Raw genomic sequence first — 280,568 nt, forward strand, 5'->3', positions numbered from 1 at the left:
TATAAATTCAAGTTAGCAAAGTTCAGAAAAGTATTTTGATCAGAATTTCCCAGACAAAACAAGTGCGCAGAATAAAGATGAGAAACTGAACTGTAACAACAACCACTGCATCAATTTATTTTTATACAGGAAAAACCCAAAGCTCTTGAACATTGCACATTGCCAACATGCACTATTCTAGAGTGCTCTATCACGCTAAGCTGCAACAGGTGGTTCAATCAAACAAACACAGAGCATTTGCTACCAACAGTCAATTTACTTTGAAGAACCAACTTGTGGAATTGTTTGCTGGCTGTTCTTTCTAATCAAGGCAAAAGCGGTATAGCTTCCATGACAAGGACAAAGCCTTGTACCACACTAGTTTAGTACACAAATGGACAGATGTGGAAAATAAACTTCAAGCAATATGGTCTTACAACAGAAGTTATTTATTAAGAGGAGGGGGATGGAGATTTACACTTTTTACCTCGTAACAGGAAAACGTGGATAAATAAAGCCACAAAAAGCCTGAACAAATCACACACAAAAAAAAAAATCATTTTTTATTTTACATTAAAGATATTTACAGAATAGTTGCTTGCCCTTTTTGTTTTGTACACAGAATTCAGCAAGAAAATAAAAATGTACCTTTTGTACAAACAATTCTTTATGTTCATAGCAGAGGTATAAAACCTATTATGAGTCCTCCTGAGAAGATGGTTGATTATATTCTAGTGCATTTCATCATTAGTATAAGGCTAAACAAGGTGCTTCTTTAACCTATACAACTGTTACAAATTACTGCTAAACTCACTTTTACACTTTTTATTGAATTAATTGTATTTTCAGGCTTGCTTTGTAGACTGTCCCTGTAAAACGGCTGAAACAACCGCACCATTCCAGATTAAATGGATACCTAATTAAGGCAAACATAACACATATTTTTTCTTCATCTTTCCAATACCCACAATCTTTTCACAGCCCGTGCTTTACTTTTCAACAGCTCACAAATATTAGAGTGTACCATGTTACAATTTTGTATAAGTATCATGTTATGCACCTTCACATACATGTATTATGGGAAGGATCTTTTTCTAGATTCTTCCTTTCTTTTTTTTATGTGAAGAATATCTCCCAAATTAAAAAATAAATACAAAGCATCCCTTTCCTTTGTGTCCCTGGAGAAGCAGATGTTGAACATGCGAAATCGCCCCCCTGTGGTTATATTAAGGCAGTGCAACCATAAATTAACCAAGGCAAGTTTCAACCTGATTCATGTTTAGCACCACATTTCAAATTGTTAAAAAATAAACTGATGAAAATGAAAACAATAGTAAACCAGAAATAATAATAATAATAATAATAATAATAATAATAATAATAATATTATTATGATTATTATTATTATTATTAACTCCAGGGACACACACCCCATTTATAATACTGAGCAAAACTGAAAAGTATTTTGTCTATTTCATTGAGAGAAAATAAACCCAATAAAAGTGAATTTAGCTTTGTAATTATATATGTGTGTGTATATATATATATATATATATATATATATATATATATATATATATATATATATATATATACACACACACAATCAGATTATAGAAAGGTGTTTTCTTTTTAATGAAGGCTTATTCATTGTGTCTGGACTTTTTATTTTCTTTGCTTAGTCCGACACCTGACCAGCAGGCAGGGAGAGCTCAGTGTTGGGTTGACACGGAATATTGCCTGAAGAGTTCCAATGCTAGGATTGATCTGTGGATTGTCAGCCCTTTTGTTGTGGAAAACATATTTGTGAAAAGGTAGGAAGAATGACAAAAACAAAACAAACCATACCAAAAAGAAAAAAAAGTCTGAATTTTGATTAGGTTTATATACACACGACTTAATCTTCTTATACTAAACAAAATTATTTATTTATTCAGTAATGTATTTAACAGTTCCGGCTTGCCATCCCTCTCAATTTCCCCTCAACCCCATGCCTCTCAATTTCTTCAAGAGCACGGGCTCCCTCAGTTGGTGAAATATGATATTGAAAAAAAAAAAAAAAAAAAAAAGGCTTAATACAAACAGAAATGATTGTCACTTATTTTAAAGCAAGTTGTAGCATCACTTGTAACCAAATGTCATTCTAAAGTGCTCTGAAAAAAACAAACCATATTAAATTTGCATTGAGATGATTGCAAGAAACAAAAACTTTTACAAAATACATGTTAAACATGTCGTTAATCATGCATTTTTTGTCATCTTTACTATGTGAGCGGGGTGGGCAGGGGAGGGACCCTAAAAATTAAATACATCATAACAGTTTCTCTGTCTTTATATCCTTGTCTTTCTTATTTTAAAATATGCTACATTCATAAGTTAACCATAAAACAAGTACACACATATCTCATGTCTCCATATTGACACTAACACCAAAACAGAAAAGGGTGATATGCACCTGTATCTGTACAGACACAAGCCAAGCACCTCTTCAAACAACTTCTTTGACACACTAATGTCTCAGCCAAAAGTAATCCTTTTCCTCCAAACAATAAATATATATGTGGAAGAAGAAAGCCATTAGGATCAATGGCCAACATCTGAATTAACACCTTTCATTCAGATTGAGTATGATGCATTTTGCTTGTGCTTGAAGGAATAAAGTTTATATTTTGCTTGTTGCACTTTTACACATTTCCTCAACACATCTTCATTAGCCACATTTGTTTTACTGTGAAGCAGGACTCCTGACTATAGCTATGAGAATAATGACATCACTCCTTGGGTCAATATACAAGAAAGGGAGCTATACTTATTTTATTTGTTTTAATATTAGAAAGGCCTGGTTATTATCATGAATTCATAATTAGGTATGGTGCATTAAATATGGTACTTCATGTGAAACACAACATACTGTGAAATGAGAAATATTCAGTAATGGTTTTATGTGGGGTGTGGGTGTATTATATACATACACATATACACACACATACATAAACACACACACATATATATACATACATACATACATACACACACACACATATACACACATACACACATACACACATACACACATACACACATACACACATACACACACACACACATACACAGTCATTGGTACAGCTGTGACAGTGGTGAACCTTTGCGGAATCTAATTATTTTGGAAGCTTCCTCAAGGTAATACGACTGTTTTACTTTGTTGTGAATTATTCAGTCCTCAGTAATGCAAGCCTTCACAAACAGGGCCATTAGGACAATTACAGTGCGACACGTGCAAGCCTTGCTGCAATGATTTTTATTGAACTGCTATTACTTAGATCTGCTTTCCTATGGAGGACTATCCATGCCAAAATTAAAAGGTGAAATTAAAAATTATCCCCCCGAGCAGAGCACAGGAGCAGGTCAGCAGAAGATTTCCCCATCCACAAGTCTTTCAGGGACAAATGGGTGCTGGGAATCTGTAGAAGACAAGGATGTGTCACTTATCACACCGATGCCATCAATTCCAGATGAGTTTACTTTATGTTAATAGGTCTTGATAAGGGTTTATCTTATTGTATAGAGATGTGATTTCAAGCAGTTCAGGCAAGGTTCTGTCTGCACAGACTGTAAAATCACATCTCTTACACAATAAGAGACACCATTCACATGATATACTAGCTTATTATACATCACACACATAAGGATTAGACATTTACAGTGATATTATTGTTGTTAAATATAACAATCAACCCCTTCTCAACTGCCTGAAAATGATTTGGTCCAGGATCTGTTTATAGATCTGGACTTATAGTAGCTGACCTGTGTCATTTTCTTGCTAGTTAAATGGAAATAAAATATTTATTAAAAATAAATGTACACTCTGTGAAACTTGCGCAATTAGCATTTACGTGTCTGGAAACGTCATTGGTAACAATATTTTTTAACTAGTGATAATTCTCTGCACAGGATGACATTTATACACATTTATAAGGTAACCTGTATAACTGTTTGGAATTGCTGATCAACACCTCTGAATTACACAAGAGAAAATTAATGCAGACTTGTATCATTTACTAAAATTAAAAGGCAATTTAACTTTGATAGGTTCTCATATTCCCAACCACTGTAGCTCAACCTCCCAATCATTACAGCTATCAAATCTCATATATATAAGAAATCTTCACGTATCTTGGATATTGTTGAATCACTACAGCTCTATGTTATGAGAGGAGATCAGTGTAAGGCTGCTATGGTTTCCATTACAGTTGATCCTATATTTGAGCTTCAAAGTGACATGTGACTATGGAACTGAACCCCTGTGCTCCTCAGCTGTCTGGGAGAGTGAACACCACTGTACCTGCAGGTTGGGAGTGCTGCCCTTTATTCTTCTTCTTCTTTTTCTCTTTCTTTTCCTTGGACTTGGTTAGCTGCAGTAAACGGCTGGGCATCTGATTTTGCCCATCACTGCTACTAGCCTTGTGGCTCTGGTTGAATGTAAAAAGGTTCAAGTTCTTTCCTTTCTGCTTTGAGTCCATTCTGGCCAGGGAGTCTTTCTTTGGAGAAGGCAACAGATCAGACTCCAAAGTGTCTCTGTCCAGAGAGCTGGTGCTCGGAAACTTTAACGAATCATCTGAGGTACTGGAGGGAGTCCTGCATTTCAGTTTATCCTACAATTGAGGAAAAATAAAAAATATGTTTCTGGGAGAGACTCATCTATAATAGAGAGATCTACCCTACACACAGAGCAGAAGTAAGGTTTACACAATCCTGGTCCTGGAGAGCCTCCATTGTTGAGGTTAGGAAGTTCAATCAGTGCCTAAAGATCAAATTAGACTTGACTAAAAGAATAATTGGTTCAATTAAGCAACCAAAGAATTAAAATCAGGAGACTCTATAGCTCTCCAGTATCAAGGTAGGTGACCTAACATATTAAGCACATTCAATACAATTACCAAAACAAGAAGACAAAAAGGTAAAAATGTAGCTATATTAATTACTAGCCATGAGCTTAAATGATCACTTTTTTTTTTTGCAGAAAAACTTCCTTAAATACATATTTGATTGTATTAAATATATATAAAATCATCATGAGCCTTCAATCAATTCACTGCTGGATGAAGGCCTCCCGAAGTTGTTTCCACTTGTTTTGATGTACAGTCTCTCTTTTCCAGGCCACTATATATATTTATGTATATAATTCTGGTTCACATACACTGACATAGATCTGGATTTCATACTTACATCTTTTTGTTTCATCTGGTCTATCCTCTCCTGCTCCTTGCAGATATTCTCTCTGTCCTTGTCAAGCTGGCGCTGGGCTTTTTTCAGCCTCTCCAAGTCCCTCTGGTACTCCTCCTTCCTGCCCTTTAGCTCCTCTCTGTCACGCTCCACCTCCTTGATGCCCTGTTGTTTCTCGCTGTCCAGCTGATTGAGCCGGGCCTCCCTGTCATTCAGCTCTTTCTTGCGGGCCTCACACTCTCGGTCCCACCGCTTCTTCTCCTCTTCGTAGGCTGCCTGATGCTTCTGCAGGCTGCGCTGCTTCTCCTGCTCGATGAGGGAGTTGGGCCGCGAGAAGGTCCGTGAGATGGGCCGCTCACTCGGCGCCTGCCGCTGGTCCTCAATGAAGGCATCTTGCCGCACCACCACTGCCTGCAACACACCCACTGCATCACTCACTGCAGCACAACCATCTCCTTTTTAAATTAACAGATCTTCACAAAACTGCTTGGGCCGCGGATAATTTAACTTGAGACCTCAGTAGAAAAGCATCATTACAAACAACCATGTCAAAAGGGGTTAATAGAGGGGTGAAAGTGCACAAAACACCATGCAATGTGCTGTGTATTTAAGTGAGAGGGTATCAGCCCAGATCCCTCTCCACCCCACTGGGACAATGCTCAAGGAAATGTAAACTGTACCTGCAATGCACTCAGCAGTTCATAAAGACGTGAGACACTGTGGAGGACCTGCTATAGGAAAATAATAAAAAACATTTGTACTGCAAATAAACAACAAAAATACATCAAATAATGAAATATTTATTATCAAATACACAAAGGTTTATCACTCCATTTTATGCAAAATGGAAGAAAATAACCTGTTTTTACTCTATACAACTACATTATGAGGGTTACAAGATGTAGTTATGAGTTAAAAAGGCTCCGGGGTATGTTCAGTTTTCCCAGCCTTTTAAAGAGACTTTGAACCACAGAAAATTGTAGGAGAATACAGTGCAGGGAGTGCGTGGTGTGGCTATCCCGCTTCTCCCTCGTCTATAAGCACTGTGTTCGCTGTAAGGGCCTTCACAGTTCTCAGTTCAAATACCAACCTCACTATTTCTTTTCAGCAGTAGCAGTAGGTTGGCATTCCCACCCTGTGGAAAACAGACACATTACAGCTGAAGCATTATTGATGTCAGGAGAGGGGCCAGCAGCCAAAAGCCTGCATTTAATTAGTGATACAAAGAGAAATCTGATCCCGCCTTCTACAAATAGATCAGCAGAGGTAATTAAGGACTTAAAACATGATTCTAACATATCAAGGGATATTTGATGTCCTTAATGCATGCCTACTCATTTTCATCCATTTATTACATTCTTATGGTTGTGGCATGAGGATGGCTTGCACTGCTAATGAACCTCCTTTCCAATAAGATACTGAAGAAAGCCACGGTGCAGGAATAAATAAAGATTGAAGTAAAGATATATATAAACTGAATTACCTATGCTAAATGTACTATACAGAGTGAAAGAATGCTACACAAACAGCTCCAGAGCCCTCTAAATCCACCTGAATTAGTTAGGCGCTCTAATCCATCAATGTTGAAGGGCAGAGGTAGTTACCTTCTTTAATACACCATCTGATTCAGTTCTCCGAAGATCTGGTGACTCCTCTCCCTCATCCTTCTCTCCATCTAAAATAAACATGTCTCTCATTACTTGTATGGCACAAAGGTGCAAATGTGAGTAAGCAGGCAAATGCATCACAAGCAAAGGAGGCTGGTCCATAGAGGCAGAGGAGGTTGTTCCTCCTCTATTTTTGAGAGGCAAAAGGGAGATCAAAATATAAAAAAAGAGTAATTGGTTGAAATGAACCATTACCAAACCTCAGTATCATTTATAAAATAATTTCTTTCTCCTTTGGAAAAAAAATCCATTATTGAAATTCTGATTAAAATGCTTCAACAGCGACACCTGCAGGCAGAGGGGAAAAGGGCTGGCTGTGTGAAGTGGTGGGGGGGGGGGGGGCAGAGGAGGACAGGCTCCTGCTCTTATATCAATTTAATGTACTTCATTTTTTTCATGCTAATCTGTTATTGGCCAAAACACGTAAAACTATGCTCCAAGGGAGGACGTCCTCCCTAACCAATCAACAACCAGAATATAATATTGACATCGCGTTCATCCAATGATAATTTCCAAATTTCATCTTAAGTTCTCTACCACTGTATTGTACGTGAGTGTGACAAACTGGTGGTAAAGCGATATACATCAATAGATACAGTATCATATTAGAAAAGAGAAATTATAAGTGCAAATTGCAAACCACTTTCAGATTTTTCAGATTTACGTTTCCCTTTTTTTTATATCGAGAAGTAGCTAGCTAGTGTTAGCTTGTTGCGGCAGCCTTGAAGGCTAACGGCTAGAATGGATGCTAATAAGGCAAATAACGGCAGCCTGAGTGAGGGGGTCACAGAGAGGCATGGATGCAGAGAGTGGGATAGGGAAGAACCACTTGTGGATTATTTGTTATCACATTAATTCCACAGTTTGGATTACGCAGCAAAGGTAAGGATCAAGACTGCTGGACGACCAATTCCACAGATAACAATGATCAAAAATGCTAGACCAGGTCACCAGAAAGATTCAAAGCTGAATAAGGTCTGGTATGAGAGAGATTCTTGGCTAAAGGGCAGTCCCACGACTAACCCACTGTATTGTTGGCCATACCTTCTGATGGGGAACCCTAAAGCTCACTTTAACACTTGGTCTGCTCAAGGATTCTGTGATGTTAAGAATTTAGACAGGGCTACGAAAAGGCAAGTGTTTTGATCATATAGGCGCAAATAGTAGGTTGAAGCTTTTTGGTCGGATGCCCATCAACAAATTGACGGACGAGGGAACTCATTTGCAGAGAGCAAACTACAATGTTAAAGTGAGATGAAACAGAGATGCATTAATCCATCTCATTGATGCGACGGCTTATCTTGGAACGCAAGAGCAATCTTTTAGAGGGCATGATGAGATGCAGGATTCGGCTAACAAGGGCAACTGCAGGGAGTTGGTGGACTTGACAGCACACAATGACAGCATATTAGCAGAGCATATTGAAAATTCTAGTGTGTTCTCTGGCCTGTCTAAAACCATTCAGAATGATCTGATATCAGCAATTGCATCAACAACTAAAAGTGAATGCAGCTCCTTTTTCATATTCATCCTTTGTGTTGTAATATGATAACATATTTGTTCCTTATGGAAGATGGGGATAAACTTCGGGTGCATTACCTTTCCTCAGTTGTATAGTAAGTTTGCATTAGGTTGCTAGTTGGTTTATTGCTACATTTGAACATAAGAATATAACATAACTTGAACATAAGAAAGTAGAGATAAGTAGCCAACTAGTGTAAAATAACATGACGCACTGGGTTGGTTTTCCTCCTGTTCTTCCCAATTTTTTGAGTCACCAGCTGCCACTGATCACAACCCAAACTACCAAGAAAAAGCAAAACATTTTAAATCTAAATCTTACTTTTTGAAGCGTTCATCTGGTGACTGTCGAAGCCCCCAAAGGTCTCGGCCCGGCGAGGCAGTGACACAGGCCCGACACTAACCTCCGCTTCCAGATTACTGGACACCTGCTGGCCTATAGCCCCCCCTAGACTCCCACTGACTAACATCTGCAGCATCTCCACTGAAACAAAGAACATAACAACTACATTAGATGGGCATCTCCCACACAATATGAGTCAATTCCAGCATGATTTACAATCACCACACCATTTTCATGACAATAAAAAAAAATGTTATTTCCATCATGTAAAACTGGATTTTTTTTCCATTAACTTTTCAAAAAATGAAACAAAGCTTGCGACTGAAAATCCCTTTGCCAAAGTCATTCACAAATACTTCCGTCTTTAGAAAAATAATTCAGAATTTAGCAACTGAAGTGTTAACAAATGTCTGCTTCATGTTCATGCTATTGTACCCTTGAGCAAGATACTCTACCTAGATGTAGCACTAAAAACCCAGCTGTACAAATGTGTAATTGTATGTAAAAATAATGTGATGTAATGTAACAATTGTAAGTGTTGTATAAGGGAGTCTGCTAAGAAATATAACCAACACTAATAATAATAATGTCAGGCTTTATCTTCTACAAACCTTTTTTAATTTGTATTACTATTTATCAATACAAAAGGTAACTTACTTAAAGTTGTGACAAATTAAACACATTTCAAGTAACATAGTGCTGAATCAACAAAACAAATAAAATGTGTAGTCCTAATTAATCATGATCAATAAAAACAAAAGGGTGTGCCCGTGTTAATACACCCTATGACAGGCTGCTGTGGTACTGACCTTCCTTCAGAGCGTCCTTCAAGAGAGGCTCGCCCTTGAGCATGTCCTCAGTGCTGGCTCTGAACAGCACGCGGGTCACTGTGCTGAGGGCAGTCTCGTCCGGCCTACCACACTCACACATGTCCTTGAACAGCTTCACCTTTTCCCTCAGCAGGGTCATGATCTGCTTGTCCTTCTCCCGCAGTTGCTCTGTAGAGACACCAACAACTTCAAACATATTGGCAAATAAAAAGCCACAGCTGGGCTAACTGCTCAGACACACTCATCTACTCGCACTCACACACAGTGCTAAATGTGCAGTCCTAATGTTAAATCCACTGAAGAGCTGGAGTTTCAATGGGATTCTTTAAGAAACGGGTCTAATTACTGTCTAAGATCAAGAGGATTTTAGAAAATGGATAGACGCAAACTAACTCATGTACCTCTCTTCAAAATGACAGTCAAAATGACTGTGCTTGTCAATTAATCAAATAGTCTTGCTGGAAACTCAACAATGTTTTTGAAAACCAGTACAGATGGAATTATATTTCCAATTACGTTTCCTCTAGACTTGATTGAGCTGCAAAGCTTTACAGCAGAAGCCGTTAAAGGGACATGTTGAAAATGCGTGCTGCTTTGTGGGAACACTAAATAATGATTATTGAAAGTGCCGATCGATTTTTGCAGTGAACAAATGGATTTTCCTAATGTGATACAATGGCACTGCTTCTACCGTAGACTGCAACTGTCTGTTGATGAAGCTTTAGAAGCCACTGGAGGTACACATGACTTTAAGGCTTTTTTGGACACTTTATATTCATCGTATAGTCAATCTCCTCTGTTCATGCCAATGAATTACACATTGTAAATTACAAAAATGTGCAAAGTGTTCTGCTTAAGGTGGGTGGTGTCACTGTGGAGAACAGTCAGTGCTGTCTGGCAAACATACCTTGGCAAACAATCTCATGAAAATATACATCAAGTATATTGAAAGTCTAAAAACAGACCCAGGAGTCTACTCTGAACAAGCCCAGAAGACTGAACAATCTTTGATGTTCAAAAACAGCAAATTAAATGGTGCTGGAAGAAGCCCCAGAACCAGCTCATCTCAAGTCATTCAAGCAGTCATTGACAACAATGGGACTAAACTATTCACAACTTCCTCAGACAAAGTCAATCAACAGTGCACATGCAAATAAAGGGTTTCTGGTTATAAGAACTTAATTCACAATTTCTCAGTTTTGAACTATGAAAAATGGCAAATGGTTCCAGAGAAACATGCTTATTTTCCAGTGGGGGATCTAGGTATACTCAATGGAGTATGATGACTCTCCCCTACACATTTATGGACAAGTAAGCAATTAAGGTCTGTCAAACTCACCTCTCATTTCTCTTGTTTTTGCCTCCAAGATCTTCTTATCCTCTTCCGTCTCACTGGGAATTCCTTCATCTTCATCCTTCTCCCTGCAAAGGCAACAGTGCCAATTAAAACACCTATTATGGCCCTGCATGTTATGCAATCTGCTTTCTAAAGCTGCACTTCATTCCTCCCTGTGCAAGGTGGCCATGATGTCTGCTTAATTAAACCACTTATTGATCAATTATCTCATGATTCATTTAATCATTTCAATTAGGCCTTTTTTTTAAGGTGCAATGACACATTGATTAAGCTGCAGCAGCTATGGATATTTATTTAAAGGCACATGCATCCCTTTATTACTAATTGTACAATACGATTTCTTAGAATGTGTAAATAATTTAAGGCTTCAATTTTATTTTGCGCTCTGCATTTTGGAAGGAGTTTCCGTTGTAGCAGAACGTTTCCATTGTGGGAGATACCATGTCTACCACCTGTCATGGGGTTCTCCTCTGAATCCCCCACTGCCTAATTAGCCTACTGTTACTGTACTAGCCTATTTCATACAATATAGACAAAAAATAACTGTCAGCAGTAGGCTAACGCTTGATGTGTGCCAGTTTTCTGCCTCCTTACCTCGTTTTCAACAACTACTACTAAGTTGTTCTCTGCAGAAGCACTAAAACATTTTGAAAATAAGTGTTAATTTGGTAGATTTAGGAGCATCTGCCTCAAGAGCATCTGCCTCTAGAGTCTCTCACTTTTCCTGCACCATCGTTTTTTATGATGAGTAAAAAGCGGGTCTCATGCACGTTTGACTTTGCATAACCATAAACTCTACCTCCTCCTTAGCCAATCAGAAATCCGGGCTGGCCCTTTAATCTTAGTAGCGGGGCTGGCTGTTGCACACAGATCAGCCAAATGCTCGTTATGACAGAAATAGTGCAAACATTGAATAACTGGTGAGGAAACATCCCCTAAACCTATGGAGCCAGGCATACATTATTGGGGGGAAACAATTTAACAATTTACCGCTTCCCCCCGAATCCCCACCCTAAATCTACACCTGTGCTCTCCCTGACTAGTTATATCCCGAAATGAGTTAATTTAATCAGATTGTCGATTTATTATGACAGGAATTAGCAAACTTTGCTAACTTACATCAACAAAATACAAGCACTTTCAAGCAGTTTATAAAAAAAATTGACAACCTTAAAAACACAACATTAAAATTCAGGCATTTCAAGCACCTGGACATTATCGGTCAAGCGGTAAAAGGTCTGAGCATCTGTCAGGAATATATTAATAAACTCACATGGAGTGCATAGCATCCTGGATCAGTTTCATCCAGGTGTTGCGTTCATCCTTGGAGCTAGTGTAAACCTCCACCATCTCCGGTTTCTCGATGCCAGCTGTGATCAGGAAGAGGCCCTTCTCCTCATTTGCCATCTCCCGCACAATCAGCTTCTGCAATGAGATCACTGTGGAGCGCTGGTCCTGAAACAGACGCAGATAAAATGTGTAACGATGGAGGCCAGGACTCAGGTTTACAGCTATCACCAAGGTGGTGGGAGATACAGTTAGGTAAATGTGAAGAATGCATTTCGGCATGTAGAAATCATGGGTCCCTTTCTGTTAGCTGAAAATCTAGATGACAACCTGCTGGTTTCTTGGTTTTCTAGTTAAACAGTGGGCTTGTCTTCATAAGCATGAAACATATCTAGTTAGCAGCAAAACCTTGAAAGAAATTGTATTCACTGATCTGAAGAATGCCAAACTTGTGTGCGTTGTGCATGATGGATCTGTATAATAATCTTTTCTGCCGTTAGTAACTACTTGTCCCGATTTAAGATATATGTTAGTAATTCTAAAGACACATAACCCATATCCTCATGCCTTATATCGAGTCAAGTATAGTGTATACCACTTTTCTAAATACACAACTTAACATGTGAGGGTTTATGAAATGGCAACAGAATGGCATCATGTATTTTAGTCTGTTAATGAAGAGGCATTTGTGGGACAACTGAGTCTGTCCAGTAAATAGTTTCTGCCAAAGTTGGGGATGTGTGTATATCTGCAACAAGGACACTTCATAACAGTCTGTTTTGTTCAGACACTGCTTGGAGAGGATTCAACAGAAATAAACTATTAAAAATGTTCAGAGTAGATGGTGAATGCACGGAACAAAAACAACATGCTGTTGTATAACTACTGGATCAAATGCCTCAGAAAATGCCAAAGCCAGCATTACACTGTTTTATTAAAACCAGCATTGAAACAGTATTGCGTGGCAGTAGAAATTATGCAATCCATTAGCCACTGCCTAAAGGATGTGTGTTGCAATGCTGCAGTAAGATGAAATAAAAGCAAGCCCCTTCAGTAGTAATGTTTGTTGTACACTGTATAACTATAGATGTCTAATATGACTGAACACGTACCAATGAAGCAAATACATATTTTTGATCTTTTTCCTGAAGCAAGACAATGACGTCTGAAAGGAGCAGTGCTTGGACATCTGAGAAGAGAAGAGAGATGCATTAAAAGCCACAATAAAAGTTTTTTCATAAAAGCATATTACATTCTCTCTTTTTATCCTTCCGTCCTTGGTTTAACTACAAAAGTCAATTCCTCATTGATATTAATGAAAATAAATGAATGAAAATCCAAGTCATTGTAGAGAAGTTGTAATTGACCCACAAAGCAGAGCATTAGTGTCTCACCTTTGAGCCTCCCTGCGGAGTTCTTGAGCTGCAGCGGACCATCATGAAGCAGCTTCCTGCGAATCAGGTCCTCCCTGGCGAACATCTGGCCATTCTTCATCCTCATGATGGACTTGCTGTCCGTCCGGCTGTAGACCTCCTTTAGCCTCTTCTTCTTCTCATGCTCGTTGACCTTGCTGTCCACAGCTGTGATCACCTCCTTCACCTGCCACAGGGCATTTTTCAGATGAGTGTGATCCTCCTCACTGTCTGCACAGACACAAAGGTACAACACACAGCTTAGTGCATAGCAGACTTTTTTTTTTTTTTAATATATACTTTATATGCTTACTTGTATTGTTAGCACTTTTATCATTTTACTGCAACTTCTCCTATGCCTACACCTCCCTTTAGCACAAACCCATGAGTTATTATGTCCACACTTGTTAGGTCATTATGCTACGATGTATGCTAATTGTATTTTGTATTGATTGTGTTACTACACTTTGTAATGCTTTGAAATGTTTCTTGCATAAACCGCAAGTCTACCTGGGTAAAGGGGTCTGCTAAGAAATACTTAGCAATAATAATAATAATAATAATAATAATAATAATAATAATAATAATAATAATAATAATAACAACAATAACACACAAAGTAGTTCAAATTTGAATGCTATCTCACATTTTAAAGTTCATTATGGGAGGAATCGATTCTGAAAACACATATCTCAAATATTGCTTTATTCCATTCCATCTAATATGCTTTACTGGAAGGACTCCATTAACAAACAAGAACCTGGTATTTCCTTTTTAATAAATGTGAACTAACGAGCTGTAGAAAACTAGTAAGAAGCTATCAAATTGGAATGTGCATAAACGTCTTTCATAGATATATGGTTACCCCTTGGTACAATATAACTCACTAGAGGAGAAAACAAATCAGTCAAGCTCTCTAAACCAAGGTGGGTGGCTCAGCATGAGGTACGTCTTGAATCTTTGGCTCTCTGGGAGTTGGTGTTGGCAAGGACATAAACCCCCGTCACTGCTGGCTGTCAGCAAGCCATTAAAACCAAATGTGATTCACTTTTCTGTAAGGGACCCTTACCTTTGGTGTGCTGTAGTATCCTCTGCAGGAGCACAGGGTATTTTGTTATCCGCTGTGTTACTAATAATATACATTCAGGAATGCCTAGCCTTCTAACGATTGAGCTGCTCATTTTTTTCTAGAAAGAGAAAATAATAAGTTACCATGAAATGTCCATAACCTATTTCAACATATGATTACAGTACAACTAAACACTCAAGCCTTATATATCTTACATTGAAATGGAATTCTAGTATATGCTGAAATGTTCAGTTTCATTTGTAATATCAAAGGGGATTTGATGGGACCCTAGCTAGCAAGGGACACGTGTGTATTGCAGTTTCTACTGTCACTGAGGAAGCCATGTGTTTAGGTTTACTCTCATGTTACCAGAGTTATACTAGTAAATTAGAGAAGGAAGGTCTACACAGTATGAGAGTTAGTCCCCTGAAACTGAGCTTCAGAATTCTGGAAAGTTAAACTAAAATAAGGTGACAGTTTTACTGGATTATATGCAGTTTAATAAATAAACACTGAACTCACCTTGATGAACGCCTGGAAGCGCTTGTCTTTGGCGAGCAGTTCCTTATAATTATTCACTGCCTCGCTGTGGCGGCTGCAGAATTTTCCATACACTTTCTTCATGCGCTCTGCATTGGGGCCCGAAAACTGTGTAATATTAATTAAAATAAATCACTCTCATGGATGCTTACACAACATAAACATGACCCAAAAATAATAAAAACTTAAGTTACAGAAATCAATCAAATCAATACCCGGCATTAAGCATTTCCTGTCTTGAAGAATTTACATTACACCCCCCCACCCCAATTCTAACCTGCTCGTTAAGGATGTCTCCTAATTTATGGATGACGACACCACATTTTTTCCCCTCTATGACCGATTCCCGCTTCCTCTCCAGGATGCGATTGAAGAACTGTGTGTGAATGTCCAGCAGGTCTTCCAGCATGGGGAATATCTTCTCTATGATGGGTTGCTCCAGTTGCACCTCCTTCTGCAGCCCCTTACTGTACACATCTGACATGATCTTCAGGGTCCGCACATGGTGCATCTCGGTCTGGATCAGCTCTGTGTGCAGGTGGGGAGGATTACAAGGAACTGTTAACATTAAGCCGAGAGCACCAGACAGCACTTTCTTGAACGTGCTTTTCATGGCACTTTCATTTCCGGTTTGTCCAGTCACCTTTTCCCAGATCTATATATATGGGTTGTATAATTAAAAAATAATGGGCCAGCAGACAAAACACAAAAGACGGCTGCTTCGAAAGGTTTTATTTGTAATGGTGCAGGCCATTTTTTTCAAAATTTTCTCAACTCTTTGTGACATTATGTTTAATTTTTTTGGTATATATACTAACACCAATGAGAGATGAGGATGCAGACAAGATTACAATCTACTCAAAATATATTTGTAAGGAGGACAATCATACATGCAAGACTGACTGACTAAGGACACAAAGCACATTTATGCAATACAACCTTTTTTAAAGGACAAATGCACAAGTCATGATAATTTATTTTTTAGATGGCTAACCAGACTTAGGCACCAAAACCACATGCTCACCACCCATGTACAGATCTTATGAAATCATGGACTCCTACCATAGATGACATCCTGCCGTTTGATCATTTCCTTCTTGAGCTGGCTCACGAGCTTCTTGTCAACAGTCAGACTCCAGGAATCGGCCTCCAGGTCCTTGGCATCCATTTCAAACTCCCCCATTAGCTGGCTGTCCATCATCTCAGTCCCTGGAAAGATAATCATCAATTCAACCTCACCCATCGTCTAGGTCAGTGCTTCCTTTCTGGCCAGTAGGACCCTAATGATCCTTACTGTGCAGTGTCTAAGATACAAGTCTAAATTATACAAGATTATAATTTATTGTTGATGGAGTCACTTTTTAAATTTAATACACTGAGTCATAATTTGGATTTTACTCCTTAAAAAAGGAAGAAGTCTTGAAATGTTTTGCTTTCCTGGAACTGCTGTGCTGGAGTTACAAATTAGTTTGTAGCTTTTCCAACTTTAAAAACTTTTGCACCTACTGGTTTAAAGGCTGGCTACTGGCTTAATCTTAATTAAACATATTAAAGATGACTAGGCCTCATCATTTACGTGGTGTGTAGAGCATATTAGTTTTTTTGACTGACTTCAAATTCACATAAGGAACACACACCACAAAGGAGATATGACTGCTTACAAATACAAGTATTTGTATGTTTGGCTTTCCTTTAAACACTTCATACGTATACATGTATAAATGCTTTAAATGTTAGAAAATCTTTAAGAAAAGTAAACTTGGAGGAAAGATTTTCTTATTTTGTTTGTGGTCCCAAAGAGAATTCAATTTTCAAATACTTATATGTCTGAACTTGATCCATTATGGGAGAGAACATATTTTACAAAACTATGGGAAGCCATTCTTAAGGTATGAGATTAAGAAGTCACTAATAAAAAGTTCACAGAGACAAAACACACAAAATGTCATCCATTTTAATATGACAGAGCCGCTGTACCTCTATGCCTGCCTGTGTAGGAACCTAATCACTATTCAGAGTGCCTTCAGAGACAGTCTTACCTTCATCAGTCAGGGACTCGGTGGATTCATTAACCGTGTTGGTCTTGTGGAGGGAGTCGGTGGACTGGGACAGGTACCTCTGCATCTTCAATGGCATCTCGTCAAATGCAGGGCTGAATAACAGAACAGAAAAGCAGCAACACAGTAAGTTACATATGTATCATTAAGCTCACTTCACATGTAGTTTATGGCTAAATCATAATAAAAATATATATCTTGCATTAACAATTAACTGAATAAAATGCTGAATATAACTAGATATATCTATAGTATAAAAATACTGCCACCCTTAATATTCAAACATTCTATTTGGTATTTAGTTAATTTACGTTAAATAAATATTGTTATACAAATATATATATTTGCAATACAAGTATTATGAAAAATGTCACATTTTCTGGGGGAAATACAAAATACAAATCAGTAAAAATACAATAAAATAAAAGTACAGACTTCATGTATAATTGCATTAGATTTAGTTCTAAAATGTGTAATACTATAACTTGGCATTTTCATACATGAAATCAATATCAGGAGCCAAAGGTGACATGACAAAACTGTGTTATGCTCTGAAAGCACACAGGATGGAGAACGCACCCTGCGATGTTGCTGATGGAGATGCTCTTGGACAGTTTGCTGCTGCTGAAGGGTGTGATACTGGTGTGTCTTCGGTGGTACAGCAGCAGGTTGGTTTCGTCAGGGAGGATAGAGATGGCAGACCGCGGACGCTCCCTCGGGAGTGTGGCTGAAATACACCACAAACAGAACAAGTGTAATAACAACCATGGTGCATCTCAGCAGACTGAAAGGAGAGTTTCATACATTTTAAATTTAAGAGTAGTTTCATAAATCTTACTTTTATTCCGTAAAGTGACACCTGCCATAGGCACGGCATCGGGCACTGCAAATTGCTGCTTTTGCTGCTGAAGATGGGGAGAAAACAGATGTGAGTGCACCTCTTCAAGGTTATATTTTAAATATATAAACAGTATAACCTTCATGCTGTGATCCTTTTGAAAGATTGCTGAAGGAATATCATGCCATTCCATTCTAGTGCTGTGAGAGAAGCTTAGGTTAAGGCCCTAGTATAATACAGGCTTGTACAGATCAGAAAAAGCAACCTACATTCAGGCACGTGAACACTGGTACAATACATTGCTGGCTAAGAGAGGCTTGTACCATGATTATCCATAATATAGTATACATGACAGTTACCAGAAACCTAATCAACAACTTTTTGTAAAAGTTTAACCTGAGATCTGATTGTATAGCACACCCACTGCAAAAGTCACATCACACTTAATTACTTCAAGGCAGTCAAAATCTAGTAGTTATGAAAAAGAAGGTAAATCCTTCTCTCGCGGAACCCCTCACTTACAATTTATTACAAATACTGCTTATTGACTTATATGTCAATACACGCACACACAATTTCATATTTATTTAATATTATATAAAATAAAGGAATATTTTCCAATAAAACTCTAATTATACATATACATGAACATTATTAGAGATACAGTTTTAGTGAAAATAAATACACATTTTCACAAATAGTTTTACTTTACAAAGCACATAACTGATCAAGGACATTTGATATGCCATTTCTATTAAAGAGTAGTACAGTATAAAAATGCTTTACCTTCATTTTGACCTTAGCACACACAGGAAGGTTTTCTCTACAGCCCTTGTGGACATGTAAATTGCAGTCTAAAAGAAGGAAGACAAAATAGGAACAGTGAATAGACAAAGGTTCATACGCAAGAGAACTTTCATTTGTACAGAGCCTCTGTCAGCATTACACAATACGATGAAAAACATGATATAGTATGTTGAAATGAACCTATATATTGGTGCACACACTTAACTTAAAACAAAAACAAAATAATAAGATCTATACTGTGATTGTTCCAGCTTAAATCACAACATATGTCCAATAATTTCCACATATACAAAACCTAAAATCCAATGTTGAATCAAGGTATATAGTTCAGTTACATCCAAGAAAATAAAAAGTACACATCACAGAAATACAGCAAGCCCATATCAGCATATCTTAGTCTAAGGTACATAATCAAAACTAAGACAACTTTTCGTAAAATATAAAGTATAGCTTTGTACAGTTGTGACAATGCCTCAGTGATGGCCGCAAATGTATAAATATCTTGCTCTTACCAGAGAAGAGTTCCGAATATCTTACCTTTCACAGACATTAAAAATAACCTTTGACCACGAGAAAAAAAAAAAAAAAAACAGACACACCCAGCTAAAGGAAGAGAGTTTACTTTTACAATGTTCACAAATGAGCACAACACCAAAGTTTAATTATAGAGCACTGTGTTGAGTTTAAGTAACATAATTAAATGACTAAAAGCAGTAGAGCAATAGTCTACTATATTCTTTAATATTCTTTTTGGTCACTGTGATTCTTTTGTACACTACAGACTACAAGTAAAATATAAATGTTGTATACAACATTACACAAAAAACACAAAAATATCGGGTGCAAAAATGTAGCAAATAAACACTATGATTTGATTAGTCTCTTGCCTTTACTGATTCGGAGTGAATTCAGGAGTCTTGAACAGTTGGACATCTGAAGAGGTGAAAGGTCAAAGGGCAACACCTGTCCCTAACCTCTCTTTGCTTATTAATAATATTTCACCATAAACAATAAACTGAGATACCCAAATATGCGATGTGCATGTGATGTGCTATAAGCCTGTGTGAAATTTAAGATTTCTAATTACTAAATATGTCCTATCTAAAACATCCTAAAACTGCCCATCTCGGAAATAAACCTTCCATAAGAAAAAACTAAACAAAATATAAAACAATTACTGCATGGGTTAAATATAAGCAAGGTGTGGGAGGCTATTTTTAGATTTCCATCTCATTTTCCTGTTTCCTTAAGAATTTGGGAAAGTGGCAGAAGTGAATCCAACTTCAACAGGATGATTTCACTGTGATGCCAACCAGGAAACTCCACCAATAAAAAATATATCGAAAAGGCTGTCCAAACCACAGGGTTGCCAAGATTTGGAACTCTTCCAAACCACAAAACAATGGCAAGAAGAGAGGTACGAAAAGGTGTGGAGGGTGTGGCCAAGTTCATTAAGAGCAATCTGCTTCACAACAGACATGTTTAATTTCTGAAGTTTAAGACCAAACAACAATGACATAAATTATCATCATAACTGAACCAAAAAGTTGGAATCTTCTGAATAGTAAATGACTCACAAATTAAAAAGTCATCCCCTGCTAATTCAGAACTACAAGTACAGAAAACCAAAATACAACTACTGGATCAGATTTACAAAATTAACTGTAGGAAGTAAAATAGTGCCATACAAGCAATTGCAGTAAAATGTATTAATTCATAGAAATTCCAGTTTATCATAAATTTCCCTGATTCAGGTGCAGTTCTCTTTCATAATGAACATTGAAGATGTTTTTAATATGTATGGGAAACAGTCTGACATAATATTGAAATATCCTGGACTTTAGCTTAAAGACAATTGGGTGGGACACAAAAAGATTTAAATGACCGAATTTCCTCTTTTCATAATGTGAAGACCAGAGGACAAACATTAAAACGCCAGTGAAAGGAAGCTCTCCTCAAATCCAGTGATTCAACGTGCCATTGAATGAGCACATATCCCCATAGATTCAAGAGAAGCGGTGGGGGGGTTGGCTGATGTAACTTTATGATTAAACTAGTCAACTGCTGCACCAGGATGTAATCCTGCTGTTTCTGCTCTGTGCCCCACCCACTCCCCAGATTAGCTCTAAACTATACTGCAAAATCAAAGTATAATACTAAAAAGAGAACAAGTGACAATATTTAGCAAATCTAACACTGAGAAGGTTTTTTTTTTATCCATAAAACATGCAGCACATAATACACACTCTGCTACAGCAGCTCCAAAGCCTGATCTATAGAGGCAGCAGCATTATTTCTCACAATGTCTGGAAGAGGACAGGATAGACAATACTCAGGCAGCAGCCAAGGACACCTCAGAGCTCAGGCTGACATCACATTTGACTTTTCACATTTCAATGGCACGCACACGCACGCACAGTTTAGTGTTAAATGTAAATTTAAAATGTAAATACACAAAAAGGCATGTACTGAAATAGAAATGGTGATCATTTCAAAGGTATTATTAAGATCCATTTTGGGCCACTGTCTCGAGAAAAATACTGTTACTCCCAAACAATTTAAAAACATTTTTTAAATTTAGGATGGCTTACTGACCTTAACATATATTTCACGTTGCTATATACTTTATATTGTTATGCAGTTGGTTTACAGATTTTTTTTAAATAGCTATTGACACTATCCAACTTCCATTTGGATATGAAGCCCAAACTCAGTAGGTGGAAAGATTAAACAAGCGAAAGGAGAATTTGGAGGACTCACAACATACATCGCAACAAGATAAAAAGAAATAACAGAACTATTAAGAGAAATTAAATACAGTCAAGACCCCAAATCAAAAGTTAATTATCCTGAACTGTGCAAAACACTAACAGGAAATATATTACTGAAGATGTAAGAACCAAATTAAAGACACCATTGAAGATAATGGGAACATCAAAAATGCAAAACAACACCTCCAATAGGATAGAATCAAATCGGAGCTTATTTGAATGCATGGATCCAAGGATAAAAACAGAATATGGAATGGATCCTAAGAGATTAAAAAAAGACAACCACATAAAGGATGGCAAGATTAAATCATAAACTGTAGGTGGGACATGGAAAAGCTGTAGATTGAAGAAAGTGGAAACATCTTGGGGAGGCCTTCATCCAGCAGTGGATCAATATGAGCTGATGATGATGAGATATGTATATGCTACTGTGCCCTGGTTACATGTATTCTCTAAATCAGTGCCACCAGCCTTACACTGGAAACAGAGGGTGGGTGGCACATGCATAGACTATTGTCTTACATACAGGACTGATAAGACTGCTTGAAAACAGAAAATATTATTAAAATAAAACTATACACAGTTCAGATAAAACCAATAGTAATTTGACTGAAAAATGCTTTTACTGGAGCTTTACATTACATTTGTAATGGTCTTTGGTCCTTTTAAAGTACTTGTTACTTCATCCAGTGGCCATGTAGATTTTCTAAGATGAAGTAATGATGTTTCACCAGTTTCAGACTTAGCAATCTTCCTTTTTGGAGCCTAGCCTTCATATTGTGAAACAAACCCTTTAGATAATATCCTCTTCAGACTGCAGAAGAGGCATCTTTGCATAGAGCATTTATTAGTACATTTTGTGCACACTATATATATATATATATATATATATATATATGTGTACACACACACATATGTGGTTTGTTATGATACTTTGAAATAATGAGGTCTGCACAATTTTGGAAGAGTTTCTAGACTGAAACTAGAAATGAAGGAAGATGTGCTTACCAAGTATTGACCAACAGAAAAACAGCGCATAGTATATACACCACTACCTTTAGCTTTCAACTCATCCATAACAAAAGGCAACCGAAAGAACCACTTTGAAGTCCATGTAAGGAAAGAACGTGTTATATTGATTTTGAAAACAGATTTAATTAATTAAAACTGTGCTGTTGCAAAAACTGAAATAATATTGTTACTCATTGCTAAATTGTAAAATCTATAATAATCTAGAAATGCCTTTTTTTTTTATTCTGTGTCCCTTCAGTGGTTGTGTGCACTGTTTACTCTGCTTACCCAATAGGTTCCAGTTTCCTATAACCAAAGATCATGGGTACATATTTGTAAGGAGTAACAAAGACCTATATTTAAAATAAAGAATATAGCCCCATTGCAATCTAGTCTCCCTCATCAGTACTTAACACAAACCCACAGTGATTCCAAACATAAAACTAAGCAATAAAAACACAGCTGATTCCCTCAACTGGATCAACCTGTTACACATGAGTGGTAAACACTTCAGTTCTTACTTGCACAGAGACTGGCCTCCTTAGCGTTGAAAGTTTTGTTGCATTGGTAGCATTGGGCTGGCAAACTGGAGCTGACTGTACTGAAAAGGTGTCCATTCAGGGTTTTCTTGTCTTTCTCCTTCTCCTTGGTCTCTTTCTCTTTTTCTTTAATCTTGTCTTTATCTTTTTCCTGTGTAAAGAAAGAAAAGTGCTCAAAACTAGAAAAAAAAAGAAAAGGAAAGAAGGAACATCAGTTGCAGCTACCTCACTAATCTCCTCTCAAGTCCTTGTCCTGACTGTTTGCACTCAATCATGGACTGCTGCCAACTGGTTCCATTAGAACCACAATAATTACTATCAGCTCCCACAGGTTGTGTATGGGTCAATTACACTGTACTTAGACTCGTTATTTACCTATCAGGTGCTGAAAGCAGGAATAATGTAAGAATTTAAAATCTAAAATGATCATAACCAACCTATTTTGGTTTGCAGGGAGGCAAGAATATACGTTTAACAGGCCACGGGTAAATAATAAGCTGATTAGTAGGCACGGTTAGGAGTTTAGCAATCCATAACTTCAATCTATGAAAGTACCTACAATTAAGGTTCAATTTCAACATAAGGGGAGATATGACATATGACATAACAGACCGAAGCGGGAGTGAAGGAGGAAAAAATGGTTCAGCCTAAATTAAGATAACACACCTCCAAAACTAAAGGGAAAGTGAAAAAGAGCACTGAGATATGGAATATGCAATTCTTAAATCATTTGAATGTGGTCATTGCGAATGTTTGGCACACCATGGGATTTACAGACTTATTTCTAAAGAACAGCAGTTTAATGAAGTCATGTGTTAAAAATGATACTGAAAACTGATAGAAAACATATCGGTTCAGTCACAAATTACAATGCAGCTTTCATGTTGTTCCCCATAATTGTCTAGTTTCCTTTCCCATCTATTGTAACCTTCTCTACTGATATTTCATGACCATTAAACACACAGTTAATCATAAAAAGAAACAAAAAACATTCAGTTGAAAGCATGTAGGTGTGCTTTTGTAAAGTGTATATTGAAAAAATCACAATTTAAAAAGTTGATTACGAAGATTTAAAACATGGTCTTATCAGCCAAAAAAAAAGAAAGTGTAGAATTTGTTAACAGTTCTACGATTAACTAGTCTCCAGTACAATAGAAAGCACTTATGAATAAAATTACTTAAACTAATGCAACTGGAAATAACTGGATAATAATGGAAAATACATGTATTACAAACTTTAGAAAAGTAATAACTCTCAGCAAAACACAAAGAAAGAAGCTGCAAGTGCTTCACTTCACATATAAACAGGAAATCAAAAGGCTGGCAAAGAGGGGGACCCAACCTCATTAAAAATAGTTCTCAAAATTGGGGGGGTAGGGAGAAAGAAAAAGACTTTTTGAAATACAATTACTTAAATGTAGCTAGATCTCTAAAGACACAAAAGACATCAGCTCTGTCAGATTAAAATAAAATGTTTTAAATCATATTAGCCTACCTCCAGACATCGTAGCCCCATTAGCTTTGCTGTGCGGCACTGCACATCACACAACTTTTTATAAAACATAACTGCCAGAAAGGAGGAGAGAACACTCTGGTCAGGGACCAGAGATCTACAGGCGGCCTCTACAGCAGCCACACGCGAGCTCCCATGGCGCTGGGTATGTAGGCAGAGGAAATGAGGGACTGGGTAGAGAGGGTGCTCTGTCGTTCCTTGTTGGTTATTCAGCACCAAAGCTCTTAAAGACACAGTGCATGCAGCTGCACAAATTCAGCTAAAATAAATAGTCATCCTTCATTTCTTATTAGTACTAACACTTAGCTATGATGAAACTATGTAAAGGAGGTGATTCAAACCATTTTGAAGGCCTTTTGCATGGTTTGAATGGTATATTTCACAATGTACTACATCTAACAGCTATGGATAAAAATGTAGCAGTTGTCACCGAGATTATACAACTGCAACAAAAGCCAAAACACAAAATTGAACAAATGCCAAAACGTTTGTTTCTTGTTGTTTAGCTTTCAAGCAGAGCCTGATGCAGAAGATTGATATTTATACTAAGGATGTAGCAGAACTGTGCTTTGTATGAGAAATCCAGAACTAATTAAATTAGTACTAAATACACTAAATTTATTAGGAATAGGTGTCAAACATGAAAACACATTTTGGCCACATTATTATATTTATTTATTTTAATATTTTCTCCCTTTTTTTTTAGAGCTTAAATAATTACGCTAAACGGATGTACCATTGTCAACACTTTATTTAAGTGTTAGTCTGACTGCAGTTGAGGAGCATATGCTTTGTTTGATTTTTGACTCAATGTGGATTTGAGCGACTTTTTAAATTTGTGAACATACATTTTTTTTTATAGAGCTATGCTATTTATCTGTGCAAGGCGAGTGTTGCATTTCAGTTTTGCTAAAGTTTGATATTTTAAATGATTTTTATAATTTCATTTTAAAATGAATTAATTCAATACATTAATGCTATAATTAATCCATGCATAGCAGGGTATTGCAAAGTGGGGAACACCTGTATGTATAAGAATGGTAACGGTAAAAACTTAAATCTTGTTTGAGGAAAAAGTGACCCCCTAAATTTATTAGAATAACTTGAGGAAATGTTATTAAAATTACATTTTAACCGGTTATAGTACAGAAATTAAGAATCCCATTGGCGTTTTAGTTTTGGTTCCACCTGAACATCTGAAATTTGGGGCGTTATGGAAGAAGGGTTCAACCGGACAAAGGTCCCAAATGCTAATGAGATTCTTAATCTCTATACTATAACGCATCAAAATTGTATACAAACAATCTAAAGTTATTCTATAAACTGAAGTTATTCTAATAAATCCTTATTTTCATCTCCAAATGTATTTCTATCGAATCTCACAGGCCAAGCATTCATACATATCTCTCCAGAAAACAGTTGTGACCCTGTCTGTATCAAACACCATTTCAACATTCACCAACTTCATCTACGGGTTCTGCTCATTTGCAGCAGCACAAAAATCCCTGAAAGTATGCACAAATGCAAATGCTGACCCCCAGCCAAATACAAGCAGCTAAAATATTGAACCCTTCTCTCTTATTATTTACAGTAGAGCTAGGGCTTTAAAAAATAAAATGTACAACATAAAAGGAAGCAACCACAGCAAAGATGATCTTCCCGTTATACTTCCCCTATTGTAATCTGATACTGAATGTACACAGTTATCTTCACACAGTATGTACTCTTTAGGAGTTAGACAAGGGGGAGGGGGGTAGCAAATGATGCATTTCCTTCACATTAAACCTCAGAAACAATGCAGCCAAAAATAACAACCGTGTACAACATTGCACACCTTTAAAAATGTTTTTCTTACGTTTCTAGGATAAATGTTAAGTGCCCATATGATTCTAACTTGTATTATTGGGTCAAAATGTGACATGTTTCAGATGAAAAAGCCCTGTCATATTAAACACAAGCAACCCTAAAAAAGGAGATACTAGAATGAAGATAAGAACAAGAAGAACAAAAAAATAAAAAACATATCCCTAAACTGGTAACTTGGTCTAATATATAATGCAGGGTCTAATGCACAGGAAAGCTTATGTACTGTGGGGGCATATGAACAATATCTGTAATTTGGATGTTTGTTTCAATATGGTAGAGGATTGAACAGGATTAACACAAACTATTTTGTCAGGCTTTTGATTATTGCTTTCCATAAACCCATAGAAAAATCACCTGTGACATAAAAAACGAACATCTCTCTAGTATGGCACATCTCTTGCTAGTTCATCCAGTCATCATATTATGGCAACCTTTGGTAAACACTTCTGAGAACAAAATATATATAGAACTTTTCTAAACATGTCAAGTGGTTAATTCTGTTAATGTCTTTTAATGAAACTCTAGGAAGATCGTTTGAATTGCAAGAGGAAGGAACTGAAAAAGCACATTCTTGATCACTTACTTAAAAAAATAAAATAAACTGAAACACTTATAATGAACCCTAATCCTAAGGGGTTGTTATAAGTGTGTTTCTACATTGTAAGATTTTAAAATGCTCACCTTGGTCTTCTTGCTGCTGTACATCTTGTTCTTGAGGTAGCTGAATGTGCGGCTAACCTTCGTCCCACTCTTTCCGTCTAGCTCTTTCCTTACAGGACTGTGGGGTCGATCCTCCTCACTAATGCTAACAACAAAATAGACAACCTTAAATCTGCTGATTTATCAGATTTCTTAAAATACATTCCAACCATGACTGCATTGAGGAAAAACTGCTGTGCAGTAAGAACAGTCTTTCCCAGTGGGTGATACACAGATAGGGTGGATTTAGAGAGTCCTCTTCAACCTATAAAGGGCTTGTTTTTCCTTTGGGATAAGCCAATGGAAGGTATTATTACTAAAAGCCTTAAAGCTCAACATCAACCATATTTACACATTAGTTAAGCCAGTGGGTATATTTCTATTATGCTTATTAATATTATGTAAGACATTTTATAGCGCAATCATGCCCGAAACCTTTGAAATGTATACTTCTATAAATAATATAAACTTTAAAGTTAAATAAAAATAAATTCAAATTCAACGCAAAATGGTGTTTGCCTTTTTAGAATACTGTAAATATTTGTAAATTATTTCCTATTTTACTATGTTTATCAAGCACATTTAAGTGAAGACATGTATTAATGATAGAGGTTCTCACCTGTATGCCAATGAGCTGGAAGTGCTGATAGAAGATGATCTTATATCTACAAAAAGAGAACCGTGGTAATGAGACGGAGTGGCCTGGGCTGACAGGACAGTAATCACATGCTTAAAATCAAACCAAATTCCATGGTCAGGGAAAGGGTGGGATTTAAGATAAATGAGGGTCAATGCAAACACAAGAGCATCTGAGAATATTAGAGGATATTACTCAGAGTTGACACTACTCTAGAGCTACACAATGTATCTGTATTTAAGATAACTGATCTTCAACACAGATGAAAAAGCAAAACACAATCAGCACCAACAGCAAAGTGTACTTTACTCCGGAGTGATACAGGGAGTACTTGCAGGGGGAACTACCATTAGAACCAGCTGTAGAGGAGCCGGGATGGATGCTCATGCTAGGGAATTAAGTCATTTTACCAGCTGTCAGTTTATGCAGTCATACCGAACTTCTGTTATGTTCTTTTCGTTTATAGTTATCAGAAGTAGAATATAGTCTTTTTACATTTTCTTTAAAAACTAATCACAATGGTGCTCTAAGGCATTACAGATGCGCCTTGGGACTAGGGGAGTGGTTCTTGTGAATGGTGTGGGATTTCTCAAAGGACCCAAAATCAACAGAATTCGAAATGGAATTTCTGAAGGGATATATATATATAAACATGGTATCAATGGATCTGAAAATAGGTGCACATTTATATTAGATGTGTTTCATGTTTTATTTTGTGAAAGTCAGGAAAAGGACACAATGTATATGCCATGAAGAGTGCATTTTACTCCCTGTTCATGACAGAAATATGACCCCCACACCTCCACAGCACAAGAAGCTGAACTTGGCAGTACCATAATGATGCATAATGACACCTCAGCTTTAGAAAAGGACATGTTCTTGTCAGTGTTCTGCAATAAAATACATCAGGTAACTCTGTCAGCTTGTCCATTATGGCTTCTGATAGGAGCCACAGCCACTTTTTATTTTTTCCATTTTCAGTTTTACTAACTAAGAATTAAGTCTTGCAGAACATAATCCAACTCTAAAATCCTAAAAGCCCCAAAAACCTCCATCAAAATATAGAAAATGTAGAAAAGGCAAATTTGTAATTTTTGTAAGCATTGTGTTTTTTCATTCTTCGAATGTTTTTCAAAGGCAACAAGAATGGAACTTTTCTGAAGGTGACTATTACTGTAAAGCAGCTGCAAACTGTGAAGGCAATTTCAATGGGTGTGAAAGGCACAATGATATATTCCAGAAGTTATAACGCACAGAAAATAACTTAAAAAAATGAGGCGGAAAATCCCAAGATTGATATTTTTGAAGGCATGGGAACCAAGAAAAAAAATAACAAAACAAAACAAAAACTCCTCCAGATTTGAACAGCTGTTGGGTCTCTATATGTATGCATTAAAACACTACTTGGGCACATTACTCTGGTCTCTCTGCATTTTTTTAATAATGTTGGATAACATCTCCATTTATGCAGAGGCTGCTCTAGATATTGAAAATAAAAAAAAGAAAGAGATGGATGGTTATTCCAGATGGCGGTTTGGATTTTTGACAAGGTCTTTGTACGCAGCTGGAGTCTTTTTAAAGGGGCAGTCTGTACACTGAGACCTCAGTGCTGGATTATGATTGAGGAATAAGTTAATACCACAACAGGACTGTAACATTAAAAGATTAAATATATACAAAATAAAAAACTTTAAATAATTAATTTACTTAAATAAAGGCAATATTTTCCAAAAATGGTAGGAAAAGGTGAAATCTGTGGAAATCAGTCTTGATAAAAAAATCTTCTGCTTTTAACAAAAAATAAAATTAAATGTACTCGAACTGAATTTTGTAATGAACACTGGTGTAACCTGCAAGTTGCCCTGGATAAGGGTGTCTGAGAATAAATATATAAATAATAATACAACTATCCTAATCAGAATTTTATATAAATTGGAGAGAGTATTTTAAAAGTAGCATACATTTTTTTTATTTAAAGTGTTATATATAAAAAATAGTTAAAGATGTATATTTCAGTAATAAGTGTAATTCTAGAATTTTAGTTCTAGCATGGTGAGGAATGTTTTATTTAAATATTGTATTTTCTTCTATAAGAAAAGCATGTTGTGAAGTTTCACATTTTACGTATTTTGTTTTAGGAACAATTCTGATACAAACAAAATCTACAGACAATGTAAAAGAATATGTAATTCACAAATAAAGAAATTAGCTGACCAATCAACAAATCATCAACCTGCTAGAGAACATGGGGCCAAAACATTATTCTGTCTTTATCTAATTCATACCTACTAAAATGGGTTACAATGGGTACATTTTTTTAGACAGCCCTTCTATTATTAAAGGTACAAAAATCACAGCAACAATAATGTTAAGAAAAAGTAAACGCATTATAAAGATCCATATCCACAAAAAACAAAAAACAAAAGCTTAAAATAATTTTTTGTCCTTATTAAAATGTATGCAATTTCCCAATCAGCAAGAACATATTGATTATTCCACATTTTAGCAGGAAGACGCACACTGATTAGAAGTTGGTTTATTTCAGAGTCCTTTAGTAACAGGGGTATGAACACACTGAGCTGGGGGGGTGGGGTTGGTGTGAACATTACTTACTGTCTGACTCCTCCTCATCACTGGATGAAGAGCCAATAGAAAAGACAGTTTTAGATTTTGGGAGAAGTGGAGAGATGTTGAAGGAGAAGGAGATGCGCCTCTTTGGTCGACTTCGTCCCAGCGCTGGGTTCCGGTCAAAGGCACAAAGAAATCAGAGCACGCACTTGTTAAAACAGCACAGGGACACAGCTAGCAAAACTCCCGTCTAACTGCGCTGCCACCTGCCCACTTCAGGCCTAAGTTTAGAGACACTAGCGGGTTCTACAGATAGGAAACCTGGATTCACAACCGAGGTGAGGGGGAAAAGTGATCAGAAAGAGAAGGCAAATTATCCACGACCAAAGCCAATCAGAAAGACAGCATGAAAATCCATTACCTAAAGTGAAGCATCATTTCCATAACACACCAGGAAAATATCTGTTTTGATGCCAAGGCCATACACAACACCACCTTTTCAAAGGAAACTCAATGTAGACAGCCAATGCAAAGTAATAGAGGTAGTTATCTTCCAAATCTATAAGTATCTAACCACATTAGCTTAAACAAACTGGTTGAGAACTAATCTCACACTGCAACATATTGCTACGTGTCACCACAGGAAATAAAAGTAAATGGGCCTGTACAGTAGTGTTAATAAAGATGTTCAAAGTCAGCCTCTCGGGGCAATATACTCACTGTCCAGTCCAGTCTGGCTGATGGTAAGCAGAGACACTGATTTGGTAAGAGGCTGAGGCATCATGTAATTGTATCCCAGGGGCAAAGAAAAGAATAAGAAAAAAAAGAAAAAGTATGTAAATACAAAACCTTTGAAAACTTTTTTTTTTTAACTGCATATGTTTAAAGAAGACGACAAACAAAGAATGATAACAATAATGAGCTAATATCTACTACATTATGATTGCAGTTTGCTATTTCCTCAGATTGTTCATTACAACCCAATAAAACTATTAGTTACAGTTACCTGACTGTCCAAACTGCTGTTCTCGCCCAGGTCCGACTCCTGTTCCTCCTCTGTGAGAGAAACCAGTGAGCCCCTCTCACTGCTCTCCAGCAAGGGGGTGCGGCGTGAGTCATGTGGGGAAGCACCCTGTGAAGGAGACTCCTTCCCGATATCACCCTGGTCTGCAGACAGGCCCTCTAGACTGTAGCTGCAGCAAGACCAACAACACAGCACACAGTCAGCAACTCTGTCTCAGGTGCAATTCTACACACAAAGCGTGATAGGAGACCACAAATCAAACCACGGACCATCTGAGACCCAGTTGGCCTGAGCTACATTCAGCTAAGCCTCAGCAATGTAACTCCCCTATGTGTGCATGTATTCATAATGCATGCATACATTACTGTGAATGTTTTAAGTGCCAATTAACTAGTAATCTACAAAAGAATCCTGCAGATCTTAAAATAGTTACAGATCACTAGTCCAGTATAACCAAACTGTGGAAACCTGTCAGCAGGATTAACATATTGCAAATTCTCCTAGAGAAAAAAAGTAAAAGGTTAGAGTTTTTTTTTTTTTTTTAATAATGTGTGCAAACAAACCAGGGTGCTGCACCCATGCTCCAGACAAGCCAGAACTTACTTCCACATGCAGTATTATTCATATACCCTATAACTGCCCCGTGAGGTGTGGAAGGAAAGCAAATTTCACCTGTGTTTTTGGGCACAACCCAACCCAAATACAAAATACAGTCTTCCTATGCATTTAGATAAGAAGTTATGAGTATGGGGAGGAAATGCAGCTTTTGCTGGCAGGACAGATTACAAAAATAAAAGTTTATATAATACTCAAGCAAGCACAGTGTTAGTATCATTTCACACCGCGATTCTAGGAGCAAGATTAGGGACCGTCACTGCACGCGAGACACAAACATAACTATCTCTTACTTCAATTTACAAGCTTTTGTTTTTGCAAAGCAGCACTGAGACCAAGAGCCAGGACAAGCTGAGTGACTCAACTGTAATGGAAGCCTCTTATTATTTCCACTTGTCTATTAAATATCCCTTTATGATTAAACTCTTTATTCACTGCCCTAACATTTGCACTTTAAAGTGCACTCTAATGCAACCCTTCAGTGAAATTACAGAACTAATTTTATCAGGTCTGATCACAAGCATAGCATTTTCAATTCATAGTTACACATAGTTCTACAATATGCAGTAAAACATTTTACAGATTGCAAACCAATAATAACAACGTTGTCATAGTATTCTAAATTAGGAGTATAAAAATCTATTTCTGAAATGTCCTAAAAATGTCATATTTACAATATGATCTCACCTGACATCAGGACAAGTAACGTAGATGTGTATGTTTGTCATTTTTTTATTTTTAGGAATTTAAAGTCCTCTTCAGACATAGTTTAGAAAGCAAAACGACAAGCTAGAATTGAAGCTTCCTTATCCAGAGTGCACAGACAGACAGAACAGAAGTAGGAAGTGTCTCTCATTGTGTTTGTCTGTTTGAGGCTAACCAGAACATCACAGCTGTGTGAGGTGAAGAGAGAGGAGGAGCACAGACATGTAGCACACAGAGCCATGCAAAATTTCTCAACATGCTTAAGTTCCACTACAGCTATTGGGCAGGTGGGGGGGCCACATAGGTTGTGCATTTTGCCTTGCTGTTAGTGTGTGCTCAAACTCACACCCTACCTTCTGCTACTAATCTCACCCACGACGAGACTTAAGGGGACATCCGAGGGACACCAGCTCATACTGGTAGGGGCAAGTGGACAGAAAGAGATGGGAGGAGGAGACATGGATTAGGAAAGGATGGAGTTATTGGGGTGAAAAGTATATATAATGGTTATGAAGAGAAAGAGGTGGATTATGCTAAACTACGTGATAATATGTTAAAACTAGTGTCAGTAAACATTGGAGTTTTCACCACAATATGCCTCCTGTTGCACATGCATCAGTGCTTTAAATTCCCTTATATATTTTGCTTGTGAATTCAAATTCTTCCACCACTCTTATGCCTTGCAGCTACACCCTTTTGGTGTACTGTGTCGCTGTATGTAGTATTGTACAAACTTTTTATAAGAGAATCCTACAACTGACCTTTACATTGAATAATGTGATTATTCATGTGAAAATGCATAAGCTGGGGACACATCTTGGCTAATGCATATTGTGATCTTGCAGTTTCCTGTCCCTCATAATGTACATGAATATCACAGTTTTAGCACAAAAATGAGTAAATATTAATTATAATAAATGGAAAATCTATCAATTATACCTTCTTCTATGAATTGGAGGCTTCCTTACAACATCCCCCCGACCTCGTAATGAACTGGAAATAAATTATGAAGAATGATCAGAGTAAGGAAACCGAAACACTACAGTGAAATGATGCAGTGTACCTTCAAGATGTCATGAAAACAAGTAGAATATCAAATATAACCTGAACCGGAGATTACTAGATTGTCAGTTGAACGAACATCCAAAAATGCACCAAACTCTAGATGTGCACAATGAATGTGCAATGTCCTATGGATAGCTTTTGGAGAGACTGCCTTTAGTGGGCTCTGAAAATAATATGCACAAAGTACAGTTCAGTTTTATGGTTGTAGGTTGTATGCCTAAGCCTTAAAATGGTGAGTGAGAAATAAAAACAAACAAAAATTAAATTAAATTAAAAAAGTAAATGTATGATTGACAAAGAAGGGTAAAAGCTTGGTTTCTAGCATCTAACGGCTAATGACTCGGGGGGGAATAAAGGAAATTGAGAAACGACGAGCCGTGTCATGTTGTGGGTGGATTCACATCCTTCTCTAATACTGCCTCCTCCGCCTCTCCTCCCTGCACACAGTAAAGGATGTGAAGGATCTGGCAGCTGTGTAACAGTGTCACACTGGAGCATGGAGCTCCTATTCCTACTGGGTTTCTTTAAAGGTTCCTCAACTGTTATTAAGCACTATTAAAGTCCTTCATGGATTTTGGACAGAAAAGTCTGCATAATCAATATCCCTCTTTACTGTTTTGTGCGATCAGAGAAACCTAGGATTAGGTTAAATATGCCTTGGATTGTTTACTTATGTTTTAGTATTCTTTTTCAAATTTCATATATATATATATATATATATATATATATATATACACATATATATACACATATATATATACACATATACATACATATATACACATATATATATATACATACATATACACATACATATATATATATATACACATATATATATATATATATATATATATATATATATATATACACACACATACATATACATATAATGTTTTCCTGGAGCAGAGTTCTCACAATGGCCAACTGTTTTAACAGAATTTGAAAACGATCATGTCTTATACATGACACTACAAAGTGAAATAGGAAATAAAACATGAGTGAGTGAACTTGAAGCACTGGGAGCTATTGTACAGTCACAAGGCTGAGAGCAAGCTTGAGACAGGCAGTGGTAAACATGTGACTGCTTTCCCAGGCAGGGTGAAGTTCCCAAATTCCCATATCTGCATTGCAGTAGGGAATATATAGCAGATTGTAAATTGGACAACACTCGTCTGTATGATGGCATAAAGGCTGGGACCAGTCTAGGGTTACACATTGCAGAATGACGTAGATAGTGAGGTGTAAAAGTTTCGCCAGTCCTGTATAAAAGTCTGTGAAATGTAAAATTAAATACTATGGTGTGGGTTGCGGAAATAACAAAAAGGGCCATGGCAATCTGCCTTAAATAATTTGTTACAGCTTTGCAAACTACTGGTGGTCTTCAAGGTTTACTAAAGAATTTTCAAATTAAATTACATTAAAAAAAAAAAACTAAATTTTGGCAGACTTTAAATAAACCATCCTTAATTACTCTGCTAATTAAGAACATAGGAAATAATTCACTGTGAATCTGAACTATCTGGCCTAGAGTTCAGCCTTTGCTAATGGACTGATTAGGAAAACCACATCACAGAAGACATACCAGGGCCACCCAGTTAAGGCTCAGCGAAAGCAGCGTTTCCACACAACTGGTAATATCAACTGAGCTTGGGTGTCCATATACGTCTGTTAATGCTTAGTTGCCTTAGTTTGAAAAGTACCAGCTATTGATTCTTCTCTGCTCCAAACCCAAGGAAACCATAAAACCCAGTATGGAATACCAGACCACGTGATAATAGTTCATAAAAGTTATTACAATTCAGTGAAGGTAGACTAAAGGAAAAAAAAAAAAGTTCTGACTTCTGATGTTTGCTGTTGACAAACATCATAAGTTAATTACTAAAGCGAAATTCCTCAACAGGGTTGTAAAATAAATCTTATATTACAACAGCAGCAAAAGCTCAGTTTCCTGAACTCGTGCAGCAGCCAAAAATATCCAGCATTATATAATTCCACTGAAACTTAATAAAGCCCTCACTCCCTTGGACTAAAAGCCCCTGTATTTCCTGGTAAATCCCTGATAAATAAATAGGGAAACCACTCCTGGCATTTGTGAATTTAAAGTGGATCTGGCAAGGCTGTGCGAGGCAGGCTGCGCGGTACCCACCTGCGCTGGTTCATCTCGGCCTCTCCCCCGGGATTCTTGCCAGGGCCCCAGCTGTGCCGGCGGAATGGAGAGAGTGATCGGATGGTGGAACGGAGGAGACTGGAGCGTAAAGGTTCCTGGGTAAGCCGGTCGTTCTCCTCCTCCTCTGTCTCACAGCCTGCCGCCCCTTGCCTCTCTGCTCCTTCCCGCAGCTCCTCTGTGCTCCAGCTCCGGACCTCTGAACTCCTCTCAGGGGTGGAAGTGGGTGGCCCAGGAGTGGGCGACTCGTCAGTGGAGGAGCAGGACACGGAAACTTCACTGGTACTTTCCCCTGTCACAGCCTCCTCCGTCTGCTGGGGCAACCATAATTCAAAACAGCATTAGGACACCAGAACATCCCCACCTGCCTGGCGTCTGAATAGTCTGGTTTATTTTATCGTCTTAGACACACATTCTACTACTTACGAATAAAACAGATCATATGGTGTAAAGTCTGTCATATTTAATTTGAGGGTAAGTCAAAGTTTACTGTGTATCATTTCAAATAAACTACAGTAAAGTATAAAACTGCTAATGTAAAACTATCTTCTGTTTAACTTCAGGCAGCCTTATCTTTTTTATTTTTTTTGTTTGTTTTTTTCGTTTTTTTCTTCCAGAAAACTGAGGGCGCATATTATAGCTTGGTTATATCCCTCAGCAGCTTCCACTGAGGACTGAAGACTAATCCTGCAAGACATACTGAAATAATCTTTCCAGCCCAATAATATTACATAACTTATGGAAATGCACCCTTTGTGAAATTGTAGATGGGAACAAGACTAGATCATTTCCATTAAAGTGTATTATTAGCTTTCATTTAATAAACTTATGCCAGTGCTGAGCGGTGAGTAACGGATGCAGCGGCTTCAAGATAATAACCATGCTAAACTTTATGAGTACTGGGGCATGGAAAAACACTTCCAGAACATATGACTCAGCATGAGGTCATATGAAAAAATGAATATCTGACAGAACACGTTAGTCCTTGCATTGGCAATATAAATTCAGGCTAATATGTCAGGAAGAAAAGTAATACATTCTTAAAAAGATTTTTGTTTACTTTTAAATGTGCTCTACTAATAGTCACTGCATTAGGAAATAATCTAGAAAATAAATCAAATGTCAGAGAGAATCCATTTTAAAATAACCATGAATATAAATAAATTAAACCATTTCCTTATATCTGTTGTGGTGAAAGCTGATGCACTGAAATACTGAGAATATGATTCTGCAAACTACCAGTGCATTTGAACATGCATATAAAATGACGTGTTTCTAAAAGTAGGACAAAGTGAATGTGAAAATGTATGAAGAAGTTTTCTCAGTACTGAGAAAGGATACAGGTTCAAAAGAATTGATCTCATTATTGACGTAGAAAGAAGCAGTACAGCCAGTTTAAAACTGGTAAGAGCCATGACAAAGACCACTTTTAGAGGGAGCAATTAATTATTTTAAATGTAACAAAATTAACTATTTTTGGGAATACAAACAAAGACCAAATCAAAGTACAATTAGACGTAAGTTCAAATAAGTTAAAATATTTATTTCAAGGCTAAACAGTGTAGTCAGAAATAAAATTAACAGCAATGCGTTAATGCACATATTTATTTTTTGTGGTCCACTAAAATAATTAGCTTGACCATACTGACCCTAATAAATTATCACAGTGCTAACAATTAAAGTGCTTATCCAATTAGCAACATTCAAGTATGTTGCTAATTGATGCATATGGTTATATTTGTAATAAACAAATCGTTTTTAAAGAAGAAAAATTAGTAAAGTATAAACAACGACAAAAATGTGCTTTATATTAAAATACTGTAAATCCACTGTGTAGCTTTACTCTTCCAATTTGAACAGAAACGCCTCAGCTTCTCCCCAGCAGTGGGATGCTGTTGTTGGAAATCTTACTGTCCAACACAGCTGTAGTTGCAGAGAGTAAGTGTAAGTCACTTCAGAGACTGAAGTTTTTGTAAGGGAGCTGGGATGAAAGCCTTCTATTCATGCATACAAGAAATTACTTCCAATAAGTGGGTGAAGGGGGGCTGGTTAGGGAGTGATGGTTGGGGGGAGGTGAGGTCATTGCCTAGAGTCCCTTAACAGAGATGATTGACGTCACATGACTGTAAAAGGCGGTTTGAAGCAGTCTTCCAAACATTTCTGTCGAAACGGATCCATGCAAAGTTTTCAGAGACTCGGGAAAAGACTTAATTATCCTTCGAATTCCTCTTTCAATCCCCCTCCTTTTAATAATTTACCAGTAAGAATAAATACGGTTTTGAATATGACATAGCGCTGTTTCTTTAGTCAGCCTCTGTTTGTCTATTGCTTGTTTTGTTTCCCCATGACCACGCACAAAAATAAACACATAACCTTTTGTAATTGGCAGAGAAAAGTTTTCTTTTTCCATACGTCTGTGAACAGATGCCTTCAAGATGTTAAAACACAAAAGGCCCTTCTGTTATTTTACATAGACACAATCACTCAACTCTGTACCAACACCCAGACCATTCTACGACTCGACAATGTGTGGCAGAAACTCACCTTTCCAAAGACATGGTCATCGCCAGTGTCGGTACCAGAGAATATGTCGGCATCACTCCCCGATTCCCGCTGTATGACAGACACGGCACTGGGTGCAAACTGCTGCCCTTCGGGAGACTGCAGGCATTCTGGGACAGAGAAAGAAAAACATAAAAAGGTTTTATTAAATTATTTGTACTAATCCATTATATAAAAAAAAAAAAAAAGCAAAACTATAAACCGATCATCAGTAACATTGCCAAGTGTGCTGCATCTGATTTGAGACCCTTAACTTGTGTACTTAACATTTACATTCCTGTCCTGCCAGTCAGTAGACAGGATACAAAAGTCATCCAATAAGATGCAATGCCACAATCAATCATTTGATTATGATAATAGCGAATTGACTCTTATATCAGATTGAAACTGCTGTACATTGTAGTCACATCGTTGGTGTGCTTAGGTTGCAATAATATTAATGAATGTGGCCAAAGCATTCATGCAAATCGACCTACACAGACTGCGGATGTCGGGGGAGGAAACTGTGTCACAACAACTGTTGCTACACAGTAATTAACAGACCTCCCATCTTAGCCAAAGGATAGGGTAAAAAACTGTTAAGTAACTTCCTGGTAACAAGCCCTTCTCCTTCGCCACTGGACTACTTTCCTTGCCTATAGATGTTAAACTGTGGTCCCGATTCTGAGTGGTTATTAAAAATGCTATGCTGCCGTGTCCTGGCTAAATTGTAACTCAGGCTTTCTTAATCTGGCATACATTTAAATCCCCTGTAGTTTAATTGGCTAAATAACTCAATACCGCTGCACCTTATCTGCAGTGTGGTGAGCTTCTGGTTCACAATGGCTGCTGTGTATCATGCAGGTGTGAGATATATTTCAGTGGTGGATGAAGTAAGTCCCCTCTTAATTGCAAAGCATTTTTGCATGCTTCAGGATGAATGGAACTATATAAATGCCAGATACTATTATTCAATTGATAGGACAAAGTGGCAATAAAGAAATCCCTATTCTCCCCAATTCCCATGGTCTTATAACCTTAGTATAAGACCTTAACCATGGTCTGATACTCTAAACAAATTTTTCCTGCTTTCTAAAATTGTTAACAGCTTGCCTAAGGACAAAACTGGTCACACTCACATCCCGAGTTAAAAAACAACAACAATGCTGCTGCATACTAAAAATAAGACTCGGATGAGACTTCCTCCTCTGGGGTTGCAGTAAGAAATGCAACTATTATTGTAATCTTATTGTAATTGTTTTTTTTCCCCGAAGTTATATGCTTATTTTCTCCAAATATCCCGTTTCCATGCTCATGTTTAACAGTGGCTACATTATCCAATTTGGTTTTAAAAACATATGGAGAAAATTGGGAACAGATAGTTACGTGTCCATCAACTTGCGTGGGAATAGCAGATGACATCCATTCTGACTATTAAGACTGCAGTGAGCAGCAATGCATGAAGATTTTTTAACCATTACAAAAAATAAAAAATACTCACATGAATAAATAAAATAATTCCAAAAGATAAAAAAGCGAATTGCACAAAGGTTGGGGTGTAGTGATGGCACTTTATAAGGATCAACAAAATAAATTTGGAAATAACACTAACTCATCTTAAAAGAAGTTTCCTGTTCAAAAAGCTAAGTAAATAAGACTGTCTAGACTGGACACCACACGAATTGTATGATATGTACATTTTCAGTTATTGCTTCATACTGCGGTGAAGTCCAAGAGTAAAGATACCTTTTTCTTTATTCTATAGCAACAATCTTTATTTACAGTTTATTCACAGGAATGACAAACAGTGAAAGCAATACAAATGTTACATTTACATCAGCTTTCAATTTATTGTTTTCTGCAGAGTGAACAATTCCACAAGATACAGAAGGTTGGGCTATGCTACAGCTGTTCAAAGATTTTTTTCCCCCCCTTTAAACTTTGTGGACAATGGGCCAATTTCTCCCCATGTTATAGAGGCACACATGGACTGATTTCATTAGCAAGGTACTTTAAGAAAGCAAAGCGAGCCCTGGCGCTCTCTCAAGAACTGCTCAGTAACGTCTCTGTCAGAAAGTTGACAGGGCCGTGTGAGGTTTAACAGCTGCCCCCCCCCCAGCGCAAAGCTGTAATGTCCTGTAATAACACACTACAGCAACCTCTGATGCAAGGCATGGTTTACTCTCTGATGTGAATCATTATGAACAAGAATTATCCTGAAGCCATCTGATATATACAATTGAAAATGCTAAACCACTGCACCACCAGAAGAATAATGCAAATCTCTGCATCATTTGAAACATGAATGCTATGCACTTATTTGTAACCTACTTCCACTCATTTCTCAGCACATGTAGTTCTAACGTAACTTGAAAAATGCAGTGGACTCTTCGCACAAAACAACAGTTTGATTCCCACAAGGATCACAAGAGCACATTATATTATAAGCATGCACTGCTCTGACCTTTCACATTAAATGTGAATTCCAGATGGCAGAGGTAAGCAATGACTGAGGGCGGTCGATGCCTAACCTAGTGTTTTCTTCCGGGCAGCTGCAGAAGTAGTTCAACCTTCATCCTTGAGAAGCACACAGCAGCACCATTCACCCCATTGAGGAACTTGGCATCAGGTGCTTCCCAGTTTCCTTTTTAAACTTAAGCATAATCTAGTTCTGCTTTGGCAAGTCCCCATTCATGTTCTTGAGACAGAGCTGCAGCAGTGCTCCTGCTTCACAGAAGTTGCCTTTGTACGGAGCCCTTTCTACTCTTCACAAATTGGAAACACAGTTTATCAATTAACCTTGTTTTTTTTCCTTTTAGTTTTGTTTAGTTTCCTTTACTCAATGGCATAAAGAAGCTAATGCTAGTTATTGCAATAGATCCTTCACTATATTGAAGAGAACACTGCACATTTGTGTTGGGTTCAAAACAGCTTCCTTTGATTTTTAATCATGTTTAACATTCAGCACAAAGATCAGATGAGATATTCTGAAATCGAATGTATCCAGAAAGCTGTTTGATTTTTTGGCAAGAAACATAGTGCAAAGGTTACATATTATTAATTGCTATCCCAAAATATGCTACATAATTTTTTTACTGCTTCAATCAGAAGAGAAGGAAAAACAAACTTTAGCACTTATATGCTCCATTACTATAAGTTTTCCACAATATTAAGTTGTGTTCGCTTGTTCAATTTTATAGAACCTTTATCAAACATAAGAATATGGCGATTTCAGCAATTAAAAAAACCTCATGATTATAGCTCAGATTTGCTAAGATTTCAGTACATGGAATCCCTACTCTGACTCTAAATTTGACAAGATAAATTAGATTAGTCTTGCTTTTGTAATAGTTTTTGTTGTGCTGCCGCCTTAATGTATGTATGTGTGTGTGTATATATATATTTCTTAAAATGTATGTATGTTCTTGTTAGATCACACAAAAGTCAATAGCTAGTAATGAAACATGTTTTCAAAGGTTGTGTTAAACATTTACAGTATCTGTGGGTTCTTAGTTGTGACTATTACACAGAAAATGAGATTATGAAATATTTTGAAAAGGGGTTTGCACAAATAATTTTCCCCTTTACTTATCATTGTAGCTGACATGTTTGCATTAAAATGTAAAAACTTCTTAATACCCAAAAGGAGCTGTGCAGAATTCATCAGACACAGAAATGAGGGTATACTTAGCCGCACTTAGACACAGTTTGAGGCAAACGAGGAGGCATTTAACAAAACTACTGTTGTAAGGAGAGATTAAGTTAAAATTCTTACATGTTAACAAGAAACTAGGGTCAATTCCACAGCATTAAATAAATAATAAACTGCTCCTGCTTTCTTCTTACCTGTGGATTCAGAAGTATGCTTTTGCTCCAGTAGAACGGGTTGTGTACAAGAATCAATGGGGTAGAAACTGTCTTTCTCTCTGTGAATCTGAAAATGAAAACAGGAACAGATTGGCATTGGTGGACACTTCTTACTACTGTATTTAAGTATTTTTATGCAGTGACAGATATAACAAAACTCAGGCTATAAGTCAATGCCAAAAAAGGCTGCACTGATGCACAGAGGCTGTCCCAATCCTAAATCTACGGAATAATTCAAAAACCTATTCTATTACTTCTACACTTGTTTCTTGCCTTATGTATAGACCCACTGCATCCATAATAAACATATTGATGTTTGATAAATTGTATAACATATGCTAGAACAGGTTTCTGGAGCTGAGGAATAGAAAATGTTCTCATACTACAGCTGTGGCACAGCAGTCAGTCACACACATAGACTGTTTTTATCTAAAATCCATGTTTTTCAAATAGCATGAATAAAAGCATCAGTATGTAAAAACTGAACTGCCATGGGCGACACATGGAACCAGGCCTTCGCTAAAATCTGTTTTACTCGTTTTAGGTGATAGGATTTACCACTCCAAGCACAAATATTTTCGAACAGAAGAACAATTCAGCCTGCATATAAACACAGAGGTTGATTGACAGTCACCAGAGAGCTCTGTGGAAAAGATGCCAAATCGAGAGTTGGCAAAGAAATAAACAACTCAGTGATGTGGTTCCAGTGGATTTAGTGAACAATAACGATGTCTTTTAAAAACAATTAGTTTTGTGAACTAAAAGCAATACTGGGTAATACAGTCATGTTCAAGTCATATTTAACACATTGCTCATTTCAAAACAGCAATTGTCTTTGAAAAAAATATGTATAACAAAAAACTGAGAAGGAGAACACATTTTCCCTTAGATTGTCGATTTAGTACTCTTACTCTATTACAGTCATGAAAAATATGTTTTCACATTTTACCTGAGAATGTTTCAAACTATATAAAAGTCGAATGGTTCTTCTGGGTGATTTTGTGTAGCCACGGTAATACCCTCAAACTACCAAAAATATGCATGCTTCCGTATAGGAGTGCAGTTCTTAGTAACTTGGTCGGAACTAGCGTCTGTCCCGATGAAGGGCATTACCTGTTAAAAACCACCTTCACCTCTCATTTTGAATTTAAATTTGTTAATCTCAAACAGATAACTTCATAGTGCATGTCATGTAGGCTAATTTCTAAACTGCTGGGCGACAGAGTGTATGCCATGATCCCCTAGTGTAGTATAGTTACATAATAAGGCTGATTACACTGCTACAGCAGCACTGTTATGATGTCAGGAAATGCATGCATATTGAGCTTAAGTGGTGAACTGAACTGAAAAATAATGTAATTTAATTGCCATTATATAAGCTTGTAGCTTGATCCACATCACTCCAGCCTCGATCAGAAAAGACATTTGCCTACAAAAAATATAAAGAGAAGTTCACAAGACTCCCTCTTATTATCACTGACACATGTGCATATAGAAAATGAAGCAGTCTCATCTTGAAATAAACAAGTTCCTCTTCCACTGTTAACTTATGCCTCTCATCTGAAAATGGGGATTATTTGGAAAAATTACTTGAATACCAAAACTTGCCTAATGGAAAGTGTACCTATGAAGTAAAGATAATCATAGCTAAAAATTATACAAAGTGACATGGGCTAAAATGCAGGGTCTGGAGTTCCTGAGCAAATGACCACCCACTCAAGCGTTGAGATCCCTCATGGAGAATCCTTCCCCCCAAAACCATCAGATACCCATTACACCCACAGCCAGACGGCAGCTCACATGATTATGTTCATTAAGCAACGTTCCTCCTACACTTGTCAAAAACACATTACTGCTGCTTACTGTGAACCTCATCATGACATCTTGGAAATTCACATCACATCCACTCTTCTACAGAGCCTTGATTCTGCTCCGAGACAAACTGCAATTGTTCATGGTCACAGAGATCAACATCCTCTCAGTGTTAACCACTGATGTGGGCTGAGCTCAGGCAGACCCTGTTCAAAACTGAGGGTCGAGCTCTGTCCACTGCTGGGCATTGGCAACAAAGGGCATAAGGAATCTATTATTGATTTGTAGACTTTAAAACCCATTTATAAAGGACATTCAATACATTCTATTATCTAAAAATAAGCAATTTGGGCTGAATGGCTTTTGTTATGTTCAACTTAAAATCTATCAAAATTTTACATTAATTATTTTTAATTCTCTCCTAGATGGAAAAAGTGTATTTCTCTTCTTCTCTACAATTTCTACTCCAAATTTCAAAGTACCTTTTGGATAAGATATTAACAATAACTTGTAAATAAGTGGTCTGAGCATTAGGAAAAAAAAAAAATGGAATACTGCATTGTGTGTAATAACTTTGCTTATAAAATGTGTGTATAGGTTAACACAGACCTACTGCATGTAAACACGGAAACATGTCAGAGCCTGGACACTAACAGAAAGCTGCCCAGCGGAAAACTTCTCTCACTGCTCATAGACGGTCACTGTGGCTTTCACCACATACACATGCACTTATTAGTGGCCATTCAATTAAACTAACAACAGATTAAAACACTGATCCAAAATTAAGAAAGAACAAAACAAGTTCACTTGACTTCAGGTTTATTTAGTTGAATAAAACAAAAAAAAGGTTTAATTCTATTTTTTAAGATTATGCAAATGTCCCTTTTATAGTTCATATTTTATACTTGTTGAGGAAATGCTTGTGTTTTAGAATGCCATATGTGCTACTTTCAGTTCTTAAAAGTTTCTATTTTCTTCTGCTAATCTGTGTATTCTCAACAGTAAAACAGGACAGTTGTTTCGAAGGCAGGAAGTGAGCCAATTAATATCTGCCCATGGCTCTGTTTTGTTTTTGTAAGCACAAGTGAAAAAAAAAAAAAATCAACTGCAATTTAAAAAAAACAGCTACCAGAATAAGGCCTTCCCGGATCAGCCCAGCATCTGCTTAAGTCAGCTGTTTACGTGTTGTATCCTAAAACATACATCTTTATTCCTTTAATCGCCTACATATATTAATATATAAATGACCCTGGTTTAAACATATTTTAAATGGGATGAGTAGGAGGTTCTTGTCACGTATCATCTAAGCTAACAGTCAAGAGTAATCCAAAGTTCATTAGAACAAGACAATATATTGCATTTAGAATTGAAATGCATTGTCAATGTACCTTTCTTCCACGCAAAGCTGAATAACACAAAGGAGTCATGACCTTACCAGCTTCAGTGAGTGTTTTCTGCCCTAGGCCATGACTCACAGTGATAATAGAGGGGACTGAAAGATCACGATCTCTGTATTTTAAAAGGTCAAAGCTTACTAAAAAAGGGTACTACAGGAAACATTACAGGCAATAAGCACTGAGGTAAAGCAAATACTATAAGAGAACTAGCCTGAACATAGGATTCTTGATTGATCATGTCATAACAAATTCACACAGACAGAGTTGTAATTCTCTACAGCTTAAAATATTTGTATTGATATTTGGCAATTCAAACTATACTTGTTATCAATTATAATTTTTTCCTCTTATTAAGCTTAGGGTCAAATTGAATGATTGGAGTGAGTTAAGGGTGCATAAACTTCAGACTAGCACTCCATTAATAGATTTTTATGAAGTGTAAAGTTTCAAAATAAGGAAGCAACAACAAGTGTGTGTGTACATACATATATATATATATACACACACACACACACACACACACATATATATATATATATATATATATATATATATATATATATATACACATATATACATATATATATACACACACACACACATATATATATACATATACATATATATATATATATATATATATATATATATATATATATATATATATATATATGTGTGTGTACACACACAAGCAGGGTTTAAAAGACTAAATATTGTATTTAGGCATTTTTGTAAGAGCTTTAATTGAAAAGACAAAAACAAATCCAATCACAGAAATTAAAAATATATATTCCTAAAGTTATCACATATTCATTCCATGGCTGTACCATTTAAAAATGTTTTCAGTCAAGGAGATCAATATTTCATGGCTCGCAAATGTGTATTTGCTTACTTCATCTTTACAATAGACTCAAATTACACCAGTTCCATGCTCAACACAAAACACACAACTCAACAACAATCCCAGGAAAACAAACATTTGACACTCTCATTGCCTGATGTGGCACTTGCACATCCCTGAATTAATATTACCACACTTGGTGTCAGTTTCATATCTAGGTGCTTTTCTGCTTCCTGGGAAGTCACACAAAAAGGATTTACACAACATTCCCTAAATAATTAAAGGTGAAGGGGTTGTGCCTGTTATTTATACAGTATTGATAGAGATCAGTTTCAGCATACTTGGAAACAAGTTAATATTTCCCTGGCCTGCAGTTAATTGTGTGAATGCCCCTTCGGGTCTCTTGGAGGGCCCTGTACAGTGTTTAAAGCATTTTACTACACACAATGCTCCATTCATTGCCCTTCCCACTGTATCACTGAGCCTGCTCTGTGAGCTGAGCGTGCTGGGCGGACAGGGAACACTGCACTCTGTGTTGTCCTACACTGAGGCCCCAGCATCTTCATCGAGAGTGGGTAGACACCCCAGTCGCACACCACACTACAGTCACGGCAACAATCTGCTCAGCTATGAAAACCATGCTCTGTGAAGGAGAACAAAACCACTTGGCAATCGTAATAATTAAAAAATGACCCTACTGAATGATTCCACAGAAAGATCTGCACATTATACTGAACAGCCAACTGTAAATAACTGAGTATTCCTTAAGGGAATACATTATGTTCCATGCACACGGTGGCAAGACGGCTGAAATCACATTCAAGCTAGAAACATTGTTCGCCAATATGTGTGTTTTATTTATGCGTGTTTTCAGTACAAAAACTGTATCTTCAATATACAATGGTCAATGGCATTTTCTTTTTATAAAATTCAATTAAAGTATAGCTGTCATCAAAGATTAACAATATTGTTTATGACTGCCTTTGTGACAGAAGGAGGGATCCCTAAAGCCCCTCACTGCAGCACTGATCAGACCCTGCTGTTCAGCTCCTCCGTGTTGCTCTATCCAGGAGGACTGGGAATAGAGGGCAGCCTTGGATCTCTAATTCAATGCCAGGGGCTCCATTAGAGTTGCTACTCCTGACAATGAGCTGAGCTGGTCTGCATTTGGTGGGATCTGATAAAACATTTGCAGAAGAGGCAACAACCTGGGAGAGGTTAGCTTTAAGTTGCCCCTAACTACTCGTGTAATTAATTCATAGTTTTTTAGCTAAAGCATCAAACTGAAATCTACAGGTCAAGAAGTAAAATTACAATAAATACATGAATAAATATACATACATACATACATACATACATACATGTATGCAAAGTAGGTTATTGATACCTAGCATGACTTAAAGAGAAATCAAAAACTGGTTTGGTAGACAGGCTGACGTAAAGTAAAGCAAAAGTGGCTTAATAATAATGAAAGATTGATTAAAAGGCATCTATAAATAGACAGTATTTCCAGAAGAATGTTACAGTTGCTAGGGTCCTAGAAACCATTTAAGAAATGTTTATTTTCTTGGCCTAAAAACATTGCAGGACTCTTAACTCTGGTACGAGTGTGAGAATCAGGATTTCAAAGGCGTGCTGTATTATGAAGTCACTTGGCAGGCTGCCCATTTCCATCAGACTGCCCAGGCCCAGAGCCAAAGGAAACCGTTAGGAATGGAGCTCTTTTCCCAGACTGCCATCAAACTCATCCAGATCTCTCTATTTGGGGACTGCAGATTGCAAAAGCCAGACCAGCATCAGACTGGTGTGCACAGTCCCCAAGATGAATGTCAAGTATGCACAATTGTGCATAATCCCCAAGATGAAAAGTAAACAATGGGCACTCCATAGCCAAGCCTTAGAGTTGTTATCAGTTAATTATTACATTTTATCAGTTAAATCTACATCCAAGACATACTGTAGAGATGTATTAATTTTGTTTTAAGTAATACAATTAACATGCCATAAGTAACTTCTCTCATCCACCTAGCAACAAGCAAAGATTCTTCAACCAAGCATACACCAAGACACTTCAAACATTATTGTCTTGTTTATAATTATAATGATTATAAGGTAGCCAATGATGCATGAAGTGTTAATGAGAAAACAAGACTGTAATTTTGTGATCCAGGTGAATGAAGCCATAAGCTTTGAACCTTGTGTTAATTAAAGGACAACAGCTTTGAAAAACATTTTTAAAAAAGCATTTAATACAGACTGTGGTGCAGTAAATGAACATCAAGAATAGAAGTTGTGAGTTTAACCCACATGATTTTGAACCTTTGGATGTTATGATCATACAATTTTCAACATTGCTAAGTGGTCTATGTGAACAGGTATCTGACAAAGATTTATAATCTGCATTCAGTGAAGCAAATTCTTTGTCTTTTTCACCCTGCCCCACTTTATCCCTGATCACAATCAGACATTAAAAAACAATGTACATTGTCCTGATCTCACTTACACTGCAGTGAACATAAGATCAAATAAGAAAACAACAGATAAAGGAATGATCTTTGATGTAACTACTTTGTGCCAAAGCAGCCATGTAACCTCAGTTCAAGTCGCTGTTTGTTTACAAGCTCAGATGCTAAATATGCAGAAATTACTGAGATGTATTAATCAGCAGAGCTAATTAAGCCCCACAACAGCAGATTTCCTTCAGTCAAGCTAGTCACCTTCACAGCTCTCTTTAGTCCAACACACAACATCATTTTCTCCTCAAGGCCAGACAAAAAGGAGGAATGACAGTGAAAACTATTTGTGGCATTGAATTTCCAGGAGCATTACTGGATTGAAGAAAGACACTTAAAATATTTTTTAAATAAAGCGTCTCAATTTGGGTTTTTTTTTTTTAATCTCCGTAATTATTGTTTTAAATGACAACATTGTGTAGAGCAGGACGTTTCCAGTGTGCATGTGTAATGGTAAATGTTTTTGATATCATTAAAAGAACATTCCATTTTGTCAAGACAGATAAGGTAAAAGAACAACCTGTTGGCACCGTTTAAGGCACGTGATTGGTTGAGGTAAGTTATTTAGATCATTTTAAGTGGAAGTAAACTGTCAGTGTGGGCTTTTAGCAGTTGATCCAATTTTTGCAGGTTTAAATATCTGGAATATATGGAACACCTACCTTTAATCAAGAATACAAAATACAAATAAAAACATTTAAAGTAATTCATGTGATTTGGATAGTCACTGTGGAGCATTCAGCAACAAACTCCACCCTTGCCATACAAGTCCCTCTATTTTGACAGCAAATCTGCCTGGATGCATAACTAGACTCTGCACATTTAATTGCTCAGAGAAGTGGCTGAAACTTGTCTGAAAAGGTTAGATTAATTTACCCTGTCACTGAAATATTTAATTTATAGCACATTTAAATCATTTTAAATAATTACAGAATTTATATATATTACCAGTAAAAATATCAAAATGAAAATCAACAAAAAAAGCATCATGCAAGATTTATTGTTGAGTCTATTAAATATAATTTATTTTTTAATATTCACATTTCAAAAAGGCAGAGAGTTGGAGAAATGCTCCACCGAAACAAACTCAGACAGGAAACTAATAGATCCGTACCTTTAGTAATACAACATCAACAGCTCTCTCCCCTTTGGAGATTTCACACAAACTGTACCTCCGCTTGTGTCGTTCGTACATTATTCCCAAAAGAAAAAGTGGTAGTAGTACAAAGAAATAACAGCAGATCCCCACATTAAGTCCAGACTTTTAGAGTCCTTGGTAAAGCTTCAGGAAAAATGAGCGGCTCACAATCTTTCACATCTGTGTGGAAAACCAGCCCTTTGCTCGCCCTCCCTTTTTCCCTCCCTCCCTTCCTACCTCCCTCTCTGTCACACACACTCCCTCTTTTTTGCTGTCTCTCTCTGCTTCTGGCTCTCAGACTCCCTGTGAATCACAGCTATGAACTCAGTTCCTGAGCAGCAGGAAAATCCATCCACTGGGACACACTGATAAAGCAACCATGCATGTGAGGACTCTTTCTGATGCTCATTGAATGACAACAAACAAAATGACTATTCTCTTTAATGCTCACCAGCCACTGTTTGATTACAGTGACGGAAGCTAGATAACCACTCCACCAGGAGAATACTTATGAGTGGACTGCTGCCAGGAGGATATTTTTTTGGAATGAAAAGGGTTTCCACATTGAAATCACTGATTTGACAGATCAAAGAAAAGGTGTTTGTATGTCTTGATTATTTTATTTTTATTTTGAGCAACTGGGTGACTCTCTAATGTTAATGTATTAATTTATAATATTTAATGTAGTATTACATTAATAGTGGCTGGCTAGATGGCTGTGGTTTATTAAGAGTTAAAATTATATTTTGTAGCAAAACACTTTGAATTGTATTAACACTGTACATGGTGTCTTTCAATTCTGATTATTTATACTTTTTATACACCCACAGGAAAACACTTTAAACGCTGTGAGAATCTTCCAATGGACTAACAGCTGTGTCAGCATGAATATCAGAACATTTTAATTTAAGAATTGGAAAAGCAATCTGAGAACTGTGACTGAAGTGGATGCTGCTATTAATGCGTGTGAGACAGACATGGTCTCCCCCAGCTGTAAAGCGGAGAGAAAAAAGTGATTATATAATACAAACTTCCTCAAATTACAATCTTTAATCTGCAGAATGGAAGGTAACTTAAAACACTGGAAAACAGGAGTTTGAGCCAAATTGTTTTGGCCAGTTTATGGAAAAAAGGACTGAATTTATATCCAAGGCAGGTTTTTCTTCTGGCTATAGAGATATTTTTTCTCTCTGTCTTGTTCTAGTAGTTATTAACTATGGGCAGAATATCCATGAAACATATTTTTTATCAGTTAGACTTGTCCCCATCCCCCCCACCCCAAATCCAGCAGAGATTTAATACTCAAAATATGAAAGGGGGGGGGGGGGGAAGATTAAGAAAATGCTGTTATGTGGCTTGCTACCTTTGCCACTTCTACAGATTGCAAGGCTTCAAAACTATCTAACCTTTGATTTAACATGTTTTCCCAGGCACAATTACAGGCTCTTTCCCATGTTGTTAAGAACCAAAGCTGCAAAATATTCTTACATGTTCTGGAAAACTGACAGGATGGCTGCTTCGCCCAGTGTTCCCTTTCTCATTTCTCATACGCACGCACCATAGATATACAGACCGACCGACCAACCAAGCAACCAACACACACACACACACACACACACACACACACACTGCCACATGTTTTCCTGTTTTTATTGAGAGAAAGACTCAGCCTTCCCTGAGCCCCCCAGCTCCTCCCCACCCCTTCAACCTGACCTCTCCCAGAATAAACACTCCCACATTTCCTTTAGCTAGAGAAACCTTCACTAACAAAGAACCAGTTTCTATTTTCAGAAACTGAATACTCAGGAAGTCTCTAAAAATATGCAGACCCCAAAATAAAATAAAAAGGTTTTTAAAAATGGTGGACTTGTTAAAGCACAGACTACATCTGACATACTAATGTAATCATCTCAACTATAAACAGAGATTACTAAACTAAATAATAAAAAATGGCTAACATCTGATGTAACCATGTTAGACTGGCATTTGTGTCACTGTTACTTTGAGGGAACTGAAGGAATCAAAAAAGCTAAACCTGTTTTTTATATTAAGTTTTCTTAAAGTAACTCTCAGTAACTTGATACAGAAGAAAAAAAAAAAAAAAAAAAATATATATATATATATATATATTCATTTTTGTTGTAACGAATGCATTAAGATAAATGCTAATATAAAGTTACTCAGAACCTCTGTATAGATTGCTGCAAGATATAAAAGCAATATTTTCAATTGAATGCAGACATGACAGTGCATATTTCTCATTACCTAAATTAAGGTATTCTAAAATGTATTAAGTGGCTCCCCCTTCTAGCCTGCTAAATACAAGTTAATTCTACTAGGTGAAGGGGACTAGAAAATACTTGTCTGTCTGTCAAATTTTCCTAAAAGCATTTCACCTGTGAACTTTATAGCTCTCTTAGAGGCTTTGCTCGTATGAAGACTAACTCCAAACCAATAGCAAAAAGCATGACATTAATTTTCATGTCTTCAAACTCCACCGCAGTCAGTGAGCAATGAATGGTCTCACTGTCTCTCTCCCTGCCTTCTGACAGACACTGATGATGCCCTCATTCTTTCTGAGAAACTGTGCAGCAAAATGGCACTCTTCCTAAACCACGCACACTGGGAATGAAGCATTGCTCCTGGATTCTGGAAACCAACTTATACCCTGATGTCCCTGTACACTACTGTGCAAATCCTATGATGTAGCCTGCTGTTACCCTAATGTGTGTCAGTGGATTATATTGCTGTATAAGTGAATTTTTTTTGCATCTCCTTCTTTGTGCTTTCCCCTCCCCTCATAATTACAATTTTAAGTTAGATGAGTGCTGTACTCCAGAGTTCTCATGTAGAAGCAATGCACAGGCTATTAAAATCAATTCGTATCCACTGATTGGGAAGTGCACATAGAGGTTAGCTGCAGATTAATCAAGGAAGTAATGGCTGTAGGCAAGAGCAAGACCAAGCTGGAAGCTTGATTTTAAGCAGATCCCCACAACCCTCACAATGAATTGCTCACACACAGTCATCCTTTGGGAGAGAGAGGCTGAGCACAAGGGGGAGCAGAGCAATGAGATATACAGCCTACTCCTCTCCGGATTCCATTAACTCACAGCTTGTCTCCTGTTCCTTGGGCTTCTATGAAGCGACCACAATTTCTGCTTTCCTTTGCCCTCGCCTCAGTCTGTCAGAAATATATTCTGCCATGTTGGTGGCTACACACAGTTGTTTTATTTTTGGTATATAAGTGTATAAATTTGCTTTTTTACCATCTGAATTTGGAATTTAAAACTGTTAATCAAGTAGTCTCAAAACACAGACTCCATTACTGATGCCAGAGGAAAGGAGGCAACCAAAGTAAGACATCTGCGTCTTTCCACCCTACAAGTCCAAAAACAGCTGAGCAAAAGCATCGTGGGGAGGACTGACAGCCCTCGGCAACAACACAATGAGCTCACAAGTGTCTGGTAAGCTACAAGAGTTGTGTGAAAAGCCAAGGAATCCCTGTCAAATTCAAACACAACCATCCCTGGCAATAAAACAACCAACACAATCTGGTCACAGTTGGCAAGTTTAAAACCAGTACTTTTTGGAGTATAGGTCTCAACCTGCACTCTGAGTGGCGGTTTTGACTGAGTTCTGTCAGATGCTACTGCAAGAATAGCTGTGAAAAAGAACAGTGGGAAAGATGTGAAGACTGTTGTATTGGTAGGCAGACAGCAGGGGGTGCCCAAGTACATTACAGTGAATTCCAATATAGGTACAGGAGAAAGCAGATTTCTCTGGTTTTCCCATGGAAGCACAGAGAGAAAACTACAATAACAAATGACAACAAAAATAAAATGCTCCAGAAACGGATTACATGGAAATGAGAGATGAGACAACTTTTCCTAAAAGTAGCGACCTGACAGCAGAACTGAAGGTAAAATAAGATAGCCATCAACTCTCCTTAGCTACAGCAGGCCACTTTCTATCATCCCATCCACCCTTCCATTTAAATCAGATCTGGCACATGCCAAACCATTAATATATAGACACAGATTCTCAATGTCATCTGCTTAATTTCTTTAATTTTAAAGATCAGGAATCTGTTACAGCATACACTAAACCAAAGCATCTAGGTGTGTCTCATCAGGGAATAACAATGCTTATCCCTTAACAGATGAGAAAGCAGAAGCAGCTTATATCTGCTTTGCATTAGCTTCACTTCAAAAGCACTAGATAACTAAAATCAATCTCCTACAACTTCTTGGCATTAATACTTTGGAAGTGCATCACAATTCAGAACATCTTAACTAAACCGCCACACACTACTGTGTAGCTTATATATATTAACACCTTGATTGATAGGAATGTAGCCCCCTAAACAAGAATCTACATTTCATAACATTCAAAATTAGTGCAATGGAAACAGTGGAGAACAGGTAGTCAAGAACATATTAGCTGTACTGGATGCTGTCTATGGAAGTGAAGCAGACTGTCTTAACCAGAGCAAATTAACCTTCACTAAAGGAGAGTTCATTAAAGGAGTCACTATACTTAAAAATGTGAATATAACATTAAATTGCCAAAATACAACCGACAACTATGTGTAATCCCTGAACAAATGAAAAAACTAAGGAGTGGAGAGGGGGAGCTTGAAACAGATAATATTGCTCCATCATAGGGCTGTGCGATATGACGATATATATCGTATGACGATATAATAACGTCTATCGTTTCATATTATGCTATATCGTTTATATCGTGGTGTCGCAAATTGCAATCTTTACGGCAGTATTTTTTGTCATTAGGACACTTAGTGTTCTTCCCGGTTCTTCCACACGTGTCGGATGCGGCAAGAAATGAGCATCAGAAACACAGACAGACATGAGGAGAGAGAAGTGACACAATAACCAGCACAACCAAGAGACACTTTAATGCACAAGCGCACATGGTCCGCCCCGCTCTCGTCGCCGGGCTGAACTCGATCTGCAGGCACCCCCACCCCCGCTAATTTAGACTGATATCATTTGTATAAAATTAATAATAACGTTTGTTAGCATTTTAATAAATTGGAAAGCAATGCAAACACATGCAGAAAGTATAATTTTATTTTTATTAAGATGGTGAAGTGCTTCAACAGTTGTATTATTATAATAATAATAATAATAATAATAATAATAATAATAATAATAATAATAATAACTATTTTGTATTAACAACGTGCTGTATTTGTAAGTAGAATCGAGATGCGACAGTCAGAGGAGAAATGTCTCTGTCCAGCAGATGTTAATGCGCCACTATAAACCCGGCTGTGCTAAATCTACCTGAATCTGTACCTTTACAGCACATGTGTTGCGTGATCACTATTACTGGTGTTATTGTTGTTATGTGACAGTAAGTCATAATGTGTGTATGTATAGATGTGCTCTGAGGAAGATGAGTCGAAACGCGTAAGCATTATGATGTTCACTTTTTCTCTAACAAATCATTTTTGAGACATCGGTGAATATGGACTGTTTTTAGACGGGAGCTGCTGTCCTTCCTTCCTTGGCTGGATAATTGTTTTATATAAAATCCCTGGGATAAGGCACCCCACCTTATTTATGATTTTTTGTTATTTGATTTATTAAAACTATTGTAACGCCAGCTATTTTTAAACATATGTGTTGTGTGTGTGTATATATATATATATATATACACTCACCTAAAGGATTATTAGGAACACCTGTTCAATTTCTCATTAATGCAATTATCTAACCAACCAATCACATGGCAGTTGCTTCAATGCATTTAGGGGTGTGGTCCTGGTCAAGACAATCTCCTGAACTCCAAACTGAATGTCTGAATGGGAAAGAAAGGTGATTTAAGCAATTTTGAGCGTGGCATGGTTGTTTATGCCAGACGGGCCGGTCTGAGTATTTCACAATCTGCTCAGTTACTGGGATTTTCACGCACAACCATTTCTAGGGTTTACAAAGAATGGTGTGAAAAGGGAAAAACATCCAGTATGCGGCAGTCCTGTGGGGGCGAAAATGCCTTGTTGATGCTAGAGGTCAGAGGAGAATGGGCCGACTGATTCAAGCTGATAGAAGAGCAACTTTGACTGAAATAACCACTCGTTACAACCGAGGTATGCAGCAAAGCATTTGTGAAGCCACAACACGTACAACCTTGAGGCGGATGGGCTACAACAGCAGAAGACCCCACCGGGTACCACTCACCTCCACTACAAATAGGAGAAAGAGGCTACAATTTGCACAAGCTCACCAAAATTGGACAGTTGAAGACTGGAAAAATGTTGCCTGGTCTGATGAGTCTCGATTTCTGTTGAGACATTCAGATGGTAGAGTCAGAATTTGGCGTAAACAGAATGAGAACATGGATCCATCATGCCTTGTTACCACTGTGCAGGCTGGTGGTGGTGGTGTAATGGTGTGGGGGATGTTTTCTTGGCACACTTTAGGCCCCTTAGTGCCAACTGGGCATCGTTTAAATGCCACGGCCTACCTGAGCATTGTTTCTGACCATGTCCATCCCTTTATGACCACCATGTACCCATCCTCTGATGGCTACTTCCAGCAGGATAATGCACCATGTCACAAAGGTCGAATCATTTCAAATTGGTTTCTTGAACATGACAATGAGTTCACTGTACTAAACTGGCCCCCACAGTCACCAGATCTCACCCCAATAGAGCATCTTTGGGATGTGGTGGAACGGGAGCTTCGTGCCCTGGATGTGCATCCCACAAATCTCCATCAACTGCAAGATGCTATCCTATCAATATGGGCCAACATTTCTAAAGAATGCTTTCAGCACCTTGTTGAATCAATGCCACGTAGAATTAAGGCAGTTCTGAAGGCGAAAGGGGGTCAAACACAGTATTAGTATGGTGTTCCTAATAATCCTTTAGGTGAGTGTATATATATATATATATATATATATATATATATATATATATATATATATATATATATATATATATATATATATGTCATATCTCCCAGCCCTACTCCATCATCATATCCAGGTTCATACCAAAACTTGTAACAAATAAAAACAATTTTATAGCGTAGTTTTAGAACTCAAACACACAGCACACAGGCAAAAAGACGCACAATGAACACACTTCATATGGAATTATTTTTTAAACTAACTGGAATTGCCTGGCCACAGGCTGCTCTTAATAATTGTATCTTAAGAGACTTGTAAAGTATGCGTTCCAATACATAATTGCTTTCAAATGCTGACAGTGTTTCAGTAAGAGAGTTGTGCAAAATGATAATATATTTTTGGATAGGAACTATCAAGAGGCTTGTCACAAGTTAGTTTTACTTCATACTTCAGCTAATGCAAAAATCTGTGTCTGAAGTGACCCAAGGGGGATCAAGGTATAAAACACAGGAAGGAAAGAATTCTGAATAAACCTGTCTGCTTCAGGACGTGGACACACAGTAGATCTATCACATTCTGATGCCCTTTAGGTGTGGATGCATCCTGGAACTAATCATGGACTTCAACACTCCCATGACTCTAGTACCCTCTGTAACATCGCTGCTGTTTGTTTTTCAGTCATGATATCAGCCCTTTCCCCTCCTTGTAAAATGAGAACAGTGAATTCCATGATGCCAGCTTCCTGCCATTTATCAATGTGACATTACAGCACAGTTGAGATTTTTCGGATCAGTTTAAATTCACAGAACAAGAAAAAGAGCGCATTAGATCAAATGCTCAGACTGTTCAACGGAAAGATAAAAGACTCTGTTAAAAACGGGCATCTTACAAATCATACTGAAATTAATCATGTATTGAAAATTGAAAATATTTGTTTAAAACAAAAATATTTCAAGTTTTGCGGCTCCTATGTCAATCACAACAGTTACAAAGACTAACAGGGGTCAATGCTGATGCAAAGGAAATTAGCCAGAACTCACCATTGTGTTGTCTCTTGTGACCTCCTCCGCAATACAAGGTGATGTCCTTCGAAAATCCACTTCATCTTCTGCTGTCTTTCTGGCCTCACCCTCTGTGTGGAGAGATTAAAAAGAAGAGGTGAAGAGGCATTTCTTGCTTAGGAACAGAATGATTTTGTCTGCTTGATCCCTGCAGTTTGTCACCAATCTAAAAATGATGAATACTTCAAAAAAGCCCATTGCCATTAGAAAATGAGCATCCCTGAACTAGTTTAAAAAAATTGCAACAAAACATTGAGAAAGAAATCACATCTGTACCTGCTAGCTTGAGCAAGTGTATCACACAATGCCATATTACAGACAGTCACATTAAACGGGAAAGTTTAAGCCATGAATGTGGATGTGGAAAATCTGCAAGATATTGAGGGTTTCTTATCATCATATGCGAGAGCGCTTTCAAATATAGCATATACATGCTTAAAAAGAAAGACCTGACTCCAATCTCACTTAATGCAGAACACAGGTAATCTAGTCATCATAAACATCTGCTCTGCAGAATTCACTGTGCAAAAAACACATTTCCGTCTAAATATTTAGACCTAAAGGCCGTTTGCTAGTTTGTTAAATCACAACAGGAGGGACTGCTTTAAGATTATTTGTAGTATAAAATAAAAACTAAAACCAGTTTGAGGACTTACCAAAGAATCCCCATATAAACTAATTAATCAAACTATAATCTGAGAAGCGCTATGCACTTTACCATTTTTTTTTTTTATTCAACCCCTAAGGGTACAAAAGGGGGACAGGAAACGGGGCAGGACCAAAGCAGCAAGCAGCATCACTAATTACGAAGTCTAATAAGATTGAATGGAGATTTGCTCTGACCCACCTGCTTTTTAAATGGAATTACACAATACTCCTAAATCAAAATAAAGATAGGTGTACCCAAGTGGCCTACTTTCACACAGGTGAAGAACTACATCAGGAAATCTTTAATTTGAAGATTAATTTTCTTGCACTTATCACTTGTTGCCAGGGTATTTATCTGTGAAAATATATACTGAACTGAACATTGCCTGTCCCACTTCTCTCTTGATGATAGAGCTGTAAAGGCTCTATTTATATTTTATATATATTGATTTTAAAATAATCATCATCATCACAATTCAATGTGGAATCTGTCAATATTAAATAAATAAACAAAGTCTTACACATCTCTGACTTTACCGTTGGTGCAAAGTTCCTAACAAAAACAACTAATGAACAGAGAGGTTGGAGGTCGGACTTGCTCATAGATATGACTTGATCGACATGAAAGATTGTAGTTTTTTCTTTCTTTCATAACTGCAGCCAGCCTCGGAGTGGCTCACCCAACACCAGTGCAATGACCACTTGTGTGCTGTGCAGACATGTGACAATCCTCAGAAAAGGATTGGTGTTTAGGGCTGCTGGAGCCAGCATCCCCTTTAATCCAGTGAGATGTACAAAGAAATAATTAAAATATCCTTTATAAACAGGAAGATTATCTCCAAAAGAGGTTTGATAATAAGTGTAATTTAAAAGTCTGTATCCATCCCTGATCATCAGGAGTCCCAATTCAGGCTTTACAGAGGTTTTCAATCAGGGGCTAAAGATCTCATTCATCTCAACTAAGCCTTTAATTGGTTTAATTAAGTCCTTAAATCTGTGTATCTCTGATCTCACAGTTATTTCTGGTACAAGGTCTTTTCAGTCTGTTGCTCCCACTATGTGCTCCCTTCTTATTAACTCCCTATTACAGTGGTGTCCAAGGTTTATCAGTAGTGGGCCACATGATCCATCCATGTGTGTGCGAGCTGCATGATTTTTTTTTAATTGATAACAATGGTGAAGTATAGCCTGCTAGCATGACACCTTACGGCAGGCAGGCAGTAAAGGCCCTACCGCCCTACTAGTTCAAAATAGGTGTAAAAAATAAAAATAAAATTAGTCAGGCACGTTGGATGTCCGTGCGCTATTAAAAGTATACATTTTGTTTTCAAAATAAGGCTGATCTAGGCTGGAACAGATAATGAATATTTCCCTTACCTTTGTCAAGTGCTGGGTGCGAGTCTTCAACACAGTCACTGGCAGACACTCCACTCTCCGCTGCAGTTTGATCACTCTCCGCATCATTTCCCTCAGTTTCTGTAACAGTTTCTTCAGTACTTTTCAAAAGGTGCAGTAAGTCATGACCTACAGATGAACTTCCCACTGTATCCAGAGAGGTGGATATTTCATCCTCAGATAAGAGGCTGCAGGAGCTCCTGTAAGCACTGTCTGTAGAGGATGGGGTGATTGAAGTCTCAGGAGAAGAATCTTTCTCGGGGATCATGTCTTTTATCTTTGCTGACATGTCAGACTCGCCACTATCATTGGCAATGGAGGTATCCTCCGAAGTGGGCATATCTGTCTGCTCCTCGGATTTACTTTTACAGCTCAGGGTTTCCACATTGTCCAGAGCACTCACTGTTCCTGAACTCTCTTCAGCAGTAATGGTTACTGTGTTCAAATTCCCTTGGTGTTCCACAGTTTCCCTGGTTGAATCCACATCCAGCAAAGAGAAGGATGTAGAATCATTTTCGGTGGACGGCGGCTCTTCATATCCAGCCACAGCTTCTGGACTCACATCATGATGGTGCTTAAATTCATCTGCTGGACTGTCCAGTGAAGGATAGCCTTTCCTTGAAGCAAGAGCTTGTGATGAAAGCAGCTTTAGAGAAAAGGGGAGCTGCACACTGGTTTCTGTTAAGACATCAGATGAATTAACACTTATAGCCAAATAACTGCTTTCCACCTCTGCCTCACTACGACATTCCTTCATATTGTCCTCATTTGGAAGATCAAAATCAGAGATAGATGCTGACTCAGTAGTACCACTTGGTAGTTCATGAGGATTTCCTGTGTCCAAGACATGCTTCAAGCAGGAGCCACTACAAGCCTCAGTGTCTCCTTCAGACTCCAGCGACTTGTTGTCATTCACCTCACTGTCACTGCACTCATTTTCATGAAAATAATCTGAAGCAGCTTCTTCCTGGCTTTGTTCAGAGCAATTTGCCTTCAATTCGCATTTCTTCTTTACACAGTTTTGACAATTTTCTGTGGTACATGAACATGCAAAACTTACATCTGCAATGAACTCATGATCCCCATGACCGTTCTCTATAGGGAAGTCAGGGCTAAACAGTGCCTGGAGAGCCAAGCTGATGTCCATGTCATCAGAGGTCTCAGTTTCATCTTCCCTTTCTTGGACAAAAATGTCCCCGAAATCCTCGCCATTACTTGGTCCTTTTGGTTCCAGAGGTTGTTCGCTTATTTGAATCTCCGTCTCAGTTATTTCAGAGTGATCCTGGGATCGCGTCTGCCCCATATCTCCCTCTAATGAGCCGACTATTTTGTCAGTCTGAGGTTTATCTTCAGTTAACTTCTCAACTGTTGTCTCTGACAAGCCCACTCCAGCTTGCTTCCCTTCCTGACTCTCTTTATCGGCCTTCCCCAAGCTCCCCTGTCCTGTGCTGATTACAGACAATGTTAAATCAGTTTCCTCCTGATGGTTTCCATTTGACTGCTCACTGAAAGCAAGATTTTCACTCTCTGTCTGACTCTGCACAGTGTCACATTTATCTGACCGTTTTCCAGAGTCCTCTACAGAAGCGTCAGAAATCCCCACCTCCCCTTCCTCTCTCTCTGTGTAATCTTTGCTGTTTTCAGAAAGACACACCCTGTCCTCACTGTTGCCATTGTTCAGGGGGGAATCTGACGCTTGAGGATTTGGCGCCAGATCGGTCTTACTTTCACAGGCCACAGCTTTGCTGCATTGACAACTGTTTGTGTCCTTGATTTCTTCAGTAGCACTTTTTGGAGTAGAATCCTGAATGTTTGTGTCAAGTGAATCACGGCTTATTTGTTGCAGACTGTGCTGTTCTGTCACTGTATCACCTCCAGTCTGCTTTTCAGTACTTTCTTGACCAGCATTTAGTAGTATAGATGATGACTGAGATGAGACGGTACACTAAAACACAAATGAATACATTCAAACATTAATGTTTTCTCATTATGACAGTCTCCCCTGCTCCACCAGTGCCTTAGGACCCGTGCCACACAACACAACTATATTGTTTGATCATTTGTGTCTAATAAGGGTTAGACTGCGGGAATGATTTTCATTATGCTATTAGTTATAATCATGACTGTTCCAGGTTAGGTTTACATAAATATACATAATATATAACAATTATCAGCAACTTTCCTCAAAAAACATGTTAACATATCAAAAACATACTTGTACATATATACACATGAATTGTAAAAGTGAAAGTTAAGTGGAAATGGCATTATAATGCAATATTGGGGCTATTTATGGTTGTCTATTTGCCACAGGGAAAGCCCCCTAACAATTTAAACTTGGGTCAAAGCATTCAATCCAGAGTGAACTCACAACCATTCTAGACCATCCTGGGGTGAGAAATGCAATGAAAATATACACCTATATATACCGGGATGATTTCAACCAAATTCAGTCTGCCACCTGGTGACTGGATGATGTAATTTGAAAATGGCTATAGAGAGAGACAGCTGTGTATGTAAATACAAACAGCACTGAAACACTTGCATATTAAATTAAAAAAATAAAATGTCTTCAGGCTACCTTTTGCTCGGTATGGGAGTTTATGAACTTGCGCAGCTCCTCCACATCTTTCTCTATGGTGACAGGCTGGGCTCCTGGCACGATGCCCACAGTGATTGTGTAGGTTTTTAATCTGGGGTTGTACTTCACCAGGTGGTCCCCGGAGTTGAGCTGTCGAGATGCCTCTGTCGGGGATCCTGGCAAAGTTACCTCAGCCTCGCCCCTGCAACACAGAGAACAGTGCTGGTGATATGCCCACTCCCAAACAAACCAATACCAACGACTACATCACACACTCAGACACTCACTAATTATTTTATTAATTGTAGTAATAGCTTCCAGGCAAGTTCAAAACAGGTTAATCTGCATGATTAGGAACCTCAATCATACTTGCACACCTGCATATTAACTTTTGATTTCAGTAACACTTATTACAACAAATAGGGAAGGTTCAGTCTTTCTAGAGTGTAAAATTAACTAAAGCTTTTTAAGTATAAATAGACAAAGACATATGGCTTTTCTTATTTGTGTTCTTAAGGATCTTTTTTTCCCCACTCACAATATTCTACTTAGGTGCATTTGTGCCAGCACATTTAGCAAACAAAACTATTAAAAAACAGAGAACACAGAATAAACTACAGCCAAACCTATAATGGTCTCACAACCTCTAATAGGTAACCAATTTAAACCCAGCACTTAGCATAGAGCTAAAGCTAGTCAATAAACCCATTTAGCTTATTAAGAACAGATCCGAGAAGCTTAAATGTTGAATGAAGCAATAATTTCAAATAACCCAAATAATATGAGTTAATTTGAAGGAACAGAAGAATAAGCAAAAGAGCAAAAGGAAATAACATTAACTATATGACCCCACTTTTCTGTCACATATATCAAAAGCAAAGCAAAACATTGTCCCTATATATTCCAAACAGGCACACACCTTGCTGAAAATAAAATAAATGTGGTCACAGTTGGGTGTGTTCGACAGGGTGTGTTTTTCATACACATACAATGAAAGGAAGAGTCACATCACTAAAACTCAAGCAGTGGTGTCATCGGGATATTTCTGGAACCTCAGATTTGAAAGAAAGTCTACACAAAAATCTAACAGATATTAGAAATATATAAAATATACCAGATTACTTAGTAAATGAGTCACCACGGAAAAGGTGTCCAAGGAATTGTTATGTAATTGTTTTCTAAACAAAAATAGTAAATTCTTTGGCACTTACAAAACACAATACAGATCACTTCAGAAATTAAGTGCACCAAAGCAGCTGATGCATTAGGCTGTGACCCTATCCCCTGCACGATTGGTCAATAGTCAAGTTCATAACAGCATTCACGTCAGCACCAATACCTAATCTGAAATCTGACTTATCTAATAATAACTTGGTCAGAGTGTTAAAAAAATGTAAATACTGTAGTAAATTGAAACAAAATAAATCTTTTTACCCAAGATAACTTTTTGAGATGTGACACTCTATGGTCCCATGCGACTCCAAAACAGTCACCAGCACACTTGACGCTATCAACGAGCCTTTTGTCTTGGAATCAGCAAATGCAGCAGCAGCTATATAATAAGGCTTATTAGCAAATCTACATTTATCAGATAGTCTGAGGTGTGCCTCTTGTATGAATGCAAGATCTATGCTTTCTTCAAAGAAATATAAAATAGCCTGTATTTTAGTTTGGGGAGTTTAGTCCCTGTACGTTGCAGGATAATATTGTGATAATCAATCGTAAGAATCAAAATCAAAAAATGATCAATAGCAAGCAAATCTAACGAACAATACCAGAATCCCTGTTAGTACTGCAATAGCAGCATGGAGTGAAATCACGTACAGAAACAATGGCTGCTTACAGTTAATATCCGAGTGCATTAAAAACTTGGATTTCACAGGACCGGTGCAGCGCCTGACTAGTTATAAATAAACTGAAGGATAATAAATCAGATCGGTAGCAGCCGATGTGAATAATATTTTATTATTTATATTAACAGCTGGACGTGTTTCAGGCTGTGTTTAATGAATGGTGTGCAGGACAATCAGTATGAAGGCGAACACGATTCAGTTAATTTTCAATATAAATTAATTAATAAATAAATACAGCAGATCTGGGTTTCCGTGCACACTTTAGTTAAATTATAACCTGCTATATTGTAGCTGGATGATTCATCGTGAAACGTGTGTATTTTGTTTCAACTGTAACTTGCCCTGGTTAAGGACGTCTGATAAGTAAATTATAAATAATACGGCAAATAGTATAATTTCCAGTTACAAATCTGTAGTAAGAGTAATAAATTAAGGGAGTCATGCTGTGCCGTTTAAAATACATATATACTAGCACAAATGATGACGATAATAATAATACATATTTGCTATATAGTATTATTGTTGCACATGGAAACGTATTCTTACGGGAAGATGAAAATGTATGTTGTCTAAACACGTTTAGCTCTTCCTAATATCTCTGAACAGAAACATGTATTTATTACGCTGTTTACAATCACGTAAAGCAGAAAGAATAAAACAGATACAAAAGTCCTGTCCACGTCAGGCTGTATCGCTTGCCGTGTTGTTCTCTGTCTCTGTCTGTTTTTAACACAAACACAAACCAAACCCACAGTCGCTGCTCCTCAATCAGAGGGACGGATTCACAGCGGCCTGGTTTTGCAAAAAAAACTCTGGGACTCTGGCAAGACACGGATGCTTAAGCCAGTGGAACCGAGGCACAATATCCATCACCCCTAAATACAGGTATAAAGAGAAATTGCAAATCCTCTATACCAGTGGTTTTCAAACCGGTCCTGGAGAACCCCCTGCCCTGCTGGTTTTTGTTCCAACTGAGGTCTTAATTGCTTAATTGAATCCTTAATTGCCCTAACAAAGCAAATATAGCATTCAATTAGGTAATTAAGGCCTGGGTTGGAACTAAAACCAGCAGGGCAGGGGGTACTCCAGGACCGGTTTGAAAACCCTGGGTCTATACCAAAATAAGTCAGCATGTTCATTTCAAGCAAAATGAAAGCCTAAACCACTGAATTAGATGGTATGCACAGCTGTACAAATACATCTAGATGCATTGCATAAAAACGTGATGAAAGATGCAAGAAACACGTTTTGTGCAAGTGAAAAGGCAATTCAGAAATATATTGTTTGTGATATACTATCTACAGTACATTTTTTCACTCTAGTGTGGCAATTTACAGAGCAAAAAAAGAGCAAGAACAGTGCTTACTGCTCTATACTGGTTGATGCATTCTAGATCTTGGTGTCCAGGAAGGATCCAGCTTCCGCTCATTAGTGCAGAAAATGTTGCTCACCAATGACAAGATCCAACTTCAAGACCAACTTCTCAAAGCTGGATGTCAGAGCACAGAACACTGCAACCTGAGCTGCTACCTGAGCAGAGAGCCCTGTCACCTGAACAGAGTGTGCTGAAACCTGGATCTTGGCTTCCAGGATGGATCTTCTTTTTGTGAGTGCAGAAAATATTGCATCACTCCATGGAGGACCTTAAAATCAGAGATTTTTAGATCCCAGAAAAGGCATTTCTCATCTTTGCTGTCCTGGGGCTGAAATCAATGGGGGAAACTCAGGACAGAGCCAGAAGAAGAACCAACAGGTCCTGTTCTCCCATAGGATGAGATACCGGTCAGTGAAACAGAGCAGCCTGAAAATAATGCGGGCTGCAGGAATCCCTTTGCCATTATAGAGGCACTAGTGGGGCACTGCGATCTCAGTCTTCAAGAGCAAGGCCTGTGTTTCCATAGAATGGGAATGGAGTTCAGTCCACTTCGCCAGGGTCCAGATGTGCAATATAGAGAAATGCAGCACACAGTATGTCGAATCTACTACCTGTCCCAGGGCCCCAAAGAAGGGGAGTGACTGAAATTTGTCACTGGAAAATAAACTGTTGCCTGAACACCCAAAATACAGAGGTTAATAGGAGCATTTCTAGCCCCCTGGTAGAGAGATCAGAAAATAAATTAGAACCTATTATAAAATGGAATAGTTTCTTAAATAGTTTCGTTTTTATTAAATGTAGTATCGCTAATCTGTAATTATAGTATTTTTCATTTTATACACACACAAAAAGAAAAAATACATTTATGATGTAGCATTACATTTCTAGCTGTTTAGGGGTATACTATTAAAATGGATGTACAAAATGTATGTGTCAATACATTCTCTAGTACCTCAACAGAAATAATCAGTTTTAAAATCGCATCTTTTGATGTCTGATTAAATTAACAGCAAGCTGAAATAAAGAAAAACTTCTTTCACCCATTGAGGAAGTACGTGCCATGCTCAGAGTTTCAAGCTCTACCTTAAGGCAACTAGCACCTACAGTGCAAATCTGCATAACAAAAGCAGCACACTCCCTTGGCCACACTAATCTCATGTCTCAGTTCATTTAACATGAACTGGTGATCAAATCCTCTCCCACCATGAAATACTGGAGAGAGCCAGTCAACCGCACCCCTACCTGCTCACAAAAACAAACTTCAGGGAGACCAAATCAAGTACATTTAACAAATAAATACATACTCAGTTTGAGTATGGGGGATATTGGTATGATGTGGATGGTTCAACATAAAAAGCAGCAAAATCAATCTTTATTTAAGCCAAATATAATAAAAAGCAGGTATTTATTTGAGTTCTATGTTTTAAGATTCAAATTCCGACCTCAAACATTATTCAAGCTCAGACTATTATAATTAAATGTGCCTGCAAAACATATACAGTTGAATTCTACTGTTGTTACTTTTTATTAAACAGCCAACTGCCTACATCTCCTACCAGAAAATACATTTAAAATCTATTTTCTGTTGTCTTTGTACCTTTAAACACTGCATCCATAGTTTTTCACTTTTGAGATACCATTTCAGTGAAATGGTGAAAACCAGGACTGTAGGCCTTGTTTGCTCAGGATGACTTTGCCCTGCAGTGTAACAAAATCCAAGGGAGCACATATCACATGGTTTGGCCAACCTGGGTTCCTTGACTCTCCTACGGGTATCGTGTTACACCCCCAATGCCCAACAAAGGAAAGTCTGCCTGCTCACAGACACCTCTTTCCACCGGCATATCCGAGCCGACCCTGAACCACACCGTGAATTTTCGACCCTGCTTCTTACTTAGTGCTGGCTCAGAGGCATGGGGAAGAGTTAACTGAACTCGTCATCACAGTGTTAGTCTCAGTATGCAACGAGAATTTAATTTTCAGGCAAAAGAAAACAAACGGAAAACTCTGGTTTGGGCATAGAATTTGTGCAGGCCATTTAGGAATCGGATGACAAATACCTGCAATTTCTCAGAAATGCAGGCTGACAGAGAACCGAAGGAAAGACAATTTAATATGGACCAGAGAGCAGAGGGAACGTGGTGCTGTAAATTCTGCTTCGCTGAACAGAGAACTGATTTGTGTTCTACGACAATTAGTGCAAAAAATAGTGCTAAACCAATTCCATTAAATATTTGTATTGCATGTTTGTTTTTTATGTTATATAGCACTTTAATGTTATATTTGGTATATAGTTCTATTGCACTTCAAAGTGATTTTGTTTTATATACAGTTTAAATGCACTTGTGAGTTATGTATTTAAAGAAAATGTAATAGTTTATTTTTTTAGTTTTTTGTATCTCCATTTAGCAAATGAAAATGAGAACAACCACAAGCTCAAGATCCTCCATTGTTGTCATTTGAAAAACACACCCCTCTTTCATCGTCATGCACTCGAATCTTGACTTTCACAGTGTATTAAGTAATTTAACTCAGCTTGGGTAGTGCAGTGGAAAAACACCCAACCCGCACCAGGCCAGCTCGGCTAGGTTCCAGCTTGGTTCAGGGTTGGGTCGGATGTGCCCATGGAAAAGCAAGACTGAGAAACCCTGACACTGCATCTAAACTTGAAGTCAGAAGTCAACATCCTGCCACCATCAAGCCAATACTGTATTCTATTGATCTGCAGAGTACAACACAATCATATTGCTGCCTTACAGACGTAATATCCGAGGCTGTTCATTTGGCTGTAACAATCTCACCAATGGGCAAATTTGAAATGTCAATGTTTGGATAAGATATACATGCCTCTCAAAAGAGTTTCTCATGAAACATATTTTGAGAAGTGGAAGCTATAATGTAGCCTTCCACTTTTGTACCAATGTCCTTATGTAGTAATCGGGAACACAAACTGAAAACAAAGAAAATCTAGTCATAAACAAAGTCCTTTTAGTAGTGTTGTGTTGAATAGATATTGGCACAACATGACAGAAATTTACAAAAATGAATGGAACAAGCCTGGCCTTTTCACTCTAAAATTCTAAACAGCTGTTGCCAATAACAAGTACTGTCCAGCAATAAATGGCTTACATCAGAGTCAATCCAGTGAATTTGTTTATCCTAGATGTCCATCTGAAAGAGGACTGCTGTGAAGGGAATAGCAGCTGAAAATGCAGCCACAGACACTGCAGAGAGGAACAGCAGGGGACTATCCAATACACGTTTACAGCACACAAAATGTTAATTCCAAGGAAAACAAAGCTGCCTGCAGACCAAAAAGCTAACCATGCACAGAGAAAGCACTCCTCAACAGCTAACAAAAGAAGTTTCACGAGGTTATTTAGATCAAATATTTATATAAGGAGAGTCCAATGCCAGCATGTAATTCTTTGTTTCTTATCTTGTTTTTGGACAGTTTCAGACTAATATCCATTTAATATTTTTTTCCATCACCATCGCATAACTCCACCTTTCCATACTATGACACAATTTGTTTCCCTTTGTCACCTAGCATTTTTGTTTTTAAGAAACAGGCGTTGTCCTTAACTACCCTCCAATACTGAAATGCTTTGTGTTGTTTTGTTTTATTGCATTGTGGAACTCTACAAATACTGTAACAGTGGTCTACTGGAAGTACACTTATATTTACTCATTTTGAGTATGAGGGATATTGGTGTGATGTGGATAGTTCAACAAAAAAGCAACAAAAGCAATCTTTGTTAAAGCCAAATACAATACAAGGTGAATATTTATTTGAGTTCTTGGACATTTTGAAATTAAAAACCCGGCCTCAAACATTCTTCAAGCTCAGACTACTATTATAATGAAATGTGCCATGCAAAATATATACAGTTGAATTCTACTGTTATTACTTTTTATTAAACTGCCAACTGCATGCATCTCTGATCAGAAAAGCCATTTTTTTAAATACAACTGAATTTCTTCAGTACATTAAATCCACTGGAAATTCATATAGTATTATCAATTGTAAGACAGAGTTTACAGTACAGTGGATGTAATGTCTAAAAATTAATTTAGAATAAAGAGGTTTTAAATAGTTTAAGCTTAGCATCAATATACTGTATATTGTCATAACAAACTGAACTGTAAAATTAGTAAACATACAGACAATCACCTGAGTGCCTTGCCTGTAGTGCTTCAGGTACCAGGTTGTACTGTGGCAATAGTGTCCTGTACTTACTGTGTGAAGAGCTGCTCTAACTGGCTGTGTCCCCTCTGCTGGGCCACGGTGACTGGGGTGGCCCCCTGCTTGTTGGGCAGTCTGAGGGACGCTCTGCCTCCCGGCTGCTGCAGCAGGAACAAGGCCAGCCTGCGCAGGCCGCGGCGCGCCGCAAAGTGCAGGAGGGTCTCCTGGGGCAAGGGCTCTGTGGGGGAGAACAAACAAGCAAGCCGCTTCTGTCAGGCAAGTGTCCACACATTGTGCACTGCAAGCAAAGCCCCCACTGAGCTCTCAATAGCACACAGAACAAACACCACGCACACAGCTGACCCAGAGGAACTCAGATCCATGTTTCAAGTCAAGGTAGAAACGTGGCTTTAAACAATCCGTTTTGATGGAAGCAGTAAGTGTCTTCAGATGGGTATTTCAAATTCTGCATTAAGATCCAAGTTAGGGAGACCTCAGCATGAAAATGTTCCTGCTGCAGGTTACATGTGAAAAATGTACAGTGCAGAAATATTAAAATGTCCCTCCCACCACCCCCAGTACCTCCCCCTCCCTGCCTGCCTGCCTGCCTGCCTGGCTCCTGGTGCCTGCTGGAGCAGGTCTGACGCTCTCTGCTTTCGGAAGGCAATTCAGAAGGGTTCTAGAACTGCGTTACCGCAGGTTGTTTTTAGCAGCCTCAAAGCCACAGCGTAATTATGGTCTGTGTAATTAAATCTTTAAGAGCTTTCTCCCAGTGCTTTCAATGCAGAGGATTATCTGTATATTTTAGGTACATAAAGAGCTATGCAGGCCTTTACACTATCCTCTAAGGATCAAGCCACAGTAGGAGAAATGTTAAAGCCTGTTAATAAAAAGGCTGGGAAAATGAAGCAGTGTAAATGCATTATTGGGAATGTTGACAATCAATTTGCACACATAAGAAGTAGTTGTAGTGAGGTGTGGTTAAACATGAGCAGATACTCACAAAGAGATTGAGCAAAGGAATATCTTAAAGATTTTGATTCCTATTCACCTAAAAGCTACTTTCACTACTACACAGAATTCCAACTAAAGTTTCAGGAAGGATTTTATTACTATTTCAAACCTTTCTAACATTTATCATTGTTACATAGAAAAACAAAATATATACATATACACACACACACACACACACACACTACTGTGCACATGTTTTAGGCAGGTCTGAAAAAATGCTGTAAAGAAAGAATGCTTTCAAAATTAGACATGTTAATAGATTATATTTATCAATTAACTAAATGCAAAGTGAGTGAACAGGATAAAAATCTACATCAAATCCATATTTGGTGTGACCACCCTTTGCCTTCAAAACAGCATCAATTCTTCTAGGTAAACTTAAAGGAACTCAGCAGGTAGGTTGGCCCAAACATCTTGGAGAACTAACCACAGTTCTTCTGTGGATTTAGGCAGCCTCAGTTGCTTCTCTCTCTTCATGTAATCCCAGACAGACTCGATGATGTTGAGATCAGGGCTCTGTGGGGGCCATACCATCACTCCTTGTTCTTCTTTACGCTGAAGATAGTTTGTAATGACCTTCGCTGTATGTTTGGTGTCATTGTCATGCTGCAGAATAAATTTGGGGCCAATCAGATGCCTCCCTAAAGGTATTGCATGATGGATAAGTATCTGCTTGTACTTCTCAGAATTGAGGAGACCATTCAGTCTGACCAAATCCCCAACTCCATTTGCATAAATGCAGCCCCAAACTTGCAAGGAACCTCCACCATTGTTGCCTACAGACACTCATTCGTGTACCGCTCTCCAGCTCTTCGGCGAACAAACTGTCTTCTGCTAAAGCCAAATATTTCAACTATTTCATTTTGACTACTCAGTCCAGAGCACCTGCTGCCATTTTTCTGCACCCCAGTTCCTGTGTTTTCATGCATAGTTGAGTTGCTTGACCTTGTTGCCACGTTGGAGGTATGGCTTTTTGGCCGCAAGTCTTCCATGAAGGCCACTTCTGACCAGACTTCTCCGGACAGTAGGTGGGTGTACCAGGGTCCCACTGTTTTCTGCCAATTCTGAGCTGATGCACTGTTGGACATCTTCCGATTGCGAAGGGAATTAAGCATGATTTGTCTTTCATCTGCTGCAGTAAGTTTCCTTTGCCGACCACTGCGTCTATGGTCCTCAACGTTGCCCGTTTCTTTGTGCTTCTTCAAAAGAGCTTGGACAGCACATCTGGAAACCCCTGTTTGCCTTGAAATTTCTGCCTGGGAGAGACCTTGCTGATGCAGTATAACTACCTTGTGTCTTGTTGCTGTGCTCAGTCTTGCCATGGTGTATGACTTTTGACAGTAAACTGTCTTCAGCAGCCTCACCTTGTTAGCTGAGTTTGGCTGTTCCTCACCCAGTTTTATTCCTCCTACACAGCTGTTTCTGTTTCAGTTAATCATCGTGTTTCAACCTACATATTTAATTGATGATCATTAGCACCTGTTTGGTATAATTGTTTAATCAAACACTTGACTATATGCCTACAAAATCCCTGACCTTGTGCAAGTGCACCTGGAAGAATTGATGCTATTTTGAAGGCAAAGGGTGGTCACACCAAAAATGGATTTTATGTAGATTTTTTTTTCTGTTTATTCACTTTGCATTTAGTTAATTGATACATATAATCTATGAACGTCTATTTTTTAAAGCATTCTTACTTTACAGCATTTTTTCAGACCTGCCTAAAACTTTTACACAGTACTGTATATAGAACTGCAATAGCAAAGGTTAATTTTGTACAAGCTTTGATAAACCATGAAATCCTGATTCTTTATATATTTAAAATAACTTTAGTTCAATATAATATTCATATGAGATTTAAATTATGTGTTTGGAGAAAACAGTTTCTATAGTCACTGAATTTCAATATATAGATGCATATAAATTATATATCCATATATAGCTGATATTACCTTTGAAGAAAAGCTCAATTTACACCTTCCATTACTTTTGGTTAGGGCCAAACTCAATAGTGCTACATTAATCCTTTCATAATTTTTTGTTTAAACATTTTTGCCATTTACAAGGGGACGCCCTTTCCACATCAGTTTTTCCATCACACAAAAAAATATTCCAATGATGCGAAATGAACTGTAGTTACCGTGAAAAATGCATACTGCCAAAATAAAAATTGGAACGAAAGCTTAACCGCTGAAGCTGCAACTACAGGCCATCCTTGGAAGGAATATACTACCAAAGTATTAATTAATAAATGAATGAATGATGAAATCCCATCTTCTGCCCTCAACTAGGTCATTCTAGGGAACCACACTGCCAAGGTTTTGTAATTTGTCCATTTGTTTCTCAATGCCAGTATAGCCAGGAAATACTAGGACTTGAGATACAGAGCTGGCCTTTCTTTTACAAATTCAATAGCTTTATATTGGTTTGTTTGTCCATCTTTGTTTGTTCTTCTTGCAATGTGTCATATATCCACAGCTGACATTGCTATTTTAACATGTTCACTTAATTATTTCACATACTTTTGTTTTTTCTCTGATCCATTACTGTATTTTTCCATCTTGTTTGTTATTCCAAACATGCATCTTTCCATGCTTCTTTGTGTTGTGTCCAGTTTCTATGTCATTGTTGTGTTTAGTGACCAGATTTCAGAGCCATAAGTGAGCACTTGGTAATATGTATTCATAAAATACCTTTCTCCTCAAGTAAATTGGTAGATTTCCTTTCAATAGTGAGCCATTTCTTCCAAATGTACTCTTTTTGATTTCTTCCATATCTCCACCTTTGTTAATTTCCTGTTGAAGGCAAATAGAACTATTGACTTCTTCAATTATCGTTTGATCTACTTACATTTTCTTAGTTTTAACAAAGTTGATGATTATGACTATTTTATTCAGGTTCATTTAGAGTCCAGTTTTCTTACTTGCATCTGAAAGTCCTTGAATTTGAACCTGAGGGTCTTAAGGTGTTTTTGCAAAGATGACGATATCATTGTAGGTTGTGCAAGTAAGCTTCAAGTTATCTTGATTCCTTTTGTTTCCCAGTCCAAAGTCTGTCCTGTTGTTCTACTTACCTGGGATTTGTGTAATTCTGAGACATGTTGTGAACAGTTTTTGCTAACTTTTACTGTAACTTATCTTAACCTTCAGTCTTCAGTTTTGAAGCTGAAAAAAATGTATATATGTATGCATCATTTTATAATTTCACAAAATGGGACACCATAGGAAGTGTCTGAATACTTTTGCAAGGCACTGCATATGTGTGTGTGTGTGTGTGCATAGGCGCCGAGTTACTAAGCCCTGGGTGCAGATGGTGTTTTATCCGTAAAAAGGTGAGTGTGGTGGGTTGTTTCTCCGGTACATAACTCATCAAAATTCCAGGGGGGGCTGAGCCCCGCTATTTTATGTTCAGTGGTGGGGGCTGAAGCCCCTGAGCACCCGCGAGGTCGGTGCCTTGTGTGTGTGTGTGTGTTTATGTATATATGTATATATATATATATATATGTATATATATATACACACACACACACACACACACAGACATACATACATATATATAATGCCTTGCTACAGTAACTAAAACCAGAAGCAACTGGAAACATCTTGGGGAAGCCTTCATCCAGCAGAGGATGGATATAGGCTGCTACTGATGATTTGTTGTTTACAGACTATAGGCCTATATAAAAAGTAAATATACATACATACACACACACACACAAACATCACCCAAATGTTGCCATTTTGACGATTCTCGATTGGTACCACAAATTAGAAAGACCTGTTGCAGGCTTCCTTCTCCATTAGCATCATAGTCTAATCTTTACTAGACAGAGACCCATATAATATCCGTCCTGCACCAACAATAGAATCTGTAAACAGCTGACAGCACTGATTATCGTATGCACAAAGACAGGGCTGAAATGGCTCTTAGCAGATATCTTTAAGGATTTACAAATCTCTTTCATACTTAGTGGCCCCATATGGCTAAGGTATTCATGTACTGGATAAGTAAGACAAAACAAAAAACATTTTGCTATATTGGTCGTGATGTACTGAATAAAATAAGACAGCTGAAAACAGACAGATTAAAGGTACGCCAAGCCAGTTTACCTCCTCTCAATTCTGCAGAACACAAGGAGAATTTCTGAACTTAGATCCTATGATACACATGTGCAAATGTATTAGAATTCTCTCATTTAGTTATGTATACAGTATGAAACCATTGGAAAAATCACAGTGCAGTTAATTTCATTGAATTGTATTTTAATTCAACAAATAAAATGCATGGCATTCATTTTCTTGTTAGAATATAGTACCAGTACACAATTCCAACTTATAAGATAATAGACAAATGTCATATTCCAAAATGATACCCCCCCAACAAAAACACTCCCAGTGAAAGGCAAACTGTTTTTAGTTTCTGAACTTGTTGGAAGGGAGAGGGGTCTGCCAAAAAAGATTGTTTTAGCTCATTTACTGCACATATAGTTAGTGAAGTGATCTAATAATCTTTGTATATGAGCAGCACCCAAGTGAAATGTCAGCCTGGAATGCATTGACTGGCATTTCAGGAAGAGTTGAAACAGGCTTCCCAAATGTTGTTCCTTTTTGTCCTCCGAAGGAATAAATAAATATAAATCTGTTTAAACAATCTTGAAATAACTGCTTAATTATTCAGTATTCAACATCCTGTGGCACATAAACCAGTCGACAATGGTTTGGTCCCCTGGGCTGCTAACACACCAGGACACAGCAACATGTGCAGTCCCAGCACTGGAATCATGTCTGAAAAATTCACTGCCAGCTCTGACTGGAATCCAGTGCTTTAGAGCAGAGTTTCTCAAACTCTTGCCCCACGGTCCACTCAACCAAAGCAAACACCACCCCTGGTGATAAAATGCAGTAATACAAAATACTTTTTTTTTTCTTTTTTTTTTTCTTAATACATAAACACAGCTAGGGCCTATATGTTTATTTTTTCAGGGGGGAGATTTACATCTTATCCAACCGTTACATATTACCCTGAAACCACCACTACCGTTATCTCATCCTCTCCCATTTGCCATCCTAATGGGATGAATGTGCTGTACTGCAAATAGGCCATGGCTAAAAGAGTGCAGCAGCTAAGTGTCAGGAGCTTACTCTAGCCAGTATGAAATTAAATATTGTTATAAAAATCATTAAACAGAAAATGTTATTATTTAATCATGGCAGTTTACCAAACTTCATAACATAAATAAAATATTAATGTCCAAAATGAAAATGTACACTCATTATTCAGGGCATTATAATGCATTCCTGCATTTCTATCAGTCCGTGGACCATCATATCCTACACTTTGAGAACCACTGCCTAAAATGAACGAAAAATCTGTCAAATCTCTACAAACATCTGCCAAGTACATTAAGAATGTCCTATCAAAACCTGGAATAGTTTGAAAAATCTTTCTTAAAGTTTTAAGATAGCCTTCCAAGATAATCAGGTGTAAATGTATCATAAACTGGCATATTACTACATACACATTCATTTCACATTGCAGGAAAAGAGGTAATGGCACATTGGATAACTCAAAGGAATCAAGAAAGAAATCCCAAAGGTCTTATTTAATAACACTGCAGCAACTGGCTTGTAAGATTAATTATCAGACATCATTCTTTAGCACTTTGGCCACTTTATTAGGTACACCTCCCCTCTCCATGAAATAGACTGCACAGCCAGTGACAACATCATGTGTTCAAACTATGCTATTTTAAAGCACATAGGCAGGTACCTAGCGCTTCTGCTTGTGCGCAATTCAGAGGGAGAATGGCAGGACTAAAGATTTAAGCGACTTTGAACGTAACATGGCTGTTGGCACCAGACACGTCGGTATGAGTACGTCAGAAACAGCAACCCATTGGGGCTTTCATTCACGGGTGTAACCACCACCCAGAAAACATCCAGCCAATGGCAGTCCTGTGGTCAGAAACAACTCATTGATGAAAGAGGCTGACTGAGGCGGACACAACTTGTGCAGTTAACAGATGGGCTACAGTCTGTAAAATGACAGCCGAGTACAACGGTGGTGCCAAGAGTCATATCAGAATGTACAACTCGTCAAAGCGTGTCACTGATGGGGTATGGTAGCCGACAACCTAACCGAGTTCCACTCCTGTCAGCAAAAAACAAGAAACCGTAGTTGCAGTGGGCTGAGGAACACACACTGGACAACGGATGATATGAAAAACATCACCTGGTCTAATAAATTACGATTCCTGTTGGGAGGACCAGGATATGATGAAAATGGCAGGAATCCATGGATTCATCCAGCCAGGTGTCAACATCGCAGGCTAAAGGTGGCAGTGTGATGGGGTTGGGTGCATCATTGAACACATTAGGGTCCCTTGATATGAACAATGTTGCAATGGAGTGGACATCCCTGTGGTGCACTTTCGAAAACTTGTTGAGTCCATGCCCCGAAGAATTCTGGCTGTTCAGAGGGCAAAAGGGGGAGAAACTCCCCTTTTTGATCAGTGTACCTAATGAAGTGGCCATTCAGTGTATTTACCCCTTTACCTAAGGACTCAATGTCAATTTAATACAATATTCATGAGGAAAGATTTCATTTTCATGGCATAACAATAATTAAAAAAAAAAAAAAAAAAAAAAAAAAAAAACTCACCACTACAATTTCAGTAAATGCATTCTATAAACTAGATTAAGCTAAATCTCTAAAGGGCCCCAACCATGATACTCTTGCATCATTCACTAAAGTACAGAATTAAGACATTTATTTTGAATAGCCCTGAATTGCTTGGTATTTTACACTCTCTCTACAATTTGGTTACTCTAATCTATGCTGTACAACTTTGAACATGTATTTGATGAGGCTTGGTCATGTTTTCATCTGGTGTTCTTGAGCTGACCCTGTTTATTTTCAAAGGCATGTGTCAGATTACACCAAGAGGCGGCTTAATAATGGCTATTGTGCTGGTGAAAGGAGAGAAACCCCCCACATCTTCAACCGTTACAGGTTATAAAGCCCTAACTAAATTAACCACCATCTTCCCCTGAGGCTGTCAATAATGGGAACGCATTAGTGAGGGTGAGCTGTGACAGTAGGGGGTTGACAGCTGGGAATCAGAATATTGAAAAATGTGTAGAACCCTTAAGATGATTTTAGTTCTCCAGAGGCTTCTTTGTTTCCTTCCATGTTTACAAATGAAGTGTTCATAACTAAATATTGAAATGATGCCCTGACTAATTTTGCAAGTTACAATTTGCAAACACACTAAAATCCATAACCACTGTAATATCTTTGTGTGTTTTTGTAAGTTAAAAATGCTACTTTACAGGATGCTTATAACAGGATATATAATTTAAGGGGTGAAATAAATATCATCCTGGTAGCATTGCTAAACATTATTCAACCACCCCCCCCCCCCCCCGACAAGCAGGATAAATAAAACACTACAGTACATTAAGAGTAACCAGTGCCCGAGTTTATCTTAAACATCAACTCTTTAGTTCCGCCAGAACTCTACATTTCACTAAAGAGGGCTGACAATTCTCCAGTGCCAGAAAGTGAAATATTTAATTGGGTGGGAATGTTTGTTTTAGAATATCTGACATTGCGTTCTGGACTTGTAATGGGGACCCAATAGAAAGAACAAAAAAAAAGGAAAGAAAGAAAAGGAAAATGGAATAACAGCCAGCACTGGAGCCAAGAAAAACAAGCACCAGTCTGTGCTTCATTTTATAGGGGTGCTCAGCCTCCTGGGTTGCCTGTCCCAGGGTTTGGGAGAGAACGCAGACATGTTTCCAGAGCCTTTGTGAATAGGCTCAGACTAGCATTTGCAAGTTAACTAGGAATGCTTCACCAGGCCTAAAATGATTTACATATCTCTCAACTGACAGGACGACCATTGAGGACACTAGCAGAATTAAGTGCCAATTTGACCAGGAGGTTATGATTGAAGCTGATGCTTTTTCCTGGTATTTATATAGCATTAATTATACCAGCTGGTCACTCAATGGACTGCTATTGGTGGTACCAAATAATTGTTTTACAAAAAAGAGCTCTTTCCACTGCTAAGACCATCGCACTTCAGCATTGGGTAACCAGGTATTCATATTGCCATGAAATGTGCAATAAGCAAGATAAATGGGCAGTAATAATGGCTGTGTATAAATATGCCAGTGCTTAATAACAGGTTAATACTGTACATGTGACATCTGTTTATATCATCTAAAGTCTGTGTAATAATTGTATTCTGTTTTTCTCACAGTGCTAAAACAGGCCAGACTATTTTGTTTAAGAGAACCAAATTAATTATAATTAGCTTCAACACTGGGCCCCTTTAGCATAGTAGAGGTAATGGATCACCAGATATTAAAAATGAAATGCTTAATACCAAGTTATTATGAGAAATTCGAAAAGCCTGTAGGAGTCAGTGGGGGGTTCCAGCTCATACTGCAAGCAGCATTTAAATATTCTATTTTTTTATGGATACATTTCCTATTCCTCAGGAAGTAAGAATCTAAGATAACTGATCATACTTAAAATTGATGGTAAAAGCAACAATAAGACCTCTAACAAAGCTAAAATTAATGTCCAGCCTAATATTGCTCATAAAATGTATATTATCTTCTCCATAATACATCTAAGAGAGATATATATGCGTGACATACACTACCAGTCAAAAATTTTAGAACACCCCCATTTTTCAATGTTTTATTGAAATGTGTGCAGCTTATTCACTGGACTTGAACTGCTTAAATTTCAATAAAAAACTGAAAAATGGGGGTGTTCTAAAACTTTTGACTGGTAGTGTATAGCCGCATTGGCCTTTGTAATGCCTTAATCACTAGAGGGTCATTACTTGAAACTTGGTAATCCAATTCACTCTGTGAAGGTGGATATAACTGGAGGCTCAAGGCACAAGCAACAATTTGATGTCATGATTATGTACCAGCTTTGAAAACTAATAACTCAATTACTCAGTCAGAAATCTCTAAGCCTACTGGTTTTAAAAAATAATTGAGAACATTAAGCAAGTGAAGATGAAAACTAGACCTTCAACTCTGCAACACAACATGCAATCAAAGGCAGTGTTCTCCCATGCTACTATCTACACCAAGCTGTCTAACTTAGTGGGGCTTTTCAGGGTTCATAGTAACATGATTATATATTCTCATACACACACATACAAGCAAAGACAAATACAGGAAATATGTAATTTGGAGGCAGGCACAGCCTTTTAATTCAAAAAATCAAAACTCTGTTAAGGCTCTCTGTCTTCCAGCTGTTGAACAGCAGACAATCATCTTGCTATGCAGCTGTCCAGTAACTTCACCCTACATCTATACTCTGTACACAGTCCGTACTCACCGCTGTTCTGGCACTCATGTGTGCCCAGCACGCTCCACCCCTCAGGCAGCGTCAGGTGCCTCAGAGCAAGTGTCAGGTTCTCATCCAGTTGCTCGCTGTCGTCTGATGAGATCTGAAATTCATCCAGCATCCTAGTGCCCTCCAGGGCATCTGTCCTGCCGGCAGTGCTCACCAGGAACTGGGCCATATCGAAAGCCAGGTCCTGCACAAACAGGAGGCGGTCCTCTGCCACTGAGTCCACAGGACAGCCTGGCTTGGCCGAACACAGAGTGACCTGGACAGACTCGCAGCAGTCATGAGCTGGAAGGAATAGAAACACAGCAGCACTGACACACCAATACCAACAGTACACAGGGCTGTAATCATAAAGCATTACTGCCGATGTACAGTTTACTGTATTCCTATTCCTATTCTGGGAAATAACACTTCTAATTGCACAGAGGTTTGTCCAGGTTTTACAGGCCAAGGTTACATACAAATTCACATGAAACTTTATAACTTTAATTTTGTATCATTTTATTAAGCGGGGAAAAGGTGCATCCTTAACAAGGTGGTGGCAATATTATACAAATAAGGCTCACTGTGTTCTGGATTATGTACAAGATTAGATTAATGAAACACACCTGTAAGACCGCCTTTGTGGTTTTAAATGCTCTGGTGATAATGTACTAAAAACAGGAGTCATGCTTTTGGTTTTGCAGCCCTGTTACAGACTTGAGAGGTTCTGATGAGGGCAGAGACAGGAAAAACAGTGTGATGATTACTGCAGGAGTGAACTATGCCAGTGGTGAACCCTGCCCTCTCAGAAGGTGACATTTAATTGCTGCCACCTAAGTAGACTATTTTACCCCCAGAAAGCAACAGCTTATTACAGCAGCATTACTGCAATACAGTGCATTAGAATGAAAGAGAAATCAACATAGGGAAGGAAAAGCTATATCTATGTAGCAGGATATAAGAAACTTGGTTTTCTTTAGCGCTGCTTTGACGCGTACTGTGGCTGTTCTCGTCGCTAAGTTACACACAGCCAAAACACTAAACAATGTGTATCTGTGAATAACACCAACATTACTGCTTGAACATGCTATTGTACACTGTACTGAATTAAATACCAAAATATGAAGAGCACTTCAGGTCCTGGTGGATGAAATGTTAAATTTTGTTTAAAAAAAAAAAAAACAGTTCTGCAGCACAGAATGTATGTGTAGTTGGTTCTTATGACAAATTAATGGAATGTGTCTTGTATCCATCAAACTGCAGACTTTAAAAATAAATACATATCCCAACACACTCATGATTACAGTTATAGACATACCTGAACAATACTACTGGACTACATCTAAGAAAGGAAAACTCTGATAAACTAATGATTTATGTGCAAATTCATCAACCTTCTCAAAAGAAGGGGGGCTGCCAAGTGGTTCAACTGACGCCTACACTCGAGTTCTGATCAGAAAGCATCACTATCTGAACTCAGGAGGCGAGTCTGTGGTCCAGGACTTCCTCAGTGGAAGTGGCTTGCTGAGCGGTGTAGAGCCCACCGTGTTATCGGTGAGCAGCACTGTGATGGCTTGTAGATTGCACTGTGAATTTGCAGCATGCAAATATTTGGGCGAGCTAACGGATCATACTATAGAGAATTGTCACCTTAACCTCAAGTGAATTGAGTCCATTAAAAATGCATAATTCCAAATTGGGAGGTTACTCAATTCAGAAAAGGAGGTGATGTCATTATCTATACTTTTTGTGCATCAGAAGATAGTTTCCTTGGCCTTTTTACTGCAAATGTTCCAAAACAATACCTGCCATAATTAGCCATTAGCAAGCACATTTTCAGTAGTGTAGTGGTTTCTAATACAGACCGTGCCTGCTAATAATCTCTAAGCATATTTGAGCTGGTTGCAACACTGTGTCAATCTTATCTTAAGTAATCAATGGTTGAAGGCTGGATAAAAGGAGAGACCACTGCATATATTATAAAAGCTGTTGTTATCCTTCCAGATTCAAACACCTTAGGATGTGGAGCGATTCTGCGATACCAAATATTTTTGTCTCCTTTTCTCCTTACACAAAATGCCTAGTGTATGTTCAGTTGTGAATATTAACAAGTGGTGGATTCTTCATGAGAAAGTATGACGGTAAAATACGAGCAAAACATTTAGGCCTACAGCTTCTTATTTAACATATAAAATTCACCCTTCTCTTTGTTTCTTTGCAATTTCCAGCAGTGTATGTATCTATGTATGAAATCACTACGAAATTGATTAAGATAACCTCCATGTAACCATCACACCCTAGTAATCATACAATGCTTATCAGCTCACCTCTTCAGTGACTTAAATATTATACAAGTTGTGCAAGCTCTGTAAATGAAAGGCTATTTTTAAAAGCATGAAATACTACTTTAAATATATAACAACCTGATAAAGGGTTCATTCCTTTTAACGGCTTAGGAAAAAAACATAAGCTAGTACTACCAAAGCTCCATTTCCACTCTTAAGTACATCACAGTAAAACATATATGGAAAATGTGAGATCACGGAGGCATATTCTCATTGGGGATATGGTTAAGCCTAAATGAGATGTTATCTGTTACTCCCAGCTAGCAGAATGGGGTGTGCTCTCTGCCTTGTTCAGACCTGTGGTTTGAGAAAGCAGTAACATCCAATAAAATTGACAGCCAAGGCCATTTCCACAGACTGGTTAGCCTAAAAGTGGTGGTCAAAGCCAAGGCCTTAAACGATGACCACTGCTGAGGTCTGGCTTCCACTTTACTCAGCTCATCTGCATTTATACACAAGCAGCGTAAATATAAACTCGAGAGTATCATTTCACCAATGTCATAACTAAACGTGATTGTGTACGGTGTCCTATACCTTTCACATTAAGGGCAAACAAAAACAAAAAACAAAAAAATAATTCAAGAATTGCTTCCCATTTGGATTTGTATCAACTCCTGATACTGATTCTATGTTCCATTATTGTAGGGTAAAACTACAAGACAAGATAAGTGATGTAGAAAACAAAATATCTGAAATACCACTTATCTGCTGATTAAGTAAATTTTCCTTTCAACACAATACATTTACTAGTTAATATAATTAGTTATAACTAAACAAGTAAACAATTACAAAGCCATTGAATACCCATTCTGTTTCATGTTAGCTGAATGAACAAAAGCATATTCAAGTGCTTTGGGACAAGATTTTGTATGACAGAGCCAGGACTGCTGCTTGAAATGCAATATTCTGCTCACTATCCTGTGTGTAGAAACAGTAATGTTTAATTCCTGTTGATAAAGAGAACATAGCAACCTCCTAGGCAATGTTACAACAAGCACTAGTCTCTCCATTACTAAGGGATTCCACAAAGAAGCAAACCAAGTACCTGAACACAATAACGTGGTCAGTTAAAGACCTACAGTTTCCCACTCCTAATGTGGGAATGTTTTTTCCCCACTTCAGACCTAGCTCCCTCAGATATTCTTGTTCAAACCAACGTGTCCATTCTTGTACATAAACCAAGATGTATTTATCTCAATCTGCCTTCCTTGACCTCTCCCTTATTAACATAGCAAGCCATAATTAACAGAAAAATATCTAACTTACCAAAGTAAAAAAAAAAGGGAATAACAGCAAATAGATCATTCAAATTTGCTTTATTTTAATAACACCATACTAACACAAGCACGTAGATCAAAACTAAATTATGCATCAGATCATTAAGCTTCCTCAGCCTTCCCAGAGGGTGACTAATACATCAACAGTCTACTGAGTGTTTCTTGAGTCCTGGAGGTCCACTCTAGGGAATGTTCCCATCGTTTATTCTGCAATGCATTAACTGTAACGCCATCCTCTTACACACATGTAATAATCTTGCATTGACCCTCAAACCCGGGTGAATCATTAACACTACAAAAATGGACTTTTGTTAAATTTCCAAACTTATCTCAGAGGCATTTTCTTTTCAAATGTATTGTTTTTGCCCATTTTTCGATTAATGTAAAACATTATAATGATACAAAATAATTAATCAGAAGTGTAAATTAAACATGTTTTACCTGCTTTAAGAACATTAAACTTCCTAATACAAATTGTGTTTGCAAACATGCAGCTAGAGAAAACATTTGAATTCATATTTATAGCATTGTTGTAAGTTTGATGTGTCATGGTTCTTCATTGGGAAGGGACCAACGTAAACCTACAGAGAAAAGTCATTGCAGGAATCTGGTAATGCACTGACTGATATGATGTCAAGGCTGTGGTCAGACTAACAGTGTCAAAATTCAACAAGTAAATATTCAAGGCCTTTGCACCCCACATGGAGCAATGTGTGCTCACTGTTTTCATCAGGGTCAAAGTTAAAAATTTACAAATGAAAGCTAGCATGTTTCCTGATCATTCAGAGATACCCTCACAGCAAGCAAATGACAAGACGATAGCTGAGGGATCGCCTGTGTAACATTACACAATAGCACAATGAACATCCACTAACAGAAGGACCACAAAATAGCATATCCATTTCCCCATATTATGTAATTGACTTGTTGTTTATAGCATGAGTTTGAGCATAATGTGAGCACCAGATTATATTAAAAGGTGACCAAGGGGTTATGTTTTAAAGCCTGCAACATGCAATGCCTGTTTTAATGCATTGCATTTATGTATTTTTAGGTCAATAGCAGCTCTTTTGCGAATCACAAAATCAAACTGATGACTAAATATCTGAACTGTGACCCCCCCCTTTGAAATGGTGGGTGGGGTAGCTTGAGATGCCATTCCTTGTACTCACTGCCTGAGAATGGGGTATTTCCTAATGAGGACTTCCGTTCTGTGTGGCTATGTCAAAGCTAGCAGGGAGAGGCAAGTGTGAGGTAATGGAGCGTTCTCCAGTGCTGCTGCGTGCTTACCAGGACAGATGGCATGGAGAGTGACATGGTTGACCCTCTGTGTGCTGGTGAGGTGTCTCTGAGAGGTGCCAGCGAAGAACAGGTAAAACTCTACATCATCCTCTTTGTCAAAGCGGTCTTCTTCGCACAGCTGCACCGTAAGGAGACATTCACCCTGCAGGGGAGAGGGAGCAACAGTCACAGGGAGGTAAAAGACAGACAGTGACCCCTCATTTCCTGCAGTTACAGTTTGCAAGAGTCACACAGTCACAAAGGAGATTGTCACCCTGCTGCCAAGCTATACTAAGCCTGTCAGCTTTCACTACAGACACAAAGAACCAAAGCTCACCGTCTCCCATATGAGCATGAACCCGACTTCAACACAAATAAGACTGCAAACACTCAGTGAAAAGATTTCACACTGAAAGCTAAAACTCACTTACAGCCCACCCAAACCCCCTTTAAAACACTGTAGACGTCACAAAAAAGAGAGCAAACGAGGTGTAGAAATAAAAAATATATTACTCCTGTACTGTGAACATGAGTAACCTTAAAAACACAGAAACACCTCAAAGTTAAAATCAAAAGTATTAAATATTAAATTTTTTATATAATGTAATATTTTAATATTTGTTTAATGTTTAAAGTATATGTTAAATATGTATATTTTGCGTATATTTCTTTTGGTTAGTGACCTATAGCACAGTTATTGTGTATTCTGACTTTTCAGCTATACTACAGGGGGGGAAAAAAGTATTTGATCCCCTGCTGATTTTGTACGTTTGCCCACTGACAAAGAAATTATCTATCTATAATTTTAATGGTAGGTGTATTTTAGCAGTGAGAGACAGAATAACAACAAAAAAATCCAGAAAAACGCATTTCAAAAAAGTTATACATTGATTTGCATGTTAATGAGGGAAATAAGTACTTGACCCTTTCGACTTAGTACTTGGTGGCAAAACCCTTGTTGACAATCACAGAGGTCAGACGTTTCTTGTAGTTGGCCACCAGGTTTGCACACATCTCAGGAGGGATTCTGTCCCACTCCTCTTTGCAGATCCTCTCCAAGTCATTAAGGTTTTGAGGCTGACGTTTGGCAACTCGAACCTTCAGCTCCCTCCACAGATTTTCTATGGGATTAAGGTCTGGAGACTGGCTAGGCCACTCCAGGACCTTAATGTGCTTCTTCTTGAGCCACTCCTTTGTTGCCTTGGCTGTGTGTTTTGGGTCATTGTCATGCTGGATTACCCATCCACGACCCATTTTCAATGCCCTGGCTGAGGGAAGGAGGTTCTCACCCAAGATTTGACGGTACATGGCCCCGTCCATCGTCCCTTTGATGCGGTGCAGTTGTCCTGTCCCCTTAGCAGAAAAACACCCCCAAAGCATAATGTTTCCACCTCCATGTTTGACGGTGTTCTTGGGGTCATTCCTCCTCCTCCAAACACGGCGAGTTGAGTTGATGCCGAAGAGCTCGAGTTTGGTCTCATCTGACCACAACACTTTCACCCAGTTCTCCTCTGAATCATTCAGATGTTCATTGGCAAACTTCAGACGGGCCTGTACATGTGCTTTCTTGAGCAGGGGGACCTTGCGGGCACTGCAGGATTTCAGTCCTTCACGGCGTAGTGTGTTACCAATTGTTTTCTTGGTGACTATGGTCCCAGCTGCCTTGAGATCATTAACAAGATCCTCCCGTGTAGTTCTGGGCTGATTCCTCACCATTCTCATGATCATTGAAACTCCACGAGGTGAGACTGACAGTTATTTTGGGTTTCTTCCATTTGCGAATAATCGCACCAACTGTTGTCACCTTCTCACCAAGTTGCTTGGCGATGGTCTTGTAGCCCATTCCAGCCTTGTGTAGGTCTACAATCTTGTCCCTGACATCCTTGGACAGCTCTTTGGTCTTGGCCATGGTGGAGAGTTTGGAATCTGATTGATTGATTGATTGATTGCTTCTGTGGACAGGTGCCTTTTATACAGGCAACGAGCTGAGATTAGGAGCACTCCCTTTAAGAGAGTGCTCCTAATGTCAGCTCATTACCTGTATAAAAGACACCTGGGAGCCAGAAATCTTGCTGATTGATAGGGGATCAAATACTTATTTCCCTCATTAACATGCAAATCAATTTATAACTTTTTTGAAATGCGTTTTTCTGGATTTTGTTGTTGTTATTCTGTCTCTCACTGTTAAAATACACCTACCATTAAAATTATAGACTGATCATTTCTTTGTCAGTGGGCAAACATACAAAATCAGCAGGGGATCAAATACTTTTTTCCCCCACTGTATATTGCTGGCCCTCATTTGGTATAGGCCTATGTATTGCAACTCGTAAGCATTGTGTATTTTGCTGTACTTGTTATACTACTGTAATATTGCAAAATAGTTGTGAAACCATTGTACAATCTCATCTATCCTTGCTATAGTCCCTTGTAGAAGTGAATCACCAAAAATCTGCATCTTAATAAAATGTCAAGTACATTCTCAAAAATAGTTTTTCATCTTGTAAATACACGTATGACTGACATGCTTGTGAATTCTAGTTAGGGCCAATTTCTCCTTGTTATCTATTTCTGAAGTTGGGAAGACCAAAACCTTTATGCTTCAATAGAAAATGGGTATAGAAAGTGAGTAAGCATTAGGGAAGTGTTAAATGTGCCAACATATAACCATCAAACCGTCTTAAAAGACGCCCTGTATAATGTGTGTGGGTTCCATTATGTAAAATAAGATTTGTACACATAAAGTGTTAGAGATCTATAAACTAACTGCCACAGTAATTCTAGTTATGTATTTATCTACCTGAATTAAGTTCCTGGTTCCTTTAAATACATTTTTTATATAGCTCCCATGATTCAGAGTTTGCAGTACCTGTCAAAGTTCAATGAAACATGTAAACGGTTAGGCCTCAAACTCTGGTAGGCATCAAGGAGAGAACATATTGGCTTCTTTCCTATCCCTGTGAAGGGATGTAGTGCTGTCACATTCAATAAGAGCATTCTTATATAACTCAGTCACATGAGGAATGGGGACCTGAAACCTATCTTGAATCCATTTTTACCTTCCCTCCTGTAGAGTAATCACAATGACCTTTTCAACTTTTCAGCATGGCGATTTGATCGCAGTCATTAAACAGCTCAGCTGAAGGAGAATGTTTGACACTGGATTCTCGTGACTCCTTTTCCATCTCCCTGCACAATGCCTCCAGTTATATGGCTAAGAAAGTGTTTAATGGGTTTGCTTAAAATTGAGCTTTTATGCAATTTCAAACTTCACAAAAAAGTTGTGGACTGAAAACTACATGTACAAAACACAGAAAGGAAAAAATACAATCTTAACCATACATTTTAGTTTTTTGTTTTGCATCTGCTGTACTTTCTAAGTTTTAAGCCATTTGAATTACAGTAGCAAAACAAACAGAACATTAGAAACAGTTTAAAAACAAAAAAAAACTCAAACAAGAAGTGAATAGTAAACTACCAAGACCAATTAATGTAGATCCGAAGGGATAGCCAGTAGACAATTGGGAAATATGTTGTAAAATGGATTAGTAGCAGTACCAGCTGAGAGCTACAGAAAATGGGAATTATCATTGGGCACTACTGTGGATCACCAGGTTAATAAAACAGAAACTGCTCCACAACAGGGGGCCCAGACACCATCAAAATAAGTTCTGCATAGAAGATATATCTAGAAACTGAAATGTTTTCACAGTGGAATCATTCAAAACAATATTAAGAATGAACACAGCACACAAAACAACAGACCTAGGGGACTATTTATCTAATACATATACATGTACATATCTGAAAAATATTGGAATGATCCAGTTATCCTACAGTTCCTTTTTTGTATTTGAATTGTATCTAGATACTGCCATAGCCATGTGCTCTAGTATCCAGTCTTTGACAAAGTCCAGCACTTGGCATGCATTTGGCATAAAGGGTAGCATATAAAAATAGTCTGAATTGTATTTGGTAAATGTCAGTGTCTTTTATAGGACTGTCTGCTGGCATGATGCACAAGGATGAGTTACAAGGCAGATGTTTGCGTCTGCATGATTTTGTGTTCTGCGTTTAATCTGGTTTGGTTTTTAATGCTGGCTCTAATGTGACAGGGGTCAGTACATACATAAATACCTAACATTCTTTCTTAATAAGGTGATTTATACAATGGGTTCATGACACAATGCTAACCAAGACATTATCCATTGCAACAGCTACATAGAATGGAGCCTGAAAGGAAACAGATAAGATATGGGACAGCTATGTTTCCTGCCTTGGCTGCATTTATTTATAGGTTATCTAAAAGTTGGTTCAATACAAACCTACGTGGGCCATTTTGTTTTCCATAGAACTTAAAATAATTGCTGCCTTATCTAACGTGACATGAACAAAGAATCACATGGAGGGGAAGAAATGTCCCAGTCCAGCTATAGCCCTTGCCAAGAAATAAGTTTCCTCCCACCAGGCTGAGCAGGATTGGACCTCTGGAAAATGAAAACAAAAGCATGATGATCTGTGTGGTTTACACAACCTTGAACTGTAGTAGACAGAATAAGATTTGTGGAAACCCTGATTTTAAAAATCCTGTTTGTCTTGGGTCATATGCAAAAGCCACATCCTCCCTTCACAAATGCTAGTCAGCTTGTTCACTAAGTGATGACAAGTGGTCAGACTGAAGGTATAATTGAAACTTGCAATTGTTAAACAACCTCTCTCAAAGGGGTAACCTCTACCACAGAGGCCTGGCAGCAAAGACTGCACTGAACTCTGTTTCCAAATCAACCACTCAACCACTGTAAGGAAGGTAGGAAATAGCGCTTCCATTTGCTTTATGAACCCCCCCCCCCCTAACTATTTCACATATGTGTGAAAATGTGCTGTAAAATGTCTGTATAATACATTTAAGTTACATAGTAAAACATATTGCTAGTTAAAAGTGATGCAAAAGTTATTTATAAAAATAAATCTTACTGAGTGTGATCTTCTTCCGAATCACTTTCGCCACTGAAGACGATGTTTGTGTGCATGTTTTCTTTTTAAGTGCTCCAACTTGAAAGTGTACTATTGTGAAAAGCCAGCTCTTTCTTACAAAGTAAACAAGAGACTGTGTTGTTGATTGGCCTTTTAAAATAATTCCAGATGACTGAACTTTTGTTTTTAGGTTTGTTTCCTACAGAGGAACTTCTTGCTTTTTCACCTTCCGCCATTTTTAAAATATTGCGAATACTCAACAATTCTTTTTTACAGTCGACTAATTTTATTCGACGATTATTCGAATACTTTGAATAATCATTGCAGCACTAGTTTACATCTTGTGGTAAACCCTCTGTATTTACTCTGGTGAAGTCTTCTCTTGATTGTTGACTTTGACACAGATACACCTCCCTCCTGAAGGGTGTTCTTGATCTGACCAACTGTTGTGAAGGGGTTTTTCTTCACCAGGGAAAGAAGTCTTCTGTCATCCACCACAGTTGTTGTCCGTGGTCTTCTGGGCCATTTGGTGTTCCTGAGCTCACCCACCAGTGCATTCTTTCTTTTTAAGAATGTACCAAATAGTGGATTTGGTCAAACCTAATGTTTTGCTATCTCTCTGATTTATTTGGAAGAGCATTACCAGGGAAGAAACCCAGCATCTGGTGATGGCTATGGGTTCCAGACTTCAGGCTGTCATTGACTGCAAAGAATTTGCAAGCAAATATTGAAACTCACAATTTAATTCATGATTATGATTCTCTTTGGCTTAAGTTCTCTAAAGTTGCTTGGGGATCATTTATGGACAGCAGTTTATAAATCTTCCCATAGATTCTCAATAGGATTCAAGTCAGGACCATGACTGGGTGACTCAAGGACATTCACTTTCTTATTCTTAAGCCACTACAGTGTAGCTCTGGCCTGCTGAAAGGGGAATTTTCACCCCAGTTTTAAGGCTAAGACTGAAACAGGTTTTCCCTCTAGTACTTGCCTCCAGATTGTAACATAACAAAACATGAAAAAGTCCTTGGGGGGTGAATACTTATGTTATCCACTGTACATACACCCCACAGGATTATACCATAGAATCAAATTGACTGGACAATATAGCATCTCTATAAAATCTGCTGTTGTAAATTACTTTTTTTTCAGGAAGTAGGCCTAATGTATTCTCTAGGCCTGATGCTTGTAAGGGGGATATTGATTAAGATTTTTTTTCTTTTGTCTGAATATCTTTGCAAATGCCCCGTCAGAGTAATGTCAAGTCACTCTTGGAAGCAGGCCAAAGAAATTAGAATCCTGGGAGCTCAGATCTGTGATGTCTGCTGGCATCATAGCACCAAGTGATGACTACCCAAATAGGAGACGGCAGGGTTAAAAGGGGGCACACTGCAAAACATCATTGCCAGTGATTTCCTTTTGTTCGATGCACTTAATGCCAAATTAAGTTAGCTGAACAGAACAAAGAGTCATGCATCAGGATTTTTCCCTAGCACAAACCATCAATAACTGCTAGGGCCCCTCAAACTTAACCCTAAATGGGGTAGTGGGCATCATGGTATATCATTATATCATTACACCAAGGAATACAACTTGTAGGAGAGAGTATAAAAAAAGAAAGGGAATGTTAATGAAAAATTATGAAAAAACGAATCTGTTTGTTTGTTATTCATACAGATTTAAACTCCAGTTCATGTCTATTTCATTACATAATAACTGTACGATTGCTTTGGCACTATTTCAGATACTAAAAAATCACCGTTGTTTTGGATTTGAACTGGAGATGAATAGATGAGAATGGGGGAGTAAAAAAAGACTTGGAGAGAGTTTGTGTGTGATGGCATCAAGCCTGTTCCTTCAGCAGGGACAGCTGCACACGCTTGCTCACACAGCCAAGCTAACTTCAAGGGCACACTCCAAGGTCAAACTTAAGCCCCAGCACACTGCCTATAATATCATCTCCCTAGGTATGTGAACTTCAGGGACCAACGAAGAGAACACGTTTTTTTTTTTTTTTTTTTTTTTTTTACTGCTTCACAGACCACAATCAAATGCTACTGAAACAGAACAGCTGGCATGGTACTATTTCTGAGTTGTATTGTAAAACAGACTTTCAATGATCTGCCAATTTCCAGTAATTTTTCTGTGAGCCATCTATTTTTGTGAAGCAACCTAACAATGTAGATTTTTTTTAAGCAGAAACCACTGCCTCATTTTCAGTGCTTAAATGCCAAAGTGACAAACCGGCATTGCACCAAAAACTGTTGCAATTGATTAAGCAATTGTAAAAGTCAAAGCAGTCGAGATTTTTCTTTGTACAGATTTGAGGAATATTTGAAAAGCAAAATTATACTGATAAAGCCTGGGTTTCAGAACGAGTAAATGCGAAATAAAATTAGCAGTTAAATGACACATTTACATTCGCCTCACTGAACTTCAGTTAACAATAATACATTTGGTTTTAGCATCCCACAGGTCCTGGTGGCTAACAGGGTTTGGTTTTTGGGCACCAGCAGGAAATGGGCCTCCCTCACTACAGTAAAGCACAGCACTGTATATAGCAGGTTGTAGAGCACGAAGGCCCAGGAATTACAGCTTTAACACAGAAAGCTGGCACAGTGCAGAGTTTGGAATGTCAAATGCAGACATCAGTCGTCTCCTTCACACCACGCCTGAAGCTCTGAATGTTGACTTTGAGCTTACAGAGACAATAAGACAGAGGCAGAGTATTATGAGATTAGTAGAGCAGAATGCTACCCATTGTCACTGGTCTGCAGGAAAAGAAAAGATAACATTTATTGAACTATGTGTATGAAGTGAGTGTACATAAATTCCACCACTGCATTTGTTATGAGTCTTTGAAATAGATAATGGCATTGTTTTACCAACATTACTAAGCAAAATGAAAGCATATGGGGAGAATACAAATAAGCACTGCCGACAAAATGCACTTGACAATTATAATGCAAACATAAGAGCTACCATGTATTGCACAATGGCAGGAGTACAAGAAAGGGAATTTATAAATGTGCAGCAAAGGAAATGAATCATTCAGGGTCCAAAGTTCAAATAATTCTAAGATGCAATGGATATTTTTTGTTTCCTTAGAATTATAAATCTTGCACTTTAGCATTGATTGTGTTTGAAACACAAACGGTTGTTGAATATAGATTGAAGATGGCTTGCAAAGTCTTAATCACGATAAGGTTATTAAACTGACTATTATAGATGTACTGAAAAAGTTAGTGCAAAATCATAATCTTAATATTCACCAGTCCAATGAGAACCATCTCTGCCTCAAAAGAGATTATTGAAATGGGTAGGTTTATGGTAACTGAGCACTTACTCAAAAACTCAGTTTATTTTACTTTTCCTCAAATAACATCAGTATATTTGTTTATATTTATGCATTGATTTTATTGTATTTATTTTGAGAGGCAGAAATTGACAACAAAACAGACAACTTTCTTGCTTTTAAGCTGACCCTGACAACGGTTAACTGCCTTTTTAGTTTATCTATGAAATAGGGGAATGAGTGAGGTGAATCTTGTCTTATCATCCTGTCACATTGCTACAAAGGGGAAACTAGGACCTAATCTGACCTAGCATTTTCCTTTGTGACAGTCAAACTACCTCTCAGTAGGTTATAAACCAATGTTTAACTGTCAGGTGGTGAAATGTATTTTTAACTTGAGAAATGCAGGAGAGAAAGCTAAGCCATTAGAATGAAACAATGTTATGAACATTTATTTCACAATACTTTTTGTTTTTTAACTTTCTTACTTATTAGTCAATTATATTTGTTCCGATAGTTAATTGAACTGTAGTTCATCCTAACAAGTAGTAGAAGAATTTCAGTTGAATGAACAGAGTTGCATACAATTGCTATTGGCACCGCAACACCTGAAATCTTTACAATTACTACACAATAGAATAAATCTGTTAAATTTTTTGTTTCGTTTTGTTTTTAAAACACATTTATTTATTTATTTTAAAATTTGTACTTTCATAATTGTAATGTAAGATGTACATTAATGTTGTATTTACATAAATAACTAGTAAGACTTTAGTATGATCAAGTATTTGCCAGGTAAAAGCAAGCGAAAAACATTGTTTTGAGAGAGCAGTAGACCCTATGTCTGTGGCCTACATTTTAAAGCCTTTAATGGCTCATGAATGGTGTTTGTACCCACCATCATCATTTAAAAAATCATAAAAAATGTTTTTTCCATGTTACATCAAAAGCAACTTCTGCAGGGCCTGTTTAAGTGTAAATAACTACACACTTTGAGAGAAGATAATTATTTGGCTTCTGACTCATGTGTTTCCTGTGCATCTGGGTACACGCACACTACATTCAATCCGTTTCTTTTTTATTTCTCTCTCTCTCTTTAAATCAAAGCTTGGGTGCATCTGTACAGCTGACTCTCCTGATCTCAGTGATGCAGGGAGGCTGCTTTTTGAAAACAGTCCCTGCCCACACTCAGCCTCCACCCCATATCCCTTTACCATTTCAAAAAGGGTGTTGACAGCCCACATACCCAATGGGACTTTGAACTCAGGCCCAGCTAGACACCTGCCCTGTACTATTGGCAGTTTCTCTTACATGACATTGTGCACTGATTTATAGGGGAGAGGTGGAATCTATTGTCTCCTGCAGCTGCACTGCCTCACTATATCCTGTGATTGGGCTCCAAATTCAATGGTTAAAAACTGTAACTAGGCATCGCCCTATTTCAAATAAATAACATTTTGAGAATGTCCATAACTGCAACAAGGTAGGCCCCTCAAGTTGCCATGTTCCCTTTCCATGCAGCCCTTCTGTAAACAGTGTAGTCCCAGCAAGAGCACTGACACCTTCTCAGGTCAACTGCAGCATATATCAACTGGCCTGATACACATTTCTCATTCTTATGCAAACCACTGGAGGAAAAAACAGAAGAAATTCAATATTTTCCCTCAGATTAACGAAAAAACTAATCGCGCAATGCACCACCAACCTCCCCCTTACAAACCTCTTCATTTTTATTCCTACATCATTATATTTACAAGTCCCCCATTACATAGTTAGCAGCTTTTTTATTGAAGAAAAGAGGGTCTTCAGTGAATGTAGTGCTCTGGCAAGGTGAGGGACTAATTACAATAAATTCAGACACAGACAGTTGCTATTTGAGTTTCTCCAGACATAAAGTCCCCCTGTTCCCCAAATCACAGCCCTCCTGAGCAGGGACTGGAAATCTGCTTTACAAAGTACTGAGGTTTAGAGAGACTGAAAGATTCACTGACAATTAACTGCAAATTACAGAAAAATCTTTTCAGAATATGGACATAACAAAACAAAAAATTATCTGCAGCCATTGACAAGTTATTCTTTGTAAGGGGTTAAACTAATTTGTAAATCTGTGCCTTAATGTGCTTAATTTGTAAATCTGGAGGTGCCGCAATGCAAAGTGGGGGGGAGGGGGTTGTCGACAGTAAAAAACTGTGAGAGCGGGGGTGGGGGGGGGGTTGGGGGGAGTGACGGTCCAAAATTGTGAGCGTGGGGGGCGTTTACTGCGTGAGGTACCGGATGGGCGCAAATAGGTACCAGAACACAGACACTCAAAACCCGAGAGGTCCCGGATCCGGCACAAATAAATGTTTTTTTTCTTGCATCTCTTTGATAAGATGTATTTACCCTGAAGAGAAGAAGTATTTGTCATTTCAGGCTGCTTTAAAACAGCTTCACAGTCTTTAGAAATAATCAAATAGCATATTTTTCAGTCCTGCCAGCCATTTCCTCATTGCTCATTGTGTTCTTATGAATTAAATTCAATGTGATGGATACATCACAAGCCCAAGCTACAATAAATATTTATCTCTGCACCAGGATGACTGTCACCTTTTGGAAAGCTACAAGGTACATTACAAGTTTTTCCTTCAGAAATATGTTCAGTTGCTTAAGACCATTTTTGTCCAGAGAAGCGTTTAAATTGAACCCTGCTCATCTGGCGGGAATGGTCTGCAAAATTTAGTGTTAACATATATCTCAATTACCTTGTATAGATTCTGAACTCAGAATTCCAGACAGATTCATCTAAATAATGTTATATATATTGTAGAAGGAATATACATTGTGAGGCACCTCACAACACCTGCTGGTGTGGTGACGCAATGGTTAGTGCATCTGCCTCCAATTCCAGGGACACAAATTCAATTTCAGCCTTCAATGCTTGCTTGTGTGCAGTTTGCATGCTTTCCCCGTGGCCGCGTGGGTTTCCTCCAGTTGTTCGGTTGTTTCTCCCACATCCCAAAGACATGCTGCTTAGGTTGATTGGCTACTCTAAAATACACTATAATCATGCAAGAATGGTGGTTGTGTATATGTGATGTACCCTATATATCGGCTAACCCTGTGTATGCCAGATTATAATCCAGCTCACCACGTCCCTACACTGGACTTTCAGATATATATATATATATATGCAATAAATCTTATTAAAATTCATTTTTAACATTTGTAACCTTCAAGAAAAATATTGTAAACCAGTACTTTTTAAAACATGCATTATAAAATAACGGAGATGATAATACAAAATTATACTTAATAAAAAATATATACTTACATATAACGGAGCTTGCTGTGGATTAAGTTTCATGACACTGGACACTAAAATGAAAAAAAATAGAAGATCATTAGTTTCCTTGTTCTTTATAATAACGGATAAACTATTTCAAACAATATGACATTCATTAGATTGTGTTCATGAATAGTGCTTGAATGTAATGTGTAATCACTAAGAAACCCAACATACACTCACCTAAAGGATTATTAGGAACACCATACTAATACTGTGTTTGACCCCCTTTCGCCTTCAGAACTGCCTTAATTCTACGTGGCATTGATTCAACAAGGTGCTGAAAGCATTCTTTCGAAATGTTGGCCCATATTGATAGGATAGCATCTTGCAGTTGATGGAGATTTGTGGGATGCACATCCAGGGCACGAAGCTCCCGTTCCACCACATCCCAAAGATGCTCTATTGGGTTGAGATCTGGTGACTGTGGGGGCCAGTTTAGTACAGTGAACTCATTGTCATGTTCAAGAAACCAATTTGAAATGATTCGACCTTTGTGACATGGTGCATTATCCTGCTGGAAGTAGCCATCAGAGGATGGGTACATGGTGGTCATAAAGGGATGGACATGGTCAGAAACAATGCTCAGGTAGGCCGTGGCATTTAAACGATGTCCAATTGGCACTAAGGGGCCTAAAGTGTGCCAAGAAAACATCCCCCACACCATTACACCACCACCAGCCTGCACAGTGGTAACAAGGCATGATGGATCCATGTTCTCATTCTGTTTACGCCAAATTCTGACTCAACCATCTGAATGTCTCAACAGAAATCGAGACTCATCATACCAGGCAACATTTTTCCAGTCTTCAACTGTCCAGTTTTGGTGAGCTTGTGCAAATTGTAGCCTCTTTTTCCTATTTGTAGTGGAGATGAGTGGTACCCGGTGGGGTCTTCTGCTGTTGTAGCCCATCCGCCTCAAGGTTGTACGTGTTGTGGCTTCACAAATGCTTTGCTGCATACCTCGGTTATAACGAGTGGTTATTTCAGTCAAAGTTGCTCTTCTATCAGCTTGAATCAGTCGGCCCATTCTCCTCTGACCTCTAGCATCAACAAGGCATTTTCGCCCACAGGACTGCCGCATACTGGATGTTTTTCCCTTTTCACACCATTCTTTGTAAACCCTAGAAATGGTTGTGCATGAAAATCCCAGTAACTGAGCAGATTGTGAAATACTCAGACCGGCCCGTCTGGCACCAACAACCATGCCACGCTCAAAATTGCTTAAATCACCTTTCTTTCCCATTCAGACATTCAGTTTGGAGTTCAGGAGATTGTCTTGACCAGGACCACACCCCTAAATGCATTGAAGCAACTGCCATGTGATTGGTTGGTTAGATAATTGCATTAATGAGAAATTGAACAGGTGTTCCTAATAATCCTTTAGGTGAGTGTATATGCAGTTAACTTAAAAACTTTTATCACACAAAAGTAAAGTTCTGTCATGCTTGGATAAAGTACACAGTGCTAGCTCTAAATTTAATAACTACTATTACTATTCATTTTATACTTAATTTAAATTGCTAAGTTTGTTTTATTGTTTTTTTAATAACACAAACAGCAGCACTGAGAACAATATACTTCATTCATACGCATATAAAGAAAGGTTACAAACAAGAGGAGACCAATCAGGCCATGTTGCTTATTTGGTTGTTAGTAGCTAATCAATCCCAGAAATTCATCCAGACGTTTCCTGAAGGAACACAAAGTCCTCTTCAACTACATGACCGGATAGTTTTTTTTTTTTTTTTCAGATTCTCACAGCTCTTTGTGTAAAGCTCTCCTAGTATCAGTTTTAATAACACCTGCTCTTAATTTCAAGCTTGAGTCTTTGTTTTCCCGTTGATCTTGAAAAAGTCTACCGGATGTCTTTTGGTCAATACCATTGAGGATTCATAATACTTTATTAAATTCACTCACAAATCTACTAAAATCTCTACAGATTCAGTTCCTTTAGCGTTGGAGAAGAACATATTTTGGCTTTTCAGTGATGTCATTTTGAATTGGACAATATTCAAGGGGCAAATTCCAAACATTGCAACTTATTTCAGTACTAATTAACAACACTTAGAATATTACACTGGTCTCGACAAAATCAAAACTTAAAAAAAAAAAAAAAAAACACATCACTATCACTATTGTAATTTATTAAAAAAAATACTCATGTTTCAGTTTCTGAAAGTAAACATGAACAACCTCCATAAGCACTGCCTAATCCTTCAGGAATACTGCAGCCAGCAATGGGTCTTACAGATTCACGTTTGCCTTCATCAGTTAGCAAGAACAAAAATGTAAGCAAAATAACAGAAAGTTGTTCCACCTGGTGAAAATTCAGCTGTAAGACCTCCAGTGTGATTTCACACTTCTAGCTATTCACTCATGCAAAGGCTGCACAAGTCTCCAACACCTGCACTGCTGCTCTCTAGAGTTTTCTCAATGGCCGGTGTACACTTTTACATGTGGAAGCTGTCAGTCCATGTGTCTACCATATTCCTGCTGGAGGTCAGAGGAGGCTGGGGGTAACTTAAAGTGCATCTATTTCAGGATTTCGTCAGGCCAAGCAAACACCATTAGGAAGTATTACAAGATGAGAGACAACTACCCACATTATATGGACTATAGATCTGTCAAAATGATAGTGTAGACATTTAAAATGGAATAGAATAGTAGATCTTGTTAAATAAATGTAACACTATTAATGTAACTGAAATGCTTTTTAAACCAGGTGAGCTCTTTTGAACTTTATTTGGGTGTAATGTGGGTGTAAAGGGAAGATTAAATTTTTTTGTTTCTTTGTTTTTTTGTTTGTTTTTTTCTTTCCAAGACAGCTTGCAGCCCACTGTGGTTATCAGAAGCTGTGTGAAAGGCTGAGTGTCATAAGCACATGTTGCTGTTGGGCTGAACACAAGGATAACGACAGTAAATATCCCTTCCAAAACAAAGCCTAGCTGGCAATTAAGGAAACAAACTACTGCCTACCTAAATCTTAGATGATGCTAGCAATGCTAGCAATGGCTTTTGGCAAAGTAGCAAGCAATAACATTTCCTAATGTTCCAAAAACCATAAGGAGCTAGCATTGCTAAGATGAAAAACATTATATCACAGATAGTCTCCAATTTCTGCCATGTTTTAGATTAACTATAGTATTACCATGCCTTTTGTACTGCACAGCCATTATATAAGTTACAGTACACATGGTATAGGACCTCTATCTAACATGAATCCTACTAGTCCTGCATTTCATTAGAAATATTACTGGATTGATAATATATTTTTATAATCCTATATAGTGTAACACTCACAGAGCAGTCTTCCTTATTTTGGAAGCTTACTTTTGACACTTGACATGCATTGGTAATACTTGTCTCTCCCACTTCTTAACCAACTCCCTTCAACATACCTTCCTGTTAATCATCATCCAAGGAAGAGTGTTGCACAGTTAGCAATTAGCAATGTCTGCTTCCAAATGAAGCAATGATCATTCAAGTCGTGGCAAAATGCCTGATGAAGATTCTTTCCAACTCACAAAACATTTCAAAACTGCACATCTTGGAGAATACATCTACGTTTGTACATCTGCTCTGCTCTGTACGAGTGTCACAGTGAGACCAGCTGATTTACACTTGCCAATTTCAAAAATAAAAACAATCAAATTCAAACAAAAATAAATAATGCAGTTTCAATAAAATGTTTAAAATCTACAGGTTATTCTAACAGTATTCTTATCAAAGTATCAAAAGGTTAAATCTTGGATATCAAGCAGACTAGCCTCAACAATGAAGAAAGACAACTTATGTCCTAAAAATAGTTATTAATAAATGTCAACTTAAACGGGTCTTAAAACGAATCACATGCATTAGGCCTAGCATTTCAACATTTGGCCCCATCGTTGTAATCAGGAACCGAAATCAGCAGCCAACCGAATACTGGTTGGGAAACAATACTTTCAAACAAATCTGTCAGTCTTCTCTTTTACTCATTTCCCTATATCTGCACCCTGCAACCCCCCCATCCCACACACACATAGCAGCCACTTCTTCTCCACCTGTTGACTTTGGCCTGTACTTCATTTTACAAAACATGATTTTTTCCAGTCATTTCTCGTCACTAAATACCATTGCCTGTGAAGGATAAGTAATCACCATGTAGATTTCCTTCCTTGGAGTATGCTAACTCAGTTACCATTCAGTCCTCCTCTACATTAGTCCAGATTCCCCATTTAACTGGGCATTCAGATACTTTCTTGGCCCCAAATTCCATATAACTGTTGTCTCAATTCATTCAGGACTGCAAAACTATGAATATCTATCAGCACAAATTTTCTTTTGAATAATATACCATCGCATTAGTGAATAGTAGCATTATCTTTTCAGTAAAATGTTTATGAAGTTTCTCCATAGCTTTCAATGCAAGAATACAAATATTTATATTGTTTTGTTTGTTTCTTTATTTTTAAACATTATAAAAGTGCACTTCCTGCAAGATGTTATCAGTTTTAAACCTGCATCTTCACCCCATGCACAGCGAGGTAAAACACTGCACACAGAGCGCCTTTCAAACCAGCTGTATCCTGTCAAGGCTATTTCATTATTGCAAGACTATTGCAGTGCACTGCATCTGCATTAGTTTATTTTGGAAAGGCAAACAAAGCCAAGCTAGACGTACTGTAGTCCTGTATCTCTTTCCCTGTGCTCAGGACCAGAGTGTGAATGGCACTGTGAATAGCAGACAGGCACTCACATAGAGGTCAAACTGTTCTTGAGTGTCTGGTGCACAGGACATGAGATTTTTTTTTTTTAAAGTGGGGGTTTGTCTTTTGTGCAGATAACCTGTACACAATTTAAAGACAAAAAAGTGGAGCTGTGCCCTGTAGAGATGATTGTGATCTGACACACATAGCATGGTCAAACTGAGACCTGCACTCACAACATCAGAAAATAAGTATCAGATATGTGTGTGTAATTGAGGTTACAATAAATTGTCTTTACAATGAAAAATATATTGTAGAGAACACAATGTTGTTGTTTTTTTAAACAATGGAGAAATTAATTCCATAAATCAACATCAGTCCTGTCAAAAGACTGAAGGATAAATATCCAACCTCTCTACATCAGCACATGTTTTTCTGTAATTAAGGAAAGCAAAACTAAAACAACAAAGCCCTGGAGCATTGCCATGGGGAAGTCTTAGCTGATAGTTTACAAGCAAAATAAATAAATCCATCTGAATTACAACATCAATTGTTTTGCAGTTGGGTACCAGAGATGTTCTCGTACGAGTCCTTAGTGGGTATTAAGTAATCAGCGCTGTCATCTGCTATCTGGCCACAGGCCACTGAAGTCGAACACGTGGTTTCCCGCTTGAGCCAATTAGGAAAATACAGAGTCCCTTTCTTTTCTTAACCTTTACCACCTGTTTCATCTCGCTGGACTTGAAAGCACATCTGAATGAAACACCTAACACCAAAAGGTAGCCTACAGCTTTTGACCAAAGAGAACATCTTATTTATTTATTATAAACCCATTTGATGGCAGTACACATCAAGTCAAATGCGAAAACATTTATTTATAAACTTTTTTGGGGGTAACCAGTGCACATGGAGTTAAAGTTTTAACTGGAGATTAGTTTGCATGTTGATTCTGAAAGCTGCTATGAAATGTTTTAGAAAGAATATAAAGATATGCTTATATTGCATACTTAAAAGTGGAAATAATATGTACATACACTACATGGCCAAAAGTATGTGGACACCCCTTCTAATTAGTGGATTCAGCTATTTCAGCCACATCTATTGCTGACAGGTGTATAAAACGAAGCACACGGCTTGTTATTGACGAAGTGGAAGGCCACACAAGCTCACAGAACGGGACCACCGGGTGCTGAAGCGTGTAGCGTGTAAAAATCGTCTGTCATTGGTTGCAACAATCACTACCGAGTTTCAAACTGCCTCTTGAGGCAACGTCAGCCAGGAACTTCGTGAAATGGGTTTCCTGGAGTGGTGTTAAACTCGACACCATTGGACTCTGGAGCAGTGGAGACGCGTTTTCTGGAGTGATGAATCAAGCTTCACCATTTGGCAGTCCAACGGACGAATCTGGGTTTGGCGGATGTCAGTAGAATGCTACATGCCCAAATGCATAGTGCCAACTGTAAAAGTTTGGTGGAGGAGGAATAATGGTCTGGGGCTGTTCGTCATGGTTTCGGGCTAGGCCCCTTAGTTCAACAGTGAGGAAATCTTAATGCTACAGCATACAATGACATTCTAGAATGTTTTGAGCTTCCAACTTTGTGGCAACAGTTTGGGGAAGCCCTTTCCTGTTTCAGCATGACAATGCCCCTGTGCACAAAGCGAGGTCCACAGAAATGGAAGATCGGTGTGGAAGAACTTGAATGGCCTGGACAGAGCCCTGACCTCAACCTACGAACACCTTTGGGATGAATTGAAACGCTGACTGTGAGCCAGACCTGATCACCCAACATCAGTGCCCAACCTCACTAATGCTCTTGTGGCTGAATGGAAGCAAATCTAGTGGAAAGCCTTCCCAGAAGAGTAGAGGCTGTTATAGCAGCAGAGGGGGACCAACTCCATATTAATGCCCATGATTCTGGAATGAGATGTTCAATGAGCAGGTGTCCACGTTCTTATGGTCATGTAGTGTACATACATATATACACTGATCAGCCATAACATTATGACCACCTGCCTAATATTGTGTAGGTCCCCCTTTTGCCACCAAAACAGCCCTGACCTGTCGAGGCATGGACTCCACTAGACCTCTGAAGGTGTGCTGTGGTATCTGGCACCAAGACTTTAGCAGCAGATCCTGTAAGTCCTGTAAGTTGCGAGGTGGGGCCTCCATGGATCGGACTTGTTTGTCCAGCACATCCCACAGATGCTCGATTGGATTGAGATCTGGGGAATTTGGAGGCCAAGTCAACACCTTGAACTTGTGATTCATCAGACCAGGCCACCTTCTTCCATTGCTCCGTGGTCCAGTTCTGATGCTCACGTGCCCATTGTAGGCGCTTTCGGCAGTGGACAGGGGTCAGCATGGGCACCCTGACTGGTCTGCGACTACGCAGCCCCATACGCAACAAACTGCGATGCACTGTGTGTTCTGACACCTTTCAATCAGAACCAGCATTAACTTTTTCAGCAATTTCAGCTACAGTAGCTCGTCTGTTGGATCGGACCACACAGGCCAGCCTTCGCTCCCCACGTGCATCAGTGAGCCTTGGCCGCCCATGACCCTGTCGCCGGTTCACCGTTTTTCCTTTCCTCGACCACTTTTGATAGGTACTGACCACTGCAGACCGGGAACTCCCCACAAGAGCTGCAGTTTTGGAGATGCTCTGATCCAGTCGTCTAGCCATCACAATTTGGCCCTTGTCAAAGTCACTCAGATCCTTACCCTTGCCCATTTTTCCTGCTTCTAACACATCAACTTTGAGGACACAATGTTCACTTGCTGCCTAATATATCCAACCCACTGACAGGTGCCATGATAATGAGATTATCAGTGTTATTCACTTCACCTGTCAGTGGTCATAATGTTATGGCTGATCGGTGTATATATATACAGTGAGGGAAAAAAGTATTTGATCCCCTGCTGATTTTGAACGTTTGTCCACTGACAAAGAAATGATCAGTCTATAATTTTAATGGTAGGTGTATTTTAACAGTGAGAGACAGAATAACAACAAAAAAATCCAGAAAAACGCATTTCAAAAAAGTTATACATTGATTTGCATGTTAATGAGGGAAATAAGTATTTGATCCCCTATCAATCAGCAAGATTTCTGGCTCCCACGTGTCTTTTATACAGGTAACGAGCTGAGATTAGGAGCACTCTCTTAAAGGGAGTGCTCCTAATCTCAGCTCGTTACCTGTATAAAAGACACCTGTCCACAGAAGCAATCAATCAATCAGATTCCAAACTCTCCACCATGGCCAAGACCAAAGAGCTGTCCAAGGTTGTCACACAAGGCTGGAATGGGCTACAAGACCATCGCCAAGCAGCTGGTGAGAAGGCGACAACAGTTGGTGCAATTATTCGCAAATGGAAGAAACCCAAAATAACTGTCAGTCTCCCTCGATCTGGGGCTCCATGCAAGATCTCACCTCGTGGAGTTACAATGATCATGAGAACAGTGAGGAATCAGCCCAGAACTACACGGGAGGATCTTGTTAATGATCTCAAGGCAGCTGGGACCATAGTTACCAAGAAAACAATTGGTAACACACTAAGCCGTGAAGGACTGAAATCTTGCAGCGCCCGCAATGTCCCCCTGCTCAAGAAAGCACATGTACAAGCCCGTCTGAAGTTTGCCAACAGCTGAATGATTCAGAGGAGAACTGGGTGAAAGTGTTGTGGTCAGATGAGACCAAAATCGAGCTCTTTGACATCAACTCAACTCGCCGTGTTTGGAGGAGGAGGAATGACCCCAAGAACACCATCCCCACCGTCAAACATTGAGGTGGAAACATTATGCTTTGGGGGTGTTGGGGGACAGGACAACTGCACCGCATCAAAGGGATGATGGACGGGGCCATGTACCGTCAAATCTTGGATGAGAACCTCCTTCCCTCAGCCAGGGCATTGAAAATGGGTCGTGGATGGGTATTCCAGCATGACAATGACCCAAAACACACAGCCAAGGCAACAAAGGAGTGGCTCAAGAAGAAGCACATTAAGGTCCTGGAGTGGCCTAGCCAGTCTCCAGACCTTAATCCCATAGAAAATCTGTTGAGGGAGCTGAAGGTTCGAGTTGCCAAACGTCAGCCTCGAAACCTTAATGACTTGGAGAGGATCTGCAAAGAGGAGTGGGACAAAATCCCTCCTGAGATGTGTGCAAACCTGGTGGCCTACAAGACTACAAGAAACGTCTGACCTCTGTGATTGCCAACAAGGGTTTTGCCACCAAGTACTAAGTCAAAGGAGTCAAATACTTATTTCCCTCCTTAACATGCAAATCAATGTATAACTTTTTTGAAATGCGTTTTTCTGGATTTTTTTGTTGTTATTCTGTCTCTCAGTGTTAAAATACACCTACCATTAAAATTATAGACTGATAATTTCTTTGTCAGTGGGCAAACATACAAAATCAGCAGGGGATCAAATACTTTTTTCCCCTCACTGTATATATATATATATATATATATATATATATATATATATATATATATATATGTATATACAGTCTTGTGATGAAGTCTAGCAAATCAGTTCTATCTCCCTTCCATCTAGTGACTTTCACTTTGACAATATGCGTCTACTCAGTACCTCTCAACACCACACTCCCTTTTCACAAACTCACACACTACAGTCTATCTGCAGGTCAGCTCAGAGTTTTTACTAGCCTGCTATCATAGAAAGACATACATGTATTACATAAATGACAGATGCAAATTTTAAAATGACCACTGTAATTTAGCTGACTGTCGCTCTGTGTACAAATATATGACCGATGCTGTGTGTGTAGGAGAATCTGATCCCTAGTGAAAATAACACACCCTTCAGGTAAGTCAAATACATATCTTTCCTTAAATAATTAACTTTAGTATCTAAGGTCCACCACATCACCATGCATCACCATGTATTCATACATTTCCATATGTTCAATATGCTTTTTGTAAAGATGCAAAGCATGAGGCTAGTCTGCTAAGTGCTGACAGTTATGCCAGTCAGTTCACACCACAAAATTACTGTTGTGCTTATAAAGATGACAAGTATCTCAGCTTCAGAATACAATGGCTAACTATACATTAGTATGCTGCAGAGCCTAAATACAGTATGAGGCTTTTTCTATCGGTTCAATTAAGTTCTTCAATAAATATAACAGTATGGGAAATACAAATCAAACTCCAAGTCTGAGGGAGACAGGAATCAATGAATCGTTAGATTTCAACTTTTGCAATGTAAAATTAAAAAGATTCAAATGTTTATCACTTACAGATAAATCACTTGGATTCTCTAGGCAAATACTTGATCCTTAACAGATTATCATAAAGTAAGTTATAGGTTCAGTGATAAACTACTGCATTTAAAAAAAAAAAAAAACTGAGATTCAAATGAAAACTGACAATGCACTCAAATTAATGTTATGAACAGGGCTTGCAAGATGCATAAAATCAAGCTACCAGACAGAGATGCATGTCTGTATTTACTCTGTATCCTCTCTCTATCTATATAAGTGGTTTAACATATATAAGTACATGAAGCTACCTGAAGCCAACATTCAGACTTAGTATTGAAGAATAATTAAAAGCTGCCAGTCATTCAAATCACAATACACTGTTTATACACTTACAGATGAAAGGATACTGAAACTTAATTGTTTGAGATTTATCTGGTTGTTTCAAAAGTATTCATCTGTATTCCTTTGGTCACAGTGACCAGTCCCAAAATACCAGACCTATTATTTGTCATTTTTAGGGGCACAGTTGGTCAGTTATAAAGACTATAGGTATCCACCTGGAAAAAAAAGACTCATAATAAATGTAACTGGCTTTTAAATAGCTTGGTATGTGCAATTCTTCAAAGCTGAGCCCAATCTAAAGGTCACAACCAATACAAATCCAGGCAGCAAACACAACCTTCCTGCAAATATATATCTTTTAGATCATCAAAAGGAAATCGCAGATTCAGGTTGCAGCCTCAGCAAGACTTTTCGGTGTTTGCCATCCACAGGCATGCAGAGGGGGACCACTTACATCCCCTGGCTGACTCTAGCACAACTGAAACTCTAAACAACCTCTATGTTTGGTTGAAAGAAAAATTCATGAACCTGACAAAGCACTCTATTTAAGAAGGAAATAATACAGGAAGTGGCAGTTAAATATGTGTGATGAGAACATGTAACTTTAAGGCATTAATAAGTCAAAAACAAGAATCAAGACTGGGGCAGGTCGTGCTCTCGAGTCCTGAATTTCCTTGTTCTTTCCTCAATAAATAGGGTACTGTTAGAATTAGGAAGGATGAGGTAAAAGGATAATCAGCTGGCTATAATTATACCCACTGATCTTATCCTCTTGTCATAAGCTCTCTGTGCCCTGCAGTCTCCATTTCCCTTTGCATACCTCACTAGGGGGAATGGGGAAACGCACTCTGACCCACTAAGTGCAAGCAAAGACACTATTCAAAAGCGCATGACAGAAAAATCCCACCAATCCACAGAGGAGGATGCTGGGGTCATTCACGAACTGGTCCACTATACTTGGGCAGTATTCATACTTTCTTAATAAATTGGTGGATAGGCTAATGTTACTTAATCTGAAAGTTGTTGGTAATTTGTGTTTTAAACTACATACATACATACTGACCAATTGTATAAGAAACCTTTTTCTCAGATGCATCTTCAAACATATTATACACATACAAACATGTGAGCACTGGTTTAATGCATTGATCAAATGATGTGTTGCGAATGCAACCTCGGTTATCTGAAAAAGGAAGCACTGCCCTAGGGGGGAGGGGCTTCTGCACACTTCTGTAGGAACACGATCAGAAACGTCACTCTATCAAAGGTGCCATTGGCCCCTGCTGCCCCTGCCCCGGTTTGATAAAAGGTGATGTCAGAGCTAGGACTTTTGCGCGACCTTGCAACACTTGGGCAGTGGTTACATTCGCATCCCATCGTTATCTTTCAAGTCGGATGCACTGCCCAAGGGGGAGGCATTACTGTATAACCAAACAGTCGCAAGGGAGGAGGCAGCGAGCTGATAAGGGAGCCTGCCCTGCGGATTAAAAATTTTCAGGGCCACACATGAGCCGTCCAGGAGCGAGGACCATAGTCATGCTCTACTGGAAACTGTCTGTAATTAGCATATATAAAGTGGGGCTACAGAGGTCAACTCCGCTTACCATAGCAAGGCCAGTGGCTCTACTAGTGCAGCTAGAAGCGAGGCTGTAAACTTCTTGCACAGTGTAATATATACATATGTATGGGCGGGGCGCAATCAAGCAATCTGTGCACCGTCCGCGCAATCATGTGGCAGTGGACCCCTGATCAAACAGGAGCAAGGCCACAGACCCAACGTATACAACACAATACACAAGCTCCAAGCTGCAGCTGCACAAATATCTGCCAGGGAGGCACCTTGAAAAAGGGCCCACGATGTGGCAACACCTTGAGTCGAATGGTCCACGAAGTGTCCAGGCACCGGGGTCCCAGTGGACTCGTAGGCCATGGTAATAGTGTCCACAATCCAATGTGAGAGGCGCTGCTTTGAAAGCACCTGGCCATGTGTCCGCGCTGCACAGGACACAAACAGTTGGTCCGAGCACCAGGTGTCCTTAGTGCGTTCCAAGTAGCACCTGAGGGCCCGCACAGGGCAGACCAGATTAAGCCGACTATACCGCTCCGAAGAGAAGGGAGGAGGATGAAAAGCCATCAACTCTATAGAGACAACACTTTCGGGATGAACGCAGGGTTATTCCGTAGCGTAACTCTGAAGCCATCTCCCGCAAACCAGACACACAAAGGGTGTACAGACGGGGCATGTAAATCACTTACGCGTTTTGCAGAGGTGATTGCCAGCAAAAACGCAGTCTTGAGAGACACTAGCTTGTGGCTCAAATGGGCCTTGGGAAAGTGCGTCCAGCACTACATCAAGGCGCCATGTGGGCAGTGAAGGGGTAAGAGTAGGGCTCCCTTCAAAAACTGCGTAGCCAGAAAATGAGACCCAGGGGGCTCGCCTTCGATCCGGGCATGAACTGAGAGAGCGAGATCTCCTACTGCCGCAGTTGCAGGCTGTAGTGCAGAGAGCTCACATTCTCGGGTCCAGCAAAATGGCAAAAGAGGAAGAGCCTGCACTGACATCACCTATTAATCAAACAGGAAGTGGGAATGGACCTGTTTGAGTGACAAGCCCAGGGGCCAATTGCAGCTTTGACAGAGTGACATTTTCGATCGTGTTCTTACGGAAGTGCGCTGAAACCCCTCCCCCTTGGGCAGTGCTTCCGACTTGAAAGATAACAAGTGGAAACATCTTGGGCAGGCCTTCATCCAGCAGTGGATTGATATGGGCTGATGAGGAAGAGAAGAGCTAGATAGACAGAGTGGCAGTCCAGTGTATACACACCCAGAGTCCTAAATCAATCTTTACAGTCTTCTCAAAGCTTAAACGGTGAAATCAATGGAAATGTATGTAAGTGTGGGTTTGTGTATGTATGCATCATGTTTATTGTCTAGTATTTACTATACAGTGATCTGATCAGTGATCAAAACTAAAATCTCAGATTTCATAATGAACTGATGGTAAATTAAATACTAAATACCCAAAAGTGGTAATAAAAAAAGAGCATTTCATTTATTTATTTGTTTATTTATTTATTTGGTCTCAACTAGCCACACACTGACAGAGCTTTCTGCCAGGTCACACAATTAGTAGTAGTTTGCAGATGGTTAGAAAAACCTCAGTAGCAAGAGTAAACACCAGTGCATAAACCAGGAACACTACAACCAGCTGGGGCGCAGCACTGATGCAGCTACAAACTTCAAAACAGGAAAAGCAGGAGATGCTCTTATCTTATTTTATTCAAAGATGATGTTGTAAAACTACATTTACAACAAAAATCTGATTTACACACATAACTCCATACTGAATAACTAGCATTCCATTCCATAATGGCGTGAAGTAAATATAGGCTAACCTTGGAGGAATTCTCAGCCTACGAAGGTAATGGCTACTTGTCTCCAAATATTCCTAACATGATGCCATGACATCTCAGGTATGCTGTAGCCAGTCAATCAGATTAACAAAAACAAGTTACATTTCCAATTCACTTCAGTTATAGGGGAACACTTGCACAGTACAGATTGTTTATATATTACCCCCAGTTCTATTCTGACAAATCTGACAGTGTACAAATGATCAGATCACAAGCACCATTTCTTTAACTAATTCAATCACCTTTGTACCACTTAACTCTTGACAGTCCCTTTATACTGCAGTTGCATTTCAAAAAATTGCTCTGGATAAAGGTGTCACACAAAAAATACACAAAAGCACTATCAAAGCAATGACTGCTACCGATAAAAGTAACGGAAGCTGACATGGTTGTCTTGTTGCCATCTTGTCTGGAAGAGGCCGTAGCTTAGTACAGAAACATCTGCTAAATATACAATGACAAAGCTGTTCTCAAACAAACGCCTTCCTTAACATTATGTCCTACACACAAAGGTTCCCTGTGAGTGGTTAAGACACTAGCAAGAATTAAATATAGACTTCCTCCCACCTGGAAAGGATGTTGCTCCCCACTCAGCCACACTAACATGTCCACAACTAACAGCACAGATATAAAGATACTGAAGAACCACCAGCCATTCCAACAGAGAGACAACTTTATACCATAAAGCACCCGAAATTCACATTATATTTTTCCAATCCATTAAGTGTTCAAGCCTATATAATGATTTTACACACTTCACATCATATCATATTGTTAAGCCATTAACCAGGTGCTTCCTGGAATACAAGGAGCATAGAATACACTTTGATGAAAAGGGATCTATTTTTATTTCCGTATGATGTCAAGAGAGACCAGAAATAGCATCTGTCATCCTCTTGGGTCAGACAATATGAATGGAAAGAACACATTAACAAACACATTCTCAAAGGGCAAGCTAAGAGGTACCAAGCAAATAAAATGTGCATTTATTGTTTACAACTACTACTAATAAATATAATGACAAATAATCACTTATCTTTCTCTTTATTTAAGCTAAGGTTTATGCTTCTAGAAGAAAACTATTATTTGCTTATTGAATATTGACTGATAGTTAAAATAATGAAGTGGGACAGGGCCTGTCCCTTATGACAACAGTTAAAACTATGTGCACTGAGGAATGTGCTGGATACCGGACTGTCCTCTCCTCCTATATCTACCTTGTAGGGCTGTGCGATATGATGATATGTATCGTATGACGATAGAAAAACGTCTATCGTTTCATATTATGCTATATCGTTTATATCGTGGTGTCGCAAATTGCAATCTTTACGGCAGTATTTTTCGTCATTAGGACACTTAGTGTTCTTCCCGGTTCTTCCACACGTGTCGGATGCGGCAAGAAATGAGCATCAGAAACACAGACAGACATGAGGAGAGAGAAGTGACTCAATAACCAGCACAACCAAGAGACACTTTAATGCGCAAGCGCACACGGTCCACCCCGCTCTCGTCGCCGGGCTGAACTCGATCTGCAGGCACCCCCACCCCCGCTAATTTAGACTGATATCATTTGTATAAAATTAATAATAACGTTTGTTTGCATTTTAATAACTTGGAAAGCAATGCACACACATGCAGAAAGTATAATTTTATTTTTATTAAGATGGTGAAGTGCTTCAACAGTTGTATTATTATTATTATTATTATTATAACTATTTTGTATTAACAACGTGCTGTATTTGTAAGTAGAATCGAGATGCGACAGTCAGAGGAGAAATGTCTCTGTCCAGCAGATGTTAATGCGCCACTATAAACCCGGCTGTGCTAAATCTACCTGAATCTGTACCTTTACAGCGCATGTGTTGCGTGATCACTATTACTGGTGTTATTGTTGTTATGTGACAGTAAGTCATAATGTGTGTATGTATAGATGTGCTCTGAGGAAGAGGAGTCGAAACGCGTAAGCATTATGATGTTCACTTTTTCTCTAACAAATCATTTTTGAGACATCGGTGAATATGGACTGTTTTTAGACGGGAGCTGCTGTCCTTCCTTCCTTGGCTGGATAATTGTTTTATATAAAATCCCTGGGGTAAGGCACCCCGCCTTTAAGATTTATTAAAACTATTGTAACGCCAGCTATTTTAAAACTTATATATATATACACTCACCTAAAGGATTATTAGGAACACCATCCTAATACTGTGTTTGACCCCCTTTCGCCTTCAGAACTGCCTTAATTCTACGTGGCATTGATTCAACAAGGTGCTGAAAGCATTCTTTAGAAATGTTGGCCCATATTGATAGGATAGCATCTTGCAGTTGATGGAGATTTGTGGGATGCACATCCAGGGCACGAAGCTCCCGTTCCACCACATCCCAAAGATGCTCTATTGGGTTGAGATCTGGTGACTGTGGGGGCCAGTTTAGTACAGTGAACTCATTGTCATGTTCAAGAAACCAATTTGAAATGATTCGACCTTTGTGACATGGTGCATTATCCTGCTGGAAGTAGCCATCAGAGGATGGGTACATGGTGGTCATAAAGGGATGGACATGGTCAGAAACAATGCTCAGGTAGGCCGTGGCATTTAAACGATGCCCAATTGGCACTAAGGGGCCTAAAGTGTGCCAAGAAAACATCCCCCACACCATTACACCACCACCACCAGCCTGCACAGTGGTAACAAGGCATGATGGATCCATGTTCTCATTCTGTTTACGCCAAATTCTGACTCTACCATCTGAATGTCTCAACAGAAATCGAGACTCATCAGACCAGGCAACATTTTTCCAGTCTTCAACTGTCCAATTTTGGTGAGCTTGTGCAAATTGTAGCCTCTTTTTTCTATTTGTAGTGGAGATGAGTGGTACCCGGTGGGGTCTTCTGCTGTTGTTGCCCATCCGCCTCAAGATTGTACGTGTTGTGGCTTCACAAAAGCTTTGCTGCATACCTCGGTTGTAACGAGTGGTTATTTCAGTCAAAGTTGCTCTTCTATCAGCTTGAATCAGTCGGCCCATTCTCCTCTGACCTCTAGCATCAACAAGGCATTTTCGCCCACAGGACTGCCGCATACTGGATGTTTTTCCCTTTTCACACCATTCTTTGTAAACCCTAGAAATGGTTGTGCGTGAAAATCCCAGTAACTGAGCAGATTGTGAAATACTCAGACCGGCCCGTGTGGCACCAACAACCATGCCACGCTCAAAATTGCTTAAATCACCTTTCTTTCCCATTCAGACATTCAGTTTGGAGTTCAGGAGATTGTCTTGACCAGGACCACACCCCTAAATGCATTGAAGCAACTGCCATGTGATTGGTTGGTTAGATAATTGCATTAATGAGAAATTGAACAGGTGTTCCTAATAATCCTTTAGGTGAGTGTACACACACACACACACGTATATTTATCCAATAACAACATAACACACGTAATAGTAATCACACAACACTTGCGCTGTAATGTGTTGTATTCTGCTTATATTTACCATGACAGCCTGCATGTAGTATTTGTTAGTTTTGCTTATTGGAGGATTAACGAAATACTTGTAGTTTGAATGTCTTTGGTCTTATTTTGTGGCTTGATTGGATAAAAACAAGAAATCGAGATATATATTGTGTATTGCCCAAACGTCTAAACATATCGAGATATTATTTTTAAGTCATATCGCCCAGCCCTACTACCTTGCATATTCTCAAAAATACAGAGATCCCTTTGAATACACAGCATGTAAAGGCACTTCATATTCTGCTCATTATCTTTCACTACCAATGTCTATTCATCTGCAATCGTGTTAAACTCTGCTCAGCTCTTAACTCAATTTACAAAATGTGTTTGTAGCATGACAAGTTCAAGTATTCTGCCAACAGAAGAACACACTTTCAATCAAAAGCTTTCCATTTCATGCATGACTTGAGTCATGCAGCATATAAAATGCATTTTGTGCGAAGATCCCTTTGGTGGGTATAGATTTACAAATTAATATGGAGATAAAGATGCATATGTTATGAATATATAAAATAACAAGGAGGCAACATGTCCACCAGCTGCCACAATGATAATAATAATAATAATAAATAATAATAATGTTGTGTCAAGACTCTTTGAAAGCAAAAACAATCCTTTGTTATGTCTACAGATTGGCATGGATCTTTAAATTGCAACCTGTCTGCATTGTGCCAATATACTAATCATATTATATTCTCTAGCTATCCATACCAAAGCCACACTGGTGAATCATTATTCATTGGTAAGATGGTTACCATTTACCAGACTTTCCCTATACAGTAGTTTAAAATACAACCGGGAACTGGGTCACAGAGGTTTATCCAATACAGGGGATGTGTGCCTAAACATACATATCAAACTGAGTACAACTGTACATGCTTTTGTGGAATGCTAAAAGAATGATGGAACTACAATCAATTCCAGGTGACACATAGGTTAAACTAGGTAATCCTAATATGACTCTAGTGTACAAAAATATTTTAATAGCCTTCTGTCTTTCAAAAGTCCAAACTAGACAGAGGAAAAGCCATGATAATCTCTTGTATGCTGTTTGTATAGATCACATGTTGCCAACACAGTGGATACAGTAATACCCCACTTAGCGCTGCCCGTATAACAGCGATTAATTATAGTGCTTTTGCCCCACCAGCCAATCAGAGTGTTGGAGGTGTTACACTCAATCCATCAGTGCACAGCGACGTTCTCTGTTAGTCTATGTTCTGCAGTGACATTGTGCACATATTCCTCTTATCTCGCAGATGTTTCTATACATATTATTTATACATAGACACTATTTTTCACCCATCATCTCTGGTAAACGGCCTGCAAGTTAAAGTGCAAAGAAAAACCATCTCATTGGATGTAAAACTGCAAGTTTTGAGGCGGTTGGAAGCTGGTGAGCGTCAGGTGGATGTGTGCTGCTTTTAACTTAACTACACCAATGGTTAGAGATATTATTACACTTACTCAAAACACATCTTTTCAGACAGTACTTGTAATATTAGTCCTTTACTCTCCTGTAAGAGAACACTTTACAACATTTTATCATACTTCTTGCGTTACTAGTACTCGTACTATTTTGATTTCCCCTATGCCCCGTTACATGCAGTCAAAATATTTTGGGGCAAATACGCAAGATTGTAGTGACACTGCGTGAGATGGAGCCTCAATGCGTGAGACTTGAGATTATGTAAAAGCTTCTGTTATGACTACCTTGAAGTTATCAGCAACGAAGATGACTCGTTCAAAGAGTTCGTCGTTAGAAAAAATGGAAAGTAGGCTTAGCATATTTGGATGACCAAACACAATGTAACATGCCATTAAGCCAACTCATCATAGAGTCTAATATGTATTAAGAATGTGCATTACTGTAAACTAATGGAAAAATAATATGTATTACTGTATTAATGTGTTTATTATTACCTGTACCTTTCATATTAAGGTTAAAAATAACCTAATCAGGACTTCAGTTAGTGCTCCATTTTCTAGAAGCGTATCCTGCCTGCTAAATGCGGTATTACTGTACTATTTTTGTGGGACTGTCTAGATAGGCATCTGTGCCAGCAGATTCTGCCTCCATTAAACCTCTGTATATCGGAGGAATTCCTTGAAGAAGAATGGTGCCAGATTCCTGCAGAATGGTTCCAGACCCTTGTTGAGTCCACACCCATGCTGTCTTGGCTGCACATTGTGGCCCAACACCTTACTGGGTGAAACTTTAGTGGAGTTTCCATTTCTTTGTCCACTACCTGTATATATGTATATTGGTAAAAGCCATAGACATAAACAGCCCTATATTTTTGTATACATTTCTTGGTCTATTGTTCTTCAGATTTCTGCCTAGTTTCTGTGAGCCCACTGCCTTCAATTATTATGAATGTAAATCTCTTCACACACAGAAAGCAGAGAAAATTATTATTATGATTATTATGCAAAAGCAAGCTATTTCTGGTTTCTTACAAAATAATCTGGTTTTACATATTTACTGTCCATAAATGCCTGGTAATTTTCTATTACTAATACATCTCGTATAGTGTTTGGTTTGCATTTGTTCAACAGAAGAGGCGAACCCAACTTTAACTGCTGCTATTCTATCAAGCTGTTATCAGTGGGGATGGACATGGGAGTTGCTCTGTCCTGCATTTCTGACTCACAAGGCAACTCCCATAGTAACAGCACCCAGCCCCACAATGGAAACAACAACAGCAGGTACAGCAAGAGGCCTAGACGGGTCTGCTTTCACTGCACCTAAAATGGTGAAGAGGGAGCAGAGAGTTAAACCAGCTTCCTGACCGCCTATTATCTGGAACTGTAGAGTGTTCTTGGCGTGTGGTTTCTGAGCTGTGGTTTCAGCTGCTTCACATCCTGGTTCATACAACCTATCAGCTAGCTTCCAATGCTCAGAGCTCTGTCTCCATACCAACCAAACAAAAACAGCTAAGGGATATCTCTGTCAAGAGATCCTCAGTGCATGTCAATAACAAGACTTCATAATTGGAGAGCAAGTCTTCACAGAAAAGGGAGAAAGCTGGTACATTGCAGGAAGGATTGGGGGAGGGGGGAATGGTCAGATCGGTAAAGAAAGCAAACGGGCAGAAAAGGGCATAATATGCATTTTAAAAAGTCCTCTGGGATCTTATAGTGCAATTATGATATGGTTGTAACAATAAAGGAAGGTATAATATATAGGGAGTAACCAAGCTCTTACTGGATGCAAGGGTTTGCACAACTAATATAAAGTGGTGAACTCTAGATATGATGATATGGTATTGTATAATTTAAGCTTAAATACATTTCCCAAGAATAGAATATCCAATCAGCAGCTGAATTTGTCTTTGCTCAATGATATCACAAGTGTTTATCAAGGAGGAAATTCAAACAAAAAAGATTAAGAATTCGATGATACAGACTATGTTTGCACAAAAAAAAAACTTGTGCAACCCTTACCTTTCTAATACGTGCGCCAAATCAGCTTCCTCAATAAAGCACATATTTATGCCTTTAAAGCAATTAGCTAGCAAAACAGGAAATAGTGGTAATGTTTATAACATAAGTCTAGCTTAAAATTGGAGATGCCGGGCATCTACGTGTTCTACTGACGCAAATGTATATATATATATATATATATATATATATATTTTTTTTTTTCTTTTTTTTTTTTTTTAAACAAAAACGCAGATCAAGAAAAAGCATTTCAGTCTTGCTCTCCATTAATTTCTCTCAGGCTACCTTAAGATTAGTTTATGTATGTATTAATTCTACAATTTTAAGATCCATTTAAGTAAAAGACTGCATGTCTTACACAACATTACAATATCCTTTGTGCTACTCTGTGTGTTTTGAAGACATTTAGTATTTAAAAAGATTGTGACAGCACAATTTTGTTTTTTAATTTAGAAATATCAGTATTCAATAAGAATAATGTGTTATAGTTTCAAGTGAAATGCAGATTTTAAGCAAAACTGAAAGGCTGTAAAGCATTTGAACTGCTGTTATTTTTAATAGAATTCAACATCTTAATTACAGTGACACTTGTCCTCCTAATGACAATGTTGCCTGGGAGAATTTTGATTAAACAATTCAAGTTAATGGCTTAACATCATCAAGAAATATCTCTATTTGAAATTATTTTGTTAAATAAATCAGTTTCCTAAAGATACAAATTTAAAAGATGAAATATGGCTACATTCACAATATCCTATCTGGCTCTTTTTGAATAATGAGGTTAGTGCCAAGCAACAGGATATGATTTTAACAATAAAACTAGAAAAGCTGAATGGTGCCACACACAAATACCAGACTGCACAACAATGAATTATGCTGTTGTTGTGGTAGCAAACAATCACTAGAAATAAAAGTATAAAGGATGAGCTGTGTGCTGGTTCTAATAGCACTACCCTGCATGGATTTTCATCCAATTTCTTGGATGTCTTGTGTTATGTATTCCACAATAACATGTTATAAAAAGTGTGTAGAGTACACTACAGTAACACATTATAATGTGTACTATATTCTACAATAACAAGCTATAGCATTGTGTACTGTACGCTACAATAACATGTTATAATATTGTGTAGTATATGCTACAAGAACACACATTACAAGAACAATGTGTAGTGTATCATACAATAACATGAATTATCATTACAGTGGCTGCGTTTAAGTGACAGATTTAAATTGGTATGGCTGAATGAAGGGTGTTATATAGACAAGTCCTTATTCATTTTGTCAAGATGGACTTCTTTGCTATGCAAGCTCTGCCGTTGTCATACTGCTTCATCTTAATAGCCGTAACAGAACACTCTCTTCAAAGTTATCAAGATGTTAATACAAAACCATGCAAAAAACAAATGCAGCATTTCTCATTAAATACCAGTGGCATTATGTTTATATGCCATGATTTCAAATATTATAATTGTGGAAGTAGGCAATATTCAAAGCATGTCAAACTGGAGCTTTTGTCACCTAAAACACACATTTGTCACAACTTAACCTTGCATGCAAACGCAGGCATTGTTATAATGACTGTGTCCTGTATGGAACAATAACATGGTATAACTGTACTGTACATGCTGCAATAAAGCAGAATAACACTGAATGCTGTATGCCACAATACCACGTTACAATAGTTAAAAAATAATAATAATAATTTTAAAACATCAGCAGGTAACGACCTGTATTTTAAAATTAAACATAAGAAGCACATACAAAAATAGGTAAAGTAACAACCTGGTAAAGGATTACAAATAACCACAACAAATCTAGATACTGACCAAGCATCTTATCACAGTTCATGCATGTACAACAGGGCTGGTTTACATATTTGCGTGCACCTACCAACATCCTTACCGAATTCCCTATACTGTTAACAACAACAAAGCTTCACTTTGCAAACCAAGTTAAATCTGTGTAGCAAATGACAAATTCCACACCACCATCAAATCAATATTAATATTTCTGAAGGGGGATCAGCACCACAACAAGAAATGAAGAGTGTAATAACTTTTTGGTGCATATATAATATTAAATATGTGACATCCCCATTCAAATACATGTGTACAAGGCTTTTGGAATATCCTCGCTATTACTGTGGAACCTGAAAAACTAGCCTAGTCTGTATACTCGATTGATATCAGCGAAAGAGATGAGGCTTCTGCGTACCAGTCTGATTCACTTCACGATTTACCAACTGTACATTCTTGTACACATTTGTATTGGCAAGGCAGAGAAGCCACATCTGTATATTACTTCACCTTCACACATCTATCTACAAAAACAACACAGCACCTGATGTTAGCACAGACACAGGTAAAACCTGAAACGGCTCAGGCTGCTACATACTAGACGTTGAAGCCTTCCTTTACACTCTCTTAAGTGCGGGTGCTGAGCTTTCACAACAATCACCTACAGGGAACACCAGTCTAGATAATAAACATGCCCCCAGGCCACGGCCATGGATAATTGTGTGTGTACTTCAACTGGAGTCACCGGCAGGTTCAGGGAGGGGTGTAGGAGGGCTTTTCTTTGCAGTGTCTATGTTCCTTTGGTTGGATGTTTAACCAGATGTTTGTAAGGCAGGTAATCTCCACAGGTCACGGAGGGAACAACAAAACTCAAATTGCTCATTAAGTCCTACATGCTGGCTAGTCAGATGTACTATGTACTATGTTCAATGGTTCAATATTCTACTGTATTTTGTTTCTCTGCATGACTCCATAGATACACCAGGTTAGCAGTATGTTTTTTCTCCCCCCCACAGTTTCCTCTTTATCTACCTGCAGACTAATTCTAATAGTAACCACCATTATATCATCGCAAAGGTCTGTAACTGGGAATAATTTCACCTTTCACACACTTCCTCTCCCCGGACTGGTGCACCAAGCACCGTATAACCTGGACACAGCAAACCTGACAACCTCTTTTTGGAAACTATCCCAGTTGAAGTTGGTGGCAGAGGAAAGAACAAGCAAACAAGCCTAATGTAGGCTACATTAATAACAAGGTCAGTTAGCTGCACTGCAGAAGCAAGACCAATTGAGGTCGGCATTTGTTTTCAAGCATGTGGATTAACAGAGCTAGTGTCAGGAAGTAAATCAGGAGAAGCAAATGCGAAGACGACAGAACAATTACTGTTATTTTGGATAGCTTGATGATTATTCTCACAGAGAATCACTTTGAGAACACAATATCAAACCGATCATCCAAGTGAAAGCTTTACTAACGCATATAGGTTTCAATTTTACTCTTGGTGCAGATACATGTATCAATCAGATATACACCAAATCAGTGCCCTGGGAGAGTATGGAGTAGACAGAGAAGTATTTTCTGGGGCAATTAAAAGTTAGAAGTGAAAACATTACGAATAATAGCAAATAATATGCAAGCATTTTAAGCAGGCACTGCAAAGTAAAAATGTCCAACAGAATTGGTGAAAATGTGGGCATTAAATCTGGAAATGTCTACAAATTTGGGGGAGCAGGGTTGTACAGTATGGAGATGGGGGCAGGGTTTCTCAGCTCAAGCTTGACCTCCAGGTCAGACGAAGCACTTTACTCCTCAACCAGCTGTAGAGAACTCGGTCTCTCTCACCCATGAACACTGGAAACAAAATACACCATTCAGCTTGGCTGTCCTGGGACACATGATTTCAAAGAAAATCCATGTGGGAACAGATCTGGGACCTTTCAACTCCAGCACTGTTTTTTAATTTGGGAGCTTTCTAGGTTGACTGACCTACAAGTGCTGGACCACAGTCAAGAGCTACATAGCACTGTACTTGAACCAGTGTGCAGGTGCTCGCCTTTCTCTAAATATTGCAACACTGTTATTCAGACAGATGATAAACTTGACCGTGTGTCTCAGTGTTCTGGAATAATGAAAAAAACAGTATTGCCAATGCTGTGGATAATTAATTTTTTTACTATTGACTGTAAAACAAAAAGTATGGAAGTTACACAAACATTAGGCTGTTCACATTGCAACGCATCAACTGCCACAAAAAGGAATGGGACAAATCTCTCAATATGAAGTGAATGTGTTTGTTTTAAGGGCACCGTGACTGTCAGTACATGTTGAGATACTTCGGATGACAGTGAACTGTCAATACAATTAGAATTCTTATGGTGAGAGCCTGTACTACCAACACCACAACAGTATGTCACAAATTTGGGAATGTTAACACTATGGGTCAAGGAGAATGGCTTAGAAAATATGTATTGTCTACTCAGTCCCGACCTGAAACACAGAACAGAACACCGGTGAGATGAACTGGAAGGAGTGTCAAAAAAAAGGATACAAATGCCTCCTTCTCTTGCTGTTCTAGAAACTGCACTGTAAGAAGAAAGGCTCCGTTTTCCTCTGGCTATCCATCAAAAAGACGGCAGCAGTGATGCAGGCATCCAGATTCTTGAATTGTAAACAGCTGTCTAATGGGGTTTATGCATCTCCCCCCAGTACTTTTTTGTGCATTTGAAATAAATAGGACAGTCAGTAGAAATATAAAATGAATGCTTCTCGTAAAATAATGCAAGCTGATTTCTATTTACAGAGGGTTTATAGTCAATCCTCCTGAATAAAAAAGGACACTCCCAAACTTGCCGATAACACACCTCTATCCTCTAAATGGTACGGATCTAAAAGTGTAGGTCAGAGTTACTGTGAAGTTTTGCTGACAAGAACAAATCGAAACAAAACACAGAGAGAGGAATACTGTATGGCAAGCAAACACGTCACCGCAGGACACAGGGAACACAGATAAAACATCCAATTACAGGAAGGGGGTACAATTAAACGTGGCCAAAATGCATGATCATTTACCCACAAGTGCATGTTTTCAGGTTTTAGAGACGAAACTTAAGCTCCATTGTGAGTAAACAAACACTGCCTGCTCTACAATGGCAGAGCGCAGTGGGCATGGGAAATTTCACAGGCAGCTCTGCCAGAGACTTGTTGAATGTGGTTTTCATAAGCAACACTGTGCTAGTCTGCCCGTGACGCAGGCAATGACATGCTGCATTCGAGCTGCATTGTATTCACTGTAGTATGAATAGCATTTCACAAGAAATTACTTTCTACCAGCTGTGCTTACCTACCACTATTTCTGCACCCCCCCCCCCAACACACACACACACACACACAAACACACACACTCACTTGTGAAAGAAAACAATGCTTTGCCATTGATATGGATATTATAGTTATAAGCATGTACCACTTGCAAAATAAATTAAATAAACAACTGATGGATGTTCGCAAACCCTCATCCCAAACTGTGGGAAACAATGGGGGAGTATTATTGTTTTGCGGTAGAATTCCTTTAAAAATGTCACTCTAAAAAAGATAGCATTCAAAATCCTGAAAAAGGGTTAGATAACCTTATGCAAGTTTACCCTGGTATGGGTACCATGGTATAGCACTGGAATTCCAATGGTCCAGTGTAGTATGAGGCTGGAACCCATCTCCAGAGCTCTCCTGTTTTTAGAAGAGGTAATGACAGTTTGTATCTTGGAGTTGAAATAAAATCCCAGTTGGGGCCAGATAGCAAATTATAAGCACTGCTGAAGGACAACCTGTAATCATCCCCTAGCCCCTGATAATCTCTCTGCTATTTACCGTCTCCTTGATGGAACGCCGAACACGGCGACATTCCACACCCCTCCTTCCTGCCTTCTGCAGCACTATAGAGCAACAGCTAAGAAAACAAGTTGTGAAATACTTGATGGAGAAGTAATTTCTCCCAGTACACAGTTCATTTTCACAGTCAGTAAAGTCTGATCAAATCTGCTGCTTTTATGCAAAGTAACTCCTTTCAAAAGTAGGCCATAAAGATGACTCTTATTAATTAACTCGGCATGTTGGCAAGAGCAAATGTTTTATTTTCATGTGACTATTGTTAGTAATATATTTATTGATGGGCACTGCAGAAAAAATACACATAGGCAGCAGAAATACCTGTTCTGCAGTTTGTGAACTGGTGCTGTACATGATTCAGAGTTAAAAAAAAAAAATGCAGATTGGGTGGTGCTATGGGCACACTGCAGTTTCTCAGTCTTCACTGGCACGGTGTCTCTATGTCCAGTTCATTCACCTCAGACATATCCGGATTCTGTGACCTGGGTGACGGAGGGTCACAACAGGTTTACTCTAAGCCTTTCCCCTCAGGTGTTTGCCTTGGAGATGATGCGTTCACATCCCTCTCTGTTCAAAAGGGTTCAGCCTCCTTTAACACTCAAAATCATGCTAACAAAGAAAAACGATTTGGAGCAGGGCAAATGAGAAATCCAGTGTCTGGAACTCCTTTGTCTCAGGCAAAATGCATTGTTTAGCACAGGTGCAAACCCAGTGAAGCTCAACAAAAGCAGCAACACATGCTAAAGGAATCCAGTGTGACACATCAGATGCACACGAATTCACTAACCCAAATCTTTAACCTGATCATTTTATTCTAGGACTCACAGGAAGGTCAGTAAAAATATATGCGATGGTCTGCCGGTTTCCAGTTTCACAAGCAAAGGGTTTATTTCTGTATTGAGTGAGTAGAGCACATGACCCCTCATAACAGGGTGGCCAACAGTCAATGATGCAAACTGGCCAAATTGAACAAAAAAAAAAAAAAAGGTAAATAATGAAAGGTAAATAATAACAACATGACCACACTCATCAAACAGGGGCCTGCCCCCCACCCAGAACAACCAAAATGAAAACAAAAAACGCAAAAACACAAGCGCACATGCTCCGCACACCGTTCTCCTTCGCTATGACCACACCCCCCGGCAACAATCTGATCGCCTTATCGAAATCTAGACATCCTATGAGTTGTGGCAATGGGTAACTAATTGCATGGATGCTGCAGCTGGGTCCAAGGCTGTTATATAATTGAGACCTTCAATCGTGTCAGCAGACCTGCCTATCTCACAGTGAAAGATGAAAGATGGGAAGTGTGTTCAAAATCAAAAACTCCTGCTACTTTATGACTCCTCCTCCACCCCCCCAACCCCCCCCCAATTCCATTTGCTCCATTGTTTTATCCTTCAGAAGCAGAAATGATACCCTATGCTGTAATTTTGCACTCTGTGGTTTTTGCCAGCACAAGAAACCATTCTGAAATAATAATATACAAAGAGCACTTGCATAACCAGCTACACACACTGCAGGATTCCTTTTCATTAGAATTATTTTCTTGAAATGCTTTAAAATTCCAATCAATTTTGAGCATAGAATCTTACTCTTTCTTAAAGCCATAAAGAGTTGTTTCCTAGCTCTTTCCTAGGACACAGTAAACAATTTTCGAACAGCAACATTTCTGTTACATTTTGGCATTAGACACCTCTTTCCTTGCTGCCCCTCTTGAAAACGGTCATTGTATGTATTAATTAATCTGAATGTAATTTATATTAAATATACTGGACATGCAAACGTCAGTAAAATCTATAATTTCTTGTTCCTGCAGACCATATTCTAAGCCCAACAAAACCACAATATGGAAGACCAAGCAGAACGAAATGGAAAATGGCCATTCTTCCATTAAAATATATTTATTTTCAACACTTAACAACTCACTGACAATCACATAACAATACTTACATCCAAACCCACACCGAAAAACTAAACTTATGTTTGTTAGACCAAAACTATACTTTCTGCAGAAAAGCACCCTTCTTGACAGCATTATTAAATATTCAACATTATTAATTTGAGATGCATATAATTGTTGTATCTATTGGAGGTATGAAATTATTATTGCTAGCTACCTTAAATTAGTTTTTATTATTTTATTTTTCAACTATTAAAAACCTCATGCCTCAAGAGTATACTTCACAAAGTTTACTACCCAAAGAGCCAAAAGTCACAGGTCTGAAGAAGTGTGAACCAATACTGAAAACCACCGTGCTCACTTTCAGATAAACAGTCAAAAAATTACAGTATTGTGGCTGAAATCACTTCCTCTTTGAAGAGTTTCTCAAACTCATACAGCCTTTTAGCTTGACATTTTTGGATTTGCTTCTTAAATGGTTTTCATTGGGCCTGTCACACAGAAATTGCCTTCAGCTACTCACTAATATAAGGCAGCTGTGTTTTGCAATGGGTGAGGGATGTTGTACATTTTTTCTTGTGCTAACTAACACACTATTACATAAAAGGATGTCACACTTTCAAAAGGGTGCGTTGTTAACAAGTGAAATGAAATTCACCAATAATGTGGAGGTTGATTTCCTGACCACCTGATAATTAGTTGAAATAAAAATCAGAAGGTCCAATTATGAAATTATTCATCAATCTTGGTAAATTATAAACATCGACATAACATAACAGCATCAAGCTCCTAATGTAGCATGGTTCACAGGAAGCTGTCCAGATGCACATTATTGTTGAAAGTGCAGATGTGATTGCATACAAAGCAGGGTTAGAGAAATTAAAGGGGAAATGTTTCTGTATAGAGATGAAACTCCAGTTCAATGTTCAACACAGTATTAAAAACAAAACACTAAAACTTTACTAATCAAATCAAACATAAGGCAAACAATGTTACTAAACTACCTTATGATGCTAATGCAATTCAGATTGCTTTAAAATAATAAACACTTGTCACCCCCAAAAAGAGCTTCTAAAAAATCCTACATTATTTATTACAGGATATAAATGTATCCCTTGTTGAATTTGAAGAATGGTTTTAAAGGCTTTTACAGCATCATTGGCCAGGCAAAAAAAAAAAATACAAAACAGATGTTGCTGCCCAAGTCAACCTATACTTAAAAGAAAAAGAAAGAAAAATATAATATGCATTAGATACGTTTTGTCTTAGCCCAAGTAGAGGTCCAAGTTCAATTACCGCTATTGTAGTTTATTTACACAAGTGATTAAAAAAAGTTTGCAGACAGAATAAAAATGCTTTCTTAATTAGTCCAATTGTACATAATTCACCACCCTGCTCTGATTATTGTGTGCTGAATGGTCCGACTACACAGTAGCAACACAAAGATAAAACCCATTATGACACAAGGACTGTAAAGAACTAGGGCACAAGAAAAATGGCTAGGAACTGCAATAGAACATGTCTGCATCTGTGTTTACAAAATAGCTTTCAAAAATATGGTTTCTTTGTGTCAAATCCTCTGTCCAGAGCCCAGACTTCCATGTGTGCACAATTTAGCACATAAGGATCTAAGATGGCAACTCTGATCGTTTTTTGGACTAGGCACTATACATGCAATGTCATTAATACTATTTTTTGAAGACCTGATTTGTTTAATCAGGGGGAAAGACCTTCCATTGAACACTGATGTGGATACCAGTGCGATAGTAAGGGGTGCTGGACACTGCATCTTTTCCATTTTCAACACTGACCTTCCAATGTCTAAAGCAAACGGATGCGACATTTTATACGGATAATTGCAGCACAGAACAAAAACTGTATTATTTGCCTATATTATACAACAGTGCATTCTTCATGTTATTAATAAGCATTAATATAAAAAGCAAGCAGACTGCATGACACGAAGAAATAAACCCATAATAACTGGAAGGCCAATAATGTTGTGCCTATACGAGGTCTTAAACCAGTTTCATTTGGGCGATATCATTATGAGGAAGTTGTAAGAGAAGTTAAAATTGTGACTGAGTAAGACCATTGGCACTGCAAAACAATGAAGTTTGAGAGTAGTTTAGTTTAAACAGGAAGAGCAGGAATTTACAGAATTGTTACCACATTAGAGGAGTTAAGAAGCTACAAAAGGAAAACATTAACATTGCAGGAGGAGCAAAACATAAAACATAAAACAGAGCAGAAAAGCCAATTAAAATAATAAACTCTGCCCTTTTGTTCCCAAATTTTCATTTATTTATTTTTTTAATCCTGGTGTATCATTATCTGAAGAATAACAAATTTAGTTTCACCAAAATACAAACTTTTTTTGACCTACTTTAAACATGGTTGTATGAAAGACTGCAACGAACTAAAACAAAAACTGGAACAATCCCTGGAAGTGAGCTGTGGGCCGAGGAGTGATTCTTCCTGGGCTTGTGTTTGCCTTTGTCATCACTTCAATTTTGGATAGTTCTCTGCAGAAAATCATTTACCCAGTAAAGTGGTGGTGTAGGCCTACATAAAACCTGCTTATCCTAATTTTGTTTAGCAAAAAGAACAAAAACAAAATGCAAATCCTGACACTGATGCAGGGTTCCTTATCATGTCATTTTCATTTTTAAGCACTTACTAGATCAAGCTTGGGCTTTATAGCTTAAGGTATTAAACAAAAATATGTGTCAATCGAAAGTTAGAACCATGATCCAAAACTAGCCACCCCTAAAGATACCTAAAATAGAAAACCTATTTTATGGTAATGTTCATGGATTCATGCCTAATTCAACTGCAAACCTGACTAACAATAATCATAATTTAAATATATCAGTGACTGGCCCTGAAAACAATGTTAAAAAACTAAAAACTAAATTAAAAGCCTGAGAATCTTATGCAACTTGAAAGTTATTTAACACTCCCCACCTTGTTCGAAATTATACTTTTCAAAATGTAAGGTATGTTTGTTGAGTGTGACATTAGGAAATCCCTCAATAGAAACCTGTGAAAGAGAAAATGAGCTAATGCTTCAGTTTGTGATATCATAGCCAAAAATATCTCAGAAGACAAAGTGGTCCACTGATTCAGTGGATCCATTTGCTTTGTTTTTATGTTTTTTATTAAATATCCTTCCCAATGTAAAACTGAGTTAATAGCCAATCTCTTCTCAATAAAGATGATTTTACAAAGAGGTAACTAAGCGTATTGAGGAATAAATTGCCATCCCTCCCCCACTGTCTCAAGTTAATTATGATCCAACAGTCACAAGAGTGAGCACTGCATTCTCTGGTTCCACTTTGGAAGTAAATCATTTCCATATTCACAGTCTTACAGTACAAGTAAACGCATTGGCATGTGACACTTTGAGGGCAAAGAAAACCAGTGCCCATAGACGGCCTTGATTACAGTAAATGATTACAAATTATGTAAAGACTGACCACTATCAAGGCAGAACCTGCGTGCGTCTTCTGCAGGGATAGAGCACCCAATACCTGATGCTAAACAAAACAGGCCCACCCTAATTCTGCAAAACAGCACCTTCTGACAGCAAGAGTCACGGTTCCTTTTGACAAACCACATGTCTAACGCCTGCACTTTAGGGAGCTTATTTTAGATCAAAGGATCAAAAGGCTCTGTATGTATTATCTTGTTATGCCTGCAAAACTCAGTGGCAATTTCAAATGTGACTGCTTCGTAGTCAGATCTAAAAGACAGCATTTGAAACTATAACAAATCTTTAAACACATAGGCACTTCTATTTAAAAAGGTTTTTGGAACACCCTCGACTGATATATTTAAATCATTCAAGGACCACAATTTCCAAAACTAAACAAGTGACTTTATGAACAGATGCATAACTAACATGTCCCCAGTCTTTAGAAATTGGTGATTTATAAAACTAACTGGATTGGGGCCATCCAGTACATGGGTTGAAGACCAGTGCTGTACAAGATGCAAAAAGGCTATACAAAGACAAGAAAGAATGTGTAATGTAATAATTAACCATCTAGTATAACTAGGGGTGATTTTGAATAGTGTGTTAATGGACAAAATGTGATACTACGTGCTGTAGCAAGTCAAATGTTGGGCTATCTTTGTGAGGAGTGAAATCAATGCAGTAACAGGTGCTTTACAACGCAAAACGTCTAGAACAGCCGACTGCATGAGATACACTGCACACTCTGACAAACGTGTGAATCAATCTGTGTTTAACACACACAACCACAATGGGCACATTTTAGCAGCTCCCTTGTTGACTGCACAGCTGTCTACAAGGTTGGAAACAGGTACTTTTTCAGATCTTAAAATAGATTATTATATGTCATTCGCAGTCTTCTGGGTGCAATAGCATAAATATGAGGCCTAGGTCAACAACAATATTCTGCAACACAGGAACTGAATTGGGACAGACAGGAAACATCGAATCTTCAAAAGGAAATACGAAATTAATCTGAGCCGAGTCCAAGGAACAAGAATTTACAAGTTACATGATTTTTACAAGAATGTTTTCATTTGTACGAGGACTTCTTCCAATTTAACCCTAAGATATTTTAGAGAGGCCTAGAAAATGGAGAGACATTGTAACAGTCCCTTACCTAATCAGCTTTTTAAAATCGGTACAATAGTAATACAATGCACTGTAATTTTCAGACTACTGCATTTATATCTTCATGAATTAATCAGTATAGTCAACTGTAATTTCAACTTCTCTATACGTAATCTTGACTGATTTCAATTTAGTCTGAACAATCCCAGACCCACAGAGTGAACATCACAGCTGTGCTAAGAACTGAATGTTCAGGGTCAAACCTCCAGCTAAACTTTATATACAGTAATTTTTAAACTAATTAACGTTTAAAAACTGTTTAAATATACCCAACGTGGATACCGGATGTCTTTCTTTTCCAATGCCTGGCTAAACGCTTCTGATCCTTGATGCGTTGAAGAGAACTGGCCTTTATAGCAAATTCATGCTTGAACATCAATGAGCTTCACCGCTGAACCCCACGGGCATGTTTGATTCGCTTTCCTCGCTAACTACATGAAAGGAGATACACAAGCATAACATTTGCAGCAAACAATGCAATAAAAAGCATTAGTTACGCTATCTTGCTAGTGATAATGTGCTCAAACATTACTCACTCACAGAAAGTGGAAAGTATGAGAGAGGGTGGGTTTGGGGAATTTTGTTTCAACTCTAACGGTTTAGAAAATTCACACAAAAGTATTACTCCCAAATAATACCTATATGAGAATGCCACTGAGAAACATGTGTTGTTACATTGTTGCAAGGGACAGCCACATAAAAAACGAAATGTGACAGCCCCCCTCATAAACAATGAGTTACAGTCTCCCATCTCCATCGCTACTCTAACCCGCTGGCTGGCGTCCAGCTCTGCAAACTTTTTGGAGATGCCGACGGGGCCGAGTGGCCTAGATTCAGTCACTGCGCAGCGCAGGCCTGCACGGCTCTGGGGCTCGTCTCACTGCAGGCACTGACACTGAATAGCATGACACGATGTAACATACTTAATGATCATACAAGCGGGTGGGAAATGCCAGTTTCCTTTACTACGAGATCACAACCGTATAGTTCCACTACTAGGGATTAAAACACTCAGTTCTAGAATGTAAGAGCTTTGAAAAATGTTCAACTTTATAATAATAGTACTACAAAGAGGAAAATCCACTGTCCACATGAAGCTCTGTACTTTGTGTTTAATTATAATCAATACTAAGGAAAGTGCTTTTCTGACATATTCACCCAGACTGTATTAGTAAAAACAATTTGCTGCTTAGCAAAACACTCATTATTGCTTACAGTAATTGTGGAGTTACTCTGTTCTACCTCTGTAGTGACATTTCAATAGCCCCCCCCCCCCTTTTTTTTTACTTAAAAAATTCACTTCCCCATTTTCATACTAAAATAAATCATAGGCGATCTCAAACTGATTTTTTTTGGTTTGGTTTTCAACGATTTACACAACACACACAATTTGAAACAAACAATAACGTGACTATTAATGATATTATTAACAACAATAACAATAATAATACATGTTCTTCTCGGGTTCTCAATAAATTGCATAGATGGGTTCAAGAGAAAAACGGAAACAAAGGCAATCGTAAAACTTAATTCATTCAATTAAATAATAATAATAATCTATTTAATTTGGGACACGAACAATGAACAAACAAAAATGAACATCGGACTAAATTAACAATGTAATCTAGTTAAACTGCTGGTTTAAATAGTACAAGAGTACTGTCCACTTCAGCAAGTCTCAGGTGATAAATAAAAGATGCAGTGCCTGGGTCGCAGTAATAACTGTGCCAGTGATTATTCAGAATTAGGAATCGCTTACCTCGGACCTCGGGCTGTTTAGGAAGTGTGTTCCGCTTTAAGGAGCATAGCCCGGTTCTGGGTCCTCTCAAGTCAAAAAGACACCAGCAGTGCTGGAAACACACTTCTCCCCCGGAGGATCAGATCGAGTCTGCGGGTTTCTGCTTGGATGATTAATCCTCTGAAATTATGCTTTGTCGCTTAGTTAATTCTCGACACTAAAATCCGTCTCGAAATGTTGCACCAGATATGAATTTTAAAGGGAAAGCGTCCACTTGTTACTCTGCAACAACTTCTATTCTTCTGAGCGCACTCCACAGAGCATGCTTGGATGGGCGGGCTTAGACCGCAGGGACGACAGAGTGACTGGGCTGCCTATTGAATAGGGCGATTCTCATTGGTCAGGAGAGCTGTCAACCAATCTCATCATTTGTATTAATTCAACAAAAAGGATTTGCACAAGAAGTATACATGGGTGATACTGAAAGTAGTTAAATAACTTAACGCTGGAAGGTTGATGCAGTTTCTGAAATTTATATTTTGTAAACTTGTAATTCTGTTAGTCACTTTATCTATGTATCTATCTATCTGTCTGTCTATCTATCCTTGCTTTGGTTTCGTACTCGCACATATACATAGAATAGAAAAATAATGCAGGGTGCAATTCATCCACAAATGCCTCGCATACAGTCTCAGAAAACATTTGCTGATGGACAGTGTTAGTTCATGTAATGTGACCAAGATTTCTGAAGCCCCACCAGTCCCTCAGATTGCTGAATGAGTTACAACAACAATACTAATAAGATTTTACTAAAATATGGTATAGGGTACTGTCATGATAAAAGTTTAGCATACCAAAGAATTAAAGTTTAGGAAAACAAGGTTAAATCACAGTATGGACAGGTATAACAAACCATGGCAAACCACACAAAGCGAAGTAAGTGGGTGGTATAAAACCATGAGGTTAAAATCCTAATTATCCTGCTAATTGCAGTGTGGCATACTTTTATAAGCGCCCATAATCCTACATTTTAGGGTTTTATATTGTATTTTGCACTACAAACACCTCAGTACAAGTATAGTTTCCGAGACAACACTGTAGAAAGCTGTTACAGTACTTTGTATCTTGTTAATTATTATTTTTATTAGTAGTAGTAGTATCGTCACCATTTTACAAAAGTGTGGTGTTCATAAAATAGTCTGCTTCTTCAGCAAAACTGTGCTTACATTGATTATTATGGTGGCAATGACAGGCTACAGCGGAGGGCAGTATGGCAGTGGTAAAACAGTTGAGTTGTGCTCATATTACAGCATGTAAAAATAGGCCTGAGGAAAAACAAGTCCTGCCTGTACAATTGCATGTGGCCAAGAGGTATGTATTCCTTGCACGTTTCTTATTAGTTGGGTGCAATTTAAAACAATGCACGAGACATTAAAACACAATGCATATTCCTATATTATAGCTTCATGAGATCAATATATATGCTTTAGGTCTATATAAATACATTTGTACATTCTAATCACTTCATAAACTTAAAAGATTCCACATTTCCATTTATAGTTAAAAGTGAGATAGGACACCGGCTGAAAAGCATCACATCATCGGGAGCTGACATTTATAAACATTTTTATTATTACCCATACAATCATATTTTTATATGACAAATACTGCCTAATCAGGAAAAAATATTTCAAACAATCAAAAATCCCTGTTGTACTTCTATTTGGTTTGTGTGCCTGAAAATAAATCTCTTGTGGATAGCAGAGAGACCTCTAGTGGCATATAAGAGTAATAATGTATTTATATTTTTCATTACACAACATTAGTGTAATTTTTCTGGTGCTCTGTAACATTGGATGTCAAAATCTCTGATGTTTATTAAATTACCGACTCAACAAATTGACTGAATAGCCCAGTGCAGTGCAGCAGTTATACCACTGGACTTTTTTCCAACAATCCACGACCTTATGGTAGCAGATGTTATATCCAAGTTTGATAAACACAGACACTAAAGACATTGTGTGGAGCCACGAAATGATGTTGTTGAAAAGGGTCTGGAAATGTTAGACGCAGTAGGCACAACAACAACCCAGCAAATTAACTATTTCACACTAAGTCTGATAATGAGAGGTATTTGTAGATCTAAAGAAGGTCTAAATCTCCACTCCATTCCTGTGCACAGCTGCTCACTAACAGAGCTCAATGGAAGTGAGGTCAATGTGGATTCTGTGAGTTTTGGCTGAATCGTCAGTGATGTCATCTTCTTTCTTGTAAACAACGTTATTACATACAGCTGTCTGCCTCCCTGCCCACTCCCCTCGTGTGAATGCTGATGTATAGTATTCTCTGTTGGTATTGCCAACATTGGACCATCTATTAAACACTTGTAATATAATGAGAGAATTAAATTAAAAGGTCCTGGAGTTTCCCAGTTTTCCCATCTTGTGCCTTGCTAATCCAACACACTGCTGAAGAAAACACACACACATCTGCAGTTCCTCAGGATCTGAACCAATAACTTTCTGGCTCTCTTTCCTGGAATACAGATTTTTAAAAATGAATGAAGGGGTGGCTCACACAAACAAGCAAATACAGTGAGCTTTAAAACAGCATTTTAAGTTGTATTTTTATGCAGATTTATGTGATTCTAAGAGCACATGCTGGAATAACAGATTCATATATTGAATGATGAATGATGAATATAGTTCTTCAGGAGGCATATTGGTAAGGTGTCCCAGCAGGGGCAGTTACCTCTTTCTTTTCACCAAAAGTCCCCCGTGCATCTTATTAATCAGTACGGCACACACATACCTAGCAGAGTTTTTTACAGTGAAACATCCCCTGCCTGCCCCCAGAAAAGAATAGTCATGAGAATGGTGTGTTTATTCTTCATGGCCACCTGGCTACAAAAGAGCATGCATCCCTGACAGCAGATAATAAATATTCTCTTAACTGCCCAGGATAACTAGAACCATCTGGGTTTTGTACAGTCCCTACATCTGAGTCCCAGCTGCCAGAAGTGGTGTTGCTGTTAATGCAGTGGGGATCACCCTCAGATGGAGTGGGCTGGGGGCAGTGCTGGAGAGAGAGCTGATCAGAGTGTGGGAACCCCTCCTCAGACCAAGATTTAATTGTGGCTGCCGGACCAGACACAAATGCTGACGGAATGAGCTGTCAGATGAGCTGTCAGGACAATCTGGCGTGAGGCCGTGTAGAGCCTCTAGATTTCTCAATCAGCATGCAGAGGCTGCCCATCTGAAGTGATTAAGAGACACCACATGACATTTTTTTTTTTTTATCCTCTTTGAACTGCACCATGTGTTTCCTGTGCTCAAGGGATGGGGGGCCTGGCCGGGTCTGATGCTGTGTAATCAGGGCTTTAGCAATGGGAAAAGCACCATTTTGCTCACTTAAGCTGTTATACTGTACATTTCTGTGATACACTCAACACCATAGGCTTTCACAGAACTAAGTCTAGCTTCCTAGTTCATTTAAATTGGATATCAGATTGTCTAAGATTTTGTTTGTTTGTTTGCTTGTTTTTTTGTTGCTCACCTGGTCTTAGAAAGGCATACTTTTGAAGTCATATCTATTTTAATCAAATTCTCATAAATTTTCCTTACAGTTCCTGGTACCATGATTGGTGCTTATTGCTTTTTAAGGAATGGAAAAGAATCAAGCCTGAAATGGAATGAATCACCACAATAGTACAGTGTGAGGTGTGCAGTTTGTTGAACTCACATGGCAGTAACTTGGATGGATGTTGTAATTATTTATGTAGGAAACCATAATAGATGAAAAAATACACTGATCATGACCCAACCCCCCCCCCCCCCAATAAATCAATCAATAAATCAATCAATCAATCAATCTCCATGGCTTCTCCACAGTCTCTCTCTACTCACGAACTCCTTTTTAATGTACAAAGGCTCCTTAAAAATGGTGTGGTTTCTGACCAGGGGGTGACTGCCAACCATACATGAGACCGCAAGGTGCTGCATTCCCGTGCTGACCAAACAGTCAGTTAAACCTCCCAGACTGACACACCGGAAACATCCTTGTGGGCAACGGAGCACACCCTGTCACTACATGCATACATACATACATACATACATACATACATACATACATACATACATACAAAATATCTAATAGTGATCCAGGATAAGCCATTGTATGATGTACCCAGACTAAGACTCTGCTGAAAATGTCCCATGCAAACGCCCACTGATTTAGAGTCCTTTTCAACAAGCGAATCTGATTCCAAGAGGCAGACACTCCAGTCCCCATGGGCTCCCTCTCTTTAATGAGTCAAGGGTTTTTATACGCAGCAGTCATCTGTGAAGAACAGTAATATTTTTCTAGGCAATAAATTAGCTTTTTTTTTGTTTTGTTTTGCCGTGACCAATTCTGAGGTTAGATAAATAGGAGGGATGAAAAAACGTCTCCAGTTTCTGTCACACTGAGCTGTTCTTCAACACATTTTTCAAACGTTGCTCCAGCCTTAAGAGACGTGAAGGGAATATTAACGTCATGTCTGCGGCCCTGCACTACTGCTTGTTGCCAAAAGGAAAACGACAGGGTAACAAGCGTGGCACAAAGAAGTACATAACAGGCTTTGTGTTGCTACAAGAGAGGTTTTGTATAACTTAGAGGAGTGAAGGGGGTGGGAGAGTTGGAGGGGTATAATATCAATGTAGGTCACTAAGGTGCAGAGTAAAGGGGGGAGTAGTGGAGTTGTAACATTTTGTGAGCATTGAGACATATGTTACATACATCCCTTCTAAAGGTGTTAATTCTTTAATACATACCCAGTAAGAATGAGAAAGATATAACACACTTACTTTTGATTGCAGTAAAACTGTGGCATTTGCCTATGTGAATATATTAACTTAAATTCTACCTTTCCTCTAAAGTTTCCAGATTGGTAATAGGTTGACAACAAAAAATTAATAAACAACCTCCATAAATCAAAATACATATTGTGGAGGGGTGGGGGGTGGTCTAGGGGTGCTGCCGTAGTGCGGTCTGGGGGGGGGGTTGCTGTCGAAGTGCGGTCCGGAAATCCACATAGGACGATAGCCCACATGGGGGATGAAAGTGTGTGTACAAGTTTAAAGATTTAGCGAATGCAACTAACGACATTAGACAAATGTATTCTTCTGTATATGCTACACACTTCCCAAAAGGGCAAAAGGGCACATTGAACCCACAGGCAGAACTTTAAGTGTAAAAACACATTAGGCCATCCTAATAGAAGTAAGCCAACAAGACAAAAGGAACTTCAGTAATGTACTAGAGTCTTTGCCAAAAGCAACAGTAACGGTTGCTGTTGAAAGAACGAAATACCACAGCTCTATATTTAACCAAAGAGTTATTAAAATAATCCCGAAATGGGCTTAAAATAGGTCTGTGAAGATGCTGTCTTACAATGTACAAGCACAGAAAAGAAAAAGTTGGCATGTTCTACTTATACTCTGAGGGATGCAAGTCAAGTTGTTCCCCTTCGTACCTCAAAGCCAATGCCTTAATGTGATCTGTAGGAGCAAGGCCAAACCTTAAGAAATCAAGAAAATTCAATTGACAGCTTTCAGTCATTGATTTAACTGCAGTTCCAAAGTTTCTCTCCTTTATATATCTCAGAATATAGTCTCCATTACTCAATTTATATCTAGGTGAAACAAGACAGGGATAAAAATCTTTACACCTTGGTGTCTCTTGCACCTTCAGGCTTGTCAAATTACATTAATTACATTTTTCTTTGCAAGTCTATAGTTTCTGTTGTTTAATATACAACTGTGTGAAATGTTATCTGCAGACTGAAAGACTTGGTGGTTTTGTTTTTTCAGCTTCATGCCTCGCGTGTCAAGTCTAATTCAGGTCACAATTTGTTTGCTTGGCCTCATCCTAGCTCTCAAGACTTCACCACAACACACCACTACACACAATCTTTACACCCCCTACCAAAATCAATGTCTTGAAACAAGTGGAAATATGCTTTGACTCAGACAATCATTGCCACTCCACAGCCAAACTACAAGCCAAAGCCAAGGATCTATGCTAGTGCCACTGTACTGCTGCCTTTCACCTGTGCAAGTTCACTTTCTACAAGATTTATTTAGATAGTACAATATTTCTTATGGTCTTATATAATTGATATGAATGTCAGAAATCATTAATAATAATAATAATAATAATAATAATAATATACAATTATGAATATCACTACTATTATTAAGAATAACACAACAGATGAGGATAGCTTAACAAACTGCAGGGTGACAGTGTGATACCAAAAAAAGGGTATCCCATTTCACATGGAAAAGAGTGTCCCATTTCTTGTTCAGGTCAGTCACAGTGGAATGATCACGTGGAAGACGATCCATTAGCATGCACTGGGCTCTAATATCTCAGGAAGTCATTGGCATCGTCTTGCACCACTTAAACCCAACAATGGTGGTTAATAATGTTCATACAAATCAATAATACATTTGGATCCTTCTTTTCTTAGTTGTGAATACATATATTATTTTATCATTGTGATATATAGGTAAGTATTCATCCATAATTTATACGAATTTTATCCAGTTGACTCCCAACATGCTCGAGCTTAACAGGATACAAGGCAGGGTACATCCGAGATGCCAGTTGGTTGCAGAACTTAAATATGTGTAACATAATTCACTAACACATACACATGTTCATTTATCTAAGTGAAAGCATTGTAATCACATGCTTATTTTTTGTATTTTTATCAAATACACATTTGAGTGCAAATTTCATCAAGTCCAAGCCATTTTGCTTGTTATACCAATACCATTTAATCTGCAAATATCCTGCTTAATTAGTGATAATGTCTGTTTGTGTATCTGAGCAAGTACCATCAGTTTCATTTCATATTCCTTTAAGAATCAAAAATACCCAGCTGCTCAATCAAAATATGAAATAGTAAAGTACATGTTTAAGCATTCACTATAAATACACCAATTTGAAAAACCAAAGGATAAAAATATAATATAAAGCAATTTGAGCTGAGAAATAAACATAAATGTTTAACACTTCCTGAAAGGGAATCATGCATTTTTCCTCAAATTATGTTTTATGTGTCTTTACATGTTGCTATTGTGTATAAGTAAGATGTATACCTCTTCCAATTCAATTCTAACATGTATGCAACATATTTAAAAAAATAAAAATAAAAATAAACTTAACACATATTGGCAGATGACAAACTCTTGCATGTATAGGTAGTGGACAGAAAAATTGAAACACCTTGTACAAGGACCAAAAAACCTACTTGACTGGTGGTGATATATGCACATTTTTCGCAGCAATCCTGTCATTATTTGTTTAAGTAGACTACACCTCGTGTCCAGTATTATCAGCCAGCATGGTTGCAAGAGGAGACCTCCGTGACTTTGAAAGGGGTGTAATTGATGATGAGCGTGAGTGCTGCAGAAGTTGCAGGTATCACTGACCTGGTAGTGTGAGAGTTACCACATACTTTTATATTATTGGCTGCTTCTGCATTCCACCTCTATTTATTTTATTCCCCACATCCCCTATACGTTGATTGCTAGGAAAAAGAAGGAGTACTCTCAGAAATAAATCAGAAATATGTAATTCTGAAAGGTACTTAAAAGTAAAATAACATGTAGCTATATGGTTGTTTATTTTTGATGTTTTCTTTCTAATATGTTGTGTATGTGTTAATGTGAGTTATCCATATGTAACTATGCAAGGACAAAATGTATAATAATAAATAAATATAATTATAAAGAAAAAAAATTATCAGCCAAACTGAATAATACACAGAAATATTAAAGCAAACCTAACATATATAACACATAGGTATTCCTCTTAGTGCCACATTTATTGACTGCATACGGGTAAGTTTGAGTAGGGTGTACAGAACAAAACCTACAGTGCTATGAATTACGCAACATACACTGAATATTATGACACTATCATATGGGCAAAGTCCAGTAAAGCACGTAGGTTTGAATATGTAGTGCATCAGTTACACGCCTTTTGTATTTCATTCTTAACAATGTGATAGAGATTATTAAAGAGATGGTTAATGTTGTTGGTCAGATGTATTCATACATTCATAATAATAAACAGCTGGTTACATTTCCCCACACAGGTGCACTCAGTAGGAGTTCCCAGGACACCCACATGGACCACCAGGTCAGGCAAATTTGATCAATTTGTATTCTTTACCACAATGTAAATAGCTCATAAAACTAGAAGAGTGATCACAAAAGTGTAGGGCGCAAAGTCTTCACAAGTCACAGCAAGATAGTGGAGTCGACAAAAATCTGAAAAGTCGACAAAAATAAACAGAAACAGCCTTACTTGACAACACAACCTTCCGGTTGGCAAGGACCTCTAACACCACCAATAATTAGTGGCCGACACCAAAAGGAAAGGAAGAGTGCAAAAGACTTATGAGATTTATGACATTCAAAGATTATGACCACCTATGTGGTAGTAAAATAAATAAATACATGTAAATCTATAATCATATTGCCTTTAATGTGCTGAGCAAATCATCATAAAAAGGTAAAAATAAATAAATAAATATATATATAAAATACATAAAAATCCAGAGTCCAATATATATATATATTGTTTCTCCATAGACTTACAAGCATCTCACAATTATGTAGGTTTCCCAAAGGCTTTTATTCTCTCACAGATTTCCTCAGGAAAGCAATGGGGATGTCTTCACATGGAACAACAGCACCACCCTCTGGACCAGGTTACACCTTCCTATGACGAACAAGACAAACCATATAGAACAGTGGTTTTCAACCCTGGTCCTGGTGTACCCCCTACCCTGTTCCAACTGAGCTGAGTAGGGGTTGTAATAAAAATTTTGTCCCACCCATTAAAAGAGGCAAATAACTTATCACCAGATGCTACTTTCTTTTACAGGGAAATAGAACTGCTTTCACGTATGGGTTTGCAGGGTCAAAGTTTTTATTTAGTTCGGCATTTTGATTTAGCCCTAAATCGTGTCCTTCAGCCCAATATTAAATATTTCAGAACCCTGCTGCCTACATCCCTTCAGGCTAGCATTTCCAAAACCGGGAGAAAATTCCAGGCCCGGGTTTTTGGAGTTTAAAATGTATAAACCCAGGCACGGCACCTTGCAGGCACACGCCTCAACCTGACACACTGTTGGACGCATAAAACATATTAGTTGACTGAACTCCTGAAATCATAGTTTTTTACCGTTATTTTTTTCATTAAACTAGAACCCCTGGCCAAATCAACAAGGTAATACTAAATAAGTAAAATAATAAACGCCTTTTTTGTGTCTGTATTTTATGTGGAGCTGAAGTTAAATACAAACTCAGTTATACTGCAATATTATTATTATTAATAGACCACTAAGCCTGTGGAGATCCTTCCCCTACTTGATGATTATGTGGACATTGTGCAATCCACGTAGAACTAGCCGGCATCTGCTCCTGCAACTTCTAGGCAGGCAGATGCCATTTACGCAACGGCAGGGGCGGAAAAGAAGGGACTGGGATCTTTCCCACCGATAGGGGTCTCGGTGTCCAGGCTGGTTCAGGTGAATGCCATCTTAGGCAAAGAACCGCTTTGCCCTAATAAACAGTACAGAACAATGGACGCCATGCTGAAGAAAGCGTACTCTGCAGAAACTTGAGCGGTCCAGGGCAATAAAACACAGGCCATCTTAATCCTGTACATGGGTTACCTGACGGGACGCCTGAGGGAGCGCCAGTCTATGGCGGATGTGGAGGAGATGGAGCTAGTCAATACCTATATGACTGACCTGCTGCGAGAAGAGGTGAAGGCCATGGGGAGATCTCTCACAGCTATTGTTGCAGCCAGACGTCATCTATGGTTGACACAGGCGAAGCTCCAGGACAATGAAAGTCCGTCCTCCTCGATGCTCCCACCACCCCGGGCCGACGTTGGGAGAGATGGTGGACCTCTCTATCGAACGGTTGGCAAAGGCAAAGGAGACAGTGTCCAAGTATGCTGACCTCCAACAGGCTAGACAGCAGCCACAGCAGTGCCTATGGGGATCCCAGCAACCCAACAGGCCATGGCTGAGGCAGAGGAGGCCTCAACCCATGCCACAACAGTGGTTCGCAGCCTGAACAACGCCACATTAGCCAGCCGCAGGTGAGAGGGAGGAACAGGCTCTCCAGATGGAAGCCTAAGGGCAAGACAGATGCCCAACAGCCCCCTGCGAAGCCGCAGGATCATCCCTGAAGGGAAACCCCCCCCCGAACACACCGACCGGACTCGACCAATGGCAAGCCTGCACCCAGGACTCCTGGATGTGAATGACGATGACCAATGGATACACCCTCCAATTCCACTCTGGCCCCACCTCCTTCAGAGGGGTGCTGACCACTACTGTCGGATATCCCGAAAGGGCTCAAGCTCTCTCTCAGGAGATCACTGTGATGCGGGAGAAATGAGCGATACAACTAGTGGCCGACGAAGACTCTTGAGCAGGCTTCTACTCAGGGTACTTCCTGGTGCCAAAGAAGGACGGAGGCTTCAGGCCCAATCTCGATCTGAGGGGCCTCAACATGTTTCAGAAGAAAATACCCTTCCGCATGTTGATGGTGCGGCATATGCTCCAGTCTGTCTGGCCGGGCGACTGGTTCAGGTCAATAGACCTCAGGGACGCTTACTTCCATGTCCCCATCCTCCCAGGGAATACAGCGGCGGACATTCTCTCCAAGGGAGGTCCGGACAGCTCAGAGTGGAGACTGAATCCTCAGGTGGTGGAGCAGATCTGGAAGAGGCTGAGACGAGCTTGGGTCGACCTCTTCGATACACAGGCAACGACCCACTTTCCTCTGTGGTTCTCCCTGGAGATGGGAGGCGGCCCCCTGGGTGTGGACACCTTTGCTCACCCATGGCCACAGGAGCTGCTGTATGCCTTCCCCCCACTGCCACTTCTTCCACTGACACTGGAGAGGATTCGCTGAGACAATTGTGGTTTGTGATGCTGGCACAGATGATAAGCGCGGATCCATGGCAGCTTCCACTTCGACGGGATTTACTGAGCCAAGCAGAGGGACTGTTATGGCATCCCAACCCAGCACAGCTACAGTTGTGGGTTTGGCCCCTGAAAGGCACCACCTGATGTCTCTGGGGCTACCTGCTAATGTCGTGGAAATGCTGCAGTCGGCCAGGGCCCTTACAAGTGGTCAGTTTTCCAGAACTGGTGTCTAGAGAGACATGTGGATCCGTGTTGTGCCCCATATCGACAATCCCGTGCTTCCTGCAACAGCTGCTTGAAGACGGGAAATCTGCATCCAAGCTGAAAGTTTAACTGGCTGCCATCTTGGCTTGCCATGATAAAACTGACAATGTCTCACCAGGAGCCCATTTCCAGGCAATCCAGTTTCTGAATGGTGCGAGATGCTTGAGACCACCAATAAAGGACACAATTCCAGCCTGGGACTTGGAATTAGTGCTGAAAGGACTGAGCGGTGCTCCCTTTGAGCCCATCTCCACAATGGAGCTTTGCTTCCTCTCACTCAAGGTGGCCTTCCTTGTAACGATAACATCAGCAAGGAGAATTAGTGAAATTCACACCTTGTCTGTGGATAAAGCTGATCTTCTCAGGAAGCAACGACAGAGTCACTCTCTGTCACTTCCTGCCCAAGGGCGTATCGGCGTTTCATATAAACTAACCTATGGTCCTGGAGTCATTCCATCCCTCTCCACATACATCGGATGAGGACCGGTTACTTCTTATAGGAAGTAGAACCAAACCGAGCTTGGATCGGAACATTTTTCTTGAACTCCTCGTATTTTGCAATATTGTAGGTTTTGCCAACAGGTTACTGAATGAACATGCTTCAATATTCTCACCAAATGAAAAAATACACTAAAGTATACAAGAGTTTGCTGTTGCTCTGTGCACGCAAGTATGATTTTTATTTTTTCTAAACCCCGGTTTTATACCTATGCCAAACCTGGGCTTGCGGGGTTGAGAAATCATCCAGGTTGCCCGGGTTTTCAGTGCCCCAGGTCCCCAGGCTGGAAACACTACTTCAGGCATCTATAAGGATTATTATACACATTAAACTCCAATATGTTCCATGATGCCGTCTTCAACATACCAATGTGCTTGAACTTACTGAAAAGTAAATGAGCACCACGGGACTATGAAATAGCATTGTGGTGCATTTTATAGACATCTGGAAGCAGAAAAGAGCAGAAAAGCATAGGAATTGCAACAGTACTATACTTTTCATTCTAGAGGAATAGATATTGATGCAGAAAGTTTAAATGGGACAATTAAATCACTGTTTAAAATATTGATTTATTCACTTTCATTTGTACTCCATGGAGTGAAATGTTAAAAGTTTAAATGAGACATTAATTTGGTCAGATTCCTTTTGGATGAGTGACACAGTTTGCATAGTTTATGAGAATGTCTGTGAGAAACAGTCTTGCTGTGTCTGGGAAAAATGCACCCGGGCCTCCAGTCTGATTTTTCAGAGAATGTCAGCCCCATGGATTTCCATGAAAAACCAATTCCAGCTGAATCACTACTTTTAGGATTTCAGTGGCTTGGCAGACTGAGAAAGTGAAATTATGTTAACAAGGCAAGAGTATATGACTGGTCTGCAGCTCATTATAATATGCCACTTTCTTTGTCAATGTTGCTCAAAGTGTACAACACCCTCAACAGATTTATAAAACAGTGGTCCCAATAATAAGGGTGTTTTGGGATTCATCAGTAGGGCCCTGTGTTTGACACAACCACATTTCTTAGGCTGCACTTCATTCCTTCAAGCGCAAGGTGGTGGCATGTAGTCTGATAAATTAAACCACTTATTGATGAATAATCTTCTGATGCCTTTAATTATCTCAATAAGTAATTCTGTTCATGTGCATTATTATTTTATTATTATTTATTTCTTGTAAGATGCCCTTATCCAGGCACATTGATTAACCAACAGCAGCTAGGGACAGTCATTTATTTACTAATACATCTTATTCAATATTATTTATTTGAATGTGTAAATAAATCATTTAAATATTTCAGTTTACTAGTAGGCAGACATCATCTGTCAGCAAAAGAGTGGAAAAACAGATTCCCAGCATAATTTATATAAAATACTGAAATAATACTGCCAGTTACATGATCAAGGCATGCAACCACATTCTTTGAGTTATACTGCCAAATTCAGTATATTTGACTCATAATGCCCATATAACACCCCTTACCAACAAATTTGCAGAAAGCAGACAAGCTGGTTGCAAGCGTTAAAAAAGTTTAAACATTGTTTGAATATGCCATGATATTCTATTCCAGGATTTGATGCTGATTGTAAATCAGAAATGGACAAACACCTACCATATGCAAAGGAAAATGGAGGTAGTGTGACTTTTAATGAATTTTGGATTAAAGCTGAATCATTATTTCCCATTTTGACATCAAAAGCTAAAAGACACAGTATTTATGAGTTGTTACCAATTCTGTAGATGCTGAAAGAAGTGTTTCTAATTATGGCCATGTCTTTACAGAACATCGTCAATCTATGGAAGAAAGCAGGATTCGCCAGCTGACGATATATTCTATGCACAGAACATGAGATCATGACACCATAATGTCATAAGTCATAATTAACTGCTTGCGAACAAACTTGCATGATTGTAATTATGTTTTTTTTTTTTAATATACAGTACTGTGCAAAAGGTTTAGGCAGGTGTGAAAAAATGCTGTAAAGTAAGAATACTTTCAAAAATAGACATGTTAATAGATTATTTTCATCAGTTAACTAAATGCAAAATGAGTGAACAGAAGAAAAATCTAAATCAAATCCATATTTAGTGTGACCACCCTTTGCCTTCAAAACAGTATCAAATCTTCTACGTACACTTGACCTGATTGCTGTATATCAATGCTCCGCAAGGAACTTGACAGTGAAACAGTTTTATAAAGAAGAATTGTCAAATATTGCCAAACCTAGGTGTGCACAGCTGTAATTGCTGCCAAAGGTGTTTCCACCAATTATTAACTAAAAAATTGAAAAATAATATACATTTCTGTCATATACTGTGTTATTACACCCTCTTAAGCATTATTTGGCAGTGTTACGCGCAGCTCCTGTGCATAGAAGTTACGCTGTATTCCTACAATGTGCAAATCGTTTGAAAGCTTATTCTCTTGGCTACCAGTGCTTTTCACTCTCAAACACATCCGTCATTCAGAGCCCTGCGGGTAAACCCTCAGTCTGCTCCGGGGGGGGGGGGGGTCTCATTCAGAAGGTCACAGATCACCTTCAATCGGATTTCTTTGTAAATAGGCTTGTTTTGTTCAGAACAACCTGATTAATATAGTATATATTATTTGATGTTCTATCAAACACAGAGAAGTTCAGATCCAATTATGTAAAATCATTGTGTATTAGTACACTGTAAACAGAGTTTTCCATCTTGACATTTTAATCTCTCTACGGGGATGGTCTTGTTTTGATCAGTAGACTGTCTTGTTCCAGAATATGTCATAATTGTCAATATTTTCTGAGATTTTTTATTCCTACTCAGAACAAGTATCCCTCAACCTCCCATTTAAGAATGCGGAAGGGGGGCATAAATGAATGGGGGGATATAAAAAACACACTTTTCACATCAGAGAATGCTTCACATCATTAGCTTTCATGGGATACCAAACACTTGGCAAACAACACAACAGAGAAGAGTACACATATGGGTTTAAAGAGAAGCACATGGATTTGGTGCCCTTTTAAGGGTACCAGAGGGGTTTGTCAGCTTAAGGGGTTACATTTTGTTAAACAAAACAATTACATGATTGATTTTTATCTCCAATTGTTTATTTGTTCTATGCTTTAATTTCAGAGTACATTGAGACATTAAACTGCATAAATTTGGAGGTAAAACGTTTGACCGGTAGTGTATATATATTTATTTATTTTTTCACAATAAAAACAGTTTTCACACTAACAGTGTGGAGTATGAGGTATAGAGAAGTGGAACAAAAATTAAATCAATTAAACTGTGAAACACTGACAAAGCAGAAAAAAAATCAAGGGAATGTAGACTTCCTAGACAACAAAATGCATTCATTTGGCCCATCAGACTTCCCCAGATTCAGTTTCACTTCTGTCAAAACTCTCCTTCTAATCAGACACTTGGGAGCCAGGCATGTTCACACAAATAACTTAAATCAAATGAAGTGTAAGATAGACACAACAAATTAAAAAGTAACCAAATTAACTACAAGTCTAATTATTGTCCTGGACAATCATCTCCAGTGTGATTAAGACCAACACAAGCACAAAACCAAAATCCAAATGTGTGTGTGTGTGTGTGTGTGTGTGTGTGTGTGTGTGTGTGTGTGTGTGTGTGTGTGTGTGTGTGTGTGTGTGTATGCAGTCTGCGGAGTCCTACTGTGTGTATTTCCAGTCCATGCGGTTTTATCATAAGACACAAGATGGCAGTATCTCTACCCTCTGGAGTATAGACTAGTTTATAGTTCACAGACCAGGAAACTGGAGATAATCTTATTTACAGACTAGAATCAAACCATTCATTAGATAATTAGGCCTACATCACACTCCCAAAATGTGTAGATGTGTGTACACAACACAAGGACTCTTATGGAGCATTAAAACTGAAAGCTTTTAAAATAGCTATAGTTTTACAGCTAGTAACAGCAATAAAGTATTACATTATCAATGATTTACCACAAAGCAGATTTTACCATGGAAACTTGAATTTATAGGAAAAAAGCACATATACTGAGAATTAAAAAACAACAAGATATGCAAAGATGCAATATAACAGCTTTACAAATAGCAACTTTCATATCTTTCATATTATGTTAATCCCAACGTTAGGGGCCTGTACGCATGGTCTTCAAGAGTCACAATCCAATAGGTTTTATAGCTTTAAATGAGACCTGGAAAATGTGTAAACACATCCAAGAGGTTTTCAATCTAGGAGGTGCACCGCCCCCTCAGGTGCATGCCATTCTGAACAGTAATTGTTAGATTATTATTAATTTATTAGCAGAGACAAAATGTCTCAAAATATACAGATCTCAGGATACATAAATAATGCAGTAAGAGCTAGAAAAATACTATAAAGGGCAAGATGTGGTTCATATTGAGATTTCAGTTATATTTTGCTTACAGACAGGAGAAAACAACCGATCTGTAACAAATAAACAGTATCAACATTTCTGACATCGTCAATTTTTTTCTAGACTTTGAGCCATGGATAACAAATAAAAATAGTGAGATCTGTGATATTGACTCTGCTTCTGAAAGCACTGTAACCAGTGGTGACATGATAAACACGATACAACACAATGAACAAGTGTACACCTGCATTTCTTGTTAAGCTGTAAATGACACTTCATCAATGGTATCTGGATTATGTCACTCACATAAATGTCTCTATGAAATTCAATCACATTCGGTAGCAAATGACTGTGACTGTGACAGTTACTGCAGTGTTTGCAAGTCAGAGTCGCATCCACTTCACAAAATCTGTGCACTCTTGTGGATAAAAGTTGGTTTGCAAGTGGTATTTATGAATGCATGTTGTTGTGTGAGTATACACATATTGTAGTGTTTCAGGGTTCTTCAGGTGATGTAAAATACACCATAGTTCCAGTTCTTGAATGCCAAGAGACACAGCTTTGTGCAGCAGCCTCATATCAGCAGCTTCTACACCGGTACGCTCACACAGTCAGCACCTGCAGATAACAGCATACTCCCCAGAACTCCCTTTTTTTTGGACTCAACAATTACGTAATGTATTAAGTTTAAAGTTATTTACTAAGTTAAAAGTGCACCAAAATTACCATGTTTTCCAGAAGGGGAGGGCTGTGGTATTACACAAGCAGTCTGGACAGGTGTGCCATGGGAAACACCTGTCAAGTGCGGGCGAAGAATAGAGTTTGAGCCACAGCATATCTAAATGAACATCTATTAGGTATACTCCATGTCAAGCACTGCAATCTAGTGGTGACAAAAATAAGAAGAAAACAACAGGTGGCAGAGCATTTCAGTGGAATGTAAGAGATGCCTTTGCTTTTCTAATCCTCGTAACTCGTAGTATTTCCAGACATAGACATGATCTTCATTAATTTCTTTGAATTAAAAAAAATAAAATATCTGAGTTTCATGTTATCATCTACTTCAGTAATATTGCCTATAAACTGATATTTTAAGTATACAGAATTAGCAATTTATATGAAGTTAATATTCAACAGAAAGGTAGGCAAACTAAATGTATTAGTGAGCAAGGTAAAGCCTGACTCTTGTATTCTGTGGGAAACATGTATTATGTAAGTATCAGCTAGAGATTGTCCCTTGTGACCTAGCCAGGACAAGAACATAATTTGAAACCTATTTATCTTAGTAACTTGTTACTTCCTTATAATACAGATGGTTATAATTTAGAGTTTGCTGAGTCAGGAGTATCTACTGTATAAATACTGCCTGTGTGTAAATGGAAGCTTTAGAGATGATTTGGTGTGAAGTGCTCTCTCTCTCTCGCAGCCTGATTCCTCTCTCCTGGAGCGCTCTTGTAGGACTAATAAAACCTCTCTTTGCTGAACTCAGTTTGTCGGTTTTAAATCCCCTCTACAAGTAAAAGGCATGTTCCACTAAATTACAAGTGGACCCAACACTAACATACTGAAGTACCAATTTACTAATGTAAACTTGGGTGGACTTAACTAAACTTGTAAACTAACTAATGTAAAGTAGCGTGGCTGTTGTCTATTTCTGCTCATTTTGCTAAATCTGTACAAAAGACTAAAAAGACTGGAGTGTTTTTTTAAACAAAGTTGGGGACTCCAATTAAGTTTAGGGGACAAGTCAGCTAAAAAATCATAATAATTATCCTTGGGTATATATAATACCGTTACACTTGGGCTTTACATTTATTGGTTTTAATGAACATCCACAACTGTTGTTGTTTGCACAGAAGTTCTGACAAATGATAGAATGAAACCAAATTAATTTAATCATAAAACGAAATACCCTACACCAGGGGTGGCCAACTCAGTTCCTGGAGCGCTACAATCTTATAAGTGCTTACACTAAAGGTCTCTCTAAATCACCATTACCTTGCAGCTGTGGATACCTTGAACACAGCACCGTGCTTAATTAAGACCTACAATTGGCTCAATTAAGCACTTAACAATCTGGTTAAAACAAAAACCTGAAGACCCTGTGACTCTCCAGGACCAGGGTTAGCCACCCCTGCCCTGCAAGGAAAGATGAGCTACAATATTATTAAGTGAATGAAATCTAAAAAAATCAATAGGTGAAATGTGATATTCTTCATTTATTTATTTGCTTCAGTTCTGAGGTTCTCAACCCTGGCCCTGGGAACCCCCTGCCCTGGTAGTTTTTATTCCAACTGAGCTCTCAATTACTTAATTGAATCTTAATTGAAGTAACAATCTGCCTGGATTTGACTTATTAAATCAGTTATTTATAGAATTATATACTGAGTTTAAAACCCCTACTGTTTAAAATAAATAAAAGGCTCCAATTTAGGAAATGATTAGTTAAATTAAGATTCAATTAATTAATTAATTGAGACCTGGGTTGGAACAAAAACCAGCAGGGTAGGGGGTCCCCAGGACCAGGGTTTGGAATAACTGCTTTAGTTGGCAACATACCACAAATTGTGCACAGGTTAGAATTTGGACTTCGGTATCTAAAATAACAATATAGTCTAGGAATAGTATAGTTTTATAAAGTGTTTGGTGTATTTTATCATTTAAAAAATGCATTGTTTTAGTCAAGTGTTTTTAAACCAATAAGAGAATGTGCATGGGAATGCAACAAGATATTTGTTTTTAGTGGGAAGCAGAAAAGAAAGGTTCATGACCAGTTAAGCAAATTGTTCTGGAGACTTCAGAGAAAAGGAGACTGTGACCCTCCAGGAGCAGGGCTGAAGACCCCAGCCCGATTACCTGAAACATGAAATAAACATCAAGCAGTGTATATATGGTATTGGTGACTGAATTCTGCCTGCCCACACAAAAGGTTAGCTATGCCCACCATCAATATTGATAAATAATGGAGATGTGAACTACAGAGGCTCAATTCCCATTTCTCTGTCTTTCAAGTGTGACACCAAGGACTGTCAACAGACACATTACAGGAAATAAATTGCTGTCTGTGCAATTTCACACTGGCTGCACATCATCCATCTCGTCCATCTATCTATCTAATTATGTATCTATGTATGTGTGTATGTAACTATCTCATTTTGTATCTATATCTCTTTCAGCCTATCAGTCAAGTCCGTCAGTCTATCAGCCTGTGAATCTTAATGTCTGTCCATCTTGTGTCAAAATGCTCAGCAACTTCAAAAAGGCACTGATAAGAGTAAAGCACTGCTCTGTCAACCTGAAATAACACCACCACCTGTCTGCTTTGTGCTCGCTGTACTCAGAGCTCCTGAATGCCGTGTTTTCTGTGCCAGAGGTGAAGAACACAGGAGACGACATCAGCAGAGAGCCATTTGCGCTGAGTCGACTAGATGCGGTGCTGTGTGTGGGTGGTGCAGGGCTGACAAGACTTATGCATGGAATCAGCGCTCCTTGGTATATCGGGAAGCCCTCTGGTAGCTCATTAACATTCAGTCCCTGTCTGGACTGCATCGAGAAACTCCACTACTCTCTGCATCGCGCAGCCTGCTCTGGAGGGCTCCAGCAGAGGAATCAGAGCAATGGGACTATATCCTGTAGGATGCTGATGAAGGTAAAACAGATTCCTTTTTACTTACTACTTAAATTGGCACTAAGCTGTGGGATCGCTGAATCTGTATGGTACTTGAGGATCGTAAACAAACCCCACCCTTTTTCACTGTAATATCTTGTCCACTTAGTCAACAATAGCAGTTCAGATCTTGTGGTGCACGGTCCTCTTCTTCAGAAACTGTAAGTGAAGCACTGTGCTCGGTTAATATAAGAAATAAGTTCTTATAGCCAATTCATATTACTTGTCACACATTCATCCTTACTTCCTTCTCAGTTTAGAAGGTTTGAATATTTTGACTGGATTAAGAGTTATTCACTGCAACATGTAAATGTACTGTCTTAAGTTGCTCTGTGTAACCTTGGCTTTTTATAGTGTAATGCAAGGTTTTCTAAATGAAATAACACTAAGCTCCCCCTTTTCCAAATAGCAGGGCAGTGATGAATTTGGTTTTCCATGGAGCATATCCAGTTGCTGCTTTTCAGATCACAGTGTGCATAGATAACTCCAAAGCTGGATGGAAGCATTGTTTTTTGTTATTTTTTAACTCAGTCTTAAATGGCAGTACTATGTGATTTATCTTTGGCATTTACAAGCACCAAAAGCACAGCTCAACGGGGGAGAATCAGGGACAAGGAATGCTATGTGAAGTGTGAGTGACTTACACAGATCAATTCTGGCTTTTAACTGAGGAGTTTCTGTATGAACATGCAAATAAAAAATAAAAAAACAGGTGAATATGAGAGTTTTGTCTTGTTTCTAACATATAAAACTGTCTAAAATTCTACTGTTTCCATTAGGAGTTTTTAGTTAACATAAACTATAGACATTGTAGGGATAAAAGCAAATACATTAAACAAATTGATAATTTATTTTGGAATAAGCAATTACACCTCAGAGTAGTTATAAAGAATGTTGATGACTAGACAGGTCTGTATTAGCTGCCTTTTCTATCTAGTTCAAATTGACTTGGGATCCTTTTACTGGAGTTTTTAATGAAAGCATGAGCAGGAGGATGACAGACTCCAATATTGGCAACCCAAGCAGAAATATGGGCAACAAACTCCCCACAGCAAACATCGCTTTGCTTCCCTCCCTCCATCCCAGCCTTCACCTTTTTGCAGCAGCTCCATGGTTCATTCCACCGGGCAGTGGGGTTTCCCTGGCCTCACCCCAATGGGCATATCATCGTTAATTTAGTGAAGTGAGTTTAGGCCAAAAATACATTCTAATTTATCCACTCACTTTTTCCAACTGATTATCTGAAAATCCAGAATGCTCATGAACTCGGTAACAACATTGTAAGAAATGTATCACTTTTTGAAAAACAGTATTTTTCAGCTTTCAGGTCTTAGTGTCTGTTACAATTTAATATATCTAACCTTTCCTGAAGTAATTTTAAATCACTGATGTATGCTGAGGTTTGGTGCAGGAATAATTAAAGGTTAATGGATGTTTGCAATCATTTATAGCACTGTACCAGAGCTTGCAGAATTCTTAGGAAGCAAGTACTATTAAATAATTACCTACTGAAGCAAATTAAACAGGCGCCCCTTATGGCAAGTGGAACTAGAAAGTAATATATTTTAAAATATATAAAGAGATTTCCCTTTAAGTGTGTTGCTATTAACGTGTACCTTTGCATGTTAGAGGTTGAGTAGTATATCCATGAGGAATACAGAATTTACCTGTTCTTACATATTTAATTAAAGTTGTCGAATCATATTACATTGTGAATAACAGATATGCTATTGTAAAAGAGAAACCTAATCATGCCAACATGTATTTCTCTTTAATAAATCAGAACTATCTCACATAAAACTGATGCCAATAACTCAACATTTATTAAATACATTAGTATGGTCCATTATCATGCCTTAAATTCTTCCATGCTAGGTTTATTTAATTAAAAAACAAACATGGATGTTTAAACCTTCAACACAAACTAACAAATAAGTATCTTAAAAGAGTTTTGACTTATTACAGCTGTACTGCATTTAAAAACATATATATTAGGACAACACAATTAGTGTGGCGGTGAATGATTTATCAATTGGCATTTTGTCTCCCATCTGGGGGTAGGTATCATCCCACCCAGACTGTTCGGAATACTTTGATTTATCCTGATTGGGGATTGACCAGTAATCTCTTAATTCAAGTCTCCACGGTAACCCAATCCTAGAGAGCTTTACAGGCCAGTCAACCACCAGTTTTCCACTTTGCAGTACAGATCATTCGCAACCATCAGCTGAAAGGTAGATCTGACCCACTGGGTGCAGTTTTACAATGAGGCCCAGACCGCCTCTGATATATGACAGAGGATAACTGCCCATTACGTGAAGGTTCATTCTCTGGAATGAATAATGCAATGAGAGGTCCTCAACCATGTCTCCAGCTCTGCACTCCATCATCTATTAATGAACTTTACTACATCCAGAGGCATATAAACAGTCTCTAGGTCTAGGTAATTCAAGTCAAAATATGAGAAGTCCCTGTGTCTGAAGACAATCTGATTTAAACAATAAAAATAATATATAGTTAACTGATTACTCTGAATCAACATCTAAACTGAAGAGCTACTAAAAACCTATTTAAACCAAATCTAAAGGATAGCAACCACCTATTTGTGTGGAATTATGATATGCATTTGTATACATACATTGGATATATTTGAACTGTTGTTCTTTACCAATCAGTAACTTATAATTACTCTGCATGAGGATACAGTCTGCAGAAACAACAGATGGTGTGTCCAATAGTCAGAATAGCCTGGGTTGTGCAGAGATGTGTGGTGTGAAGTGTGTCAGTCAGCACAACTCTGCTTCCGCAGCTGTGTAAATGGACAGCACAATGGGAATACCGCCTCCACACCACACCTGGCCACTTTCCTCATTGCTAAATAACTGCCTGTGGATGGTTTCATTTAACCCACGCACTGCAATTGTCTTTCACTGTGAGTGACGTATTTATAGAGCAATAAAACATGACTGACACTCAAATTGTTGTTTACAGATTATTAGTACAAGTACATACTCTAGCCATCTTATCATTTGCAGCTTTGACAGAAAGGGGATTCGACTGTGTCAAAACACAAAGCTTAAAATGGGGCAGACACCAACACACCTGTTTCTGATAGCTTGGCCTTAGGCATCATGCAAGACACAGAAGCAATCCAGAAGACTAATATTAATACCATAGATTTCTAACATTTTTCTGAGATACTCATTTTAAAAGGCAGGTGTTTGTAGTACAGAAGTAAAACTCAAAGGAGTAGAATTATTGATATTCCATCATAAATATGTACCATTAAGTACGTACCGTAAAACTGCAGTGGGATTTTCGTAATGGTACAGACACAGATCTGTAACGATACCTCATATAAAGACACAGTATACTATACATGTAACTGTACTATACATTGTGCTGACACCATGACTGCAAGTAGATTTGAAGGTTTGCAGTCATTGTAATAGTAACTGTGCGGTGATTGCTGGATATATGATACTGAGCCACTTTGGTACCAGGAAATGTACTGCGATACAGAAACTACCAGAAACAACTGTGCTAAAAGTACCATGTCATTGTAGACACAGCACCGTACTATATTCTGCACATCTGTCAAGGTTAACCAAAATACATTTTCATTATGGATAGCCGTATGGCAGCACTGTTTGTTCATACAGTATTGTCAACTTCTTATGTCCAGATCTGATATAAGAAAGCCCTTAAGGAAGTCGCTCAGTTCTACAGGCAGTACAATGCTCAAAGCAGTCAATTCATATTTAAATTCAAAAATTATAAATTAAATATCTATTCCCTGTTCTGAATGTATAGACAGTAAGCATTTTAAACAATTGTTTTATCAGCATCAGCTTATAACTATAGTCTTGGAGAAACAAAAAATAATATGAATTGCCACAATCCATTTATATTTATATATATGATTTTCATTACAGCATCCCCAAAATCAAAATGAAGACCTTGATCACACAGTCATTCAGTGCCCTTTATTCCAGATCTAACATCCTGCGTGTAGTGGCTTTCTTTCACACACGCTGAGGCAGGGACAGGTTGTGTTGGGTGCCAAACAGCAGATTGATGAGGAAGTGAATGAGAGGAGGGATGAAGGACCTTAACCTCCCCCTGTCCCCCAATGAGATTTTAATGATAATTTCTGTCAGAGCCCATGAGTGGCGTGTGTAGAGATGGGTCAATGATTAATGAGGAAGGCTGTTCCTACAATCTGTCAGGGGGGGATTTACTGAGGTCATCACTGCAGTAGCACCCCCACCCCCCTCCTATATGCCATCCCAGCTCCATTCACCAGATCACTGCGTAGCCCTTCTGAAAGGATTACACACACAGTCATTTACGTGGATAAAATCTAATAAAAGAAAGATGAAGAGGAGCTTGTATCATTTTACTGTGCAGCAGAACAATCAAGCAAAGGTGAAAGGAAGTTGGCATAAATGCATTGCTATACCATAGTCCCATATGACTGCATAATAAAAATCTAGGTTTAATGTTTACTATATTATCTTCCATTCTCTTATGCTTTTAATTGTATAATGTATTTGTTTCCAATGCAGAAAAGTACTGAACAGAATAGAAATGGCATGTTTTGCATTTTACTTTGTGCCGAGGATGATCCTTGAAGCAATATTCTAGACACAGGGAGTTATCACAGATTATGGGGCTGTGCTCGTCTGTGCAGTCTCTTCCCATGGTAATCCCCATTGTGCAGAGCTTTGCTGCAATTACATATCAAAAATCTGGTGCAAAATAAGCCATGAAAGTGTATTTTAATATTTTTTTTAACGTCTGATATATTTAACAATTATTTTCCAATATTAATGTAAATGGAGTGAATTTGCACAAGGTAAAGGCTAAAACGAAATAAATTATCACTGCTTTACCCTGGGTATAAAAAATAGTCAAAACTTTTCTTAATGTTTTCAACATCCTTTCCCAGTTTGGTCACTGTGGCCTTAACTCATCATTAAGAAACCATGCCCCCTACAGGGATGACCTATCCCAGGCCTAAAATGATTGGTAATGCTCTCTTCTGGTCAGCTGCCAGCTTGCTCTTTGGTTGCAAGAGATCTGAGATAATCTATACATGTCTGGGCTTCTGATGTTACCCAAGCTCTTCACTGCAGTGACCCATGACCTGCTTGACTTGCAATAATGGCCACTGGAAACTATTATCAACATCTAGGTGCAAAATGTTTGGAGAATGCAGAGTTTCTTGGGTATACTGATGTGGTTGCAGGGCCCAGTATGGGAAAGACATGGTAAAGGCAGTTTAAGCGATTCAAAAATGGATAACTGACAAGCCATGACCCTTGATTCGGATTAATAAACTATTAAGAAACATTTAAACCTATTTAAACAGCCACCCAAGCAAAGCCTAGTGTGTCAATTAGCCTTGTTTATTTCTTTCCAAGCAGGCTTGCCGAGGCCTGGGTTAATAAAATATTCATGGCGGACATTAGAGTGTGTGAATGGGAGCCCGGGTGGTTTGATGGATGGGTGGGAAGATTGGAAGGAGAGAGGGGGTGGGGAAAGGCTGGAGAGCTGGAGAGATGGAGAGATGGACTGTGGAGAAGGGTGTTTGATCTATATTTAGGCGATGGCTCTGTTGGGGTGGAGCTAATCCTCTTTGCACTAGAATTATCTGGTCTTGGGATTAGGGAGCTTTACCTCTATGCAAGACATCTACTCTCGATAATGATGTACCGTACCAGGCCATACCAACTGGCTTGGCTTGGAGTGGGATGGGGGGATTGTACTGTACATGTCACTACTTTGACATCAGGAGTGCACTTCCATTTCAGATTTCCTGGAATTATTCTGTCAAGCAATAATATAAGCAAGTACTGCTCTGGAAGGTAAAACCTTTCTGGGACAAAAAATAGAAATCACATCACAAAGCTGTTAAGGTCGCCAGATGTTTTTCAGAACAGCTGTGCAATTCACACAGTAAAACACATTCTCCTGTCATTCTCTTGTCTTTGTTGCGAATTTGCACGGGACATTTTCCTGTTGTCGGTTTTCTGAACAGTGTATTGAGACTGAAATGGAGCCTGAGGGTTTTGGTCTTGTTAAAAGCATTATTCATCAAGAAATGGAAACTGGTGTACATTACAAATGGACCATAGGCAAGGCCCTTCCAGCCTAAATGTCAGGTTTGGAGTGACTCAGACAGAGTGACCATCTGTTACAAGGCAGGTCATTAAAAGAAAACCAAATTTCTACAGCAAAGTACTCTCAGGAGCAGAGACTGCTGATATAGTAGAGGCAATAAATAATGAATTCCTGTCAGTGTCTATAATACGCAAATACAAGGAAAGCAATGGGGTTTCACTGTAGCACAAAAGCAGCACAAATGCAGCTGTCAAAAAAATAATAATAAGGGTTTCCCTAACATCACACAAACACTGATTCAGTTGACAATGATTGGTAAAGGTATGGCCACTTGATTACAACATTGAAGGTGATTTTGTATTACACTGTTGTTAAAAGAAATACATTCAAAACATCTAGTACCAAAAAACTAATGATAAATTCCAAATTTGAAATTGCCAAATTATATTTTTTCTTAATCCACCTTGCTTTTCTGTTCATACAAAAATTAAAATGCAGTTCTGGATTACTGCAGTCACTGAGTCCTGCAGTTGAGACCCAGTACATGGGAGATGGCCCTAATGAAGAAGAAACTCCTGGGTGAGATTAAACTCACTAGTGGCAGGTGTCATTAATGGGTCCCCTAGCTTCCTCAGATGGTGATGGGTGCAAGTAGTACTGTAATCTCATTCTAATGAGAAATATATTTGACCAATATATACATAGCACTATGGAAATCAAGAAACAACCACAAAATACAGCAAGCAAACATCATACTTATCTGGAACCCCAATTTTGGGCATCATGCAGTCCCTGTTGGTAACAGTCTATCTCTCACTCAAAACTGTGCAATTACATTTCATACATTTACACTCTGGGAGGCAGGGGGTTCATTTTGGAAGACTCTGATCTAGACCATAATCAGAACTTAGACCTACCCGCAAATCGCAATATACAAACCTGTACCCAATTGCGTATATATTGTCAAGCCGCTTTCTACTACCTAGAAATCAAAATGCGATATGGTAGATGTTTGCAATGAATGATTTGCGTGTGGGTTAAAGCTTAGGTTTGGTATAGCCCATAGTATGATTCCAGAGGAAATTGCTTTTGTGTCTTAGGAATAGGAATGTCTTTGGCAAGTATTTGGTGCCTGTACCAACATATGAAGTATAGTAGAAACCAGGATCCTGACTCCAAAAACAATATGATAGCTACAGAGAAAGAAGGCATCATTGATGAAGGTTTGAAGAGAAAGTGAACAATAAATGAATACATTAGATCATAAGAGTGAGGAGACATGGTCATGGGCCTGAAAGACATCTGTAAGATGAAGAGGGCAAGATGAAGTCAGCAAATTTGCAGGAGCATGCTGTATGAGAATAGTCAAAGACAGAAGTCTCAGAGAGGCCTTCATCCAGCAGTCTACTGATGAAGGCTGGAATGATGATTTAAACAGTTGCCAATAAGTGTGTCATGCTTAAGTAGATTTTCTTCTCCGTTGTTGTTATTTATTTCATTTTTTTAATTAAAAAGGCTTTGTAATTGCTATTCAATTGATTCTGTAATTACTGGTTACTTATGTCAGCTCAGACTTTGGCCAGTTTTACAATAAATCAGATACATCTAGGAACGAAATAAAAAGTTGGTTTAGTTCAATAGGTCTTGCCCCCTCAATCTGTGGCAGAATCTTCAAGATTTACACAGCCCTCATACTGATTCATGTACTTTTGCATCAATTTGTTCAAATCCAGGCCAGCTTTGTGTCCTTTGGCCACTCACACAAATTAAAACCAGCATTTTTTATAATACTAAATACACAGGAAGTGAATATTAATTTGCTGCTTGTGTCCTGTGTTGACTATTGGGAAAGTAAGTCATGGTAGAGATGGTTCACAACACAATATGAGAGGTCAAAGGTTATGGAAACATAGAACGAGCTTTACTTGCTATCTTTTCATAACAACACTGACCCAGCTGACACAATTGTGCAGCTGTCCCCTATACAATGAACACAGAATCCAGTGCTTACTTCAAAAATGATTTAAATAATACAAAAAATGATAATACTAAATAAGAGATCATTTTACTTATGGAAGACTTTTTGTTGCCCTTCAAAAGGTAAGTGATTTCAAAAATTGTTGATCATCATATGGTATTTATCCTTTGCACGCACACTCAGTTCTCTAGCTTAATGAAAAGCATCATTATAAATCAGAAGCAACTGGAGAACAGCAGGAACTGTGTGATTAAGTGGTACCTTCCCAGCACTTTCTGAATCAGAGTACAAAGTGAAAAGGTGGAACTCTCCTCCCTATTGGAGAACTCAGTGTATTTGGGAGTACTGCGTCATGCTGTATGATGGCAGTGCACAGTGCAAATTATCATCTGACATCTACCTGCACAGTGTGGATTCAAGTCCCCCAGGGCAGATTTTTGTGTGAAAAAGCCCAGCCCCGTAGATCAAAGCAAGGTGAGCTATTCTCTCCTCTCTTGTCTTCAGCGTCATCTTTCCTATTTAACTTAAAAGTCAACACATCTGTCATACTCGGCAGAACCCAACCTCCCCTCCCATCTGCTCTGCTAGCTTCCTCGCAGCATCTCTCTTTCACTCTCTCTCTCTCACACACACACTCACACACACACACAAACACAGGACCCTCCCTCCCTACCCCTGTCGGTTGGAGCAAGTTGCCAGTAAGCCTGGATGGACTCTACCATTTCCACAGGCACGCATAGGCTCAGAGCACTCCTCCTGAGATGAGCTAGGAGGATCGAAAGGTTGGATCCTAATCTCTTGTTTTGCAGCGCGGCTCGGTGCTGAAGTGATTCACAAGGTTTACTCTGTACATCTCCCTCTCTCTCTCTGGATTTTCTTCATCCTCTTTTTATATTTTCTGGAGAGGGGAAAGTGTTGGTACCAGGGAAAGCCAAATCCGGTAAGACATTTTTTAAATTAAAAAAAGGTTTCTTTGCCATTTGTTTCATCACTTGTTTTTATTATTTGATATATATATATATATATATATATATATATATATATAAGGGATGCTTGTTTTCAGAATATGTTGAGTTTCCTTACAGTTAAGGGATGCAAATTTATTTTCAAAAGAGGTTAGTCCCTACAGAGCAGCCTAAACTTTGTAAAATATTAAACAGATACCATGTGGGGAACTCTTTTATCTCTCTCTCTCTCTCTCTCTCCCTCCAAGGTTTAGCCATTTGTTTTATTTGCCCACTGACTGTCTAAATACAAAAAATCTTCTTTGTGGTATTTACATGTTTCTAAAGTATCGAGAGAAGAGAATAGGAATATGGAATATGTATGTAATATCCCTCAGTTTAAATACAAAGTGATTGGATTTTAAAAGCGTTTCTCTGTTGTAAAAACATGCAACATGAACCTTACTTTGTAGAAAATAAATTCATTTTACTAATTGTATTGTACCAAATCGTTTTGTGTTAAATTGATGCAGGTCTAAGTTTTGATGAGCTGAGCTACAAAATGACAGAAAAGTTCCAGGTGGACACATCTCCAAATAAAACAGAAAGATCTTTGGTAACTGCAGGACTTTAAGTATTAATCTGCAGTATAACACTAATTTAAATCATTTCATGTTGCTCTACTGCCCTGCTGATTAAATAAGTACAGGTTTCATTTCAATATTATGCTGGATGTCTTTCATGCAGAGGAAGGGGGTGGGGGCATCTGCAGTGGAATAGATCCCATGCATTATTTATATATAATAAATCTTGCGTATATGCAAAAGGTAATTGCACTTTGTATTGCCATGTAGTTGTTGACCCATGCCTGTTTATATGCTTTTGAGATGGTGAAGGGTGAATTCAGAACAAAAATTACCTCCTGTTTTGCAATGCTGGACTCCTGGAATCCCACTGTAAAACAGAGACACCAGCTGGGAGAGGTGGGACTCGATACCCTGCAGGCTCCATTAAGCAGGCTAGGGCAGTGGTCCCCGGCCTGACATTGTGATTAGAATCAGATTAATACGCTTAGGGTCACCAAACTCGGACTGAGAGACTGTGCATCTAGAATTCATATACTCTTAATGAACCAGAGATATTACTAAGAGTTTTTTTATTTTGTTTTATTTTATTTCATTTGAAACCACAGACTGGGTATAGTCAAATTGCAAATCTTCCATTCTGCTAAAGGATTTTAGCCCAATCAGTAACTTACTTGTCTGGTTCATTTATAATTAAATTCATTATGAAACTAGAGAGTTGGCTGTGGTAAAATCTTGCATTAGAATCAAAAGGAAGTATTTGACTAGACTGGCTTTAATATCTTACATTTTAAAATAGATCTTTAAATGATGTATTGCCATATTCCAAGTTTTAAAACTGTCACCTGCTCTGAATGATATATACCTTTTGTATTCTGGTAACAAACAATTCTGTGGCTTTATTGATCAGATGTAATATGACTTTACTAACTAGTGAGGAATCCGCTTGGCAGGGCCAGATGATAGATAAGAAATCAATGTACAGCCCATGATAAACACAGACATGAAAGTAGGCTATGCAGTGTGCAGTGTTTTTCTGTGATGATTTCTCATATTCCTTTGAACAACAGTCCTCTTTCCTGTCCTGCTGACACACTCCTGCCCATTTTCCCTCCCCTGTCCAAGTGATCAGTCAATCATTTTCTATATACACAGTAAATCTTAATGATGGGGTCCATCTCAAACATCTTAATATCATAAGCTGTCAATATTCAATCAGCATAATATGCAGTGAGCAATGAAGATTCAAATACTGTTCAAATAATTACATCTATAAGAATAGCATTTAACAATGGAATTTGATCTAACATGCAGAGTTTTAAAAACAAATATCACTGTTGTATATTATTATTATTATTATTAATATTATTATTATTATTATTATTATTATTATTATTATTATTATTATTATTATTATTATTATTATTATTATTTATTGGCAGACACCCTTATCCAGGGTGACTTACAGTTTACACAAGAATTACAGTGCAGTAATACAAATCAATACAAAAGTCAATTTTAGCATTAGACTTAGGGCCAGATTAAATCAAAACTTTGACCCACCTGATAAGAGCAAACTACAAACCTGTACATCATAGCGGTTACATTTATGATTAAAAGAAAGTGGCATCTTACTACAAATGCAACCACAACTGAGTATAGTTCTGTAGTTTTCTATTAGCTGGTGGGTCAATTTTTTTATTTAATCCAGCCCCTAGTTTAGATATAGTAAATCTAACAAGTAACGCAACATATCAGAGATGATAGACACACTGATTCTCTCTCAATTAACGTCTAAATTGTTTTGCTGTCACTTACTAACACATGTATACAATAATAATACTATACATACAAGTCATGTGTGAACTGACTAATTCTCATGTAACATAATTTTAACAGGAAATAACAAGTATTTCTTGCAATAAAATAAAAAAGACATGCACAGCATGTGGAATTTGTGGGCATTTAAATCAGTAATTCAATCTGTAGCACAGTAAATCGAATATCCGAAGGTCAAGCCATTTTCACAGTGTTTATTGCTCCACAAGAATGACTGAGGTAGACAGTATTTTGCTCAGTCATCAAATAGGATTTATATTACAAGTTATCCATACCTTTCATTGATTTTTATTGCATGCAGTAATTCTCTTTTGACTGTTCTACTATTTCCTTAACAATAGTTATACAGTTTGTGTGTGTTTGTGTGTGATGGATTTACTGAGTGGTGAATGCATTTGAAGTCAGATCACATGAATTCTGTGTTACAATCAGTTCTGACACAAGGGAAACCAAACAGCCTAATATAGGCCAGTAGATTACAATGAAAAAACATATTCTGTGACTATATAATAAATAATAACAAAAACATTACCACTTTTATAACATTTATACTGTATCTATAAAATGACCTAAACTAATTTAAAACCTTTTTTGTTACCAAATCACTCCATTAATTATATCTAAAATAGATAATATATGTTAAAGCTGTGTAAAAACCTATAGATCAGTGTCTATGTATTAATACACTTACCCACATCAATACATGCCAACACCTGTACACACAAGGTGGCTTGTTGCATTTCTCATGATGTACTAGCATGCACATGAACATGAACATAGCTGAATACTGTTGTTCCATGTTCAAGAGAGCAACATGATGTTGGATGGTGATTTCCCCATGGTATCATTAGCATGTGTATCAAATTACATTTCTATATGGTGCTATGATTATGATACAGATGTTTAAACAGGTAAAGTGACTTTATAAGCATCCTGTAGTTTTAATATATGACTGCATAAGTGTAGCCCCTTGTCAGAATGTATCATGATGCTTCAGGGTTGTCCCACGCCTATATTTTTTAACATGCTTTAAATACTTTATTATACAAAAAGTAAAGCACAGTAGATATTAGTGTTATATGTTGGTTGGATTAAAAACCTGGACTGGTTGGGAGGCTCTCGGATAGGTTTGGGATCAGTAATAGTAACAATCTTTCAGTGAATTCGTCTGACAAGTTAGTATTCCAGCTGTACTATTTCTTTGATTCAATCAAATACACAGTCAGCCAACTCCCAACATTTCTTAGGGAAACTGCACTGCCCTGCATTTTCACTCCATGAACTCTGTGTATGATTTGGTTTCACTCAGTAAAGTTAAAAGCCTGTATTACAAAAGCTTATACAAGAACTATACAAACAGTTATAAAAAAAAGTCGTTCAGGAAGAAGCACAATTGCACAAGTCATCGCTAGTAATTCATGCCGAGAAATACATCGGAAAAATTTTGAGATAAGAAAGGTTAATTAAAATCTGAATGTGGATGGAATCTCAGCTGAAGAGTAATACTAAGGGCCTGCAATTGTTATTGGGTTTTACACTTTTCTTGACTGCCACCATTGCTGTAGGAATACCTGGGGTATCTTATTTATCATCAGTAAGGCTGTTTAATCATTGTACCCCAAAGGAAGTAGAGAATTCCACAGCGTGTTATTGCCATGCCTAAAGGGGGTGAAAACAATTGACATACATAATAAACTACAGCTTCTGAGAATTACTTAATGTAGACCCCATACTCTTAAAAGTTAAGGTTCTAGAAAAAACTAAGGGAATAAGTTTGTGGGGATGGCTGAAATGTGATGTTATTCACTGTCCTGTAGTAGTCTAGTAGGCCAGTTGTAATATTCCCCTCAGATAAGCAGTAGTGAGGAGTGGTATTCATGTATTCATCAACACATTCTAGGGTTTAGTAAAAACTGTAATACTTGCACAAACTTTGTGATGCCAAACGAACTGCAGTTCCTTTTCCCATTCTGCTCAATTCCACACAAAAACACAGCAGTAATATATTTTAAATGGTATCATTACCATTCTTACAGGAACTGCACTAAATTAACACATCAATAACTAAGCTTGTTAAAGAGATTATTTGAAAAGTTTGAAGTAAGCATTTATATTGGCTCACAACACACTGCATTTGCAAAATCAAAACTTAAGTAACCTGCCAACATGCACATTACTATTTCAGTACTTGATGGCAGTTTTCTGATTGACAAATGATTCTGATTCTACACCAGCGGATACTGCTCTTAATTTGCTTTCGAGGTTTCTAGGCCATATTCTAGTTCAAGAATATCAAAACTGATTTTTCATTTTCAGTGTGTCCAACATGGGTCAATCTCATAGTGCTCTTGTTGAAACATTCATACATTTCAGACCCACTTCATGGATATTGCTTAAAGATCTAGTGTTTCACTTATTCTGAAATAAAAATTATTTTCATAACTGTTATGTTTGAAAAAACACATCCTTGCCATGCTTAACACTTATGTCAAATCCCTGGCTAAACTGAAATATCCTTATTATAAAATACAAGGTAATGCTCCATTTATGTGATACCATGTACTATGTAGTATTCAATATAGTTCACCACACACAGAACTTTGCAGTCTAGCTCCTGATTCTGTCACATTCTGACATTTAAGTTAAATGCCAGCAAATATGTATTGCAAACTTTTAATAACTAAGTAAATTACTAATATTAATACTAATTTTATTAATTAATAGCTGAAATGTTGATAAGTTATCAATTTGAAATAATAGAACTGTCTAATCTAAATTGTGTAATCTCTGTGTGGTGGGGGCAACCTCTCATGGTAACTGCTATTCCTATCACTGTTTGTATGTGTATATGTGTCAATATAAATTTAAAGTTGTTTGCCGATTAAATCAAACAAATCTAAAGAAACAAACAAACAAAACAAAAAACAATTGGATTGATGAACGATTTAATTTTTTTTGTGTTTAATGACATAAAGATCTGAATATAAAGTTCCTTATTTCATATGCAGAGACATTTGATAACAGGGGACCAAATACAGTAAACCCATCAAGCTGGCTTATCCATGCATACATATATAGGCTACAGTGTACGTGTATATCCTGAAACAACCCTAATGATCACACCTGGTGATATAAAACATTTAATTTACTGTTAATGGTTATTTGATTTTCATTGTAAATAAGGGGACAGACAGACCAGCAGACTGATAGTAATGTATAGGAAAATATGAGCTGCATTCAAAGTGATCACAATAAATGACTAGATTTTATTTCAAAATGTGGATCTGTCATTCACTATATACAGAGCGTTTCCCTATATATTTGAATATGAATTGTTCAGTTTTGCAAAAGATTTTCCCATCTATATTAAGCATGACATGGACGTGCATGTACAAACATAACACTAATGAAAAGCATTTTTATTTCAGAAAAAATGAAAAACTAGACTTCTTTAAGACACTGTATTACTCATGTACAGAAAGTTTCCCCTATCAATTTCATGTCCATGTTGATTTGGTGGGATATCCTGATGAAGTTAACTTCAACACCACGGTCACACAAAATCACACAGCACTTTCATTAACTTGACAGGGGGCCAGATTAAATCAAAACTTGGACCCACCCGCTAATAACAAACTACAAACCTGTACATCATAGCGGTTACATTTATGATTAGAAGAAAGTGGCATCTTACTAAAAATGCAGCCGCAACTGAGTTCAGTTCTGTAATTTTGTATTAGCGGGTGGGCCAAATATTTGATTTAATCCGGCCCACGTACTGTGACTAAAATTAGAATTTTTTTTAATAAATTAATACTGTATAAGGTATATATTGGAGAGGCAGATTACAAAATATTAATGCTATACAAACACACACACAGGGCATAAATTGTACATATACATTACTAGGATATCCATTCCTTACTTCACAAGGTTTACATTCATTTTTGTTCAAATGTGTTCATCAATAATTTGACATGAAGTTGGGGTTGCTGTGCATTTAAAAAACAGTTGTGTGTCCCTTGGTATTAAAATTTAATGTAATATACTTTCAGTGGCTGCTGCTCCACTTTGTACTCCACTCTTAGACGACCTCTTGATCACCACTACTGAAGAATGATTATCATGGCATATGTGGAGAATATTTTGATATTTATGTAATTTCCAGTACATGATAACCCAAAGCAAATTACCATAATTCATTTGTTGAGGTTTCCTAAAAAAATATTCTAAATATGAGGTATAAAATAGTTACCTCCCACAAGCCCTCCCTTTTCCTAGGCAGCAGGTGCCATCTAATTTGTTTGTATTTCTTTTTTAATTAAAGCTTATCGTCCAACACAGATTTTCAGTGTGTGCAGTCAGTGCCTGATCCACACAGTCCCCAAGCAAACGACAAACCTGATACATCAATAGACCAGTCCCTAAACACGGGGTGGAGGTTGAACACTCCACCAAGTCTAGGGGAGTGACATCACCATAACTGACTTATGTACACAATGAGCCCTGTCACATTCGCCCCTTCTGAATTCCCCAGCAGCCTCAGCAACTGCATGACATCAATCTCGATCCAAGTCAAGGCGCCATTGTCACACATGTGGCCAGACTCCAGTGGGATTCAAACCACCGCTCGGGCACAACTCACAATGCTCATGTACAGAATAGCAGTTAAATGTATATGTATTAATTGTTTTCTACATATTTAATTGGAATTATAAATTGTCCACCTCAGACATTGTTTTATAGTTGCAGTGATTCATCACAAACAAATTGTGTTAGAATTACTGCAATCATTTCATGCAGTACAGTAAGCAAAGCCCACAGCTCCCATTGCTCAATCCATCCTGGGCTTTTAATATTTAACCATGCATTACAGAGCCACAGCAAAAATGATTATTTCTTGCCAAGAACCAAGATGACAGCCTACTTATTGCACAGCACATAAAGGGTTTCCATACTTGTACCAATTCTTAATCCAACCATTAGAGCCAAAGCATACATATGAATATCCAGACCCTCATTACTGTGAGGGTATGGAGATGGGGAGATTTAATTCAAACTCTCTCTCACTCACTGAAACGCATCGCATTTTTGATCATTTTACAAGCAAATTGCATATATTCGAACAAGTCTAACAAGAAGAACGACCAATATTTCTGACATTTGACCCGTTTCATGCACACATTCTTCCAGTCTTAAACAGGTGACACTATCAATACCAGTATATGCAATATTCACTTACAGACACTCTCAGTTGCAAGAGTTTAGTATAACTTACTAATTGCGAATAAGTATTCCACCTGCAGGATACAATTGTTCCTCATGCTTCCTCATGAGGAATTGAGAAAGCATGAAAAAAAGGTGCTAATAATATACCAGTTCAACCTTGCTATTAAAAAAAAAATTCACAGCTGCTGTGTGCAGGAGTTAATTTTCAGTTGCTCTGGGAGTAGTAAAGTCTTAAAAATAGCATGTTAGACTACCTTCCTATTGCACTGAAGCTGCTGAAAGTAAGTGCAAACTGTATATCTGAGAATCTGAAAATGTAGAGATATGGCTGCTGTCTCATGGTATTAGAATTTATTATGCCATACGATTTTTACATTCCCTTGTGTGATCAATGCTTATCTGGCAGCCACAATTCATCTATCTGTGTCTAACACTTATTGTAGCAGCGTACACCTAGACAGAACAAATTCCCACCAAGGACTGACTGAAATAAATAATTGGCTACTATGCAGCTGGAGCTCAGTTTTTCTATTTGGTGAGATTATAATTCCTGTACAGTTATTAATCCTACATGTATAAATTCAGAGGTTAATTCAAAGGAGCATCTATTTATACTGACCTCTATATGTATGCTGCATTAGTTATGTCCTGTTGTTGCAGTATATTCAACATGGAAAATCAAAAAATGAAATATTAATCTTTGTTCCCTGTACTCTGGAGCATAATAAACTGTAATGGCATGGTAACAGCTATGGCAGTTTGTATTTATCTCCAGCTGTTGTAGCTTGCACTTGATTGTGTGTGGATTCTGCATTAAAGCTGCAGCACTGGGACATAAAGAGAGTGAATTAAAGAGAGCACATGATATGAGTGGATGTCAGATTTATAGATTTGTAAAGTACCAAGGAGTTGTGTACCATGCTTCAGATTCGATTATATCACAGGCGGTGTTACCATGCAAAAAATTAAAAGTGTGACAATAGATCTGAATCGCCTTTTCGTTTGTGACCGTTCTGCACAGCTGTTTATTTTAGAGATAGATAGGCCTCCCAAATGCAAATAATAATAGGGCCCTAAATTTTACGCGACCAACTTTCTCTGGCTGCAGTTAATTCTTCCCAGGACAAGGTCATCATGTAGGCTGCTTAATCAAACCACTTATTATATAATGATAACCTTTATTTTATATAGTGCCTTTCATATTGTAGACATCACAATGCACTTCACAATTAAAAACTAAAAAACTAAACATAAACACATTAAAATAGCCAATACACACACACACACACACACACACACACACACACAATAAATACATATAAAAGTAAAATAAAATAAAAGAGTTAATAATACCAAAAACCACACATAATGACTAACATGCAGGAAAAGTGAGTGTATAATAATATGTTTTGAGTTGTATCTTAAATACATTGACAGATGTACACAGTCTAATGTAAATTGGAAGGTCATCGATTAATGTGTTAATCTGTTATTGATTAAGCAACAGTAGCAACAGATATTTATTAAGTCATGCACCGCTTTATTACTACAAAACGAGTTCTGGGTTACGGCAGTCTCGACTTACAACAACCTGCCAATATCAACAAACTTTAATTGTTCATTATTAACAACAATTGCCAAAACAAAATTGCAGATGTTTACACACAGGGTAGAGATGCCTGGGTAAAAACTTTGAACTTTAATTATTTTTGTTCATTTTTGCAATTTATTGTACTATATTGTCATTATTAAAGAGTGTGAAGGATTTTACTGTAACAATTATATTTAATGGTTATATTATGCTATGGTTTCCACAGATGACAATATAACTACAAAAAACTGCAAATACAGTAGAGTAGATGAATACACATAAGCTACTTATGAACATCTATACTACCTTATGAACAATATTAGGCCAACATACAGACCATTATGTTGGTACAAATGTACAAATTCTGACCTACGTACAAAATCGTCTTACGAACTTCCTTCAGAGTGGAACTTGTTTGTAACCTGTGTTCGCAAGCAACACATTACATGTCAATAAATCAATACCAGTGCTCTAAATGTCACAACACTTGCCACATTTGTAAATACTTATGGGATCTTTTGCAATGTTGCAAATTATGGTATAGTCGCTACATAGCGTTAAAATAACATATGTGAAATATACACAAATCTTCTGCTCTGAAACCACTTGTGCTATAGATTTATTTATATGTTACATTTACCACACAAGCTTCCCTTATGGCCTAGATTTAAATTTGTTCAAATGGGGATTGATCACACAGTCACTTGAAACTCTTCCAGCAACTTCTTCTCCAGAACCATAAGACCCAAAGTCCTGAATCTTTGTATGCTCTATCGAGTTTGTTTGAGGCAAGTTGATGCAATAAAAAACATGGCTGCCATAGGACATTGGGCAGTCTTGGTTAGCATAATATATTTCCGTTGCTCTATATCTCTGTGGAACAATACGTTACACTCACGAAACTTCATTATGTGATATTAATAAAAACTACATTAGAACACAATAGAGCTGAAACCACTTTTCATGGTTTGATCACATGGTAAAATAGTCATATACGTATATGTTTGGAATTCTTACCAAAAACGTATTCCCCAAAACTACTAGCAGAAACCTTATAAAATGTTGTGCAAATTGTTGCCTTATGACCTACTTAGATTTGTTAAAACAAGGTAATAAGTCACATGTTGCATTTTATGAAACTGTACAATACACTCATGAACCAATGCATATCAACTGATATTGACAGTAACTGCAATCACAAACTGAAACCAGTTTCAAATCTTTTACAGTTTGGTCACATGGATGTGAAATTTTGTGCATTTTATGACCTACTTTTAGATTTGTTTAATGCATAGTAATTGGCTCACGTCTTATGGGCCATATTGTGTTTTTCGAAAAGCATACTTCTCTGAATTTCGACTTGCTGCACTATAAAAATGTTCCTAATGGGAAACTCTGGTCTTTAGGACCATGGGAAAAGCTGGTGGTAGCAGCCATTGTCCAAAGTCATCCCTTATGTCTGTTGGAGCCAAAATGCCTGCTGCCACCAGACCTTCTTTCAATATTTCCTATGCACTTCCTGGTCTATTGTGAATCATACAATGTGATATATTTTTATTTTGTTGCGTTCTACTATGGCATGCTTAGTCCAACGATAATTGCTGTTTACAGCTATTATTATTATTATTATTATTATTATTATTATTATTATTATTATTAAACTCACACTAGCATTGTTCAAAGTCACACACATTTTTTTATTAGCTTCCTGAACTGCTGACATTTTTATAAGTATTCATGTGCATTTCCCTGTTGAGAGAAAAGCAAATGCAGCAACCAGGGTCGGCCCGTGGCATAGGCGGAATAGTCAAATGCTCAAATGCTTGGGGTGCCATCCATCCATAGGGGCACCCAAATGATTGAAGAATTATTATTTTTTTAATGCCGTCACCCCACACCCCTAACCCCCCCCCACTGCTAGCTTTAAGGAAACACCAACAGCACAACGAACCCCCCCCCGTTAGGAAGCGCGGACAAAACACCGTTAGCACCCGTCAGAGGTTTTTTTTTGGCCTAGGGTGTCAGAATGTCCAGGGCCAGCCCTGGCAGCAACTGTAACCTATTTCACCAACAGATATATCTGTTCAATCTAAAACTGTGAATAATACCCCACGACCTAATAATAAGGGATTCAATACCAACCATCTTAGAAAGAGCAATCTTAATATAGGGAAGTATAGGGAATGTTACATAATTTAAGCATTGTGAGTATTTGGCATTGGTTGTTGAAGTTGTTGCCTTACACTCATCTGGCCGATATGCACTCAATTTATTGAGCTTTACATGTGATGCCTTTCAAGTTGCATACTTGTTTCTGTTGTGTGTTCCTACACGGCACACCATCTGTGTCATGAGTCTGTGACATGTTGTGAGTGACAACGTGACAATCATTTAACATTTGCATTAAATACCACCATTGACAGTCCAGCGTGGTGCAATGATTTTGTATTATTCCCTGTAAAAGTCAATGTAATGAAAATTAAAGACAGAGTGAGTTTATACTAGAAATGGTCCAGCAGCTTTATGGTTCCTGAGAAACCTTTCTGGATAAATGAGAAAGGCTTGCAGAGAAGATGGTGACTACACAATTACAATCTAAGCTAGAGAATAAAATAAATGTTGTTTTATGCATATTAAAGATACAGGATTAGCTCTATTTTGGCATTGGTGACAAACAGAACAAAATGGGTTAATTGGATGAAAATATAGGAAAATGTCCATGTGATAGTTGATATATTACTCTCCTCACTGTCTATTTTCAGTGACAGATAAGCTGTTAATGTACACTAAGGTTGTGCACCTATTTTAATCTCACATTGTCTCTAAATGTCCATTTATTTTTCACATAATATAAAAACATGACCATAATTCATTATAACTGAATTTGGATGCATACCCAAAACATAGTGTAATACCATCCTCTGACAGTAAGGAAAAAGACATACATACATACATCACTTTATTTTCACATATTGTGTTATCATTTGTGTGCATTTCATGTTTTACATTGTGCTAGAAAGGTTTCATTACTGAGTTCACTTGAACATGAGATTTCAGTTTGAGACACCAGATGTTCGAGGTGTACTCATTCTAGATTTTAATACTAATTAGTTTTTTTAAATGTGTTCACTTAAGCAAATGGTTATGTAAGGATCTCCTTCTAAATGTCACTGATCACTGTTGTATTGTTCATTCATTACAAACCATTCACCTTTTTAATCATTTATTTAAAAAAACCTTTGCAAATATTTGTTTTGGTGGTTTGTTTGTAAGTTTTATGAACATGCTATATTATTATTTAGAGATTCAGTGTTGGTTCCTTTTACTAAAAGAGCATGGATTTGGACCTTGCTCATGTTTTATTGTACGTCAATAAATGTTTCAGGTTTCTATTATACCCAACTATACATGATAAAACAAAATTGGACATGCCTGCTATTTATTGAGAAATTAATAATTAAATTATTTCTGCTTATTTATTAAATAAATAAAAATAGCTTCAGCTACTTAATTTTTAATGCTATGGGATCCTGAGTCAATAGCCAAATGGAACCATTTCACTATTAATTGATAATCTGAATAATTTATTCAGATTTGATTAACATTAACATGTTTGTTAAACATCAAAGCAGAGGTCACATTAATTAATCCCCTATTATTATTCCAATGATTTCCACAAAATGTCTGGTAAAAAAAAATGTTCTTAACTTTCTTCTTTGCTCTTTAACAGTTAACAGAACGTGCTGTTCAACCAGCTAATAAGCAAATAATAATAATAATAATAATAATAATAATAATAATAATAATAATAATAATAATAATAATAAGCAAAATAAATCAGTGTACCAGGACTGCTACAGAACAGGACAAAGACTGATAATTTATTTGTATGTATGTGAGAGATATTAAATAGAAAATATAGAGTCTAGAATCACTAAAGTAACTTTTAGAAGTTAATTTTATTGACGGATTATTATCAGTAACTATCATGTTTACATTTCTAGTACCCAGAATTATATAATGCATTATCATTATCATCATCATCAGCCTTTTTCGATCAACTGCAGGATGAAGGCCTGGCCAAGATGTTTCCACTCCTTTAAACCAATGGTGTTTCTTTTCTGGGTTATGACAACATTGCATGGTTTATATCTTGGTTGTTTTCCACCTGCTGATATATACATTTCAAATGCTAAAAAACAGCAGCAAATACGTATATATATATATATATATATATATATATATATATATATATATATATATATATATATATACGTATTGCTGCTGTTTTTTAGCATTTGAAATCCTCAGCTGAGGATTTACCATTTTGTGCTCTCAGAGCAGTTGTGATATTTACTTCTAACAGTTCTCACTGACGATTTGTGCTATCAAAGGTTTGCCTTCCAAACAAATTATATAGTGGTTATCTAGATTCTGTTAAACATTTGCCTGCTAAAGTGTAACTGTACCACTGTCAAAGACATGAGCATTACTACTGAATCAAACCAACCTAATGTGCTAAAATCTATACAGCGTCTGCTTTATAAATTTCACTACCACTATTGCAGCTGTGTTCACCGCGTTTCTCTTAACGCTATAACTAATTTAAATCATCATTTGGACTTATTAACCAGTTAGACGGTAGAATAAATACACTGATAAGAAGCTGATCCTATTGTTGACAGCCGAATCTATTTAAGTCCCTGCAAAAAAAGAGAGCAATTGTGCTTTGGTTCACTGGGGCCGACAGTAACTTTGTTTTCATCACAGACAATAAAAGCCAGGGCATCAGCCACCTTTCACTTCTTCCTGACGTTATCACCATTATTACATCGAACAAGCAACAGACAGTGGCTCTCTATCATCCCACAGAAAAAAAAGATGAAAGGATACGCTGACAGGGAATGATGATTTTTTTTTTTCTCTAACAGTAATCTAAAGCTTTGGGCAGTGGGCAGAATGAAATTTCCGCAGTCTTAAGCAGGATTAAAACGAAGCTCTCATCTGTCATGAGGCCGGGGGATTTCTGTAGATTTCTACACTCTTACAATACACTGCCTTGCTCTTTAGTTTTTCTCTGTGTCACCTATGTCCTGGGGAGTAGTTATCCCCACTATTAACTTTTTTCTTTTTGGAGGACCTAGGGAGGACGCTGGCATGAGGAGCTATCGACACCTACACCCCTCACAATTACAGACAGGCCAAAGAATTAATTATCACGAAGAAAATAATTATCAATAAAAGCTCCAGGGGCTTTAAGGAATGTGCCTGAAGCTTAATACCAGTGGGTGAGGATTATTCTTAATTTCATGATTATGGAAGTGTACACAGCATTTATGCATTAGCAGAGCATTGCGTAATAATAGAGAATGGAAGAAAACAAAAAGAATTAAACTTTTTCCAAAGTAGGAAGCATTTCCAGTATGCAACAGGTGTACCTATTCTGAAATAAACACTTCTTTAATCTTTAATCTGGGAATTCACTCGATATCAAACCTTAGATGATGCGCCACAATGTGCTCGATTCATAAAAAACACTGCAAAACATCTCCATTACAGAATTCAGTTTTGGAATGGTGCTGTATATGAACAGGACTTTTAAAGAGGATTAAAATATTGTACGAAGGTAAGCAATGTAGCAAATGAGGTACAGGTCTAAAGATTGATTGAATTGCATACACAGGTGTTTGTGAATTGATCTTCCATAGAGGCAGAGTTATTGAATATAGTAGTGGTGCACTGGTTTATGTTTGCAAATAAGATACATGAATCAGAGATTGTACAAGATTGCCTGAGAGTTGTATACATTGACAGATAATATAAGATATACATGATGACTGAAATTGGTGTGATTTTCTGTGCCTTTGGTGGAACACATCTTATGCAGGTTGCCTGTAATTTAAATGTTGTAAATGTATTTTACACGATGGAATGACATTAGAAGGAAGTGTAATTCTGTGTGGTCAGAGAGAAGGTTGGAAATGAGCAATAACAGCCCTGTAGCCTCCTCTCATAGGGTTAACTCCGGGGGCCTTGTCCTCAGAGGGAATCATAGTAGATTATCCCCACAGGACAGCACCAGATGACAGTTCAATAAAGCAAGGGAAGAGTGGAGTGATAAAGTGCCACTTCTCCAAAATGTACTGCATGCAGTTCTGTTTTTCTCAGCCACAGCTTTTAAGTAGAGGATCAAGGTGCAGATTGACTGAGCCATAACTCTTCCCAATTAATAGTAACTGGATCTTAATTTCAAGTCCATTCAATAGGCATAATAGATATGATGGATACTCACATGTCATTTTCCTAGGCTGCTGCTATTTTGCTTGCACTGCAGTTGAGCAATACAACGATGCCACTCAGTTATAGAAGTGTGGCAAACGAGGGCGTTATCGTACAGCAGCACACCCACAATGATTGCATCAGTCCTTCCCCCATGCAATAGTTTTAAGCTGCCTATATCTCTCCCATGTTAAGGGGTTGATTTTACAATTTAAATTAAGAATTTACAAAACAAAACCACAGATTCTTAAAATAACCTTTTAGTATATAACTGTGTAGTCCATACAGTACACAACATGTGGGATTTGAGACTGTTGCCAGTATGGAGCCGCTGTGTACTTTGTTTTGTTGTTAGCAGCAGGAGTTTAAGAGATTACGGTAACAAGTACAACATTTGTAATTGCAGGTAAAGGCTTTGAAAATGGTCCCTTAAGTGTATGGTAAATTTACTACATTTGTTTGTGTGGGTTCTTTGGAGATGCATACTGCCTGCATCTTCTTGTATGGGTATAAAGCATTTACAGTCATATTCAGTGCTTGACGTCTTGTAGTTATTTTTCTCTCTTTATCCTGTTGAGACTTACTTTGAGAAGCGGAGAAAATCAAAACCTTGACACAAATTTAAAAAAATTAAAAACATTTTTTAACATCAGTGTGACCAAAAGGGAACATTATGCATTTCACTTAAGTGTTTTGTACAAAATAAATCCATGATTTCATGTTATAGGTATAAATATATCTGTTACTCAAATCAACTCATGGCTTTCAGATTGTGGTTTAGAAACTATGACTTTTACTTTTACTCAATACAGAAAATATAATTTAAAATTAAAACATGCATAAATACAATTTGCACAGAAAATTAACACCTTTAATGGTTTCCGATGTTAAGAAACTGCTTCTAATGGAGTGCAAATTAAGTATATGGAAAATGGTAATCAAATGGCTCCTGGTTTTCAGAAAACGTTTGTGAAAAATGACCCAGATTCTTGTCTGAAAGCCTGCATTCACTTTTGTTTTCTATGTTTAGTTTTGTCTTGTTTGAATCAGTAGGAAGCACCTAGGGAGTTATTACATTGTTCATTTACAGTTGGTATATTGAAAGTTATCTTTAACTGAATATAATGTCCTTTAAAATGGAAAGGTGAGTATAATAAATGAACCCCCAGAAGCTAAATAACAAGGAAAAAATACAAAACAATACATTTAACATAAGGGCCTAACTATCAACAGAACAGTGCACATTGATGCTCCCCAAACGCAATTTACAGAATGCTACCCTTGCATTAGCAAGTCTGTGTTTGCATAATTAACAGACTGCACCAAATGCTACAATGATCTGAGTATAGTGCAGCCCTGGAGTGACTAATGGGCTTAAAGGACAATTATTTCCATGACACACAGAAACAAGTCCACCTCAAGAATATTATAGTGAGAGGGAAATTCTTTAACGTATTAAACATTTTCAGAAAACTGCTCCAGTGTGGAGTTTTATTTCAATAAAACTTTATTATAGGACCTGGTTAGAGGTCATAAATCACAACGTTCACAAAAAAACAACAATAACAAACACAGTGAATCTTATAATCCAGGGTAATTATTCAGTTGTTCTTAATTAAAGCACCTATAATTCTACTCAAAGGACCTAAATGGCACTCGAGTGCAGCCCAACAACGCCACTTTACATAGCCAGAATTCATACAAACATTAGGGGTGCATGACCTGCCTACATTATCAACAGACTTACGGAGCCATGCTGCTTCTAAGGTAGTTGTAATGCTTCTAAGAGATCTCTATCAGTGGTCTTTGTTTGGATAAAGACACCTACAGACCCAAAAGAGGACATCAGTGTGCAATCCCATCACCCAACTCTGCTGGATTAAGACTGTGACGGAGGCAAGCATCAGTGTAGTGTAATGAGGCCCTGATTGGGCCTGTGTGGAGAATGGATTATAGGCTGTGAGGAGACGCCTGTCTGAGCAAGGTTAAAGGAACAGGGACAAGGGCAGTGTGTGGAACCCCAGAAACACACAGTGGGACACAAACCTAGTGAAGCTGTCTCAAAACATTCACAATCTCTGCTTTTTTTTTATAGATACATTCCTATACTAACATTACTGATTCCATGCTGAACAACACAAATACATTTAAAATTAAATGCTGTTAAAGGTGCTCTCAGAGTACAGTTGTACATCATATGTAATTTGTATTTAAATGTTTTTTACCCTTACAAAATAAGTACATAAATAAACAAATTATACATACAGTGAGGGAAAAAAGTATTTGATCCCCTGCTGATTTTGTACGTTTGCCCACTGACAAAGAAATGATCAGTCTATAATTTTAATGGTAGGTGTATTTTAACAGTGAGAGACAGAAGAACAACAACAAAATCCAGAAAAACGCATTTCAAAAAAGTTATAAATTGATTTGCATGTTAATGAGTGAAATAAGTATTTACAATACCATACTTATTTACTTATATACATAAGTAGATGATTGTGATACTTGTGTTACTTGTGATGCTTATTTAATGTATGTATTAAAACGTTAAGAAGTTATGCAACACCCAGTGCATCTGTGTGAAAACAAAATGCTTCCTGTAGTTATTGATTAGTCTCTCATAGCACTGTGGAGGAATTTTGCTCCTTCATGCAGAACTGCTTCACCTTCACATATGTAGGTTTTCAAGCATGAGCTGCTAGTTTTTGGTCCTGCGCAACATCTCAACATCTCACAACATTTGGATTAGGCCATTCCAAAACATATAATAGCTTGTTCTTCAACCATTTTGATGTTGCCTCATTTGTGTGATACGGATCATTGCTGCATAACCCAGCTGCTCTTCAGCTTCAGCCCACGGACGGATGGTCTCACATTCTCTTGTAGAATCCAGGTGCTTTTTGGTGAACTTGAGATGAGTGTTCATGTTCTTAGTCATCAGTGGTTCTGCCTTGCTACCCTGCTATGAATCCCAATGTCTTTCTGATGGTGGAGTCATGAACACTGACCTTAGCCGACGTGAGAGAGGCCTGCAGATCTCTGGATGTTGTTCTAGGGTTCTTTGTGACTTCCTGGATGATTTTGTGGCTTGCTTTTGAAGAGATTTTGGCATGATGGCCACTCCTGGAAAGATTCACTACTGTCCCAAACGTTCTCCTTTTCACTCTGACTGTGGTTCGGTGGAGCCCCAGAGCCTCAGAAATGGCATTTTTACGCTTTCCAGAAAGATAGGTAGTGCTGGGCAATATGACTTAAAAATAATATCTCAATATTTTTTAGAAGTTTGCGGGATACACAATATCGATATTTCTTGTTTTTATCCAATCAAGCTTCAAAATAAGAACAAAGACATTCAAACTACAAGTATTTCGTTAATCATGAAATATGCAAAACTAACAAATACCACATGCAGGCTGTCATGGTAAATATAAGCAGAATGCAACACATTACAGGGCAAGTGTTGTGTGATTACTATTACGTGTGTTATGTTGTTATGGTATATATATATATATATATATATATACAGTATGATTTGGACTCATAACTGGAAGGTTGTGGGTTCAAATCCCTGGTGGAGCAATGCTGTTGTACCCTTGTGCAAGGTACTTCACTTAGATTACTCCAGTTAAATACCCAGCTGTATAAATGGATACAAATGTAAGATGCCCTGGATAAGAGTGTCTGACAATGTAATGTAATCATGCAACACATGTGCTGTAAAATGGTACAGATTCAGGTAGATTTCAGGGACATTTCTTCTCAGACTGTTGTGTCTCAATACTGCTTACTGGTACAGCACTTGTTAATAAATACAAAATAATAATAACTGTTGTATTACTTCACTATCTTAATAAAAAGAAAATTAAACTTTCTGCATCTGTTTGCAATCTCACATTTCTTTAACAATGGACTCATTGTCAATCACTATAATGTAGCATCTTCAGCCTTGAGAGAAGAACAGGAAACCCCAAACAAACTGGTATCTGTGGGCTATTGATCTGATTGGGTGTTCCTCTTATCATAATGAACAGAAGTCAAAGTGGAGAGGAGAATGTCCAGAGCATATCCTCTGGACAACTGCCTGTTGCTAGCTTGACAAATCTACTTTGCTCAGTCTGCATATTATTATTATTTCTAATATAAAACATAATACAGTTTATATAAAACATTAATAACAGCTCTACAGTTATTGTGGTTATTCTGTGTCAGTTCACTCTCCTCCATATCTGTCTGTGTTTCTGATGCACATTTCTCACCTGCATCAAGCACGTGTGGAAGAACCGGGAAGAACGCAAAGCGTCCAAATGACCAAAAATACTGCTGTAAAGAGTGGGATTTGCTGACCCTTATTATCCCTTTAATTAGGTTAAGTAGAGGGGTAATAACTTTTTCACACAAAAAGATTGTATGTTTGATTACCTTGCACACCAAAATACTACTACTACTACAACCCACAGTAATGGCCTACATTTTATAGGAGAACTACTGACACAGAAGCAGTGCTGCTTAAATTTTAAATTTCCATTTTCAATCATCATTCAAGTAATAAGAGCTTTAAGTTTAGCACCTAATATTTACAATCTGTTTTAAAGTAAAAAACATGGTATATAATGTAAAATAGATTTAACATAAAGATAACATCTGTAACACACTTATATGAGTGCCTGCACCTATTCCACCTTGTCAGTTCAGCTTTCATTCACTTCCCAGTGCCCTCTATAAATTAAGAAGCTTTCTCAGGTGTAATGTTCTGCATAGGACAGGGGGTCTCACATTTCACTCACAGATTACCATAGGAAATGGGGGCAATGGCTGAATCAACTGCTCAACATTTTCTGTTAGAACATTTTCTGTGAAACGTGAAACTATTTGTCAAATACAATTTATCAAACCTGATTTGAATGTGAAAAAGTTATAAAATATGAAGACTGCAAAACAAGGTATCTTTTGGATTTAGTACTGATAACTTTTGTTACAACTATCCATTGTCAAATATATATATATATATATATATATATATATATATATATATACACTCACCTAAAGGATTATTAGGAACACCATACTAATACTGTGTTTGACCCCCTTTCGCCTTCAGAACTGCCTTAATTCTACGTGGCATTGATTCAACAAGGTGCTGAAAGCATTCTTTCGAAATGTTGGCCCATATTGATAGGATAGCATCTTGCAGTTGATGGAGATTTGTGGGATGCACATCCAGGGCACGAAGCTCCCGTTCCACCACATCCCAAAGATGCTCTATTGGGTTGAGATCTGGTGACTGTGGGGGCCAGTTTAGTACAGTAAACTCATTGTCATGTTCAAGAAACCAATTTGAAATGATTCGACCTTTGTGACATGGTGCATTATCCTGCTGGAAGTAGCCATCAGAGGATGGGTACATGGTGGTCATAAAGGGATGGACATGGTCAGAAACAATGCTCAGGTAGGCCGTGGCATTTAAACGATGCCCAATTGGCACTAAGGGGCCTAAAGTGTGCCAAGAAAACATCCCCCACACCATTACACCACCACCACCAGCCTGCACAGTGGTAACAAGGCATGATGGATCCATGTTCTCATTCTGTTTACGCCAAATTCTGACTCTACCATCTGAATGTCTCAACAGAAATCGAGACTCATCAGACCAGGCAACATTTTTCCAGTCTTCAACTGTCCAATTTTGGTGAGCTTGTGCAAATTGTAGCCTCTTTTTCCTATTTGTAGTGGAGATGAGTGGTACCCGGTGGGGTCTTCTGCTGTTGTAGCCCATCCGCCTCAAGGTTGTACGTGTTGTGGCTTCACAAATGCTTTGCTGCATACCTCGGTTGTAACGAGTGGTTATTTCAGTCAAAGTTGCTCTTCTATCAGCTTGAATCAGTCGGCCCATTCTCCTCTGACCTCTAGCATCAACAAGGCATTTTCGCCCACAGGACTGCCGCATACTGGATGTTTTTCCCTTTTCACACCATTCTTTGTAAACCCTAGAAATAGTTGTGTGTGAAAATCCCAGTAACTGAGCAGATTGTGAAATACTCAGACCGGCCCGTCTGGCACCCACAACCATGCCACGCTCAAAATTGCTTAAATCACCTTTCTTTCCCATTCAGACATTCAGTTTGGAGTTCAGGAGATTGTCATGACCAGGACCACACCCCTAAATGCATTGAAGCAACTGCCATGTGATTGGTTGGTTAGATAATTGCATTAATGAGAAATTGAACAGGTGTTCCTAATAATCCTTTAGGTGAGTGTATGTCTTCAATTTACAGCTCTCTGTCTCCGTCCAAAGACATTATATTAAATGTATCCCAAATGAATCTAAGTTTTATAATGAAAAACAAAGCAAAAGTTTATCCTCAGGATTTGAAGGCAGATCCATATGGTTAAAATATGCTTTTTAAAGCACAATTAAAAGTGTAGGCTTAAATATGTCTAGGTTTTACAATAGCTGTTCAACATAGCAAGAACAATCTTTGTAAACAACTAACTTTAGTTTACAGAGAATGACCATCAACATAATAACTACAGTCATCACCACTGAAAGGTCAGATACGAACATATACCTCAATATGTCAAATGGATCAATATGTCATGATGAACACATAGTTTCCTCTAATTCTGATACAAACAGAAATGACGCAAACACCCCCACTGACTACTGCAATAGTAAATATTAAGAGAAAAAATAAAAAGGCCCCAAAGCTTGGTATGTACCATCAAAATAACATGATTGTGTGTATGAGCTCTAACTCCATAAAAAATACTTTCATACTAGATAAAGCACAGGCTGAAGAAAGACAATGACTTCATTGCCTAAAACTATAGTGTGTTATTATATTTGCAGAGATAATTCTACAAACAAATATTTTCAGCTGGAGTATTTCAAGACACCTCTTAATTTGAATTTACCTTATCTGTACATGATACTGTTGCACACCTTTAATCAGAAAATAAAGAAAGGAAAATTGGCCACACTTGCCAGTAATACAAAATGAATACATTCCAGAAAGGCCACTATGATGGTTGAAATAAAAGCTTGTAAAGAAAGGATATAATTTCTCAAAAGCTGCCAGGCTTACAGCTGAAGATATTAAACTATGAGTGCTGGAAAAATTTAATTACCACATCCCTGGGGGTATCCCCTTGGGTGTTAGCCGTGTGCAAGCTGGAAACCGCTGTATGTGCATGGCCTTTTTTATGCATTTATTTATTTAAACTCTATGAAAAAGGAATAAGCATAAACTGAGCTTATTTGAGCAACTTACATTTTGCCAAAGACATCATCATCTTCACAAAAAAATGCAGCTGAAAGACCTGCTGCTTCAAATTCTATGAACTTGAGTAACCCATGTTCAACAAACTTGTTAAAAATAAGACAATGAGGTAGATCAAAAGATACTTGAAGACATCAACAATTATGTCTAACTTGGACAAGAAATCAGCACAGATGGAAATCTTACATAAAGAAAAATCAAAAGATACTGGGATGGAGAACACTTGGAAGAAATTGCACATTATTGAAAGGAAATCTACCCATTTGCTTGAGGAGAAAAGTATTTGATGTATGCTTGGAACTAACTAGACAGAAACACAAATAAATGGATCTCACAGAACAAACAAAAGTATGTCACATCATTTACAGAGTGAAAATGTTAAAATGGCAATTGGCCAGACACATTGCAAGAAGCACAAACCAAAGATGGGCAAAAAGCTAGAGAATGGATCCCAAGAGATGAATAAAGACCAGAAAAAACATGGGAAAATGAAATCAGAAGATTTGTTGCCGTGACCTGGAAAACAGAAGCTGTATGAAACAAGTGGAGGCCTTCATCGATAAAGGCTGATGATGATGATGATGATGATGATGATGATGATGATGATGATGACATATCTATCTATCTATGTATTGTGGCAGTTAGAGGGGTAGTGCCGGGGCTCTGAAAGGTGCTGCTCAGGACAACAACAAGACATATAGAGAAAGTGACAATTTATTTAAAGTGCTTGAAAGTAAACAGACAGACACAAACCATAAACAAATCCCTAGCTCTCTTTGAGAGTATGACACAAGTATGACGAAACGTATGACACAGGTACCTCTAAACATACACAGACACAATATGATGCAGCAAATAGTCTAAATCTGTAATCCAAATCGTAGACAAATCCTAGTTCAAAGGTCATCACAATCCAAGTCTTGCACTCGCTCTGTCCTCTCACTCTCCCACTCCCAGGCTCTCCCCCCTGCCTCTCCACTACCAGGAAGTCAGGTGCTGCCTGTTTTACTGAGGAGAGTAGTGAATCACAGAGGGAACAGCATGTCAGCTGTTCCCCTGGTAATTGTACTCCCCTGGGGTCCGGGCAGATGCAGCGCAGCCCAGCACGGCATCACAGGATATACATATATATAAATAGTCTGTTTGAAGGCTTTGTGTTCCTTGCCCAGGTATAGCCCTGTAGCTTCCACAATCCCTATTGCAGCAAAATAGTTTTGCTTTCAAAATAAGACATTCAACATAACAAAGCATCTGTGAGTGAGTAGCATGATTTTGTGAACCACTGAACATAGTATTCAAATATTATATGAGCAATAAAGCCACCTGAAAAGAGACAATTGTCACTCACCTATATTATAGTGTAACAACGGTTCACCTTTCAGTCATATTGGAGACATGTTGGAGAGAAATGACCTCAAGGCTGATTGCAAATAAGAACTTGTGGGTTTTCTAATGTGTTTAGAGACCTAGGATGGGAACAACACTGAATCTAAATTACTGCTGCCATGGAAGACAGCCATTAGACTGAAAATGTCAGCTTCGCTTAGTATATTCTGCTTCAGTGTGAAAATGCTTTAGATCACTATTTCATTGTTTTGATTCACAGTACATAAAAGATAACCACTTGAATGTAACAGCTTTCTGTCCCTTTAACTATGTGAATGGGCGACTTGATTGCATATGTTCCTCACTGCATCTGTTCACTGGAGCACTTTGAAAAAAAATATATATACAGTATATAAAATCTATATCAAATCTCACATCTCTTTCCTGATCAGTACATTGCATCCATATTCCACTGAATTTGATGACAGGACTCTAGACACTGCATTCATTTCTTACCAAATACCACTTTCATATGGATCCATGCTGGCAGGTTTCATTAATATTTGAATTCCTCTTTCATACTCTGTGGATATTTTTTTTTAATCAGAATGATGAAATTATTCTATGTTCCAGACAGTTTTTTGGCACATGTTTCAGTCTCAGTTCTGACACTTCTCTGTAAGAAGTGAGTTCTCTAAACACATACACACACACACACACACACACACACACACACACACACACACACACACACACACAGGTAGAATGAGAACATCAATGTTATCTGTGAGAGTCTCAATGTTATTTTTGAGATTTGGCTCAAATTAATCAGCAAACTGAAATTGAACTCTGATGTGATTCACTGTGATGTGTATATTGACAGGATTTAGCCTTATGTAATAGACATTTCAATTGGTGTAGGCTTAAAGGGTGTGATATTACAGGTTGTTCAAAATATGGGCACTGAACCTGGCAGTGAATCTACCTTTGAATGGTTTGTTTATCAGCCTAGAAAAAATACCCCAGAAATCTGGATAGGTTTCTTGCTTTCAGTTGTGGAGGCTTTCCATTACTGTTGTAAGCAAGAGAGAAAATGAGAGAAAAGACTGTTAACTCTGCACCTCCTCTCTCATCCATCTTCATGACAAGAGAGCTATTGATCTCTCAGGGACATACAAGTCTTCAAAATCTTCTTGATTTTTTATAAAAACCCTGGGGGGGAGAGGAGGGTGGCAAAATCTGAATTCCTGAAGAAGAAAAACAATATTATTATTTAATTGATTACCTTGGAAAAAGGGATCTGCTACATTCATTGACCTCCCTGGTGAAAGCATAGGGTTGCTGTTCATACAACTATGCCCAAAAGATCTGTGCAAATTTAGAGAATTAACAAGACAGGAGGCTGTTTTGGAAGTTGCCTCATAAAATTGTGACTCAAGCTGCTGTCTCATGTACTATCCATTCAATGTTGTAAATTGCTGTGGAGAACTTGAATGAATTATTAATTTGCCAGTTCTTAACATGCAACTAAATCAACAGAAAGTCACTAGTACACTCACACACACATTCATAACTGGTTTTCACTGCATTTGTTTCTCCTTGCTGATCTATTTTCAAGAAGGTTATATCTTCCACAAATATCAGAGAACCACATCCATCATTGCTCCAAGAATAGAACACAGCGGTTATTAAGGTTTATTGTAGCAATGCAACTTTGGCTAAGAGGCTAGTGCTTGTAATGTAAGATTTATCTCATCAGACACAGAAGCAATCCCATAACCCTCCTAAAATGGGAGCACAGCCACATTTTTAAAAAGGCTACTATTATTACAACAAAAACACAACCACTGAAATAAATGCACGCTGGAATTGCTCTACATCTCAATCTGTTTAAAGCCTTCAAAGTGATATAATTTTCAGACATATATAATGTACAACATGAATCAACATATTGAAGACTCCTGCCAAAGTACTAGCGTAGCAGTAGCAGTTTTTTTTTTTTGGTTGTTTCTTGAATGCAGACTCAGCTCCTGGGTTTTACACAACCTCCTGCAAGCTTTGGTTTGGTCTTTCTTGTATTCAGTGGTGTTTATTATTAGCTTCACATAAACTCCCTGGAGAACATCGTCCGACGCAGCTACCCGTCCGCTTGCAGCATAGCAGTACATGAGCTTTTCAGCCTCAATGGGGTATTGCTTTCAGAAGCAAACACTTTTCAACTTCTACAGCTTTCAGGACAGACAAGGTGCCTCTGAACGCCATGACAATTCTTCCATACTGACATGCGGTGGCCGAAACCTCTGTGTTAATCAGGGCTTCATGAGAGAATTGGCAGTGGCTGTGTTCTTGTCTGTGGATGAAGGTAAATTATTGCAATTCCAAAATACACAGCAGTAGACAATGGATGCCTTTGACCTGCATTCCAGTTATTTAAAATTGTATTCTGCAGTGGAAAATTAATTTGGCACTAGGACTAATGTAACAGGGGCACGTTATATGTAACACACAGTTTTAGATTGTTTGTATTCCTCAATGAAGAGCTGTCAGGGCTCAGCCTGTATTAAGCAGTTCAGCCAGCTCAGTTCTCTGCATACAGTGCTTTAGTTGCTTGTAGTGGCTTTTGTAGTAGATGAAGGACGGTGCTTCCCTGCTGCAGCACTATCCCATCAACGCTGCTGCTTAATACTGCAGTCAAAGACAGCATTTCCTCTCTCCGGTTCTGGATATTGGTGTTTACAGCTTTGTGTTTTCTGAACCCCCCCTCCTAAATGTAACGGACTTTGAAGGCATAACTAGGCCTCACTTGGCTAGGGATTTCAAACTGACAATCTATTACAGAGCTGGAAAGCAATACAACCAGGATTTGTTATGAACTGTATTGGAAAGAGATTGCCATGTAAAGGGCACTCCCCCTTGAGGTGCCATGTTAATCCAGACAAGGATAGATTACACATTGCATCACATATTTTACACAATGCACCGACAGCTCAGCTTATTGCAAATGTTTATGCTATTTATCTTGAGGTACATCTTTACACCTATCTTGCTTTGAAGTCATCCTAAAAGGTTACTGTACAAGCCTGTGCAATGTTGTTCAAATAATCCAAATGCAAGAAATGCATTCGGTTTCATTCAAAAAAGGGTAAATATCTTCAGTGTACTGCTTTTTCAAAAGATTGCGTTGCAAGGCTGCCTCTTCACAATGTGGACCTGGTTGGAGTGTGGTCCAGACCTGACTCTTTCCGGTCACAGCAGTGATAAGTAACTGAGTCACAGCTTGTGCTTTTGCCAGGGCTTGCAGTGTAAAGGTATTAGGTGTAGCTGTCCGCGGTGCTGAAAGTGATTCCCATGGATCAGTCCATATGGAATCCATGACCTTCAATCGTCTTTGCCTTCCATAGAGGCAGCAGCAGAAATATATCAGATAGACTTTAATGAGGCCTACCAGCCGTGTGTAACAAAGAAGGTTATATAATTAATTTACTTAGTTTAATGATAAGAAACATTTTTTATGTTCTCCCAGTACAGAAGTGGAAAATGTTAGCAAATTCTGCTCATCGATCTGATTCCTATACTAACACAGAAAAAATGTGAACTGTTTATACAAGTTCTCCAAATTGTGAGACCGCAAGCCATCTGCTTCTTTTCACACAGTCCACAACGCAGAGACAGAGCATCACAGGGAGGAAACACCTCTCACTGATAACAGTGTGGGCTCACAGGTGCCTGGTAAGCACTGCTGATTTAGAATTCAAGGGAACTGTACTGCAATCCTCCAACCCCAAGTGGCCGATACAGCCCCTCATGAAGAAGCCTATTGAGTAATCACAAACATTCATGTTATCTATTGAGCAATCATTAATATTCATCCCAGTGTATTATTATAGTGATCTCAATGTGTAATTTGTATTACTGGAAAATAAGAACACACATTGTCACACTGTGTAGGAGAAAGGCGTACATCCACACAACATTAATTTAATTGTGATTTTGTTAGTAATATGTTCTACCTATTATTACTTAGAAAATATACTGGTTGTAATGTATTACCAGGAACACATTTGTATATTGTCAAAAGAAAATATTTCTCCATTCAAGCACTGACCTACAATACAGTACAGAGCACATGATATCATTATATAAATTCACTATATGAAGAAACATTTCACTATGCACAGAGCTGAAAAATACATATTATTCTTTTGTGTAAACTGGGAAATAAGTGAAACAGGTTGAAAATGTTTTTTTCTTTTTGCATCAACCCAGTGAGAGGTGCATTTGTCCTTTTAACAATGAAATATTCTTATTATGAGCAAGGCTGCAGTATTTGTGACTTAGCAATTATAAAACAGCTCAGCAATAAAAGAAAGCTAATTCACTAAATCAGCTGCTGGCTTAAATAGTATGATTTACTATTTAGTACAAATATACTTTACAGTTTTGTTTTGACTCTATAATACTTTGTATTAATTATTAAGGCTAAAAGAGAACACCTTACGCATAGAACTATGTTTTATTTTAATAAATAGTACTATTAAATAAGTCAATTACTGAACATTAAAAAAAAAGATTAAACCACCAAAAAAGGCTATTATTTCTTTCCTTGTTTTAAAATATCCCCTTTAACTCTGCCCATATAAAAAGGTATAACAATATCTAGGATAATGATGGAGTACAATGTTTTGGCCTTCCACCTTGCACCAGGAAAAAGTAACTATATAGTATATATTTTTTTCATATTTATTCATATTCCATTACTTTTACAGATGATATACATTTGCAAACAGACACTGCGCTCTTCTCCCATGTTCGGACAAGGCTTTCCAGCACACACTGCGTCAATGGTAAGCGAGTTCACTTTAGACAATATAAATACATTAGACACGACTGACGATTCAACAGTGCTCTGAAACACCATAATATTCGCCTTAGGACAGGTCCTTCACCTTATCCTGGTCCTGGCTGCTACAAACTCGGGCAGACCGAGCTCAGCACCCCGTTACTTTGCACAAGAGATTCTACAATAATTCGTGCTAAAGGAAATTCATGCTAAAATGGTGTCATAAATACACTGAATGAATGGAGACAGTTTTCATAACTGCGAAAACGAACATGAAAATGTGTACAATAGTATAAATGTGCTGTTAATCAGGAAATTGGTCAGATAAATTGACAATAATACAAATGATAGTAAATTCAATAAACGCACCATGGTGAAATGTCAATCTGCCGAAGCTCCCGGGTCGTGACGGAGGCGGTTTTGCTACATTTTAAATTATCCCCGCGGCAGTGACTGCAGGGAGCATGCGCTTTGTTTGATTCATCAGTCACTGTATACCGGCATGCTTTCGCAGTTAAAAAGCTGAACTTTTTTTTTTAACATCTACGCTTTGTCAATGCAATGCGAGTCTTGCGTTTCAGTTTTGCTAACACTTGATATTTTAATGAATTAACTATAAAGTCTTCCAAGGTACATCGGCAATGGTGAAAAAACTCACCACAAACAATAATACCCCTTTATTCTTGTCCCAATTTAGGTGAGGTTTTTTGGGCGTCAAATTTCATGCATTGAAAATATGCAAGTTTTACATATGTTCAAATTCATTGGCATGTAGCGGACATGTTTTTGGAGACAGTTACTTATCTTTTCCAGATTTAATAGATAATTTTATCACAGTGGTATATGCAAAGTTTCAGCACACTGTGCTCTATAGTTCTGGTGAAATAACCATTTTAATATGTTCACGCATAGCAACATATGATCCAATATGGTGACTAAACCATGTACCCCACCATCTTCAGTTTCTGGTTGTAGCTTCGAGGCATGGGCATGAACTTATGTGTAATGTTTCATGTTTATGCTGTATTCCAGTGTGCAGAAAATGTATAACGTGTGCAATGTTGCACATACGTATTTTGCCATTGGCCCACAGCAACCATGTTTTTAAGTGTAGCAGAAAATAAGTAGAAAATAAACTTGTAATGCATGCCTGCATCGTGCTTGAGTTCAAGTTTAATAAACATGTTTCGGCATTTACCCTGTATACATCACCACTGATGACGGCTTTTATATGGACTGAATTTTAACTGTGATTATGGACGCCATTGGAAAGATTGACAAGTTTAACAGTGATTTATAAAACTGGCACAGAATGCATGGAGTAATATTTAATTGCTGGCATTGAACATGAAGAACATTAAGGTGCTATATTACTGAGTGTGCGTGATGTAGAGATGTGTAATTATGAAGAATTTGCATATAAACTGCCAAATATGTAATTTTTGTCAGATAACACTGGAATTGTCATGGTGGCACAGTGCCTCACAAATCCTGGAACCCAGATTTGATTCCGGCCTTGGCTGTTTGCCTTTGTGGAGTTTGCATGTTCTCCCCATGCCCATGTGGGTAATCTCTGAGCTTTCCGGTTTCCTCCTACATCCAAAAGACAGGCTTTTTAGGCAGACTGGCCCGATTGCCCTGTAGTTGTTGTGAGTGAGGTTGTTTTCTGCCTTGTGATGGACTGGTGTCCTGTCCAGGGTGTACTCTGCTCTTGTGTCCTTTGCTTGCAGGGTTAGGCTCTGGCTCACTGCAACCCTGTACTGGATAAAGTGGATATTGAAAATGGATGGATGATACAATTTTGCAACAACTTTGTGATCTTATATTGCAATACCATCACCAAAAGTGAATCATTCCACATTTAACTCACCAACCTTTGGTGATAACGTTTGTAGCTGATCTTCAACTTGGAAATTAGTTTGTTTAGAGGAAATTCTGCATGATTGGTTTGTAGCTTGATAGCTTAGGCAATGAAGGTGGTATTGAAAACTTCTAGAGACATACAAGTAGCCTCATATTCTGTTACTCTATATAAGAATCAGGGAAATACAACATAATGGAAAATCAATCCAACAAAAACATCCTGAGACAAGTATTAGGCAGTGGCAGCACCATTCAGCACTAAACAGAGGTGATCATACGACCTCCTGGGAAAATGGAACATGTTTTTTCTACCAGAGCACATTCTGCTGCTGGTTGTTGATTTAAATATGCTGGGTTTCCTGAGTGACATGCAATAGGACACACTGATAAAGCATAAAGCCTGTAGACGAAAAACAAGATTACAAATGTAAAACAAACAACCACATGCAATGACTACTGTACAGCAAACAGTGCAGGCTGATGATGGAGATAGCTACACAATGTTCAGAGTTAGTGCTGTTGCCATAAAGAGCCCATCCCTTAGTCACAGATTGTATCATTACAAAGCTAGTGTGTCCATTATTAGTTCCATAAATTGCAGGAAATTATTATTGATGACCAGAGTGAATATATCATAACTTATGGATAATATTTTGTCCTAGTATCTCTATGCTATATTCACTGTTAAACAGAAACCTAAATTGCTCATTACTATTTGATACAGTAAATAAAATCAGTTATTAACCCAACAAACTAAAAATATCCTTTTAAACCTGATGGTTAGCTCTGCATGAAAAAAAGTGAGCATAAAACCACAAACAACAAGGTCATGGTCACAGTGCAGAGGTAAATGCTGCTGAATGTGCTTGTTATGCAGTCAGCATCGAACAACATTTCAGAATCCATGCAGAGATCATCACACATTAAATTGTAACAGTCTTTTACTAAAAACATTGAGAATTTGAGGATTTGAGAATTACTCCTTTTGTTGGGTGGTGGATGTTGGTTTCCCCACCCTCCCCATCCTCAAAAGACATAACACCTAATGCACACGAAGCAAGCACTAATGTGAAATATTACCAATCATCATGACAAAGACAACAACAGGGAAAATAGCATTTGCATTTGTGTCAGAGCGGTCGGATGACAAAGTACACACTGAAGGATACTGATGATCAAACAGTGCTTTCAAAGAAATGGAACAGGGAGAAACAATGGCTTAGAGCTGACAGAAGCGAAAGACTGGTTCTGTGAAAAATTACAGATTGATTTTACTCTGGTCAGTGCTTTCTAATGGATTTTACTGAAAGAGCAATACTTTAGGGAAACCCATTCTATGCATGTGTAATGACTTACTCTCTTACTCTGCCACAGTCAGAAACCACATGTATTGCTTGGAAGCATGTTTTGAATAGTAACACTCACTATATATATTGTACAGCTGCACTCCAGTCAGGTATAAAAAATATCAAAATTTAAATTAATGAAATTTATCTTCAATACTCACTCATTTTTATGACATTTATGGGGCCACCTTGTTAGAAATATTTAATATGAAATGGGGAGCAAGTGGCTATTTCTTACAGTATTTTATTTTATTCATTTGAAGTCAAATTAATTGAATACGTTAATGCACCTTTGTCTGAAATGACTGGTATCCTTGATGTTTCCTAGTGATGAGTCAGGGTTGTGGCTCAAGACAGGGGCAAAATGAAACCAGAGCTGTTAATTAGATGCCAGAAAATGGGAAATCACACATCAAGAGAGACAATTGGCATCTGCTCTGTTTCTCATTAGGCAGAATAATGAGGCCTGAACTTACATTGGCTATTTTCACCTTTTATAGTAAGATGAGCAAGCTGAAGATACTCTAGCATGTCAGGCCCCCATACAATATTAAAATGGGCTATTTTCACAGCACAAAAAGACACATGGAGAGGTGAACAAAAACATATTCCATAATTAAACTTGCTAGTTTTTACAATATTTACATCTTCTACAGAAGACTGTGCATTCTGTGGGTATGATGCCAGTCAAATTGGGCTGGACTTTGTTTGTAATCTGGAAGAGGAATAAGCAGGGGGTGGTGGAGGTCTTACCCTAAGCTAAGGTTAAGAGTGCTGATGAAGACTAATGCAATGTCTCACCTGCATTACTTGTAAAATGTTGGAAACAATGATTAGACAGAAAATAGAGGAGCATCTTAATGAAAACCATATTCTTGGAGATAGTCAACATAGGTTTAGATGAGGCAGATAATGTCTTACTAATTTATTCAAATTTTAAGAACATGCACTGCTGCTGTAGATCATGTGAAAGCATATTATATGATATACTTAGATCTTCAGAAAGCTTTTGATAAGGTTCCACACCAAAGACTGAGCCTCAAATTGGAAGCTGTAGGCATTCAGGGTAATGTAAGTAGATGGATTATGAACTGGTTGATGTCTAGGAAACTGAGGGTGTCGATTAGAGGAGTCGCTTCTAACTGGAGTGAGGTTGTTAGTGGAGTTCCACAGGGATCAGTACTAGGGCCTTTGCTTTTTCTAATCTATATTAATGATCCGGATTCTGGGATAGTTAGCAAACTTGTCAAATTTGCAGATGATACTAAAATAGGTGGCTCAGCAGATACAATCTCGGCAGCACAGGCTATTCAAAGGGACTTAGGTAATCAGTTGTGGGCCGACACCTGGCAGATGAAATTCAATGTGGACAAGTGCAAGGTATGACATGCAGGTAACAAAAATGTCCACTATAATTACACTATGAGAGGAATAGAACTAGATGAAGTAACGCATGAGAAAGACCTAGGAGTCTATGTGGACTCCTCACTTTCTCCATCCAAACAATGTGGGGAAGCAATAAAAAAGGCAAACAGAATGTTAGGGTATATTGTCAAAAGTGTAGAATTGAGAACAAGGGCAGTAATGTTCAGACTGTACAATGCGCTAGTTAGAGATCATCTGGATACTGTGTACAGTTCTGGGCTCCACACTTCAAGAAATATATCGCTGCTCTAGAGGCAGTTCAGAGGAGAGCAACCAGACTTATTCCAGGTCTGAAGGGAATGTCCTACTGAGAGACTGAGGGACCTGAACCTTTTCACCCTGGAACAGAGGAGACTACGTGAGGACTTGATTCAAGTCTTCAAAATCATGAAGGGCATCAATCACATCAAACCAGAGGAGCTTTTCCAGATCAGCAGGGACACAAATGGAAATTGGGATTCAAGGCATTCAAGACAGAAAACAGGAGACACTTCTTCACACAGAGAGTTGTCACAATCTGGAACAAACTCCCCAGCGATGTGGTAGAAAATTTGGGAACATTTAAAAATAGGCTGGATAGAATTCCTTGGATCTCTTAGTTATTAATGGACACCAATCAAGCACAATGGGTCGAATGGCCTCCTCTGGTTTGTAAACTTTCTTATGTTCTTATGTTCTTAATGACACCATGCTGCCAGTCTTAAATCATGTCTCATGGATGATTTGCCTCAATGTCTGTCTAGTCAGACTTAGTTTTGAGTCATCGTGGCTACAGCTGTAATAACCTCTCTGAAACCTCTCCTTGTCCATCATTGTCAATCCAGCCAAAGAAACTGATCCTAAGACTAATTAAGTAATATTTAATATCATGTAATAATTAGGAAAATCCTACCCATTCTGCACCTGAGTCCTAAAGCACTATATTTGTATCAGATGAATGTATTCTTAATGACATATAATACACTAGTGTATTGTAGCTAAGCTTTGATTTTAATACAGTGTACTGCATAAGTATTCATACCGCAAGGACTTTTTCAATTTTTTTATGCTACAATCTGGAATGAAAATTGATTTCATTGGGATTCTCTCCCTTTGACCACATACACTACACCTTGAAGGTGCACAATATGTTTGTATTGTGAAACAAAAATAAAAGGTGTTATTTGTATAAGTATTCACCCCCCTGAGTCAATACTTGGTAGAACCACCTTTTAACAGCAGTTACAGTGTGTCTTTTGGGGTAAATCTCTACCAGATTTGCAAATCAAAATTTTGCCCATTCTTCTTGGCAAAATTGCTCAAGTTCTATGACATTCTATGACACTTCTATGATTTTAAACCACTCCAGTGTAGCCTTGGCTGTGTGTTCAGGATCATTGTCTTGCTGAAAGGTGAACCGCCGAACCCAGTCCAGGGTCTCTTGCAGGCTGAAGCAAGTTTTCCTCTTGGATCTCAGATACATGAGCAGTGTTGGCTTTGCACCACACATAGCGTTTGGCATTTAGTTCAATTTTGGTTTCATCTTACCAGAGATCCTTTTTCCACATCTTTGCTGTGTCTTCCACATGCCTTATGGCAAACGGTATTTGATGTGACAGATTTTCAGCAATGGAACACCCAGGTAATAGTTGACATATGGATAGTTTCTCCTCCTCCGTCTTCAGCATTATGATTGGCCTCTTGGTGACTTCTCTGACCACCAAACTCCTTGCACGGTCACTCAGTTTGCAGTGGGTGTCCTGCTCTAAGCAGAGTCATGGTTGTGCCTCATTATTTCCATAGTCTTATAATGGATTTAACTGTGCTCCAGGGGATGTTCAAAGTGTGGGATATTTTTTTATATATAGCTCAACCCTGACTGATGCTTTCCCAGAACTATCTTTCTGACATCTTTTGAAAGCTCATTGGTCTTCCTGGTGTTGATGTATGGATATGCTCTCTGACATACTCTGGGGCCTTCCAGAAACAGGTGCATTTAATCTGAGATCATGTGACACTTCAATTGCACACAGATAGACTCTATTCAACTAATTATGTGACTTGTGAAGGCAATTGGCTGCACCACAGCTTATTTAAGTGTGTCATAGCAAAGGGGATGAATACTTAGTCTTATAAAGACTTTTCAGTTTTTTATTTGTAGTTAATTAAAAATACATAATATATTTTGTTTCCCACATTGACATTATGTAATACTGTGTAGATCGGTGACAGAAAATCCCAATTAAATCAATTTTAGTTCCAGATTGTAACACTACAAAATTTTCAAAAGTCCTTGGGGGGTGAATACTTATACAATCCACTGTACATTAGGCCATGCCCCCCTTCAGTTTAAAATTAGACACTAATTATGTGTTGCAAACCTTTTTATTATTATTCCAGATATCTTTTTTTTTGTTGCAGTTTGACAACTTCAGATTGCAGACTTTAATGCAGGTTAGTCAGGTCATTGTAATAGAATTGGTGAACAGTTGTTGGATGCCCTAACCATAGTTCACAGGCAATTAAATGGAAGTCCACACGTTCTCTATACATTGTCTCTCTCTCTTGAATGTTTAAGCCATAACAGACTCAAATAAACTGGTCTTAGAATCCTACATTTTAGGAATATCAGTATGCTATTAATCAAAACTGAAACTCAGATTTAAATGTATTTTAATGTTTTGTTTTTATATATTTAATTTGGATCTTTTTTTAACCTTCATGTACTAATAAGCACTTAAAAAAACTGAAAAAACTGCAAGAAGAAGCCTGGTGAAAACAGACAGCAGAAAATGCCAAATTGATAGGATTTGCCTGCAATCATATTCATAATCTTAAATCACTGATTATGATGTCATTCGCCTATTCAAAGCACTGTGAATAGAACTCAAAACTGGAAGCCAAACGTGCCATGTGTAGGACAAATTTAATTTGGTGTATTAAGATAGATTTGGTGTGTAACTGGATAAAGGCATCCCTTTATGGTATGACAGCTTAGATTTTGTCTGTGCTCTAAGCTATGAAGATGCAAAGTGTGCTATTGTGTTATGGATTAGCTGTAAGATTTGTTCAGGTTTTACTGATCCCATTAAACGGCTGGAAATGTGAATGTTTAAGCCTGAATGTGAAGAAGTCATTACAACACAAACCACACCAGGTTTAACAAGCATAACATTTTACCCTGTTATCCCTGCCAAGACTGCACACAATTTTGTACTGTTTCAGAATTTGATTTAAAAAAAAAAAAAAGAACTCAGAACTAAATATTTGAGAGGATTCTCACTGTAGAGCACCCACTGTTTCTGACAGGAAAACATTTATTGATGTAAATATTCAAATTTAAGCAAAGAAAAAAGGAAAATATCGGATTGATTTTGTTACATGTTGGTAAAGTCATCATTTTTATCCATCTTCCATAATTTTATATTCCTATAAAGATTTGTTTTATATTACCAGTATTAATAACTATCCCCTCAATGTAGATGCTCCATACATTTAATTGAATTACTCTGTACTACCCTGCACTCAATCTCAGTTCTGTAGCTGTGAAATAACACTATGTTTATTTTGTCAATATCTCTGTTCTCCCTGACATTCAAAGCTAATAAAACAATATTATGTGATTAAAATATCACTTCTTCATTTCTTATAAAGCTTGTCACCTCCTTTGATCCTGCTGGCTCTATCTATAGTAGTCTACACTCTATACTAGCTGTGTAGAACTTAAACTGCTTTATTTCACCACGTCACAGAACCAACTCTCGTATGCCAATGGAGCAAATAACAAAGGGAGTCACTTAGATTGGATATGCAAAGCACAGATGGAGTTGTGGGTGGAGGTTAAAGAACAGGGCATTGACCTACTTCATCACTTCAGCCCTCTGTGATAAAATTACTTCAGTCATTCTGTAAGATCTGTTAGCGATCCTGTATGTGGCATAATCTAGGAATCCACATTTTAAAGATGTATTTATTACATATAATGTATTATTTCGAAGACAAATATGAGAGACCAAATGTTGGTGGTTTTGAATATTAAAATAAATAATTTATACTGTTTCAATTTATTCATTTCTTAACATAAGATCTGTCCATTAACTTAACCAAGAGCTCCTCTGATATGTGTTGTAAATTAAATAATAATCAAATAACTCATTCAGTACATCTTAGAAAGTAGATTTGAATATGTCCGTTATTTTTAAACTAATTAAGGTACTTTCCCAAAACATTTAGTCACTAATTCCTTTCACAGTATGAGGGCATTCAAAAGAAAACGGCTTATTGATAATTACTTCTTTATCAAGAACAATATTTACACTTAAACATCCAGATGGCTTTTCTGAAATCATTTGGCAACAGCAAAGTCTAACCAATCTGCTTGTTAATGCACGCTATAAAATTGCACTAATTGAAATTAGACACTAGATCAATTTGAATTGAAATCCCAGCACACAGAGATAGGGCTTAACTCCTACTGTTTGTTATGTTCCAACGGGCTCACTGTTATCCGCTGTGTAAACACAGGGGCAGGTGCAGAGCATCTTGCATTAGAAGAAGGTAGTGTACCATATGTTGGATGAAGGTTATTCAATACATATTCATGGATGCACTAGAACTGGGACTTCAACCAAAGGATTCAACTGCAATTGGATGTAGAGGCTGAGGCATTTTAAAAGGGGAGCCCCCATATATAGTGAGGAAAATACACAAAGCAGCAAATTGTTATGCACTGCATTACAGTGCTATGCATCTGGGGTCCACATTTTGTGTGACTGCAGAGAGATTGCTGTCAAGGACATGCAATTTGAGCAAGCCCTGTTTTAATTAATATTTCAGCTCTCCTCAGATCCATTGAGAATAGTACGGACTTTTAAATTTGAATGGCTTGAAACCAAGGAGTTCAGGTTTTAGTTAAAAAATAGTCTCCTTCAGTTATATTTAGGGAATGGCTCATTCTCTCAGAAAACAATGTACAATACTATTCAATACATAACTGTACTGCTTAAGTTTTCTTTTTGTATAATGAAGTCAGATCTAAAGGCTCTGCAATATGACAAACAGCAATGCCATAAGGCTATTATGAAATATATTTCTTAGTAATAGGCTAGTTATTTATAATTTTTTATAACCTGTTTCTCAGACTGAAACTGTTTTAAAAACACAATACTTAATGCATTTCAATACATAAAGATAGTTATGATATAACAATCTAGTCTAATGTGTAGTGAAAAAATTATCAAAACATTATCTAGAGTGTAGAAAGTGCCAAAGTTTGTGATCGTAGCAGAGAGACTGCTGTGAGGGGATGCAGTCTCAGGCTGCTTTAATGGACTTTGCGATGTTTTGCAACTAGGGGGACTCACTTCAGAACTTTGAGGGTTGCAATCCTGCTGGTTGTACATAACTTAAAATCTCCAAAGTATAAAGACTGAGAAGAAGTAGTAGACAAAGACAAATTATTAAAAAATATCAGCTCACTCAACAAATCCCCCCAAAGTACTTGATCATGGGTATGCAATATGTAGTGGAAGACTTCTCCATCAACCAAAAAGTAAACATCCAGTACTGGAATTAGAATTTGGAATTGGCATGTGTATAAATGTATTCAGTGTCAGTAACTAGCAGATTCATTAGTTTGTTTTAACTCAGGTGAAATGATGAGCTCCAGAAGATCATGGGTCTTTCCAGGTCCAGACAAAATATAATACCTTCAGGTTATTTAATGAAATATAATACAATTTGGCTTCCACAACTTTCTCACTTCAAAGTGATAGGTGCAGGTGATGTTTTATAACTGTCAAAAAGTCAACTGCTACTATTAGCAGTAAATCATTTGTTCATCACCCACCACACTCTGGAGATTGGGTGATGAACAAATTATGTTCATAGTGATGCATATTGTCACCATACAGCCAAGTCAACATGGTACTAGACTTTGGTGTTAAATAAGGCAGAGTTCTATTTCTTATTCTAAAACTGTAGGTGCTTTTTATAGGATGTCAAACTGCAAAGCTAACAAAAGCTTCTTTGTACATGAACGTACATAGTGTGGGCTTTGGTGACTACAAGTAACCATTATACATCTGTTTATAGTGATTTTCAGAGATCCCTTGTGTTTTGCAGTTGCTCAATATGCCCAAAGGGTTTGGAAAAGTCAGAAGTCAGCAAGCCGTTTTAATTCATATTTCAGCTCTCGTCAGAACCATGGAGAATAGAACTGCTGATAGACACTGGAGTTCCAGTTCAAGTTTATACAGTGACTTTCAGATTAAGAGAATGGTTAATTCTCTCAGAATGTGGCCAGCACTGGAAGAAACATGCAATGGCTAGTAACCAATATTATACAGGGCATGATGTTCTGCTCAAATCTGCTATTCAGAACATTTACAATTTAAGCATTTTCTCTGACTAAACTGTTTTTAAAATGCAATGAATAATGGAACATGTTCTGGTATAATACAGTTTAATTATTTTTCTCTGCACTTGAACAGATGGCATAATGTGTGGGCTGATGACAATTAACAGAGGGATTTCTTATATTTCAAAAAAGTATGTGAGATGACTTGTGTTGTCTAAAACAAGTTAAAATATCTGACTTCCAGTTTGAAATATGGAAACCAAACCCAAGATCTCTGCTACTTTTGCAAGAGAAAGGGCACGCTTTGGAATTAAATGAGCAGGCAAAAGGAGTAATAAACACTGCTATTGTGGTTTATTTTTACTTTCTAGTCTTATAAACTATTTTGTAAGAGAATGTTTAACAAAAATGTCTTCTCTTTCAGTTTCAGAATGTTGCCTTTTGCTGTGAACAAGAAGAGGTAGGGGATTCCTGTTGTGCCAACTAAGGCCTTACCGAAGAAGAACAGTGTGCTTGTATTTCGAGGTAGACAACTGGAACAGAAGCTGCCTAGCTAGTGCCCAGGGGAATTTCTAATATCTCCACCTTTCCTTGGTTTCCATTAATTGTGGGGGTAAATGAACTGCTGACAAACTGAGGAAGTAGGGCCAAAGGACTATGCCAATATAGTCACAGACGGCTACAAGGAATAAGTACAACGGCACTTTCTTTGTGTCTCTCATTCTGCAACCATGAATGACCCATACCAAAACAATTACTACCAGGGCTCCCAAGGGGGCAGCAACACATACTCCACTTTTGAGGAAGGGGGAGAAGGCCAGGATGGCTATTACCGGGGCAATGAGTATCCGGCACAGGACGAGGATGCGGCCAGTGACGCCACTGAGGGACATGATGAAGACGATGAGGTGTACGAGGGAGAGTACCAGGGCATCCCCCACCCAGATGACATCAAGGCCAACCAGAGGGCGGCACGGGCAGCAGCACGGGCGCAGGAGGTGGACGGGGTGGGGACGAAGATCCAGGACGAGGAGCAGTTGGCACACCAGTACGAGTCGATCATCGAAGAGTGCGGTCATGGGCGTTTCCAGTGGTCCCTGTTCTTCGTGGTCGGCCTGGCCCTCATGGCAGACGGAGTGGAGTGTTTTGTGGTGGGCTTCGTGCTACCCAGTGCTGAGAAGGACATGTGCTTGTCCAATGCCAACAAAGGGATGCTAGGTAAGCCCATAATTAAATAGTGGTGTTAAGACTATGATAGCTATAGTTATTTTTATTTAAGTATGTTAGTGTTTTTTTTATTTTTATATTATTGTTAAACTTGATTATATGACAAAATAAATGTACTTAATAAAAGCCTGATTTTTTTTATACAGATGGGGAAACTACTAAGGACAATTTACTATTTCAGGCATTTTTTTACTCTTAATTTGGTTACCAACACTACCTAATATATATGGCTTTAAAACCCACAGCTATAAGTGAATTTTGATATAAACAAAATTGCCCCCAATGCTGACTTTAAGTACACTTTAAAATGATACTTCTTAAATGAAATCTAATAAATAGAGAAGAAGATTAGATTTTAGGGATTGAGGTTGCTAACATACTTACATATTATTTCAGTGTGTACCACTTTCTTCAATAACTTAACTACCTGTGTACAATAATTTAGCAGTCCTGTTAAAACAAAGAATGTATATAAGGACTCGGGGTGCCCCCCAAGATTACAACCAATAAAGGAAAACATAGACACAGATAAGCACATTAAACTGTTATTTCATCTTTTATTATCTATGCTTTGAAGATTCTTGGACAAATGATTTGTCTCCTTTTAGGCTTTTTTTATTATTGACTGCTGTAAATACATCAAATATATCCTCCACTTCAATTAGTTAATGTGTAAGTGATTGATCAGTGGTTATCACAAAATAATGAGCTGAACACAGTTGGGGTCTGGTAAAATAATTACACAGCGGAGCTCCAAAGAGTGCTGTTCCCGGTATGATAGATTAAAACTCTCGGGAGAACTAAACTTAGTGGAAAATGAGAATACAAAGGTGACAGAAATAAATATTAATATAGAAAAGAAAAATGTACAACCTCATTCCCATTCAGCAGCTGCAAAAATTGGAGGTAATTAATTAAAAGCACAGTTAGTTTAAAGACAAAACTGTAAGATAAATATGAAACGCTTTAACTTATATGGTAAGCTTTTCTGTATCTTGCTACTATTTCTGCACATCCCTTCTACATAGTACTTAAAAAGATTTTCTCATAATATTTAATCACATTTTAATATATTTTTTTAAGTCAAGAGCATTAAGGAAATTGCCCCTGGCTTTGTACGCAGCCAAAAAATGCATCACTGCAGCAAGCGGACTGCTCATGACCAGCAGATACTTAGCAACTGTAAATTAAAAATGTACACAGCCAAATTAGCTAATGGTGTAGGCAACAAGCATGATGAATCCGGCTGCTTTTTCAGGTTCAGCTTTACATCAATACGATTCTGCTTGGAAAGGAGGCAAGAGATTGATGATGCTTTCCCTGCAGAGCCACAGGAGGTTTGCTGATGTGATGAAGATATCACTTATTGAGCAAAGCCAAGCCCTGCTGCATGCCAACTAATGAAACAGAGTGTGGATGTGCCGAATACTGATTCCTCAAGAGTGGGTCGAAGCATTTGGATCTGATAACAAACACAGCCTACTTGTTGAAAGTAGATCGTATTGTGAGTCAGCAGAGTGAAGAGTAACCTAGACCCCAGCCTCGCCTGAATCTCATATGTCATGTTCGATCAGTAGTTTTTTGATCTGTTCATTTCCTCTGAGATAAAAAGCACGTAACATTTCATTGAAAGGATAATGCTGTTTTTTTTTCCATTTTAAACAATATAAAAGCGGCTCAGAAATATATTTATTATTTGAAAAGGGGATTCACAAAGGCAGCATGTTAGTAGTCAAAGTTACATTATTTTTCTGAAGGAATGATATGCATAATATCCTATTGATAATTTAGGGATTTGTTTTGCTTTATTTTCAAACTACATGATAGTGCAGTTAATAGCCTGAATTCTTAGAAACCCAAAAGAATACTACATCTCAACCAATGATGTGTTCCCTAGTTGTTTATTTTATATCCTTTAGACGGAACAGTTTAAGAAATATTACCATCACTCTAAAAAAAAAATTACACAAAAACTACAGAGCTAGCTGTAAGTGCTGTCTTTTTTTTTTACAGTGTACGCAGAGCCCTGAGTCAGCAGCTTTGAAATCAATAGTCACACTCCTGACCTTGCCTCTAGGACACATAAACCCAGCCCTTCGCTTCAGTTCTGCTGGGCAGTTTACAAATCAAGAGATTTGCAAAACACCCCAAGAACAAGCAGGAACTAAAGACAGCTGCAGTGCAGGCCTGGCAGAGCATCACCAGGGAACAAACCCAGCATCTGGTGACGTCTATGGGTTCCAGACTTCAGGCAGTCATTGACTGCAAAGGATTTGCAACCAAGTATTGAAACTCACAATTTAATTAATGATTATGTTAGTTTGTCCAAATATTTTTGAGCCCCTAAAATTGGTGGACCACATATAAAAAGGGTGTAATTCCTACACCATTCACCCAATTTGGATGTAACTACCCTCAAATTAAAGATGAAAGTCTACACTTAAAACATATCTTGATTGTTTCCTTTAAAAATCCATTGTGGTGTCGTACAGAGCCAAAATGATGACAATTGTGTCACTGTGCAAATATTTATGGACCTAACTGTAATACTGTCCCGCCCTGCTCAGCTGCAGGGTGAAACAATCCTGTCTCTCAAACATTACCCAAGGATGACTTGTGGAAGGCTTAATTGATAGTGGTACCAAGAAAATGACAATAACAACAAAGTAATTAAACAAAGTACAATCTTGACTAACATTGAGTATCTGTAGCACAAATCTCGTTGAATCTGTATGTGCTTTAGTTATGCTGATTGTGGTTAAATGGCAAATAATTTCCTCCCTAACATTTCCAGATGGAGGATTTGAACTTTAACTATGTTTAGAGGAGTTAGTTAGCTCACAAAACAACACATTATTCCCATAATGCTGTGCACTATTTTCTGCACTTTGCTATTGATTAGCACCAGTGAAACTTCCTCAAACTTTCACAAGGATAGCATTTTGGGGGAAAAGTCAGAGTGGCTTCATTTCACTGTCATTCCAAGCAGAATGCACAATTAATGTTCACTTTAACCTTTCTGTTTCCTTCAATTAGTTTAAGGTTACTCCCTCATCTGCAACCCACCGAAAAATCATGAATTATAAGTAATTATGTGTAAAGATAAGATATCTTAAGATATTTTTAAACCCCAACCTAATTTCAGCATGCAGTTTTCAGTTTTCCTTCTCTGGTCAGTCTGTTGATTACCGTGCTGTGGGTCATAGTAGTTCTGCTCAGCTTCAATCAGAGCTGTGTGTAACAACACAGAGATGACAGCACCACAGAGAAGGTGCAGCTGTTGTTAGAGGGGATCATAACCCACCCCCATATGCTGCTCGGGTGGCACTGGTCCTCTGCCTCCTCCCTTGCTGTTCTTGTGCCAGAGCCCCTAACGATGGCGCCATCTGCAGCGATGCCATGGCTGCCAGGTTCGAGATCATAGGCTGGGGCTGGGGATGGTCTTGTGAGATCTGGTACAGAGATGGAGCCTCTATAATTAAAACAAGCAACCAAACAAATTGGACCAGGGTTATACTGTCATGCAGAGTACTCAGTTTCAACAGATATATGTTTTTTCTGTGGAACCTGTAGTTTTATCCCTGCGATCCACTTAAATCAAGGGCTGGATTAAATCAAAACTTTGACCCACCTGCTAATAGCAAACTACAAACCTCTACATCATAGCAGTTACATTAATGATTAGAAGAAAGTTGCATCTTATAAAAAATGAACCTGCAACTGAGTACAGTTCTGTAGTTGTCAATTTGCAAGTTTTGATTTAATCCCAGCCCAAGTCTTACTGCTGTACTGCTTTAACTGCAGTTTCTATAATATAGCATAGATATAAAATTGGATTTCTACAGTCTCTGATAAAAATAAAACAAAAATTATTTCTACAGAAACTATAATTTTACTATAATATAATTTCCCATGGGATCCAACCAAGACAAAGATTAATCAGGCAGCAGCATAGAAACCTGCTAACTACAAAGGCAGGCTGTTTGATCAAGTCAGTTACCCTAATGTTTTTTTCCATTATCTTGAAAAGAATATAAATCCTTTTTCTACAGATTAATTAATTTCCTTTAAAGAGTGCTTACATGTCAGAGCTTTTTCTATTTATCTTCTCAAGACCTGTAACATTCAAGGAGCAAAATTAATAGAGTGGACACTGTGCTTTCAGGCTTTACGTGATTAAAGAGGAAGTGGGTTTATATTCAAAAACAGTATGAAGACTTCTTCTAAACTATGTACATTTTTTGTATGAGATGTTTTATAAGCAAACAGATCTAAGGAGGAGAATTTAGTAATACTTACTTGGAATCTCTCTCATAAAACACAAGTTTCACATAGCTGAAAAATATTAAATCAGCTACTACAATCAAATTATACCTCTACTCCTCCTCCTCCTCCTCCTCCTCCTCCTCCTACTACTACTACTACTACTACTACTACTAATAATAATAATAATAATAATAATAATAATAATAATAATAATAATAATAGGAATAATAATAAATTGATACATTGAATTTTAATTCAGCAAGTTTGATCTCTGGTCACAAAGGAAACAATTATAACAAGCATTAAGTTCTGATAAGATTCTTGTGGCAATATGGCCCATATCCTAACCTGACCAAATCTGGAAGTTGAAATGTTTTTTCAGTATCAAAGTCCCAGCAGTGAATAACATTGGACCAAACATTCTGAGAGATTCCAGAACAAATCCAGGATCCTGCAGGACCGTGATGCTCGCCTGTACGAGGGCTGGGATTATTACGAGTGGGGCGTAATCCACAGCGAAGCACACACCATTGTCACACGTGCGTGTTAAGCTGCTTATTCCTCACTGTTAGGGTCAGGTTGTAAATACAGAGTAAGCTAGCAGGCAAGGACCAGAGTAGTCTCACAATAGTAAAGTCAATGGATACACTGTAAATCCACAGAACATCGATCTATTGCACCATTTTGTATGCCTAAAATTTGAACATAGGCAGAGTTTCTGGGAAGTATTTAAACATAGGATAACAATGCCTGAATGACTGAATAAAACACACTCGACAAAGACAAATGTGATGTGGAAGTTTGGAAAGACAACAACACGGTAATATGATCATAAAAAGCTATATTTTCAGGACATCTTTTTTGTAAACTCCTTATATCTTATTGACAAAACTGGGCATCTACTATAAACCTGTAAACAGTTAAACCTAAGAAATACAAAGAGAGAAGCAAAAGGGAGGACTATTCCTCTCCTTATAAAAATAGAATAGAGGTTCATAGTAAGGTTTTTAAAATCCTGACAGAATTGGTGGAGGTGGAGATCTGCGGTAGTATAAAGAGTATGGTTTCCGTTAAAAATAAAAACATTACATTTCAAATGGTTTACACTACTCTACTGAAGCAGTAAATATTAAGCTCAGACCTCCATATCTATTTTATTATTCATGCAAAATGCCAAGAATATCTCTTAGTCCAATTTATCATCTTCTGTTAGGAGCTGATGAGAGAAGCTGCTTTCATTTTCATGGGTAAATGTCATTTAGAAAAAGCCCATGCATATCAACATTTCAATCTGTGAACCTCATGAATAATGGCATCTATCCTGCTCTCCCTTTCTTTCAAAAGATGTATGAGTGAGCCCCCTGGTGTCTAAACACTCAAACTACAGAAAACAAATGCACCAGACAATTTGGCAAGTTCCCAACATCATATAATGGAATTGATTATTGATCTTCTTGCAGTAGCAGACAATCCAATAATATTGTACTTCAAAATAACATGTGTTTTCCCTTTTAGTCTGGATTAAAATGAAAAAGATACCTTCTATTATTTTGGATGAGAGTTTATAATGACCAATTTTCTATAATAGGCAGTGATTCATTATCATTTTGTTTTGTATGACTGTGGAAGTGTGGAATGTTTCTAAGATCCCTATTCTTGAACCATTGTGCCTCTTTTTTCTTTACATAGTGCCTTAATCTATTAACAACCCTGTACTGTACAGAGTTTGCCATTAGAATGGGGAAAAAACAGAAAATGTTTTACTTGACATATAGAGAAGGCTTTGTGGAACAGCCTGGATTCGCTGTGCACATTATTTATGCTGGTGATAAAGAATGCAGAGATACATATATGTTAGAAGTACATTTAATGTTTGCCCTCTCCAAGGACTGTAACAAAAACTTAGGAGAGCATGTAAAATAAACCATTTCCTTTCAATCCATAAATTCCCTTTTTAAATATAAAAAACAATATATTAAAAATTATATGATGATGCATGAGTATCATGACATTTTATTCCAAGTTAACAATGAGACACTGTGAGACACTGCAACATTTGACTGTGATTTGTTTATCACAGGAAAGACAATATATCAGTGGGCACTGGATAGGCTTCAACAGAGTTCAGAGATTACGGGTTTGAATTGGTCATCAAAATGTGAATGGGATCTCCCAGGACACATCCCCCAATTGGCCTCAGAACCATAAGACTAGAATTAAGATAAGGTCTCCCCTGCTTGCTACCAACGAAACATCTGTGTGCTTGCAATGTTTCCAATAAGAGCTGTGTGACGTCCACTGTCTGAGGCCATAGCTCTGTTGTTTGCACTGCAGGTTTACAGGTTACAGGTGTGCATGTTCTTGTTCTACCTCCCATGCGGGTATGGGAGTTTTAGCGATGAGCAAAGATGATTATTAGGAAATTAAATCTGGGGGTTTAAAGGAAAGGATAACTGACTAGCAAATTTCACGAACATTAGTCCACTGGAAACATTAGAAACACTGGATAACACGACTGATATCGTTTTGTAACACATAGAATAAATGGCAATTAAAAAAATTATAATAACATGATCTCCTTTATCTATATTCCTGCATGAGCAATTTAAGTGATACATAATAATCTGGGTTTCTGTAGACAGCTGATTGGAGTTTGTCTTTGTTTGCAGGGTTGATAGTGTACCTGGGAATGATGGTTGGAGCCTTCATATGGGGTGGACTGGCAGACAAAATGGGCCGTAAAAGGTGTCTGATAATTGCACTGGCCATCAACTCTGTCTTCGCCTTCATCTCCTCCTTTGTCCAAGGATATGGCCTCTTCCTGTTTTTCCGGCTCATCTCCGGCATTGGGTAAGAGACTATACCAGGGTGTGCTGTGGTCCAGCAGAGAAATGTATTATTTCACTGCTTCAAAATCCTTTCCAAATGTGATTTTGGAAAATGTAATTTTACATTTTGAATTTAGTTTTTTTTTTAACTCGTGTTGTTTCTTGTTCTGCTAGGAGCAAAACCAAGAATGTAAGAGAAACCAGACAATTCAATTTGATAATTTGATAATAATATAAATAAACATTTTCACTGAAATCTATTAAAGCTTTTTTGCTGCTTTACTCAATTTAAACACTTCTTCTTATTTTGTGTGTTTGTAAACATAAAATATTTGATTACTAGGATCTGCCAGCTTATCTTGAGACAGCAGTAAATCCCCTCGAAAGGCAGAAATTCAATCCTTAGTTTATAATGTTTTACCAGACATGTTTAAGTAATATATGTAATTATTCTCTTGCCTGGAAAACATAAACTTCAGACAAATCAACTCCATTGTAACATATCATTGTACCCAGGAAGGTACTGTAGGTCTATATTTTGTAACATTCAATAGATTAAAATATTGAACAGTTAGTGGTGTTCCAGCCATGAAGGCCAGTTCCAGTTTAATTGAATAAAACACTCAGCTTTTGTGTGTCTTTGCACGAAGATGAGTCCCACTCCAGCAATAAGAACACATCTGCAGAAGCTTTTGTTCTTTAGAACAAAACAGCCACACTAAAACAAACAGAAATAATAATAATTTAAAAAACCACCTGGCTTCCAGATGGGATCTGGTCAGGGAATTTGAATTTATAAAACACTTATATATTATTAAAGGTTTCAAAGGAAGCATTATATTGAAAGTCACAAGTGAGCATAAAGCAGATCGTAGATTTAATGTTTACAACTTGTCCTTAAAAGACTCCCACAGCTTTATTTAACCATGTCTTTTCTAACTGAGCAATTGCATCCAGCCAATTTGATCATTTTGATAAATGTATGAAATGTAGGGACTGTTGCTTATATATAAAATATATATATATATATTTTTAAATAACAACATATATTATGGCATTTCAGTGTGTTTTAATGTAGAAACCAATTACATAGTTCAACGTCTCCCTATAATGTAGGATAACCAGATAAAACAGAGGCCTTTACCTACTTTTTTGTGGCCTATCTTGTGTTTCTCATCAGCATTGGAGGGTCCATCCCCATTGTTTATGCCTACTTCTCTGAGTTCCTGTGCCGAGAGAAGAGGGGGGAGCACCTGAGCTGGCTCTGCATGTTCTGGATGATTGGGGGCATCTACGCCTCCTCTATGGCCTGGGGCATCATCCCTCACTACGGTACAGAGCTAAGTTTATCTCACCCACACGTGTTACCTCCTTTAAGCCAACAAGTCTTCTTCCCACACTCTAAGGCTACCAGGAAAAATTGCTCATTCTTTTAAAGAAATAAGTATTTGAGAGATGAAGACTTCATCCATGTCCTTCAAAATGTTCTCGGTGCCTTTCCAGCATTAGTGAACATTAACATAGTCTAACGTTCTCATACATATTGTTCATTAAATTATCATGATTTATGAATTACATATTTTCAGAGCTTGCTGAACTTTAATTCCACCTACAGAAAACTGACTGAACTGAGTGGCTTAAAAGGTTTACATGCCACATCCCTCTGTGTCTTTATTCAATCAAGTGGAATATTTACACTTTTCTGATTAGCAAACTAATTGTTAATTATTATTAATAAACGTGGATGTCTTTGTCCAAGGTGACTCAACATCAACATGGAACTATAAAAGCTTACATACTATGCAGTGGTATTAAACAATGTATATTGAACACAAAACAAACTTCAAAAAGCTACACATTGGTACAGAATACATTACAAAAATCTGTAAATATAGCAAATTAAACATATACTATATGCCTGAATAGCAGACATGCCGAATTAATTTTTTATCAAAATTGCTTTTGATCTGATTTTCCATGTTGGGCAAGGGATGTACAATTACATTTAAATTGCTTAAATTAAGTCTTGTAATTGCTCCTACTGCACCACCAGTCTGAACAGAATATAAAATAAAAGATTAATAAATATGACAAGAAAAAGAAAACACACAGGCCATTAATTTGCAGGTCTACAATTTTGGTCTAAAACAATAACAATAACCCTTGTGTTCCAGGTTGGGGATTCAGCATGGGCACGGAGTTCCAGTTCCACAGCTGGCGTGTGTTTGTGCTGGTGTGTGCTCTGCCTGCCATTGCCTCCCTCATTGGACTCACCTTCATGCCAGAGAGTCCAAGGTTTCTGCTGGAGGTAAGGAATCTGCGGCCAGCATTACAATCTCACCAATCACTAGGATGTGTAGACATATTTCCGTTTAAGCCGAGAGAGTATTAACCACGTTTAAAAGCATTATATATTAAAATCTAGTAAAACCATTTTTTTTTCTGCTAATTTATTTAATACCATGGCCACAAGTGAAAACACTCGTCTTAAGCTAAATGCTTTCCAAATTGTAACAGACAATATAAGAAGCATTAAAGTGCATATCGAAGCACTCAACTTGTGTGGTGTAAAACACATTGGTAAAAGCACAGAAAGAGTATGCAACTGAAGAACCATCCTATTTATAATTTATAATCATAAAGATCTTTATAAATACTTAAATACTCCTGCAACTGTAGTTGTTTTGGCATAAAGGAAAGGGCTTCTGTAAAACCATTGCATTGTTCCTGTCTAATCCTGATGACTGTGGTGGTGTGTTCCTGTCAGAATGGTAAACACGATGAGGCCTGGATGATTCTGAAGCAAGTTCACGACACCAACATGAGAGCAAAGGGAGAACCGGAGAAAGTGTTCACTGTGAGTAGGTCTCGTTGAGAGTCGCCACTTAAACTTCAGTATCAATTTAAAGTAGCTTTACCATGTGTAATTATACTTTAGTTCTTGGTATGAAATATGGCTTAATGCTACCATATATAAACAAAGTTTCTTAGCTTGCACCAGAAAACAGTGCCCCTTGTGGTTTACCCCTTGAACTTCCAATGTTACCAGTGAGAAGTGCATTAGTCCTTTAAGTGTTGTCTCAAATATCTAACTCCACCCCCTCACCCATTCTGGACAGTAGATGTTATCAAAGGAAACTAAACCTGTGATTCTAATTTAAATACTAACAGGTTATAGGCCTGACAGATATGTACTCTGCAGTTCCTCAACATTGAAGTGTCTCTAGTTTTGTATGATGACACATCCAGCAAGAGCAAAAAGACTGGAGAACAAAGGTATCACCTTTGTACTGGTTTTAAGTCTTTCCATCTCTGGTTTATGTAAGGTATCTCACATTAAGACACCCAAGCAGGAGGATGAGTTCATTGAGATCCAGAGCTCTACGGGGACCTGGTACCAGAGGTGGCTGGTTCGATTTATGACAGTGGTCAAGCAGGTAGGCAGATCATTCAATAAAGGACTCTCAAGCTCTCCAATTCTGTTAATATGAAAATATTCATTGAAAAGGGGGGCTGTCATTTAAAGACACCCAACATAATGTTGTGAAGGGAGTTATATTTTAATCAATTCAAATTATTAAAATATAGGTAAAGTAAAACAATTTCTGCATTAAACATATACACTGATTTTGAACTGCTATACTATATACTATATACTTATATATACTTATACTATATAAGTATATTGTACATCTTTAATCAGTTAGTTTCTGTAGTTTAGTTACAGGCAATACTATTTTCTACTTATCTTATTATTTTGTGCTCTTCTCAGGTGCTGCAGAATGTGCTGTCTCTATTCTCACCCCAGCTGCGACTGAACACACTATTTATGGCAATTGTTTGGTTTACTATGGCATTCAGGTAGAAATGCATTTCATCGTATATATATATATATATATATATATATATATATATATATATATATATATCACAGCCCTTATTGATCCACTACTTGATGATGGCTTCCCCAAGATGTTTCAAATATGTATGTGCATGTACGTGTGTGTGTGTGTGTGTGTGTGTGTGTGTGTGTGTGTGTGTGTCAAAAACAGTTATTTCATTGAAACAATGAGCTTTGTGAAACAAATGGTTTAATGGAAATTTGGCTTTAAAAATAAAGCCTTTCTTTATTGTGAGGGAGTGGGCATGTAATTATGTATCCTTTCCAAGCTGTCAAATGTGGGGCCCTTTGGAAGCAGTCTTACACTTCTACTGGATAGATTTATTGTACTTTATTTCAATTTTGAATGGGATTTGTGACTACATGATAGAGAAATTGTAAGACACAACAACAGCTGAGACTTACATGGTGTGTTTAATCAAAATCAGGGTCTCTTTTCAGAAAAAAGCCCCAGCTAAACCAGCAACAATACATTGCAGTGCATACAGCTACACAGTAGCCATTTGCTTACCTTAACAACAGCCTCTGCAGTGGCTGAAGGTAGCAGGTAACAGATCTGAAAAGAGCAAGGGAGGTCCCTGTGGGATAATAAAACACTACTGGAGCGATGCAGACCAAACTATATTCCACTGTTAACATTTCTGATTGACTCGAGGAATGCATGAGCTCACACACACACCCTATTATAGCTTCTCACTGTTCATTAGCCATGCATTGGAGGTCTAATAACAGGCACTGTCTTGTTCTGCAGTTACTACGGGTTAACGGTGTGGTTCCCCGACATGATCAAATATCTGCAGAATGAAGAGTACGAGTCCAAGGTCAAGCACTTCCATCGTGAACGTGTGGAGCACTTTACCTTCAACTTCTCTCTGGAAAACCAGGTCCACCATGAGGGAGAATATTTCAATGACAAGTACGTTCTGCAGCAGTTTCCAGTTCCTGTGAAAAACAAAGATGAACTGATTTGGTACAATTGTTTGGTACCTTCACGATAATTTTCAGCTCGTTCAGCAAATTAAAGAAAAAACAATAGTAAGCTTTAGTACTGTGGAAGAAGCCAAAACATTCCAGGTATTTTCTTAACTGAAGAAGAATAATACAATTTGCTTTTGTACTTCTTACAGGCAATCAAAACAAATAAATAGTTTAGGCTCAGAGTTTGCATTTTAGTTAGGTGTTAAGTGTTAGACAATAAATTATAGAGATATTTTAACACACATACAGGTGCAGAGGGTTGATGAGAATTATTTGATATCCATTTGGTTTCAGTATGTACTGATATAATAATTACAAAACCTCCATAATATTTTTCCATAGTTCATTTGGCTCAAGTATTTGGATACCTCTCTGGCTTTTCAAGATTGTTGTAAGCAGATTGTTCTCCTTTGTTTCCGTCCAGGTTCACTAAAATAGAGTTGAAGTCGGTCACCTTTGAGGATTCTTTGTTTGAAGAGTGTTTCTTTGAAGACATCAGATCCACAGATACTTTCTTTAAGAACTGCACCATCATATCTACTATGTTTTACAATACAGGTGGGAACCCTGAACACTGAAGGCTCAGTACGACAGTTTATTATAGTGTGATAAAGCACAGAATTTGCTAAATAGGGTAGCCTAACTGAAAGATCATAAAGGTTATTACACAAAATAAAATGGAATCTTATGCTTATTGTTTCTGTTGATAGTATTTGTGATGACATGGTTATAAAACAAATTAATCCCAGATGTTCTTCAGCACCTCTAACTGAGAGGTATTTGTTTTCTATCTGGCAGACTTGTATGAGGAGAAGTTCATTGATTGTAGGATGGTGAACAACACATTCATGCACTCGAAGAAAGGCTGCCACCTGGACTTTGAAGAGGAGAATGACATCCTCATCTACCTGGTCAGCTTCCTGGGCAGCCTGGCTGTGTTGCCTGGTAACATCATATCGGCACTCTTCATGGACAAGATAGGAAGGATAAAGATGATTGGTGAGTGTCGACTTTAAATCAGGAAAGCAGGCCCTGGATATATTATATATATATATATATATATATATATATATATATATATATATATATATATATATATATATATATATATATATATATATATATATATATATATATATATATATATATATATATATATATATATATATGTGACCTTCTGTTTAACAAAAATACATATTGCTTGGTTACATACAAAATACAGAACTCTGTCAAGATCCGATGGCAATCTTCAAGTCATGCCACACATTTTCAATTGGATTTAGGTTGAGGATCTGACTGGGCCACACAAGGACATTTGCTTTTGTTTCCTTAATCACTCCAGTGTAATCTGGGTCATTGTTATACTGAAAGGTGAACTTCTGTCCCAGTTTCAGTTTTCTTGCAGAGGGCAGGGGGTTTTCCTCAAGGACTTTTCTGCACTTCAATTCATTCATTTCCCCTTGTATCCTGACAAGTGCCCCCTGCCAATGAGCAACATCCTCTTAACATGATGCTGCCACCACCCTACTTCCCAGTTGGGATGATGTCCTCTGTGTGATATGCTGTGTTGGATTTGCGCCAAATATAACGCTTTGGATTTAGGCCAAAAAGTTCAATTTTAGTTTAATCAGAACACAAAACTTTTTGCCACATGGTTACTGAATCTCCTGAATGTTTTTTTTATATTTTAAACAGTATTCAACAGTGCTTTGGATATTGTTGTCACATGCACACTTTGATTAGTCTTGGCCTTAAAAGACTGTAGCTCTTGTGAAGTTGCTATTGGCCTCTTAGCTCTAAATTAATCTTAATCTTGAATCCTGAATTGACTTTTTCTATGCTTGCTTACTTTTACAGTAATAATTTGATGTGGTATTTAATCTAATCCTGAATATTTCAATGGTTTTGATTCTGTAAAACACCTCTTAGAAATAAGCTTCAAGGAGGACTAAGGTTAGGATGCAACACTGGTATTTCTAATTTGTGAAATGGGTGTGCTTTTCATTACTTGAGTTTACATTAAAGAGTTTTGTGTTCCAGTAACTTATGTTTTGTAAATAAAACATAGAACCAAAAAAACATCTCAAAACCCAAAGTGATTATGGCTGTAATGCGGTGCTGAGGGGAACAGATCCAGACTGACTGTCTCTGTCTGCTTTTCTTTCCCTCTCTTTCCTTCCCGCAGGGGGCTCCATGCTCATCTCATCTGCCTGCACTTTCTTCCTGTTCTTTGGCAGCAGTGAGTCTGCAATCATTGGCTGGCAGTGTCTCTTCTGTGGTGCAAGTGTGGCAGCCTGGAATGGCATCGAGGTTATCACTGTAGAGTTGTACCCCACTAGTAAAAGGTAAAGCTGAGTGGTCCCCCGACAGGCTACACCTCCCCTGATTAAAAGTACTCTTCACTGAGCAGACTTAGATTATTATGTTTACTGGGGCTTATTAACAATAACAAAAGCTCATAATCACCACAGACTAGTGTTTGTTCAGCAAGTACAAAAAGTATAAAACAAAACTCAAAATGGAATTCTAAATCAAACCTGCAAGATAGAAAAGAGTGGTCATTCAGAGAAAATATATAAATAATATAATTCTTACAAGAATGGAACAATGTACAATAAAACATAATATACTTAACAGAAATATGAAAAAAACATGTAAAGTGTTGGTCCCATGTTTTATGAGCTGAAGTGAAAAATCCCAGAAATGTTCCATACGCACAAAACAGCAGGATCATTACACAGGTGCACCTTGTGCTGGGGACAATAAAAGCCCCCTCTAAAATGTGCAGTTTTGTCTCATTTGAGGGATTTGAGGGAGCATTCAATTGGCACGCTGACTGTAGGAATGTCCACCAAACTGTTGCAAGAGAATTGAACGTTAATTTCTCTACCATAAGCCGCCTCCAACGTTGTTTTCGAGACTTAGTCAGTACATACAACCGGCTTCATGACCGCAGACCATGTGTGACCACGCCAGCCCAGGACCTCCACATCTGACTTCTTCAACTGCGGGATCATCTGAGACCAGCCACCCGGACAGCTGATGAAACTGGGTTTGCACAACCAAAGAATTTCTGCACAAACTGTTAGAAGCCGTCTCAGGGAAGTTCATCTGTGGCTCATCATCTTACCGAGGTTCTTGACCTGACTGCATCTCTGGAGGACATTCCTGCAGTCAGCATGCCAATTGCACACTCCCTCAAAACTTGAGACTTGAAATCCTCAAATTAGGGCCTTATTAATTTATTTAAATTGATCGATTTCCTCATATGAACTGTAAATCAGTAAAATCTTTGAAACTGAAAACTATTTTTGTTCAGTATATAAAAATGCACTGTATTGTTTATATATTTGTATATATTTAAAAAAACCTTCACCTCCTCTTGTCCACAGAGCCACGGCTTTCGGTGTGCTGAATGCCCTGTGCAAGTTTGCAGCCATCCTGGGGAGCTCCATCTTTGCCTCATTTGTTGGCATCACCAAGGTCATTCCCATCCTGATGGCCTCATCAGCGCTGGTGGCAGGAGGGCTGCTGGCTCTCAAGCTGCCAGAGACCCGGGAACAAGTCCTCATGTAAGCCGGCACAAAGTCAAAGGTCAGACCGAGGAGCAACTAACTGGCAGAGTCGGGGGAAAGACTGATACATGCAAGAGAAGCTGAATAGCTAGCGGGTGGACTTTATCATATCTATTTAGAGATACCTGACCATCAATTATTTCTTTCCTTTAACTTCCAATCAGTTGGTTTTATTTAATTTCTGTTTAGCGCATATGTTAAAACAACACACAAAATAATAGTAAGATTGAACAAGGCATTTTCTCTCTCATCACTTCTTTGTCAGTTTGATTGCTTTTTCATGTTTAGTTTTAAAAAATATACAACAAATATGTAAGAATGTAAGGGAAGAGGAAACTGATAACAATTAAATATGTATTTGCTTTTGGAGAAAGGCAGAGTGTAAATTAAGTTTTCCACTTTCAAATGCAAACTTTAGTCTACTACCTTTCAAGAAACAGTGAAATATAATAAAGTATAGTAGAGGAGACGTTTTCTAGGCCATTATGTCCAATGCAGTGTAACACTTTGTATTATTTGTATCAGTCTATCCTTACGTGATGGGTGATTCTAACTGTTGTTCTAATAACCTGGAGTCTGTGCCATCCAACAACTGGCCATAGGAGAGGCCTCATTTTCCACAGTGCTGTTTCATGGTTTGGTGTTTGGTTTGGTTAATGCGTTACGTGAAATTCTGCTTCAAGTTTGAAAATCACACCTCATCAGTTCTTTGAACAGAAACTCGTCTGTGAGCTGTGTGTGAATCTAAAGTAGTCCCAAACTAATAGCTTACGCGTTTAGTCTAGGAAAGCATGACCCCTGGTGATTAATTTTTGTAATTGTATTTTCAAGTTTATATATCCTCATGTACTGTATGTTGTCTTTCCTTTTGGTATGAAGACAACACCTGGATAAGTGTAATGTTTTCTTTCAGGATATTATTTTGCTTAAGCAGAGGGAGAAACCCTTTTTAACTGATGTGCACTTGTGCAGCATTAAATATACTCTCAGCACCCCTTAGGTCTTTAGCAGAGTTGTAGTACAAGCTGGTATAGCTTTGGAAGTTGCCTGTAGTAATTAATAGGCCAGGATGCTAACAACATTTTAAAGCAAGTCACATGTTCCCATAGCTCCATTTCCATAGAACAACAGTTAGATTAGTTGTAAGCAGGGATGTATATGCTTACATTCTATTGGTCTGAACTAAAAACACTATACTTTTATTTTCTCAATCAAAGGCAATAATTTGTATCAAACTTCCTGCAATGAAAAGCTATATCTGTTAGTGTTTTAATGTCTTCTGTGTGCTTGTACATATGTTATGCCACAGCTTCCCTTGCATTGAATAGGTATCTGTTTCTTCCTGCAGTATTCCTATATTGAGACACTTACACCGCTTTTAATTTAGTATTTGTCCAGATGTTTTCATTTAACCCTGCCACAGCAATGTTTTAGTTTAATAAAGTGATACCAACAACTGTGCATCCTAATCCTAAGAAATGTAAACCAAATAAAAAATAATGATAAGTAAACAGATAAGTTGTTTAAAAAAACCATTTGATGTTAATAATCAGCTTTGTAAAACTAACCAGAAGTTTACTTGAGGGCAAAGAGGGAACGCCAGCTGCTTAAAATGAAAAGGAGCACTGTCCATACCTTTAAAGAGATATCAGGTGAGATGCATGTTATTTCCAGCTAGTATCACTTGAAAATGAAGTATAAATGTCCTTTTAAATGTCTGTAATTAAAGAAAAGAAAAAAGTAGTCTGAACTATTTTAATCATATGTCTCACTGTAAATAAAAGCAAGTCCACATGTAAAAGATTAGCCATCGCTGAGTTTACCGTCTGATCATTTAATTTAGAGATGCATTCATAAACTGCTTCTCACTTACAGCAGTTGCCAGTCAAAGCATGTTATCACTGGTTTCAGGCTTTAATAAAAAAAGTTAAGAACTACTCAGCTTTGATTTCACAAATGTAAACAAGATCATTACCCAATTATATCATATCTAATTAATACGTAATATACTAATCCAAACAGTACGTGATGCATTGCTTTGCATTTAATGTGACAAATGCAGGTACATTATTCAGATTTCTATTTCTTATCTTAAAAAGACAGTGAAGGAAACTCAACTGTTTAGGGTGGAAAACATATTTTATTGCTGTATGACTAACAATGAAATAATAATAATAATAATAATAATAATAATAATAATAATAATAATAATAATAATAATAATAATAATACATTGTGAATACATTTAAAGTTTTCCAACCAAAAACAAATGTTTGTAAGATCTAATGAGAAATTATGAATGAATTCTGGGAGATCCTCAGTTTTAATCATAGACATATTGTAGAATTAGATTTTGCCTCACTTCATATAAACCTGTCAAAACTATGATTTTATGTCTTACTATGTCCAATATTTAAACCATTTGCAAAGCATGCAGCAGTAACTGTAGCCCTTCAGAGCATAGCTACACCTAAATGTGTGCTGAGACTCGGGAAACTCATCCTACCTGAATGCAGTTTATCTTACAGACAGTATACATTCCCAACCAAGCCAATCCATGTGTTTTCTCAGGCATCTGTGTTTACTGTAATATCAAGGAATGGGCTTATGAATACAAGTGATAAATGTTTTATTTTAAAGTTAGTTCGTCAGTCTGTATGTCATGGTGTATGGAAAGCCATAATATGTTCTTGTTTTTATATGTTAATTTTAAAAAGTGTGTCTGATTGTTATTGGAAAACGGAGACGTGTGCTGACAATCTTTGATTTTCTTTATTTTTTTTTGGTTCTGTTTTGTGTCAGTCCAAATAAAAATATATAAATATATTCACTTGCTCGAGTGTCATAAATGGGTAATGTTATTTCAGGTGATACCGATGGCAAACAAGCTAAGCTTACATTTAAAATATGTTTATATTGGTTTTCAATATGAAAAAATAGTTAAAAGATCCTACTTATTGTTAGGTTGACCTTTTATATTTTGATCAAACAGTGGGTCCATTAATAGTTTCCCATCTCCACACTTCTCTTGCTGACAGAGCAGTGTGGCACTTGTCTAAACAAGTCTGCACTGAAGTGTGAGGTTATGACACCTAGTAGGAGGTGCTGTTTGCTCTGGCCAGAGTGTGAAGAAATCTAAATAATAGTTTTAACATGATAGCAGAAAGGGGCTGCTACTATACACTATATTACTTGATAATGTAGAGGAATAAATAATTACATAAATATATACACACACAAGCTTCAGATCATAAATTTGGAAGAGATGGTAATATATATGCTAAATGGGGGATGGTAAAGTTGCGGATTCTATTTTTCTCAACTAACTAGTATACTGATATATTTTGTGACCGAAAAGATAACTGAAAAATATGCCAGACACACTGCTAAAAAAGCTGTCCTAGAATTGTAATGCCATTCTAATAAGTCTTCCTTTTTCTAAGAAACATGGGCAACTACAGAGGCTTGTCTGATTAAGTAATTAGGGGTGCATACATTTTAAATAGCATACATGAGATTCCTATCTAGCACAGGTCACAAATATGTATTATTAGTCATTTAGGTTTTTTTGATAAAAATAAACATTTCCATGTAGATTGTTAAATTTGGTTGAAGTAACTGAATCTAAGAAGAATCTTCTGACAATTATAAATGATTTATAAGCAACCCAAACGTGGATCTGACTGTGTCTCCGACAATGCACTTTTTTGTTTTCTTTAACACTGTGGGTGAAAAAAACACTTCACTTCAACCAAAATTACCATGGAAAGTCAGTCGTAGTGCAAGTAATACAGCCAAGAAAGGGCTTTTTCCTGATGACAACCTACCTTAAATGACAAGTTTAAAACTTAATTAAATTTGATTATATTGATTTGGTTTTGCTAATTAGTAAACACTTTCTCTTTTTTTTTTATACAATATTAACAGTACAAATGCATTTTTTATACATATACATATTTTTAAGCATATACAAAGCAGAAAGGAAGAATCAGTCTGTGATCTCTCCCTAGAGTCATTTCTAAGTATTCCCCATCTCTTTTCATTGCTAGTGTCTTTTGACCTCTGATTGCCTTCTTTTGACCATCGCTTCTCGGATTGCCCTCTACTGACTTGTTTGCAGGATCGCCTGACTTCCTGCCTGCCCCCTTGACCATTCTTCTTGCCTTGCCCTGTGGATTCCGTTTGCTGGCCCTCAACCCACACCTGTATGACTACTCTGTGCACTACTACTTCTCCGCACCTGGGTTCTACCCTTCTGCCCCTCACCAGGTATTACACAGTCTGAGTTGACTGAACTTGAAAACCAGTTAATAGTTTCTCATCAAAATAGCCCCCTATATTTTTTAAGCATAGAATTTACTGAGCATACATTTTTAGCTTTGTATCAGTGAATTTAGTATTTAGTTTACTTGAATTTACACAATTTTTGAAAGCAGAGAGCACTGGGTGGTTAACTTAGTGGTTTTAAAAATGGTGTTTCTAGGATTTCCCAACTTATAATAACATTTTATAAACAAATTTTTAAGTTTACAAAGAAGTCAGCAGTTGAAACCTCAGCACTCCAGAAGGTATTCCACAAGTGATATGAATGGATACATTTGTAATCAGATATACTATTACCAAAAAAAGTGAAGAAAGGGTATTTTTAAGAATAATTTGATAATTATTCTTAAAAGCTATACATTGTTTAGAAACAAGTATAAAGGATTGCTTGACATTATACACATTGCTCTATATCTTTTTTAGTTATATTACACTGTCCTCACAACCAAGTGCATTACAAATGTTGTGTTCACTTCTCTGTATGTAAACTGCCATATTAGTCTCTACAGCTGTTGACATGCCCCCGATCATGACTATCTTGATATCTGGTAGCGTGAAACTGAGGTGATACCATGACTGCAAGCAGATTCGCTTTTATTTTTCACGTCTCAGTTTCCAACAAATTATACTTTCTGTTAATAACTTTTGATTGCATTTGCACTTGAAGCCTTATACAGTGAGGGAAAAAAGTATTTGATCCCCTGCTGATTTTGTACGTTTGCCCACTGACAAAGAAATGATCAGTCTATAATTTTAATGGTAGGTGTATTTTAACAGTGAGAGACAGAATAACAACAAAAAAAAACAGAAAAACGCATTTCAAAAAAGTTATAAATTGATTTGTATGTTAATGAGGGAAATAAGTATTTGATCCCCTATCAATCAGCAAGATTTCTGGCTCCCAGGTGTCTTTTATACAGGAAACGAGCTGAGATTAGGAGCACTCTCTTAAGTTTGCCAATGAACATCTGAATGATTCAGAGGAGAACTGGGTGAAAGTGTTGTGGTCAGATGAGACCAAAATCGAGCTCTTTGGCATCAACTCAACTCGCCGTGTTTGGAGGAGGAGGAATGACCCCAAGAACACCATCCCCACCGTCAAACATGGAGGTGGAAACATTATGCTTTGGGGGTGTTTTGGGGGACAGGACAACTGCACCACATCAAAGGGAGGATGGACGAGGCCATGTACCGTCAAATCTTGGGTGAGAACCTCCTTCCCTCAGCCAGGGCATTGAAAATGGATCGTGGATGGGTATTCCAGCATGACAATGACCCAAAACACACAGCCAAGGCAACAAAGGAGTGGCTCAAGAAGAAGCACATTAAGGTCCTGGAGTGGCCTAGCCAGTCTCCAGACCTTAATCCCATAGAAAATCTGTGGAGGGAGCTGAAGGTTCGAGTTGCCAAACGTCAGCCTCGAAACCTTAATGACTTGGAGAGGATCTGCAAAGAGGAGTGGGACAAAATCCCTCCAGAGATGTGTGCAAACCAGGTGGCCAACTACAAGAAACGTCTGACCTCTGTGATTGCAAGTACTAAGTCGAAGGGGTCAAATACTTATTTCACTCATTAACATGCAAATCAATTTATAACTTTTTGGAATGCGTTTTTCAGGATTTTTTTGTTGTTATTCTGTCTCTCACTGTTAAAATACACCTACCATTAAAATTATAGACTGATCATGTCTTTGTCAGTGGGCAAACATACAAAATCAGCAGGGGATCAAACACTTTTTTCCCTCACTGTAGCAAAGCTGCCGATAGGGATGAAATTGGCCCTTGAGACTTTGAAATTGGTGGAGACTGAATGCTCCCCTGACTCTCCTCTGTGGGAGACTGAGGATGGCACCCTGAGACACAATTGTAGGCACAGTTTCCACTGATTGAATAGACTCTGTGCCTCAGGGAATAGGGCTGGCAGCACCATCACAGCGGGCTGCTGTACCTGATGTGTAGAGAGAACAAGGGCCGACAGCATGTTATCTTGCAACTGCATGAACTCTCCATAAACCCCTGGTGTCCCCGTGGTGGCGAGCCAGGATGTTAGGGTGCGAGAGCATAAACATGATCGATAATGAGTGCAAAGCCCCTTGTGTGGCTGTGGAGAGCTGCCACGTGGGTCCTCCATAGCCGCAAGTTGTGGAAATGAGCCAAGTGTTGGAGAGGTGAAACAAAGGTGCCAGACACAAGGCAGCAGAGGGAACAGAGTCTGTATGGGTCTCCCAGCAGAGAGGGAGCGGTCCCCAACAGCTCTGTTAGCCCTGTGGTGCAGCATTTACTCCTGAAAACCAGCACAAATATTTTAGATGGATAGGTCTCATAGTGCAGTTGTGTCACTTCTCAGTGATGAACCCCCAACATTGCTACCTTCAAAAGGGTTCTTAAATGGTCCCTACATTGACGGAAAAGGTTGGACGTCAAGGGGACACGTTGAGGGTCAGCAAAGTGCACCAAGCCTTGAGGGAACATGTCGAGCATTGACTGAATGCTCCCAGCATCGACACAAAACAAGCCAAGCATCCACTAAATGTGCCAAGCGTCAACAAACATAGAATGGGAATGTCATATTTAGGATTAAAAATGGGCTCCTTGTGTGTATGGAAGTACCCTGCCATATTTTTGAACAGTTTGTACAGCAACTCAACCAGCATGATGGGCTGAATGTACCCCTTCTTTTTAACATTCTGTTCTATTACAACTTGCCCAAAATGTCATTTTCAGAGCATTTTTAGATTATGTACTCCAAATGCCATAAAGTATTCATTAAATAAACAAAAAGCCTCTAAAGCAGCCCTGTGAATTTTCCATCCCCTGGTGTGTTTTATTTCCCTGTTCAATGTCACCCATGTAATGCCTCATATTGAAACTGGAAAGATTAACTCAAGAGATCACTATTTTGACCATTGAACAGTAGGGTTAAATAAACTGTTGAGTTCAGTCTACCCCTTGAAATATTGTATATTCAGAAGTTGACATGAACAGCAAAACTGTATTATTTGTACAGCCAAGTAAAAGAAACGCATAGAGAGGTCCCTGTTCTTAAAAAAACAATTGCAACAATTTCAGCTTTCTAGATTATACAACAGACAGAAGAAAAGCATTTCCAAAGAAATTAAAATAAAGTTTTATTTGCTAATAACAATACTTTGGCTGCTTTTATTGACATGTTTCTTCTACTGTGAAATGAAGTTAAGATTCAAAAATAAATTTACTATAGGAACCTAGTAACAATTACAGATTTCCTGTATATTTCAAGTACCACTTGTTATATGTATATGTATGTATCTGTGGTATATAATGACACGCATCATAATTTCAAGACAATCAGGTACAATTTGAAATGACTGCAGAAAGGTGCCAATATCAGCCCTGAACACCTAACCTCCATGTCTGGTGTTAAGATTCTAGCAGCAAGCTGGTCAATAGGTCAAGCCTGGGCATTGGTCACCAGTTTCCCATTGGTTTTTTACTAGAATGAGGCCTCACAGTGTGTGCTGTGATGTGGAGCCAGGGCTGCTTTCTCATAGCTAAAGTGTGAATTGTCACCTCTAATGGGTTAAATGAGAGAAACACATCCCTGACACCACCATGGCCATACTGGTGTGAAACAATTATTGATCTTCATATAATAAGTGTATTTGGCATAGCAGAGATTATTTAACAATAATGTATAAATAATGTAAAAATAATTGGACTGTGCTTGGCACATTCATTCTGAGTCCAATTGGAGACTACCTTGGCCAATATGATTGTTTTAGCTGTAATTACTTTATTTAGTAAAGAATACAGTTGCTCATCTCTCCTTGGTCCATTACACAACATGAAAGTGGCTGCCATTCACTAGTTATGTTGATTCTAAATATTTTTTACAGTAGTTTCAGTGAAGATTATTTTTATTTGTTACATTACTCATTTATTAATGAATTAATTTATACATTTTTACTCCAGCCACTGACACAGCATTTCAAACATATCACTGCATTTTAAAATCAAAACTTTTTTTTGGGGTCCATAACTGCCACTATTAAACAAAACATGTATCCATTATGCCTATATATATATATATATATATATATATATATATATATATATATGCTTTTAATGTATTTAAAATATATTTTCAAACTGCATCATGTAGTATATTAAAAGTATATTTAAAAAAACATAAATCACAGCCATTTAAAGTATATTGTGTGATGAAGTCTATATGTATATAGAATTTCACAAATAACTGAATTATTGCATTGTTGCATTATGATTTACATAAGAGCAAATATACTATATGTTGAGTTAAGAAAGGTAGAAAAGGTGAAAGAGAGCCTAAATAAACTTTTTAAAACACAGCATGTGTCAGTGGAAGGCCTTGACAACATACGTGTACAAAACAGACTAGTTTACACAAGAATAGAACAGAAATAGTGAAAACAGAATGAGAAAATGATTACTGTTTTGCAGAGGAGTAAAAAGTCACACTTACTTTCCAGGGCTAAGCTTTTCCCAGGGAGCCTGTGGCCTATCTCTGTCCTGTGCTCTGAGACTTTGATGGCCTGAGAAAGCTTACAGAGGTGTCACTTCACACCTCTAGGTCCTGGATAAAAACAGGGTAGCCAGGCCAGCCTGAATAACCGTCACATTTCTGAGACTGAAACACAAGAAACAACATGGATATCTCTGCTGCCCAGCTTAACTACAGCACCCAGTACCAGTGGAACTGCCAGAGTTCTGATTCTGAATTCTACAGCATTTCCTCTCCTGAGACCATCTCTCCAGCCTCTTCCATGGACTTTTCTCCATCATACCAGCCCTGTGGCTCCACAGTGGGTTCCCACTCTGCATTCCTCAGGGGAGTTCAGCCTTCAAAGTCCCCTTCTTCTTGTGAGGAAGGGCTGGTCTCCATGCAGCAGTTGAGAAAATCCAGGTCGAAGAATCCCAGCAAGCAAAGGCAGAGTGCCAGTGAGAAGGAGAAGATGAGAATGAGGGACCTGACCAAAGCCCTTCACCACCTGAGGACCTACCTGCCCCCTTCTGTGGCTCCAGCAGGACAGACCCTGACAAAAATTGAGACCCTGCGTCTCACCATCCGCTACATCTCCAACCTCTCCGCACAGCTGGGGCTCAGCGAGGAGGCTCTGTCCCAGAGAAGGGAGCTGGACATCTTCAGGTGCCACACTTCACCAGAGCAACTGGGGTGTTACCAGTACAACTCCATGCCAGAGTGCTGGGTGCAAGAACAGGCACCAGACCAGTGTCAGTACACCTCAGCTCCCTGCCCAGTGCAGGATACCAGAATGAGACACTTCCAGTTCAACACTGCACTGGACAACTCTGTGCAAGAAGACATCTTAAACTCAAGCACAGACTCTTCCTTACAATCACCACATTTTGCAGATACAATACAGTCATGCCAGGTAGGTGTGATATTACTCAGATACAGTTTGCAAGTTTAATTGAGTCTTAAATGACATACAATTATTCATCAACCTAAATATGCATGTATGAAAAGTCTAGTAAGCCATTCACAGATACATTTGTATTTGATTTTGTAATCAAATTAGTGAGTGATCATTCTAATCAAACTTTCTTCTTTTTCTTATTTCTAGATGTACAGCGAAGACCTCAGTCAAGTTATTCCACAAGAGTTCTGGATTTAAGAGCACTCTTCTTTCCATTTGGAAATGAACAGACATTGAAGTGACAGCATCTACATCTTCAAAAAACTGAACAAGAACTGTTTTATTTAACAAAGATTGGTTTCAATGACACATTTTAAGATGCAAGAGAAAAATATTGATTCAAACCTCTCTCTTAATGGACACTGTTATTTATTTACATTTAAAATAATATATTTTGTATCTAATGTTTTCAATGTTTTATAATGTTTTTTGTAAATACTGAAATTCATATATAATTCATATTTATATAGTACAATAAATACTGTTAAAATATTCTTGCTGGTCTACAAACTATTTTGTTTAAACTGCATGTGCATATACAACTTTGGCAAAGGTTTGACAAAACACTACTAGTGATTTAAGTAAGCACAACAGCAATGATACTCATGTACTTCTCCAGGAAGTCATGTACTCTAATACTACAGAAATCTTTTCACTATTCAAAGTAGTTAATTATATTATATTATATTAAATGTTATTTAATTTCCTATTTACAATATTAATTCCTATGCAATTAGATTTTCAATTCAAGCTACTTTTCAAAGATAGTCCTTGTTATTATATATACACAAACTTTTACTTGTATTTGTACTTTTGTTTTACATTATACATCACAATATAATATAATTGATCTTTAATAGTTTTTTAATACATTTACCCAGAGCACATAAACTGCATCTCAGTTTCAATTTAATTTTGAAGGCAGTGTGGAAAAACTCCACCCTTTATAATTTTAGGGAATGATTGAACCGCCTGGGTCCACTTTTTATTTAATTGTTATCTAAGAGAAATAGCACTGTGGCCAGAGGAGTGCAGATGGATTAAACAGCACACTCTACTGGTCACCAACACCTATGACACCTCAATCAGCACAACATGACAGCAACAACTAGTGCCTGCAACTTAAAAGCTGCTCATTTTAGTCATTTGCATTCAATTTGCACTTCTAATCCTTGCTAGATAAGAGCTTATCACCAGCATACTAATGTAAGAAGCGGTAGGGAGGTCATATTCTTTTGATCCCCAACCTCTTATTTGCCAAGGAAGCAGCAGACCCATCCAGTAATGAAGCTGAGATACTAAGATTTCATTTCAAGTAATCTTATCTCAGATGAACATTACTTTATGTTATCAAGTTCTGAAAATAACTATCTTTGTTTTTAAGCATCTGTGTAGCAGATTTGTCACTTCTTTGGACTTTGCCACTGTGCCTAACAAAGTTGTGAAGTGTCATATAAACTTTTAAAGGATGGGAATTTAAGCTGCTGCTTCGAATTTCACAACATAAGGAATTGTATGTATAATATATCTATAGTACAGTTGATAAGGTTTTATGAATGTAGCCATAAGGACCCTTTCTATCATACAGAATGCTTAATAAAGTTTATTGGCCAAAATGTGCAGCATACGTGGAGCAATGTACTGCTAGTGCTAGATACACAAATGGGTCCATGGGGAGCCAACATCATATTTCTCTTTTAAACACTGTACAGCTTCATGCAGCTGTGGTCATAAATAGATTTGAAAAATACGAATGTCCTTTCACACATGTAAGTTATCATGGACACAGATAATAGCCACATTGGGCCTTTTTGTCCCAAGTCTGTGTATGACCATTTCATAAGTAAATATTCAGTAAATAAGACTAAACATTTTCAAATACAGTACAACATATTTTTGTAGGGTATATGATCAATTTGGGAAAGTTAATATAAGTCATGTTGAATTGTAAATTAAATAAACAATATTATTGAATTACATAGGCTTTGTTGCCTTGTTTCCCTCTGTACAGTTTATATAACATTAATACATTGATAAATACAGCACCCTAGATGTAGTGAAAGGCATGTAATGTCCAATCTTTATGTTTTTATTGTTCTGACTGTGCCCCCCCCCAAAAAAGTTAGCTGCATGATGCCTCCTGGCAATTCTGGTGTGTACAGTGCCTCTGCTACACCTCTGGTATGTGAACCAAATTTCTTTTACATTACTTTTTCACTGTGGTGTTTTTTGCACATATCAACTAAGAACTATATACTATTCACATAAAACACAAGCCATGATTAAGAATAAGTACAGAGACACTCATGTAGGCAATATTTAAAGGCATACAATCTGTAAGCTAGGAACTTTAGCATCTTAACATCAAAGTAACAGAAATATTGCCTACAACATTGTACCAACACTGAAATATGCTCAATTTGTTTCTGGTGACTTAATAATAATAATAATAATAATAATAATAATAATAATAATAATAATAATAATAATAATATTATTATTATTATTATTATTTTTTTTTTTTTAATTATTATTATTATTATTTTTTTTTCTTGGCAGACACCCTTATCCAGGGTGACTTAATATAAGTGCAATACAAAGTGCAAGAATACAGTTCAGTACAAGGCAAACATTACAAATTCAAATTTACATTATACAAAGCAATTCAAAGCATAACACATTTTACAACTTCTTAACATAATATGTCCTTCAGTTTCTGGGTTGTAATCATCAATCTCATAGCAGTTATAATTGCCAACCCTGTTCTCTCTCACTGATTTTATTTCTTCCATCAGCGAAGGGCCTTTGCAGTTCACTGAGTCTTAATTTTTTAACAGCCCTGTATAAACTCCGTAGAGGTAAACAAAGAAGCTTCGTTAATGATCCCCAGGTGAATGAAGACGGCTCATTCACACCTAAATGTCTACAGAAAGGGATCCCTTCTAAAGACTGAGCTTAATTGTCTCTTATCTAATAATCCACTAATGTGTGAGATGGATATGCGTGTCATTACAGACATGCAGTGTTAGAAAGAAAAGGAATTAATCATCAATGCTTGTTTTATCAGGTTGTGGAGTGTATTTGATGTGCAAATTAAACTACAATACACAGTTGTAATACTACCTAAGGAAGGGCTTTAGACATTAAGAATTTTATGACGAGGAGTAAAGCAGGTAACATAAATGTGCTAATTAAAATGTAATTGACAGGACTGAAATTAAACCATTTTAAGCTCTGCCAAGCAGAGTGTATTTGTATAAGGTTATGTTTTGCATAATAGTAATAATAATATTCTAAATATGTTCAAGTTTTTAACAATTCCATGTTTTTAATTAAACTTAACAGAATGGTCATGAACAATATTCTTCTGTAAATAGGTATAAGTAGATACATACTGTTCTAACTGCATTGAATATTTCATAATCAAGAACCTAACATGGCACTTTCATGTGAAAATGTCATTAAGTCACTCACCATTTAGCATTCAAGGAGAAAATGAATGTCCTTCAAGACAGATTTATTGCAGCAAATCGCCCCTCAGAACCATTCACATTTCCTTCAGATCAAGATAAGAGGTCCTTATTATAAATCAAGCAGATTTTTACTAATTTGGACAATTTAACATTGAGAATTTTTAAAATAACTTATTACAAAAACTTCAAGTTCAAAATCAACTAAATAGTAAGTTTTAAAAAATGAACATGAAACATTTGTATTTTCCTTAGTTTTTTTTAACAGTTTGGGAATTCCTTTCCATTACCAAATAGTAAAAACGGTCCCACTCCTGTATGTGGGAAAGTTACCTATTGACCCGAAGCCCCCTACATTTAGCAACAACACTTGACTGGACAGCTGAAGTGTCACTTCACACCATACTAGCTGAAACAGGATTTAATTTCTAATAGCAGTGTATTGCTATTTATATAATTGCACAATGTATGTTGTCCAAGTATAGATTTGATGTTTTGATTTTGATTTGATTTTAAAATGTGTTGACTTTCAATATATTTAATGAAGATCACTCTTAAGAATAGGTTTCTGTAATTGTAACCAATGTGTCTCTAATTTACACACGTTACAAAAAAAAAACAACAGGAGAAAATAATTAATTTTTTTGAATGGGTTTTTAGAACACTAAGCTGAAAATGAAAGTTTAGGACTTATATTTGATACAATATATATTTGTGATACTGCATGGTATCCATTTAGAAATAATATATGTCAGAAGAAAATATTGTTTTTATCTTCAGGCTTTTCAGCAATGTTTCCCTAATTAACTAGTTGAGATTATGACTCCTAAACATGATCATTTTGTATACATGTTGTAAACGTTTGCATATCCCCCACACATTTACTGAAAAACAAACTGAATTTCAAAACATTTTTCTCCAGAGCCCAAAGCAATCCTAGTTTTCTGAAATTAATTGTAAAAGGTGCAACTCTACCACTAGACAGGACAGGTATGGAACATGTTATGGTTTTCTTTAATCTTAAACAGACATTAAGAAAACTGTGTTTATTAAGTGCAGAATCAGGAGTACAATGTACACTGCTAAAAGCTTTGGAAGCTGAACTATAAATAGTCAGATGTATATTCACCAATTTAGAGACCAAGATATTGTATTCACCAAAATAAAAACTAAAAGTTGACAAATAATTAATGAAGTATGGAGTTAAATAACTTCTTATGATTTTGTCTAATTTGGGACATTAGATGTTGATAGATTTTTTGGATTATCTGTAGACATTTTGATTTAATTCTGTCCCATTTGTTTTTAAAGGATTGCATTCATATCTTCCCTCGAGAAAAATAGGAATCCATGCACTTGGTCAGGCTTTGCAATTACAGATTGAACAACTGCATGTCAAGGTAGGTTAGGTTCAATTACCATCAGTCCCCACTGTTCAAAAACAGGAGTAAAATATCACACTCTCTCCTGTGGGAACATTACCTAATGACCGACCCCACTCTCCCTCTAATCCACAATCTCAATGCTTTAGAGTGCCAAGGTGCTATCTAACACTTCCAAGAAGGAAAAAACTTAAGCAGCTAAGACCACAAAGACATGTTTTGACTATTAACAGTAACTTTAATGAGCAGGGTCTCACAAGAAATACACTGCATCAAGTTTGATATTGGATATAAACTAAGAGTTCCCAGACATGAAGAATTCTCTCCAGTTATTATTATTATTATTATTATTATTATTATTATTATTATTATTATTATTATTATTATTATTATTATTTTTATTTATTGGCAGATGCCCTTATCCAGGGCGACTTACAACATAAGTGCAAAACAAAGTGCAAAAATACAGTTCGGTAAAGGCATCAATCATTACAAATTCAATTTACAATTTACACAGGCAAGTACAGTAAGTGAGGTCCTACATCCTGGACAGTAAAAGCTAAGTGCTGTCAAGATGTAGGGTCACAGTCAAGGGCTACGGGAAAGGGAGCAAGGAGGAAAACAAATCGAAAACACAAGAAACATAATTTGTGACCTAAACAGACATTTTCACTGTTATTATTACAAATTAGAGTTAAAACAGTGGGGATTATACATGTATTTACTTGTAGTTTAGAATAACAATACAATTTGAAACAATTACATTGTGTGATTAATTTAATTGTAAAATATTTGTCCTAAAGCAAGCAGCAAGGATTCCAGTTTGATTTGAGTTAAGAGAGGGTGTATAGAAACTCTGGACTTCCACACCTACAAATCAATTGATTGTCAGTCCAAACTTGCACAGCCCCTGTCTTAAAGTAACCCAGCATCTACAGGTTTCTCCAAGCTGAATCGGCTATAACAAACTTTGAAAAGATAGTACTGGTAATAGTTTTAACAAAATGAATTGCCAAAAAACAGTTTCAGAGGAAAGGTGTGAATAAGTTTTATATTGTATACAGCCATTTACCTGATTTCTAATCTGATTTTTACGAGATCACCATTAAACTAAAAATATGATATCACATAATAATTAAGCAAAAAACTAGATGTATATTCTTCTGACCAGTAAGATACAAAGTAGAAGATAAAACTCCTAGCTATACTATTCCACAAATACTTGTACTATCAACATGCTGTGACATTGGGATTCTCACTGAAGAGTCTACTCTAACACATGAAGCCCATGATATATATTGCTGGTGAAAACATGTCTGCCAACAAGTCAATGTTAACAGACAGCTTGGGATACCTTTTCTAATGTGTAGTGAGTCTAGCCCTTGATGTTAACCAAATCTCACTCTTTTGATTACAGTCCCCATAAGCACCTTCTTCCAGCACAAATAACAGAACAGTTGAGCAGGAAATACAAAATTCACAGTCTGATCTTCCAAACTAATGAGGGTTAGTTTGTGGCATGGTTCAATTGTATGTCTTTCTAAAATGTCATGTTAGACATACCTGTCTATAATTCCCCAGAATCTTCTCACTGAAACAATAAAAAAATACAGATGACACTGAGATCATGGGAATTGTCATTTTAAACCAGTTGCACTATGCTTTTGAGCTGGAGGAAATGCTTGTCAGTTGAAACTTGCTTGCACTGTGATGTCATGTCTAAAAGAGTTACTTGTGTGCAAGAAACCTTTAATCAATATTAAAGTTGTTTGTAGATTTTTTTAAGCGTTTTAATTTATCCTAATTTGTTTAAACTTGAAAATGACAAAACCAAATTGTCATTGCCTGATTCTTAGCTACATATGTATATATTTATATATTTTTTAGTCTCAAGAGGAATTAATTTTCTAGACAGACAGACAGTTACACACACACATATAGGTTGTCATTTTCATGTACATACCTGTGTTTTCATTTAGTTTTAAGATCCTGAACAGTGTAATGAAGTAACCTGGAGATTCTCCCTTCCTTCCCAAGTCAACACTAAGGATAAGGCACTTGTCTAAACACCAGCAGAGTGTGAATTCTTCACACCTTAGGGGTGGCACACTTCATTTGCAGAAGTGTGACTGCAAGACTGCTGTGTTCATCTGTAAAGTATGCAAGACAGAAATATTTAGAGGTTAAAAAAATATTGGTATATTGAAAACCTTTTTTGGGCTTTAGTCAAAATCACCTGAAATTGTATTTTAATCAGGCTGTAATTAATAGATAAGAACACAGCTCCAATGTTCTTACTGTTTACATTTTGGTTTAGACACAATTTGAAACTTATGATTGTACTGAATTTCCTGATTGTACAAATACAAGTACACAGTTATTTAATCATAAAATGTATAACCTAAATAGTACTATGCCCTTTATTTCCCACAAACAAACATAATGCAGATATGTAAATATCAGATTAAACAGAACACTTTCAAACTAAAATTAGTAGCGTTTGCTCACAGTTCAACTATCCAAAAAAGCAAACATAAAACACAATCACATCATTCCTAAATTAGGCAATAAAGCAGAAAGCTATATCCTCTATTTCAGGGGACAAGAACAAGAACAAGAAAAAATATGTAATATATAAAGATTATGTTTGTTCTCATTCTTGTACCTGGTTTATGCCATTTCCTTTAAAAGTTTGTCAAAGTGAAAGTTTCTCTTTAAAAATGTGATGTGTCTGTGGAGTCTCCTGTTTTCCTTAATATATATTGTGTTAAATAATGTGCTACTATAATAATAAGTATACTTTATAGTAATAGAGATTTACTTTTAAGGACTCTGAGCTCTCTGAATCTCAACCTTTGGCCTGTGTATTTTTTAGTGGTAGCTGGAATCTCACACGTGGCTTAAGCACTAGTCCTTCTCAGGGACCCCCTGCTTCCTCCATGCTTTTCCCTCTGAAACTTTGATGTCCTGTTACGGCCAGTGAAGGTGTAACATCACACCTCTCCATCCAGGATATATTTAGGTGCAGCCCAGACTTCCTCAGCATATTCAGCACCTTGACAGAGATCCTTCTCCTTCAACACAACTGCAGCCATGGACAGCGCTCTCTCCCAGTTCCTGCTCCAGGCCGACCAGCCGCTGTTCGACTGTGACGCTCTGCTGGAGCAAACCTGCACCCGGTCAGACTGCGGCTACTACAGCGCCAGTGGCAGCCTCTCCCCAGCTTCCTCCATTGACTCCTGCTGCTTCTCTCCCCCACCTCTTCAGTGTGGAGCCAGGCCAGACTGTGCGTTTCTCCTCAGCAGCCCAGCTGTCCCAGAACAGCGGCCCCTTGTCCCAGCACCGGAGAAGAAGAGAAAGTCCAGGTCAAAGTATCCTGGAATAAAACGTCAGAGCGCCAGCGATAGGGAGAAACTGAGAATGAGGGACCTAACCAAAGCCCTTCATCACCTGAGGACCTACCTGCCCCCTTCTGTGGCACCAGCAGGGCAGACCCTGACCAAGATAGATACCCTCCGACTCACCATGCGCTACATCTCCCACCTCTCCGCCCAGCTGGGGCTCAGCGAGGAGGTCCTGTCCCAGAGAAGCCAGAGTGATCCACCTCAGTCTCTCTGCCATCCACAGGAAAACATGCAGACGCACTTTCAAGAGACCAGCTTATTTCAGCCAGACCTGCTTAATACAAATGCGACATCTCAAGTGGACAGCTTGAGGTGCCACACTTCGCCAGAGCAGCTGGGATGCCACCAGTACAGCTCCATGCCAGAGTTCTGGGTGCAAGAAGAGAGGCAGGGGTTCTCTCAGGACAGCACTCAGTATTGCTTCACTGAAGACCCCATCCACACTACAGCATTTACCATGGGAGCCGACACACATTTGTCAGCACCATGCTTTCAAGACCTGCAGTCATATCAGGTAACATTCAACTTCATGTTTTCCTTTTAATACTTATTCTGATCATTGCTTTGCTTTATCTTTATATATTTGTTTTATTTTATACAAAATATAATTCACCTTGGAAACAACACAGTTGAGACAGTAAAACTGTTTTTAAAGCTGCTGATAATTTAGATTCCATCCTGAAAGTTATACTTGACTGCTGTATAAAGCTACAACCTGCTTAATATTCATTATTTAGCCAATATGTCAAATGCTAATAATGTAAGTTCTGTGTGCAAATTAATACGAGATTTTAAAATATATTTTTCTGCTCTTTATTTTTCAGATGTACAGTGAAATGGTCAACGCAAGGAGCTGACCTGATTCTGATGTCTGTTTATAAATAATGTTTGGATTTTCTTGAACTAATTTAAACTTCAATACAGCATTAATATAAAATTCAAATGTATATGTACTACAACATGTATAAATAATATGATATTTATGTATAGAACAATCTAAATAACTTTTCAAAATGTAGGTCTTTGTCTAGTTTGATTCACTATATATATATATATATATATATATATATATATATATATATATATATATATATGCACACCTTGTTATTTATTATAAATGTTTATTTTTATATTTTTATATGTATTCATTTATTATATATATAATGTGTTTAATAATAAAATGTTTCCTCTGAATTCTTGTTTTGTGTTACTTCAACCACATTTCTACCAGGTAATGAAGATGACTTTCATTGAAGGGGTTGTATTCCTATAAAACTTATGAGCCTACTGTATAAATTCATATACACCAATAATTTGATACAGTCATATATGTTCAAATGCTTAGTTTCACTGCAAAACAAATCTTAAAATGAATTTATCTGGCTTTAATTAAATAATTCAGTATCAAAAACAAGATACATGTTTTCCTCATATCCCAATACAACCTCTGCAGAATAGAATAGAATCATAAACAATGCATAATGGTTTAATGATTTTAGGAACATTATTTAAATTCAGTTGATAGTTTTAATAATGTTCAAATATGTTTATGTCATAATTTTCTCACAAGCTACAGGGAACTTTAATCATAGAGCTTTAATATCAGGAATCACTGCCAACAAGGAGTTCTCTAATTCAGTGACATTACTACACAATCATGTGCTCACAGCATTAGGAAAAACTGAGTTGTGGATATATATATATATATATATATATATATATAAACTGAGTCTGGTATACAATATAGGATTGAAAAATGCTATTTTATGCAAATGCTCTTAAAGGTTACTGTGATGACTTTTCTTGCTTTCCATCACCCTCTAATTTTACAGTATCATGAAAAACATACCCTATATGTGGGTGCTATGTCCTAGAACATGAATAGAGACCACAAGGCCCTGTATTATTATACATAGAAATAGGTTTTCTTCTATAATGAATCCCATATTCCATCTATTTGATCATTTGTGTAGACTCGCCCATCTTGCAAATGACACTACAGTTGTGTTTCTTTGCTATGCATTAGAAAGAGCAGCCAAGAGTTCAAATCCTGCTCTCAGTTCTGCCTTCACTGGATTTCCTTCCATTCTCCTGGTTTCCACACAACTTATGAAATAAAGTGTATTAAGTCCTGTTTTTTTTTTTATTCACTAGGAAGCTTTTAATTCAAGTTTATTCAAATGCACATTTAAGCTTGGATTGTATTTATTCTTTTTTTACCAGCCCTGCTGTTGTTATCGGGACCCAGCTGGGTGGTAGCAGTCAAATATCTGACCCTAGACAGAGGCGGAATGATCTTTTTGCAGTTTAGATTAGGGGGAAAACGACACTACATGCTTAAAATAAATGAACAGCGAAATAAAGGGGAATACAGTAGTAATGTATTTTAAAAAGGTTAAAACAATAGTTATCTTAGATATGGGGTGATTTCCGTATGCAAATCGAAGACTAGAACATAATTATTCATAATTGTTACTGGATGCACAAAACAAAACCTAGGCAGATGATACACACACCGACCGACCACTTGCCAACCAAGAAAACCGTAAACCAACGTTGGGTCACCATGTTATCTGGGGAGAAACAACCATTTTCTGACTGTATTGTCAAAGTTCACTGAAAAAGTGAACAAATATCGACTTCAAAGCACGAACCTCTTCACATTTCAAATGATAATGAAATGCAGCTTGTTGGTTTCAACACAAATGTGTCCTTATGAACTGATTAACAGCTGCCCGACACTGCTTAAATGCTGAAAGCAGAAAGTCTATTTTATAATCGTTTTCCAGTGGTTTGATCTAGTGCAACTCTATATTAACGTTTATTTATTTTGTCTACACTTTAATTGGTGTTTTCATTGTTATTGTTGTAATTTTCACATTGCCCTTTCTGTGGAAAAGCACGAAGCTCTGTCCCTCTGCTTGACCTGCCCTGCTCCCCATATCAATTCCCTGCGCAGAATCAGTGGCCTCCCAATTTGCATTTTGCATCTCTCCCCAAACATAACATTGCATTATGAAGACGATAGCTAATTATGCAGATACAATCTAAATAGATGAAAGAGATTTTATTATCATTTTCCAGAAATATGCTTAATAAACTTTAAAACGCTGTTAAATGTTGCTTCTATACAATGAAAGAACACGCATTTAAATCAAGATTACATTGATCAAAGGGCGACGGTCTAATGTCCTATTTGTCACATAGTCACACCGCGTACTTCTAGCCAAACAACAACTTCATTATAACTGCTGTGCTAAGACTGATTTAAAAACTGATGTTTTGTTTTTGTGAAGTTCACTGTGTCAATTCCAAGATTTATAGAAATGGTATGGTACACGGGATTTTATTATTTTATATTCATGTATAGTCTGACATTTCATCCATTCATCCATCCATCCATTTTCGAAACCGCTTATCCTGGCGAGTTAAGTTAAGTAGATGTATGTAATTGAACATATGTATGTGAATTCATAACGTATAGTCAATAATAATAATAATAATAATATGATCCTACTTTACCTATTCTACAAATGGAGAATTATTATATTTTTAAAATAAATATTATTTATTTTGTATGTGTATCTGTAGTGCATGTAACATATATATGTTAAATAAATCTGTTTACTTTTTAAAGGATACTAAATGCCACAAAGAATATACATATTACTAAATATTCCATATTTCTGCTTCAAACTGCAACTTAATTAATATTTTAATATTTTAAATTTGGGTTTGAAAATGACAGGTTACCATTTCCTTTGCTTCAGGGTCATATATGTAATCTGAATATCTGATGAAACTGAAAAATATTTTTGAATGTGGATTGTATTGCCTGCCATGAGACTTTCATTTTTTACTTGTGTGAGCTGAATTTGGTTCTCTCCATGAATACTGATTCTTCTTGGTAGTGAAAAATCACACATTTATTCTGGGAAACTCAGTCCCAGGGACCCCCTGCCTTCTCCCTCTTCTCCCCTCAGGAACTTTGATGTCCTGCTACGGCCAGTGAAGGTGTAACATCACACCTCTCCATCCAGGATATATTTAGGTGCAGCCCAGACTTCCTCAGCATATTCAACACCTTGACAGAGATCCTTCTCCTTCAACACAACTGCAGCCATGGACAGCGCTCTCTCCCAGTTCCTGCTCCAGGCCGACCAGCCGCTGTTCGACTGCGACGCTCTGCTGGAGCAAACCTGCACCCGGTCAGACTGCGGCTACTACAGCGCCAGTGGCAGCCTCTCCCCAGCTTCCTCCATTGACTCCTGCTGCTTCTCTCCCCCACCTCTTCAGTGTGGAGCCAGGCCAGACTGTGCGTTTCTCCTCAGCAGCCCAGCTGTCCCAGAACAGCGGCCCCTTGTCCCAGCACCGGAGAAGAAGAGAAAGTCCAGGTCAAAGTATCCTGGAATAAAACGTCAGAGCGCCAGCGATAGGGAGAAACTGAGAATGAGGGACCTAACCAAAGCCCTTCATCACCTGAGGACCTACCTGCCCCCTTCTGTGGCACCAGCAGGGCAGACCCTGACCAAGATAGATACCCTCCGACTCACCATGCGCTACATCTCCCACCTCTCCGCCCAGCTGGGGCTCAGCGAGGAGGTCCTGTCCCAGAGAAGCCAGAGTGATCCACCTCAGTCTCTCTGCCATCCACAGGAAAACATGCAGACGCACTTTCAAGAGACCAGCTTATTTCAGCCAGACCTGCTTAATACAAATGCGACATCTCAAGTGATGTCTGGTCAGCTTTCAAACACAATGCAGTCAAATCAGGTATGTTAATTCAATATTTATATAAGTACTCTACAATCTCTTCTGTCACTCCCAATTAATTTTGCAGTAAACTTAAACTTAAAAGTATATCTATATATCAAATGAACAGTAAAATAAAGTATTTAAATTATCTTCTATATATATATAGTTAGGTTTTAGGTGTATAGTGTATACAGTAAGAAACAGCAAATAAAGAAAGTTTAGGGAACAACCTTTGTTACATGCATAACCATATGTAAATCATAATTGTGAGACTTGCCATCCTCTAATGTTGCTTTGTGTCTTTCTTCACAGAGTTACAGTGAACACTACAGCCTCAGCGAGAGCCTGCCAGCAGATTATTGGTTACATCAGCAACAGGACATGCTTTCTGGACTGTGCTGACTGCAAGAATAAAAAGACTTCATACTTCCATTGTGAAAGGAACAACTGAATTGTTTTTTTAAAAACATTCCCAATACAGACTCTTTGAAGGGCAAGGATATTTTTTAATTGAATTTATTGAGTATTTATTGCTTCATTTTTGTATTTGTAATTAAAAGGTATTTATTTTTTTACTGATGTTTCTTCAGAAATAAAATATTGAAAAATAATATATGTTGTGTACTGATTTACCTTTTATACATATAAAACATCTGGGGAAAAAGCATACAGGTTTAAATATTTTGAATAAACCAAAAAGTGTAAGTAAATTCATGAGAAGATTAAAAAGAAAGGAAAATTCTCCCTCTCTTTCTTTTTTTATTGGAAATAGGTGTGTTTTAAAATTACACTTCAAGCTATACATTTCCATTGCAGGAATTGCTGTGAATTGCATTAAGTGTTACAATACTGTCCCCCACTATCTTTTTACTGTTGTAGAAAGTAATCCTCAATTCCATATACATTTAAAATAAGTACCAATTTTGTGTCTAATTTATTTTATTTATATCAGGATCAAAAGTCTTCAGATGTGGCTTAATTTCAGTTAAATATGTTTACTCTTACTGGTCTGTCAAAATAACAGATCTAGACAATGGGTTCTCATGTTTAAACGAAATAAATAATACAACTGTTGTACATTAATTCCAAGTTACATACATTTACATTGCCAGCCTATGTATTTGCTCTCGGATAGCCCTGGAAAAATAGCAAAATAGAATTAATTTGGGACAAAGCCAAGCTGTATTTAGCTGTTCTTAAATCAGTGCATGAGTTCTTCTTTCAAAATGAGAAACAGATGTTCTTTAATAAACAGCCCCACCAGCTTCTAAATTAGTTTAACTCAATTATAATTTCTGAGCAATTGTTTTCCCAAGAAAATAACAAGTGTGTCCAATCCATTACTCTTTTTCTATATCTGTGCTCCAGGCCATATGCAGGTTCAGAAAATACAAAAATACAGTTCAATACAGTTTTAGGTTTAGTAGGTAATAATAAAATAAATATGATTGTTTGCCAAACACAATAGATAAGACTTTATCTCTAACTCATCCTTATAATCTCTTTAATGTCCACAAATCCCTGGGCCAACAATCACCACAATCAGTAAAGGGAGCTTTCCTTATTTACTAAGAGCAAACTTAATCACACATAAAAAAAAAAAAAAAAGATTTAATCATTATTACAGGGATGTGTAAATTGGAACCACCATATACCATCCAAAGGTTTCTTGAAATGACCCCCCGGGTATGTGGGTAGGACCTAAAACTAATTGACACTTAAAGCCCTTTTATTTCAGACTTCAGTAAACAAATGAAGCCTATTAGCTCAGCAAGAGCACTCCTTAGATATTCATTCACCCCAGACAGCACTAACTCTACACAAATTAGCACTGCTGCTGGTAAACAGGCCAAACGATTGACAGCTAAGACATAATCCTCTAGATGGCATGCCACATATATATGAACTATTCAAACACACTCACACAGAAACAGAAATGCACCTATTCAACACAATGCACAATAAAATTGTTTGTTGTCTACACTGTGATGTTGTGATTTTTGACAGTTATATTTTTAACAAAAAAGGTTAGGGATATCAACCTTAAACAAGTTCATGGACCAAATGAGACTCACACTGAATTCACACACACATATGTATGCAAGTGTGGTACATTACTATTATATATATATTAACATTTATAACTGAATACATGCACAGCAGTTTCTGAAAGCTGCTCTTGATGAGAGTATAACCTGATCATTGTACTGGATTGTAGAGTTCATGTGGTACAGTATGTATTGTACTAAAGTAATTTAAATCAGTTTGCATTCTGTTACAGCCAGTCCGTGCAGTACAATTTGGAGGTCACGGCATTACAACATGGTATGACAGCATATTGTAATATTACACTTAGAACAATCCTTCGAGATACACCATATTTTATACACCTCTATTACACTTAAGGTAACAAAATGAAAGACTTTTCAGTTAATACTTTATTTTATTTTTACAGTTGCAACATCATATTCAGTGAATATTTATTCAATTAATATAGATATAAAGTACTCTAAAATAAACAGAAACTTAAAACATTCAATTGAGATCAAGGATTCATTTTCAAGGCTCTTTAATGTGAATTCATGCAGAAACCAGTGAACATGCTCTCACAAGGGCAAAACTCAGAGTGGACTGGCTGGGCAAGCATCAGGCTTCCTACTCAAAGAGAGACAGAACATCTGGTGATGCTTCAGAAATGTCTTGATTGCTCTGAGATACATTCAAACTATCTAAATTGCTCTGAGTTATACATTTCTCACAAGATAATAAGAAAATTACATTTTAATTTTGAATTCATTAAAAATGTATACCATTTAAATTCTTAGTCATGTCCTTTGTATTTAGGTCCTGCATTTGTGGCTCCTTGCTGCCCTAAATTCTTCACTGTTGCTATGTTGGGCAATAATATTATTCATACATTTTAGAAGTCAAAATGTTATATTAAAATGTATTTAATTAACTTAACTCCTTGCATTAATTGTTAAAATGCATTTATGCACTTTAATTGAAACTAAAGGTTGTCCCAGTAAGTATAAGTATAAGTATACAGTAAGTATAATTTAAAAGGCTTTAGTAAAATAATATCTTGTGTTAACGTGAAAATCACCTAGCTCGAATTCACTTATCTACAGGAATTACTGTGTAGTTGTAGATATGTGCATGACTTGCCAGAGTGGATCCCTGAAAATTAGTGCACATGGCAGTGAAACCTTTGGGATGAGAAACTGGATGTCTGGCCTTAAAGCCCTCACCCAGGATGTCTGCCATGAGACAGGTGTGTCCCCAAGACTGCCCACTATACAAAGGAAACTCTGTGAGAAAGGGGTTTATGGCAAGGTTGTGATGGTAGAGAGGTGGCTACAGTGGCCCTAAGACCATTGAAAGTAGGGGCTGTATTGTGTAGTGTGTTGAGTCCATATACAAATTGTTTCTCTCTGATGGGAAAGGCTGGGTTCAGGGGCAGCATAGAAAACTCTTCAATCCACAGTCCAATGCCCTGCTTGCTCGGTGTGGAGGGGACTATGTGAAGGTTTGAGCGTGTTGCCTTTGTGATATCATTTTGGCACATAACCTCTGTGGACTATCAAGATAACACATAATTGCTGGAAGTGAGAATAACATTAACAATTGTATTATTATTATTATTATTATTATTATTATTATTATTATTATTATTATTAATTATACTGATTATACTATGGGAAGGACTGAAACAGCAAATTAACAATATGCCGACTTATCTTGCTAGAAAACAGTTTATAAATCTATTAAATACATTCTGAACATATTCAGTAAAGAGAGAGGGCCAGAGAAAAAGCACACATAATGAGTATGTATATCAATAAACAGTCACTCCTAGACTCCTAGTCAAAACACCAGTGTACCAACAGTATTAACACCAATGCACCAAATACCCTGTTGAGCTTGGCTGGAATGTGTGAGAGAGTAGCATAATGAGCCTAGAGCAGGGGATCTACCCCAGAGGTGACAGTAACCCTGCTGTCTCCATAACACCCGCTCTCAGACACGGGGGCCCAAAGAAGAGATAGTGAAATATCACACTTTCTGGCATGGGAACTCAGGTACTCTGAAAGGTCAGCTCTTACAGCTGTGCTGTCCTGTCCAGTTCCTCTCCCTCAGACTTTGATGTCTGACTGTGGCCCAGGAGAGTGTTTCTTTCACACTCCAGTTACCCATATAAATGTTTAACCTTTTTTTTTAATGAAAACTCAGGATTTGTTTGCATCTCTTAACACAACTTTACCTCTAGTAGCTCAGAATTATATTTTATATTTATTGAGGGAGATTGGCAAATACCTATTGGTGAAAAAAGAGATTACAACCATAGCAATTAAATCATAAACCACTGTGCTCTAAAAGCAGATATTGTTTTATTTATATAATGCTTTAATGTTTAACTAACATGAGTTGGCACCATAAACTAAGATCAGTCAAATCAGATAGCATTGCTTTATCAAATTTAATACACTTCTCATAAAGATCTCAAGTTCATATTACATTTTATGATGTTCACAGAAGCCTGCAGATAGTATTATCTACAGAAAATTGCACATCAATGTATTTATGTGAAACAGAAATGCTTTGTTCAAGTATTTTCAAGAATTTATGAGACATATAAACATTAAAAGGTCCTTTACTTCAAAACATACCCAGCCGTACAACAAACAACACTCGCCTGAAACAACAAACGTTTTTAATCTGATTAAGCTTCAAACCTGGACCTGCGTTAATCTTCTTTACAGAATTGCTCTTTCAAAACTACCCATAGGTCATGTTCAGTGTGATAAGCAAATTCTCAAATATACTGCTGAAATGGGAAGCATTTTTTGTGTGGACTGTCTGTCAGTGAGTCTGAATATATAACATACCGTTTACTTATTTAAATTTTTCTCGAACACTGTCATAGATAAGTGTAGCTTGTAGGAATTCTACAACATTGAAGGATCTTGCTTTATTTTATTTTTAAAAACAAGCATAGTTGCACAGTAGTTGCAATATATTTATGTTAACTTCACTTGGGGCAAATAACATTTTGTTATTTTCTGTGCATTTGTAATATATATATATATGTATATATAACAAACAGTACCTTATTCCTTATATTTTAGAATAATCTCTAGCTATAAAAAATTATAAAGAATGATATTTGTTCTCATATTTACAATTATTAACATTGTATACAAGAAAGTTCAGTTTCAGAACAAGGATGTTGATTAAAAATAAAATAAATCTACTGCTATAGAAATGTAAATGAAAAACAATTAAATTGTTATGGGGAGTCAGCAATTTCATTCTGAGACAATTAAAACACGTAATGATCTTTCTTAAGACTACAACAAAAGAGACATTTAAACCTTAGGATGAAAATAGGGGTCTTGGTGGTGGGTTGTGGTTCTTGGTATGTTATGGCTTTCTGGCTGTAGTGACAACTGTCTAACGTATCCCAGTGTCCAGATCACAGTATTAAAAGGGTTTTCTTCAAGTACAGTCAGTAAGAGCACTAGATGAAGCCACTTTTACCCCTCAACATGCTTGAAATTACTGAAAAAGCACTAAAAAGATGTAAAACGCTCAGACTTGCAGATCTTTTATTTACTGAAATCATCTTGTAGGTTTAAATGTTTTGAGAAAACGTTTTGAACCAATGCAGTACAGGTGCCTCGTTTTCCTTTATCCAATTGATGTTGGCTTTTGTCCTCTCCAAAGCCTGCTCCAGAGCGCGTGTGCCTGAGCCAAAGCCCACGTTTTCATTGTCTTTCTTGAACTGCTCCAGCTGTTGAACAACAAGGGGAGGCCATTGAATTCAAGTCATGTGTAACCATCTCAGCCCACCACACAGTTTTCACTTTGCTTATGTTTTACGTTTTCCACATTGCACTTCCTAATCTGTGCCCTTCCAATCCGATCCCCGTGCAAAGCAGTTTAATTGAATAATTTAGACTTTTTAATGCCCCAGTGTGGCCAGTAACGGAGTGGACACTCCCAGAACAGTGCAGGTCAGAGGATGTGTAGAGCCGAGGCTGAGTGGGGTAAATGGGAATTTGTTATAAATCCTCACTGCCTCCTCTTGCCTGCACTGCTCACTGCTTGTTTATTTGTGTCTGTGTCTCTGTGATTTTATTTATTTCAAACTATTGGCCTTCTTTATGTTGTAATTGATTTTAATAACAATAATAAACCAATGTTAAATGTTATCCATGTGGCTGCTCTCTCCCACAAGGCCGCTCCCCTCACTCTCCCCGTAGCCCTCACACCACGATTCTGGGTGCTGCTCATGTAATACATTTCAAGATATATTAGGAGCCAATGACCCATTTTCCATGAATGACCTTGAGCACAGGTGAGTCAAGGCAACTGTCACTCTTCCTTTTGAATCTAGTGTAGCTGCTTTCAGGACAGTACACACAGCCTTTCCGTCAGTGCAGACTGATCACACAGCCAGCCTCTGATCATAGGCATAACCAGGCAGTTGTTAGAGATCACCACACAGGCAATCTTTCAGCAGTGGGAAAATACATTATCGAAAATCAGGGTTATGTGGCTTTGTTTTTGTGGCTGATTGGTGGTTTTGTGGCTTTTTAATGATCTATATCGATAAATAAAGTTATACATAAAGTCGGAAGCACTGCCCAATAGGGAGGGGTTTCTGCGCACTTCCGTAGGAACCCGATCGAAACGTCACTCTATCAAAGCTGCCATTGGCCCCTGAGCACATCACTCAGAACAGGTCCCTTCCCACTTCCTGTTCTATAAAACGTGACGTCAGCGCAGGTTTGTCCTCTTTTGCCATTTCACTGGACTCGAGAACATAAGCTCTCTGTGTCTGTGTGTATAAACATTCAAACTGCGTATTTCGGCTGGCTGGCTCACGTCATAGTGTTGTTCACACATCGTCTTTGTTTAGTGTGTGTTTAGTTATTATTGATAGCTAATCCCGATTCTGTGCCGTCCGCGCACCGGAGGTGCGGCTACTCTTTCGGTTTCAGTTGCGTTCACAAGAAGAGCCTTTAAAAAATTATAGTTGTGTTTATATAGTGCTCTACATATTCCGACTGCTTGCTGTGTTGGTTTTTTGTCCACAGGACCTTTTCTTCCACAGCAGGAACGCTAGCAGCGGCAGTAAAATCCGAGGCCCGGCTGCCAGGACGGAGCATCGGTGTGTCGTAAGAGATCTCGCCCGCGTGAGGTGCTCCTCTGCTGGCTTGCACCCACACATGTGGCCGCGCTGTCTCCTTTAGGCGTTCCCACCGTTTCCCCTTCTCCCGGTGGTCCTGGAGAAGGTCAGGAGATAACGAGCAACAGTTCTGCCGATAGCCCCTCGGTGGCCTCGCAGATTCTGGTTCCCAGACCTGATTGCCCTCCTCCACGGAGAGCCTTGGCAGCTCCCAGTGAGAGTGGACTTGTTGTCCCAGGTGCAGGGCACGCTTTGGCACCCCAATCCGGGTCTCCTCCAGCTCTGGGCCTGGCCCCTGAGCCGGAGCGACTGATTGCCTGGGGTCTAGCCAGCTGTGTGTTATTCAGTGGGTCTGTGGCCCCGCTCCTGCAGGATCAGGGGTTCATTGCCACGTTAATGCACGGAAGGCGCACAAGTTGCTTGATTGCCCGCGCCATATTTTGTGCAAGTAGATATACGGCCTCGTTCCTAGATGCACTAGTAGAGCAGCCGGCCTTGCTATTGTAAGTGGAGGGCGTAAGAGTTGACCTCTATAGCCCCGCTTTGTATATGCTGATTGCAGACAGTCCCCGGTAGAGCGTGACTATGGTACTCGCTCCTGGACAGCCCAGCCTGGCCCCAAGGGGCCTCTGTGGCTCCTGTCTGGAGTTGTGTTGCCGAGGCCCCTAGTGGTACACCTCGGGGCAGGCTCCCTTATCAGCTCGCTGTCTCCTCCCTTGCAATTGCTTGGTTATACAGTAACCGCTCCCCCTTGGGCAGTGCTTCCGATGATAGGTTGCATATGCAACCCTAGTTATCTGAAAAAGGAAGCACTGCCCAAGGGTTGCAAGGTCGCACGGGAGTCCTAGCTCCCAGCAAAAGAGGACGAACCTGCACTGACATCACGTTTTATAGAACAGGAAGTGGGAAGGGACCTGTTCTGAGTGACGAGCGCAGGGGCCAATGGCAGCTTTGATAGAGTGACGTTTCGATCGGGTTCCTATGGAAGTGCGCAGAAACCCCTCCCCCTTGGGCAGTGCTTCCTTTTTCAGATAACTGGGGTTGCATACGCAACCTATCGATATAGATATATTTCATTTGTGTACTGTGCTTTAGGTTTTGGAATGAAATGTCTTTTATAAGTACAAATTATAGTAGTAGTGGTGGTAGTTGAGCAAGTATGGCTGTAACTAATGTAGAAACCAGAGTATATTTCAAAAGAGGCTGTTGGGTGTATATTACAATGATACGTATTACCAAGGCCCTAAGATAGCATAATATGTGTATTAGAATGGTATACCATTGTACAATAGGCATCTGTGGTATTGCACTGTACACATAATATTACACCACTGTATCATTATATGGTTCATCAGACATATTTGGTGAGAAAAAATAAATTGCAACCTAGACTTCAATATTTTGCAAGTGCTAAACTAAAACCTGAATAAAATAAGGAAATGAGGTGTATGTAACAATGTTAGTTATATATATCTCAGTTACTCTTTGAAACATACCTGTTTATCCGAATGAGGAAATAAAAGCTAATTTAAGTTGCCAAAAGTATTTTTTAATTTGTTTATTGTACCATTGGGTGTTCTATTCACCTTTTATAAAATAGAGGGAGGAGACTAAATTAACTAAACTTAAATGTTGAAGCAACCATTTCTAATGTAAAACCAAACTAGAACAAATACTAATACTAAATACTAATACTTTGATATATTACAAAATATTACAAATTAAATACTGAATACAAAATGAGTTCTGAATGTAGGTGATGTGTACTAAACAAATAAATGGTCTTTAAAAGGGTTGTCAGAGAGTGAATGCTTTAAGTGAAACTTCCCAAAGCAGAAAATAAACAAGCTTACAGGTTGGGGGATATGGGGAAAGCTTCTGAACGGCTTACCTGTTGGAGCTCAAACTCAGTTGAAAACCTCCTAGTCACTCCATTTATAAGGTTTGAGAATGAGAAAGAGCCACCTCCATACCTAAAGGTAAGGGACAGTGCACATATCACTTTAAAGGTCATTAACTTGTGCTGTTTAAGCACACGGCCACACTATGAAAAGTGTACACATCATCACTTTTGCAAGATTTAAAAAGGCACTGCAACAGGCCCTGCAGAAACCCACTGAATGTCAACTCTCTTTCCCTCCTTAACTTTTTTTAACTAATTTGTTCAACTTAATTTACAAATGCTTTACATTTCTGCAAGCAAACAAACCTGGTAAACGTATTCAGCAGTACTGCTTTTGTATATTATGGTTATAATTCACTTAAAAGTGATGCTTCAATTGTTTATTTAATGAAAAAGTTGAAGGTTGAAACAGCTGATCAGCACTACTGATTTGATTGGGAGAGATATGGAACTTTATTAATTGACAGGAGATCAACTGTAACTGCAAACATAATATAAGACAGGTGTAGACAAAAAAGTTACAGCTTGTATTTGTCATTATTATCACCATGAAACGAACCCAATTTAGCAGTGATGTAAATGTTGAAATGTTTACGTCTTTCTCTTTAAAGGTATGAAACCTATAGTCAAGAGAGGCATAAAGACATGTGTAGAGCAGTGTTCTCTAAAACCTCACAGACCACACTCCATCAGGTTTTATAAGTCTCTTAAAAATCTTCACCTGGAAAAGGTTTAAATTGCTTCATTTTAGTGAAGGAGTAGTTACATTAATTTACTAACTCAGGTGGAAAACCAGAAGCACTCTGGCCCTAGAGGACAGGATTTTAAATACATTGATCATAAACAGTCTACTCACTGGCCAAAGATCACCTTCCAGTTCGCTCGTATAAAGTCCCAGGCCAAAGACTGACCCACCACATTGTTGGCAATGCTGATGATAGTTGAAGTGGCATCCTGCTTCCGGATTAAGTTTGGTTTCAGGGTGTATTGCAGATATCTATATTAACCAAAAGGATATAAATAATCTTAGATCCATCTTTCAGGCATGTACACATCCTATACCTATACTGGTTCATACGTAAGAGATAGTTTTTTACTGTATTCACTAGTGTATTGTTTCGTTTTGCAATGTAGCTACAGTGAGGGAAAAAAGTATTTGATCCCCTGCTGATTTTGTATGTTTGCCCACTGACAAAGAAATGATCAGTCTATAATTTTAATGGTAGGTGTATTTTAACAGTGAGAGACAGAATAACAACAAAAAAATCAAGAAAAACGCATTTCAAAAAAGTTATAAATTGATTTGCATGTTAATGAGGGAAATAAGTATTTGACCCCTTCGACTTAGTACTTGGTGGCAAAACCCTTGTTGGCAATCACAGAGGTCAGACGTTTCTTGTAGTTGGCCACCAGGTTTGCACACATCTCAGGAGGGATTTTGTCCCACTCCTCTTTGCAGATCCTCTCCAAGTCAATAAGGTTTCGAGGCTGACATTTGGCAACTCGAACCTTCAGCTCCCTCCACAGATTTTCTGTGGGATTAAGGTCTGGAGACTGGCTAGGCCACTCCAGGACCTTAATGTGCTTCTTCTTGAGCCACTCCTTTGTTGCCTTGGCTGTGTGTTTTGGGTCATTGTCATGCTGGAATACCCATCCACGACCCATTTTCAATGCCCTGGCTGAGGGAAGGAGGTTCTCACCCAAGATTTGACGGTACATGGCCCCGTCCATCGTCCCTTTGATGCGGTGCAGTTGTCCTGTCCCCTTAGCAGAAAAACACCCCCAAAGCATAATGTTTCCACCTCCATGTTTGATGGTGGGGATGGTGTTCTTGGGGTCATTCCTCCTCCTCCAAACACGACGAGTTGAGTTGATGCCAAAGAGCTTGATTTTAGTCTCATCTGACCATAACACTTTCATCCAGTTCTCCTCTGAATCATTCAGATGTTCATTGGCAAACTTCAGACGGGCCTGTACATGTGCTTTCTTGAGCAGGGGGACCTTGCGGGAGCTGCAGGATTTCAGTCCTTCACGGTGTACTGTTTTACCAATTGTTTTCTTGGTGACTATGGTCCCAGCTGCCTTGAGATCATTAACAAGATCCTCCTGTGTAGTTCTGAGCTGATTCCCCACCGTTCTCATGATCATTGAAACTCCACGAGGTGAGATCTTGCATGGAGCCCCAGACCGAGGGAGACTGACAGTTATTTTGTGTTTCTTCCATTTGCGAATAATCGCACCAACTGTTGTCACCTTCTCACCAAGCTGCTTGGCGATGGTCTTGTAGCCCATTCCAGCCTTGTGTAGGTCTACAATCTTGTCTCTGACATCCTTGGACAGCTCTTTGGTCTTGGCCATGGTGGAGCGTTTGGAATCTGATTGATTGATTGCTTCTGTGGACAGGTGTCTTTTATACAGGTAACGAGCTGAGATTAGGAGCTCTCCCTTTAAGAGAGTGCTCCTAATCTCAGCTCATTACCTGTATAAAAGACACCTGGGAGCCAGAAATCTTGTTGATTGATAGGGGATCAAATACTTATTTCCCTCATTAACATGCAAATCAATTTATAATTTTTTTGAAATGCGTTTTTCTGGATTTTTTTGTTGTTATTCTGTCTCTCACTGTTAAAATACACCATTAAAATACCATTAAAATTATAGACTGATCATTTATTTTTCAGTGGGCAAACGTACAAAATCAGCAGGGGATCAAATACTTTTTTCCCCTCACTGTACATAGTTGCCTAAAATTCACAAGACCTTAAATCAAGAACATTTTGATTGATTAAGCCAAAATGATCCAAGTATACGTTTACATTTTTTTATTCTTTAAGAATGCAATAGTGAAAACAATCACATTCTTCGCCAAAGCACTACAGTGGGAGATTGTTAAAGCTGTTAGAGCCAGAGCAACCCCTTCCCCCTCCACACTCTTACATTCTGAATGGATCTGTACAACAGGCATGGGAAAAATGAAAAACTAGTTCCTGTTTACTCTGAAAATGATATGTGGAGTATATAAGAAATTGTGAAGAAAAAAAGGAAGCAAATTCGGCATTGGAATCAAAGTCATTGAAAGGTGCTTTTTGGTCAGCATTGATAGTACGGTGCCTGAGTGCTCAAGAAGATTTTGAAGGCCACCAAGTACAGTCTCACCTGTTCAACAGCCAGGGCTCCTTGGTACAAGCAAGGGCGGCTCTGAGCTTATCTGCCTCAGCCGCAATGGTGGCATTGTGGAACATCTCCCAGCCAAAATCCCACTCTCTTGCACCTCCTGTGGCTATGGCACTGCAGTACACTGAGCTCTTCAAGTTGGTTTTAATCCTAAAAAAAAAAAACAGGTGTGGCATTCAGGTGGATTTAAAAAAAGCTTGTCATGTAGAATGTAAGCTCACGATCTCCTAGACATAGGGCATGGAGCAGCAAGACCGTCCTTGAAACTGGACTGAACACGAGACGGCACAGCAGAGAGTACTCACGGGTTTGCTGTAGGAGTCTCCATCCACTGTGCAAACCATTTGCTGGCCAGCGTGTTGCATTCTGGCAGTCCATTCCTGCAGGCAACACTAACAGCAATCACCTGGCTATACCTGAGGGTAAGGGAAACATCAGTGAGGACTTAGGACAGCCCATGACCCAGACAGGTATCAGACATTGAATTTGCCTTGCCCCAAATGCAGGTGTTTTGGTGGGAAATAACATTTAATTCTAAACAGTTCCCGAAAATATTAGATTATGTAATGTAATGTTACATAAAAAAGTTTACACAACCCACTTTTACCTAATTTCAATCATCTGTAATGTTAACAGGGTTTGCTAAGCTGAATCAGTGTTCCACAAGCTTGGACAAGCGATCGTTGACTTTTCAAAAGAAGACTATCAGCACCAAATGCATATAAAACAAATTCATATTAAATGGACAAAGCTAGCACACTTCTTTTGATTTGACACTAGTCGCCTACACCCGTTCCTCTACCTGTCTCTGGAAAAAATATACTCAAAACAGGTGTCAGAGTTGAAAGAATGCCATCGACATCCAACTATATTCTACACATATTAAGGATATTGTCTTAATAGCATTACTTCTGTAATGATTTGAATTAAAACAGAAGTGATGAATGACCACAGTCATCATTGAAAATAATATGTTCAGTTCCCCTTGGAACCTATTTCCATCAGCCTGTATGCAGAGTCACTGCTTAACACTGAGATCATGAATCTGGAACTAGCTTTTGCAGATGTTATCACAATGGCTGGCCATTAACCCTCAGAATCACTTACTGATCAGTGTGTCCGTTAGGAACATTTTCCCAGTTGCCAGTGATGTTTGCAAAGTAATTAAACAGAGGTTCAACTTGTTTTCTGAGGTAAGCCTAAAACAGAAATAATAACAATAAAAAGTATCACAATTTTGTAGAACAAACTGTTGAAATAACACTAGCACTTGGTCATTACATACAGTATATACTACTGCACACTACTGGAGTAGTGGTTAGGGCTCAATCCCACTGCTGTTGTACCTTTGAGCAAAGTACTCTACTTAGATTGCTCCAATAAATGCCCAGCTGTAAAATGCAAAATAATGTAATATTGTAACAATTGTAAGTCACACTTGGATAAGGGTGTCTGCTAAGAAACAAATAATAATAATAAAAGGAATGTTTTTGTTTTTTTTCAAGGTGGTAAGGCCACCAAATATAAAAACATTCCCAAATGATAACTCATTACTATGCAATCTTCTAGGTAACATTAGTGTTGGCTTATTGTAGCGTGATTAACATATTGAATCTGGCCAGTAGAGACAAGCTGAATAGTCATCAACCTTCAGATGAGAGCCTCAACAGTACCTTGTGAAGTCTACTAACCTGCATTGGACCATTCACCTCAGTGCGATCAAACATAAGGAAGAGATAATGTAGGTTGTCTATGGCTGACTGCCATGGCATGTACTCTGTCTCCTTGGAGAGATACAGGGTTGTGTTGAGAGCTAGTACTGTTGTTAGGTGTTTTGCCCTGTATTGGAAAATAAGGAATGAATGTCAGCCAAAGGTTTAACAATTAAAACAGGGATAAGCTGATATACTCATGTCTGATTCTATTGCCAAAATAGTCACCTTGCAAGATTAAATGCATCATCCACTAACTGGGCTCTGTTAATGACTGGAATGACCTGCAAATAAAAGAGAACAGATTTAAAAATTCTTATATATGTTTCTATATATTAAAAACATATATATATATATATATATATATGTATCATCTGTTGTGCCAGCCTTCGCTCCCTACATGCATCAATGAGCCTTGGTCGCCCATGACCCTGTTGCCAGTTCACTGCTTTTTCTAACTTGGACCACTTTTGATAGGTACTGACCACTGGAGACCAGGAACACCCCACAAGAGCTGCATGCCCCTAGATAGTCTCCAGATCTCTGATGCTTCTGAGTTCAAGTGAACAAAAAGTATTTTGCTGTCACTTTATGTGAGTTACAGTGTTAATTTCCAGTATTACTTCTGGTTAATAATGTACTGAAATATTTAGCCTCTCTTTATAACTGAGGACCTTGCTGAAAAATTATTAAAATTGGTCTCACCTTTGCTCATTTAAAGACATCTTGCTTTTACACTCAGAGACTGTAAAGTGCATTACCAAGTCCAATATGACTTTATACATTTTTAAAACTTTTTGTATGCTCTATTTTGTCTAAAATTAGTTTTTGCATGCCTTTTTTTAGTCATAATTATTTTAAAATCTGTGTAACAGGGGGACTGTGAAACAGGCTTGCCTCCAGTCATTGGAGCTGCAATGAGAAGAAAAGCAGCCTTTCCAGATTTGAGATGAGACTCATTTAAACTCTGATAATTACACATTAATTTATTTTTCCCTTGAAGTAGCTCCTCTGATGTGTTGTTCAATTATAGTTTTTCTGAGAAGATAGTGATAGCAACAATATAATAGCATTGATCCCACTGTTTAATTTTAAATGGTCATCATGGAAAATCATCCATGTTTGTTTGTTTGTTTGTTTGGTTGTTTAATGTATTTAATGTCTAGCTTTCACTGTTGGAATTGCAAGTGCTCTTTGCTCAAGTTATTTATATTCCCAACATGAACAAATATGTTCTAATGTAATACTTGGCTTTAGTTACATTCCTAATTACATTTGTGGCCAAGTTCTTCAGTATATTTTATTGGAGTCTTCAATCCAATTCATAACCGTTTACTCCTGTGCTGAACCCAGAGAGGTTTGACAAACTGTACATGTGTCCTCCATGCTGGCACCTCCCTAAATTAAAGCTACACTACTTGAAAACACTATGATTTTATTTTAACTGATTACTTTAAATAATGCATGAGCTTCCCAAATGCAAATGTCACTTCCTGCAAGTGGACAATGTTTATGGATTGTAGTGGGATTGGGAGAAATAAAAGTTGGATGAGATGGGGGGGACAAATCAATAATAATAATACAAAAAAAACGTTTTCATCCCCTTTGCTATGACACTCCTAAATCAGCTCAGGTGCAACCAACTGCATTCAGAATTCATACAATCAGTTGAAAGAGTCCATCTGTGTACAATAAAAGTGGTTAATGTGATTCAATACAGCTGCCTCTGTAAGGTAGGGTTGGGTACATTCAAAGCAAAGATTATACCAAGAGGACCAAGAAGCTTTCAAAACAACTCCAGGATAAAGTTGTGGAAAGGCAGAGATCAGGGGAAGGGTAGAAAAATATTTCAAAGGCAGGGTATATCCCTTGGATAACAGTCAAGTCAATCATTAAGAAGTGGAAGGCTTTGTTTTGTGTTTTGTACCAAGCTGTAGTTACTTCAATTTAAACTGTAACATATGCACTCTTGCCCTTTCTTAAAAATGTTTGTCAATATTTTTGGGTGAGGGTGTATGCTTGGAAATAAATCATAATGTTTGAAATCTTGAGAAATATAATTATGGCTTGACCAGGGTTTGCCAACTTTCTAGACAACTGCTAATTAATTCTGCACTCATTGAACTGCATTATGTTTGCAGCTGGCTGGTTTTTTCATGTCATTATTTTATGCTGTTCACAATGATGGTTTATTTTTTGAATGTAAGATTTGCTCAACATTGCCTGCCACATTACATTCTCCTGCCTTTTAAGGACCCTGGTCACATTATGTTACTTTGTAAGAGTGGATTCATGCTGCATGCCCCTAGATAGTCTCCAGATATCTTGTGAGAAAGGCACACTATATATTATTGTTTCTCTCATCCCCAAACAACAGGTCTCTGGGCCAACTCCTGATCACCCCTGATCTCCGAATAAAAAAAAAGGAGGGAGATAGAATAATATGAGTAAAGAGTAATATTAATAATTAAATAGTGGTTCATGATTGTGTGTGTGTATATATATATATATATATATATATATATATATATATATATATATATATATATAGTACTGTGCAAAAGGTGTGAAAAAATGCTATAAAGTAAGAATGATTTCAAAAATGTTAATAGATTATATTTATCAATTAAAGGTAGGGTATGCAATCTTTTCCAGAAACATTTTTTGTTATACTGGTTGAAAGTCTCTTCACATCCTGATAGCAAATCAATAATTTAATTGGTCTAAATGTAAATATATATATATATATATACCTTCTGTGGAAGGGACAGGACTAAAAAAGGATCGACCAATCATTACATTCGGACCGAATGTAATGATAGGATGTCCTTCCTGTGTGTCAATCTATATTTGTATACCGCCCCGCAACTTGTTCGTGCAGATAATCACACGTCATCAGCGCGGGAACCTTGACGTTGTGCAGAGCGAGCGCGAGAATGGAAGGCGAGCCACAGCTACTATTTTTTAAAACATAATAACCGTATTTAAGTTGTTTACATTTGTTATTATTGTAATGTCTAACCCGTGAATGAGACATGAGGTAATCTGAAAGCGTTGCGATCGATTCCAACAACACGTCTCTCCTCCTGGCACTGAGACTCTGCTCTGTGTGTTCATGTGTGATAGAGGTGGCGTGGCATTGGAGACACCTCTGAAGCGAGGGCGGGCTGCAAAGTGAGTGAACAGAAGAAAAATCTAAATCAAATCAATAGTTGCTGTGACCACCCTTTGCCTTCAAAACAGCATCAATTGTTCTAGGTACACTTGCACAAAGTCAAGGATTTTGTAAACATATAGTCAGGTGTGTGATTAAACAACTATACCAAACAGGTGCTAGTGATCATCAATTCAATATGTAGGTTGAAACACAATCATTAACTGAAACAGAAACAGCAGTGTAGGAGGAATAAAACTGGGTGAGGAACAGCCAAACTCAGTCATATACCATGGTAAGACTGAGCATAGAATCAAGACAAAAGGTAATTATATTGCATCAGCAAGGTCTCTCCCAAGGCAGACAGGGGTTTCCAGATGTGCTGTCCAAGCTCTTTTGAAGAAGCACAAAGAAACAGGCAACGTTGAAGACTGTAGACGCAGCAGTCGGGCAAGGAAACTTACAGCAGCAGATGAAAGACAAATCATGCTTACTTCCCTTCGCAATTGGAAGATGTCCAGCTGTGCCATCAGCTCAGAATTGGCAGAAAACAGTGGGACCCTGGTACACCCATCTACTGTCCGGAGAAGTCTGGTCAGAAGTGGCCTTCATGGAAGACTTGCGGCAAAAAAGCCATACCTCTGACGTGGAAACAAGGCCAAGCGACTCAACTATGCATGAAAACACAGGAACTGGGGTGCAGAAAAATGGCAGAAGATGCTCTGGACTGATAAGTCAAAATTTGAAATAGTTGGCTTGTTCACCGAAGGGCTGGAGAGTGGTACACGAATGAGTGTATGCAGGCAACAGTGAAGCATGGTGTGGAGGTTGCTTGCAAGTTTGGGGCTGCATTTCAGTACAGGCAGATACTTATTCCTCATGCAATACCATCAGGAAGGCATCTGATTGGCCCCGAATTTATTCTGCAGCATGACAATGACCCCAAACATACAGCGACAGTCATTAACAAGTATCTTCAGCGTAAAGAAGAACAAGGAGTCCTGGAAGTGATGGTATGGCCCCCACAGAGCCCTGATCTCAACATAATCGAGTCTGTCTGGGATGACATGAAGAGAGAGAGAACAACTGAGGCAGCCTAAATCCATAATGAACTGTGGTTAGTTCTCCAAGATATTTGGGCCAACCTACCTGCTGAGTTCCTTCAAAAACTGTGTCCAAGTGTACCTAAAAGAATTGATGCTGTTTTGAAGGCAAAGGGTTTTCACACCAAATATTGATTTGATGTAGATTTTTCTTCTGTTCACTCACTTTGCATTTTGTTAATTGATAAATATAATCCATTAACATGTCTATTTTTGAAAGCATTCTTACTTTACAGCATTTTTTCACACCAAACTTTTGCACAAAACAGCCCTGACCCATCGAAGCATGGACTCCACTAGACCTCTGAAGGTGTGCTGTGGTATCTGGCACCAAGATGTTAGCAGCAGATCTTTTAAGTGGGGCCTCCATGGATTGGACTTGTTTGTCCAGCACATCCCACAGATGCTCGATTGGATTGAGATCTGGGGAATTTGGACCATGCTTCACTGTTGCCTGCAGACACTCATTCATGTTTTCAACTTTTTGTGCATAATTGAGTCGCTTGGCCTTGTTGCCACGTCGGAGGTATGGCTTTTTGGCCACAAGTTTTCCATGAAGGCCACTTCTGACCAGACTTCTCCGGACAGTAGATGGGTGTAACAGGGTCTCATTGTTTTCTGCTAATTCTGAGCCTTGGAGAGACCTTGCTGATGCAGTATAACTACCTTGTGTCTTGTTGCTGTACTCAGTCTTGCCATGGTGTATGACTTTTGGCAGTAAACTGTCTTCAGCAGCCTCACCTTGTTAGCTGTTCCTCACCCAGTTTTATTCCTCCTACACAACTGTTTCTGTTTCAGTTAATGATTGTGTTTCAACCTACATATTGAATTGATGATCATTAGCACCTGTTTGGTATAATTGTTTAATCACACACCTGACTATATGCCTACAAAATCCCTGACTTTGTGCACGTGTACCTAGAAGAATTGATGCTGTTTTGAAGGCAAAGGGTGGTCACACCAAATATGGATTTGATTTAGCATTTTCTTTTGTTCACTCACTTTGCATTTAGTTAATTGATAAATATAATCTATTAACATGTCTATTTTTGAAAGCATTCTTACTTTACAGCAAACCTGCCTAAACCTTTTGCACAGTACTGTATATATATACATATATGTATTTGTTGCATAGAAGTATTAGTACCCATTATTATTTTTTAAAACGATTCACAATACTGGGAGAATTCAACCAAACATCGAACACAAAAAGATAGCAATTTATATATCTCACAATTGTACATTGTAGCATTAACATAATAATAACTCCTTATTATAGGTTAGGATCTCTGGTGTCAAAACAAATAAATGTGGACATGTTTACTTACTAGTCAAATCACTCTGTGGTTGAGAAGTACAATTAAATATTTCATCATATTGAATCAAATCAAATCAAATCTTAAAACCTGAACTTTGTAACCTAATGTGGTCCACAAGTAAATCATTTACCTTCTCATTGACCAATCACTACCAATCATATGTTTTTACATAAAGCAAATATATAATTTCATATCACTTAAACCAAGGTCATGGGGGGGATCCAGGCCCAATATTTGTTAACTGATCAATTACTACACCCATATTCCTATAATATATAAAATACTGTTTTCTGTCAGGTCATAACATCCTATTTTATCCTATTTCTCAGGAAACCTCTAACAATTTAATACGACTTGGAAGGATTAAGTGGCAGTCTATTCCGTAATAAGAAATCATCATTAATTAATTTGAAAGTAGTACTGCCAGAAATGTGTTGGGATATCCACAGATGGTCTTCCCACAAATAAACTAGTTGCCCAGCTCTAAGCAGTAGAGGAGATACTTACAAGGTGATCTGTTTGTAGTTGATTGAGGAGCTTGTCCCAATTATTGCTATCATAGTTCACCCTGTAGTATCCAGTGACGTTGACGTTGGCCAGGACCCACTCATTTCCAGTCGTCTGCATATTGCTTTTTGTATCTGTGTTTTGAACAAAGAAAGTAAGCAATTAACCGGATCATAGATGTACTGAACTTGATTATCATGAAGCACAGTTTATATAATTTTGCCAATGCTAGTACAATGTGCAAAACCTATACTATAGGCTAGAATGTATGTATCCTAAACACTAGCTGTTAATGGATTATAGAAACCGCCACACCTGGAAGGTATCCTGGCTCCTGGAGCTTATCACCTAAATAAAGGGCCTGGTAGGAGGTCCATTATCATTTCCACAGTTCATGTTTAGGTGCACCATGGCCTGTCCATTTGATTCAAGGCATTTCCACTGTTGCTCTCCTCTGAACTGCCTCTAGAGCAGCGATATCTTTCTTGAAGTGTGGAGCCTAGAACTGTCCACAGTATCCAGATGAGCTCTAACTAGTGCATTGTACAGTCTTAACATTACTGCCCTTGTTCTCAATTCTACACTTTTGACAATATACCCTAACATTGTGTTTGCCTTACAGGTGTCAGCCCACAACTGAATATTATCTAAGTCACTTTCAGTTTGCTTAACTATCCCAGAGTCCAGATCATTAATATAGATTAGAAAAAGCAAAGGCCCTAGTACTGATCCCTGTGGATCTCCACTAACAACCTCACTCCAGTTAGAAACAACTCCTCTAATCGACACCCTCTGCCTCGTCTAAACCCATGTTGACTATCTCCAAGAATATGGTTTTCATTAAGATGCTCCTCTATTTTCTGTCTAATCATTTTTTCCAACATTTTACAGGTGATGCAAGTGAGACTGAGTGCCACACTGGATCAATTGCTTGGAGCAATAAGACATTTAAAAGTGTTTGAAAAGATCACAAAAATCCTGCTGGAGAGAGGACTGCATCGGACTGCTATACAGTGCCGCAAAATACATTCACTTTTTTCTTGGTATAAATACATGCAAACAAGGAAGACTGTAAGACTATCTGTTAGATTTTGCAAAAACATTTCAGTGCAAAGTACATTGCATTTTAATGATTAAGGTATTAATAGTTTTCAGCCTCCAGAACACTTCATCCCAGAATGCCAACTGTCCCAGAATGCGTTTTTGACCTTTTGTATCTCACATTCCCTTCCTGGGGCAGCTGTACCTAACAAAAAAGCAATGGAAACACGTACAGCTTTGATTAGGTGTACGGGTATGGCATAGACATGCCATGGTGCACCGAAGCATGAACAGTGGAAACGGGGTATTATACCAGTAATGCCAGATGCAGTTGCTTCAGGAGGTGTGTCTAAATGGCTCCATGCTCTATTCTGGAGCCCTCAAAGTATACAGGACTCTCCATAAAGCCCTCTGGGGAAAGTGATGGCAGAACATTGTGGAAAGTTATCAAGGTCTCCTGTGTTGAGGTTGTTTTCAAACTATTTTTGTTTTTATTTATTTTCATTTTGTTTTTGTTTTGTACATACCATAACATTTGGCCATCACATCCTACACTGTCTGCTGCTCTTGGATAATACATTTATACTATATATATATATATATATATATATATATATATATATATATATATATATATATATACACACACATACACACAGTTGTTTATATATATCGTCTTGATATTTGACTCATATTTGACTCATTGACTCATAACCGTAGTATGATCTCCATTTGGCACCATGCTACTTGGTTATGAATTTGACTACTCACCAATGTGAAAGGTATAGGTCTCCTATATTTTAATTGCCCTTGACAATATATAGCAAGAGAACACAAGACTTGTCTTCTCACCTGAGACTTTGAGCAGCCATTCTGGATTTTGTTGTACAGTAGACTTCATCCAGTCGATCGGTACAAACCAAGTGTAACTGGGACCACAAAAGAGTTACAGTTAGAATTACCCACTGTGTGTAACAAACAAATCAATGAATGTCAACACTTTGCAGATTTCGCTGACTATTTGGCCTCATTCCAAGTAGCTTGAATCCTGGCTGACACAGATCACTGTCCTGCATGTTGTTTCCAACTCAGTGTTACACAGAGTTCTGAATCACATGACCAATATTTCAAAGTTCACTCAAGAGACCACACATTCTGAAATTGAACAATGAAAACAAATTTGTATAATCTTCATGGTTAAAGCTGCCTTCAAGGGAATTAATCCTTGAGGCACTCTAGAATGTTTTCAAGCCTTTAATTTGTTATAAAGCTCAGCTCAGACTTGCCTACATGCAGTAGAGCGGGCAACCACAATGATTGCATTGTTTTTTGTTCCTAATTTAGCACTGACTTTAGACTCCAAGTTGAAACATGCATGCAGAATGCCATTAGGAATAAGATCATTTTGAACAGACCTAATGTATATCTAAAATACCCCTGCCTTATGTAAACTGTAAAAGACAGTACTCCATACTGCAGTCCAAGCTTTAATAGTGGATGACTTACTTGTATATTGACGGCCTGGTGACATTTGAATCAGGGTCCAGCAGAAAGTGTTTTTGTGTGATATGTCCATCCACCGTGTTGATAGTAACAACTGGAAAGCCCATTTGCAGTACCCAGCGATTCATGATTTCTTTCACAGTGTTTGGCAGGATAACCGTATTATGTTTGTCCACCGCCTTGCAAATGACAAAACAATATTTAAAAATCTCCAGCTGCTAACTGCATTGGCATTTTGTCAATTCACTGTACATCTGAGAATGTTTTAATAAGATACACAATATGCTACTGACTATGAGTAGATGATGAACAAACAACACAATGATTAGAAAGGTCAGTATCTTCAGAGGGAATAAGGAAAGTGAAATCGTAACCTGTGCCTTCCCAAACACAATCCTTTACGTGTGTTTTCAACAGTGTTCCTGGGGTTCCCTTGTCCTGCTGTTTGTTTTGTTTGTTTGTTTCTCCATTACATAACTGAACTTTTAATTAAACTAATAATTCGCCTAATCAGCACTTTTTCATTATTTGAAACAGATGGAGATTTAAAATTCATGATAAAATAATATAAGGCACTTATACTACAACAATATACTTGTGAAAGACTTGTTAAGTGTGGGACCATGTGGGACCACTCCCGTTCACCACTCAGAACCTGAGAAATGAGGAATGAGAAATTTCCAGTTTCTGTCACAAAAAAGGTTTGTTTTGATACCAAGATATTTTGCAGGCCTTTGTATCTTTTGATTTGACACTGGAAGAGCTTTCATTCTATATTTGCAGTGAGATAAGTTTTACTCAGTCCACATAAACTACTGTCCACTGAGCAATGCCAAAACAGTGATACAGATTTCTTTATTTGGTTAAAATGCAACTTACAGCCTGAAGTTGATCCCAGAGGTCTGTATACACCGTGTTACTGTATGCATACTTATGCAAGTAGGTCTGTAAAGAGAAAATGTTTCATTACAGTATTTTATACAAGTATTGATGTCCCTTATTTATATAAAACTCACCCATGTTCCAAATTCTGTTAGCTACATTGGTCCCCTTGAAAAAAGTTACTATTACAACACAACTTCCTCTTACCCTACCTTTAAAACAGACAAGTTGCATATCAAATTAAAGGAGAGGCTTGGCCCTATCTAATGGTTACATGTCTATCCCTAGCTTTCCATTGTTCTGTATGCAGTATGCAGACACAAACATATATTTTTTAATACTTTATGACTACATTGAGTAAAGCAATATGTGAAAGAGAAGTCTAATAACTTGGGCTGCAAACTTGAACCACAGAAAGGGCTGATCATTTTGTATGTCTCTGACACAAACATATTTTTAGGACAAGGACACAATTTATATTGTGAGAATTAATATACAAGCTTAAACCTTTACCATGGCCTTTAGAAAATAAATATGGTGTTTCAGATTAGGAGTGGGGAACTGTTGTTAATTAAATCAATGGAAACAAACAAGGTTTCTATGTACTCCACTATCCATGAAGCCTTTTGAAATGATAGAATCCAAAGATGACAAGAAGTGCAATACAGCTCATGTATCATTAAAAACATTAGGCCAACACAATACAATAAATTGACAAAGGGAGTGGATGCGTCAGACCAGATTATGTGTATTTTTCTAATAATTGTGACTTTCTGTGTGTGTAAATGTAAACAAATATTTGTGTTTTGTTGTTCGATTTATTCATTTATTTTCCAGATCTTACTTTGATTTTGGTATTTTGTTGTAAATGCTTAGATTCAAAAAGGCAGGAGACTCACACTAATTCCTTCGATAAACACTTTTTCAGTCAGGAATGAAGACAGCATCCTCAGCACTGAAGCCCCCTGAATGGAAACAAATACAACAGAAACATTGTGGATGTACCTAACTGACCTCTCTGGAAATTCTATCTACATTGAATATTTTTTACTGTATGAGGACATTTAATTAACAGATTATAAATCACATATGAGAAACCAGCCAATCACAGAGCTTAAATATCCTCTCTCGATGAAATGCCCTTTCATATAAAAAAATCTAAATTACCTGGCATATGTGCTGCAATGTTGGTTTCATGTCAGTTTCTGTAGTAAGAGATACCTTTTTCCAATTTAAGCCTGGTGTAGGGTAGGCTTAGAAAATGACTTAAATTTAAGACCAAACAGATTTTTTTTTTTTTTTAATTTCAGTCTAAGACCTAAAAAATGGTCTTAAAAGCATTTAAGACCTTTTCTGCAACCGGACCCATATTCCTATACATCTTATCTTGTGTATACTGTATATATCATCTCATTCATAGAATGAATGAATGAATGAAGGATGTACATTTATTTTTAATAGTTTTGTTATTTTTAACCATCATTAAAACACAACACAGATCATCTGCTGTAGGTCAGTTAGCACAGATCCTGAAGGATTATTAGGAACACCATACTAATACTGTTTTTGACCCCCTTTCGCCTTCAGAACTGCCATAATTCTACGTGGCATTGATTCAACAAGGTGCTGAAAGCATTCTTTAGAAATGTTGGCCCATATTGATAGGATAGCATCTTGCAGTTGATGGAGATTTGTGGGATGCACATCCAGGGCACGAAGCTCCCGTTCCACCACATCCCAAAGATGCTCTATTGGGTTGAGATCTGGTGACTGTGGGGGCCAGTTTAGTACAGTGAACTCATTGTCATGTTCAAGAAACCAATTTGAAATGATTCGACCTTTGTGACATGGTGCATTATCCTGCTGGAAGTAGCCATCAGAGGATGGGTACATGGTGGTCATAAAGGGATGGACATGGTCAGAAACAATGCTCAGGTAGGCCGTGGCATTTAAACGATGCCCAATTGGCACTAAGGGGCCTAAAGTGTGCCAAGAAAACATCCCCCACACCATTACACCACCACCACCAGCCTGCACAGTGGTAACAAGGCATGATGGATCCATGTTCTCATTCTGTTTACGCCAAATTCTGACTCTACCATCTGAATGTCTCAACAGAAATCGAGACTCATCAGACCAGGCAACATTTTTCCAGTCTTCAATTGTCCAATTTTGGTGAGCTTGTGCAAATTGTAGCCTCTTTTTCCTATTTGTAGTGGAGATGAGTGGTACCCGGTGGGGTCTTCTGCTGTTGTAGCCCATCCGCCTCAAGGTTGTACGTGTTGTGGCTTCACAAATGCTTTGCTGCATACCTCGGTTGTAACGAGTGGTTATTTCAGTCAAAGTTGCTCTTCTATCAGCTTGAATCAGTCGGCCCATTCTCCTCTGACCTCTAGCATCAACAAGGCATTTTCGCCCACAGGACTGCCGCATACTGGATGTTTTTCCCTTTTCACACCATTCTTTGTAAACCCTAGAAATGGTTGTGCGTGAAAATCCCAGTAACTGAGCAGATTGTGAAATACTCAGACCGGCCCGTCTGGCACCCACAACCATGCCACGCTCAAAATTGCTTAAATCACCTTTCTTTCCCATTCAGACATTCAGTTTGGAGTTCAGGAGATTGTCTTGACCAGGACCACACCCCTAAATGCATTGAAGCAACTGCCATGTGATTGGTTGGTTAGATAATTAGATAATAATGAGAAATTGAACAGGTGTTCCTAATAATCCTTTAGGTGAGTGTATTTAGCTAATATTAATGTGTTTTTTTTTTCACCATGAAGATATCATGTGTCTAATCCTTAGGTAAGTGATTTATTATAAGTTTGTGTGAAGGTTGAGTGAAGTAGTGTCTCTTATTGTGTAAGAAATGTAATTTTGCAGTTTGTGCAGACAGAACTTGAATGAGGTGACATCTCTTATACAATAAGTGACAGCTTTCATAAAACTATTACCTTATAAATTTTAAAAAAGTGTCAAAAGGCTGTTTGTAACATCTAGGCTTGATGTAATAAAGAGCATTTACTAGTTCCTTTGGGTAATGGAGAGGCCTACCTTGCTGTAAGAGATGGAATCAAAGAGCTCGCTGATCTCTGCAGGTGTATTGATCTCGTCTTCTCTGGAGGAGAGGGGGTGAGAGGTAACCAGAGCATCCACAGCAAACACCCTGTGCACATCATTCAAGACCAGGAGGTCTTTCTGTGGAAAGACAGGCAGGAGAGAGGGAAGATCAAATACTGATTGGCTTACAAGTATACCCCGTCTCACTGCACACACACTCAACAGCCTGTTCCAATCTCTTTCACTATATACTTTCAAATGCACAAATGTACAGCAAGGCATTTTGCAGTACTTGTAAGAAAACAACCATTTATTCTGAGGCTCTGTTTTGGCCAGAATAAGTAAGCAGGCCAGTGTAAAAAGACAACAAATATTGTAAAAACATTAATAATCATAATCATAATCATCATAATGTATTTATTTATTAACATACGTCTTATCCTGGGAGACTTACACTTTAGAGAAGTATTTTAAAGTAGTATAAGAGTGCAGTAAAACAACCAATACTAAAATGTAATTTGAAGTGCAGTAGTACTATCAGTACAAAATACAACAAGCACACATCCTAGTACTAGTACAATGAGGTACCAAGTGTAGTCACTTAACTACAGTTAAGTCCTAGGTATGTGTTAAAGGGTCAGTATTCTTTTACTGCTACTTTTATTATGCCAAACATGAATAAATAAATTAGCACATAATTTATAATGATATGGTTCATGGGACAATAAATAGTTTCTGTGTCATCTTTAAAAAACTAAAAATCCATGGAAGCATGGCATAGCAGTACTACAGTATTTAAAGTGTTATTTTCTATCAGAAGTAAGTGATCAGGCAGATATTTAATTATGAAAAGAAGTGTCCCTGTACTCAAAGCTTATTAATAAATACTTTTGCACTTCAGGAAATTAGGAAAAAAGGGACAGCCAAAAAAGTGTTGATCATATGAACATCTCGGAGAAGCACGTACAATATTCCATGTAGGTTGTACACTATCAGCCCCAAGGTATTCCACATAGGAAGCAAAGCCCTCATTCAGCCAAAGATCGTTCCACCATTTAAGGGTCACAAGGTTCCCGAACCACTGCAACAAAACAAAGAGAACATTAACAAGAAATTATCCCAATGCCTTATATTGCCACATGGAAATTTCATTGCGAGAAACACAATCTCCGGTCGGTACTGCAGACAGCAGGAGGCCATGGTAGACAATTCTTACCAATATATTTACCTTAACTACTAATATAAAAACAAGTATTTTGCTCCTGAGTGGCTCACCTAGTAAAAGCCTCTGTTCAAAGTGCAGGCTAGACAGTGCTGGTTCATATCTCGACTAGTTCATAACTACGAGCTTGGGTTTTTCATTACTTGTTTTTTTGCATGTGTATAAAATGTAAAGAGAAAGCGATAATAAATAAATGGTTCCATAAGAAGCACATATGATTTAATGAAAGAAAAATTGTAGTGCATTATATTATTTTTTTAAGTAAATATAATCAGTTTTTCCTGTTATCAATCTGTCCTGTGAAAACTTTAGCATATGAAGAAACACATCTTTAAGCACCCATGGAATTGACAGATATACTTTATCCTTTTGTGTTAAACTTGGAAATACGTATTCTGCTTTAATCAACATATCATTCAAAGACATTTAACCCTGTTTTCTCTTGAACACCATAGACATTGGTTCTTGTCTGATTTATAGCTCAGGAGTTTCGGCCATACTCTAATCGTGGGAGTAAAGTGAGAGGATTGTAAAGTGATTTAGATTTGTCTGATACTGAAATTGTAGCAATAAAAATTACATTGGATCTCCACACTTACCATATGGGCCAATTCATGAGAAATTACAGTTGCAACCCTCTCTTTGTTTCCATTGGAGGAAAATTTTTCATCATAAAGAAGAGCTGTTTCTCTGTACGTTATTAGCCCCCAGTTCTCCATAGCACCAGCATTGAAGTCAGGGAGAGCTATCTGGTCTGGGACAGTATAAACATATGGTAATATTATTAAACTGAAGCAAAACATGCAGTATTGAAATGATCTAGTTAAACATGACAACATATTCCAGAGTGATATTTACTAAAATAAACTAAAAAACTAAAATAAATGCATATTACACACACAAACACATTTTTGTTTCCATGGCTTTGCATTTCTGTAGGTAGATTTTTGTTGGATTTAATTAAAGCAATGTTATAAACTAGAAATAGCAACTATTGTTTTTAATTGATAGTTGTATTTATTTTTTAACATTAAGAGGTAAAATAAAAATGCCTATTGGCAACAATACATAACAAGACCCAATTGTCATAATTGTCATAATGTCCTTTTCTTAATTATCTTAATCATGAATTAGACATATCTTGTTTTCACTATGCAAACTTCATATTTTACATGCCAGAAGTACTTTCTTTAAATACATTTTAAAAAAATACTAAAAGAAAATAACATAAAAGAAGAAGTTGGGAATGTTATTTGTGTGTTTGTTTTAGTTTTATTTTATTTCTAAGGTAGGTCTCTGCAGCAGCTGCTTTTCAGTGTTACAGAAAATCATATACATGTTGTTTCTCTGCTAAGAGTTATTAAACATAATAATATTTGGAGAAGGCCTCTTCAAATGTAAACAGACTTACCCGATTTTGGCAGAGGATATGATGTATTGTAGTAGTCTTCAAAGAACTTAAGGATTGGTCCTGTAATATTCAGGGCATATTCTCCCTGATTTGCAGCAATGGCTTTTCTACGAGCCCAGATTCTTATCTAAGAAGGAACGTCAAAATATTCAACACAATATTCAAAAGGGGTAAGATTTGATGTTGGTCACAAAGCTATTTTCAAAGTGTGATTCATGTTATTAGAATATTTCATGTATATTATTAAAGGGGTTTAAAACAGACACACAATACATTTTATATTAAACTTTTATTATTTTATATCAGAAATATAAAATACATGAATGGAAATGTCACAATTTGTATTGAAGAGTTCAGGCTTAGTAAGTGCTGGCTGAGCGATGTGAAACACACCAGTATTACAATCAGAGGTAAGGTAAAAGAGAAAAGTAGCACAGGAAATGTTTAAAAAGGTATATAATTACCAAAACATTGTCTTGCATCTTCTCAATATATGTGAAGTCACTGACTATAAATGCCAGAATATAGGTTGACATTTTTGGTGTCGATACAAACTTGGTTATGGTTATATTCTGTCCGTTTAGAGTCGTATTAATACTTTCTAAAAGTGAACAGATAGAGGAGGATAAGAAATGTCAAAAACATGCTTTGGTTGTAAATAAATGCAGTAAAGTGACAGCAGATACAGTGGAGCCTTGGGTAAACTGTCCTTTGTTGTTTTCATATTGTTGTTTGCAGATATCCCTTTTTCACAACTAATGTGAAATATTTTCAGAGCATTCATATTATTGTTTTTACCAATACCATTTCATATTAAGAGTTTTTTTTAATAGTTCTACAACATTAACTGATAGTCCAAATCTGTTATATATGCAAAACTATTCCACAGGTCAACCACATAACACTGCCTGCTCTGTGATATCTGCTGAGAGCTGTGCTGTATACTCACCATAAACAGGGCTATTGGACAGAGCCACGTATTCTCGAGAGTGAATGAGAGTGATGTTGAAAATCGCTTTCATGGCTGGTTCATCAAAGCATGGGAATGCTTTCCTAGCATCTGTGGCCTGCATTTGAGTAGTGGCAACAACTCTGGGAAAATAATAATAATACAAAAACACATGTAATTATTCCTAAGCAAAGTCTTCACCGTCTGACCTATTGGTCTTCCGCAACATTTATCTGAAAATGTATATCCTCTGGTAATTAATAAACATATCTTATTATTTACCTCTCATGCACACGTACAAGAAACTACAATAACATATTTGCAGTTACAAACAGAAAGGTTGATTCCTACTGTATGTACAAACTGAAATCTGATTTTCTCTGTTCATTTTCTGTTATTTCGCATGCAGGAAATAATTAACTGGACTTCAGTGGCTATGTGCTGTGTGTTGTTATACAAACAAGCTTTTTTCAACAATCAACAATGGACTTAAAATGTCTTAGCAAGTTAACATGTTTTAAACAGCTGCGAAATAGTATCAAAGTAGACATTTTGAACTGCGTTGAACTGAATTGCATATAAAAGGGTTTTCACAGATGTTTCACACTGCCAGAGGTAGAAACCCAGGCGTGGAGCGAGAGGAATCCCGAGGGACTGTTTATATAGCTGGCAAAGAGTGTAAATGGAAACAGGGTCAAAGAAACAGGCAAAAGGTCTGGGATTGGGCGAACAGTACAAGAAAGGCAACCCAGGAGGGTGAAGGTCAAAAGTAGAAAAGTGAAGGTCAAACTCTAAGTAGACTAACACACTAGAAGGCTCAGAGTTGCAATGGGGATGTATACAAAACTTCGCACTGATGGTATGTAACAAAGGGATATATATTACAGGAATGGATGAAAATGGGAATGAGGGTCAGGTGCAGTGAGGGTTGTAACAGATTGGAAAGATAATTCAATAATCAAGTGGATGGGAAGCTAAGAGAGAAAATAAATCAAGAACTGGGACATGAGTGACATCTGGTGGTGACTGTGAAGAATGCTCAGTCCCTGGATGTGACAAGATTGTTATTTATATTGATTACCTGTAAAATATTAATCAACTATAGTTACAATGAGGTCACCTGAAGTATGCAACATAGCAATATCATACTTCCAACCTTTGTTCTACAATGTGAGGGGACAAATATCAAATTTAGCTTTTATCACAGCCCTAAATGTAAATGTGCAAGGTAGTTGGCACAACTGGTCCTATGTCTTCTATAGAATATACCACAACTATAGAAGACATGGGCAGATCACACTGTGCTTGGATCACATATGCATAGATATTTCTACTAAATTTCCCCTTGGAATTTACTGTAGATGAACAATTTAGTTGTGGATTGTCTGTAAGACTGGCTCACCCCACATATGTTTAACACACACCCCCACACTGAGCATTTGTTGGTTTGGTTTTGACTAATAAGTAAAATAAAAGCATCTCTGTGAGAGTCATTCTTACAAGAGAGAGATTACAGTGACTGTCACTCTTTGTGCCTCTCTCCTATGTTATTATTCATTGGGTAGCAAATGTATTACTCTGTAAAAATAAAAGATAAATAGTGCAACATTTGAATACTTTTAGCTTTTTGTGTCATCAGTTTAAATTGTAATTCTATGTCAAAGTCCAACAAAATACATTAAAGTCAAAATCTGTCCCATTATCTGTTTATGATAAATCAGTAAAGATGACTTACTTCTCTATAGTATCTTCTACATATACACTCCGGTAGAAGCCTGATAAGTCATCAGCCAGCTCGCCTTTGAAAGTGGTATGCAGCTCATAGGTCTTCCCAGGTTCCAGGTTGCTATTGAGCCGAACCACAAGGAACTGGGTGCTCTCCTCCAGCCAGGTATCTTTAATGGATGGTGGTGTTGAGCCATTGTGTCCAATCAGTTCTGCTAAGTTCTGTCCAAATGTGGTCAGATTGAGTTTGTTGCAGTGAATGAGAATCAGGTTTGTTGCCGTGATACACCTGAAGATGACAGAGGATTCTCCAGTGAAGAAATACATACCACTGGGATCAGGCGTCAGTCGAGGCCACAGGGCCACATTGTAGAACTCAGGAGCAAGGGTGTCTGGAAGCCTGATTTTGTTCCATGGGTTCTGAGGGGCAGAGGTGGTTAGCGGCTTTGTGGTGGTGGTGGTGGTGGTGGTGGTGGTGGTGGTGGTGGTGGTGGTGATACCATTGGTGGGCTTTGCGCTTTCCTCAGTCTTGGCCTTCTCTTGAGAGTAGACCACTGACAGGGCGATGATGGTGGCCACCGCTCCAGCGCCCACCACGATGCCAACGATGCCCAAGGTTTTACTGATGTAGAAGCCTTTCCCCATGTCTGATGGCTGCCACAGGACAATGCAGCAGAAGACCGATCAGGTGTAAGTGGGGCTTTTTATTTCTACCCTATCTCAGAACTTCTGTGTAGGCCCTCCTCCCTTTGGGGTTAATAAGTGACGTATTAACAGAGGAGTAGCAACAGCATAGAGATGGGGGCTGATGTTCACTCAAATTCGAAAGGGACATCAGTTACTCTATGCTGACTTTCTTTTTTTACCAGTCCTATTAAAGTTCAAAACAAGACAACACCCCCTTTAGTGACTGTTTTCTAACAAATTACAGGTTAACACATTATTGTTTGTGATTTTCAAAGCTTGTTGCTTTGGAGCAACATTCATTCCTTACCTGCTGGAGGAAATTGCAAATGCTTCAAATGTACAAATCTAGGCTTATACCTTGTTTTTTTGTCATTTTAGCTGAAAGTATTTTGAACTGAAACTGAAAATATGGCAAATTATTAGAAAGTATTTTTTTTTAATTACGAAGCACATTTCAAACTGATATTAGTGTTGGTTACATTTTCAAATGAAGAAATTATTAGAATTTAGAATTGATCTAATTATCTTGTGACAGAGAATGTCTCCAGACCTTTTCTAGGACTGGTCATCAGACTTTTATTGACTCAATTGCCACATGGACTGTTAGTTAAAATCAAACTTACATGGCCATGTGGAAGATCAGTTACCGGACCAGAACATCAACGTGCACACCAACAGCCATAAAGAGAAACAGACAATAAAGAACACAACCAATTAGTAATTGTGAATGGCAAAGTGTATAACCTTAATCCATGGGTTTTAAATTGTGGGGAGTGGGAAACAATTAATTATTATTAATATTATTTTTAGTATTATTATTATTGTTGTTGTTGTTCTTAGTAGGAATGTGTGTGCAGAATGGGGGTTACAGAATGTTGGGAGTGGCTGATTAAATTACCTGGGCTAAATTAGTGCATCTGTTAAGGGAGGGGCCTTGGGTATATTACCAGGGCTCAGAGAACAAGGGGATTGACTTGTGTTTTGGATGTGTGCAGGGAGCTAGCTGCAGTCAAGAAAGAGGCCAGTGCAAGCTTAACTAAACTCAGCCAACTATCTTGGAGATTGTTTGGAGTGACGTTGTGAGTGATTCCATTTGTACGTTTTGTTTTGTTTGTTGGACCTTCATGGATAACCCATACTGAGCCTGAGCTGGAGAATTATTACAGCTTAATCGATATGATTGCAAGATTGTATTCTGTTAAAATCCTTTGTATCTTTTCATATATCTAGCAACTGTATAACACGCCTTGACAGATTGTTATTACAATCAGGTAGATATTTGAAGGATAGTAATTTTAATAAAGGCCAGACCTGAGACTAATTTTAAAGCAACTCAAACTTCCCCATGTTGTATCATTACTATAGGCCTGAGAAGTTCAATCATCCGACTGAATTTTGGAAAACATAAACCAATGTTTCCAAGGTCAGAGCTGTAATCATTGCCAATGCTTGAGCAAGAATTCTACCCTCAGCATTGTTTCTTTTTTAAATACGACAAATACAGATACAGTGACATGCTTGAAGTAAAACAGCTACAGCAGAGCCAATGTATTTTTTAAATTTTCTTTCTCAGTTTCACATAAGGTAGAATGGTGCTCTTGGCTCACTGAAGTGCTGCTTTCCCTACTTGTACTGCCAAAAACAACAAGGTCAAACAAAGGTACAAGGTCAGATAGTGGATTAGTTCTGAAACACTTTCACCAGTGGTGGGTTAAATTCAAATCCCATTCACTACAGGGCAATTTGGAGTAGCCAATCAACTTCAGCAGTCTTTCTGTTTTGGATATGGGAGGAACCACAGCCCCTGGTGAAAACCCATGCGGCCATGGGGAGAACATGCAAACTCCACTTATTGATTAATAATCTCACATTTCTTTAATCCTCTCATTTAGTAATTCCATTAAGCACTATTGGAATGTTGATTAAGCAGCAGCAAGTATGGAGATTTATGTAAAGGGACATGCATCCCTTTATTACTAATACCTCTTATTTAATTGTATTTCTTAGAATGTGTCAATAAATAATGTAAGTATTTCAGTTTACTAGTAAGAACACATAATTTGTCAACAAAACAGAAAAAAAAACATCACTGATTCCAAGAACAATTTATTGAATATACTGAAATCAAAACATCAATGTGTAACATATACACCGATCAGCCATAACATTATGACCACCTGCCTAATATTGTGCAGGTCCCACTTTTGCCGCCAAAACAGCCCTGACCCATCATGGCATGGACTCCACTAGACCTCTGAAGGTGTGCTGTGGTATCTGGCACCAAGATGTTAGCAGCAGATCCTTTAAGTCCTGTAAGTTGCGAGGTGGGGCCTCCATGGATCGGATTTGTTTGTCCAGCAAATCCCACAGATGCTCGATTGGATTGAGATCTGGGGAATTTGGAGGCCAACTCAACACCTTGAACTCGTGATTCATCAGACCAGGCCACCTTCTTTCATTGCTCCGTGGTCCAGTTCTGATGCTCACGTGCCCATTGTAGGCGCTTTCGGGAGTGGACAAGGGTCAGCATGGGCACCCTGACTGGTCTGCGGCTTCGCAGCCCCATACGCAAAACACTGCGATGCACTGTGTGTTCTGACACCTTTCTATCAGAACCATCATGAACTTTTTCAGCAATTTGAGCTACAGTAGCTCATCTGTGGATCGGACCACACGGGCCAGCCTTCGCGCCCCACGTGCATCAATGAGCCTTGGCCGCCCATGACCCTGTTGCCAGTTCACCGCTTTTCCTTCCTTGGACCACTTTTGATAGGTACTGACCACTGCAGACCGGGAACACCCCACAAGAGCTGCAGTTTTGGAGATGCTCTGACCCAGTCGTCTAGCCATCACAATTTGGCCCTTGTCAAAGTCACTCAGATCCTTACGCTTGCCAATTTTTCCTGCTTTGAGGACAAAATGTTCACTTGCTGCCTAATATATCCCACCCACTGACAGGTGCCATGATAACGAGATTATCAGTGTTATTCACTTCACCTGTCAGTGGTCATAATGTTATGGCTGATCGGTGTATATTGGTGCTAAAATAATGTGATGCCATGCTGGGTGGCATGGTGAGGGAGTGTTCCGAAATGCTCTGCATCTCCCCGGACCCTGGGGGAGGAAAATTACAGGAGGGAACACCTGACTGCTGTTTCACTCATGACTGGCTCATGCTTCCTGGTGTGGAGAGAGAGAGGAGGGGAGCCTGGACATAGGAGTGGATAGAGACAAAGTCGAGAAACAGAACTCAGATCATTGTAACTAATTGAGAACTTGAATGTAACTTGCATTTTGGATTAACGACTTGGACTGGTTGCTAGTGTTTGTATTATTATTAGTTGCATGTGTAGTTATGGACCTGAGTTTATGTTTAGTTTAGGCTGAACAAAGAGCTAGGGTTTGTTTTGTTTTATGTATGTCCTTTTGATTTGAACACCTGGGCACTGTGCCTCTTGTTTCCTAAACTCAGCCTGAGAGCCCCAGACACCGTGTCCAACCCCACAGTGTCTACGGTGTCACAATAATAAAAGTATTACAAGGTTGTTCGCAAGCTGCACATTGTGTTACTTAAAATATTATGAAAGAAAATGTCTCGTGCATTGAAGAGCCAGAATTCATGTTTTGTATAAACTGTATAATGTTTTATCTTAATGTTTGAAATACTAATATGTCAACAGAGCCAATTGTATTAATTGTCAAGCAAGCAAATGTTAGCAAGGCTGTTTTTACGAGTGCTGATGCTGCAGAAGGCCCTCCCAGAATTTGCTTCTAGGTTTTCTTAAGGCTGGAGAGGTCACATCATGGTTATTGATTACAAGCTAATAGGGAGGTCAGAAAGCAAAGTTTATAGTGTTAGTCATTCTAAGGAATTGTATAATTCCTGATGACAAGGTTCATATGTTAAATATGGCACGCTTCAAACTTAGAGGTTATTTATTGATTGACAGCTTGTTTACATTACAGATGAGGTCTAAAGACTCAAAAAGCTATCATAGCTAAAAATCTAACAGTAATGTATCCATGTAATTTCACAAAAACATGTAATTTAAAAGGATATCTAAGGCAAGAATATACTCATATCATACATTTGTTTAGCAGACTATATAAATCCATGCCTTTATGAGAGTCATTTTTGATAATGTCGTACATGTGTCATCTAATCTTTACTGACCTTTGATATGCTTTTGTTTATATATATACTGATAAGATAAAAGCTTTATAACCTGAATTCTTGTCATATGAGAGATTATACACACATTGAGACACACGTATATTTATTCCATAGCTTCATGTAAATTACACTATAATATTGCTAGCAATTACCACACTTACATAAAATAACCTGGCAGAACAAAGTGTACAGGCTCTCCCCAGGTTACCTATCACCTGACGTACATACATTTACATAAAGTAAAATGTTTCCATAGACCCCTTTATGAAAAGTCCAAGTTACAAAAATTGTATGTTTGAAACAAACATTCACTTAGTGGTGGAATGGAACCCTGATGTCTGTATTATTAAACCCCAAAATCTTCTCTATTCAAATTCACACAACAATTACAATCCAGAATTGACCACAGAATACCAAACTGGAAAGAAGAAAATTAATGAAGAAACCAAACAAGCCATTCGACATCATGAATATCAGAAATCATCAAGCTGCGAACAAATTAGAATTTAGTATACTTTATGACCAACAAGAAGACCTAGATGCATCACAGTTATGTGATAAAATATTGAGTGACACCATGAAAATTGCATGAGAATTTGGAGGAACTAGCACGTCATAAGAAGGTCTTTCAAGAAACAAGAGAATCAAGACAAGACCTCAAATCGAACGTTTATTACATGAATTACAACCATAAGGACACATATTACTGAAGATGTAAGACAGCTGAACAACAACAAAAGTAAAGAAATCATTGAAAAACATTAAAAAATGAAAACATCACCTCCGGATAGGAAAGAATCAAATCATTACCCTGAAAAAAATGATGACACAACAATCAAAAACACAGATGTGATTATCAGAAGAGTGGAAGAATTCTCCAAAAACATATGTAGTAGTGATGACAGCAGGAAAGAAGAAGAAGAGGTCTCAATGAACACAAGTGGAATACCATATGTGATTTCAGCAGTAGGCTATGCCATTAAGAAAGTGAAAAATGGAAAAGCACATGGAGATGATGGAATCACAGTGGGGATCCAAAAATAAGCTGGAGAAGAAATGTAGAAGAATCTGGCAATAAAATTCACAAGGTGTCTCAGAAATAAACCAGATAAATGGAACAATACAACTGTAATTCCCCTTAACAATAAAGGAGACAAAAAAGATCTGAAGAACTGTAGGCCCATTAGCCTACTAGCCTACTAGCCTATGTTATACAAAATATTTACAAAGATAGTAACACATCGCCTTCAAGACATACTGGTCTTTGCCCAACCAAACAGGATTCAGAAGTGGATATGTGGATACGTAAAGGAGTACGTCAAGGAGACACAATCTCTGAAAACTTCTTAATGAGAACTTGTGAAAAAGTGTTCAAGACTTTGGACTGGGAAGAAAAAGGAATTGGAGCTTATTTGAACAACTTACGATTTGTAGATGATATTGTCATATTTGCAAAAACACCTTCAATTTCAAGAACTCTTAGATGCAAGCAATGAAAACTGGACTTAAAATGAACCTGAGTAAAACAAAAAAAGAATTCAACAGTTTTGTTCAATCTCAGAAAATCGAAGTAATCAATAGATACTTGAATTCAAAAGTTAGTTCTACCTTGGTCAATAAATCAGCGCAGACATTATGGAACAAATCAGAAGAAGAGTAAAAATGGGATGGAAATCTACCCACTTGCCTGAAGAGAAAAGTATTTGATCAATGCATACTACCAGTTCTCACTTACAGTGAGGGAAAAAAGTGTTTGATCCCCTGCTGATTTTGTACGTTTCCCCACTGACAAAGAAATGATCAGTCTATAATTTTAATGGTAGGTGTATTTTAACAGTGAGAGACAGAATAACAACAAACAAATCCAGAAAAACGCATTTCAGAAAAGTTTTGCATGTTAATGAAGGAAATAAGTATTTGACCCCTTCGACTTAGTACGTGGTGGCAAAACCCTTGTTGGCAATCACAGAGGTCAGACGTTTCTTGTAGTTGGCCACCAGGTTTGCACACATCTCAGGAGGGATTTTGTCCCACTCCTCTTTGCAGATCCTCTCCAAGTCATTAAGGTTTAGAGGCTGACGTTTGGCAACTCGAACCTTCAGCTCCCTACACAGATTTTCTATGGGATTAAGGTCTGGAGACTGGCTAGGCCACTCCAGGACCTTAATGTGCTTCTTCTTAAACCACTCCTTTGTTGCCTTGGCTGTGTGTTTTGGGTGATCGTCATGCTGGAATACCCATCCACGACCCATGTTCAATGCCCTGGCTGAGGGAAGGAGGTTCTCACCCAAGATTTGACGGTACATGGCCCCGTCCATCATCCCTTTGATGTGGTGCAGTTGTCCTGTCCCCTTAGCAGAAAAACACCCCCAAAGCATAATGTTTCCACCTCCATGTTTGACGGTGGGGATGGTGTTCTTGGGGTCATTCCTCCTCCTCCAAACACGACGAGTTGAGTTGATGCCAAAGAGCTCGATTTTGGTCTCATCTGACCATAACACTTTCACCCAGTTCTCCTCTGAATCATTCAGCTGTTGGCAAACTTCAGACGGGCCTGTACATGTGCTTTCTTGAGCAGGGGGGCCTTGCGGGCGCTGCAGGATGTCAGTCCTTCACGGCGTAGTGTGTTACCAGTTGTTTTCTTGGTGACTATGGTCCCAGCTGCCTTGAGATCATTAACAAGATCCTCCCGTGTAGTTCTGGGCTGATTCCTCATCGTTCTCATGATCATTGAAACTCCACGAGGTGAGATCTTGCATGGAGCCCCAGACCGAGGGAGACTGACAGTTATTTTGTGTTTCTTCCATTTGAGAATAATCGCACCAACTGTTGTCACCTCACCAAGCTGCTTGGCGATGATCTTGTAGCCCATTCCAGCCTTGTGTAGGTCTACAATCTTGTCCCTGACATCCTTGGACAGCTCTTTGGTCTTGGCCATGGTGGAGAGTTTGGAATCTGATTGATTGATTGCTTCTGTGGACAGGTGTCTTTTATACAGGTAACGAGCTGAGATTAGGAGCACTCCCTTTAAGAGAGTCCTCCTAATCTCAGCTCGTTACCTGTATAAAAGACACCTGGGAGCCAGAAATCTTATTTCCCTCATTAACATGCAAATCAATTTATAACTTTTTTGAAATGCGTTTTTCTGGATTTGTCTGTTGTTATTCTGTCTCTCACTGTTAAAATACACCTACCATTAAAATTATAGACTGATCATTTCTTTGTCAGTGGGCAAACGTACAAAATCAGCAGGTGATCAAAGGGGATCAGGGGATCATTTGAGCCATTGTAGTCAGTTGACTTAAGATTAGCGTCACTGAAGACAGCGTTTTTGTTGGCAATCACATCAGCAAAATGCTTGATCGAATTATACGCCCTGTCCGTTCACCCTGCGTGTGTCCGTTTTGCGGGAGATGGTTCCAGGGTTACGCTTCGGCCTAATCCTGCGTTCCTCCCGAAAGTGCTGTCTCCTTTCCATATGAACAGGCCTATTGAGTTGATGGCTTTCCATCCTCCTCCCTTATCTTCGGAGGAGGAGAGTAGGCTACAACTGTTGTGCCAGGTGTGGGCTCTCAGGTGCTATCTGGAGCGCACTAAGGACATTTGGACATTGTATCCTACAGAGCACGGACACAGGGCCAGGCGCTTTCAATGCCGCCCTTCTCTCACTGGATTGTGGACACTATTACTACGGCTTACGAGTCAACTGTAGCCCCGGTGCCTGAACACCTGGTGGCCCACTCGACTCGAGGTGTAACCACGTCGTGGGCCCTTTTTTAAGGCGCCACACTGGCAGACATTTGTGCGGCTGCGAGTTGGGTCTCGCTG

General features: G+C 37.9%; 6 protein-coding genes across 13 annotated transcripts; 4 read left to right on the top strand and 2 right to left on the bottom strand.

Moving 5' to 3' along the window:
• Positions 1–407: 407 nt before the first annotated feature.
• Positions 408–131,990, bottom strand: LOC136748306 (A-kinase anchor protein 13). Of its 7 annotated transcripts, none has more exons than XM_066701931.1 (39): positions 131,694–131,990; positions 97,060–97,103; positions 85,490–85,643; positions 80,581–80,880; positions 70,252–70,435; positions 62,784–62,985; positions 60,185–62,147; positions 58,139–58,230; positions 42,498–42,585; positions 38,655–38,782; positions 36,093–36,421; positions 33,818–33,871; positions 33,232–33,294; positions 31,541–31,727; positions 31,255–31,306; positions 30,580–30,702; positions 27,949–27,994; positions 27,312–27,435; positions 23,234–23,402; positions 18,910–18,977; positions 18,124–18,190; positions 17,865–18,012; positions 17,268–17,380; positions 16,291–16,437; positions 15,506–15,756; positions 15,211–15,336; positions 14,689–14,806; positions 13,602–13,850; positions 13,320–13,396; positions 12,194–12,375; positions 10,903–10,985; positions 9,543–9,731; positions 8,713–8,874; positions 6,807–6,877; positions 6,293–6,337; positions 5,883–5,933; positions 5,206–5,613; positions 4,322–4,631; positions 408–3,440 (listed from the first exon to the last, which is right to left on the bottom strand). In XM_066701931.1, exons 2-39 carry the CDS (start codon positions 97,090–97,092, stop codon positions 3,385–3,387), a joined length of 7,212 nt encoding a protein of 2,403 aa, XP_066558028.1. In that variant the 5' UTR covers positions 97,093–97,103; positions 131,694–131,990; the 3' UTR covers positions 408–3,384. The 7 variants fall into 7 exon arrangements, with proteins under 7 accessions (XP_066558028.1, XP_066558029.1, XP_066558030.1 ...); XM_066701932.1 differs by having other exon boundaries at positions 18,124–18,187; positions 36,093–36,424; XM_066701933.1 differs by having other exon boundaries at positions 5,883–5,930; positions 36,093–36,424.
• A 19,301-nt stretch (positions 131,991–151,291) lies between these two features.
• Positions 151,292–220,053, top strand: LOC136748307 (synaptic vesicle glycoprotein 2B). Of its 2 annotated transcripts, none has more exons than XM_066701938.1 (13): positions 151,292–151,447; positions 200,877–201,670; positions 208,615–208,795; positions 209,954–210,105; positions 210,948–211,081; positions 211,541–211,630; positions 212,100–212,210; positions 212,546–212,634; positions 213,426–213,590; positions 214,077–214,210; positions 214,451–214,651; positions 215,838–215,997; positions 217,045–220,053. In XM_066701938.1, the coding sequence occupies exons 2-13, from the start codon at positions 201,184–201,186 to the stop codon at positions 217,226–217,228; spliced, it is 2,088 nt and encodes a 695-aa protein (XP_066558035.1). In that variant the 5' UTR covers positions 151,292–151,447; positions 200,877–201,183; the 3' UTR covers positions 217,229–220,053. The 2 variants fall into 2 exon arrangements, with proteins under 2 accessions (XP_066558035.1, XP_066558034.1); XM_066701937.1 differs by lacking the exon at positions 151,292–151,447 and adding an exon at positions 160,270–160,509.
• Positions 220,054–225,980: 5,927 nt separating this feature from the next.
• Positions 225,981–227,098, top strand: mespbb (mesoderm posterior bb). The gene has a single exon (XM_066702913.1). It carries the CDS (start codon positions 226,214–226,216, stop codon positions 226,997–226,999), a length of 786 nt encoding a protein of 261 aa, XP_066559010.1. The 5' UTR covers positions 225,981–226,213; the 3' UTR covers positions 227,000–227,098.
• A 7,852-nt stretch (positions 227,099–234,950) lies between these two features.
• Positions 234,951–236,118, top strand: LOC136748804 (mesoderm posterior protein 1-like). The gene is made up of 2 exons (XM_066702852.1): positions 234,951–235,775; positions 236,086–236,118. The coding sequence occupies exons 1-2, from the start codon at positions 234,951–234,953 to the stop codon at positions 236,116–236,118; spliced, it is 858 nt and encodes a 285-aa protein (XP_066558949.1).
• A 3,082-nt stretch (positions 236,119–239,200) lies between these two features.
• On the top strand, positions 239,201–240,418 carry LOC136748805 (mesogenin-1). Its single transcript, XM_066702853.1, has 2 exons — positions 239,201–240,034; positions 240,329–240,418. Exons 1-2 carry the CDS (start codon positions 239,384–239,386, stop codon positions 240,416–240,418), a joined length of 741 nt encoding a protein of 246 aa, XP_066558950.1. The 5' UTR covers positions 239,201–239,383.
• Positions 240,419–244,654: 4,236 nt separating this feature from the next.
• On the bottom strand, positions 244,655–272,557 carry anpepb.1 (alanyl (membrane) aminopeptidase b, tandem duplicate 1). The gene is made up of 20 exons (XM_066701939.1): positions 271,890–272,557; positions 270,155–270,297; positions 269,670–269,806; positions 269,206–269,332; positions 268,394–268,548; positions 267,540–267,653; positions 266,567–266,710; positions 264,409–264,474; positions 263,507–263,572; positions 262,631–262,806; positions 261,977–262,053; positions 260,084–260,217; positions 254,229–254,284; positions 253,980–254,127; positions 253,396–253,487; positions 252,594–252,704; positions 252,271–252,438; positions 249,971–250,111; positions 249,103–249,184; positions 244,655–245,810 (listed from the first exon to the last, which is right to left on the bottom strand). Exons 1-20 carry the CDS (start codon positions 272,522–272,524, stop codon positions 245,652–245,654), a joined length of 2,931 nt encoding a protein of 976 aa, XP_066558036.1. The 5' UTR covers positions 272,525–272,557; the 3' UTR covers positions 244,655–245,651.
• Positions 272,558–280,568: the final 8,011 nt, after the last annotated feature.

This window comes from Amia ocellicauda, chromosome 4 (assembly GCF_036373705.1).
Source record: "Amia ocellicauda isolate fAmiCal2 chromosome 4, fAmiCal2.hap1, whole genome shotgun sequence".
NCBI classification, from domain to species: Eukaryota; Metazoa; Chordata; class Actinopteri; order Amiiformes; family Amiidae; genus Amia; species Amia ocellicauda.

Bases quoted from the DNA above. Each gene is read 5' to 3' on its own strand.
- LOC136748306 (XM_066701930.1), bottom strand. From the start codon at position 97,092: ATGAAACTTAATCCACAGCAAGCTCCGTTATAT. The intron at 80,881-85,489 runs GTAAGCACGCAG...TATTCCTTCCAG, and splicing joins TCTCCATGCCATCTGTCCTG to CTCATGACTGCTGCGAGTCT. The intron at 5,614-5,882 runs GTACAGTTTACA...GGTGTGTTGCAG, and splicing joins AACTGCTGAGTGCATTGCAG to GCAGTGGTGGTGCGGCAAGA.
- LOC136748307 (XM_066701938.1), top strand. From the start codon at position 201,184: ATGAATGACCCATACCAAAACAATTACTACCAGGGCTCCCAAGGGGGC. The intron at 201,671-208,614 runs GTAAGCCCATAA...CTTTGTTTGCAG, and splicing joins TGCCAACAAAGGGATGCTAG to GGTTGATAGTGTACCTGGGA. The intron at 208,796-209,953 runs GTAAGAGACTAT...GTTTCTCATCAG, and splicing joins CGGCTCATCTCCGGCATTGG to CATTGGAGGGTCCATCCCCA.
- mespbb (XM_066702913.1), top strand. From the start codon at position 226,214: ATGGATATCTCTGCTGCCCAGCTTAACTACAGCACCCAGTACCAGTGG.
- LOC136748804 (XM_066702852.1), top strand. From the start codon at position 234,951: ATGGACAGCGCTCTCTCCCAGTTCCTGCTCCAGGCCGACCAGCCGCTG. The intron at 235,776-236,085 runs GTAACATTCAAC...TTTATTTTTCAG, and splicing joins AAGACCTGCAGTCATATCAG to ATGTACAGTGAAATGGTCAA.
- LOC136748805 (XM_066702853.1), top strand. From the start codon at position 239,384: ATGGACAGCGCTCTCTCCCAGTTCCTGCTCCAGGCCGACCAGCCGCTG. The intron at 240,035-240,328 runs GTATGTTAATTC...CTTTCTTCACAG, and splicing joins ACACAATGCAGTCAAATCAG to AGTTACAGTGAACACTACAG.
- anpepb.1 (XM_066701939.1), bottom strand. From the start codon at position 272,524: ATGGGGAAAGGCTTCTACATCAGTAAAACCTTGGGCATCGTTGGCATC. The intron at 252,705-253,395 runs GTAAGTGATTCT...CCTTACCCTCAG, and splicing joins CCTAACGGACACACTGATCA to GTATAGCCAGGTGATTGCTG. The intron at 245,811-249,102 runs GTAAGCCGTTCA...GTTGTTCAACAG, and splicing joins CTGAGTTTGAGCTCCAACAG to CTGGAGCAGTTCAAGAAAGA.